The sequence below is a fragment of the Typopeltis vanoorti genome, chromosome 23 (genome assembly GCF_054136105.1).
Source record: "Typopeltis vanoorti isolate ZY-2024b chromosome 23, IOZ_Tvanoo_1.0, whole genome shotgun sequence".
In the NCBI taxonomy this organism is placed as follows: Eukaryota; Metazoa; Arthropoda; class Arachnida; order Uropygi; family Thelyphonidae; genus Typopeltis; species Typopeltis vanoorti.
The window spans coordinates 92,752,136-93,040,493 of NC_143571.1; the positions used below are offsets into that span (position 1 = coordinate 92,752,136).

General features: G+C 37.8%; 1 protein-coding gene across 1 annotated transcript; it reads left to right on the forward strand.

The window, feature by feature from the left end:
- Positions 1–7,124: 7,124 nt before the first annotated feature.
- On the forward strand, positions 7,125–238,827 carry Hmbs (porphobilinogen deaminase-like protein l(3)02640). Its single transcript, XM_090412648.1, has 10 exons — positions 7,125–7,161; positions 57,421–57,505; positions 66,176–66,298; positions 90,478–90,611; positions 120,828–120,905; positions 137,881–137,956; positions 160,282–160,395; positions 202,104–202,316; positions 235,562–235,663; positions 235,853–238,827. The coding sequence occupies exons 2-10, from the start codon at positions 57,428–57,430 to the stop codon at positions 236,021–236,023; spliced, it is 1,089 nt and encodes a 362-aa protein (XP_090268774.1). The 5' UTR covers positions 7,125–7,161; positions 57,421–57,427; the 3' UTR covers positions 236,024–238,827.
- The last annotated feature ends 49,531 nt before the right edge of the window (positions 238,828–288,358 follow it).

The following is a 288,358-nucleotide window of genomic DNA, read 5'->3' on the forward strand; positions in this document are numbered from 1 at the left end:
ACAAAGCTGTAGAATTTTTTTCAAAATAAACTAAAAAATTTAAAAGAATCTCAAAAAAATAATGTCGATTGTGTCAGGAGGTGAAAATATAAAGGCTTCAGAAGCTTTGTATCGTGTGTCGCTATTAATAGCAAAAAATGGTGAAACGGAAACAATTGTTGGAACTTTGGTCAAGCTTGTATGAAAAATAATAGCAGAATTATGACGGGAGATGATGCAAAAAAAGGTCTTTTGATCGAATTTGCTTTAAAATAGTACTGTTCATAGAAGAATCACTTGAAATGGCTGAAATATAAAACAAACATTGTTATCCGATATACGTAAGAGTCGTTATTATGCGTTGCAGGTCGATGAATCCACCGACATTACAAATTCTAGAAATCTAGTGTTCGTCAAGTACGAAAAAAAAAATCAAAAACTTCATGGTGACCTTTTATTTTGCCAACTCCTGCCAGAACATAGAACAGCAGAAGAAATATCCAACGGTATAAATACATTTATGCATCAAAATAATCTTTATTGGAAAAAAAAAGTGTTGGAATAAGCACGGACGGAGCGAAATCCATGATCAAATCTAAAAAAAGGGCTTGTTTAAAGGATTCAAGCTGTTGCACAAGTTGCAAAATCGACACACTGCTGCATACACAGGAGGCTTTGGCTACACATATGATATCTACAGACTTAAGAAAAGTTCTGGATGAAGCTGTGAAAATCATAAATTATATTAAAACCCGTCCTCTAAATGCCAGACTTTCTCTCAACTTTGCGAAGAAATGGGAAGTAATCATACACAGCTTCTTTCCCATATCGATGTTCGTTGGTTTTCTGGTGCAAAAGTCCTTATTCGTTTATTTGAACTTTGGAATGAACTACAAGTTTTTCTTGATGAAAATTTTCAATTGAAAAAAAAAAAAAAAAAAAAAAAAACATTTACATAATCGGAAATGGCTCTGTCAATTAACATACCTGGCAGATATATTTACAGTATTAAATAAGCTTAATTTGTTTTTACAAGGGAAGAAAATTTCTATATTTCATATCCAAAGTAAAGTGAACGCCATATTGGCAAAGATGAAGTTATGGCAAAAGTGGGTAAGTATTGGAGAATTTGACACGTTTCCATCTCTTCATGAATTGCTCGTAAGATCAAATGAAGAAATTGAGGATAATGTGAAAATTACTATCATGCATACAAATGAATATAGAAAAGTATTTTCCTGAATTGGATATTAATATTGAGTAGATAAGATACCTTTTCAATATCAACAAATCTATGCTAAATCTGTTATCTCTAATACAGTCTTCTCACAGTTCCTTAAGTTCCAAATTCAATAAAAATTGCAGTAATACCTCTTCACAAACAAACACTTTTAAATTTACACTTTTGGCTAACTTCCTCAATAGTTACTGTTAGTGTAAGGAAATTCTTGGATGAAACTCACACTTCTCTATATAGGAATATTAATGGTTGGAATAATCTTACCGATAATCTTCTTTCATCTACTTATACGTAAACACTTTTTATAACTGTAAACACTTCAAACTTTAAACGGCACTCATTAAAATAATTGTCGCCAATCGAAGAAGAACAACTTTTAGAACTAGCTTCTGATGGTTTTTCTAAAAATTAAATTCAACGAGAATATGTTATCACCATTTTGGCTACAAACAGAATGAATTTCCTTAATTAACTGATAACGCTCTAAGGTTCATTTTTTCATATTCAAGTTCATATCTGTGCGAAGTTGGATATGAAATATATTCACGTCTGAGCTACTTGTATATAGAGGCTAATGACTTCATATCACTTGCCTTGTAGATTAAGAGATTAAGATATTAAGACAAAGAAGAGGAATCGCATCTGATATTGAAAATAACAATTATAGATCCAAATTTTGCTGAACTTTTATCCCACCATAAGCAATTTCACTCCTCTCATTGATGGTAAAGTATTTAAATTAAATAATTTTAATTTAACAAAATTTATAGTATTTTTATAAATTTTGTTCTATTAAAAATAAATCATATTTTTTGTTTACATGTACATCTAAATTCGAATAAAATAGATATTTACAGTGAACTATACTTTTATATTTTATTTATTTATTATTATTATTTTGATAAAGGGGTACTTGGTAAAAATTAAAATTTAAGAAGTGGGTACACGGGTTTCTGAAGCTTGAGAAACACTGCGCTCATGGATAACTGGAATTGAGCTTACCACACTTCGGGCAATCTAGCGCCGTAGCGTATGTAATCAGTGGATGTGGCGTGTACCCACATCCACTGATGTAATCATCCATTGCAAAGCCATTTATTCGCTCATGGAGAATACGGGAGAACTTTTAACCTTATCTCGCTTTTGCACATGATATATTCACGTCTGAGCTACTTGTATATAGAGGCTAATGACTTCATATCACTTGGCTTAGTATGTATCCCATAATGCAATGGATAATTGGAATAAATGGAATAATTGGAATTAGAAGGGTCACTACTCAGACCGGTTTCGACCTTTATGGAGCCAGATCCGAGAGGGATACCAAGCTGAGGTAATGGAGATGTTACGTATATATATATATATCATATACAGGTAGACAAAAAGTACTTAACCTTCTTAATAAAAATCTCTCGATGAAAGAAAGATGTAAAAAAAAAAAATCTGCTAACGCCTTTTTTTTTTGTTCCCTTATAGGGTAGGCGAGGCCGTTTGTTAGTCCTATCTAACTTTTGGAGACTGAGTGGGCAATTCAATCTCCACTGGTAGCCAAACTGAGATAGCTGGCCCAAGGCTATCACTAAATAATCGGTACGCAGTGAAGAAGGCGGCTAGTAAGTTCCGCCATCTGGTGGAATAGTGTGGTTCAACGGCCGATTTTCTTGAGTTTAAGGGACGAAAAACCCGAGTTTCCAGGAGAAAAACCGCTAGCCCATGCCAGAGATCAACTAACTCTGGAACCGATCGAGAAAAGGCTTAGAAAAAGTTCCTCTAGTTGGCGACTAGATTCGAACGCCTTTCGTCCTGCGGTCAGCCACCGTAGAGTGCAAACGCCACATTTACTGAGCTATACAGGCTCTCTGAAAGAAAGAGGCAGAAAGTTTTTTTTTTTATCTTGGGTGTAATATACATTAAAGATTCCAAGAAATTTTATACTTGGTTTTAATCCTTTTCCCAAGAGCGATCATTATGGGTGACTTTAATTATGGTAATATAAACTGGAATCAAGAAACTGCATCTTGGGGGAAAGAAAATGAATTTTTGGAGTTTTTGAAAGACCTTAGGCAATACATAACGGAGGATACACGATGATGAAGAGTGTTGGATTTGATCATTTTATCAGATGATATTATTATAAGTGAGGTATAGGTGTCAAATCTTCCAGCAGTTAGTGAGAGTGACCACTTGCTGGGTGACAAGTCATTCAAGGACGTCTCTTAGAAAGGGAATTATTGGAATTATAAGACTGGTAATTATGAAAAGCTCAGGAAACAGCTCATGATAATAAATTGGAAAGAGCAACTGGATGAAAAGGATATTAATGCTGCTTGGGTCCTACTCAAGAACTATTTGGTGGAGCCAATAATAGAATTCATTCCAAAGGTTAAGAGGGTAAATAGAGCAGGTGTGAAATAGATGAATCAAGAGATAAGGTATGCAATCTGGAAGAAGAAGTAGAAGGTATTATGTAAAAAACACAGGATGAGTAGTTCTAACAACCAATTGCATCAGAAGATACAAAGAGCAGGCGACGAAGGTGACGCGCTTGATAAGGGTACCAAAAGAGCAGTATGAGCAGCTGTTAGCTAAAGATGCCAAAAAAATCCTAAGGAGTTTTTTTTAGTATGTGGCCAGCAGAAGAAAGAATGTTTATGATAACCGCAGCAGAGGATATAGTTGTGATATTTAATGACCAATTTATAAAGGTATTTCATTCTTATGAACATGACATCATGCAGAACATACAAGCAGTGGAAAAGAAGGAGAAGGACGAGGAATTGTTAGTAAGTGAATAGGAGGTATATGAGGAATTGAATCGACTCGATGTAAATAAGGCTGAGGAACTTGATTCTATTTCACCATGTGTTTTGAGGGAATGTTCCAGAGAGTTAACAATGGCTGTTACATATCTTTTCAACATGAATTTTTCATTGAGTCAAATTCCAAAAGATTGGAAAGAGACTAAATTTGTTCCAATTTACAAGGAGGTGATAAGAGTAGGGCTTTGACTTATAGACCAGTTTGTGTTTCTGGAGTTGTGGTTAAGATATTATGGAAGTTAATTAGGACCAAGATTCAGAATTTGGTTGACAACAGAAAAATACTCTTTGGCGGCCAGTATGGATTTATTAAAGGAAGATTGTGCTTTAGTAATCTGCTTACTTTTTATAATAAAGTGACAGATGCGTTGGATAAGGGTTTTGTATATACAGTGGTATATTTAGATTTTGCAAAGGCATTTCATAAATTGCCACATAACAGATTGATAATTAAATTGGAATGGGTGGGGCTGAATAGTAGATTAGTTCGCTGGATTGGAGATTAGCTGTCTGATAGATAATCAGCGAGTGTATATGAAGGAGCGATATCCCAGAAGAGGAAAGTTACTAGTGGTGTACCCCAAGGGTCTGATTTGGGTCCATTGCTGTTTAATTTGTATGTAAATGATATTTGGAGAGGTGATATGCAATTGTTTGCAGATGATGCAAAGTTGGGGAGAGCAATCAGGAGTAAATCAGATGCTGTAGCTTTGCAAGAGGACTTGAATACGGCTGAATGAGTAAATGTGTGGGGATGTCACTTCAATGTTGTAAAGTGTAAGGTTTTGAATTTGGGAGGCAGAGATGGGATGTAGTCTACATCCTGTAGAGTACATAATCGATGGAAATATCTTGGAAGGTAGAGTAGATGAAAGATCTGGGAGTGATTGCAGACATGTACCTAAAATTTCAGGGACATGTTACTAAAATTGTGAGGACAACACAGCAGATGATGGGAATGATGCAGAGGGCTGTGACTTGTAGAAGTTAGGATGTCATGGTTCCTTTGTATAATTCTTTGATCAGACCACATATGTATTACTCTCCACAGATTTGGTCACCAATATGAAGATGTATTGGAAAAGGTTCACAGATGATTGACTAAGTGGTTTCTGGTCTGATGCGGAGGGCACTGATTTATAGAAGTAAAGATGTTATAGTTCCTTTGTATAAGGCTTTGATCAGGACAATTATGGATTACTGTGCACAGATATGGTCATCTGGTTTTCAAAAAGATGAAGATGTATTGGAAAAGGTTCAGAGACGATTGACTCAGGTGGTTTCTGGTCTCTGGAATGTTGAGTATGAAGACAGATTGACAAAATGCAATTTGCAGGAATTGGTGGATAGAAGGAGGAGAGGGGATATGATCGAGACATATAAACTGGTAAGAGGTTATTACCAGATTAATGTCAGGGAGGTTTTGCACAGAATGGGTGAAGATAGGAAGAGAACAAGATGTTATCCCTGGAAGTTGTATAAGCCGGGTGTGAGGAGCAGGTTTTTTTGCATGGAGAGTGGTGAGTGATGAGTATATAAACTGTGTGTATAATATAATTATACACACAGTTTATTATTATAAACTGTGTTTATAACAGTGGACCTCCCATGACGAGTTTTTGATTCCATGGAGGTATCTTATAATAATAATAATAATAATAATAATAATAATAATAATAATAATAATAATAATAATAATAAAATCAGCGGGTAGATTCAAAGTCAGGACGTTCTTTCTTCGGGCAGTTTAGCTCTGAGAAGTGCAAAGACCACTTCCACTGAGCTATAGAGGCCCTTATAATAATATAATATAATATAATATAATATAATATAATATAATATAATATAATATAATATAATATAAAAAAATCAGCTAACGCCTTTTTATTCCAGTACATAGGGAGTAGGCGAGGCCGTTTTTAGCCCTATCTAACTTTTGGAGATTGAGTGCAGTTCAATCTCCACTAGTACCCAATCATAGATAGCTGACTCAAGGCTATCACTAATTAAGCGTCACGCAGTGAAGAGAGACGGCTCAAAGTGCCGCCATCTCGTGGTTTAATGTCTCCATCTCCAATTTAATGTAACCATCTCCTATTTAATGTCTGAAATAATGTGGGTTCTACGGTCGATTTTCTTGAGTTTACGGGACGAAAAACCCAAGTTTCCGGGAGAAAAAACCCGCTGACCCCGTGCCAGAGATCGACTAACTCGGGAACCGGTCGAAAAAATGCTTAGAAAAATTTCTTCTAGTCGACGACTAGATTCGAAACCTAGAAGTCTTCCTTCGTGCTGTTAAGCGCCGTGGTGTGCAAACGCCACATCCACTGAATATTTTGTTTTCTCAAAAGCATCTATGTACATTCGGACGAACTATTTACATATATACAATAAGTACATAGCATGCTTATTTCAGTTAACAATTTTCATTTACAACATGATAATATATACAACTAGATAATACAATATACAATAACGTATATACAATAAGTACCACATCCACTGAGCTACACAGGCTCTTCTGTATAATAAAATAAAATAAAATATAATATAATATAATATAATATAATATAATATAATATAATATAATATAATATAATATAATATAATTATTTTTATTTATTTATTCACTATTTATTTTTATTTATTTGTGTTTTACATTTACATTTATTTCATTTTCTCTTAGCAGGATATGTTTGAAGTTCATCTTTCGCGTAAACCAAAGTTTTTATTTAGTATTTTCTGAAAATCAGTAGTAAGAATGTTTTGATTGTTTTTGTGGAAATATTTTTATGATCATGTATGCTATCAACTGTTTTGTTGACTTCCTGGTATTCTCCCTTGTCGGAACGGTGATTCCCTGTTTTACTAGTGTATGAGTAGTTGGTTGATGTTACTCACTACGAACATTAGGTGGATTCCTTTGGAATTGTTGTAGAAACGGGTTACGTTTGTTATATTTCGAAGTGGTAACAACGTGTATGGTGAGTAAATTCTTTCCTGCAAAACGTAATATGTTAATTGGGATTGAATTGAGTAAATTCTTTCGTGGAGGTTATGGTATACAAAATATAATATGTAAATTGGGATTGAATTGAGTTTATTTCTATGCTCGATACACCGGTAAGTTGATAATTGATGTTTTTGCATCCTGTGCAAATATACGGCGGGTGGTATAGTATTCAGTATGGATTTTGTTATGTGTAATGTAGTGTGATCTTGCACGGATCATGTATTAATAATAATCAACTCTCCATGTTACTGCTGTAAAAAGGATAGATAGTTTTGCAATAAAATTAACAATGAGCTATTCCTGTACGAAATTTTGATTCTATAAATAGACCCATAGCTTCAAGCTTAATCTTATGCGAGTTTCGATTGCAGAGTAAAATGGAAACAAGGTCTAAGTGTCTGTTATTTTCATTCGTATAATATTAAATGTGCGAATTACAAACACATGGCACGTGTAGTTTCTTTTTTTCTGTTTTTCACTTGTTAATTGATTATTGGATACGGGATATTCATTCCGCTTATAATATGCAGAAATATTGAAAATGACGTAAACGGTGATATCTCGATTTTTTATTTATTTTATTATTTTACTCCCGCTCAAGAAAAGTCGTAAACTTGTAGTACATCAATACCGTGAGGTTTTTTTTTTTGGTATTTTTAAATTGTCTTAGAAACCTTTGCTCTAGAGACCAAACATGTAATTTTTTCAAATCCGTTCAGGCCTCAAATAAGTGGGGTGTTGTTCTTACACAGGATAATGAAATTCATCTCCAACCTCAAGACAATTGCATACATCCATGCCCACAGCCAACCTACATCTTGTTGGTTAGAGAGCAGATATCTTAACCACACTGCCAACCAGGCTGGCATTGCTGACATTGTTAAATTAGGAATAATGATAATAATAAATAAAAACAATATACAGATTCAGCAGGGTCATTTGAATAAATTGATATAATCATTGCTAAGTGTAAATGTAAATTTATGCATTATGGGCCATAAAAATTGTAAAATTCATTCCATGAAATAGGCTACTTACAAGGATGAGATTGGTCATAAATTGACAAGGCTGGTATCTGTCAAGTATCCTGCTCATATCAATTTTTGGACAGATGGGCCATTCTCCAGAGGTTAGAATTCAAGAGTATCAGGACTATGTAAAATCCTTGGAATATGATAAGTCTAGCCTTACTTCCCATGCTATTAATACTAAAAACAGAGTTCTTTGAAATCAAACTGAGATTCTTCACTACAAACAATTTAAATTCGAATATCTCTTCCATGAAACTTTTTGATATTGTCCCAGTCTTAATTATTCTAATTGCATGCATGTCTCCAATTATTGCGAAGTAATTACAATTAACTGCTTTTATTTTTATTTACAAAATAAAATCATTGCTTTCGTTTAATTCTAATAGTGTATTCTTCTGTTTAGTCGTATGTGACTGACATACCAGTAAGACACAAGATATTGCAGTATTAGAGTAATATTGTTGTGATGAAATAAAGTTAAGAGGTATGATACAGAGTCTTTGAAATAACCTTTAGATTCAACTGGAAGACGGGGAATCTGAATTAGTGTATCCATCTTGTATTTTATAAGTTCAACATATGGGGAAAAATGGAAAGATGGAATGAGTGGATGGAATTACCTCTGGCATGCCTCTAAAGAATACTGAATCGACAACTGTATAATAGAGTGGAATATTTTCCTGGAATAAAACAATTAGGGTCCCTCTAGTGGGTGCTTAAGGGTCAAAGCTGTATAACTGAGAGGAGACCTCCACATAGCCTTTAAAGGAATGTGGAGAATCAACCAGGGCTTCTGACCTAATGTCCAATCCTCACCTTCTCGTGGTGCACCCTGTTGGGTATCTACTTGGATACTAAATGAACGAGGATGGGCTGGCAATTTGGGATTTAGCCGACCAAATTGTATTCTTATTGGTTAAACCAAAATAAAAAATGATGGTACAACATGACAAAATTTCATGCCAGCTGAGGCGTCGCCTGGTTAAACAAGGCCCCTGTTGTTTTCGCCAGGGAACCAGGGCGAACAGCGAAAAGTCAGCTACTAGAACAAATCTGAAACCACAACTCAACATCACCAGAGTTAAAGATCTGTACTATCAACATAAGAAGCCTGAATGGCAAAGAAATTGAGCTAGCTGAGGAATTAGATACGTACCAGATCGACATAATAGGAGTGACTGACACAAAAAAGACAAAAACTGGTGAGATCTTTCTGAGCAATAAATGCAAAATGTTATATTCAGGCAATGACGATCAAGGAAAAGAAGGAGTAGCCATAGTATTCAACACAAAATACGAGGCTAATCTTCTTGAATGGCAGTCAGTCTCAAGTAGAGTAATGTGGACAAATATGAGAATGAGGAACTGGACAATGAGACTTATTTGTGCCTATGGTCCCACAGAAGGTTCTACTAAGGTAGAAGTGGAGAAATTTTTTGAGACTTTAGAAAAAGCAACTGTTTTCGGATCTAAATAGCAGAGTAGGAAATGATTGTCAAACATACAAAAATATTTTGGGAAAATTCGGAGAAAAGAGCAAAGCTAATAATAATGGCAAATAGTTGTTGGATTTCTGCTCAGGGCATGGACTGGTTATTACTAACACCATGTTCCAACATAAAAATATGCACAAATTCACATGGAGAGAAGAGGCAAGGAATAAGAAAAGTCTCATTGACTATGTTATTTTTGATAGTGATGTTTTCTCCCTGGTGCAGGACACCAGAGTGTATAGAGGATTTGAAATTGAAAGTGATCACTATTTAGTCTTGAGCAGGATAAAATTATATTTCATATTGAAAAGAATAACATGTAAGAAAGTTTTAAAGGAAATAAAAGTTGAGCAGCTCTCAGATGTGAACTGTAGACTAAAATACACAAAGATTATTGAAGGAAAAATGAAAGAGTTTGAGAACAGCAACCAAACCTTGGAGATTCAGTGGCAAACTTTGAAGAAAACTCTGATTGATTCAGCCAGAGAGGCATGTAGTAAGGTTATCTGCAAGGATAGAAAAAATCAGAACTCTATGTTGGACATAAGAAGTTAAACAGGCAGTGAAGGAAAAGAAGAAAGCCTATCGTTCCTGGCAAATAAGTCAGCTTGTGCTCTTAGAGAATATAGAGACAAATGTAAGAAAGTTGAACACTATGTAAAACTAGCTAAACACAAAAGTCATGGGAGGACTTTGGCAAGAATATAGAAAATAAATATCAAGAAGGTGGCAAAATATTCTGGAGGTTGTTGAAGAAGCTTAGGAATGGAGGAAAGAGTGCTGTAAAAGGAGTTAGAGATGATAAAGGTGACATGAAAATGGGAGAAAAAGATATCCTTGAAGTATGGAGTAATTACTTTGAAAAACTGGTAAATGAAACAAGCAGTGATGACAGCACAGTGGTAAAAAAACACTGATGACCAGGCATGCAGTCAGGAATACATATCCATACTTGAAGTAGAAAAAGCCATCAGAGGCTTGAAATGTGGAAAGGCAACAGGAGTAGATGATATTCGATCAAAAATGCTGAAGTATGGTGGTTCACTGCATAGTTCAGAAAGCCTGGACAGAGGAACGAATTTCCGATGATTGGAGTAGAGCTCTCATAGTACCCATATATAAAAAGGGAAATAAAACTGAATGTGAGAATTACAGAAGTATTTCAATACTGAGTGTTCCTGGCGAGATCTATGCAAGTAGACTTGAGAAACGGTCGAGAAGAATTGTGGAAGAAAAGCTTGGTGAAGAACAAGCTGGATTCAGGCCAAATAGAGACTGTTTGGATCAGATCTTCACTTTATGACAAATAGTCGAGATAGCATGGGAATGTAACAAAGATCTGTATTTAAGTTTTGTTGATTTGGAAAAGGCATATGATAAGGTGCCAAGAGAGAAACTATTCAATATGCTACAGTTATATGGTGTCAATTGGGCATTATATCAAGCAATACTTAGTCTTCATTTGAGTTGTAAGTCAGCAGTTAGAATTGAATGAAGTACAGGAAGATGGTTTAATGTTAAATCTGGTGTGAGACAAGGATGTACATTATCTATACGGATCACATTATGAAGGAAAGTGGTATTAAACATGATATCACAATTAGAGATGTTAATATCGGCTCTTTGCTTTATGCAGATGATGTTATACTTCTAAATAAATCCGCTACAAGTCTGCAAGATTCTCTGACTAAATTGAATAACTGTTGTAATAGATATGGTATGAAGGTCAGCAATAAAAAGACAAAGACAATGAAAATAGGCAGAATCATTGAAAATGTCAACTGTGTTGTGAATGGAGAACCTGTGGAACAAGTAAAACACTTCAGCTACTTAGGCACGATTTTTAGTGAAGATGGTAAATTAATATAGAAATAGACTACAGAATCAGCAAAGCTGGTATGGTGGGAAGTCAATTGAATAAATTCAAATGGAATAAGAGAGAAATAAGTCGGAACACTAAATTAGCTATATACAAGACAGTGTTCAAACCAGTTTTAACTTATTTATCTGAGAGCTGGGTCAGAAGTAAAACATGACCGCAGATATGAGAGTCCTGAGAAAGATTATAGGCGTGAACAGATGGCATCAATGGCCTATCATATTAAAAACTAGGATATTAGGAAAGAACTAGACATTGTCAGCATCCAGGAATACGTTAGGAGAGCTAATCTCAGGTGATTTGGTCACTTAAACAGAATGGGCGAAGATAGATTAACAAAACATATGTTCTCTGCCAGGTTGGCAGCAAAACGACCCAGAGGAAGACCAAGATATAGGTGGATTGATACAGTACAAAGTGCCTTAGACGATAGAAATATAAAATCTGATAATGTTGGAGTCTTGACAAGTAACAGACTGATTTGGAGGAAAATTTTAGATAGTAATGATGTAATTTTTTTCATGTAGTGCTATCATATCTTGTACACCCCCTTGAGGGTACAGGATATGATATACATTCATATTCATCTTCCCAATAGCATGCTCCTTTGACATACACGCAAAATCAACTTAAAGGCAGATACATTAACAAACATTCTCATCCACCTCCTCCTCTCAACAATGTTAATATCTGCTCTTTGCTTTATGCAGATGATGTACCTACATATCTTTTCTAGTTGGAAGAAATGCCAAGCCAACCCTACCTCTTAGGTGGTGGATGGCTTTCATAACATTTATGCCTGCTAAGGTCATCATATAACTGAGCATGTTCAGCAAAGTTAATGAATTAAGGAGATATCAGAATATCAAATTCTTCACTTGAGAATAAAGCTTCCTGAGAATTAATTGAGAATAGCTTCCTGAGAATAGCTTCCTGAGAAATAATAAAGCTTCCTGATAAAATTATATTTCATATTGAAAAGAATAACATGTAAGAAAGTTTTAAAGGAAATAAAAGTTGAGCAGCTCTCAGATGTGAACTGTAGACTAAAATACACAAAGATTATTGAAGGAAAAATGAAAGAGTTTGAGAACAGCAACCAAACCTTGGAGATTCAGTGGCAAACTTTGAAGAAAACTCTGATTGATTCAGCCAGAGAGGCATGTAGTAAGGTTATCTGCAAGGATAGAAAAAATCAGAACTCTATGTTGGACATAAGAAGTTAAACAGGCAGTGAAGGAAAAGAAGAAAGCCTATCGTTCCTGGCAAATAAGTCAGCTTGTGCTCTTAGAGAATATAGAGACAAATGTAAGAAAGTTGAACACTATGTAAAACTAGCTAAACACAAAAGTCATGGGAGGACTTTGGCAAGAATATAGAAAATAAATATCAAGAAGGTGGCAAAATATTCTGGAGGTTGTTGAAGAAGCTTAGGAATGGAGGAAAGAGTGCTGTAAAAGGAGTTAGAGATGATAAAGGTGACATGAAAATGGGAGAAAAAGATATCCTTGAAGTATGGAGTAATTACTTTGAAAAACTGGTAAATGAAACAAGCAGTGATGACAGCACAGTGGTAAAAAAACACTGATGACCAGGCATGCAGTCAGGAATACATATCCATACTTGAAGTAGAAAAAGCCATCAGAGGCTTGAAATGTGGAAAGGCAACAGGAGTAGATGATATTCGATCAAAAATGCTGAAGTATGGTGGTTCACTGCATAGTTCAGAAAGCCTGGACAGAGGAACGAATTTCCGATGATTGGAGTAGAGCTCTCATAGTACCCATATATAAAAAGGGAAATAAAACTGAATGTGAGAATTACAGAAGTATTTCAATACTGAGTGTTCCTGGCGAGATCTATGCAAGTAGACTTGAGAAACGGTCGAGAAGAATTGTGGAAGAAAAGCTTGGTGAAGAACAAGCTGGATTCAGGCCAAATAGAGACTGTTTGGATCAGATCTTCACTTTATGACAAATAGTCGAGATAGCATGGGAATGTAACAAAGATCTGTATTTAAGTTTTGTTGATTTGGAAAAGGCATATGATAAGGTGCCAAGAGAGAAACTATTCAATATGCTACAGTTATATGGTGTCAATTGGGCATTATATCAAGCAATACTTAGTCTTCATTTGAGTTGTAAGTCAGCAGTTAGAATTGAATGAAGTACAGGAAGATGGTTTAATGTTAAATCTGGTGTGAGACAAGGATGTACATTATCTATACGGATCACATTATGAAGGAAAGTGGTATTAAACATGATATCACAATTAGAGATGTTAATATCGGCTCTTTGCTTTATGCAGATGATGTTATACTTCTAAATAAATCCGCTACAAGTCTGCAAGATTCTCTGACTAAATTGAATAACTGTTGTAATAGATATGGTATGAAGGTCAGCAATAAAAAGACAAAGACAATGAAAATAGGCAGAATCATTGAAAATGTCAACTGTGTTGTGAATGGAGAACCTGTGGAACAAGTAAAACACTTCAGCTACTTAGGCACGATTTTTAGTGAAGATGGTAAATTAATATAGAAATAGACTACAGAATCAGCAAAGCTGGTATGGTGGGAAGTCAATTGAATAAATTCAAATGGAATAAGAGAGAAATAAGTCGGAACACTAAATTAGCTATATACAAGACAGTGTTCAAACCAGTTTTAACTTATTTATCTGAGAGCTGGGTCAGAAGTAAAACATGACCGCAGATATGAGAGTCCTGAGAAAGATTATAGGCGTGAACAGATGGCATCAATGGCCTATCATATTAAAAACTAGGATATTAGGAAAGAACTAGACATTGTCAGCATCCAGGAATACGTTAGGAGAGCTAATCTCAGGTGATTTGGTCACTTAAACAGAATGGGCGAAGATAGATTAACAAAACATATGTTCTCTGCCAGGTTGGCAGCAAAACGACCCAGAGGAAGACCAAGATATAGGTGGATTGATACAGTACAAAGTGCCTTAGACGATAGAAATATAAAATCTGATAATGTTGGAGTCTTGACAAGTAACAGACTGATTTGGAGGAAAATTTTAGATAGTAATGATGTAATTTTTTTCATGTAGTGCTATCATATCTTGTACACCCCCTTGAGGGTACAGGATATGATATACATTCATATTCATCTTCCCAATAGCATGCTCCTTTGACATACACGCAAAATCAACTTAAAGGCAGATACATTAACAAACATTCTCATCCACCTCCTCCTCTCAACAATGTTAATATCTGCTCTTTGCTTTATGCAGATGATGTACCTACATATCTTTTCTAGTTGGAAGAAATGCCAAGCCAACCCTACCTCTTAGGTGGTGGATGGCTTTCATAACATTTATGCCTGCTAAGGTCATCATATAACTGAGCATGTTCAGCAAAGTTAATGAATTAAGGAGATATCAGAATATCAAATTCTTCACTTGAGAATAAAGCTTCCTGAGAATTAAGTTTCTGCAGATTAGCTGCTGGCTAATTAAAAAGTATTTATTCACCAACTGATCAGGAATTGAAGCCAATGGTAATGCATCTGCTGCAGACTTCCTGATCAGTTGGTGAATAAATACTTTTCCTTCTGACTGCCAGATCATTGGAATCAGATTATGGAAGTGTGCAAGGGCACTGTTCAGGCCACGCTTTGAGTCTGGGCACCCCTTGTGTAGGGGTTATTATTATGATTCAGACTTCCATAGAATCACAAGACTCATTGTGGAAGGCCTACCTTAGAAAACAGTCTTATCATACCACTACTTGAACTCATTGACTGTTTGTGCTCTCACCACTCAATCAGGCAATGCATTCCATGGTTCAACCACCCTCCACAGCCTATAGTTTTATGTGCAAGTCCATCACATGCCCCGATTCTTTAAGTTTCCTTTAAGCTCTACTATGAAAGATATCAAACAAGTGCTAAAATCATTGTGGTTTTAAAAAAACCTCCAAAAATGTTTGGAGTGGAAGTATTTTTAATAAGCAGTGATGAAATGTGGATTGTTCATTTTTAAACTCATATTTCTGATAACCTATCCACTCTTCCAATACTTGTTTTTTTAATCTGTTCTCCTTCTAGTTATTATTATTATTCCTGATACCTCCAAGGAGTCCAAAGACTCATAGCGGGTGGATACCTACAACTGTCTCAACACTACACCGAACCTCTACTACTACGAATCATCTCCATCAACGCCATCCACTGCATCTCTTATACTCTCAGCAACTCGGATCACAATCATATATACAATCTCACACAGAACAACTTCCCTCTAACCTCATGTTCTTTGGTACTACAAAGGTATCAAATAGACTTCAGAACTTCTGCATTTCCTTGTCATATTAATCCTTCTACTTTTCTGAACCAAAAACTTGCTCTGAATAAGTTACAGAAATTCCCTGCATAAATGCTTTTGTTTTCCATTCTACTCAGTTCTTATTATTATAGTTGTTAATTGTGTCATCAGTAGTTGTTAAGATCTTGGAGAAAGTAGTGAGGGACCGTATACAGCATTGGGCAGATGAGGGTAATGTTATCTGTGAGAATCAACATGGATTTGTGAAAGGACGCTCTTGTTTTAGCAATATGCTAGCCTTTTATAATAAAGTTACAAGAACATTAGATGAGGGAAAGGCATATACTGCAATTTTCTTAGACTTGGTGAAGGCATTTGGCAGGGTGCCACATGATAAGCTGATATTTAAGTTGCAGCACATGGGTCTGGATGTCAGATTGGGTCAACTGGATTCAGGATTGGCTGTCTGATAGGTATCAGAGAGTTGTGTATGATGGAGCAGTTTCCAGGAGGCAGAGGGTTACAAGTGGGGTCCCACAGGGCTCAGTACTAGGACCTATATCGTTTAACCTTTATATCAATGACATAGCCAGTGGATTGCAGGGGGATATTCAGTTTTTTGCGGATGACGCGAAGCTGGGAAGGATTATTAGTAATAGTGCAGATGTGGTAGCCCTGCAAGAGGATTTAAATAAGCTAGATAGATGGGCAAATGAATGGGGGTGTCAGTTTAATGCAGCAAAATGTAAGGTCTTGAGGTTTGGGAAACATCGATGGGATGCTGCATACTCTATGGGAGGAGTTATACTGGAGGAAGTAGGGGAAACAAGAGATCTGAGGTTGATGATTGATAGAAACCTGAAGTTTAGGGGACATATTGCAAAGGTGGTGAAGGTAACACAGAGGATTGCTGCTATTATGAGAAGGACACTGACCTGCAGAGATAAGAGGGTTATCATTCCGTTGTATAAGTCTCTGATCAGACCACACTTGGAGTATTGTTCTCAGATTTGGTCCCCAGGATTTGAAGGGGATAAATTAAATGTGGAAAGGATACAAAGACGGATGACAAAGATGGTTTCAGGACTGTACAAGGATAGTTATGAGGATCGGCTGAGAGAATGTGGACTGCAGAGTTTGGTGGATAGAAGAAGGAGAGGTGATATGATTGAGACTTTTAAACTGTTGAGAGGTGGTTACAGGGTTGACACTGGGGAGTCCTTTCGCTTGGTTGAACAGTGGGAAGGAGTGATGACAAGAGGCCATCCCTGGAAGTTGCGAAAGGAAACTGTGAGCAAGAGGGTAAGGAGTGGTTTCTTTGTGTGGAGGGTGGTTGAGCCGTGGAATGCATTGCCTGATGGAGTGGTGGGAGCGAGAACGGTTAGTGAGTTTAAAGAGTGGTATGATAGAATTTGTGTTTCTCAGGGGGGGGACCTCCCCTCGATGAGTCTTGACAGACTTTGTCTTAGGAAGGACCTCCCTCGATGAGTCTTTTGACTCCTTGGAGGCCTGAATAATAATAATAATAATAATTATTATAATTATTACTTGAAGACCCCATGGATTCACAGACTCATCTAGGAGATTTCTTTTGTCATACATGTTCAGATTACATTCAAATTCTCTGCAGACACCACATTCTCAGGCAATGCATACCAGTCATTCACAACTCTATGGAAAAAAATGTGCTTCTCACCCCCTCCTTATACAGCTTACAGGGATGACCTGTTGTTCTCCCTCCACTCTCCCACCATTTTATAAAAAACCTCTTCAATGTTAATCCTATAAAAACCCCTTACCAATTTGTATGTTTCTATCATATCATCCCTTTTTCCTTTTATCCACTAGACTCTGCAAATTGCATTGTCTGAACTATTCTTCATATTCAACATTCCAGAGATCAGAAACTATATTAGTCAATTATTTCTGGACCCTCTCCAAATCTCTTCATCCTTTTGAAAACCAGTTGACCAAATCTGTGCACAGTAATCCATATGTGGCCTAATCAGAGCCTTAATACAATGGAAACAGAATCTCCTTACTTTTACGTTAGTGTTCTCCACATCGTTGCATCAACTAGATCAAGATTTGACACCTCGTTTATAATAACATCCTCCGATGAGATGATTAAATCCAAGACCCGTAATCCTTGTGTACGCTCTGTTACATACTGCCTGAGGTAGTTGTTCCTGAAAAACTTCAGAAACTCATTTTCTTTACTTCTGGTTGCTATCTTGTCAACCCAGTGTATATTGTCATACCACTCCTTGGGTAATTAAAATCATCCATAATGATTACCCTTTTCCTATTTGCTTGGCTAATTTGTTTATACATTTCCTGGTCATTTTCCTCCACATTAGCAGGTTTGATAGCAACATCTAAGTATTTCATTCTGATCACCTTTATCTCACACCATACTGCCTCAGAGCCACCACTACCATTTCCACCTTGCACTCCACCTCCCTTTTTACCCTTTCTGTCTTCATGAAATGCATCATACCCTTCCACCTCTGTTCCTGTCAGGATGTCATCCTTATCCAACCATGTCTCACTTATTCCAACAATTTTTCAGTGAACAAACTCAGTCAATGCAACCAATTCATTTCAGTTTAACTTCAGCTATCAATAATTCATGATATGTACTGCAGTCTGTACCAGGCAGTGTTTTTGCTACTTGGAGAGCACTCCTCCACCTGCTGGCAACAATAGGTTGCCAGCAGGTGGAGGAGTGCTATTAATGTAGATGATGAAGGTAGTTGCGTTAATGTAGATGATGAAGGTAGTTGCGTTTGGTGGAGTGGTGGAGAGAGAGAGTTGTAGAGTAGGTGCCCTCCCTTGATGAGTCTTTGGACTCCCTGGAGGTGTTACATAATAATAATAATAATATCTGTATTCTCCACTAGGTGAAATTCATGTGTGCGATCTTCTTTTATGTTGTTGGAAGCAAGTATTTTCAATATAGCAACTGTTCTCAACACAAAACTTCATCTTTTTTCTGCTTCATTCCTCAGTCCTAAAACAAAATTTCCAGTGGTGCCTCGTGCTTCTTTCGTGTCCAGAGTAATACGTCATGAAATCATAGGCATCAAAGTGACCCATTCCTATTCATCTCAGTTTGCTGATTCCTAACATCTTAACTCAAGTTATTCTCTTTTCTTTCTTCACCAGTTCTAGTTTTCCTTGATACATGCTTCTCACATTCCATGTTCCTATTTTATGTAAATCAGTAAAGCAGAGGTGTCTTCTTATGGGATTAACTCTGTTAGAAGTTGAACTTCCACAAGGCTTTGATCCAGCTTCATTCTTGTTAACTTCATTGGAAGTTCCTCTTTGCTCTTTCCCAGTAACCATTTCAGTGCCTTTTGACCTTGGTGTCCCATCTTCCAGCACTATATCAAAATAACTTAAGCCTCTGTTCATAAGATTTTCATGGCAAAATATACACAGAAGTGGTTTGCCATTGCCTTCTTCTGTGTTTGTTTAGCCTACTATGTAAAGCTAAACTAACTGCAAGAGATGAAGAAAAGTAAAAAAAAAAAAGTAAAAGGGACCAGCCTATAGATTATATAACAGATGTATATTACATCTTTTATAAGGTATGGTCCAGCATCAGGTACCTGGGAATCGCCACTCCCGTACTCACTAAAGTGAGCCTTTGAGATAGTCCTAGCGTATAGTCTGATAATATTTTCTTCAAACACCTATTGGCCATCTACTGTGCATTACTAATATCTTTATCCTTCAGATTCTTATGTTATGGTTATGGCATTGCTCCAAGCTAGGTCTTCTACCTCTCATAATCACCTACTCTGTCCACTTCTTAAATGACAATTGTGAATGTCAGGTTCCCAGGTCAAGACTGCATCATCACTCTCAGAGGCATTGTGACTTTAATCAAAGTCACAAAGATCAGTAATCTGCGACCTTTACTGACAAGTTTATGCTGTCAGCATATCCAGCACACAAGAACCCGAGTTCCCTTTATTATATGATGTTTGAGGTAATTATTATTATTACATAACACCTCCAAGTAGTCCAAAGATTCATCAAGGGAGGTACTTGCTCTACAGCTCTTCGTCTCCACCACTCCACTAACCGCAGCTACCTTCATCATCTACACCAGCACCATCTACTGCCGACTACCACCACTATTTTCACAGACAATCACAAACATCCATGCCCATGGTGGGATTCGAACCCTCAGCCTTTTGGCTGGAGAGTGGATATGCTAACCACTCAACCAACTGGGCCAGCAAGTATATCTTAGAAGCTGTATGAATTGTATTTCCTTACCCTTTTGAACATACCTCCTTCCAGTCTGTGTTCTCATAGTTGAAGTTCTCTATAATTAACTGTAACTTGTTGGTAAATGATATGACAATTGTACATGTCAGGTTCCCAGGTCAAGACTGCATGATCACTCTCCAGGTGGAGGCATTGTGACTTTAATCAAGGTCGCAAAGATCAGTAATCTGCGACCTTTACTGACAAGTTTATGCTGTCAGCAGAGCCTGGTTGGCTGAGTGGTTAGCGTTAGGTATCCACTCTCCAGCCAAAAGCTGTGGGTTCGAATCCCGCCATGAGCATGGATGGTTGTGATTGTCTGTGGAAATGCTAGTGGTGGTGGTGGGCAGTAGATGGCATTGGTGTAGTTGCAATTAGAATGAGATATAGTGTAGACAGATGTAGAGTAGGTACCCTCCCTTGATGAGTCATTGGACTCCCTGGAGGTGTCATATAATAATAATAATTTGTAATGTGGACTTGACTGACTGGGGACCTTCAGTTGTTTGCTGATGATGTAAAGATTGGGAGAATTTTAAGTAGCACTATTAATATTAATTCCCTTCAGGAAGATTTGAATAGACTTTTGACTTGGACAAAGGAGTGGGGTTGTAGTTTTAATATTAATAAGTGCAAGGTCAAGGTATTGCATTTTGGAGTGCAGAAATATAAGGGCTATTATATTGATGGGGCTATACTGTAGGTGGTGATGAGATTCAAGATTTGGAGGTAATGGTTGATGGCAGACTGAAGTTTAGAGGACATTACAAGTGCCGCAAAGGCTGCACATCATAGGGCTACTATGATACGAAGTACTCTAACATGTAGTGATAAGGTGATGGTTGTGCTACTGTATAAAGCACTGGTCAGACCATACCTGGACTGTGGAATTTTATTGTTCTCAGATTTGGTCACCTGGATTTCAGTGTGATATGGAAGCATTTCAGAAGGTCCAGAGATGAGTGACTAAGGTAATATCAGGACTCTGGAAGTTGGCCATGGAGATATTGAAGGAATGTGGATTGCAGAGTATGGTGATTAGGAGGAAAATGTTTAAGTTAGTGAGGGAATTTTATGAGATTAATTTCAGATTTATTTATTTTGTATCCAAACACAAGTGGTACAGTAGTAAGTAAATGATACAACATTATTTACAACAAATTAGGATAGATTACAAATGAGAACAGCTTAAATTTGTATACAAAATTTATGCAGGGAATAAAATCAAAACAGGAATAATAAGTAAAATATGAAAAAAGAAGCTATACATAAGTTACGAGGTGGTATCAAAAAGTTTCGAGACTAGGTTTGTAACACGCCAACAGATAGCAGCATATGGCTGCACACACAGTCACAGGGAGCACCTACCTTCATAAGTCAGTGTGCCAAAAGACATCGTCCTGTGTACATCGGGAGCTGTGCAACTGATGCTATTCTGACCACCTGCATTACCACATCTGTGATTTCATCATGGACAGCAAGTTAGAACAAAGAGCAAACGTGAAATTCTGCATGAAACTGGCAAATCTGCCACAGAGACGTTTGACATGATTCGGCAAGTTTACGCGATGCTGCAATGAGTCGTTTGAGGTGTTTTGAGTGGCATGCGTGCTTCAAGAGCAAAAGAACATCACTGGAAGACGATGTGAGATCAGGAAGACCTTCAACGAGCACAACCCCCAAAAATGTCGAAACCATTCGGCAACTTGTGCATGAGAATCGTTGGAGAACATTCCACAACATTGCTGTCATTGTCGGTGTGTCATATGGAACAGTCCAGGCAATCCTCACGTGATTTGAATATGCGCCGTGTTGCTGCCAAGTTCGTCCCCAGGATGCTGACCCAGGAGCAGAAGGAACACCACGCCGAAGTTTGCCAAGAACTCTGTCAGCGTGCCATGGATGACCCATCCTTCATGTCAAGGATCATTATGTCCTTCATGTTAAGGATCGGTGACGAAACTTGGGTGTACGGGTATGACCCTGAGATGAAGCAGCGGTCTTCACAATGGAAGAGTCCATCTCCACTACTGAGAAAGGCAAGGCAGGTCTGCAGCTTGACCAAGTGCATGCTCATCGTCTTTTGCGACATTCGCGGCATTGTACATCGAGAATTCATCCTCAGGTGCCAGACCATCAATAGTGAGTTCTACTGCCAGGTTTTAAGGTGTCTAAGGGAGGACATTTGGCGAAAGCGACCAGATCTGTGGCACGTGAAAAACTGGATGCTCCACGACGACAATGCACCCTGTCACCGAGCTCTCCTCACACGTGAGTTTCTCGCCAGAAACAAGATGATCTCACTTCCGCACCCATCCTACTTGCCAGATTTGGCTCCTGCAGACTTTGCCATCTTCCCGAAAATGAAGATCCAGCTCAAAGGTCACTGTTTTGAAACCATTGCGAAGATCCCCCGCAAATCGCAGAAGGTGCTTGACATGCTTCGAAAAGAAGACTTCCAGGACACATTCCAGAAGTGGCAAGAATGCTGGGAGTGCTGTATTGATATGTAAGGGGACTATTTTGATAGTGTATAAACGTAGATAAATAGAGTAATTTCTCATAAACAGAGCTAGTCTCGAAACGTTTTGATACCACTTCGTATATACAATAAATATGGTCAGATGTTCCTCCAGTATCTTGCACGATCAATTGCTCTCTCTCTCTGCGGGATATAAGGTCCTCTTGTGCAAGGTGATTGAAGAAAAGGACAAGAAAGAAGGTGTTCCATGGACTGGGTTGTCTCACACTCACAGTTACCTGGTACAGTGAGGTATCCCGATTTGAGGAGGTTTTGTTTGCAGCGTCCTGTTGTTTTGAAGGCTTCTCCAAGTATTCCAGTCCAAGTGGGCACCACGTAGATGTTCGGCTGTTGGAATACCAGTATTATTCTTAGGGTATAGTGTAAGCCATTGTTGAAGTCTTTCCTCTGGAGGATTTTTAGGTGGTTCAACAGTTGCTAGGAAGCTATGTCAGGATCTTAGTCTTTGGGGCGCTGTAGTCTGGCCGAATAGTGGGTGGCATTCATTTGTCTGCTTCTTTCGTCACCTGAGAATGTAGAAATTGAAGGGGGTGCAATACCAGCCAAAGTATACAGGTCTTTTAGTGGTGTTGATTTCATGCATCCTGTAATTAAGCAGCAGCTTTCATTCAATGCTAGGTTCAGTTTTTCAGCATGGCAGGTTCTGGACCATACTGATAGGCATATTCAGCAGAAGAATAGCAAAGGACCAGGGCAGAAGATCTCAGTGTGTTAGGGTCTGCACCCCATTTGGAGGAGGTAAACTTTCTTAGTATGTTGTTTCTTGCATTCACCTTTGCCTTCGTTTTTTCTATGTGTGCTTTATATGAAAGGGTGCAATCAAGAATCACACTGAGGTAGATTGGGTTCCAGGAATGTTCTAAAACAGAGCCTTCCCAAGAAATCTGTAGATTCCTGTTCACTTTCTGATTGTTAAGGTGGAAAAGGCCAGTCTGGGTTTTCAAGGGATTTGGTTTTAATTGATTGCTGCTATAATATGTGGTTGGACTATTTAAGGTAAGTGATAGAGTAGTTTCAGTGAACTTGAAATTTTTTGATGAGCAGCTATGGCAAGGTCATCAGCATAGATAAAATATCTAGTTCCTGGAAAGATGCGGAGATCATTGATGTAAATGTTGAAAAGCAATGGTGATAACACACTTCCCTGGGGAAGGCCATTTTTTGGGGGGATTCCCATCGCTCTTCCTACCCTCCAGGTCCACAAAAAAGCATCTGTTTTCCAAGAGTGATTGGATCAGGAGAACAAGGTGATAGTCTCTAGTTATTCTGTATATTTTATTTCTGAGTGTGAGATGATTTATGGTATCATATGTTGCAATTAGGTCTACAAAGAGTGGTCCTGTGCTAGTTTTTGATCATAACCATTTTCCATATATTGAGTAAGGTTGAGAATTTGTGATGTACAGGATTTGCCTGGTCTAAAACCAGCCTGCTTAGCAATAAGATGGAGTTCAATTAGGGGTTGTAGCCTATTCAAAATTAATCATTCATAGAGTTTGAAGAGATTACTAAGTAGTGATATAGGTCTGTAATTTTTTTGCTTCGGTTGGAGTTTTCTCTGGTTTCAGAAAGGATGCCTTTAGCATGCCTGCAGATAGTTGGTATCCGTTAGGGTTCTTAGGCAAGTATTGTATAGTTTTAATAACCACTCTTTAGTCCTGGATCTAAAATGTTTATTTTGTTTATTACAGATATCATCAAGGCCTGCAGAATTATTAGGTTTTAATAGGTTTATGGCAGCATTGAGTTCAGTGATGGTGAAATCTGAGTTAATCATATTTTGTTCCTCACTCGAGGTTCTAAGTAGTAGGGGTGGCGGTTTGAACCAGATCAAGATCAAGATAAGATAAGGAATCATGACGTGATTGGATGACGTCATTGTGGGCGTGGCTTTTCCCCGAGGGTATGTGTCAATGGCTTCAGTTCTTGTGTTTTGGTTCGCGTATGGAATTGTGGGGGATTTTTTTGGTTCGCCTATGGAATTATGGGTGATGATAGAGATAAGGATTCGTGTTGTGATTGGTGGGACACTTTAAACCAAATGCTTCCGGTGTGCGTGGCTTCCTGAGTCAGGAATTTCCCTGGTAGCATATGTGGTCACTGGCTTCAGTTCTTGTGTTTGGCAAAGGTTGGTCGATTGGTAGAGCCTCTGCTACTAATGGCTCATTTAAGTAAGTTTGAGCGCGGTTAGTAGTTGGAAGGGGGGCCAATCGTTCGATGCTGTCGGCACACTCTCCCTCGATGAGTCTGTGGACTCCCTGGAGGTGTCAAAATAATAATAATAATAATAATAATAATTTTTTGGGTGCTTTTTTAGGGAATTTTCCATTCAGCAGGAGCTGGTGAGCAATTTGATTAGCTGTTACTTGTGGATGCTCATATGGCTTAGTGAAATCCTTCCTAATTCTGTTGTTAAAGTTCCATACCTTTCTGCTACTATCAGAAATATCAAGGGCTTGTATTTCTTTTTTCCATGAGGAATGCCTTTCCTCTTCTATCTTGGAGCATAATTTTTCTCCTGCTTTGATAGTTTCCTCTGAGAAGGGGTTAGTGTTATAAAGTTGTAATAAGCATGCTGAGCTTGTATGTCACTGGAAAGGCCTGGAATATAGTTTGTGTGAAATCCTCGGGGGTTGTGTTTTGTGGAGATTTTCCTCAGTATTTTTATGAATTCAGGATACTCTTGAGGGTTTGGAGGGACTGGTTCTATGGAGTGGTCAAGATCTTCCATGAAACCCTTCCAATTAGCTTTTTTGAAATTAAATTGTTGTCTGTAAGGGACTGTGTTAGGCATAATGGCTGGGTTGAATTGAAGCATTATTGATCTATGTTGAGTATGTGGAATAGGATTTAAAACCTTTTGGATATTTTTGAGCTAACAAATACGAGGTCAGGGTTAATTTCTGATAACTTCCAGGCATTAATATCATCCCTGGAAGTTATGTAAGAGTGTGGTGAAGAAAGTTATGAGGAGTAGATTTTTTACATGGAGAATTGTGAGTGAATAGAAGACATTACAGGAATATGTTGGACTGTAGGGGAGCATTAAGTATTTTAAGATTCAGTATGATAAATAGGTTGTCAGTTGAATGAACCTCCTATGATGAGTCTGTCAACTCCATGGAGGGTGCCACAACAACAACAATAATAATAGTTACCTTTTTCCATTCTGGTCTGTAGTTGCAGCCAAGTATATATTTCATAGTGTTGGTCTTTCTCACATCAGATAGTCTCAAATGTCCTGCCCTATGCATCCCTGTTTTTCTGCTGAACTCCTCGTTTTGGCTTCAGTTCTATCATTAGTAGATACTCATTCAGTTCCTTTGGGAGTCTGAAAATATTCTGCTCTTTATATTCTTTCTCTACAACTACACTGTCTAAGAGAAAGATCTGGCTAATTGCTCATTCCAGCTCTCACTCCAATATGAAAACAATGATTATGCAGTTGGGCCATCTTTGCTGCCTACCACACCTTCAATCTTCTTGCAAAGCTTTCTACTAGAATTTTGGTACATTGCTACAGAAATTCCCTTCCATTTTTCTATTTAGTGATTTGTCCTGGCTCACAATTGGCATTCCAATTCATTCCACGGGTGTTCAATTGGGTTGAAATTTCTATGCAGGCCACTCAAGATCTTCAACACCCATCTCATCATACAATTCCTGCACAGCTCTTGTTTTGTGGATGGGGAGATGCATTATCAGTTGATACAAGAATGGGCATTTGCTGAACAGTTGCTATAAAGTTGGAAGTCCAGAATTGTCTAGAATGTCATTGTAGGCTGCAGTATTAAGATTTTATTATTATTATTACTATTCAGGCCTCCATGGAGTCAAAAGACTCATCGTGGGAGGTCCTTCCTAAGAAACACAGTCTATCATACCACTCATTGACCGTTCTCGCTCTCACCACTCCATCAGGCAATGCATTCCATGGTTCAACCACCCTCCATTCAAAGAAACCGCTCCTCACCCTCTTGCTCACAGTTTTCTTTCGTAACTTCCAGGGATGGCCTCTTGTCATCACTCCTTCTCGCTGTTCAACCAAGCAAAAGAACTCCCCAGTGTCAACCCTGTAACCACCTCTCAACAGTTTAAAAGTCTCAATCATATCACCTCTCCTTCTATCGACCAAACTCTGCAGTCCACATTCCCTCAGCCGATCCTCATAACTATCATTGTACAGTCCTGAAACCATCTTTGTTATCCACCTTTGTACCCTTTCCACAGTTCATTTATCCCCTTCAAATCCTTGTGACCAAATCTGAGAGTCCAAGTGTGGTCTGATCAGGGTCTTATACAACGGAATGATAACTGTTTTATCTCTGCAGGTCAGTGTCCTTCTCATCATTGCAGCAATGCTCTGTGTTACCTTCACCACCTTTGCGATATGTCCCCTAAATTTCAGGTTTCTATCAATCATCAACCCCAGATCTCTTGTTTCCCCTACTTCCTCCAGTTTAACTCCTCCCATAGAGTATGCAGCATCCGATCTATGTTTCCCAAACCTCAAGACCTTACATTTTGCTGCATTAAACCAACATCCCCATTCATTTGCCCATCTATCTAGCTTATTGAAATCCTCTTACAGGGCTGCTTCATCTGCACTATTACTAATAATCCTTTCCAGCTTTGCATCAGCAAACAACTGAACATCCCCCCTGCAATCCACTGACCATGTCATTGATATAAAGGTTAAACAATGTAGGTCCCAGCACTGAGCCCTGTGGGACCCCACTTGTAACCCTCTGCTTCCTTGAAACTGCCCCAACATACACAACTCTCTGATACCTATCGGACAGCCAATCGTGAATCCAGTTGACCAATCTGGCATCCAGACCCATGTGCTGCAACTTAAAGATCAGCAATTGCTAAAACAAGAGCGCCCCTTCACTAATCCATGTTGACTCTCACAGATAGCATTACCCTCATCTGCTCACTACTTTCTCCAAGATCTTACTAACTACTGATGACACACAAACTGGTCTATAATTAGACACTTCCAGTCTGCTACTGCCCTTATGCAATGGCACTATCTTACCTTCCTTCCATTCCTTGGGCACCTTTCCAAGCCAGACTTTCATCGAAAAGCCAGGTCAAAGGCACTGTCACTTCCCTAGGACATTCTCTCAAAACTCGTGGTGAAATACCATCCAGTGTCACAGCTTTATTGACATTCAGAGTACTCAGTATTTGAAACACACTCTCCTCCTGCACCTGTAAACCTTGAACCTGCCCTATACCTCTAGCATTAAAACTGATTCCTCCAGGATTAAATAATCGAATAAAGTGGTCATTGAACAATTCTACTATGTCCTCTGCATCAGTCACTCTATTCCCATTTTTATCCCACAATATCATTCTTCCACAGTCATTTCTCCTCCTACTGGCCACATATCTGAAAAATTCCCTAGGATTTTCTTTGGATCTTAGGGCTAATCTCCTCTCATATTCCAGTTTCGTCTTCCTTGCCATACTAGTTACTCTTCTGGCCTGTGTCTTATACTCTTCATGCATCTTCTCTTCTCCTGTCTCCTTATATCTCTTCCACAGCCTCTTTTTCGCATGCAATTCCTGTTTAATATTGTTTGTCATCCACTTTACTCCAAATTGTGTCCTCTTGTTCACTTGTGGTATACAACTTACCATTGCTGCTAACAAATATTCTTTCATAATTTCCCACGCACTAATGATATCCCAGCCTTCCAATTCCTCCCTCCATGAAACTTCCCCAAGTTGACGTCTAAAACTATAATCATCTGCTTTATAATTCCACATACGTTCCCGTCTCTTTGAGACTCCTGCATGTCTGTTCATTTTCCAAGTCAAAACCATATGGTCACTCTCTCTAACTGGTGGGAGAGATGTCATCTCAGTTATTATCAACTCTTCTGATGCTGTAACCAAATCCAAAACTCTTGAACCTCTTGTTCCCTCTATTGCATGTTGCCTAAGACGTTTGTCCCTCAAGAATTCTAGAAATTCCATTCCCTTATTGCTACATGCATCTTCCTCTCACCAGTTTATATTACTTTAGTTAATATCTCCCATAACAATCATTGTTCTTGCACTTGCCAAACTCAACTGTCTAAATATTTCCTCGTCCCCATCCTCTGTACTGATGGGTCTGTAGCAACACCCCACTAAATATCCTGTCTTGCCCACCTCTACCTCACACCATATGCTTTCAGAATCATTAGTGTCACTGCCTTCCAAAGTCTCCACTCTTAGAGGATATAGGTCGTCACTTATCATAAGCAGTACTCCACCACCACGCTTTCCCTTCCTATCTTGCCGAAAAGCTGTACCTAGCGACTTCTATTCCTGTTATTATATCCTCTTCTGTCAACCACGTCTCAGTGATCCCAATAATTTTGGACAGGCTGATGCTATCCTAGCCACCAATTCCTCTCCCTTATTTTGGATACTCATGGCATTAGTATATAGCATATAAATGCCGTTGTTTCTATACCTAGCATTATCCCCTCTAGCCTCCACTGAGCTCAGTGTTACCTGATGTCATCCCCCTTCTCCCAAGTACCCATTTCCCACAAGAGGCCACCCCTGTTACCATCCTCCCTGAGAGACACTAACTTTTTCAGAACAGCAATCTCTCCAGATGCCTACGTCCTTCCTCATTCAAATGTAAGTGGTCTCTTGCATACAATTCCTCTCTGTCCTCAAACGCCCTCTAAGCATCCACATATTCCAGTCCTCTCTTATCACACATTCTAGCTATTATGTCATTCAATATTACCACTCTTCTGCTCAGTTCGTCATTATCATACCTAGGCAACACACACACTATCTTTCCTCTCTGTGTCTTCTTTCGTACCACCTCAAGCAAGAATCTCATATCTCTTGCTGCCTATTTACACCACCACTTAAGTCATTTGTTCCAACCATCACAATCATCTCATCCACCCTTTCACCTCTCTTAAATAATGAACTAGAGAATATTGAAATAAGGAACTAGAGAGTCGAGCCTAAACCATGAAAAACACTCCAAACTGTGATGTCTGAGCTGGTTGGTAACAGACACTTTAGTAACATACCTACCAAATGATAACCTGTTATTTTCAGTATACAGGAAGCCCTACCCACACAGGCATATGTATTCAAAAGCTTTTTCTCCACATCCCCTGTCTCAGTATTGTTATTATTATTATTAGCAGAGACCTCTGTGGAGTCAGGGACTCATTGAGGTAGTCCACATATTACATGCACCAGCTATCATATTCTTGAATTCTTTCACATTGCCTGCACACACGACATCCAATGGCAATTCATTCCAATCATGCACCACCCTATGAGAGAAAAATCCTGCCCTCACCCCCTTCTCAGTGGGGGGGGGGAGGTTGAAATTTGAAGGTCCTGAAATCCTGTATGACTTTCAGAACGTTGTAAGTCTTAATCACTGCTCTTTCTCTTGTTTGCTATCGTCTGCAGTCTACGAATTTTCAGTGTGTTCAAAATCAGTATTCCACAATCCTGATATCATTTTTAACACTCTCCTTTGCATTCTTTCCACTTTATCAGAATCACAACGGAAACAAGAAGACCAGATCTGTGCAGAAGTCCAACTGAGGTCACATCAGGGTCATGTAAAAAGGCAAAATGACATCCTTATCTTTACATGTGAATGTTCGTTTCAACATTGCCAGTTATCTTTTGAGTAGTATTTTCAATCTTTGGATTGAAAATACTACTCATGGGCCCCTGAACTTCAACTTGCTATAAATTGAATAACATTGAACCAAGGACTGATTCTTGTGGTACACTACAAGTTACCTTAAATCTTGCAGACTCACATCCCCCATATACCACTTTTTGATATCTGTCAATCAGCCATCTTCTTCTCCATGCTAATATTCTATAACCCAAACCCATATTCTCCGATTTATGCAACAGTCTTCCATGCTGTATTCTGTAAAAAGCCTTAGCAAAATCCAAAAGTATCGTAGCATATTCATTATCCTTGTCTAGTTCAATGGTAACATTATTATAGAATGTGAGCGAGTTGCTAAAACATTACCTTCCCTCAGTAAGCCCCATGCTGTTCATTGCAAGGCAGAAATTCACTGTCAACACATTACTGAATGTGTGCCCTAATTAATTTTTTCCAAAATCTTCAACACCACTCCTGAGATACTGATTGGTCGATAGTTGGATATATCGGTCTTTGCACCACCCTTGTACAATGGGATTACCATACATTCTTTCAATTCCTGCGGAATCTTTCTGTTCTGAGGCGCATATTATATAGCTTGGTCAAAGAAATGGTCAGTTCATCTGAATACTCTTTTAGCACCACTGCTGATATCCCATCAGTTCCTATTGTTGAATTCTGATTCAGTTTGTGCAACAGCTGTAATACCTCGTCCTCATACACTAGAGTTTCTTCATCCATTGAAGAGATAACAGTGAGCTCTATGTTGCATATACCAGGTTGATAACTTTTAGCAAAATGCACAGTCAATTGTTGAACAACTTCTTCTGCATCTGTCGCTCTCACACCATCTGCATTCAGAAGAGTTATTCTTTCATTTACTTGCAGCATATTCATAGAATTCTTTTAGGTTGTTTTTAGCTTGCGAAACCAGTTTTTTTTTTTTTTTTTCCATAGTCTAGCTTTCTGTACATTTGCAACTCTTCTAGCCTGCTGCTTATAATTTTCATAATGGACATCAACCTTATGCCCACGGTATATCTTCCACATCATTCTTTTGTTACGAATCTCTTACTTAATAAGATTACACATCCATTTGACTCCTACCCTAATTATTCTTCGAATTCTCAGGATACATTCTGATATTGCATCATTAAAGTAATTTTTAAATTCTTCCCATTCGCTGTCGATATTCTTTCCATACAGCAACTGATACCATTCTGCTGAACTCAGTATACTCCTCAGTTGGTCATAATTTTCAGCTTTGTAGTTCAGCATGTAACCTTTTCTGAATGGAACATTCATAAACTTAGTCATTTCCCAAGTGAGTGCTGCATGATCACCATCACCAACTGGAGGCAGAATAGTTATGTCTCTAACTTAAACGCCCTCTGACACTATAATCGAATCTAACACTCTTTGACCTTGAGTTCCTTCTGTCACATGCTGCTTGAGGAAGTTGTCCTGCAGCGGCTCAATAAATTCATTTTCATTCTTCTCATGAGATTCTACTGCTACTCAATCAATATTTAGATAATTAAAGTCCCCCATTGTGATTACTCTTTTCGCTCTCATCTTTTCTATTTGGTGATGCATTTCTTCATTACTATCAACCGATTCACCAGGTCTGTAACAACACCCCCACTTTGTAATTGATCTTGTTAGATTCCATCTCACACCAGATGGCTTCAAACTCACTGCAATATGAAATACTGTTAGTAGTACTACTACAATCATGGGTCTCAATAATTTGACTGGTTTCAAGTCATCCAATATCATTAGAAGCATTCCACCCTGCCCCTCCTATCTTGTCTATCCTTCCAAAAAAAAATACTGTATCCTTTACACTCAATACCAGTTATTATGTCTGATTCTGATAAACTGGTCTCACTAATGTCTACAACCTGAGATCCTAATATATGGACCATGATAACAAACTCTACCTCTTTATTACTATTATTATTACGGGCGACTCCAGGGAGTCCTTAGACTCATCGAGGGAGGCCCTAAACATCATGTCCACAAAACTATTCGACATTCTCATGGTATCTATCATACCTTGCCTTGAACTCATTCACTGTCATAGCACCCACAACCGACTCTGGCAGCTTCTGTTGTGGGTTATATTCTACTCATTTACCACTCTAAAAGTAAAGAACTGAGCTCTAACACCCTTGCTAACAACACTCTTGCCCAGCTTCCATATGTGTCCCTTAATTCTCTCACCACCAGTCCTGATATCAAAAATATCCTCTGAATTAATCCTATAGAAACCCTTCAGCAAGTTAGCCGCTCTCATACGGAGGTAGCAGAGTTTTTTCTTCCGGAAACTCGAGTTTTTCATCCCGCATACAGACAAATCGGCCCTTCAGAACACACGCAATTTACAGACATAGAATACTAGTTGTGGTGGTGGTGGAGGTGGGCGGTAGATGCCATTGATTGTTAGTAGAGGTTCAGTGTAGTGGTTGAGACAGTCGTAGGTGTCCTCCCGCGATGAGGCTTCGGACTCCTTGGAGGTGTCAGGAATAATAATTTGAATGCCTAAATCATATCTCTCCTTTTCCGCCTATCAACCAATTTCTGCAACCCACAAATCTTCAACCTGTTCTCATAACGTTCATCCCATAGACCTGCTATCATCTTGGTCACTTGCCTCTGGATCCTCTCCACCTCCTCCCCATCAAGAAGAAACCTAGGTGACCAAATCTGGGCACAGTAGTCTAGATGTGGTCTTATCAAGGCTCGGTACAGAGGAACAATAACTTGCTTGTCTCTGCTCGTCAAAGTATTTTTCAGCAACCAAGTGATTTGATGAGCTGATTTAGCCACTTTTGCAATGTGTCCCCTAAACTTCATCTCTCTATCCACCAACACTCCCACGTCCCTGGCCTCATCAATCTCCTGGAGTACAGTTCCACCATTGTGGTATACTGCTGCTAATCTTTTCATCCCAAATTGCATAACCTTACATTTTGTTACATTAAATTGACATCCATTCTCCTTAGCCCAGAACTCCAATCTATCCAAATCATGCTGCAAGATTTTGACATCTTCTGCATTCACTATGGCCCTACCCAACTTTGCATCATCAGCGAACAAATGAACCGTTCCTCTTAGATCCTTCCCTATATCGTTAATGAACAAATTAAACAGCAGTGGTCCAAGAACAGAACCCTGCGGCACACCACTAGTCACAGGCCGTCTTTTGGATTCTACTCCTGAATAAACTGCTCTCCGATATCTCTCCATCAACCACCCACCTATCCATCTCACCAACCCTATATCCATTCCCATATGTTGCAGTTTACAGATTAGAATTCCATGTGGTATCCTGTCAAAGGGCCAGGTCCAGCAGTATCACTGTAAGCCCATTACCCTTATCCAGTTCAGCTGTCACTGTGTTATCAAACTTGAGCAAGTTACTGAGGCTTGATCTACCCTTCAGAAAGCCATGCTTTCCCCACCCTTACAGTATCTCATTTTCATCAATCCATTCTTGTATTTTTCCCTTGACTACTTTCTCCAAGACCTTGACAACGACTCCTGATATGCTGATCGGTCGGTAATTTGCAACAGTAGTCTTGGATCCTCCTTTATGCAGTGGAACTATTTTCCCTTCTTTCCAGACCTTCGGGACTAAACGAGACCCGAGACTCAGATTAAACAACATGGTCAAGGGCACTGATAATTCTTTAGCCACTTCACGTAAGACTCACAGATGTATTCACATTAAGGTTCTGTAATAGACTATTCACCTCCACTTCATTCATCACAATTCCCGTATAAACTAATGGTTCCTTCATTCTTTCAGTGTCACCACCTGGATGATATACTCTTGCAAAGTGCTCACTCAGTAATTCCACTATATCGACTGATTCAGTGACCTCCTTACCTCTTTGTTTCTGATACTCCTAGCATTCGTGTATAGACAAACTACATGCATGTTATTTTGTATTCTTGTCTGTAGTCTGCATGACACAGTAGTATGGTGTCATTAAAACGCTAACCAATAGAGCCTATAAATTTTGTTCTAGTGAGTCGTATTTTACAGTAGAACTTAATCATATATACCAGACCTTCTTATCTAATGGTTGCAGTTTCCACAATATCAAAAAAAAATCAATCCTTTGATCTTCTCTTCAGAAAGATTTTAGTAATGCTATCACCATTCTATATGTCCAAGTTATTTCAGAACGAATAACCAGAATCTTAAAGAAATACAATCTCTGCATTTCTTTCAAGCCCCATCGAAACCTTGTTACCTTCATATGTTCTTCTAAAAATCATTTCCTGCCTCTCTCTCTCTCTCTGTCTAGAGTATGTAAAGTGCCCTGTTCCTGCAAGTTGGCCTACTATGGACAGACAGGGAGATCAGCCAACATCTTCTTGGTAGTACACAAAAAATACCTGCAGTCATAACTGTGGTCATTCAAGCCTTGTGGTGGACCATGCTTTAGATACAGTTGGTTGAATCTGTTTGGAAAATACCACCATGCTCCATTGCAGTAAATTTAGAAGAAAGAGACTATTTTTGTAATCTGCAACTGCTATCAAAAATCAACCTAATCTAAATGCATATGGTTGTATAAAACTTCCCGAAATATGGGAAATACTAATACTAAGACTAGAATCCCAGTTTACACCCTAGGCCATCAACAGGTGCACACAGAGGATGCCCCTCCTAGTTTGGAGTCTAGTCTTTCATCCATGTGTTTCACTTAGTTTTATGTTGCCTGTGTGTGTTAGCAGTCTCATGTTGTAATTCCTGAAGATGTCTCAGTGACCAAAATGAAATATTGGGAGAATTAAATAATATTTTTAAACTTTTCTAAGTGATATTTCACTCCATTACACCTCTACCATGAGTTTCTCAGCACTTAAGCCTAACAAATAGATTATATCTTTTTATGCTAATACTAGATCCAGCACTCTAAGACCACTGGTCCCATTCATGACATGCTGTTTCAGATAATCATCCCTTAGCAACTGCATAAATTTCATTTCCATCTTGCCATGCTCCTTTTTTCCTTCTAATATGTGTTTCCAGGCACTCGTTTAAGTCTTTTATTACTTTGGTCTGATGCTAATAATTGTAATAATTGTAGTTGTTCCTGTGCACTCTTGGGTGGTCAGTCCTGAGAAATACTTTGCTGCATCTTCAGATGGAGCAGTTCTAGATCTGTTCATTATGTTTAGCAAGTGACACTAAGAAGAGGTGGTGTTGTTTGTGCTGTGTTAAAAAAGAGGAGTGGGGGAGTTCTCAAACCCAAGATTTTTCTCTGGAGTCCTGACTTGACAATATCCACTGTTTTATCCTAAAAAACAAACATTATGGCTAGAATTTTAGGCATTTACATTAGCTTCTTCTGTCCTTGTATTTTGCTTGGTGATATGATAGTCATCTATCACTTAGGATCAGCATAAAGAACTCTACAATTATGTTTTTCTGTTCTGTTAGCTACTATTTTATTTGATAAAAACTGTGCTTTGAACTAATACAATATTAATAAATACCTGCATGAAAAACGTGTGTGTTGGAGAAAGATATTATCATCTTCTTTTGAACAGTAATATATTTTGAACTTATTGTTAATTATTGGCATGAAATTTGTAAAAAAAAAAAAAAAAAAAAAAAAAAGTGGCAACTTTCATATGCTGTGTCGAAAGATTCAACATTTTTTGTTAGTGTTAATATAGACACAGATATGACTACAATCCAAAGGGGAAAAATGATCCAGTTTTTAGAAAAACAAGATGGTTGTCAGAAATACCTGTATAGATAAAGTTCATATAATTTTATTTCAGCATTGTGAAATCCTGTATTAATATGCCAGTACTACATAGCATAAGTCATGGATTAGTTAGATTCCTGCACTGGAGACAGTGGTGACTGAGACAGTGATTATATTCTCACAACCTAGTAAGGACTGTTTTCTCAGTTTGAAAAATCTTTGTTTTAGGTAATTATTCTTCAGCATATCCACAGATTCCATTTATTTATGTAAATTATGGACCAAAATTCAAAGTTAATCCCATTCCACTGTGATATATCCCCCCCCCTCTTAATTGTGCTGATCTGTGTTGTATATGTAATCAAAACTGATATTTAATCAAAATAGGGTCTCTGTTAACAGTTTTAATAAAAGAATGTAGTGACATAAATGATAATTTTATTGACAGTTTGGTTGAGAAATCAGTGACCAGTACTCTTATACAGATATGTTCTTGAAGCATAAGTGCTGATAATGGCTATCACTAGTGTTCTTTATTCTTAATGTTTTTTTTGCTGAGTTCATTCTTAGTACATATGCTTTGGTGAGTGATAAATAGATTGACTTAAAACACTAAGGTAGTTTGAGTATTAAAAAATCAGCATGAACAGTTATATGAAATTATATTTATTGTATATATCCTAGGTGGGAGGGTAGCTTATTTAGGTTGTCATAATTTGTAATCTTTATTATATTATTTAATGCTTTTTTTTTTTAATTATCATCACTTCAGCTTTTTGAAAGTAGCATTTTGTTTACTTTTGAATTTTTTTCACAATTTTCTCATGCTTCTGTTATGAAATTCAAATTACAATCTGTGCATATATCTTGATCTTGCACAATGCTGCAACCACATCTTTGTCACTGCATGTCAGTGATTCATATTACAGCAATCCTGTGTTTTGTCTTCATAACAGTTGCAATCTGTCTCTGAATTTAATTCTGTTTATTATTATTAGCCTAAATTCTACATTGTCTCCCCTTTTTGCAGTATAGTTTCTTCTCAATATTCTTATTCACTCAGCACTTACTTGGAACATGTGGATGTTTGGAGAGCATTTAATTGATCAGCTGTATGCTCTTTGCTGTCAATGAAATAACAGGATATTTAGGCAATTATATCTGAACAGGCATTTTGAGAGGTTGGCATTCTCTCAGCAAGTGTCGGGGTAAGAAAACTAGTTTCCAGGGTGGTAAGTAGCAAGGGATGGTCATGTGAGAGGATGGTGTCTGGCCCAGTGGTATATCATAGAGCAGAGTGAGATTAGGAGAGAGAGCAGTGATATGGGTCTAATTGGGTACTGACATTGCACTACTTCTCCTGTATACAAAAGCCAGGAGTATCAGGAACATGGGAAATGAATTTGCATTATTGTTTGGGTCAGTCCTCCAATGCTTATTGGTATCAGCGTTGGCATAATGCTAATAATGAAACATGGTCGACAGAAGATGATATTCTGACTGGAACAGAAGTTGAAGGATATTTTAGCAAAGGCATTTTGACAGGGTGCCACATGATAAGCTGATATTCAAGTTGCAGCACATGGGTCTGGATGTCAGATTAGTCAACTGGATTCAGGATTGGCTGTCCGATAGGTATCAGAGAGTTGTGTATGGTGGAGCAATATCAATGAGGCAGAAGGTTACAAGTGGGGTTCCAAAGGGCTCAGTACTGGGACCTTGCAATCCATGGACAATAGATTGCAAGGGGATATTCAGTTGTTTGCGGATGATGCGAAGCTGGGAAGAGTTATTAGTAATATTGCAGATGTGGTAGCCATGTGTGCAAGAGGATTTGAATAAGCTAGACAGATGAGCAAATGAATGGGGCTGTCAGTTTAATGCAGCAAAATGTAAGGTCTTTAGGTTTGGGACACATCGATGGGACACTGCATACTCTATGGGAGGAATTAAACTGGAGGAAGTAGGGGAGACAAGAGATCTGGGGTTGATGATTGATAGAAACCTGAAATTTAGGGGACATATTCCAAAGGTAGTGAAGGTAACACAGAGGATTGCTGCAATAATGAGAAGAACACTGACCTGCAGAGATAAAATGGTTATCATTCCATTGTATAAGACTGATCAGACCATACTTAGACTGTTGTTCTCAGATCTGATCCCCAGGATTTGAAGGGGATAAATTAACTGTGGAAAGGGTACAAAGTCCGATAACAAAGGTGGTGTCAGGACTGTACAATGTTAGTTATGAGGATCGGCTGAGGGAGTGTGGACTGCAGAGTTTGGTGGATAGAAGAAGGAGAGGTGATGTGATCAAGACTTTTAAACTTTTGAGAGGTGGTTACAGGGTTGACACTGGGGAGTTTTTTCGCTTGGTTGAACAGCAGGAAGGAGTCATGACAAGGAGCAATCCCTGGAAGTTACGAAAGGAAACTGTGAGCAAGAGGGTGAGGAGTGGTTTCTTTGCATGGAGGGTGGTTGAACCATGGAATACATTGCCTGATTGAGTGGTGAGAGCGATGATGGTCAATGCATTTAAGGAGTGGTATGATAGACTTTGTGTTTCCTAGGACGGACCTCCCTCGATATGTCTTTTGACTCCATGGAGGCCTGTATAATAATAATAATATAGCTTATTTGGGATAACAGATGAATTGTGCTCTCTCAGAATAGAGAACCATGAGGTAAATGGCACTGATTGCACTTAGTGTGTTTTATAGCTAAGCAAGACAGGACGTTTATTGGAGTGACTGTATTCTGCAGAATATAAAAAGTGATGAACAGGAAATATTTAGGCAGATCAGCATAGTAAGTGCAAAACTAGTGATCACTTTGGAAGATTTCAACTATGATAATGTAGATTGGAGGAATACAGAGGAAATCATTGGTAATACAGAGCAAGAAAAAAATGGTACTAAGATAACTCACTTTATGCAATTCTTTGAGGGACAAATCTTTTAGGCAGCATATTAATATCATCATAAGACCTTCATGGAATCAACTCACTGTTGAAGGAACTCCCATTGTCATACACATAGCTCATGAAACCATGTTTTTAATGCCTTCATCATACTCTTAGGCAGTGCATTCTAAACACCCACCATTCTCCATTCAAGAGACCTACTCTTCATCCTCTTTTCCACACCCTTATATTGCCATCATCAATCAAATTCTATGAAAAACCTTTTCCACATTAATCTGATGATAACCTCTAACCAACTTCAACTTTTATATGTCTCAATAACATCACCTTCTCCCAATATCCACTAAATTGAATATTGCATTCCCTCAAACTTTCTTCATTATGAACATTTTGTCTCTGGACCCTTTCCTATATCATTTCATTCTTTTGAACCAGGTGTACTATATGTACTATAGGTTTACTAATAATCTTTTGTGGGTGGGAACCACATGAAAGAATTATATTAAAAAAAGTGTTTTTTTTTTTAATAACTAATAAAAAAAAATTTCAGGTTCTGTATTTCATTATAACAAAAAAAGAATAAAAATAATGAAAAGAATTGTTAAATGTTTAAACCACGTTGTGAGTTATTGACCACCCTGTACTATGGAACAACAATCTCCTTACTTCTTTCTGCCACTTTAGGCAGATCAGCCATAATCATGCATCATTACCATAATCTACATCCTGATGACAACTTATTTGGGAGCAATATTTGGAAGTAGTGACATTATGTATGGGTAACTGTGGGCCCAAGGGGCTGTTGAAATGTATGTACATGAATGCCCAAAGTATCAGAAATAAAGATGGGGAGTTTTGGGCATTGGTCAGCTCAACTTTGCCAAAAATTCTTGACATCAGCAAGATCTGGTTGTCAGAGAATGATGTAGGTACAGAGATAGAATGTAATGGAATTTTCAGAGAAGATAGAGTAGGAGGAGGGTAATTATTAATGAAAGCTGAAGAACTTCAACCAACAAAAGTAGAAGTTAAGGAAGATTGTATATCTTGATGGTAATTGTTAATTTGAAGCTGTCTTGGTGTGAGATAGAGGCCAATAAGACAAAATATATTGTTGGTTGCTGCTATAGACCTGGGGGTCCAGTAGAAGATGTGGATGACATGCATCAGCAGATTAGCACAGTGAGTGCAGGCCAAGCAATTATTGTAGGAGACGTCAACTATGGTGATATAGATTGGAAGAAGAAAAGGGCACATTGCAAAATAGAAATGGAATTTATATAGTTACTAATGGATAATTGCCTGAAACATGTGATGGAGGGTAGCAGGGGTTTGAGAGTGTTGGATCTGGTAATAGCATTAGAAGATCTATCTATAACTGAAGAAGCAACTCTACCTCCAATCAGGTAAAGTGACCATGCAGTCTTGTCCTTGGAGGGTGCTCAACATGTGGAGATTTCAATCAAGAAAGAGTTTATATGGAAATGTAAAGCTGGCGATTATGATAAACTTATGAGGCAACTTGGAGCAGTGCACTTGCATAAGAAACTCATGGAATGAGTGTCATTAGTGCATGGGAAGTAGTTAAGCATTGTTTGAGTGAGGCAGTGTCAGTGTGCATACCCAGGGTCACGAGGATATATTGAGTAGGGATTAAGTGGATGATTAGCAGTACATAGAGCTGTAAAAAATGAAAGCATTGTGGATGCTTTAATTTTTTCATAAACAACAAGATGATTAGCATGCCCATGAGCAGTATAAAGCACAAGCAAGAAGGGTAACTAGTATGGTAAGGAAGGAAGGCCAAATTAGATTTCCAAAGAAAATTAGATAAGCAGGTCAGAGTAAATCCAAAAGAGTTATTTTCTATGTAGCAAGTAAGAGAAAGAATAATTATGGAAAGATAACTTTGCTCGGTGCTGATGGTAGGAAAGTTACAAAGCAGAAGTAGTTGAGTTGCTAAGTGATCACTTCGCAAGGGTATATTATCCAGGTGGTGACTTTGACATGAATAAATTACTGAGGCAGGACCTATTAATACATATTATATTATAAAGCCATGCTGTCCCCTACAGAGTATCATATTCCTATCTACCAATTCCTTAATTTTACTTTTAACTTTTCCAATACTTTAACCACTACTCCAGAGATACCAAATGGTCTGTAATTTTTTACCTGTTTCTTGGAGCCATCATTATGTAATGGAACTATCTTATCCTTTTATCCTCTCCATTGGAATCGTGCCAGAGCTGAGACTTAGATTAAACAACTTCGTCAGAGGCACTACCAGTTCACTTGCACATTCAGTATATTGAAAAATATCAGTGTGAATACAACAGTGGTCCTGGATGATATGTCTGCTTGTGTGGTACAAGAATGTGCAAGTGAACTGTTAGTGCCTCTGACGAAGTTGTTTAATCCAGAAGGCATTCTGAATCCACTATACATCTTCTCTAACAAGATTCATCAACAGCCAAGAAATATAATATAAAATACAGAAAATGAAAGGCTGATACGCTGCTCTCCAGCTTTCTATTCTAGAACACAATGGTTGCAGAATTATTGACTCAACATCAGTTTCTGACACACTTGGGGAGATTTTTGCTAAAACATCAGCATCCCCCCCCCCCCCAACACCCAAGTTCTTTGCCCAAAAAAGCAGAAAAACAACCAAAAAGAAATTCTATTTTCCTTTAACAGTACTGAAGAATACAGAATACAGCAGATTGTTTACTAAAGAAGAAATGAAATCTGCTCTGCTTAACCCACTGTTAGTAAGGTGGGGTGTCACAGACCCCGAAGATTTTAAATTGACTATAACATTTTAACAATGTGTGACAGTGAGTCATGCCTTAGTATAGCTTCCCCTCCTGTAACCCGCTACTCAACGCCATAGACGACAAGCTGTTGCTTGCAAGCAAGTATAGTGTGGGACCCCCACCTTACCACTTTTGTTATATTTTCCCACCTCACCAGGTTTAAGAGCTGTCCAACTGCTGTTGGATCAGATAATAACCTGTTACGAGATGGTAAAACATCTGTTGCCATCATCCATGGATCAACTGCTGAACGTTTACAACAGAATTTTCTGTGAGAATATATTTCTCACATATATTCTCATAGATACCTGAAAAAAGACAAGTATTATTGCCGTTCCCTAAACCAAGAGAGATCTGAAATCTCCGGATAACTACTGTTCAGTTGCTCTGACCAGTTGTTGGTGCAAGATTCTGGAAAAAATGGTTAACTCTTGTTTTATAGTTTGAGTGAAACAGTCATTTTTCCAGAACCTAATCTGTCTTCTGAAAATATCATTCTACTACTGATCATCTATTCTGACCCAAGGCATCCATTAGAAATGTCATCCTAAAATGCAAGCATCTTTTATGGAAGATTTTTCACTTGGCTATGCTACTAATTATATATTGGGTTTTATCCTTTATCCACGTGTAAGCAAACAAAGTTTGCGCCTGAAGTACTTTCAGGACTGGGGCAACTCATGGTAAAGGTGTGGGTGGCTTTTACCACGAGTTGCCTCAGTCCTGAAAGTACTTCAGGTGCAAACTTTGTGTGCTTACACTTGGATAAAGGATAAAACCCAATATATAATTAGCAAGCATGTTTTATTTTATATACAGCAATCCCTTAATTAATGCGACTAATGCGTTCTTTAAAACAGGCACATTAATCGAACATAATAACCTATGGGAAAAATTATAATTCGTTCCTCAAATTTCTTTTTTGACCCTTAATTTTTTTTATATAAAAGAATTAGTTTATATCTCAAGCCTAGTTAAAAGAAAACCATGAAGCTGAAAGACAATAAAACATATTGAGAATATAAATTTGTAATTCTACTTCTTAACAAAGAATTAAGCTAACGTAGTTTGGCAGGCATTCTGTTTATTTTTCATACAACTGATGGTATGACCCTGTTGCCTCTTCTACTCTTCTGCAAATTTTATTGCTTCTCTCTTCATCAGGGTCAGCCTCTAAGCATTGTTGCTTAAAAACTTCGATTGCACAAAAAATATTTTCAAATTGTTTCTGTGAAATCTCTTTCGGCTTGTCGGTGATAAAATTTTCGTCATATTCTTCAGGATCTTCCTGCTGTGCATCGGAATTTAGCAGATCGTAATCACTCAATTCCTCAGAATGAGATTTAATTAACTTAGATTCATTTGAAAAGCCTATAAAATCATTTGCACAATTTGGAGGAATATGCTTCCAAACGGCTCACATATAGCTAGCAGTAATTTCATTCAAATTTGCGACTTTATAACCAGGAGATTTCTCTGATTTGACCAGAAAAGTCTTGGAAGGCATTCACTTTCAAAAAAGACCAGTTTCGTTGACATTAAATATTTGATGGTCACAATAGCCCCCTTCTTTCACAATTTTCTTCAAAATCGCTGGACAATTTGTGGCTACCTTCTTATCTGCACCTGCAGCTTCGCCTGTGATTAGAACATTATGTAGGCCATTTCTCTTTTTCGATCTATGTAGAAAAAAGTCTCTCTAATTCTGTCATTATCTTTGATATCAAGTGCATGCATGATGAACTTGAAGCAACCTTACCTTTCTCTTTGTATTCAGCAGCTTTGCTTAAAATTGCTCTTATAGTTGATTCACCCATTTTGTGTTCTTGTCCTGTCTTTTCTCTGGACTCGCCTTTTTCATTTTTCTTTATTATTTCTAGCTTTTCTTCCGATGCAGTTATTTTCGAATCATTTTCACATTTCCACTTTTTTGCTCACTAATTCTTTTACTCATGATGAAAGGTTGGGAAAATACTTTAAAATAAAAAAAAGTAAGGAAAACATTTGCAAAGCAGGCACGAATGATCAGCAAAATGTTGTGTGATTAGCAGACGACATAAATTTTGGAAGTAAATTTGAAATGGAAATAGTGTAGTATCCATTAAAAATAACTTTGTGAAATGTTTTAAATTGGTAGCTAAATTATTTTATCCTAGTGAGTGATTTTTTAAATAATTAGTCATAAAAAATGTATGGATTGAAAATTTTAAAAATCTGTAAAATTTATTTTTAAGATGTATGGGTATCGAAAAAAAAAATGATGCACTAATTGGAAGCACATTAATTGAGGGATTGCTGTATATGTGGTTCTTACCAACAAATGGTTATTAGTAAACCTATAGTACATTTGTACCATTGACGGGCTAAGGATTTTTTTTTTTTCTCCATTGTTATTAATTTTTATATATTTATATATATTGTTGTAATTTTTTTTTAATTTTTACATAGTCTGGAAACCCTGCTTCTGGACATCTAACATGAAACTATGAAACTTTTTCAATCTGCTTCAGACTTTGAATAAGTGGGAAGATGGTCTCAACACTAGGCGATAAGGTTCATTTTCCACCTGAAGGCAGTCACAAACATCCATGCCTGAGGGGGAAATTTGAACCCACGACCTGCTTATTGGAGAGTGGGTATGCTAATCACTCAGCCAGCTGGTTTAGTACAGGTTTTCTTTAATATGAAAAAAGTATAACACTGCTTGAAGATTTGGAATAAGGAAAGACCTACAGTATTTTGATGATCAGAGTTTGTGCTTCTCAGAACCACCTGATGCTCTATCTTCATTCCAATCAAGATTGCTGTAATTGTTTATATTCAGTAATGTGAACTCCACTTTCAGCTTTATTATTTGTGATCCTCTGCCATTTGTAAATAAGCATAGCAATTAATTTCTTGGTTTATATGCAGTCCTACCCATGTCGCCCATCACCTTTAAATTCTCCACACTTGCTCCTGTTCTGCTCATTCTTACCCTATGTACCATATATCCCCTCCAGACTTATCCTTGAACAGTAACTTCATCCCCTTTGTGATTTATTGTATTCATTTTGCAGTACAGTTCACGTGTTTATTTCTGTTTATTTATATTCTCAAAACAGTTTTATCAAAGAAGTATACTGTAATATCATTTCTGGATCACCAGAGAGGTAGTGTATTAATTTCTTGTTTCAATGGACAGGATTGCCATACTGCCTTGAAATATGTAAGTCTAATAAATTATCATGCATATATGGAAATTTAGATGGAAAAGATAATGGAGATAGTATGCATTGGCAAATAGCCTCAGTGAATGGAGGGCGAGTAATTATTATTATTATTATTTTGGGCAACTCAAAGGAGTCGACAGACTCATCGAGGGAGGCCCTAACATCATGTCAAGAACAACTATTTGACATTCACACAGTATTCATCATACCTCGCCTTGAACTCATTCACAGTCATAGCACCCACAACAGACTCTGGCAGCTTATTCCACTCATTCACCACTCTCCAAGTAAAAAACCTAGCTCTAACACCTCTGCTAACCACATTCTTGCCCAGCTTCCATGTATGGCCCCCTAGTCCTATTCTCAAAAATATCTTCTGGATTAATCTTATAGAAACCCTTCAGTAATTTGAATGTCTCAATCATATCACCCCTTTTCTGCCTATCAACCAATTTTTGCAACCCACACATCTTCAACCTGTTCTCATAAGGTTCATTCCATAGACCTGCTATCATCTTGGTCACTCGTCTCTGGATCCTCTCCACCTCCTCCCCATCAAGAAGAAACCCTGGCACCCATATCTGGGCACAGTAGTCTAGATGTGGTCTTATCAAGGCTCAATACAGAGGAACAATAACTTGTTTGTCTCTGCTCGTCAAAGTATTTTTCAGCAACCAAGTGATTTGATGAGCTGATTTAGCCACTTTTGCAATGTGCCCCTAGACTTCAACTCCCTATCCACCAACACTCCCAAATCCCTGGCCTCATCAATCTTCTGCTAATCTTTTCACCCCAAAATGCTTAACCTTACACTTTGCCACATTAAATTGACATCCATTTTCCTTAGTCCAGTCTTCCAAACTATCCAAATCATCTTGCAAAATTTTGACATCCTGTGCACTCACTATTGCTCTACCCAACTTTGCATCATCAGCAAACAAGTGAACACTTCCTCTCAGATCCTTTCCTATATCATTAATGAACAAATTGAAAAGTAGTGGTCCAAGAACAGAACCTTATGACACACCACTAGTCACAAGCCGTCTTTTGGACTCTACTCCTGGATAAATCACTCTCTGATATCTCTCCATCAGCCACCCTCCTATCCATCTCACCAACCCTTTATTCATCCCCATATGCTGCAGTTTACTGATTAGAGTTCCATGTGGTATCCTGTCAAAGGCCTTAGCAAGGGCCAGTAGAATCACTGTAAACCCATTACCCTTATCCAGTTCAGCCGTCACTATGTTATAAAACATTAGCAAGCTACTCAGGCATGATCTACCCCTCAGAAAGCCATGCTGTCCCCCTTACAGTTTCTCATTTTCATCAATCCATTGTATTTTTCTCTTGACTACTTTCTCCAAGACCTTGACAACGACTCCTGATATGCTGATCGGTCGGTAATTTACAACGGCAGTCTTGGAACCTCCTTTATGCAGTGGAACTATTTTCCCCTCTTTCCACCCCCTCGGGACTAACCCACACCCAAGACTCAAATTAAACAAAATGGTCAAGGGCACTGACAATTCTGTAGCCGTTTCATGTACGACACGAGCTGGTATACCATCCAATCCCACAGATGTATTGACATTGAGCTTTTGTAATAGACTACTCACCTCCACTTCATTCACCACAATTCCTGTATAATCTATTGGTTCATTCATTACTGAAATGTCACCACCTGGATGATATATTCTTGCAAAGTGCTTGCTCAGTAATTCAACTATATCAACTGATTCGGTTACCTCCCTACCATCGGCATTCTTTAAAATCATTCTGCCATATACATTTTTTCTTTTACTTGCAACATATCGAAAAAACTGTGTGGGATACTCTTTAGCCTGCATGGCTAATGTTCTTTCATAATCCGTTTTTGCTTTTCTTACCACACTTGTTACCCTCCTGGCCTATGCTTTATACTGTTCATGTGCCTGCCGGTCACCTTTTTCCTTAAATTCCCTGCATAGTAGTTTCTTTTTTTGCATCTCAAGCTTAATGGTGTTATTCATCCATTTAACCCCTACTTGATTTATTACTTGAACTCTAGGTATACAGTCAGCCATTGCCTTATGCAAACACTTCCTAACTGCCTCCCATGCACTATCAACATCTAGCCCTTGCAGATTTACATGCCATGGCACTGAACCAATCAACTGGTTGGGTGATTTCAACTATGGAAACGTAGTTCCATAGCTGCATGGAATTATAGTTGGAAGGAGGGGGAGAGCACATGTGAGGAAGGAAATGGAATTTATGGTCTTGACCTGGGAGGTTGCTAAATGTGTGGAATTTTCAGTTAAGAGTGAATATATGTGGAATTAATAACTAATATTTAAGGAAATTGACAGCGTATACTGGAAATATAGATTAAATAAACTTTAATATACACTTTCCGATATTTCGGCGAACGTTACGTTGCCATCTTCTTGGGAACTTACTAAAGGACACGTGCACACAAGTACTAATACAACAAATGAGACTGAGGCTAGGACGCTAGCGTTTTCCTAAAGTCCTGATGGTGCCCCCTGGCGGGCTATATTGGTAGTTCTTGGCCTTTGGGCTGTTCTTTTGATAAAAGTTTCCCAAATTTGGGGCAGTTTCATGCATCCAAATTTGTTGAGGTTTGGCATGTTCCTAAGGGCCGAGGCTGATTCCATGAACAGTCTTTCATACTTGAACTTGCTGCAGTGTATTACTGTGGCTTTTTTCCATCTTATTCTGTGGCGAGTGTCCAGAGCGTGGTCTGCAAGCCCAGAGTGGCTGTACTGGTGAAATCGGATGTAATCCTTGTGTTCTGAGATTCTGATATTTGCTGTCCTGCCTGTTTGGCCAAAGCAGGACAGTTTACAGCTGCAAGGGACCTGGTATACACCAAGTAGGTCTAGGGGAAGTGGTTGGTCTTTGGTGGAGCGGATAAGGGATGCCAGTTTTCTATGTTGTCTGTAACAAGTGGTCAAGTCATGTTTTTTTAAGATTTTATTGATTTTTTCTGAGGTGCCTCTGATGTAGGGAATAGTGATGGATTTAGAGTAATCTTTTTTGTGAAGGGGGGGGGGGTTGTGGACAACTGGGTTAAGTATTTTTTGGATTTTTTGGAGGGGGTAGCCGTTGGCTGAGAAAGTGTCACGGATGTGATTTAGTTCTGTGGTTAGGGCTTGATCATTAGAACAAATTATTTTTGCCCTGTTGAATAATGTTTTAATAACTCCATATTGTTGTGAGGGGGGGGGGGGGTGGGATTGTTGGAGAATGTATCTGCCTGTATGGGTGGGTTTTCTATAAACTGAGAAAACCAAGGTTCCATCAGGTTGGCAGGTGACTAGTGTGTCTAGGAAGGGGAGGTTATTGTTTTCCTCTTTTTCCAGGGTGAATTTGATTCTAGGGTGTTGGTTGTTCAAGTGTGTTAGGAAGGAGAGGATCCTTCCTAACACACTTGCTTGATGTTGATGATGTTTTCGCTATCCAGGCCATGTGGCCAGATAGCGAAAACATCATCAACATAGCGAAGCCATATGGTAGGTTTTTGTGGGGCTGAGTTTAAGGCTTTCTCTTCAAACATCTCCATGAAAAAGTTTGCCAAGGGTGGGGAAAGTGGTGAACCCATGGCTGTCCCCTCTATCTGTTTGTAGAATTTTTCCTGCCAAACGAAATAGCCTGAGTTCATTGTAAACTGAAATAGGGCTGAGATATCGGGAGGAAATTTAGCTTGGATTAGCTCTAAGGTTTCTTTGAGAGGGACATTCGTGAATAGGGAGGAGACGTCAAAACTGACCATTATGTCATTGTGTTGGAGTGTGAGGTTTTCTATACTGGCTTTGAAGTGGGCTGAGTTTTTTATGTGTGATGGTGTATTGCCAGTATAGTGTGAGAGCGCTTTGGCTAAATGCTTGGCTAGTTTGTAAGTGGGGGAATCAATGCCATCCACTATGGGACGTAATGGCACATTTTCTTTGTGTATTTTTGGGAGCCCATATATGCGGGGGGGTCTAGAGTTATAGGGTTTTAGTCTGTTGGTAATCTCCACAGGCCAAGAAGTGACCTTCTTAAGGAGCCTATGGAGTTTTCTAATTTGTGAGCTGGTGGGATTGTAATCAATGGGGAGGTAAGTGGAGCGATCTAATAATAAAGCCTTGAGCTTACCTGTGTAGTCTTTAAGATTGAGTACCACAGTGGCGTTCCCCTTATCCGCTTTGGTGATCACTATTTTTTTGTTACTCTTCAATTCTTGTAGTGCCTTGTATTCACTAATGGATATGTTGGATTTTGGAGGTTTTGCTTTATTGAGAACACAGGCTACATCCAATCTAATGTCGTTGGCGATGTGGGTTGGAAGTTGGCGAATCCCGCGTTCAATTTGAATCATTAATTCGTTCGCCGAAATATCGGAAAGTGTATATTAAAGTTTATTTAATCTATATTTCCAGTATACGCTGTCAATTTCCTTAAATATTAGTTATTATGTCTAACCAGCGTATAAGCCTCTCAACAAGAATAATGATCATCCACGGAGATCTCTTCGCACGCAAGGCCCGCCATTACGGCAAACTGAGGCTGAAATTATCCAGACAACTTAACCGTCTGGCATTCCTAAAACGCTGCCTGGATAATCATGTCATCCCGAACTGTGTTAAATTCAAACACCGCTTCATCTCACAGAAAGCTCTCCGTATTTACAACCGCGCTAGCTAGGCATTACTTCGGGAGCAAATTACCGCTACACGCGGTTCCCTAGCCGATATAAACAGCGCTTTAACAACGCTGGAAAACGAGCTTTCACATACGCTGAATCACGAGCTTTGGTCGGTCCTACATGACGTTCTCGTGTACGGCAGCTAAAAAAGAATTTGAACGAGTACGAAGCCGACATATCAACAAGTTTGATAAATTAACAAAGAACTCGGCGTCCAAACTACAAACCAACACTGTTGTTAACCTATCGTCAGCTACCTTAAAGCCAGAAGCAATCCACGCTCTGTCACGTGGTCACAACTTCGCCATTGCTCCTAGGAAATTGCCGGCCGAGGAATTAATGATTCAAATTGAACGCGGGATTCGCCAACTTCCAACCCACATCGCCAACGACATTAGATTGGATGTAGCCTGTGTTCTCAATAAAGCAAAACCTCCAAAATCCAACATATCCATTAGTGAATACAAGGCACTACAAGAATTGAAGAGTAACAAAAAAATAGTGATCACCAAAGCAGATAAGGGGAACGCCACTGTGGTACTCAATCTTAAAGACTACACAGGTAAGCTCAAGGCTTTATTATTAGATCGCTCCACTTACCTCCCCATTGATTACAATCCCACCAGCTCACAAATTAGAAAACTTCATAGGCTCCTTAAGAAGGTCACTTCTTGGCCTGTGGAGATTACCAACAGACTAAAACCCTATAACTCTAGACCCCCCCCCCGCATATATGGGCTCCCAAAAATACACAAAGAAAATGTGCCATTACGTCCCATAGTGGATGGCATTGATTCCCCCACTTACAAACTAGCCAAGCATTTAGCCAAAGCGCTCTCACACTATACTGGCAATACACCATCACACATAAAAAAACTCAGCCCACTTCAAAGCCAGTATAGAAAACCTTACACTCCAACACAATGACATAATGGTCAGTTTTGATGTCTCCTCCCTATTCACGAATGTCCCTCTCAAAGAAACCTTAGAGCTAATCCAAGCTAAATTTCCTCCCGATATCTCAGCCCTATTTCAGTTTACAATGAACTCAGGCTATTTCGTTTGGCAGGAAAAATTCTACAAACAGATAGAGGGGACAGCCATGGGTTCACCACTTTCCCCACCCTTGGCAAACTTTTTCATGGAGATGTTTGAAGAGAAAACCTTAAACTCAGCCCCACAAAAACCTACCATATGGCTTCGCTATGTTGATGATGTTTTTGCTATCTGGCCACATGGCCCGGATTCACTCCTCTCCTTCCTAACACACTTGAACAACCAACACCCTAGAATCAAATTCACCCTGGAAAAAGAGGAAAACAATAACCTCCCCTTCCTAGACACACTAGTCACCCGCCAACCTGATGGAACCTTGGTTTTCTCAGTTTATAGAAAACCCACCCATACAGGCAGATACATTCACCAACAATCCCCCCCCCCCCCCCTCACAACAATATGGAGTTATTAAAACATTATTCAACAGGGCAAAAATTATTTGTTCTAACAGAACTAAATCACATCCGCGACACTTTCTCAGCCAACGGCTACCCCCTCCAAAAAATCCAAAAAATACTTAACCCAGTTGTCCACAAACCCCCCCCCCCCCCTTCACAAAAAAGATTACTCTAAATCCATCACTATTCCCTACATCAGAGGCACCTCAGAAAAAATCAATAAAATCTTAAAAAAACATGACTTGACCACTTGTTACAGACCACATAGAAAGCTGGCATCCCTTATCCGCTCCACCAAAGACCAACCACTTCCCCTAGACCTACCTGGTGTATACCAGGTCCCTTGCAGCTGTAAACTGTCCTACTTTGGCCAAACAGGCAGGACAGCAAATATCAGAATCTCAGAACACAAGGATTACATCCGATTTCACCAGTACAGCTACTCTGGGCTTGCAGACCACGCTCTGGACACTCGCCACAAAATAAGATGGAAGAAAGCCACAGTAATACACCTCAGCAAGTTCAAGTATGAAAGACTATTCATGGAATCAGCCTCGGCCCTTAGGAACATGCCAAACCTCAACAAATTTGGATGCATGAAACTGCCCCAAATTTGGGAAACTTTTATCAAAAGAACTTCAGCCCAAAGGCCAAGAACTACCAATATAGCCCGCCAGGGGGCACCATCAGGACTTTAGGAAAACGCTAGCGTCCTAGCTTCAGTCTCATTTGTTGTATTAGTACTTGTGTGCACATGTCCTTTAGTAAGTTCCCAAGAAGATGGCAACGTAACGTTCGCCAAAATATCGGAAAGTGTATATTAAAGTTTATTTAATCTATATTTCCAGTATACGCTGTCAATTTCCTTAAATATTAGTTATTATGTCTAACCAGCGTATAAGCCTCTCAACAAGAATATGTGGAATTACAATGCTGGTAAGCATGACAAGCTTAGGAGATTGCTTGGATTGGTGCCATGGCATGTAAAACTGCAAGTGCTGCATGTTCATAGTGCATGAGAAGTGGTAAAGAAGTGTTTGAGGGAGGCAATGGCAGACTGCATACCTAGAGTTAGGAGACTAAATCAAGTGATAATAAAATGGTGGAAGGAGGGTAATTATTATGGGAGATTTCAACTATGGTCGCATTGATTGGAGTGAGGAGAGGACACACAGGAGGAAGGAATTGGATTTTATGCGGTTATTAAGGGATAACTATCTGTGACAGCATGTAATGGAAAATACTAGGGATCAGACAGTGCTTGACCTAGTAATTACATCTGAGGATTTGGCTGTAAAAAATATGATCACATTGCCACCAATTGGTGAGAGTGATCATAGGGTCTTGACTTGGGAGGTGGCTAAAGGTGTGGAATTTTCAATTAAGATAGGGTACATGTGGAATTATCGGGCTGGAAATATGACAAGCTTAGGAGTTTGATTGGTTCAGTGCTATGGCATGTACATCTGCAAGGACTAGAAGTTGATAGTGCATGGGAGGCAGTTAAGAAATGTTTGCATGAAGCAATGGCTGACTGCATACCTAGAGTTCGAATAATAAATCAAGTAGGGGTTAAATGGATGAATAACACCATTAAGCTTGAGCTGCAAAAAAAGAAACAACTATGGAGGGAATTTAAGGAGAAAGGTGACCGGCAGGCACATGAATGGTATAAAGTGCAGGCCAGAAGGGTAACAAGTATGGTAAGAAAAGCAAAAAAGGATTATGAAAGAACATTGGCCATGCAAGCTTAAGAGAATCCTAAACAGTTTTTTCGATATGTAGCAAGTAAAAGGAAAAATGTACATGGCAGAATGATTTTAAAGAATGCTAATGGTATGGAGGTAACTGAATCAGTTGATATAGTTGAGTTACTGAGTGAGCACTTTGCAAGTATATATCATCCAGGTTGTGACATTGCAGAAACGAATAAACCAGTAAATTATACTGGAATTGTGGTGAATGAAGTGGAGGTGAGTAGTCTATTGCATAACCTCAATGTCAGTACATCCGTGGGATTGGATGTTATACCAGCTTGTGTTGTACGAGAAGCAGCTAAAGAATTGTCAGTACCCTTGACCATTTTGTTTAATTTGAGTCTCGGGTCTGGGTTAGTCCCGAGAGGGTGGAAAGAGGGGAAAATAGTTCCACTGCATAAAGGTGGTTCCAAGACTGCTGTTGTAAATTACCGACCAATTAGCATATCAGGAATCATTGTCAAGATCTTAGAGAAATTAGTCAAGAAAAGAATACAGGATTGGATAGATGAAAATGGGATATTGTATGGGGGAAAACATAGTTTTGTGAAGGGTAGATAATACCTCAGTAACTTGCTCACGTTTTATAACACAGTGACGGCTGAACTGGATAGGGATAATGGATTTACAGTGATACTACTGGACCTTGCCAAGGCCTTTGACAGGATACCACATGGAACCCTAATCAGTAAACTGGAGCAGATGGGGATAGATATAGGGTTGGTGAGATGGATTGGAGGGTGGTTGAAGGAGAGATACCAGAGAGTGGTTTATGCAGGAGTGGAGTCTAAAAGATGGCTTGTGACTAGTGGTGTGCCGCAGGGCTCTGTTCTTGGACCACTGCTTTTCAATTTGTTCATCAATGATATAGGAAAGGATTTGAGAGGAAGTGTTCACTTATTTGCTGATGATGCAAAGTTGGGTAGAGCAATTGTGAGTGCACAGGATGTCAAAATTTTACTGGATGATTTGGATAGTTTGGAGGACTTGGCTAGGAAAAATGGATGTCAATTTAATGTGGCAAAGTGTAAGGTTATGCACTTTGGGGTGAAAAGAATAGCAGCAGTATATCGCATTGGTGGAATCGTACTCCAGGAGATTGATGAGGCCAGGGATTTGGGAGTTTTGGTGGATAGGGAATTGAAGTTTAGGGGGCACATTGCAAAAGTGACTAAATCAGCTCATCAAATCACTTGGCTTCTGAAAAATACTTTAACATGCAGAGACAAACAAGTTGTTGTTCCTCTGTATCGAGCCTTAATAAGACCCCATCTGGACTACTGTGCCCAGTTATGGGCACCAGGGTTTCTTCTTGATGGGGAGGAAGTGGAGAGGAGCCAGAGACGAGTGACCATGATGATAGAAGGTCTGTGGAATGAACCTTATGAGAATAGGTTGAAGATTTGTGGGTTGCAGAGATTGGACAATAGGCGAAGGAGGGGTGATATGATTGAGACATTCAAATTACTGAAGGGTTTCTATAAGATTGATCCAGAAGATATTTTTGAAAATATGACTGGTGGTGGGAGGACTAGGGACCATGCATGGAAGCTCGGCAAGAGCATGGTTGACAAGGGAGTTAGAGCTAGGTTTTTTACTTGGATAGTGGTGAATGAGTGGAATAAGCTTCCAGAGTCTGTTGTGGGTGCTACGACCGTGAATGAGTTCAAGGCAAGGTATGATAGATACTGTGTCAATGTCGAATAGTTGTTCTTGACATGATGTTAGGGCCTCCCTCGATGAGTCTGTCGACTCCTTGGAGTTGACCGGAACAATAATAATAATAATAATAATAAATGGATGAATATCATCATTATGCTGGAGCTGCAGAAAAAGAAACAATTATGGAGGGAATTTTAAGGAGAAAGATGACCTACAGGCACATGAACAGTACAAGGCACAGGCCAGAAGGGTAACTAGTTTGAAAAAAAAAAGGCAAAAGCAGATTATGAAAGGAAGCTAGTAGTGCATACTAAAGAGAATCCCAAACAGTTATTTCGTTATGCTGCAAGTAAAAGAAATAATATACATGGCAGAATGAGTATATGGCTCCTAGACTGCCGACCAACCTGCATATCAGGACTTGTTTTAAATGTATTCGAGAAGTTGATAAAGAGCAAATTACAGGAATGGATAGATGGAAATGGAATACTGTATGGGACACAGCATGATACTTCAGGTGCAAACTTTGTTTGCTTATGCTTGGATAAAGGATTAAACTAAATTTGTTATATTTTTGCGTGAAGGGTAGATCATGCCTCTATAACTTGCTCACATTTTATAATACAGTGACAGCTGAGTTGGATCAAGGTAACAGATTTACAGTGATACTGCTGGACTTTGCAAAAGCCTTTGACAAAATACTACATGGAATTCTAATCAGTAAACTGCCACACATGGGGATGATGGATATAGGGATAAAGGCCTGTTACTAGTGGCATGTTGCAGGATTCTGTTCTTGGACCACTACTGTTTAATTTGTTCAGAGGAAATTATTTGCCAATTATACAAAGTTGGGTGGAGCAATAGTTAATACAGATGTTATCAAAATTTTGCAGGATGATTTGGATAGATTGGCAGACTGGCAAAGGAGAATGGATGTCAGTTTAACGTGGCAATGTGTGAGGTTATGTGTTTTGGGATGAAAAGATTACCAGCTGTATAACACATTGGTGGAACTGTACTCCAGGAAATTGATGAAGCCAGAGACATTGAAGTCTTAATGTATAGGGAGTTAAAATTTAGGATGCACATAGTAAAAGTGGCTGAAGTAGCTCATCAGATCACTTGTTTACTGAAGAATACTTTGGAGATTTGATGAGTAGAGACAAGCAGGTTATTGTTCCTCTTTATTGAGCCTTGATAAGACCCCCATCTTGACTACTGCGTGCAGATGTTGGAAGTTTTTTTTCTGCTTGGTTAGACTACAATAAATTTAGTTTAATCCTTTATCCAAGTGTAAGCAAACAAGGTTTGCACCTGAACTATCTTCAGGACTAAGGCAACTCGTGGCAAAGGTGACCAAGCTCTCATCACTCCTTGTCATAGTATCTCCCATAATGCAAAGCACATCTCCTTGCAGACATGTATAATGCTATGCATTAAGGGAATAAGGTGAGACACCTTTTGGTAACTCGTATAGGTAAATATGACTTCCCCATTGCTTCCATCTTAGTATCACCACCTCTGGGTCTGGCTCCCACTGATGATACCTCAATAATGGTCAAAACCAGTCTGGGTAGTGTCCCTTCCCTTAATGCATAGCATTATACATGTCTGCAAGGAGATGGGCTTTGCATTATGGAAGATACTAAGACAAGGAGTGATGAGAGCTTGGTCCACTTTTACCATGAGTTGCCTTTGTCCTGAAGATACTTCAGGTGCAAACTTTGTTTGCTTACACTTGGATAAAGGATTAAACTAAATTTAATATATTACTGCGTGCGGATCTGGGCAGCAGGGTTTCTTGGTGATGAGGAGTTGGTGGAGAGTATCCAGGGGCGAGTGACCAAGATGATAGCCGATCTATGGAATGAGCCTTACAAGAACAGGTTGAAGATTTGTGGGTTACTGAAACTGGTTGATAGGCTGAAAAGGGGTGATATGATTGAGACATACAAATTACTGTGGGATTTTTACAAGATTAATTCAGAGGAAATTTTTCAGAACAGGTATGTGGTGGGAGAACTAGATGCCATCCATGAAAATTGAGTAAGAGTGTAGTAGCAAGGGTGTTAGAACTAGGTTTCTTACTTGGAGTGTAGTGAATTAGTGGAATAGGTTATTAGAGTCTGTTGTGGGTGCCATGACTGTGAATGAGTTCAAAGCCAAGTATGATAGATACTGTGCAAATGTTGGATGAGTTCTTTACATGATATTTATGGCCTCCCTCAATGATTCTAAAGACTCCTTCAGTTGCATGTAATAATAATAATAATATATTGGAATATTCTTGATAGAGTAAAAAAAAAATATAAAGTTTGTTGTTTCAGGAAGTTTGTAGCAATATTCAAGAATAATATTCTTAAATTTGGTATTTAGATGCAAAAGAGCCTCTGTAGCTAGTTGAGTTTTTATGATGCCTTTTTGTTGGAATGATCTGCTTTTGAATCCTGTCTACAGCATGAACATTTATCAGGGCTTTTCATCTGAAGATGAGTTAGCTGGTCTCATATAGGGTTTTTTCCCTCCTAGAAACTAGAGTTTTTCTTCTTGCAAAACAGGCAAAGTGGCTGATATAAGATACTATTGGATTAAAGATTATTCTTTTGAATTTTGTTTTGAATGTTTTCTTGGTACAGTCTGTTTGTAAGCACAAAACAATAGAAATAAGGAAAATTGTGTGTCTGTGGGAGGGATTCCCCAAGAATTATTCTTACCCCCACAGTTTTTCTTAAATTCATATCTTAAATTTTGTATTTGTGTGCCAAATGTGAAAAATTGCATGTAGATGTATATTGGTGCATGAATACTGTAAGTCAGGTTTAATTCATCAACATTGTTTGTAATGCTTCTTTAAAAAATGTAATAATTTTAATTAACATTCACTTTTTTCTAATTAGATTAATTTCATATTTTTCTTCTAGAGAGGAAATGAACCATATTATAGGATTACCAGTGAGCTCTCCTGAAGCCCAAACTGCAATTAAAGTAGGCTCTAGAAAAAGTCAGGTAATTTCTTTTCTGTGTGAAAACTTAGTTATGCTAATATCATTCAGAAAGGAGCGATTCCAAAGTTAGAAGCAACTAGCAGAGAAACTAGAAAAACTGATTGCTGTTCGTTTATACAGTACATAATGGATCATTTCTTGATTCAAATCAGTTATTGTTCATGCTATAAACATCACCATTCATTCTTATGTTCTGAATAATATTACAAGCTCTTTCAGAGTTTGTAGTCTAATCTTATAATATATGATAATTTCCTAGCAATAATGTTCTTCAAGAATGTATTGGATACTCTGTTAATCCAAAACAAGGTTTTATTATTATAGTAGCCTCTCACTATAGTGAATCTAGTGACCAAAAACAGATGGAATTCTGTATTCTAGTGACTAAAAGCATTCTATTCTGCCTAGACCACATATTTATTTGTAAGCCTGAAATCTCTTCTGATATATCATCTCAGTGAACTCGGAAAACCTTGAGCATCTCTAATCTGGTGTTCCTCGAGGATCTGTTTTGGGTCTGTTGTTGTTTAATTTGTATGTAAATGATGTTGGAAAGGGCTTGAATGGTGATATACAGTTGTTTGCAGATGATCCAAAGTTTAGAACTATGAGGAGTACAGTGGATGTTGTAGACTTTTGCAAAGGGATTTGAATAGTCTTTGAATGGGCAAAGGAAATGAAATGAATGGGGGATGCTAGTTCAACATAGCAAACTGTAAGGTTTTAAAGTTTGGTAAGTACAGATTAGATGCAGTGTATAAGAATGGGGTGAATATCTTAGAGGAGGTGGAGGAGAAGAGGGATTTGGGGGTAGTGGTCTGAAATTTCGGGAACATTTTGCAAGAATTGTGAGGCAAGCAAAGCAGATTATAGAAATGATGCGGAGAACACTGACATGTAGGAGTAAAGATGTTATGATTCCATTGTATAAGGCTTTAATCCAACTGCATATGGATTATTGGAGGTTTATTTTGCACTTGGTTAGACTATAATAAATTTATTTTAATCCTTTATCCAAGTGTAAGCAAACAAAGTTTGCGCCTGAAAATATCTTCAGGACTGAGGTAAGGTAGTGCAACTCCGAGCAAAGGTGGACCAAGATCTCATCACTCCTTGTCTCAGTATCTCCCATAATTCAAAGCACATCTCCTTGTAGACATGTATACTGCTATGCATTAAGGGAAGGACCACTACCCAGACCAGTTTCAATCTTTATTGAGGTTTCGTCAGTGGGAGGCAGACCCAAACATGGAGATTCTATAGTGCAACACCAGGTGTTGCACTACCTTACTTCAGTCCTGAAGATATTTTCAGGTGCAAACTTTGTTTACTTACACTTGGATAAAGGATTAAACTAAATTTATTATAGTCTAACTAAGTGCAAAATAAACTTTAAACATCTTCTCTAAATCGAGAGTAATTCAATAATAAGGTGGTACACCTGTTGGCAACTCCTATAGGTAAATATGACCTCTCCTATTGCTTCTGCCTTAGTATCTCCACGTTTGGGTCTGCATCCTACTGATGAGACCTCAATGAAGGTCGAAACCAGTCTGGGTAGTGGCCCTTCCCTTAATGCATAGCAGTATACATGTCCACATGGAGATGTGCTTTGCATTATGGGAGATACTGAGACAAAGAGTGATGAGAGCTTGGTCCACCTTTGCTCAGAGTTGCCTGGTGTTGCACTACCTTACCTGAGTCCTGAAGATATTTTCAGGTGCAAACTTTGTTTGCTCATACTTGGATAAAGAATTAAACTAAATTTATTATTGAATATGGATTACTGTGCACAGATTTGGTTACAGGGTTTTCAAAAGGATGAAAAATGCAAACTTTGTTTGCTCACACTTGGATAAAGAATTAAACTAAATTTATTATTGCATATGGATTACTTGGATTATTGTGCACAGATTTGGTTACAGGGTTTTCAAAAGGATGAAAAGATGTTGGAATGTATTCAGAGATGATTGACTAAGGTGGTTTCTGGTCTCTGGAATGTAGAGTATGAAGGCAGATTGAGGGAATGCAAATTGCAGAGTTTAATGGATAGAAGTGTTGTAATAGGTTTCACGGTATAATAAGAACACAGATGGTTAAGAAAATAACTATTTATTAACTTAAAGCTAATATTTCGTGTGCTCTGAAGATGCTGGATATAATACCAGCGAAATATTAGCTTTAAGTTAATAAATAGTTATTTTCTTAACCATCTGTGTTCTTATTATACCGTGAAACCTATTACAACATGTCTGATGAACACATAAGCCTATCCACGCATATAATGGATAGAAGGATGATGTGTGTGTGTGGGGGGGGGGACATCATTGAGACTTGTAAGTTGGTAAATGGTTATTACTGGATTAATGTGGATTAGATTTTTCATAGAATGAAAACAAACAGGGGGAAGAACAAGAGGTCATTCTTGGAAGCTATATAAGGAGGGTGTGAGCAGTGGAATGAGGAATAGTTTTCTTTGCATGAAAAGCTGTGGGTGGTTGGAATGCATTGCCTGGAAGTGTGGTGAGTGTGGAAACAGTGAATGCATTTGGCATAGTATGATAAGCTGTGCATCATTGACTCCATGGAGGTCTAATAATAATAATATAATAATAATCAAAATATTAAAGCACTATCTTTTAAACAACTGTCAGATATAGAATGCCTGCTAAAAAGTAATTGGAGAAAATTTGTAAGTATCATCAATTACTATATGCTTAATACTGTGCAGTGCTAATGGGACAGCATTGAAGTATATTTGTTGGCCCACCAGCATATTGTGGGTTCACATATTGTAGCATGATCACAGTCACTTCTGAATCTAATTAGGTTGTAGAAGGATTTCAGTGGAAGACTGACACACTACGCTGCTTATTGCATCTTGAAGTTTCATGTTTGGTTGTCTCTAGAGCAGAACTTCAAGTTTAACTAATTCTTGGCCCACCTACAGTATTAATGTTCATTGACAACCATTCATGAGTAAGATTCATATTAAAAATAAAATATTCCAAGGTTGGTTGAATTCAGTATTTATGTTATTATTATTATTATTAATCCAGGTCTCTATGGAGTTTTAAGATTTATTGCAGAAGGCTACTCATTAAACACGTTCACCATATGCATGTTGACTACTCTATCTGGCAATGAATTTCATGGCCCAACCACTCTCCATGCAAAAATTTCCATCGCCCACTCACTCTCCATTAAAAAAAAATCCACTTCACACCCTCCTACTCACTACCTCCTTTTGCAGTTTTTTGGGGTGGCTTCTTGTCCTTGTTCCTTCCCCTTGTTCTGTATGAAAAATTTTCCTGTGTCAATCCTGTAAATACTTCTCAACAGTTTAAACATCTCAGTCAAGTCACCTCTTTGTTTTCTCTCCACCAAATTCTGTAGCTTGCATGCCCTAAGTCTGTACTTATAACTGACATTTTACAGTTCTGATATTTTCATTATCTGCTTCTGTACTCTCTCTCTAAGGTTAATTTATCCACAGTAAGCAGAAAAATTAACATTAAAGAGAGAGTACTCAGGGACAGAAACAAATCCCAGATCTGAGCACAATAACCCAGGTGTGGCCTAATCATGCTTTATACTATGGAATTGCTACTCTTTTATTTTATTACCACACTTTTCATGGCTTAGCGGTTAGCTTACCTGCTCTTAAGCCAAAAGGCTACAGGTTCGAATCCTTTCAGGGGCATGGATTTTACAACTGGGCAACTTGTATATTGAGGCTAATGACTTCACATCATTCGCATTAGTATCCAATTATGCAAAGCACATATCCTTATGGACATGTATAATGTTATGCATGTTGGGAAAGGTCAGTACCCAGACTGGTTAGCCTCTATATACAAGTTGCCCAGTCGTGAAATTACTTCATGTGCGTGAAATTACTTCAAGTTTGCTTTATGGATGAAGGATTAAATCAAGAATATAATTTCTTGGAATTTTTCAGTTATAATATAACCAAGTGGAAAAACTTTCAACATCTATCTCTAATCCAGAGTATTTTAGTAATAAGGTATGACACCTTTTGGCTACTTGTATATGGAAATATGACTTCTGCATTACTTCAATCTTGGTATCACTTTTGGGTCTGACTCCCACTGATGAGACCTCAATAAAGATCAAAACTGGTCGTGGTCCAACTGTGTTTGGAGAGCTTCGAAGGCTAAGTTGTTTAGTTTTTTTAAAAAAAATCGCATTATCAGTTGAAAAATTGTGTTAGAATTAGACTGTATCGTGGAGTTAATTAGTTTAAGTTAAAAGTTTTGTTTAAAATATTCTTAATGTTGTCTTTTGCATGGTAAATTACGTAGCATAGCACATGGCATCAATGGGAAGCAGAACAATGGCGTTCAAGGTGGCATTGTTTAAAAAATTTAATCACAGGTACTTTGTGCAGTGTCTGCAAAATGTATGCATTACCGAAGGAAGCTGCAATTTGGTTTGAAAGCAATAGTGGCGGGAAAGTGTGCTGATAATGTTATGAGAGTGAGGATCAAATGTGTCTCAGGTCGCGAGATTGAAGTAGTGGATGAAACTCAGAATATGATTGAAAATATGTGTGATGTAATTGCCAGATTAGAGTGAGATTAAATGTGACATGATTGAGATAGTAAGTGTTGAACGAAAGAATAATATGACTAATGCAAAGAATGAAGAGTTGGCTGCAGTGAGGTAGATAGCTTGGTTGCGAGGAGTGATACACAGGGTGAAGCAGGAGCTGGAGTGAATGAAGAAATGTCTGGCAAGTGGGTCAGCTGATAACAGAAAGAAATGTCAGATAAGGGAAATGAGGGCTTGACCATGAGAGGAAGAAAAATCAAGGAGCGAGTGTTGTATGGCGATTCAATCATAAAAGATGCGATCGGCAAGAGTTTGACAAAATCGTGCTTTCCGGGTGTGAAAATTAATGATGTTAGTGAGGCTATTAGAGCACAAAAGGGTAGGGTGAAAGAATTGATTGTAGTGACTAGAATGAATGATTTAAAAAGAGAAAAGTATGGCATGAGAGAGGACATGAAAGAATTACTGGAATTAACAAAAGAAAAGAGATAGTTCAGATAGTGAGTTTATTGCCACAGTATGACATCGTAGAGCTGAGAAGGATGGCCATACTAGTGAATGACTTGATGCGTAGGTTTTGCAGGAGGAGGGTTTGGAGTTTGTGGATGTGTGGAGTGAGTTTGATGGGTGAAAGGACTTATACAAAAGAAAGTGTTGTTGAATGAAATGAAAGTAGGTGTGAAGAATCATGGAAACGAAAGCTTTTGGGGGTGGGGAGCTGTTGAGTGGATATGAAGACATCAGTGAGTCAGTTTAATGTAAGAATGTGTATGATATGCTGAAGTTAGTACCACTTGTAACAAACCAGAATGGGATAGTTAATATAAAGTAACAGGCTAGCGGTGGTCCTGAAGGGCTTTTGCACTTTATGTACACTAATGCCAGGAGCATTTGGAATGAGCAGGAGGAATTTTTGGCCTTGGTTGGCTCATCCTGGTCCAAGGTTATTGGCATCAGTGATATGGCTAACAGACGACGATATAGTTAGTGGGATGAATGTGAAGGATATAGTGTGTTTAGGGAGGATAGAAAAGAATGGGGGGAAGGAGTGTTATTGATGATAACTGATGAACTGCAATGAAAGACAGTAGAAGTTCAACTGCAGGCCAGTGAAAATAGCAATTTTGAGGCTATCTGGTGTGAGATTGAGGCCATAAGAACAAAATATACAGTTTGATGCAGCTGTAGACTAGGGTATGGAAAAGATGATGGAGACAGTATGCATTGGCAAATAGACTCAATGAGTGGAGGACAAGTAATTATTATGGGTGATTTCATCTATAGGAAAATAGATTGGAAGGAGGAGAGAACACATGGGAAGAAGGAAATGTAATTTATGCAGTTACTAAGGGATAATTACCTGAGACAGCATGTGATGGAATATACTAGGGGTTTGAGAGTGCTCGATCTTTAATTGCATCTGAGAATTTGTCTTTGTCTATGACAAATATGACCACGTTGCCACTAATTCATATGGTTCAGTTATTTGCCAATTGTCATGATCTTGACCTGATATTTGCCATGGTCTTGACCTGAGAGGTGGCTAAATGTGTGGAATTACAGTGCTGGTAAGCATGACAAGCTTAGGCGATTGCTTGGATTGTGCCATGACATGTAAAACTGCAAGGCTGGATGTTGATAATGCATGGGAAGTAGTAAAGGAGTGTTTGAAGGAAGTAATCCTTTCTACATGCTGAAAGTAAAAGAAAGAATGTATATGGCAGAATGATTTTACTGAATGTCGATGGTAGAGAAGTAACTGAATCAGTTGAAATAGTAGAATTACTAAGTGGTGATATTGCAGGAATGAGAGAGCCAAAGGCTTATAAAGGAATTGAGGTAAATGAAATGGAGGTGCATGGCATTTTACACAACGTTAATGTGAATACAGCTGTGGGATTGTATGGTATACCAGCTTGAGTTTTATGTGAAGTGGCCAGGGAATTGTAGGTGTCCTTGACCATATTGTTTAATCTAAGTCTCGGCCCTGGGTTTGTCCTGAGGGGATGGAAAGAGGGAAAAATAGTTCCATTGCATAGACGAGTTTCCAAGACTGATGCTGCAAATTACTGACTAGTCTGCATATCAGGATTTGTTTTAAATGTATTTGAGATGTTGGTCAAGAGCAAAATACAGGAAGGATAGATGGAAATGGAACACAGCATGGTTTTGTGAAAGTTAGGTCATGCCTCTGTAACTTGATCACATTTTATAATACAGTGACAGCTGAATTGGATCAAGGTAACAGATTTACAGTGATACTGCTGGACTTTGCAAAAGCCTTTGACAGGATACTGCATGGAATTCTAATCAGTAAACTGCCGCACATGGGCATGATGGGTATAGGGTTGGTGAGATTAATAGGAGAGACATCAGAGAGTAGTTTATTGAGGAGTAGAGTCCAAAAGAAGGCCTGTCACTAGTGGCATGCTGCAGGATTCTGTTCTTGGACCGCTATTGTTTAATTTGTTCATTAATGATATAGATAAGGATGATCTAGAGGAAATGTTCAGTTATTTGCCAATTATGCAAAGTTGGGTAGAGCAATAGTTAATACAGATGTTGTCAAAATTTTGCAGGATGATTTGGATAGAATGGCAGACTAGACGAAGGAACAAAGCTTTAAAAACAAAGGTTGGGAGACCGTGGTGGAACGACATTATAGGAACTCTGCGGGTTTGCGTAAGCCAGATTTAGTGATTAAAAGAGATGGTGACGTTTGGGTAGTTGATGCCCAGGTTGTGCCAACTTGCCTATAGCCATAATAATAAGGTAAACTATTATAAGAGTAACCAAGATCTAGTTAGTAAGATACGGGAGGAGCATGGGGCAACTCCGAGGTTTAACAGCATCACCATCTCTTTACGTGGCATATGGAGTGCAGATACCTATAAGGACTTAAAACAGCTTGGACTTATTCAGAAGGATATAAAAGTTCTTTCCTTGAGGGCCCTACAGGGCACACTGGTGGCATGGTGTTGCCACCAGAGAATGACTGAATGATAACTAGAAAAGGCATAGGGTAAAACACTTATAAAGGCTTAGGCCTGTATCAAGTCTGGATGAGATGTCTGGACGTGATGTAAGGATAGTACTGGCCATAACCAGTACAAAGATTAATAAAAAAATAATAATTAAAAAATAAAATAACTTGTAGTGTACCTGAGGATCAGTCCTGCGACATACAGCTATTTGCTGATGATGCAAAGATAGGTAGGGTAATCAGGAATGCAGTTGATATGTGGTAACTTGCAGAATGATTTGAATATGTTGGAATTGGGAACATGTGAAAATGGATGTCAGTTAACTGTCAGTAAATGCAGTCATGCACTTTGGTATGATTAGATATCCAGTGTCATATTATATTGGTGAGATTATGCTAGAAGAAACTGATCAGGCTAGGAAACTTGACTTGTTAGTAGATAGCAAGGTGAAGTTCATGGGCCATGTAGCAAAGATTGCAAGTACTACTCAAAATATAGCTGCAATGCTGAAACGAACATTCACATGTAAAGATAAGGATGTCATTTTGCCTTTTTACATTGGAAATATTTTGATATGACCTCAGTTGGACTTCTGCACAGGTCTAGTCTTCTTGTTTCCGTTGTGATTCTGATACAGTGGAGAGAGTTAAAAATGATATCAGGATTGTGGAATACTGATTTTGAACACATTGCGAATTCGTAGTCTGCAGATGCTAGCAAGCAGGAGAATGAAAAGGTGATATGATTGAGACATAAACTTCTGAAAGTGTCATGTATGATTTCAGTAGATGGAATTTTAGGGTTGGGAGAGGATGTAAGAACATCCATGGAAATTGAGAATTAATGCTGTCATGACAAGTTGTCATTGGATGTTGTGTGTGCAAGCAGTGTGAATGAATTCAAGAATAAGCATGATAGCTGTTGTGCGCAGCATGTGGTCTCCCTCAATGAGTCTTTAACCTCCTACAGGCCTCTTAATAACAATTATAATAATAAGCAATTTAAAAATGTTGCTAGTTTTTATTTTGTTCTATATCTGTTGCAATTTAGAATGTAAACTTATCTTATAAATGAAATGCTTCCATAATATTTATTTATTGATTTATTTTTAGCTTGCTCTTATTCAGACCAATAATGTCATTGACTCTCTGAAGGCTTTAGCAGCAGAAAAAAAATTTGAAGTTGTTACCATGAATACTGTTGGTGACAATAATCTGGATAAAGCACTCTCTAAGGTAAGAATAATTTATGTATTTTTTATTAAATTCGGTGTCTCCCGTAAAACATGCTATAGAAAAGTGAGTTTGAAAGTTTAAATGATTTGTTCTATTGCATGTTCTCCTAAACGTCTTGTTAGTAAGCTGTGAACTTGGATATGTTTACTCAGTGAGAAAGTTTTTCCTTTCTGTCATGAATAATTCTGGTGCAGCAATACTCCATTCAGCATAAGGTATTACTACCTAAAGTGTTGGGTTGAGTGTATTTGTATACCTTGCCTAGGAAGCATCTTAGCCAAGAAATGCAAAGAATAAGCCAAATAACAACTTCAATCACAATATTTGTAATACATTGTAGCATATTTTATCTATATTGATAATTTTCATAGTAAAAAAGAGCATTAGTTTATTGGTACATTTGTTTATATTGATTTATGTTGAAGTTTCAGGAATAAAAACTACATTCAACTGGAATGAAAATAAATTATTTACATGCTAACATTTTACCAGCCCAAGCTAGAATCACCTTATAAACAAGGACAATCATGAATGCGGGGAGTGGCAACTATGGCACTCTCCATGATGATATGTGATCACCATGGATTACTGCTGATGAAAGTACAAGGTGGTGCATGAAAATGTGTAGGATTACACATCAGCTCATTAACAAGAATAGTTTAGGAGAACATGCAATGGAATGAATCAGTGCAGTTCACTGAGTTCTGGAGAATGTGGGCTGCTTCCAGGAATAGTCTATGATTTGAACTATGTAGTAGCTGGCCTTCTTCCATCTGATGCAATGGTTTCATCCAAGGCATCTTATACTAGTCTACTTTTACTTTGCCTATACTGAATATACTTTTTATGTTCCTTTCTCTTTATGAAGGTGGTCTTCTCCTGTTTGTTCAAAATAATGGATTACACATTGAAAAGGATTGCTCCTAAAACAAAATTCAAGTCTACAAATCTCTGGACAAAATCTCCACCTTACTGAAACATATCAAGGACTATTGGAATCCTCTTTCCTTCCTCAATGTCTACAGTATCTCCTGTCATTGTAGAATCCAGTATTTTGGACAGACAGGATGAGGAATACCTTGGTACGAATAAAAAAATATAAAACGTATGGGGCAGACTAGCACAAGTGTGCATTGAATGAGGACCAGTTCATCATGTGGAAGAGAGTCATGCTGCTATACAGATTATTATTATTATTATGTAATACCTCCAAGGAGTCCAAAGACTCATCGAGGGAGGGCACCTTACTCTACAACTGTCTCCACCAACCGCAACTACCTTCATCTACACCAAGGTTTCCCAAACTGTGTTCTGCTGAACTGGTATTTCACAGAAGTTCTCATTTTAGTTTTCTAAGCATTTTTCACGAATAAATATTTTATAGTGGAAATATTCTGAGGAGAATATTCGTGAATATGTCGAAAACCTCAGTCCCAGAACGCCTAATAGCATCTGTGTAGTAAATGTTAGTGACCAAGCCGTGTATTTTTAAACATGGAAGTATTCATAAATTATCGTTAACTTTCACAGATCAAAACCTTTCAACGTTTGGGAATGGGAATACCGCTGTTTATGACCGGTCATAAAAATTGCTTGCAAGCGGATTATAACAATGGGCAGTGTATCCTCTGTTCTCAAAACTGAAAGAAATAACATCTTACACGTGATGCCAGACTGGAGAGAGTAATAATTAATAAAGATTATGCCAAGATTCTTCAGGATCTAAATAGACTTATAGTTAAAACACAAAGGATGAATAAAAACATCTAAAATTTTTCGTTATATGGAAGGTGGGGAGAGAACACAGGTGCATCCATGGAAGTTTGTTCATAACCAAGAAAGAGGTAAGAGCTAGATTTTTCTCTCACAGAGCAGCGAGTGAGTAGAATAGTTTGTCTTTAGGGATAGTGAGTGTATCTAGTGTGAATGAATTTAAAGGAAAGTATGACAGCTGGTTTGGGTGATTTATAGTCTCCCTTGATGAGTCCTTGACTCCCTGTAGGGTCTTAGATAATAGTAATGGCCACTACTTCATTGTGTCAAGTGGAAAGTAATGCACTATGATATGAAAAAACTATAGCCTGTGTGTTGTATAAATGGAACTGCAAAAATTGATTTAGGAGTAATGGCTGACAAAGTTTTAAAGGGCAAAGTATCTCAAAAGATTACTTGGATGTTAAGAAATACACTGACAAGGAGGGAATAACTTCCTTATTCATGCTTGTGTTTCTTATCCTTCTTCATAATGTTTTGAGACTACAACATTTGGATTTTTTTTTTTGTTGCATGCATTTGGTTAACTGAGTTTCTTGGGGTGTTGGAAGTGTTGGAGAGGATTTAGAGGTGAGCGACCAAAATGGAATGCTTTTGAGAGAATAGACTGAAGAGGGTTTGGGTTTCAAAGTTTAACTAATAAGCAGAAAAGAGGAGAATGATAGAAAAGGCATATAAAAAAAAAGCAATCAGAGAAAAACTTTTCGAAACACTACATATATATATGTTAAATGGAACATTATATAGAACAATATCACAGTCTGTATTTCAGTTGTATGTCAACAGTTAGAATTAAGGAAGTAAAGAAAGATGGTTTGATGTAAATTCAAGTGTAAGCAAAGGTGCACTCTATCTGCACTCTTATTTATTATCTGCAACCACATACTTTCCAGGCATGACCTGGCAGAGTATGTGGCAACAGGATTATGCACCAGTTGATTGGGAAGCCTCCTGACTTGTTACCGATGGGTTCAGCCCCTTGCACTAACTGGCAGCTGGCCTACAGCACTACCGTTTTATCTGATTTACTCTTGAAACGAAGGAGGTTATGGGTCTCTAAGTATGCATGACGTGGCCTTGAAGGGCATTACTCTCAGTGCACAGAGAAGTGAGGGGGAAAAACAGTAACCTGAATCCCTGTCTGGAGACCAAGCATGGCATATGCCACCTCACACCTCCAGTAAGCTGGGATTTCAGTGGACAATGAAGGTTATCTACCACCTAGTAGTCAAGTTAGCATTTACTCCAGAGCAGGCATTTACTCCTTTTGCAGCAAGAATGCTTGCTGCTTGTTCCAGAGCCCCTTTAGTGGAAACAGGTCACACCATTGGAGGGTAGGGTTATCTTGACAAAGAGAGAGAGGTTGTATATTGCATATCTTCTGCTCATTAGAGGCTCTTTAGCGATTACCAATATACAGTCTGCCATTGTACAGTAGATCGCATAGCCAACATTACTTACTTCTGGACACGAGGCAGGGAACAGTCTTGGGGAGACTTATGTGATTGTTGTTTGACATTATCAGAGTATTTGATCTTCTAATTTAGAAGTCTCCTTAAGACGCTACCATCTTGTGGTCTACCTTTTGTGATTAGGTCACCAGTTTACTTTGTGGTACTTACTGCATGTCATGTTGATGATTTTGTCTCTTTGTATTTTTATGGTATTGGGAGACTGTGCTTTTGCTTACACTCTTCCTTCTATTTTATATTAACAACCATCTCTCACAGCAAATCCTGTCATAAATTTGCTGATGAATAGGATGCCTGATTCCTCTTCATTTGACAAACCTTGTGTTGTCCAAGTGATCAAATTTCAAATATCTTTGATAAAATCTCTTAGTGATCTCCTCATCATTCTCTAGTTGAGTGAGAGTAATCTAGTTAACACAAACACTACCAAAACATAGTCCTGTCTTATGTTTCATAACTCTTTGCTTCATGTTTTGACAATATTGCAACCTTTAATCAGGATCATATTTCTCCATCTTTGATTGATTACATCACTCCTAATTCCTACACATTACATCCATATCCTCCAAAAAACTTAATGTATTTTTGCTGCTCATATTGCTTTAAACATGGGAAATCTACTGGTCAACATTTGTATACACAGTTTTGCTTCATATCTTCTCATTCTCCTCTTTCATTCCATCCACTTCTGTTGTTTGGAACAGCTTTCCCCATACTATTTTCCTCAAAGGTCTTGTACCTCCAGCTGTTCAAAAGAGACATCAGCAAGATTCTCTCTTTCTCTCTGACCACTTTCCCATGCATGGCTCTGTTGCATTATACGTTTTGTGATTTTCATGTTTGAGGTTGATTTTAAAGGATAATATTCTAAAGTAGTTTTTCCTGAAGGAAGTAAAGTTGAAAATGAAGAAAGCCTTTCTGGACATGATGTTATACATGTGCCAGTTCATATACAGCATTAGGCAACGAGGGAATGTTATCTGTGAGAGTTGGTGGATTTATTAAGGTGTACTTGTGTTTTAGTAATCCAATTGCCTTATATAATAAAGTAACTAGTTCCTTTGTAACCAATGCAAGTTCTTGAACTTATTGCAGGAACCCGAAAAAGAGGCAGACCTAGAATATACTGGATAGACAGCATTAAAAATTGGACAGTTTCTTCACTTACAGAGCTGAATGCAATGTCAATGAAGGACTAAGTGGAAGATTTCTGTGAGAAATATTTCCTAATATTTACCCTATGGCCCTTTGCAGACTACAGGAAGAAGAGTGGTTGATGAGGGAAAGGCATATGCTTCCTTTTTGGATTTTACAAAGCCATTTGATAGGGTGCCACTTGATAAGCTGATATTTAAGTTGCAGCACATAGATTGGATTTAGATGTCAGGTTAGTGAACTGGATTGAGAATTGGCTGTTTGATAGATATCAGAGAGTTGTGCATGCTTCCATTATCAAGGAAGCAGAAGGTTTAAAAGTGGGGTTCCACAGGGCTCAGTACTGGCACCTGTATTGTTTAACTGTCATATCAATGACATTGTCAATGGATTACAAGGGGGGGGGGTTCAGTTTTTTTTTTACAAAGATGTGAAGTTGAGAAGAGTTAGTAGTAATTGCAGATGTGGCAACCCTTCAGAATGATTTGAATAAGCTAGACAGATGGACAAATGAATGAGGGAATCAGTTTAATCCAACTATATATTTTGTCTCAAAGTTTAGGTTAAATCTGGTGTCAGACAAGGATGTGCTTTATCCCCTCTGTTAATTATTATCTATATGGATCACATTATGAAGGGAAGTGGTATTAAACCTGATATCAAAATTGGAGATGTTAATGTCAGCTCTTTGCTTTATGTGGATGATGTTATACTTCTAAATAAATCTGCTACAAGTCTGTAAGATTCCCTGACTAAATTGAATAACTGTTGTAATAGATATGGTATGAAGGTCAGCAATAACAAGACAAAGACAATGAAAATAGGCAGAAGCATTGAAAATATCAACTGCATTGTATGTAAATTTTTCATGTGGTACTATCATATCCTGTGCACCCCAGGAATTTGATGATGGTGAGTTTAGGATACATCAATGGGAGGCTACAAAATTTGTTACAGGAGTTGTGATTCCACTGTATAAAGTACAGATCAGACCACACCTGCAATGATGGGCTCAGATTTGGTCCCCAAGATTTTAAGGGGATACTGTCATATCCCCTTAAAATCATTTAAGGGGATATAATAGTATTTACTCTTACCTTGGAAAGAGTACAAAGGCAGATAACAAAAATTATATCAGGACTGTTAGTTATAAGGATAGACTGAGGGAATACAGACTTAGTTTGGTGGATAGAAGGAGAGGTGATATGTTTGAGACATATAAACTGTTGAGACGTAGTTACAGGGTTGACACTGTGGAGTGTTGTTTTGTATTGTTTTACAAGGGACCATCCCTGGAAGTTGCAAAAGGAAGTCAAGAGCAAGGGGTGAGGTGTGGGTGCTTTGCATTAATAGTGGTTGAGCCATGGAATGTATTACCTGATAGGGTGGTGAAAGCATGAATGGTGAAGTTCGAGGAGTGGTATAATAGACTTTGTGTGATAACTAGGATGTGCCTCCCATAGTGAGTGATATGTTGAAGTCCCCATTGTTAATCTGGTAATGAAAAAATTTTCATTACCAGAACCATCCTTAACAGATTCCCTAATAGTCAACATCGTCCTACATTAATAGAGATAGGAACAACAATCCCAGTCATCAGCTGAACACAAATCGTTAGATGGAATCTCCACAGGTCCAACTAGACTGCATTTTGGAAACAAATTGAGCAAACCATTAGCGCAATTCCACCCACTCCTAATTGCTATCCTAGATTTGTTAAACTACTCAAATCTGCAGCAAAAGCCTCTATCCCTAGAGGCTACAGAACACAATATATCCCATGTTGGAGTAGAGAAAGTGAGGAACTCCTAGCCAAATATGAGGAATTTGAAGATCAAACTATTGCTAAGGAGCTCATATCAACCCTGGATAAAAACAGAAAGGAAAGATGGATCTCAACCATCAATGAACTCGATTTCGTCACATCTAGTCGGAGAAACTGGTCACTTCTGAGAAAATTAGGTGGAGCAGAGCCAACAACACACAAAACAACAGAGATAACTCCTGATCAAATGGCTAATCATTTATTGAAAACCTCCAAGATTCATCCCAGCTCTACCAGGAAAACTGCTGTACAGCTTCCACCAAATCCTGAGGATGGAACCCGAGTTTCCTGAACTCGTACACCCAGTACAAATAGCCTTAAAACTTGCCAAGAATGGCAAAGCTGTAGGAGTGGATGGTATACTCCCTGAGTTCCTAAAACATCTTGGTCAACATGGCCAAACATGGCTGGCTGCCCTTTTCTCAGAAATCATCATGACTGGTGAACTACCAAAGCTGTGGTGGGAAGCCAAAATAATTGCCGTGCCCAAACCAGGGAAAGATCCAGATGATGTGAAAAACATGCGACCTATCTCCTTGCTTTGCACCACCTTTAAGCTCTTTGAAAGAATTCTCCTTAAAAGAATTTCACCACTCATCGAAAGAGCACTCCCGACTGAACAAGCTGGCTTCAGGCCAGGAAGAAGTTGCTGTGACTAGGTCCTGGCCCTGACAACTCAAATTGAAGCAGGCTTCCAGAAGAAACTTAAATCTGGAGCCACTTTCATTGACCTAACATCTGCTTATGACACTGTCTGGATCAGGGGCCTCCTCCTAAAACTAGGAAATATTATAAAGTGTAAAACAACTTTATAACTTTTTGATTCTATTCTCTCCAACAGAAAGATCTGGGTCCATATTGGCGGATAAAAGAGCAGGCCCAGATTCCTTCACAACGGTCTTCCTCAGGGCTCTGTATTATCCCCTATACTTTTTAACATCTACGTGTATGATCTACCTCATACCAGATCAAGCAAATATATGTATGCCGATGACCTAGCGATCTTACATCAATTCACCTCCTTTACCAACCTTGAATACAGACCTGAATACCCTGGAAGAGTACTTTAAGCAGTGGTACTTGAAGCCAAATCCAATGAAAACAGTGTCCTCAGTATTCCACCTGTACAATGCAGAGGCGAATCGACAACTCAACCTTTCTTTCTGTGGAGAAAGGGTAGAACACAAGCCTCACCCAAAATACCTTGGGGTGAGCCTGGACAGAAGCCTAACCTATAAAAGGCACATCATCAACCTCTCCAATAAAATTAAAACCAGAAATAATATCATTTCAAGGCTTGCTAGAACAATCTGGGGTTGTGGTGCAGAAGTCCTAAGGTTGTCTGTACTAGCCCTTGCATTCTCTGCAGCAGAATATCTTGCCCCTGTCTGGGAAAGAAATACACACACTAACATTATAGATACCCAGCTAAACACTCTACCATGCGCACAATTAGTGGGACAGTGAGAAGCACCCCTCTCTCTCTCTCTCTTGGCTGCCTGTTCTATCTAACATTGCTCCACCACACATACGCAGAAGACAAACCTCGATTAAGGAATTTAATAAAGCAGTGAGCAACCCACTCCTGTCCCTACATCAGACTTTCATAAACCCACCTAGTCTATGCCTCAAATCTAGAAAGCCTCTCTGGTCCATGGACGAACTCTTTTCAGCTGCGCTGCCATCAATATCTGACATATTGAGGGAACACTGGTCCAACAATCTACCAACAAACGGCTTCCTGGTAGAAGATCCCTGTGCTCTGCAGCCTGTTTTTGATCTTCCTAGGAAGATTTGGCCATCAATAAACAAGATCAGGACTAGTCAGGGCAGATGTGGCTATCTTCTACATAAATGGGGGTTGTTAGATCACACTTATTGTGATTGTTCTCCTGTAGCTCAGACGATTACTCATATTGTGTACGACTGCCCAAGGTGCCAATTTCACGGTGGTGGCCTACAGGACATCCACAAAGTGATGGATGAGGCCTTAAATTGGCTTTCCAGCCTGGACCTTGACCTGTAGTTGGTATGGTGGTGATTATGGAGGAAACAGAAGATCACGGTCCCATCTCACCACGAAGATGTTATTCTTGTAGTCCTTGTCATGATATCAACAGAACTCCTCCTCATGTTAGAAGATGATGTAATGCGAAATGGGTCCCCTCTAATGGATGAAGTTTTTTCACACAAGACACAACTGTTCTCTAATTAAACCTAGGATACAGCTACATTTATGTTGTGAAGTGTTGCGAGAACATGCAGCCTTGTCATGCCTGTTACAGTAGGATGATAATTGCCCCTGGCTTGATTATGACAAGTTACTTTTGCTTTTTTTTTAAAAAAAAAAAAAAAAGAAAAAAAGGAAAGACTTAGAAAGCTGGTTATGCCTTTTATGTAATGAAATTTTATATGTTAAGATTTTCATCATTTCTTGCTGGAATTTGTGATTGATTGTACTCTTCACTTACCAATTTCATGTAGCCATAAGCATAAATAAATATATAAATCATATGAGTGAATGTAGTGTTGAATAAGTGGGCATTGTTCATAATTGGAAAGCATTCTATGAGCAGATCATTGTAAAGTGAAGTGTTGTAAACAGTTATTAGGTTATTTATTAACAATTTTCAAAGAGATTTATGAATTTAAAAATAATTTTTTTAATTCATTCAATATGAAACCGATGTTGAACATTGAAACGAGATGTCAACCACACCTTTGTTCAACATCAGTTGTTAATTCAACAATGTATTTATGATAATTATTGTTAATAATAAAAAATAATAAATGTTCCTATTACCATTATGACTAGTAGTAACTGATGTATGTGCACTGACTTTTTAATAAATATTGAATAATAGGAGGGAAATAGTGCTGTGTACAACACATATTGTATTATGTGAGTTGTGATTCCATCAAGTGGAGTCGTTCAAGGAAGGGATCTTCTTTGGGTTAATTATTAGAATGTGAGTGGCATCTTGCTTTGAAGTCTATAACACAAATTCTTGACAAAGTGAATTGATAATTGATGCCTTAAAAGAATCTCTGAATATATTCTTGTCAGTTGACTAAAAATCCATATAGGAATAGCTTTATACAATAACTTCCATCATGTTCAATCAGGATGGAAGTTATGGACACCTCTGTATTATATTAACTGTAGTTTAGTTTATAAGTCATTTTGTCAGCTATTCCATTGTATTTAGTTCTGTACAATGTAACAGCTGACAAAATGACTTATAAACTAAACTACAGTTGATATAATACAAAGGTGTCCATAACTTCAATCCCGTTATAAGCAAATTATAGACCAGTCACTATCTCTGAAGTGGTGGTAAAGATATGTTAGAAAAGATGGTCAGAGGCAGAATTCAGGAATGGGTAGATAAGAAGATACGAAGAGTAAGAAAGTAAAGATTGTGAGTCTGCTGTCTCAGTATGATAGATTGGAATTGAGCAGAAGGGCCATGATTGTCAATGAGAAGATTCTGAAGGAGGAATGGTGTGCATTTTATAGATGTGTGGAGTGAATTTAATGGGCATAAGAACCTGTATATGACTGATGGACTGCACTTCAATGGTTTTGGAGTTAGGTGCCTGGAGAAAGTGTTTGGTGAGAGTTTGGAAGTGCAAAACCAGGAAAACTAGAGATATTGGAGGGGGGGGGAGTAATCAAGCATGTGTCAAGTCACAGTTGGGATAGATAAGTATGAGTGCAGGAATAATTATGAAGAGCTAGGTGCAGTTTCCCAGGTTTTGAATCAGAATGGGCAGGTAATGACATTATATAAGAGTAACTGTGGGCCCAAAGGGATGTTGAAATGCGTGTACACAAATACCCGAAAAATTAGAAATGAAGGAGAGAGGTTATTAGCATCGGCCAGCTCAACATCGCCCAAAATTATTGGCATCAGTGAGGGCTGGTTTTGAGAGAATGATGTACTGTAGTTATGAGATAGAATGTAATGGATATTGTATTTTCAGAGAACATGGAAGAAATAGAGCAGGAAGAGGGGTATTATTATTAACCAACAAAAATAGAAGCTAAGGCATATTGTAGATCTGATGGAAATGGTTCATTTGAGGCTGTCTCATGTGAGATTGAGACCGATAGTACAAAATATATTGTCAGTTGCTGCTATAGACCTGGAGATCCAGAAGAAAAAGAAGATGTGGATGACATGCATCAAAAGATTAGCACAATGTGTGCAAGCTGAGCAATTATTGTGGAAGGAGGAAAGGGCACATACAAAATGGAAATGGAATTTATATAGTTATCATCATCATCATCAAATTCCTGACATGTACCCTCAAGGAGTGTATAGTACTATATGAAAAACTTACATCATTACTAACTTCCTATTTACAATTTTCCTCCAAATCAATCTGTTACTTGTCAAGAATCCAACATTATTACATCGTATATTTCCTTCTTCTAAGTCTTTTTCATGCCAACCTGGCAGTTGTTTTGCTAATCTTTCCTCTCCCATTCTGTTTAAGTGACCATACCACCTGAGATTAGTTCTGCTAATGCATTCCTGGATGCTAACAATGTCAAGTTCTTTCCTAATATCCTCGTTTTTAATATGATATTGCCATTGATGCATCTATTCACTTCCCTAATCTTTCTTAGGATCCTCATATCTCTAGTTTTTGGTCAAGTGTTTTATTTCTAACCCATCTCTCAGATCCATAAGTAAAAGGTTTGAACACTGTCTTGCATACAGCTAATTTAGTCTTTTACTTATTTCTCTCTTATTCCATATAAATTTATTCAGTTTACTTCCTACCATACCAGATTTGCTGATTCTGTTGTCTATTTCCATATTTAATTTACCTTCTTCATTAAAAATCATGCCTAAGTAGCTGAAATGTTTTACTTGTTCTATAGGTTCTATGTTCATGATGCTGTTGATATTATTATTATTCAGGCCTCCATGGAGTCAAAAGACTCGTCGTTCTCCTTCCTAGGAAACACAAAATCTATCATACCATCCCTTGAACTCATTGACTATTCTTGATCTCACCACTCTATCAGGCAGTGCACTCCACGTTTCAACCACTCTCCATGAAAAGAAACCACTTTTCACCCTCTTGCTCACAGCTTCCTTTTGCAACTTCCAGGGATGGCCATTTATCGTCACTCCTTCCTGCTGTTCCACCAAGCGAACCAACTCCCCGGTGTCAACCCTGTAACTACCGCTCAACAGTTTAAAATTCTCAATCATATCAGCTCTCCTTCTTCTATGCACCAAACTCTGCAGTCCACATTCTCTCAGCTGATCCTCATAACTAACATTGTACATTCCTGAAACCATCTTTATCTATGTCTGTACCCTTTCTACAGCTAATTTATCCCCTTCAAATCCTGGGGACCAAATTTGAGAACAGTAGTCTAAGTGTGGTCTTATACAACAGAATGATAACTCTTTTATCTCTGCAGGTCAGCAGAGATAAAAGAGTTATCTTAGTATTAAAGCAATCTTCTGGGTTACCTTCACCACCTTTGCAATATGCTCCCTGAATTTCAGTTTTCTATCAACCATCACCCTGTGATCTCTTGTCTCCCATACTTCCTCCAGTACAGCTCATCCAATCGAGTATGCAGCCTCCCATTGATGTATTCCAAACTTCAAGACTTTACATTTTGTCTGCATAAAACTGATAATATCCTTATTCATTCACCCATGTGTCTACTTTATTCAAATCCTCTTGCAGGCCTCTGCATCTGCACTATTACTAATAACCCTTCCCAGCTTCACATCATCTGCAAATAACTGAATATCCCTCTGCAGTCTGTTGACAATGTCATTGATATAAAGGTTAAACAATACAGGTCCAAGTACTGAGCCCTGTGGGACCTAACTTGGAACCTTCTTCCTCCTTGATATTGCCCCACCATACACAACTCTCTGATACCTATCAGACAGCCAATCCTGAATCCATTTGACTATCCCAACATCTGCACAGATGTGCTACAACTTAAATATCAGCTTATCATGTGGCACCCTGTCAAATGCCTTTGCAAAATCAAAAAAAAAGGCAGTATATGCCTTTCCCTCATCAACTGCTCTTGTCACTTTATTATAAAAGGCAATCATGTTACTAAAGCAAGAGTGCCTCTTAACAAATCAATGTTGACTCTGACAGATAACATTTCCCTCATCTGTCCAACGCTGTATATGTTCCCTCACTGATTCTCTGAGATCTTAACTACTGTTGAAACACCATCTGATCTGTAGTTAGACACATCCAGTCTGCTACAGTCCTTATGCAATAGCACTATCTTATCTTCCTTCCAATCCTTGGATATCTTTCCCATAACCAGACTTTTATTGAAAAGCCAGGTCAACGGAGCTGTCAGCTCTTTCGCACATTCTTTCAAAACCCGTGGTGAAATACCATCCAGTCCCACAGCTTTACAAACATCCAGGGTACTCAGTATTTAGAACACACTCTCCTCTTGTACCTTTGAACATTGAACCTGCCCTATTCCTCTAGTATTAAAACTTATCCAGTATGAAGAACTCCAATAAAGTGTTTATTGAACAACTCCACTATGTCCTCTACATCATTCTTCCACAATCATTTCTCCTCCTACTGGCCACATAGCCAAAAAATTCGTAGGATTTTCTTTGGATCTTAGTGCCAATCTCTTCTCATAAAATTCAATTTCTCCTTCCTTACTATATTAGTCACTCTCCTGGCCTGAGTCTTATTCTTCATCCATCTGCTCTTCACCTGTCTCCTTATAATATCTCTTCCATAGCTTCTTTTTCACATGTAGTTCCTGTTGAATATTGTTTGTCATCCACTTTACACCAAATTGTGTTCTCTTCTTCACTCGTGGAACACAGCTTACTATTGCTGCTAACAAATATTCCTTCACAATTTCCCAAGCACTAATGATATCCTGGCCTTCCAACTTTGCCCTCCATGAAACTGCCGGAAGTTGATATCTAAGACTGTTATAATCACCTGCCATGGGGGACCCCCCCCCCCTTGGAGTCATCAGAATTCAAGGAGAACCGGCCTACAAGTCCGGAACTCGGGAGGATTGGGCGCTGTAGGCATCAGGGGGAGCAGAGCCCCCCCCTAGTATATATATAAATATAAAAAACTATGTGATTATACATATAAATTTCAACAAATTGGTATGGAATAGTTTCCAATAAAAGCTAAAAATTGCTTAAAGTCCTGAAGTATGTGGAAACTAAGTAGGCTGAATATGTGCCATCCAAATTCAATTCTTGGAATTTTTATGCCACCATTATTGTTAGATTAGGGTTAATCAGAATTTCACAGGCTTCTTTAAATTTTCTTTCATACCACGTTTTTGTATGATGTAAAGAGCAGGCACTTTTCCAATCAATTTGGTATAGGGGTTGAGAGCATGTTCTGAGAGGCCTGCTTCACGAAAATAGTTATATTTAATGTGTCTTTTGTGTTCTTTTTTACGTATAGGGATGGTACGTCCAGTTTCGCCAATATAAGATAAGTTACAGGTGCAGTAGATGCAATAAACTCTGGGATGTGCCAATGGGAGAAGAGGATCGATCCTTAGAGGAGTTGAATATGTTTTTTAATTTTATAGGTGGTTTAAAAGTGGCATTGAGATTATAATGGTGTAGGATTCTATTATTTTTGTTATAGCCATTATTTATAAATGCACATTTATCAATAATGGCTATAACAAAAATATATAAATACTGTTAATAAAGTTCTTCATAAAACTTCAAAAAAGAATATAGATTACAGTCAAACTATAGCCATCCTATACATTAAAGGGTTATCAGAAAAAATCAATAGAATCCTACACCATTATGATCTTAATGCCACTTTTAAACTGCCTATAAAATTAAAAAACATATTCAACTCCTCTAAGGATCCTTTCCTCCCATTGGCACATCCTGGAGTTTATTGCATCTACTGCACCTTTAACTTACCTTATATTGGTGAAACTGGGCTTACAATCCCTATACGTAAAAAAAGACACATTAAATATAATTATTTTGGTGATTGGAAAAGTTAAAGAAGCCTGTGAAATTCTGATTAACCACTCTAATCTCAACAATAATTGTGGCATAAAAATTCCAAGAATTTGGATGGCACATATTCAGCCTACTTAGTTTCCAGCATACTTTAGGACTTTAAACAATTTTTAGCTTTTATTGGAAACTATTCCATACCAATTGATTGAAATTTATATGTATAATCACATGGTTTTTTATATTTATATATATTTAAACATGTTGCTCTCCAGCCCAATTTAATTTTGTAACCTAATAGATAATAATAATAATTGGACTCTGGCTTTGATGTAGTAAATGTCCCCTCACCAGAGGTCAGGCCAATAATTCTTGTAATGGTTGGTCAGTAACTTTAGTGAACCATGTAGATTGTAGTGCAGCTTGTTTCTTTGTATATATGTGTATGCTCCAGATGATGACCTTGATATGTAGGTCGAAAAAAGTCGAGCATTCATTTTAGTTTATATTAAACTAAAGTTTTGCTCTAACATGGTAGTTGTCTCCATAATTTTTGATAATGATATGTACTTTGCATTATGGGATGATAAGGCAAGTGACATGACGTCATTAGCTTCTATATACGAGTTGCCCCAGACCTGAAAATACTTCAGGCTCAAACTTTGTTTGCTTACGCTTTGATAAAGGATTAAACTAGGTATATAATTTCTTTGTATCTTTAATTTATAGTACAGTGGTATCTCGCTAATCCGAACCTCTTTAGTCCGAACCCTCCAGTAATCCGAACTGCGGTTTGAAAAAAAAAGTTTTATTTATTACGTATTATTATTTTGTATACTATTCTTTTTATTTAATAATTATTATTTTAATTATTATTATTACAGTACAGTATTTTTTTCATACTGTCAATTGCATGGTTATACTGGAGGCCTATTTTGGTTTATTGTGTGTTCACATCTGCATTTTTATACTGTACAGTACGTACTGTATTGTCGGCATGAATCACAAATATACACAAAAAGAGGAAATTCAGAACGTGCATAATTTGGTTAAAAAATATAAATCCAGATGTTGATATTTCACAAACAGCTGTTATGGAATGGATTACAGGTAGAACCAAAAGTGAATTCGAAATCAAATCAATTGCTGAAATTATAAATATGATGCTACAGAATGAATTAGAAGATGAATGACCATGAAGAACTCAAAGAAAAAAAAGTAAAACATGAAGAGGCAGCTGACAGTTTTAATATGTGTATAGAATGTGCTAAGCAGAATGATATGCCATTCCACAAAATTTTGTTGCTAATGCAGCTCCGAGAAGAACATTTGAAGAAAGTTTAGTTTCCAAGAACAAAAGAAAATCAGTGACTTTTTTATAAAGAAATAAAAAACTTTTTTGTGTGTGTTATTTTGTGAAACTTTTTTTGTGTGTTGTATACAAGAAAGTGATATTTTTTACGCAAATTAAGTTATGTACTGAACTGTGCAATTTTATTAAATCGGAATCGTCAACAATACAGGTGCATACAAATTAAATTTTTTGCTAAAGTAAACTTGTGTACTTTTTTTTATTTTTTTTAAATTTTTTTTTTTGCGTGTGTGTGTGTTTTACGTTACATTACAGTAGCTTTTTTCTATCAGTTAATTTATTTACAGAATTAAATTGATGTTCTATTAGAATCTGATTATTATTTTTAAACGCTAATTATTGTTGTTTCTTGGGAGAAAATTCGCTAATCCGAACGAGCACAGTTTTTATTAGTTTGGATTAGCGAGATAGCACTGCATAATCAAGTGGAAAAACTTCCAATGGTTTTCACTGTTCATCCTGGTTCCCTGGCGAAAACAAAGAGGGCCTTGTTATCCGGGCGATGCCCCAGCCAGCATGGAATTCTGTCATGTTATACCATCATGCCAGCCAATAAGAATACGATTTGGTTGGCTAAATCCCAAATTGCCAGCCCATCCTTGTTAATTCAGTATCCAGGTAGATATCTAGCAGTGTGCACCACGAGAAGGTGAGGATTGGACATTAGGTCAGAAGCCCTGGTCGGTTCTCTGCATTCTTTTAAAGGCTCTCTGGAGGTCTCCTCTCAGTTATACAGCTTTGATCTTTAAGCACCCCTTTTTACATAGTTATTAAGGGATAATTACATGAAACAGCATGTGATTGAAGGGAACAGGGGTTTTGAGAGTGTTCGATCTAGTAATAGCATTAGAAGATCTATATATATAACTGCAGTAACAACTCTACCTCCGATCAGGTAAAGTGTTCATGCAGTCTTGTCCTTAGAGGTTACTCAACGTGTGGAAATTTGAATGAAGAAAGGGTTTATGCACAACTACAAAATTGTTAATTATGACAAACTTAGGCAACTTGAAGCAGTGTCATGGCATAAGAAATTCTTGGAATGAATGTCATTAGTGCATGGGAAGTGGTTAAGGATTGTTTGAGTGAGACAGTATCAGAGTGTATACTCTGGGTCATGGATAAATCTAGTAGGGATTAAGTGGATGACTAGCAATATAAAAGATGTTGGGGCCCACATGATAAGCTGATACTTAAGTTGCAGTCCATGGGTTTAGATGTCAGGTTAGTCGACTGGATTCAGGATTGGCTGTCTGTTAGGTATCAGAGAGCTTTGTATGGTGGGGCAATATCAAGGAAGCAGAAGGTGGGGTGGGTTCCACAGGGCTCAGTACTTGGACCTGTATTGTTTAACCTCTATATCAATGACATTATAAATGGATTGCAAGGGGATATTCAGTTGTTTGCTGGACAGGGTTATTAGTAATAGTGCAGATGTTGCAGCCCTGCAAGAGGATTTGAATAAACTGGACAAATGGGCAAATGAATGGGGTGTGTTGGTTTAATGCAGCAAAATGTAAAGTCTTGAAGTTTGGGATTCATCATTGCAAGGATGCATACTCAGTTGGAGGACCTGCACTGGAGGAAGTAGGGGAGACAAGAGATCTGGGGGTGATACTTGATAGAAAACTGAAATTCTGGGAGCATATTGCAAAGGTGGTGAAGGTAACCCAGAAGATTGCTTCAATACTAATGTTGGATCTTACGTCCTTGTATTTGATCCCCCATCTTGTTTTTAACTTTATTCTTAAACAAGTAAATAGTTGCTGGTTGATTACTAATTTTAATATAGAGAAATTTATATTTTCAGACTGCACCACTCTATATCTAGATTAGTCTAATGAACTGTAGTGAAATCAACTATTTTTATATCAGTATTATTTCTTACGTAGACCGAGTTTATCTCTCATGTTTGAAGCTCCCGCAAGGTCCGATAATTTCATGAACGACGAGATTAAGGCAAACACAATTTTAAAATCATCAAAACAAAACATTTAATTCTGGGTTAAGTATTATACATATAAACTCAATTCTGAGAACAAGATTATATAAATGTCTTAGCATAACTGGTCACAACATCTTACAGATTCAGTCTATGGGTATTTGCTACCAGACTTATAGCCTTCACAATATTAAAATAACTTTTAATAGAGTTCAATATCACAAAATCTCTTAGTAACAAATTTTACTATTATCACACAGTCAGCAAAGTCTCAATACATTAATGGTGGCAACAACTGCTTCATGAGTATATACCTTCATACTTCATACTTCAGCTGATTTCAGCAAAAAACTTTATAGATAATGTGGGGAATAACAGGAGGAATTACACACATATCTCTGCACTGAAACAACATAAAATTGGACAGTTCTTACCAGATAAATCCTTTGTTGATCAATTTCACCATGGGCACACGTTTATAACTATATTTACTTAGCACACTATAGCAACACTATTTAGAATAAATCTTCTTAATGATAACTGAACTATTAATGGTCACACTTCACGTGTATAGACGTACTTAGATAAAGGAAAATGCTCATTCCTTCTTTAACACTTCGACCAATTCAGCTCTCAGTTATAGTTCCATGAAACTAATGGAACACGCGGTAATTCTTTAACTTCTAGAATTATTCTCAGTTGCCTAATACTTCCCGGTCCTTTAATAGCTGAATTACAGCACTAAAGTTCTAGACACAGCAATCCTTTGCATTCACTTTGCTGTTACTCTGTATTTTCCTCGTCTGCCTGTGCTATACCAATGCTCTCGTGTCCTTGAATGGTCGGTCATGAAAAGGAGAAGAGCCTCGGTTTTCTCCACTCTCAGCTTATATACCTCCCTTCCTTTTTCCTGCCATATTATGTTGGAGGTTTAATGGTTTTTGGATTTTTTACAACACTCAAAAAGAATTAAATTAGAATTTAATACTCCTATATTTCGTCCTAGTCACTAGGACATCTACGGGGATTACAAAGACAATTAATGTAACATGCACACAAAAACTTACAATACTAAGCCCAACCACGTGGGTGACACTAAAGTCCTATCTAGGTGGAGCGTCCTCTAAGGGCAGTAGTAGGTGGCCTGGAATGTAAGGTGGGACCTCTGGTGATGAGTGTTTCCCAAATCTTCGGAAGCTTAATGCAACCGTATTTGTTAAGATTTGGTTGGTTTCTGAGAGCTGCTGCTTCTAAGAAAAGTCTCTCTTTCTTGAATTTGCTGTGGTGGAGCATGGTGGTTTTCTTCCATGATACTCTGTGGGTGGTGTCCAAAACATGGTCAGCCAAGCCTGAGTGGCCATAGTTGTGTTTAACGATGTATGACTTGTGTTCCTCCAGACGGATGGATGCTGATCTGCCTGTCTGTCCAAAGTACGCAAGCTTACAGGAACAGGGTACTTTGTAAACTCCAGGCAGAGAGAGAGGAGGGAGCTGATCTTTCGTAGAACGGATAAGGGTAGCAAGTTTTCGGTAGGGCTTATATGCTGTGTGTAGGTTATACTTTTTTAGTATCTTGGCTATTTTTTCCGAAGTGCCTCAGACGTAGGGTATGGTGATGGCATATTTAAATTCTTGTTGACGCGAGGGACGGGGAATGGGGGAGGAATTGATTATTTTTTTGATACTGTGTTCACTGTAGCCATTGGAGAGGAAAGGTCTGTGTATGTGGTTAAGTTCAGTAGTGAGGGCAGTTCCACTGGAACAAAGATTGTGGGCTCTCTTGGTAAGGGTTTTAATGATGCTATATTGTTGTGAGGGGTGGTGGTGGGAGAGTTTGTGAATGTATCTACCTGTGTGTGTGTGGGTTTTCTGTATACAGTGAAGGCAAGTGTATCATTGGGCAGGCGCGTGACTAAGGTGTCTAGGAAGGGTAAACAATTGTTCTTTTCCTTTTCCATAGTAAACTGGATTCTTGGATGTAGGCTATTGAGATGACAGAGGAAGGAGTCTAACGTGTCTGGGCCATGAGGCCAAATGGAGAACACATCATCGTCATTAGGTCAGAAGCCCTGGTCGGTTCTCCGCATTCCTTTAACGGTTATGTGGAGGTCTCCTCTCAGTTATACAGCTTTGACCCTTAAGCACCCCATCAATTTTATTAACTTAACCAATTAGTTTTGCCACACTTTAACTGATGGCGTCTTCAGGGCACTTACATATAGGCTGAAACAATCTCACAATTATGTGTAACTATAAAACTGACACGAATAACTGTAAAAAACTGACTAGAATAATTACAAATAAAATAGTATTGAACGTATGTAAAACACATATCGCGTGTTTTACGCATGTGAGTAAACCTCATTGTTTGCTCATTGCCTAAATTCTAACTACTTTTCGTGGAAAAATAAGATCTACCAACAATTAACAGGCTTGGCGTTTGGAGCCCACTCTCACCTTCATGTGTTGACCTCTTTATGGAAGACTTAGAAAATAAAATCCTATCCCAAATTATTTCCAAACCTAAAATTTGGTTCAGATATGTGGATGATATCTTCATCGTGTGGAACAACAACAAAGATGACCTATATGATTTTCTCAAAAAGATCAACTCCTTCCATCATTCTATTAAATTTACTCTGGAACTTGAAAGAGAAAAACAACTACGTTTTTAGACATCTTAATCAAAAAACAAATTGATGGCAGTATAAATTTATCGGTGTACAGAAAACCGACCAATAGAGGTCGCTACCTACATTTCAGCTCCTCTCACCACATCTCACATAAACTCAGCATTGTACACATGTTAAAGAAGAGAGTAATTTGCATCAAACAGATAACGAGACCCTTCAAAATGAGTTAACATTAATTTCCAACAATCTGTACTTGAATGGCTATCCAAGAAGACTAGTCAATAAAGTCCTTTTCTCTGAACCACCACAAAGAGAACAAGAAGAGATTCAATATATAAAAACTATTGCAATTCCGTTTGTAAGTGGCATCTCCTACAAGCTCGCCAGCCTCCTCAAACATCACAAAATAAGAGTAACATTTAAACCAATAGAATCTATTCGTAAACTGCTAAGATCTCCAAAAAATAACCACCCTTTCTATAAATATGCTGGAGTTTATAATATTCCATGCTCGTGTGGCTCTAGTTACATCGGACAGACTTCAAGAAGCCTTGAAATCGAGCAAAAAGAGCACATTGGCTATGTCAAAAACAACAGACAAGGCATTTCTGGCCTATCGTCTCATTTCTCTACAACTAACCATGTCATCGAGTGGGGCAAAAGTTGTTCGCCTTACTTAGAGGAAAATTACCATTCAAGAATTTTCAAAGAAGCAGCCTCAGTCGCCCATTCTACTGTCAACCTCAACAGAAATCAAGGCCTAATCTCTGGGAGTATTCCCAGAGATATGGAAAACCCTAATCAAATCCCTAAAAACAAAAGGAATAAATTTTAATACAAACTACAGAAAGTTCCTTAGCAACAGCTAGCTAATCTTGTACACATGATACGTGCTTTATGCACGTTCGATACTATTTTATTTGTAATTATTCTAGTCAATTTTTTACAGTTATTCGTGTCAGTTTTATAGTTACACATAATTGTGAGATTGTTTCAGCCTATATGTAAGTGCCCTGAAGATGCCAACAGTTAAAGTGTGGCGAAACTAGTTGGTTAAGTTATAAAATTGATCAACACTTGATCTGTAAACCAATAATATTATTATTAATTCTCATGATCAAGAAAATAAACCTTCATTATGAGTTATCATTCTGTTGTATAAGACTCAGATCAGGCCACACTTAGACTGTTGTTCTCAGATTTGGTCCCTAGGATTTGAAGGGGATAAATTAACTGTGTCAAGGGTACAGAGGTGGAAAGAAAGATGGTTTCAGGACTGTACAATGTTAGTTATGAGGATCAGTCGAGGGAATGTGGACTGCAGATTTTGGTGGATAGAAGAAGGAGAATTGATGTGATTGAGACTTTGGTAGCATATTGCATATACTATGTTGAGAGGCGGTTACAGTTACTGGGGAGTTCTTTCACTTGGTGGAACAGTGGGAGGGAGCGTTGACAAGGGGCCATCACTGGAAGTTATGAATGGAAGCTGTGAGCAAGAATGTGAGGTGTGGTTTCTTGGTGAAGGGTTGTTGAACTGTGGAATGCATTGCTGATAGAGTGGTGAGAGCATGAGCAGTCAATGAGCTCAAGGAGTGTTAGGTAGACTTCTGTTTCCTATGAAGGTCCTCCCATGATGAGTCTCTTGACTCCATGGAGGCCTGAATAATAATAATAACTGCTTCTTTAACTTCTTGAGTCTACCATGGATTTTGGATTTTTTTTTATCCTTGCAAACAACTTCACCAAATGTCTTCCAACTGAATCAGTGTTTTCTTCGGAGGATTTCAAATCTTTTGTATTCTCACATATATCCTGAACTAGCATAAAGATATGACTATCGGCAATAACATAGTCAATATGACCTTTTTTTTTTTATTCTTCTTGGCATATGAATTTGTGCAAATCATCATGTTAGTGATGACTGTCATGGTATTAGTGATGACTAGTCCATGCCCTGAACAGAAATCTAGCAGGCACTTTTCGTTATTATTAGTTTTGTCATTATTATTTACTTTGGCATCTCCATGGAGGCAGGGATTTGTGTAGATCCCCATACTAACAATTATTTACTAAATAGCTGTCATATTTCTCCTCTAATTCATTCACCAGTGAAGTATTTGCCACTACTTCTGGTAATCCATTCTGCTCAGTCACCATCCTGCAAGCAAAAAAAATCTAGTCCTAACACACTTATTATTAATCACTTTGTTACACAATATCCAGGGATGACCCCCCCTGTTCTCTTGTTTCTCCTATATGTATTGGAAAAAAAAAAAAAAGAACTCTTTTGTGGCTTTGAACTTAGTGACATTAAACTGGCAGCCATTATCCTTTGCCTCTACTGCTAGCCTATTCATGTCATTCTATAGTATTGACATATCATTTTCATTGACTATCACTTTTTCCAATTTTGCATCAATTTTATCAAACAAATTTTCCTAGAACATTTCTATGTGTCTGAGATTCATTTCTTACCCTGCTATAAGTCTGTAATAAGGAGATATAATCAGCTTTTCCGTTTTCTTTGTTACCTGCTTTATTTAATGATTCAAAAAATTCTACCACTTCTTCCTTAGTAGAACCTTCTGTGTGACTATACACTCATAAATATTATCATTGTTCAATTCCCCATTTTGAAATTTTCCCATATAATTCTACTCGAAATTGCCTGCTGATCAAGAAGTTTGTCTTCATGTTTGGTTTTGAGTGCTATCACTACTTCTTCCTTTCTCTGTTTGCTATTGTCTGAATAATAAATATTCAGGTAATGTATCCTATATTTATTATTTATCAAGTTCACACTTGTTTCTCTTTGTTCCAATAACACCAATTATATACACTTCATACTCTTCTATTACTTCTGCCAGTTCAGTTTCCTTTCCATTGATATTCTTTGATTGTGTCTATTTTGAATTCTTCTGAAGTTGTGTTTATTCAAGTAGCTGACTTTTTATTGTTTGCCCTGGTCCCCTTATGAAAACAACAGGGGCTTTGATTATCTGAGTAACTCTCCAGCTGAAATTTCATCATGTTGTACTATTATGATTTCTGGTGTAAGTCTATAGAGAATACAGTTTGTTAAACTAAGTTCCAAATTTCCAGCTGATCCTTGTTCATTTATTGCTCAGTGGATACCTAGTAAAGAGACATTTGATTATCTGAGTAATTCTCCAGCTGAAATTTCATCGTGTTGTACCATTATGATTTCTGGTGTAAGTCTAAACTAAGTTCCAAATTTCCAGCTGATCCTTGTTCATTTATTGCTCAGTGGATACCTAGTAAAGAGACACACCACATGAAGGTGAGGATTGCACATTAGATTAGAAACTCCAGCCAGTGCTCTGCATTCCTTGAAGACTGTATTGAGGTCTCCTCCAGTTTCCTGGCTTTGGCACTTATAAATATCAAATTATCCCTTATCAAATTATTGTAATGGACTCAACTTCAAATTTTGATCAACTAAGTGATATCATGGAATGATGAGAGAAAAGGAAAGCCACAGAAGATGATTTCATATAAGAAGTCATAGTAAGTTATGACCCAGGGATGCATTAGTATAATTCTTTCAGTAGACAACACCATAAAAGATTAGAGTAGGTCTTATCTTTTATGAAAAGATGTGTATTCTTTCTCCTTTAGTGTTTATTTCAAAGATGCATAATCTGGGCTGTAATGTTGCTGACACCTTCACTCTTGTTTCTTACTGGGGAGACAGTATTCTTTCTGCAAGTTTTCCTTCAAACTGTTTTTTAAACATCATTCTATTACACATTAGCATGTTTCTTGAGCATGGTGTTTATGCATGCCAATAGTATACTTTCTTTTGGGATGTCTTCTTGTTTTTAAAATGTTGATTTGATTTTGATTATAGTGGGATGTAGTTTATTTTCTGTGATGTTTATATATAATAAATAAATATATATATATATATTTAAAAAAAAATTTTTTTTTCTTCTTTTTAATAATATCAGTTTCACATCCCGCTTATGTATAATTATAATTGCTTTTCTCAGATAGGAGAGAAGAGTTTGTTTACTAAAGAACTAGAAATTTCTTTGGAAAAGAAAGAAGTTGAATTTGTTGTTCATTCATTGAAAGATCTTCCTACAACATTGCCACCTGGTATGGTTATTGGAGGAGTGTGTAGGTAAGACACTCACTTAAGCCTTCCTCAGAATATGAAATGGCATAATGTTGAAAATATACTTAGTTTTTAGATGAAAAAAGAATTACACATTCAAGTAATTAAAATCACATAATTAAATTCAAGTCTGTAAGGATATATGTGTTGCATTATGGGATAATAAGGCAACTGATGTGAAGTCATTAGCATCTATATACGAGTTGCCCTGTCATGAAGTTACTTCATGTGCAAATTTTGTTTCTTTACACTTGGATAAAGGATGAAACCAAAAATATAATTTCTTGGTATCTTTAATTTATAATATAATCAAGTGAAAAAACTTTCAACATCTATCTCTAATCCAGAGTATTTAATAATAAAGTGTAACACCTTTTGGCTACTTGTATATGGAAATATGACTTCTGCATTACTTCAACCTTGTTATCACTTCTGGGTCTGGCTCCTATTGATTATTACTCTATTACTGATTGGAAACAGTAGAATATGCATTCTACAGCTGCCCTCTTGCCCTGCATATTTGGAACAGATTATATAATGTGTTGAACATTCCATTACATACAACAGAGCAGGTTATTCTTTTGCAGTACCCACCACCTGTCAACAATGGAAAGAGAATTTAGATTTTTATAATTAATTAATTAAAATACCATTTATTGGAATGTTAGAAAGAAACATGGATTTGAAAGCCAGCAATTGACATCCAAATGCTTTATAATATTGTATTGTGGAAATTTTATTGTTCACTCAGAGGTTTTTTGTATTTAGAAAGAAGGAGATATCAAATTTTTCACTAGGTGGTGTAGACCACCCACATTATGCAGTATTCACCAGGGGTAGATAAAATTCTGTCTATTTTTGCTATGAAAAGTTTTTTAAATGGTTCCATCCTCTTTATTGATTATAGGGTTATAGTCAATTGCAGGGATGACTGAAGAGCAATCCCAGGCAGAGAAGGCCAACTCAAGGCAGTTAACTCAGATAAGGCTAACCAACTGGGTATCCTCATCTTTGCACTTTTGTTTCAATTAGTCTTTTGGTTGTTCATTTATATGAGATTGGTGAAAAAGGAAAACTGATAGCCTTTGGCTATATGACGATATAAACTGAAGCCTTTTCTCTATCTTTCATTACTATCTATCTGTCTTTTCTTTCTCTTAATACTCTCAGGCTCTCTTGCACCCATATACTAACTACTCTATGACCATGATGAGCACCTCTTTACCTTTTCATCTCAATAAAGGTTGAAACTGGTCTGGGTAGTGGCCCTTTCCATAATGCATAGCATTATACATATCTATAAGGATATGTGCATTGCATTATAGGATACTAAAGCAAGTGATGTGAAGTCATTAGCCTCCGTATGCGAGTTGCCTTGTCATGAAGTTACTTCATGCACAAACTTTGTTTACACTTGGATAAAGGATGAAACCATAATTTCTCGGCATCTTTCATTTACAAGACATTATTCACTAAGGAAATGAAACAAGAAAGGATGGGAGATTTTTGACGAATCCTACTTTGTATATGAAGTGTGATTTAAAAAAAAAATGTCTACTACTCTTTTAATATTACTAAGAATGCACCTGTAGGGTGTCCAAAAACTTATTGAGGAAGGGCCTGTTTAAATATTAATATATCTATCATATCTCTCCTTGAACAGATACTGAAGAAGCACTCAGAACATCTAAATCCATACCACACACTCACCATATGCAATGAGAAGAACCTGAAAGAATGGTATTGTTGCTTTCTAACATGGAAACAACAAGTAAGGAATGATCTGCCCTCCTCCTCAAGTTCTGCTTCTACCATCCATAAGCTGTAGAATCTCACTTATGTCTCTATTTGTAAGATATATATCAGTACTAACTTGTATGTTTCTATCATATGCACAGTTCCATTTCTGAACATGATCACATCTGTGCATAGTAATCTAAATGGGTCATAGAGTTTTGTAAAGTGGGAGAATAACTTCTTTCTTCCTACAAGTTAGTGTTTCTTTAACAATGCTCTTATCTGATACAGTGATGTAACCTCCATACCTCATTAGGAGCAGTGTTGCTCCTTAACTTTTAATTCACTGTTCACAGTAATCCCCAAGTCTAATTTCATTATTTATACTTCTGCAAATTCCCATTAATATAATACTATGCCTGTAATATTCTAATTTCCAAAATGCTTACCTTTCCACTTGGCTACATTTCTTGTCACTCTCCCTAACTTAGCATCATCAACAGTTAACTGAATGTCACACTCAAGACCGTCCCTGATATCAAATTAAAGATCCCAAGAAATTATATTCTTGGTTCCATTCTTTATCCAAGTAAGCAAACAAAGTTTGCACATGAAGTAACTTCATGACAAGACAACTCGTATGCAGAGGCTAATGACTTCACATCAATTGCATTAGTATCTCATAATGTAATGCACATATCCTTACAGACTTGTATAATGCTATGCATTATGGGAAGGGCACTGTTGTAGGTGTGTCTTTCTTCTGTATTTTCAGTGGAATATGTAATATATTTAAGATTTTATTTATGATTTCTTTCTTTTAAGATTGTGGCCATCTGTTAAGAGTACATCTCTAAGATATGTTATTTCTTGTTGCCTTTCATCACCAGTTATTGTGTATGCTCTTTTTAGTATTTTGACAATGTCCTATTTTTGCACGATGATGTGTTGTAAGTATATAGGTGTAGGTATGTTCCAGTTTTGAACATGGAAGCAACAACAGTAAGGAATGACCCCCCCCCCAAGTTCTGCTTCTACCATCCATAATCTGTAGAATCTCACTTATGTCTCTATTTGCAAGATATATATCAGTACTAACTTGTATGCTTCTATCATATGCACAGTTCCATTTCTGAACATGATCACATCTGTGCATAGTAATCTTATGGGGTTTAGCATCATCTAAATGAGGCTAAACCCCATTTTATTTTTTACTTATTTTTTATTTTACCAAGTTATTTTTTTACCAAGTGAAAAAAGTTTTCAGGTCTAATACTACCAATTATGTATTTTTTTTTACTATAGTCTTCAAATGAAAGTGTGTCATGATTCTCAACTGAGATGAGAACATTTAGGAAAGGAAGTGATCCAGTTATAATTTAAAGTTGAGAAGAAATTATATTCTTGTTTAATCCTTCATCCAAGTGTAAGCAAAAAGTTTTCTTGTGAAGTATCTTGTATATAGAGGCCATTGATTTCATATCAGTTGTCTTAGTATCCCATAATGCAAAGGACCTCCCTTGTGGTTTAGACCTGTATAATGCTATGCATTATGGGATGGATTACTACCCAGTATGAAGGATTAAACAAGAATATAATTTCCTGGAAACTTTGTTTATTATAACCAAGCAAAAAAACTTTCAACATATTTCTCTTATCCAGAGTATTTTAATAATAAGGTGATACACCTTTTCACTACTTGTATATTGGATTCATTATAACTAATTAATAATGGAATTACATATGTTAATTTAAATATTTTTATTTGTAGAAGTTTTGGCTGTTTCATAGCTGTTTTCAAAATGATTATAGGAAAAGATATACAAAAAAGAGAACATCAGTTCAAATCAAAGAGTATGATATTGTCATTATTAGTTGCAGGAAAATAGCTCCATCTGCATTAATAGACATCCAAAAATAATTACAATAATTTAAATTAGTTTAATAAAATATCTGTAAATATAAACAATTATAATCTACAGGACACATGAATGGTGAGAATTAGTCATTATAACTTCCCAAAATTGAGACAGTTCAAGGCAATTATTTTTGTTTGGAGTGTGGATGTGTACTTTATTCTTTGTAGATGATGCGTGATTTGTTAAACCAGATTTATTGGTTACTTTAAGTGAAATATATTCTTGATGTTCTTCAAGACGAATTTGTGCAGAACAACTAGTCTGTTCATAATAACATAAGCCACAATAGCAGGGGATTCTGCAAACTCCAGGTTAAGGAGGGAGGAGGATATTTGTCCTTAAAAGAGATAAGGAAAGCATTAGTTTACGAACTGGATGGAAAAAGACTTGTAAGTCAGTCTGTCAAAGTAGTCTTGCTATTTTTTCCAGAAGTCCTTTAACATATGGAATACAAATTCTGGTAACTTCTTCTTGAGGTGCACTAAGATGGTAGCCATAATTATTGATTATTTTTTTTAATGGTTTTTGTATTATAACCATTACAGATAACGATAGCTCTGATAATAGACAATTCTTTGTTTAGAAGAGATCTGTAGAACTTATGATCTCCATCTACTAGTGATTTGACTACGCCATATTACTGACAAGGAAGATGATGTGAGTTTGAATCACTGTATTTACCATTAAGAGTAGGTTTTCTATATATTATTATTGTTATTATTATTTGACACCTCCAGGTAGTCCAAAGACAGAACTATAGACTACCATTTGATTGACATAGAATGAAAACATCCAGAAAAGAAAAGAAAGACAAGTCTTATCTTTTACTTCCAGGGTAAATTTGATTCTTGAGTTTATTGACTTATTTTTTCAAGAAATCCATGAAGATTCGAAAAGTAGGATTTCCATACAGTAAAAACATTATCAACATATCTGTACCAAATCTATGATGAAAATATGTCCAGAATATGTTGTTCGAAATGTTCCATCAAGTAATTAGCTAGAGTTGGGGAAAGAGGTGACAACACAGATGTTCCTTCTATCTATTTGTACAATTTGTTCTGGCAGCTGAAATATCCTGAATTGATGACAAATAGTGATTAAGTCAAATAAATTTACAATACCAAGAGCTAAGTCATTATGAAGTAATTCAATCGTATCTATCTGCCAGAAGGATATTTGTAAAGAGTGAGACTACATCAAACTTACTAGAAGATCTGTGGATTGTAAGAATAATCTGAAATTTTGTTCTTAAAATCTGTTGAATTTTTTATTTTTTTAAAAAAGAGCAGAGTTTCCTGTAAATGCAGAGAGAGAGATAAGATAGGTATTCTGATAGTTTAAAAGTCAGACATCCTATACAGTTCAAGTTCACAATAGGTCTTAAGAGCACTTTTTTTTTTTTTTTTAATAGTAATTTAGAACATCAATTTGAATTGATGCTCTCTTTCTTGTGATAGTTTTTTTCCTAGAATCATATGGAAAATGGGCATGAAACATATACCACAAATAAAAAAAAAGGATTTAAATTAATGTAAGTAATTCCATTATTAATTAGTTGTAATGACTTTGGTATCTCTTCTGGATCTGGCTCCCACTGACAACATTTAATGATATTTGTCTCTTGGCTTGCTTGCATCCTGGGAATTAGTGCAGTTCTGTTTGGTGGTGGGTTTTGCCTGTCATGGAGTGTAGCCACCACTGAGTTTCCTGACCTGAAGTGATTCATGTCAGGAAATAAGTTTGATAGTGATCTTTTATTCAGTGAGATTTAGAGCCATCTTATAGATCACTCAGAATTTTTAGAGAGGTACTGCAGTATTCCCCTGCACTTTAACTGTACCTCAATAAAGGTCAAAATTGGTCTGGATAATTTCCCATCTCATAATTCATAGCATTATATGCATCTGAAAGAGGGTGTGTGCTTTGCATTATGAGATACTAAGGCAATCGATGTTGAAGTCATTGGCCTCTATATACATGTAGCTCAGTCGTGAAGATACTTTACTTGCAACTTTGTATCATCAGATAGTGAAAGATACAGTTACATAGTGTATATATACCACAAGCAGTTGACATACATGGGGTCAGTTAATTGAGAGCTCATTGTTTTGAAGGTTGGAAAAACATTACATTACTGTATCTCAATAAATTATCTAATATTGTGAAACATTATGAATTTCAAGTAAAGAGTTCATATGCACTCTTAGAAGTATAAATGACATAGAGGATTTCTTTTTTTTTATTTATCATTCGTTTAGTAGACATCCAAGATAACAAAACACCCCACTGAAAAATGAAATTGTCCCAGTCAGAACCAGTAAGTTACTACAAGAACTGTCGTTATCACTGGCTGAAAATGCTCTTTAGGAACAAATAGATGATTTTACTCTTCCAGTCATTGCTTATGTTATTTTCTTATAAGTGTTAGTATGCTGCTATGTCCCTTTCTTCCATATATTCTCTCTGTCTTTTACCTTCAGGTCTAAAAATCTATTCATAATGTTTTTTTTTTTTTTGTCTTTTAATGTCTATTTATTTCCCATCTTGAGTCTCTCTCCTCCTCCTGGGGTGACCTGTTTGCTCCTTGCTTGTCAAGTGTTGAAAAATTTCTTCTGTCTGTTGTTGTTATAAAACTCCTTTAGGTAACTTTCATATCCTCTTCCTCCTCACCGTTCTGGACATCTACATTTTCATTCCTCATCTTCAATAAACCCATGTAACCACATCTGTTTGTGGATGTGGTCTTTTATATTGAGCAATAAAAATTTAATTTTCTGGATTTCTCAGTGTATTCTTCAGCATCCAAGCAATCCTTTGAACTATAGTACCCACTTGTATGATCTCCCTCCCAATGTTCTTACCTATCCCCTTCACTCTCTGCAGAGCATAGGGCCTCAGTCATTGTTCTCCATCAGACTCTACTCATTGTTTCTTTCTTGATCTCATTCCAGGATTTTCCCAGCTGTTTCTTCTCTGCTTTGCATTCTCTCTTCCATGTCATCATGGGGCATCCCCTTTTTCTGCTTCTGTGTGAGTTTCATTCCATGGCTGTCTGTGCTATAAACTTATCCGGGTTTTTGAGTGTGTCCTATCCACTTCTGTTTTCTCCCAGTATACTATTACTTCCAAATTCCAGTCTTATCATTTTTCTTGCTGTCCCTTCCATCAGTGTAAAATGCAACTTGTAATTTTTTTTTATTATTAATTATATTTTTAGAAAAAGATAAGTCATAAACTCGAGGAGCTACACATGCTTATCTCCAGAGCAGGCTTTTACAAACACCCATGCCTTTTGTGGCATTTGAACCCACAGCCTTTGTGTCCAGCAAGCAGTGGATTTTAAAAACTGATATGAGGAGGAGAACTTGAGGTGCATAATTTTATGCCTTGCCATACTGAAACAGGAACCATTATCTTTTTTTCGCACTGCCAGTCTGTTTAAATTATCCGGCGGGATGTTCACATCACTCGCTTTTATACTGTTTCCTCTCTTACATTACACAAGTAAACAACTGGATATTCTTCCTCAAATCAAACTGGATATTTTCAGTATTATTATTATCCCAAGATCCCATGGAGTCAAAGACTCATCTAGGAGGTCCTTTTGTTATATACACAGCTCATCATACTGTGCCTTAAACACACTCAAATGCTCTGCAGACACTACTCTCAGACAAGGTATTCCAATCCTTCACAACTCTGCATGCAAAAAACCTTCTCAATACCCTGCTCACACCCTCCTTATACAGCTTCTAGGGATGTACTCTGGTTCCCCTGATCTCCCACTCTTTGCTGTAAAAAAAAAAATCTCTCCAACATCAATCCTATAACAACCTCTTAGTAACGTGTAGGTCTCTATCATATCTCCCCTCTTCCTCCTATCCACTAGATTCTGTCAATTGTATCTTCTCAACCTTTCCTCATATTTGACATTCCAGGGGTCAGAAAGGGTCTAGAGATGACTAAGGACCCTTTCCAACATCTCTCTGTCCTTTTGAAAACGAACTGACCAAATCTGTGCACAGAAGTCCATGTGTGGTCTAATCAAAGCCTTATACAATGGAATCAGAATCTCTTTATTCTACAAGTCAGTGTCGTCTGCCTCATTCCCAGAATTCTTTGTGTTGTCCTCACAATTTTTGCCATGTGTCCCCTAAATTTCAGATCCTTATCCTCTATCACATCAAGATCTCTTATTTCCTCCACCTCCAACAATATATATTCCCATCAAGCATAAATTCCACATCCCATCTTTGTTTCCCAAATTTTAAAACCTTACATTTTGCAACATTGAACTGGCATTCCCATTTACTCAATCCATTCAAGTTTGTAATGCCACAACATCATCTCTACTGTTCATAGTTTGTCCCAACTTTGCATCATCTGCAAACAACTAAATATCCCCATCCAAATCTTTGCAATATCATTAACATACAGGTTAAACAGCAAAGACCCTGAAACAGACTCATGGGGCACACCACTAGTGACTTTCCTCTTCTGGGATATTGATCCCCGATATATGCCTTGCTGATACCTATCAGATAGCTAGTCTCCAATCCAATGCACTAATACTAATAATACTAATACCAATCCCATCTGCTCTAGTTTGACTATCAACTTATCATGCTGTAATCTATAAAAGCCTTTGCAAAATCTAAGTATACTGTACTGCAGTGGTCTCAAACTCAAATTGCATGCGGGCCGAATGCACGATGTGAAAGCAGCTGATGGGCTGGAATTTTTTTTTACAAAATGAGAGTGAATATATATATATATATATTGAACTGTACTTACCGCTAATGTATGGATACCACCCCTTTATAATTATGAAACTCTTTTATATAACCTTTATAACTTGAGAATAAATAATGACAACCTATTCTCTTTCTTTTATTTATTAAATTTCTCTTCGACACATACAGAAAAAATACATATGTTTGTATGTAAATAATTATAAACTTCTTTATTTCTTACTGCAACTTGACACTTGATAGCGTTTCGATTCTGATAAAGTTTGTAGCCTTTATCAGAATCGAGAAAAATTACTAGAAACTATCTTCATCACGGATTGTAGATGCTCATCGGTCAATTGGGTTCTTTTCTTAGACTTATTAATTTTCAACTGCGAAAAAAACTGTTCAAGTATAAATGTACTCCCAAACAAAGTGATTATTCTTATTGCAAAAATTCGTAACTGAGGATATTTATCTTTTGACAAGTACGAATAAAAGTTAATCAAATCTTTGAATAAGATTTATATCACACTGTAAATTAATTAGCTCCATTTGTAGATTTTCTGGTGCGTTATTCACGTTCGTTTTTTAATGGTAATGAAAATAATTTAAAATCGGACTCCAAATCATTAAAATCTTTAAATCTTTCTTCAAATTCTTGTCATAATAATGCTATTTTTCTTGCATATTTTTGAGATTTTTCATTTGAAATAATAGGGCAGGATTTAAGATGTAGGAAATGTACGAAATTTTTTTGATTCCAATTGTGGTTCCCATAATTGTAATTTAACTTTAAAAGCTTTAATGCAAGCATACTTGTCAGTGATAAGTTTATTCTTTCCTTGCAGCTCTTTATTGAGAATATTTAAATGGCCGGTTAAGTCAACAAGAAATGCTAAATCTGTTATCCATGTATTCTCACATGGATAACAGATCCATGTGACAGATAACAAGAAATGCTAAATCTGTTATCCATTACGTAGCTCGTCGATGGTTTTATTTTTTTGTGTCATGAAAATTTTGATTTCATTTATTAAATCAAAAAACTTTTAATACAGCTCCTCGACTTAACCACCTCACCTCATTATAATAAATCATTTCCCCGTACTCACTTTCAATTTCTTCAAGCAATGCAACAAATTCTCAATGATTCGGAGCTCGCCCACAGATAAAGTTTACTGTTTCCATAACATTATCCATCTGCAAACTTTTGGCACAAAGTGCTTCTTGATGAATAATGCAAAATTTATTCTGAAATTTTTCTTCTTTCACTAGATTTCTTAATTTTACCGCTACTCCATTTTTTTTACCAACCATAGCAGCTGCACCATCACTTGCAAATCCAACCATTTTATCCCAACTTAATTTATATTTATCTATTACAGTTTTTATTTCAGAAAAAATATCCTGTGCACCAGTTTTTCCTTTCATTGGAATTATTTCCAATAATTCCTCAATTACTTCAAATTCATCAGTAACACCTCGTACGAAAATGGCAAGTTGTGCTATATCTGTGATGTCAGTACTCTCATCAACTGCTATTGAGAATGCTGCAAAATCTATACTTTTTTCTTTTAACTGACATTGTAAATCACTAGCGATTTCGTTAATACATTCCGCTACCATGTTGGCTGACAAACTAATATTTTTAAATTGTTGTTTTTCAGGACAAAGAAGTTCAACAGACTTAATCAAACAATCTTTAAGGAATTCGCCATCAGTAAATGGTTTTGCAATGATGTGCATGAGAGCAAAACTTGCGTGAACTGTTGCTTCACTGGATTTATTTGCTTCAGTAAAAAAATTTTGTTGTCGTTGTAAGCCAGATTTCAGAAACTGTAACTTTTCTTCCCTCAATTTGCCTTCCAACATTTCAAATTTTTCTTCATGATTCGTTTCGTAATGGTTGTCGTAAATTGTATTCTTTTGGAACTAATATTCCCTTATTACAAATAAACATACAATTTTATTGCGCACAGCACCACAAAAGTACATAATTTCCCATTTATCTTGAAAAACACATCCTTCTTCGTCCACTTTTCTTTTACTCTTTGTTAAAGACATGGCTTGCAGTTTAATCTCTTAATTAAAATCACTATTATAAATTTATTTACAACTTTAATTCAACAAGATGAATTTTCGTATGAAAGCAACACTCAAAAGTTATGCACAATTCTAAACAATAGGTATTGATATAATGTAGATCTAACAACAAGCACAAATAAACAGGTTTTTTAAGCCGTACGTTAGTTTGTCTCCATCTATATTGCAATATGAACTGTGCAGCTGTGCATTGGAAACACCAGAATACTGAAGCACCACCAACTGTCGGCTGCCGAACTAAATTTACTGATTGTAAATTGTAGATATGGACTGAGCTTATGCGCACATAAGCTCAGTCCATATTTCTGTGTCTCTAAAACTATAAGCACCGTATTTACAACAAATACATAATTGAAATGTATTCGTGGGCCGTGTAAAATTGCTTCGGGTGCTTGATGCGGGCTGCCAGTTTGTCTCTCTCCTCTCTTAATGTAGCTGTCACCTTATTGTAATAAGTAAGTAGATTACTAAAACATGACCTCCATTTAGCAAATCCATGCTGTCCATCAAAGATAATACCATTGTACCAATCCAATTATGGATTCTAGCAGCACAATCTTGCCCTCCTTTCACTCCTTTGGAACTTGACCCAGTGCAAGACTCGTATTAAAGAAATATGTCAAGGCAGATGCCAACTCCCTGGCACATTTTCTTCAAAATATGTGGTGATATATTATCAAGCCCCACAGCCTTATTAACATCAGGTGTGCTAGATTCCCCTTATACCTCTTGCTCACTTGCAGTCAGTCTCTCCTTCTCATCAACTTCTCTCAAACTCTTCATGATATCACATTCACAAGAATGAAAGACCTTTATGAACTGCTCATCAAGTATCTCCACTATATCTTCAGCAGCAGTTGTTCTTATACCATTTTCTTTAATCAATGTCATCCTTCCATAATCATTGTTTTTTTGTTTTTTTTGCTGATTACATATTAAAAGAATTCCCTACGATTTTTTTTTTTTTTTTGGCTTCATTAGCTAACTGCTGCTCATACTTCGGTTTTGTTACCCTTACCAACCAAGTCACCCTCTTTGCCTGGTCTTTGTAATCCTCATGCAATTGATTATTACCACTTCTCCTGTGCTGCCTCCATAAGACTTTTTTCCTCTGTATTGCATGCAATACAGAGAAAAAAAGTCTGTATTAACCTCTTGATTCATCCATTTCACACCTACCTTATTTAATCTTCTGTCCCTTGGAATATATTTAGACATTTGCTATCTTATTATTTCAGTCTATATTGCCATAATTAAAATCACCTGTAATGATCACCCTTTTCTTATTTGCTTGGATAATTTGATTATACATTTCATAGTTACTGCCGTCCTCATTACCAAGTCTATAATAACATCCGACTAAGTATTTCATTCTGTTCACCTCTGTCTTCCACCATACTGCCTCAAAACCACTTTGCACTATTTCCCTCTTGCATCTCAAAATGATAGAAAAAGAGTTATGTCCATACTTTTTTATGGACATAACTCTTTTTCTATAATCAATAGCACACCCCTCCCTTTTGTATCTTCACAAAACACATCATACCCTTCCATCTCTATTCCTGTCAGGATGTCATTCTCATCCAACCATGTCTCACTTATTCCAACAGTTCTTGGGTGAGCATACTCAATTAATGCAGCCATTTCATTTGCCTTGTTTCTTACACTTCTAGTATTTGTATACAAGCACAGTAGCTCATTAGCGCATTTCTGAATCTATAGCTAGTTCCACTGATACTACTTATTTGATGTGACTTCTCCATGCATTTCTTTTTCTTCTTATTCATCTTAGAACCGTCTTCAAATCCAACTGTTTTCCCTTGATCCCAGGTCATTCCCTTCCCTTTTTGTCTACACATGCATTCACATCCTCTTGGAGCATCAACCTTTCTCATGCTGTGTTCCCATGTCCACCCTGAGTTTCCCTGTCTCTCTTGCACTCTTGTTCTCTCATTCTCTATACTCATGTCACTTGCTTCTTTATTCATAACCACCTCTTCAATCATTCCTGTCTTACTCTCCTGTTCTTCCACATTGCTTCCCATTTGATCAGATTCATTCTCTGCAGTCACTTCTCTACCTTCCAGCAGCAGTGTCTCCTAGTGACTCGCACCAAAACCATTCAAATGCAGTCCATCACTCTTATACACTTCGTCCTTCAAACTCATTCCACACATGAATAAACTGCAATCTTTTCTCCTCACACATTTCCGCTAACATATCATTCATAATCCTTACTCTCCTCCTTATCTCACCACTGGCATACCTTGGAAATGCTTACTACCTTTCTTATCACACTATTATCTTTTATCCATCTCAACAATCTCCTGATATCCAATCTGATGCTTATATCCAGTACCTCAATCACATCACTCTACCTATTCAACCTCCAGGAAAACAAACCGTTTGCATCCTCTCATCCAGCACACTTTTAGTAATTGAATCACCATACAATGCCATTTGCAGGTCTTTCATTACCACTTTTATACCAATATTATTCATTTTTGTTATTTTCACTTTTCCATACATATCTCGAATTCTCTTAACTTCATTCCACATCCATTTCATCCCTTGCCTCATCTTAACCAACTCAACTTTCAAATCTTGCATCACATTTTTGCTCTCATTCACTCTTGCAATTTTGTTGCCAGTCATATACACTTGTTCTCAGTTATTGCCACATGCCAGTTTATCTTTAACTGCACTTTGTTTTTAGCTTCCGCTACATTTGTATCACTTTCGTCTTTTGTACCATCAATTGTTAAGTTTCTCAGATTGCTTGTTCTATTTTTCAAAACTTTTTTACCATTTTTTCTCTTATCTTTTACACTGTCCTTTTCTATCAGACGAGCACTCATCCTCCTTGTGGCATTCTCGCTACTAACACTTTCTGTTATGAACATATTAGCACTCAAGTCTTCATTCAGCTCACACTTTGCACCCACTCTCCTTCCGTCCTTAAATATCCATGATTTATCTTTATAATCAAATGAATACATACATCACACCTCACATTTCACGAAACAACTGAAATCAAAATTGACTTTCTGCATGGACAAACCCAGCTCCATCTTTCCTTTGCCAGTTACTATACTAATCTCTAATTTTAATGAATCTGTAAACAAACTTAAACAAAAAAGCCCACACACTAATAACACTGCAACCGCACAACTCTTACTGTAAAATCACACACTTATTTACAATTAATTATTCCAAAAAACTTATCTGAAACTGGAGCCTTCTTTACACATCTCAATTTCTCTTGTGACACCATTGGTTAAACAATCTTGTAGACAGGCTTAGCTGTTGGGTGTTATTCAGAACATTTTTTTATGGTATTACAAAACAAAAAAGCTAAATTATAAAAAAATTTTTACCGACCAATCAGGGGAAAAAAATCCGCTAACGCCTTTTTATTCCCATATAGGGAGTAGGCAAAGCCATTTTAGCCCTATCTAACTTTTGGAGATTGAGTGGGCAGTTCAATCTCCACTGGTACCCAATCAGAGAGCTGGCCCAAGGCTATCACTAATTAAGCTGCGTGCAGTGAAGAGAGGCGACTCAACAAGTGCCACCATCTCGTGGTCCATAACCCTAACACAATATATTAATGTCTGAAATAATGTGGGTTCTACGGTCGATTTTCTTGAGTTTACAGGACAAAAAACCCGAGTTTCCAGGAGAAAAAACCCACTTGCCCATGCCAGACATTGACTAACTCGGGAACCATCGAAAAAATGCTTAGAAAAATTTCCTCTAATTGCCGACTAGATTTGAAAGCAAGTCTTTCTTCGTGCAGTTAAGCGCTGTGGTGTGCAAACCCCACAACAACCAATTTATATCATTATCTTTTACTTTTTATAGACGGTGTATCTAACACTGTTATATCTAACATATACCACTTAGAAGGAATTAGATAAGTGTAGTGATGTTGATGTTCACAAACCATGCAGTTAGAGCAACAGCCTTATGATACAGTACTTTGTTTTTCTGAAAAAGACAATGGTCAGTTTCGTAGAGATGCCACAAAGTAGAAAGCATTGAATTGTCTGGAATGTTCAGATACCTCTCTGAGTTTAATGTTTGTACCACCACAAACAAAGGTCTGATGCAGAACTGGAAAAAAGTATCGCACCTCCACCTCTTAATTTCCTAGTTGGGGTTATGCACTCTGATAAGAGATGTTCACTGGAATTAGATGGAAGAAGATTGCAGAGTTATGTAAAAGTTATTTCAGTTAGAGTTACTATTTTTAGAGTCATTAATTAGTTGTGAAGCATTCTCCTAACCCCAAAAAGTATGTATATATGTATGGCTGCATCAATCTGCCAAAAATCTGGGATATAGTTATCTTAAGATCAAGACAACAGCAACGATGTCTTTTATACATTAGAGGGTGTGCCACATTAAGGCTTTAGATCTTTTGTTTGTTACAGTATTAATTGGTTATTGTTGGATCTAAACAGTAACAAGTTGTGTTCTGAGGATGCTGGTTTTAAATCCAGAGAAATATTAGCTAGTCAAAAACTCCCTTTTATAATTTAGTGTTTTGTGATAAAAAGGTTAAACCAAGGTCTTCTTTATTGTGTTTCATTATGTGTTTCACAACATTCCCATGATGAACCTTTGTACTCTTTGCACTACTTTCGCAGTATATTCCCTGAATTTCATCTCCTTATTCCTGTTTCTTCCATATTTCTAGTTTCATTTATTTTCTTGTGGGTGTGGTCTGACCAATACACAGCTGCTTACAAAAGGCATTGCTGAACTGGCACTCTTTGTTCAAGGAAATAGTGATTCAAATCCTCCTGCAGGGTCTCTGTGTTTTACACTTGTCTTTTTCTTATTACCTTTTACAGCTTAGTGCCATTAATATGAAAATCCCCCATCCCCTCCTTCAGAGTATTGTCAATATCATTAACATATAAATTAAACAGCAATGATATGGAGCAAACCACTTGCTTATTTTAGCCTCTACTCTCTACCATATTACTCCTTTGATACTTGACTGTCAGCCATCTTATTCATGCTCCAAGTGGAGTGTTACCTCATACCACACACACACACACACACACACACACTTGCTCCAGTATATGGAATTGCTTCACATATGATTTTGCAAAATCCAGCAGTATTTTGCTGTGGCCATATCCTTTATCCCACTTTGTTATTTAATAAATTGCAGACCTTTCCATCCAGTTCCACTGCCATATTTACATCAAAAATGTGATAATATGATTAAATGGGAATGTGGCATAACCACATGGAAATTTTGCAATATCTTAGTGAGCTGCAATTCATTTGTTTCCCTTATAGTTGGATAGAACAACACTGTAGCAAAATGAGAACTTAGCAATTCAGCTACTTCCACTGTTATCATTCTATCATCTGTACTTGCTCAAATTATTCTTTCTTAAACATTCTTTCTCTTTTATTTACTATATAGCAAGAAACCTAAAATTCCTTTTATAATTAATCATGGAGAAACATTTTTGTCTTAGAGAAATTACTTCAATTATGCCAAAATAAAGTTTGATGTTTTGACCTTTATATCAAGGTCATCTTTACTAATACATACATTTATACAGTAAATCACAAGTTATATTGTTACGTACTACAGTGTGCTGAGAATATCTGCTATGGTCAACTTGACCATGCATAGTCTGGAGCCTGGTGAAAAAAAAACACATAATTACTTGGGTAAAATGACATCAACAATTTATAGTTTCCTAAGTGGGAGCTAAATGGATGAATATCATCATCAAGCTGGAGCTACAAAAAAAGAAACAATTGTGGAGGGAATTTAAGGAGAAAGGTGACCTGCAGTCACATGAAAAGTACAAGGCACAGGCCAGAACAGTAACTAGTGTGGTAAGAAAGGCAAAAGCAGATTATGAAAGGAAGTTAGCAGTGCAGGCAAAAGAGAATCACAAATAGTTCTTTCATTATGCTGCAAGATGTATACAGCAGAATGATTTTAAGGAATGTCGATGGTAGGGGAGGGGGTAACTGAATCAGTCTAAATAGTAGAATTACTAAGTGAACACTTTTTAGGAGTATATCATCTAGGTGGTGATATTGTTGGAATGAGGCTTATATGGGAACTGGGATAAGTGAAATGGAGGTGAATAGCATATTACAGAACCTTAATATGAATACAGCTGTGGGATTGGATGGTATACAAGCTCGACTTTTATGTGACATAGCGAGGGAATTGCCAGTACCTTTGACCATATTGTTTAATTGCAGTCTCAGCTCTGGGTTAGTCCCGAGAGGGTTGATACAGGTGAAAAATAGTTCCACTGCATAGATGAGACTCCAAGACTGATGTAGCAAATTACTGACCGATCAGGAGTTGTTGTCAAAGTATTGGAGAAGTTGGTCAAGAGCAAAATACAGGAATGATGGTGGGATACTGTATGAGGTGCAACATGGTTTTGTGAAGAGTAGATCATGCTTTCATAACTTGCTCACATTTTATAATGCGAGGGTGGACTGAAAAGTTCTCAGCCTAACAATGAAAAAACGAATTTATAATTTCAAATTATTTTATTTTTCAACATAATCTCCCTTAAGACTAATACATTTATTCCAGCGATGCTCCAGCACCATTATCCCATCCCTGTAGTGGTTCTCAGTAATATCTGCAAAATACCCCTCTACAGCTGCAGCCATTTCTTAATTCGAAGAAAAATCTGACCAGTGAAGAAGAGTTTTAGTTGTGTGAAGAGATAGTAGGGGAATAGGGTGGATGTTCCAACAATTCATAGTGCAGATCCCTTAATTTTCCCATTGCCAAAACACCTTTTTGGGCAGGTGCATTGTTCTGATGAAAGATGACTTTTTTCTTCTGCAAACCGGGTCTTTTCTCACAAATTTTTTCATCTAGTCTGGTTAAAAGATTGGAATAATATTCCTCGGTTATTGTTTTACCCTTTTCAAGATAATTAATAAAGAAAATGCCTTTAGCATCCCAAAACACTGATGCCATGACCTTTCCTGCTGATGGAACCAACTTTGTCTTCTTTGGTGCTGAACAGCCATCTTCTGTTCACTTTGACTGCTATTTGGATTCTGGTGTGTAATGGTGAATCCAAGTCTCATCCATAGTAATAAATCGATGCACAAAATCAGTTTTATTCTTGTTGAAACGCTCCAAGCACTGTTCAGAGATTTCCCTGTGAGTGCGTGTTAGATCTGCTGTGAGCAAGCGCGGCACCCATCTTGCGCAAAGCTTTTTCGTTTGCAATTCTTCATACAAAATGTATCCTATACGTTCTTTTAAAATGCCTATAGTCTCAGCAATTCACTCACTTTGACTCGCCAGTCATCCAGTACCATATTGTGCACTTGATCAATGATTTCTGGTGGTGTTACACTTTTTTGGACGTCCTTCACATGGATCATCTTCAAGGCTGGTACGGCCACGTTTGAACTCGGCAGCCCATCTCTTAATTGTCAAAAATGAAGGAGAAGAGTGCCCATAAACTTTTATGAACTTCAAATGAATTTTTTTTTTTTTGGTGTCAAACCTTCTTTTACAAAGAATTTTATAACCGCACAATACTCAATTTTATCCATTTCAAGGGATACAGACAACACTTTTGCTTCAGACAGCTGTATAAAACAAACTACTTGATAGGATGACTTTCAATTTCACATGGATTCTTATGACAGATGTACCAACTTAGAAAAAAAACATCTTGCCGATAGTGTTGCCATCTATGGTCAAGGCCAAGAACTTTTCAGACCACCCTCGTACAGTGACGGCTGAGTTGGATAAAGGTTACAGATTTACAGTAATACTGCTGAACTTTGTATATGCCTTTGACAGGATACCACATGGAATTCTAATCAGTAAACTGCAGCGCATGGAGATGAATATAGGGTTGGTGAGATTTATAGGAGGGCGGTTGATGGAGAGATATCAGAGAGTAATTTATTCAGGAGTAGAGTCCAGTAGCAGTCCAAGAACAGAACCCTGTGGCATGTCACTAGTGATGTGCTGCAGGGTTCTGTTCTTGGACTGTTCTGGGTAATAGCAGTTAATAGTTAATACAGATGAGGTCAAATTTTTACATGATGATTTTGGATAACTTGGCAGAATAGGAAAGGAGAGGGGATGTCACTTTAATGTGGAAAAGTCTAAATTTATGCATTTTGAGGTGAAAATATTAGCCGCAGTATACCACATTGGTGGAACTGTACTCCTAGAAATTGATGAAGCATGGACTTGGGAGTGCTAATGAATAGGAATTTAAAGTTTAGTGGGCACATAGCAAAAGTGGCTAAAGGAGCTCATCAGATCACTTGGTTACCGAAGAATACTTTCACAAGCAGAGACAAGTAGGTTATTGTTCCTCTATCGAGCCTTGATAAGAACCGATCTATGACTGGTGGTGGGAGGACTAGGGGCCATGAATGGAAGCTGGGCAAGAGCGTGGTTGACAAGGGTGTTAGAGCTAGGTTTTTTACTTGGAGAGTAGTGAATGAGTGGAATAAGCTTCCAGAGTCTGTTGTGGGTGCTACGACCGTGAATGAGTTCAAGGCAAGGTATTATAGATACTGTGTGAATGTTGCATAGTTGTTCTTGACATGTTAGGGCCTCCCTCGATGAGTCTGTCGACTCCTTGGACTTGGAGTTGCCCGGAACAATAATAATAATAATGATGATGATCTTGACTACTGAGCACTTTGGTTTCTTGGTGATGAGGAGCAGGTGTGAGAGGATCCAGAGGCAAGTGACTAAGATGGTAGCAGGTCTATAGAATGAACCTTATGAGAACAGGTTGAAGATTTGTGGGTTACAGAAACTGGTTAATAGATGGAAAAGGGGTGATATGATTAAGACATCCAAAATACTGAGGGATTTTTACAAGATTAATTCTGAGAAAATTTTTCATAACAGGTGTGTTTGTGGTAGAACTAGTGGCAATCCATTTAAACATGGAGTAACAGTGTAGTTAGAAAGACTGTTAGAACTAGTTTTTTGCTTGGAGAGTAGTGAATCAGTGGAATAGGTTGTCAGAGTCTGCTTTGGATTCAAAAAATGAGTTCAAAACAAAATATGATAGATACTGTGCAAATGTTTGATAGTTCTTGACATGATGTTTAGGGCCTCCCTTGATTAGTCTAAGGACTCCTTCGAGTTACCCATAATAATAATATATAATAATAATTTTAAATTTCTCTGTGTTGTCTGACAGTTACTGTGTCATAATCCATTAAATTCCTTTTCTTCTCAGACAACAAATAGAAATTTAAAATAACAGCACTTATAAGAAACTAGTTACTAGTGATGTAGTTATTATTATTATTGTATAGTTTCTCCTTGGAGTCCAGAGACTCATCGTGGGAGATCCAAACTAACTGTTATACACACAGAACCTATCTGCCCTCCTCTTAAACTCATTCACTGTGATGGCATTCACAACTTATTCTGCAATCCATTCTACTCATTCACCACTCTCCATGCAAAAAATCGATTCTGCACTGCCCTACTAACCTAACCACACTGTTACGCAACTTCTCTGGATGAACTATAGTTTTCTATTTGTCATATATTGAAAAATTTCCTTTCCATCAGTTTTTATAAAGCCCCTTTAATATCTTAAAAGTTTCTATCATGTCCCTCCTTTTCCACTTATCAGTTAAACTTTGTAACCCACATGCCTTTAATCTATTCTCATTGCAAGCATTCTACAGACGACCAACTTAGTTACTCGTATCTGAATCTTCTCTGCCACCTTAGTCCCCAAAAATTCTAGGTGACCAAATCTGTGAACAGTGGTCTAGATGAGGCCAAATCATAGTCCTATAAAACGGGATAATAACTTCCATATCTTTATTGTTAGCATATTTTTCAACATCAAAATAATTATTTGAGATCTTTTACCAACTTCTGCAGTTATGCCTTCTGAACTTCAACTCTCTGTCCACCATTATCTCCTAGTCCCTAGCATCTTCAGTTTCCTTCATTTCAGTACTATCAGTATGATACGCTGTTTGCAACCTTTTCAACCCAAAGTGAATTCCCTTATGTATTACAACATTAAATTGATAATTGTTATCTTTTGCCCACAATGCTAATTTATTTAAATCATCCTGCAGGATGTCTACATGAGCTTTATCAACTATATATCAACTAGTAACCCTCATTCTCCTAGATTTCAATCCACCATATACTGTTCTTTATTATTATTATTATTATTATTATTATTACGGGTATCTCCATGGAGTTGGTAGACTTATCGTGGGAAACCCAAACTATCAAAACAATATAATCATGTTGGAGGCTTAATGGATTTTTTACAACACTCAAAAAGAATTAAAATAGAATTTAATACTTCCTATATTTCGTCCTAGTCACTAGGACATCTACGGGGATTACAAAAACAATTAATGTAACATGCACACACAAATCTTACAATACTTAGTCCAACCACATGGGTGACACTAAAGTCCTATCTAGGTGGAGCGCCCTCTAAGGGCGGTAGTAGATGGCCTGGAATGTAAGGTGGGACCTCTGGTGATGAGTGTTTCCCAAATCTTCGGAAGCTTAATGCAACCGTATTTATTAAGATTTGGTTGATTTCTGAGAGCTGCTGCTGCTTCTAAGAAAAGTCTCTCTTTCTTGAATTTGCTGTGGTGGAGTGGTTTTCTTCCATGATACTCTGTGGGTGGTGTCCAAAACATGGTCAGCCAAGCCTGAATGGCCATAGTTGTGTTTACAGATGTAAGGCGTGTTCCTCCAGGCGGATGGATGCTGATCTGCCTGTCTGTCCAAAGTACGCCAGCTTACAGGAACAGGGTACTTTGTAAACTCCAGGCAGCGAGAGAGGAGGGAGCTGATCTTTCGTAGAATGGATAAGGGTAGCAAGTTTGCGGTAGGGCTTATATGCTGTGTGTAAGTTGTACTTTTTTAGTATCTTGGCTATTTTTTCAGATGTGCCACGGATGTAGGGTATGGTGATGGCACTTTTAAAATCTTGTTGACGAGAAGGAAGGGGAATGGGGGAGGAACTGATTATTTTTTTGATACTGTGTTCGCTGTAGCCATTGGAGAGGAAAGTGTTGTGTATGTGGTTAAGCTCAGTAGTAAGGGCGGTTCCACTGGAACAAAGATTGTGGGCTCCCTTGGTAAGAGTTTTGATGATGCCATATTGTTGTGAGGGGTGGTGGTGGGAGAGTTTGTGAATGTATCTGCCTGTGTGTGTGGGTTTTCTGTATACAGTGAAGCCATTATCATTAGGCAGGTGTGTGACTAAGGTGTCTAGGAAGGGTAAACAATTGTTCTTTTCCTTTTCCATAGTAAACTGGATTCTTGGATGTAGGCTATTGAGATGACTGAGGAAGGAGTCTAACGTGTCTGGGCCATGAGGTCTATAATAGATGCCACCAATGCACCTTGCTACAGACTGTCTAAACAACTGGCCAACTCTCTGACCCCCCCTCACTGGAAAGTCCACTTCCTATATAAAAAACTCGATCCACTTTAAAGCTCTCAGAGAAAATTTAACCTTGAATAATGCAGACATATTGGTAAGCTTTGATATCTCCTCTTTGTTTACCAATATTCCCTTAACTGACACCTTATCTCTATTAGAAAACTTTTTTCCCTCTGACATCTTAGATCTCTTTTCCTTTGCCATTAGGGTATTTCTCTTGGAAGAACAAAATCTACAAGCAGGTAGAGCAGACCTTCGTGGGTTCCCCCCCCCTCTCACCCCCCCCCCCTTGCCAATTTCTATATGGAAGATTTCGAAAAATGAGCCATAGACTCAGTCCCACTCAAACCTTCTATCTGGCTAAGATATGTAGATGATGTGTTCTCTATTTGGCCTCATGGCCCAGACACGCTAGACTCCTTCCTCAGTCATCTCAATAGCCTACATCCAAGAATCCAGTTTACTATGGAAAAGGAAAAGAATAATTGTTTACCTTTCCTAGACACCTTAGTCACACACCTGCCTAATGATACACTTGGCTTCACTGTATACAGAAAACCCACACACACAGGCAGATACATTCACAAACTCTCCCACCACCACCCCTCACAACAATATAGCATCATCAAAATTCTTACCAAGAGAGCCCACAATCTTTGTTCCAGTGGAACCACCCTTACTACCGAGCTTAACCACATACACAACACTTTCCTCTCCAATGGCTACAGCGAACACAGTATCAAAAAAATAATCAGTTCCTCCCCCATTCCCCGTCCTTCTTGTCAACAAGATTTTAAAAATGCCATCACCATACCCTACATCTGTGGCACATCTGAAAAAATAGCCAAGATACTAAAAAAGTACAACCTACACACAACATATAAGCCCTACTGCAAACTTGCTACCCTTATCCGTTCTACGAAAGATCAGCTCCCTCCTCTCTCGCTGCCTGGAGTTTACAAAGTACCCTGTTCCTGTAAGCTGGCATACTTTGGACAGACAGGCAGATCAGCATCCATCCGCCTGGAGGAACACAAGTGTTACATCTGTAAACACAACTATGGCCATTCAGGCTTGGCTGACCATGTTTTGGACACCACCCACAGAGTATCATGGAAGAAAACCACCATGCTCCACCATAGCAAATTCAAGAAAGAGAGACTTTTCTTAGAAGCAGCAGCAGCAGCTCTCAGAAACCAACCAAATCTTAATAAATACGGTTGCATTAAGCTTCCGAAGATTTGGGAAACACTCATCACCAGAGGTCCCACCTTACATTCCAGGCCACCTACTACCGCCCTTAGAGGGCGCTCCACCTAGATAGGACTTTAGTGTCGCCCACGTGGTTGGGCTTAGTATTGTAAGAGTTGTGTGTGCATGTTACATTAATTGTTTTTGTAATCCCCGTAGATGTCCTAGTGACTAGGATGAAATATAGGAAGTATTAAATTCTAATTTAATTCTTTTTGAGTGTTGTAAAAAATCCATTAAGCCTCCAACATGATGTCCTCACAGCATTTAAGCCTATACACACGAAAACAATATAATCTCAAAGAGATATCTATCATATCTCTTCTGGAATTCATTTACAGACGAAGAACTCACAACTTAATCAGGCAATGCATTTCACTCACTCTTGTTCTTCTATCACTATCACACAGCTGAAATATTTCCCCTGCATCAATCTTATAAAAAACCTTTTAGTAATTAAAATCTTTCTATCTTCTTTGGTGTCTGTCAGCCCCCCCCCCCAATCCATGCTACTATTTTCATATCCTTTCCCATTTGTTTCAACTTTCGTAATAGTTTTCTATGTGGTAATTTGCATATGCCTTTGCAAAGTCCAGCAATATCATGATATAGCCATTTCCTTTATCTAATTCTGCTGTCAATTTTTGATGAAATAGCAATGGATATGAAGCTAATAGCATTGTTGTTTAGGGTTGCGGTGGCTGACACACCATAGAATAATGGGCAGTAATACAGCTTTATAAATGACTAAGACAGGATCTATCATTTTCAAAGCCATGCTGCCCATTATAGAATATTGCATCTTTGTCCACCTCGTTGGATTTTACCTTTAACTAACTTTTCCAATACTTTAACAACCACTCGATATATTAATTGGTCTGATTAAGTTCTAATACAGTAGTGTGTCTCCATAATTGTTTATATTGATTGCTGATAACTGTATAATCTCAAAAGAAAGAATAAAATTCTTTTTGATATGCTCTGTTGATTTCTTTTATAGTCCAATTTTCTGTATTTCTTATTTCTTTCATAATCAGCAAAAAAAAAATCCACATATTTGGTGATTGACCCTAACATGTAATAAATTTAGTTTAATCTTTCATTTAAGTGTGAGCAAACAAAGTTTGTGTCTGAAAGTATCTTCAGGACTGGGGTAAGGTTGTACAACACCAGCAACTCGTTGCAAAGGTGGAGCAAGATGACATCACTCCTATCTCAGTATCTCCCATAATGCAAAACACATCTCCTTGCGGATATGTATAATGTTATGCATTAAGGGAAGGGCCACTACCCAGACTAGTTTGGACCTTTATTGAGGTCTCTTCAGTGGGACCAGGCCCAGAGTTGGAGATACCAAGCAGAAGCATAAGCAAGGTCATCTCTATCTATAGGAGTTGCCAAAAAGATGTGCCACCTTTTTATTAAATTACTCTGGATTTAGAGAAAGATGTTGAAAGTTTATTTTTCACTTGGTTAGACTGTTTGGCACTCCAATAGGTAGAGATGACCTTGCTAATGCTTCTGCCTGGTATCTCCAACTCTGGGCCTGGCTCCCACTGTAGAGACCTCAATAAAGGTCGAAACTAGTCTGGGTAGTGGCTCTTCCCTTAATGCATAACATTATACATATCTGCAAGGAGATGTGTTTTGCATTATGGGAGATACTGAGATAGGAGTGATTGTTATCTTGCTCCACCTTTGCAACGAGTTGCCTGGTGTTGTACTACCTTGCCCCAGTCCTGAAAATACTCTCAGCCGCAAACTTTGTTTGCTCACACTTGGATAAAGGATTAAACTAAATTTATTATAGTCTAACCGAGTGAAAAATAAACTTTCAACATCTGACCCTAACATGATCTACCAACCATTAGCCTAGTGAAGTATATCCAGTGTTTCCCACCAACTGTGGGAGGTGTGGCTTGAATTTTACCCCTCATATAGAGGAAGCCTAAGAAAACAGTTTTGGCAATACATCAGCAAACTTCTTTTTGAAGATGAGGCTCATCGTCCATCTGACAAAATAGAGTATCTTGGCTGACTTTGATTTAACCAACCAAATGGCTACTTGGATAAAATGTGTAAAAAATATACACTTCTTATCCGTATTATTTCTATAATATCCGAAGGTTATATTGACTTCAGTGGACACTTTGCATCAATATAAATTATGGATTATTTTATATGGCAAGGCTGGTGTAAAATCTCTCACGATAAATTACAGCTGTTTCCAAACTTATATAAAATAGAAATTGTGTTGTAAGGAATAAATGTAATAATTTTTCTGTAAAAATGCATAATTTAATTCCCATTGAAGTGTAAATGGAAAAGAGGGGATTAACCCAGATTAGAACAATGACTAAGCAAATACAAAAGTTTGCAAGGTCTTGCGAACATAAAATATGCGCCCACGAATGGAGAGAACTGAAGTGACATCATCATGCTGGCAGGTTATCCTGGAAACTATATCATAGTAACAAAGGATTAGTGACGATATAAAAGAGGTCTGAGACGAACCAGCAACGGTCTTGATTTTTAGATTCCAAATGTTTCCCTATCCCGGAGCGCTTGTTTGAATGTATAGATGTGCTAGGAGAGTGCTACTATCTGCAGTCATAAATTGAGACTTCAGCAGTTCCTTTCCAGTTACCAATGGAAGAATCGCAGCAACCTTGTCCAGCAATTCCCAGGACGAGAACTGCTACATCGTCCAAGCAACGATCATAACCCATGGTGAAGACGGACTGAGGTATTGTGCAATTGACCGAAATGTGTATGTAAAGGGCTATTGTAAGTAGGCACAAATTTTGTTAATGCTTTGTAAAGGTGATACTTGAATTATTATATATAATGAGTGTGCTTACAGATATTTGTTAGAAAAGTGTTAAGTAATGACCTTTGGTTACAAAGGGTAGATTGATTGTAAATTTGTACATATAATGGAAGAAATTAAGCTAAGATATAACTTAGGGAATAGCTACATGTTTAATTTAGATTAGTTAACATTGTGAATGGATTCAGTAAGTTGTATGTAATTTAGTCAGTTGTATGTTGTCCCTATTATATTTTGATAGGCTGTGAGAGAGAGATATCATTTCCTCTTTGATGTGTATATTGTACATTCTTTCTAGGTTTAAATAAATGTTTTGTTTGTTTAGCTACCTTGTCTGATCTATTTGCCAATGCACTACTCTAAAAAAAAATACAAAAAAAACTAGCGAACCTGCGTGTACTTTAGATTGAGAGTCGCTACGACTTGCTATAGGAAAATATGTGTATTAACCAAGATCTTGCCTCTATTCCTTACTTTAATTCTCAAACTACATTAGTTCAATTAGAATGGTGCAGTCATAAAAAAAATAAATTTTTCAGATTGATTAGTATGAGAATTGGTAACCTGCATATCATAGATAGGCTGATAACTTAAGGTCTGTTTGTTAGCAGTGGGAACAAGAAATAGGGTTAATAGTGAGATATATGTCAAGCAGATGAAAGTAAGAGTAAAGTAGCATAAAGTTAGTTAAGGTGCTGAGAGCGCAGCGCGTATAAGGTTAACAAAGGTGTACTTGAATTTAAGATTCAAGAATGAATTAATAGAATACATTATGAAAAATTATGGAGACAAGTACCGTTTTAGAGCAAAACTTTAGTTTAATATAAACCAAAATGAACACTCTACGTTTCGACCTGTTACAACAAGTATTGGCCTGACCTCTGGTGAGAAAAAAAACACCTGTACTACATCAAAGCTAGAGTCCTATTATTATCTATTAGGTTACAAAATTAAATTGGGCTGGAGAGCAACATGTTTATATGCGAGGTGGTATCAAAAAGTTTCGAGACTAGGTTTGTAACACACCAACAGATGGCAGCACAAGGCTGCATGCATAGTCACAGGGAGCACCTAACTTCATAAGTCAGTGTGCCAAAAGACATCATCCTGTGTACATCGGGAGCTGTGCAACTGATGCTATTCTGACCACCTACGTTATCACATCTGTGATTTCATCATGGACAGCAAGTTAGAACAAAGAGCAAACTTGAAATTCATGTTTGAAAAAACCTGAAATTCGAGGATCATTACCAGTGATGAAAGTTGGGTGTGCGGGTAAGACCCTGAGATGAAGCAACAGTCTTCACAGTGGAAGAGCCCATCATCTCCACGACCGAAAAAGGCGAGGCAGGTCCACAGCTCGACAAGCACATGCTCATCGTCGTTTTCGACATTCGTGGCATTGTGCATCGAGAATTCGTCCTCAGGGGCCAGACCATTAGTAGCGAGTTCTACTGCCAGATTTTAAGGCATCTGAGGGAGGACATTCGGCGAAAGCGACCAGATCTGTGGCGCACGACAAACTGGATGCTCCACGACGACAGTGCACCCTGTCACCGAGCTCTCCTCACACGTGAGTTTCTAGCCAGAAACAACACGATCTCACTTCTGCACCCACCCTACTCTCCACATTTGGCTCTTGCAGACTTCACCCTCTTCCCGAAGATAAAGATCCAGCTCAAAGGCTGGATCTTTATCTTCGGGAAGAGGGTGAAGTCTGCAAGTTTTGACACCATTGCAGAGATCCAGCGTGAATCGCAGGACACATTCCAGAAGTGGCAAGAACGCTAGGAGCACTGTATTGATATTGTATTGTATTGATATGCAAGGGGACTATTTTGAAGGTGATAGTGTGTAAACGTAGATAAATAAAGTAATTTCTCGTAAACAGAGCTGGTCTCGAAACTTTTTGATGCCGCCCCTGGTGCCTACGGCACCCAACCCCCTGTGTTCCGGACTGGTACAGCCGGTTCTCCTTGAATTCCGATGACTCGAATTTTGAAGGCTTGACACTCAGGGTAGCCCCTGAGTTTGAAAACGTTTCAAATAACTTGACAAAAACGTTACATAAAAATGTTACACAAAAACATTACAGCCTACATCCTTTTCAAGCCAACGTCACATCCGTTTCCAATTTCAGCTTATCATTTTATAGTATAGAGTAGAGCTTCTATTGTAAACTATTCCATACCAATTGGTTGAAATTTATATGTAAGATCACATAGTTTTTTTTTTTTTTTTTAAATATATATATATATATATATATTTACTCCTCCAGGATGAAATACTCCAATAAAGTGTTCATTAAACAATTCCACTATGCCTTCTGCATTAGTCACTATATTCCCATTTTTATTCCACAATGTCATTCTTCCACTATCATTTCTCCTCCTACTGGCCACATAGCTAAAAAATTCCCTACGATTTTCTGTGGATCTTAGGGCCGATCCCTTCTCATATTCCAGTTTCACCTTTCTTATCATACTAGTCACTCTCCTGGCCTGTGTCTTATATTCTTCATGCATCCTCTTCACCTGTCTCCTTATATCTCTTTCATAGCCTCTTTTTCACATGCAGTTCCTGTTTAATAAGAACTGCTAATTCTGACCTGTGACAACGAAACGCATTTCTATGCGTTGAAAACTTTCTTTTTCTTCCGTCTCTTCTTCATTAGTTTTAACGAGCTGACACTTTACTCCAAATTGTGTCCTCTTCTTCACTCGTGGAATACAGCTTACTATTGCTGCTAACAAATATTCCTTCACAATTTCCCAAGCACTAATGATATCCCAGCCTTCTAATTCCTTCCTCCATGAAACTTCCCCAAGTTGACGTCTAAAACTATTATAATCACCTGCCTTATAATACTTACCATATACGTTCACCATATACGTCACTTACCATATACGTTCCCGTCTCTTTGATACTCCTGCATGTCTATTCTTCCATGTCAAAACCACATGGTCACTCTCTCCAACTGGTGAGAGATATGTCATCTCAGTTATTATCAACTCTTCTGATGCTATGACCAAATCCATAACTCTTGAACCTCTTGTTTCCTCTATTACATGTTGCCTAAGACATTTGTCCCTCAAGAATTCTAGAAATTCCATTCCCTTATTGCTACATGCATCTTCCTCTCCCCAATTTATACTGCTGTAGTTAAAATCTCCCATAACAATCATTCTTCTTGCACTTGCCATGCTCAACTGTCTAAACATCTCCTGGTTCCCACCCTCTGTGCTCCTTGGTTTGTAGCAACACCCCACTAAATATCCTGTCTTGCCCATCTCTACCTTACACCATATGCTTTCAAAATCATTAGTGTTACTGCCTTCCAAAGCCTTCACTCTTAGAGGACATAAGTCGTCACTTATCATAAGCAATACTCCACCACCACGCTTTTCCTTCTTATCCTGCCGAAAAATGCTGTACCCTGCTACTTCTATTCCTATTATTATATCCTCTTCTGTCAACCACATCTCAGTGATCCCACTACTCTTTGGCCAGGCTGATGCTATCAGTGCCACCAATTTCTCTCATTTATTCCAGATACTCCCGGGATTAGTATAAAGCATAAAAATGCCATTGTTTTTATACCCAGCATTATCCCCTCTAGACTCCACTGGGCTAATTTATTATTTTTTTATTATTTAATTTATTATTCATATTATAAAATGTATTATTTAAAAAATTCAGCATACAGGCCACATGTCATTTAAGTATGGTCAACCTTTTATGAGCCACCAAAAATGCATGGCATGTTTGGGCTGCATGTGGCCCACGGGCCACTGGTTGCCGACCGCTGGTCTATGCTGATGGGAAACCTAACCTTGTTGTGTTTATGGGAAAGTGCTTCCTATTTTCAAATTAATTTCTGCATTCATAAAATAGATCAAGTGCAGAAGAAAAATTTGCTTTGAGAATAACTGTAGATGAGTAAATGTGTGAGTTTGGCATATTCAAATTTCAGTATTAAACTACATTTTGCAATGTTGAACTGATATTCATATTGATCTGCCAGGATCTATTCAAATACTTCTACAGGAAGTGAATAGTTGAAAATTAGAATTGACCAATATATTAAAAAAATCTATTGCATATTTGATTTATGCATTAAAATGTTATAATTACAAGTTCCAAAAGTTCATTATATTAAAAAAAAAAACCTCATATTTTATTTGACTTATTTATTATAGAAGAGAAAATCCATATGATGCTGTTGTACTCCATCCAAAACATGAACACAAAAACTTAGCTTCTCTTCCTCCTGCAAGGTATGTGTTTTTTAGAATCATTATATTCTGTATTTAATGAAAATAATATGATGAATTTTGCTCTATTTACTGAAACAAGAATATCTCAAATAGAAATGCAGATGAAAGAGAAATCAACTGAAATACAAACACCTATGTGAGACACACACATTACATTTGATTTTTTTGTGTTTGCTTGTGATTATAAAGTATGTCTTGTAATATGCTTAACCACCCACACTGCTGAGCATACAGCAGGTTCTTTGGGCCAGCTGCTGCTGGTTAGTGCATGTTACTGAACTATTTAGTAATGATCTGGAGGCTTCCCGATCAGCTAGCGCCAAATCCTAGTGTCACTTACTTTGCCAATTCATGATTGAAGGGAGACCAAGTATGATGGCTGCAGAGGAACTGTCAAAGCCACTTGTAGACAGGAGACTGCATTCCATCTGTTTGGGTAATATGTTTTTGCAAGTCTGTCAACTCTGTTGCATGTCCCTATTCCTTATTATCTCTTCCTTTACAACAGATTACAATTCAAAAGAACAAGACTTTACTGCAGATCATAATAAAATTTCTCCCATAAAAACAGTTTTAAAAAATCATAAAAAATTACCAAAATCCTACCAAAAAAAAAAAAAAACTGAACAAACAAAACTGCAATGAAAAAAACAAATGTTAGCAATTATTATTACTTACAGAACCCCAGCTGATAACCTCAACTGACCAAACTACATACACACATACACATTTTTTATCAAACTGTCACTTTTATCTTCTGTTTTTATTGCTTCCCAAATTCCAGTAACCACTCTGACCTCTTCACTGATATCTCTCAAAAGTTTGATTTTCTGCAGTTGAAATACCCTAATAGTGAGGTCATCCTTCTTTTTGGGATTTCAATATCCACAACTGAAACTGCCATCTCTTCTCCAGTTTTACTGACCAGGGAAGCAGGGATGCTGAGATATTTGTTATTAGGAATGAATTATCATGGGTTATCAATCTCCCTACTAGAATACTTGACTTCTGTCTGCGAACATACTCACTTCTTAACAAGCTCCCCTTCTGAATATACTGTGGATGTCAGTTCTCTTGGTAACTAACACCACACCTTCATAAGAGTCTCCTTTGCTATGGAACAATTTTCACCCAACAGTTCCCAGTCTAGTGTCCTTTGGCACTACAAGGATGACAAAGATGATCTCTGTGACTACTGCTTCAGTTGTCCAGATCTAAACACTTGCCTTAGATTGAATAGCAGAAATCATTCTGACAAGAATGCAGGCTTTCATCCCTTATCCACTTGCAATCTCCAGCTACTATCCAAGACTTGGATCTCAAAAAAGTGTGCCAACGCAGTCAGGAGAAAAAACCTAGCATACCATGAGTGGCTGAAGACCAAAACGCTAGATGCTTGCTCTGCTTCTGTCACAGAGCAAGTGCCACCAAAGCTGCAAAAGAATGTTCAACAGATCCAAATTAAATTTTGAAAGGGCCAGATTCTGCAAAGTGGCATTCTGTTCAAATGGCAGTTGAGCCTTGTAGTCCCTTGCCAAGGCCATTGGGTGCAACTTTTGTCTACCCATGTTTCACTGTAAACCTCCTGGACCACTTGCAGCAACGATGATAAACACACAGCTCAAAGAAACTCCATGTCAGCTCGATCATCGCCCAAGGATCGTGTTTCTTCTTTGGGAGGAGGAAAGCTTCAAAAAATAAGTTACAGTCCCCTAAAGAACACCCTCTCAAGATTTGTTCCTTAAACATAGGACTATTGGAATCCAAAGCCGAAATCATTGGAAAAATAGCCAAAGATAAAACAATTGACATCCTGGCTCTCCCAGGAAACCCACCTGCCTGACACAGTCCTCAATAGACTAAAGATCCCAGGTCTAATTCTTGTGTCTTATAACCACCATCAAAAGCATGGCCTGGCAACTTACATCTGACCCGGTCTCAAGGACATAACCCAACGTGTGCCTAAAGCAGAATACTCCATAGGTATTAAAATTCAAAATACCACCATCTACAATGTCTACAAACCACCATTGCAATCCTGGTCTGACCAGATGGACCAGCTGCCACTTCACCCTGCTATCTATGTTGGTGACTTCAGCTCTCATCACACCATGTGGGGCTATTCCTTTAACAACCAAGAAGGTGATAATCTAGTTAACTGGATGGATACATATAACCTGTATTTGATCTATGATGCCAAGCAAGAAGGCACTCTTCACTCAGCCAGATGGAACAGAATCTACACCCCCAGTCTGTGCATAGTCTCTAAAGACTCTGAAGACCACCTTCTGCCAACAACCAGAACCATCCTCAACAGATCCCCTAACAGCCAGCATTGTCCTACACTGATAGAGACAGGCACATCAATCCCAATCATCAGTAGAACACCAATCGCTAGATGAAACCTTTGCAGATCCAAATTAAGCAAATTATTACAGCAATATCATTCACCCCTAATTGCTGTCCCAGATTTGTCAAACTAATCAAAACTGCAGCCAAAGCCTCTAGGAATAGTGGCTACAGAAAACCTTACATCCCATGCTGGAGTAGGGATACCGAGAAACTTTTAGCCAAATATAAAAAAATCTGAAGACCCAACTTTTGCTAAGAGCTCTTATAACTCACCAAGAATGGTAAGGTTGCAGGAGTGGATGGTATATGGTATCTTCCCCAAGTTTCTAAAACATCTCGGCCAATGAGGTCAAACATGGCTTGCCTCCCTTTTCTCAAACAAATGGAAAACTACCTAAACTATGGCAGGAAGCCAAAATAATTGCTGTGTCCAAACCAGGAAAAGATCCAAATAATGTCAGAAATCTATGATCTATCTCCTTGCTTTGCTCCACCTTTAAGCTCTTTGAATGAATTCTCCTGATGAGTGGTGAAATTTAAAAGAATTTGAACGAATTTGAAAAACTTTGAACGAATTTTGATGAGTGGTGAAATTTAAAAGAATTTCACCACTCATCAAAAGAGCACTCCTGATTGCACAAGCTAGCTTCAGGCTGGGAAGAAGTTGCTGTGACCAGGTCCTGGCAATACAGATTGAAGCAGGCTTCCAGAGTCACTTTCATTGACCTAACATCAACTTATGACACAGTCTGAATCAGGGGCCTCCTCCTAAAGCTAAGCAATATCATAAGGTGCAAAACAACTTTCCAGCGTTTTGAATCCATTCTCTGCAACTGAAGGATCTGGGTCAATATTGGTGGGGAAAAAAAAAGAGCAAGCCCAGATTCCTCCACAGTGGTCTTCCACAGGGCTCTGTGTTATCCCCTTTACTCTTTAACATCTGCATGTCTGACTTACCACATACCAGCTCAAGCAAATATATACACGTCGATGATCTCGCAATCCTACACCAATCTACCTCCTTTGTCAACCTGGAAACAACCTTGAACACAAACCTGAACATCTTGGTACTTCAAGTAGTGGTACCTGAAGCCAAATCCAACAAAAACTGTATCCACAGCATTCCACGTGAACAATGCAGAGGCGAATCGAAACCTCAACCTCTTTCTGTGGCAAAATGGTTGAACATGAACCTCACCTGAAATACCTTGGAGTGAGCCTGGACAAAATTAAAATGAGAAATAATATCATTTCATGGCTTGCTGGAACAACCTGGGGTTGTGGTGCTGATATGTTAAGGTCATCTGCACTAGCCCCCGCATTCTCTGCAGCAGAATACTGTACCCCTGTCTGGGAAAGAAGTGCTCACACTTACACCCAGCTAAACTCTACCATATGCACAATTAGTGGGACACTGAGAAACCCCCTCTTCCCTGGCTGCCTGTCCTATCTAACATTGTTCCACCAAATATATGGGGAAGACAAGCCTTGATCATCATCATCAAATTCCTGCCATGTACCCTCAAGGGGTGAGCAACCCCCTCCTGCCCTTGCACCAGACTCTTGTAAATCCACCTAGCCTTCCCCTAAAATCAAGACACCCTTTCTGGTCCATGGACGAACTCTCTTCAGCTGCCTTACCATCAACATCTGATGGTAAGATTTGGTTATCTGTCAACAGGATCAGAACTAACCAGAGCAGATGTGGCTACTTACTGCATAAATGGAGACTGTCAGACCACCCTTATTGTGACCGTTCCTCTGTGGCCCAGACAATTACTCATAATGTGAATGACTGCTCTGGGTGCCAATTTCATTGACTTTCTGGTGTGGACATTGACCTGTAGCTGCTTTTGCCATAAGAATAAATAAATAAAACTCTAACATTCAGATTGTACCATATTTACCTCACCAAAAGACATGGCAGATTTACTGGCACAACTCTTCTCATTCAATTCCTGCATGACCAAGTCAAATTGTGTTCCACCTTATCAAGTACTGCTCAATCCATGATCTTCACATCCAGTCTTCTGCCAGAAAAAAATTTGAAGAATCCATGATAACCTGAACACAAGGCTTTTTATTCTGATGGTATCCCACCTATTGTGTTAAAACCTTGTGCTTCAGAACTAACACCTATCCTTTATAGCCTCTTCAGTCTATCTTATTCAACTAGCATCATACTATAGCCCCCACATCCAGTCCATTTCAAAGAAAGGGGATAAATCACAAATTTTCTCTGCTATGCAGTCAATGTTCAGATAATTTAAGTCACCCATAATGATTAATCAGTTAACCATTGATTCTGCAATGATTGTGTAATGATTCTGCAATGCCAAACAAGATTTCACAGGTCTCCAATTTAAATGGGTTGGTAATGACATTACCAATGGTAACTATTGGATACAAAGGAATGTTGAAATGCACGTACACAAATGCAAGAAGTATCAGGAATAAGGGTGAGGAGTTTTTGGCATTGGTATACTGAACTTGGCCAAAAATTACAAGCACAGACACCAGTGAGACCTGGTTGACTGAAAATGATATAGTTACAGGGATAAATGTAAAGGGTATTGTATTTTCAGGGAGGATAGAAGGAACAGGATGGGAGGGTGGGGTATATATAGCTGATGATAACTGTAGAATTACAGCCAACAAAATTAGAAGTTAAAGATGATATTAGATCTGAGGGCGATGGTTCATTTAAGGCTATCTGGTGTGTGAGATAGAAGCAAATAGGACAAAATACGTGGTCGGGTGCTGCTATAGACCAGGGAAGTCCACAGGACAATGTAAATGCCATGAATCAGCACAACGAGTGCAGGCCGAACAATTATTATGGGTGGGAGACTTTAACTGTGGGAACATTGATTGGAGGGAGGAAGGTGGCATGGCAAGATAGAAGTGGGATTTATACAGTTTCTAATGGATAATTACATGAAACTACATGTTATAGAGGGAGACAATGGGTTTAAGAGTGTTGGATCTGATAGTATCATCAGAAGATATATCAATAATCAATGTAGACACTCTGCCTCCGATTGAGGAGAGTGACCATGTGGTCTTGTTCTGAGAAGTTGCCAAACATGTGGAGTTCTCTGTCAAGAAGGAGTTTATGTACAGTTAACTTCTTCTTGAGTTAATTGTGAGATTATGATTATGAGAGACTCAGGAGTCATCTTGAAAAGCTACAAGGAAAGATTGTCAGTAGTGCATGTCCAGTGATTAGAGATTGCTTGAGAGTAGCAGCGTCAAACTGCATACCCTACGTCAGGAGGATAAACCAAGTTGGAATTAAATAGATGAGTACGGATATAAAGCAAGAGCTGTAAAAATAAAAAAAGGAAACATTTTGGAGGAAATATAAAGAATAAAGTGATCACCATACTCATGAGTAGTACAAAGTTCAAGCAAGAAGGGTGACTAGCATGGTAAGGAAGGCCAAATCAGAGTATGAGAGAGAATTAGCCAAACAGGACAAAGTAAACCCAAAAGAGTTTTTTGTTATGTAGCAAGTAAGAGGAAAAATGACTATGGTAGAATGACATGACTTTAAACATTGCTCATGGTAGAAATACGACTGAACCAAAAGAAATAGTTGAGTTGCTGAGTGATCATTTTGCAAAAGTGTATCATCCAGATGATAATTTTACAGTAGCTGATGTTATAGATGTTACAGAGATGCATATCAGCATTGAGGTAGATGAACAGGAGGTGTTCAGCATATTAAAAAATATGAATGTGAACACGGCAGTGGGACTGTATGGCATGTCAGCCTGTGTACTACATGAATGTGCAAGAGAATTGGCATTGCCTCCAACGAAGTTGTTCAATCTAAGTCTCAGCTCTTGCAGAGTTCAATGGAGTGGAAAGAAGGTAAGATAGTACCATTACATAAAGGTAGCTCCATGACAGAGGTAGGAAACTGCAGACCAATTAATATATCGGGAGTGGTTGTTAAAGTGTTGGAAATGTTGGTGAAAGGTTAAATAGGTGGATAGGGATACGATACTCTATAGTGGGTAGCATGGCTTTGTGAAGGGTAGGTCCTGTCTTAGTAACTTACTCACATTTTATAATCAGCAAAATTGGATAAAGGTAATGGCTATACCATGATACTGCTCGACTTTACCAAGGCATTTGACAGAAATACCACATGGAAAACTATTACAAAAACTGGAGAGGATGGGAATGGATATGAGGCTAGTAGTATGGGTAGGGGGATGGCTGACGGACAGACACCAGAGAGTGCTGTACAGTGGAGTTTAGGAGAATGATGGTGACTAGTGGAGTGGGTTCACTAGGGCCACTGCTCTTTAATTTGTATATTAGTGACATAGGGAAATATTTAAAAGGGCGTTATGCAGTTGTTTGCTGATGATGCAAAACTGTGGAGAGCAATAGTTGATAAAGGATGCAGTATTGTTTAATTAAATTGGCATGGTGGGCAGAGGATAATGATTGCCAATTTAATTACAAAATGTAAGGTTACGCACTTCATGTTGAAAAAGTTGCATGCGATGTCTCTCATATTGATGGTATTGGTTTGCAGAAAATTGATGAGGTTAGGACTTGGAGATAATGGTGGACAAAGAGTTGAAGTTCAGAGGGCATATTGCAAATGTTCGTAAAATAGCTCAACGAATTACTTGGATAGTGAAAAACACACTAACAAGTAAAGATATGAAAGTTATTATCCCTCTTCTTAAGGCTATGATTCGGCCACATCTTGATTAATGCACACAGATTTGGTCGCCTGGGTTTCTAGGCAACCAGGAAGTGGTAGAGAGGATTCAGAGATGAGTGACCATCATCATCATCTTGGGCACTCATCTCTGAATCCTCTCTACCACTTCCTGTCGCCTAGAAACCCAGGTGACCAAATCTCTGGAATACTTCTTATGAGGATTGGTTGAAGGTTTGTGGGTTACAAAGTTTAATTGATAGGTGCAAAAGAGGGGACTTAAGGGTCAAAGCTATATAACTGAGAGGAGACCTCCACATAGCCTTTAAAGGAATGTGGAGAACCGACCAGGGCTTCTGACCTAATGTCTAATCCTCACCTTCTCGTGGTGCACCCTGTTGGGTATCTACTTGGATACTGAACGAACGAGGATGGGCTGCCAATTTGGGATTTAGCCTACCAAATTGTATTCTTATTGGTTAAACTAAAATAAAAAAATGATGGTACAACATGACAAAATTTCATGCCGGCTGGGGCATCGCCCGGTTAAACAAGGCCCCTGTTGTTTTCTCCAGGGAACCAGGGCGAACAGCAAAGAGTCAGCTACTGGAACAAATCTGAAAACAAACCTCAACTCAACATCACCAGAGTTAAAGATCGGTACTATCAATGTAAGAAGCCTGAATGGCAAAGAAATGGAGCTAGCTGAGGAATGAGATAAGTACCAGATCGACATAATAGGAGTGACTGAAACAAAAAAGACCAAAACTGGTGAGAGCTTTCTGAGCAACAAATACAAAATTTTATATTCAGGCAATGACAATCAAGGAAAAGAAGGAGTGGCCATAGTATTCAACACAAAATATGAGGCTAATCTTCTTGAATGGCAGTCAGTCTCAAGTAGAGTAATGTGGGCAAATATGAGAATGGGGAACTGGACAATGAGACTTATTTGTGCTTGTGGTCCCACAGAAGGTTCTACTAAGGTAGAAGTGGAGGAATTTTTTGATGCTTTAGAAAAAGCAACTGACACAGTGAAAAAGGAAAAGTTGGTCCTTGTTGGGGATCTAAATAGCAGAGTAGGAAATGATTGTCAGACATACAAAAATATTTTGGGAAAATTTGGAGAAAAGAGCAAAGCTAATAATAATGGCAGATACCTGTTGGATTTCTGCTCAGGACATGGATTGGCTATTACTAACCCCATGTTCCAACATAAAAATGTGCACAAATTCACATGGAGAAAAGAGGCAAGAAATAAGAAAAGTCTCATTCACTATGTTATTGTTGATCGTAATGTTTTCTCCCTGGTACAGGACACCGGAGTGTACAGAGGATTTGAAATTGGAAGTGATCACTATTTAGTCTTGAGCAGGATAAAATTGAATTTCATATTGAAAAGAATAACATGTAAGAAAGTTTTAAAGCGAATAAAAGTTGAACAACTCTCAGATGTGAACTGTAGACTAAAATACACAAAACTTATTGAAGAAAAAATGAAAGAATTTGAGAACAGCAACCAAACCTTGGAGATTCAGTGGCAAACCTTGAAGAAAACTGTGATTGATTCAGCCAGAGAGACATGTGGTAAGGTTATCTGCAAGGATAGAAAAATCAGAACTCCATGTTGGACACAGGAAGTTAAAGAGGCAGCGAAGGAAAAGAAGAAAGCATAACAAAAGTTCCTGGCAAATAAGTCAGCTTGTGTTCTTAGAGAATACAGAGACAAATGTAAGAAAGCTAAACACTGTGAAACTAGCTAAACAAAAGTCATCAGAGGAGTTTGATTACTTTGAAAAAATGCTAAATGAAACAAGCAGTGATAGCACATTGGTAAAAAACACTCAACAGGCATACAGTCAGGAATACATATCCATACTTGAAGTAGAAAAAGCCATCAAAGGCCTGAAATGTGGAAAGGCAGCAGGATTAGATGATATTTGGCTCTTGTCTCTCCTGCAGTATAGCACCTTCAATCGAGTATGCATCCTCCCATTGATGGATCCCAAACCTCAAGACTTTACATTTTGCTGCATTGAACCGACAGCCCCATTCATTTGCCCATCTGTCTAGTTTATTCAAATCCTATTGCAGGGCTGCCACGTCTGCACTATTATTGATAACCCTTCCCAGGTTCACATCATCTGCAAACAACTGAATGTTCCCTTGCAATCCGCTGACAATATCATTGATATAAAGGTTGAACAATAGGTCCCAGTACTGAGCCTTGTGGAACCCAACTTGTAACCTTTTGCTTCCTTGATATTGCCCATACACAACTCTCTGATACTTATCAGTCAGCCAATCCTGAATCCATTTGACTAACCCAACATTCAAACCCATGTCCTGCAACTTAAATATCAGCTTATCATGCGGCACCCTGTCAAACGCCTTTGCAAAATCCAAAAAAAAATGGCAGTTTATATGCCTTTCCTCATCAACTGCTCTTGTCACTTTATTATAAAAGGCAACCATATTACTAAAGCAAGAGTGCCCCTTAATGAATCCATGTTGATTCTCACAGATAACATTACCCTCATCTGCCCAAAGCTGTATATAGTCCCTCACTAATTTCTCCAAGACCTTAACAACTACTGATGACACACAAACAGGCCTATAAGACACTTCCAGTCTGCTACCGCTCCTATGCAATGGAACTATCTTACTCCCGTCCATTCCCTGGGTACCTTTCTGCAGCCAGACATTTATTGAAAAGCCAGGTCAACATAGCTGTACTGGTATCCAGTGTACTCAGTATTTGGAACAACACACTCTTCTCTTGCACCTCTAAACCCTGAACCTGCCCTGTCCCTCTAGTATGAAAACCTCCTCCAGGATGAAATATTCCAATAAAGTGCTCATTGAACAACTCCACTATGTCCTCTGCATCAGTCACTCTATTCCCATTTTTATCCTGCAATGTCATTCTTCCCAATTGTTTCTCCTCCTACTGGCCACATAGCTAAAATGTGGCCAGTAGATCTAAAGATTTTCTTTAGAAAAGATCTAAAGAAAATCCCTTGGATTTTCTTTAGATCTTAGTGCCAATCTCTTCTCATATTCCAATTTTGCCTTCCTCACCATTCTGGTCACTCTCCTGGCCTGCATCTTATATTCTTCGTGTATCTGTCCTCCACCCCTTTCTTATATCTCTTCCATAATCTCTTTTTCAGCTGCAGTTGCTGATTGATATCGTTTGTCATCCACTTTACATCAAATTGTGTCTGCTTCTTCACCTGTGGAATACAGCTTACTATTGCTGCTAACAAATAACCTTTCACAATTTCCCAAGCACTAATGATATTCTGGTCTTCCAATTCTGCCCTCTATGGAACTGCCCCTAGTTGATACCTAAGACTATTATAATCTCCTGCTTTATAATTCCACATACGTTCCCTTTTCTTTGATACACCTGCATGTCTGTTCATCTTCCAAGTGAAAACCACATGGTCACTCTCTCTCCAACTGGTGGGAGAAATGCCTTCTCATTTATTATCAGCTCTGCTGATACTGTGACCCAATCCAAAACTCTTGAACCTCTTGTTCCCTCTATTACATGCTGTCAAAGACATTTGTCCCTCAAGAATTCCAGAAATTCTATCCCCTTCTTACTACTTGAATTTTCCTCTTCCCAGCTTATACAGCTGTAGTTAAAATCTCCCATAACAATCATTCTTCTTGCACTTGCCAAGCTCAACTGCCTAAACATCTCCTTCTCTCCACCCTCTGTACTCCCTGGTTTATAGAAACACCCCACTAAATATCCTGTCTTGGCCACTTCTACCTCATACCATATGCTTTCAAAAGCATTTGTGTCACTGCTTTCCAAAGCCTCCACTCTTACAGGACATAAGCAGTACTCCATCAGTAGTCTGCGCTGTTAGCCTAGTGGCTGTGCGCATCGCAACCATATGCTTGGGGAAGGAGTGTCCTAGGTTCGATTCCTGTCAACGACGTGAGGAGCTGAAGGATCTTCCTCAGCCATAGCCAAGTTAGTCGGTCTTGAGCATGGACAGCAGGGTTTTTTCTGGTTGGCTGAGTGGTTAGCGTATCCGCTCTCCAGCCAAAAGGCTGCGAGTTCGAATCCTGCCCTGGGCGTGGATGTTTGTGATTGTGAAAATACTAGTGCTGATGGTCGGCTGTAGATGATGAAGGAAGTTGCAGTTGATGAAGTGGTGGAGACAGAGAGATGTAAAGTAGGTGCCCTCCCTTGATGAATCTTTGGACTCCCTGGAGGTGTTAAGTAATAATAATAATAATAATAATAATAATCACCACGTTTTCCTTTCCTATCCTGCCGAAAAATGCTGTACCCTGCCACTTCAATTCTGGTTATTATGTCATCCTCTGTCAACCACGTCTCAGAGATCCTGATAATCTTTGGCCAAGTTGATGCTATCGGCGCCACCAATTCATCTCCTTTATTTCAGATACTCTTGACATTAGTATAGAGCATAAAAATGTCATTGCTTCTATACCTATCATTGTCCCCTCTCGATCCCCCTAGGCTCAGTGTTACCTGATGTTGTCCCCTTTCCCCCCATGCACCTATTCCCACAAGAGGCCACCCCTGCTACCATCTACCCTGGGATGCCAACAATTTCTGAAAGATCATTTGCAACAAAAATTTTTGCACACAAGTTTGTTCAAAATTGTCAGATGCATATTTGATCACATTTGATTTTGCTTACATTTTATGCTTTGAGTACAAATGCAGTGATTATAAGCAAAAATTGAAATGTTATTAGAAATGGTTGGCCCTTTTTTATACTCTTTTTACTGAATGAAATATAAAAAACATTCCATATTACTCATGTAAACTCCATAAAATGTATTGATGCCAACATGAATAATTGATATAATCTAGATACTCATGTAATCACCTAGGAAACACCTGGTCTTTGTTCTAAATTTTTGAGTAGCATTTAAGTAAAATAAGGTCTTTATTTATAATGAATATCTTTTTGTGAAGTTATATGAGATATTATATGTTATATGAGTGTGTTATATGAATATATGAAAGTTATATGTTATATGAATGTTATGTGAAGTTATGCAATCTGTCTTGATGATATTTCTGGTGGTATATTGCTGGAATTATGCTGGCCTGGTTGGTTGAGTGGTTATTTATCCGCTCGCCAGCCAAAAGGCTATGGGTTCAAATCCCACCAAGGGCATGGGTGTTTGTGATTGTCTGTGGAAATACTGGTGGTTGGTGGCAAATAGCGTTGGTGTAGTTGCAGTTAGTTCTAGTTGTTGGATTGAGTGCTGGAGAAGAGTTGTAGAGTGTGTTCCCTCCCTTGATGAGTCCTTGGACTCCCTGGAGGTGCCACGTAATAATAAACATTTTTTTTTTTAAATGGGGTGCACTAAAAAAATAGTGTGATTAAGTAAAATAGACTATAATTAAATACAGTACAAATTAAATTTTCATCAATTAAAATTTATTTACATTATTTACACTAATTATTTTATTTGATAATTTTTTAGACTCAGACTTGACATCTTGGCTCGAGTCCACTGACTCGCAAAATCTCTAAACACCAAGTCTTCCCAAACTCTAGTCTGAGCAGTTTGTTCATATTTGATGTTGCAGCTGAGTATGATAAAGTGAATGGCTATAGTATGATTCTGTTGAACTTTGCTAAGGCACTTTGACAGGATATCACATGAAAGACTGTTGAATAAATTGGAGGATATATGATTGGAATATAAATTATCGAACAATGATAAGTGGATAGCTGATGGTTATGTGTCAAAGTGATATATGGTCAGATGTAAGGTGATCAGTGGTCTTGTTTGATCTCTTCTAATATTATTGATATTAGGAAGGACCTGATAGAAAGTGTTCAATTGTGTTTGATCATGATGCAAAGATAGGCAGTTCGGTCAGGGATGCCTGATATTCAGCATGCACAGAATGACTTGAATAGGCTGGAACAGTGAGCAGATGATAATGACTGCAATTTAATGTTAGTAATAGTGAATAGTAAGGTTTATAGAGAGGACATAGTTGTAAGGCCAGAAATGAAAGACCCCATGGCCCTCGAGTACTCTAATAGCATAAGGGTCATAAAATAAGAAGAGTTAGCTGATAATGCCTTATAGGAAAGATTAAAGTAAGTGGATCTTCCTCAAAGTAGAAGAAGAAGAGGATAGATCCAGCTAGGGGTCCATGGGAGTGCTACTTCCCTTACAATCAAGATGATTGCCCCTTATGGCCCTGTTGGTCCACGAGTCCTTATTCAGTATATTCGGACCACCCCCACCACACACACACACACACATATGGTGGGCTCCCCTATCTGCCACCGAGGGGACGCATTCTCTAGGGGTTACAGGGTCCCCCCAAGAGACCTTGTAATATCAACAGAAAAATCAAAAACTATGGCCTTTAAAGGACAAGATCCAGCAAGAACTAAAATGGTAATAGATAACAAGATCTTAGAACAGGTGAATTCATTTAACTACCTAGGATGTATGATCACATATGAAAATGAAAAAGATATAAACGTAAAAATTGCAAAATATTTAAAAATAACAGCTGTAATTAACTCTATATTTAAACCAAACCTAGTTCAAAAACAAACAAGACTAAAAGTATACAATACATTAACCCTACCAGTCTTATGGAAGCGAAATCTGGACAATAAAACAAAAAGACAAACAAAGATTAATAACAGCAGAAATGAAGTTTATGAGAAAAACTGCAAAATATACCATATTTGATCACAAAAGAAATGAAGAAATTATGAAAGAATTAAACCAAGAACAGTAATAGAAAAAATTAAAAAATATAAACAGAAAGATTACCAAAACAAGCCTTAAAGTACAAGCCATTAGGAAAAAGAAAACCAGGACGTCCTCTTAAACGATTCCACGATGACTTCTAAGGCCGGAACAGGCCATGCAAGGCCTAAATCCTTGATACACATGATGATGATGAATAGCGAATAGTCACAGTCATATTACACATTCTTAAACTCAGATGCTCCAAGCATAATTTCACCAATATGATATTTCTGGTGGTATATTATATTGGTGGAATTATGCTTGGAGCATCTGAGTTTAGGGATTGAAGTTATGGTTGAATAGGAATTAAAGTTCAAAGGTCACATAGAAAAAAAATTGCAAATGCAATTCAGAGAATAATTGCAATGCTGAAATAAATTCTGACATGTAATGATAAGAAAGTCATCTTGCCAATTTATAGGACCTTGATTTATTGCACCTGTACTGTGCACAGATTGGGTCTCCTCAGGTTCAAAGGGGATGAAGAGGCTGTGAAGTGAGTGCAAGGAATATTTATGATTATGATATTGGGATTGTGTAACGTAGGTTATGAGGACAGGTTGCAAATATTTATGGTGCTGATATTGGGATTGTGAGGACAGTTTGTTTATTGACTGCAGAATAAACTGGTAAACAGGAGAAAGAGAAATATTATGACTGAGGCTTATGAACTTCTGAAAGGTTGTTATAGGATACTAATTGATGGAATTTTCTGCTTAAGTGGAAGATGACAAGGGAGAAATCCATGAAGATTATATCTGTGTTATATCAGAGCAACAGTTGGCCTGTTGAAGTGTTTCAGTACATCTAGTGTGAATATTTTGCTGGTCTCCCACACTGATTACTTGAATCCATGAAATATTTGATAACAGTAGTTGAATTGGATTTAAACAGTATTGATGCAAACACAGATTGATAAGAAAATAACTATTTATTAGCTTAAAAGCTAATATTTTGCTGGTATTATATCCAGCATCTTCAGAGCACACAAACAAAGTTTGTTACAAATGAGAGACAACCACAATTCGGTGTAATAGTGGGGCTAGTATAAGTAATTGCAGTGTGCAACACAAGACTAAAGTCCTAATATGGCGGTATCTAAGTTTAAAAAAAAAAAAATAGTCCAAAGTTTTGAATAAACTATAGTAGTCATTGAAAGTTTTGAAAAAAAATAAAAATAAATAAATATTAATTAGGTCTTAGGATGACTGTCTCCCAAATCTTTGGTAGATTTATACAGCCATACTTGCTAAGGTTTGGAGTATGTTTTAAGGCTTCTGTTGATTCCAGGAACAACCTCTCTGACTTGTAGAAGCTTCTGTGCAGTATTTTTGTTTTTTCCAATTGATCCTGTATGCTGGGGTATCCAAAGCATGGTCTGCCAGACTCTACTTGCCATAGCAAAAGTGCACACAGGATCAATTGGAAAAAAACAAAAGTACTGCACAGAAGTTTCTACAAGTCGGAGGTTGTTCCTGGAATCAACAGAAGACTTGAAACATACTCCAAACCTTAACAAGTATGGCTGTATAAATCTACCAAAGATTTGGGAGACAGTCATCCTAAGACCTAATTCATATTTATTTATTTTTATTTATTTTTTTTTTCAAAACTTTGGGCTACTGTTTTTTTTTTTATTTTTTTAAATTTTTTTTTTTTATATATATAACTTAGATGGCACCGTATTAGGACTTTAGTCTTGTGTTGCATGCTGCAATTACTTATACTAGCCCCACTGTTACACCGAATTGTGGTTGTCTCTCATTTGTAACAAACTTTGTTTGTGTGCTCTGAAGATGCTGGATATAATACCAGCGAAATATTAGCTTTTAAGTTAATAAATAGTATTAACTATCCAGGTGATAACAGTAGTGATTCTAACCTACACTGAATACTTCCTGTTTAGGATATATCAGAAAGAAAAGATTTTCTTCTTAATTCATCTACCAGTATTTGCTATATTGGTAGTTTCTTAAGGAAAATTTACTTTGAGTTTTTTCATTTGACTTTTAGTTTTCCTCTTAACGGTATATCTTTCTCTCCTTCACCTTGTTGATTTCCTGCCAACCATAACACTGATATCCTTCTCATCTTTTTTTTTTCTTCTATTTAGTCACATTACTCCTGATGAACAATCAGATTTGTTGTTTTTGTAAATAAGATGTCTGGCTATGATTATTGTATAACATTTATCTCTGCAGAAAAAGAATGATTCAGTTACTAAACAAAGAAAAATTAATTAAAAACAGAGAATTTTATAGTTCCATTGTTTTCTTGTAATACAACTGCTTACTTGTCATTTAACTTTCATACTTAAACATTTTTCAAGATACATAGACAAAACCAGTTGTCATCACAAAAATTAAATTCTTTCATGTTTATTATTTCTCTTTAGAGAAATTTATGCTGTCAAAATATTTTATTGCAAATCTCTCACAGTATTAAATCGTTTTTTATTTTTATTCTAGTATTAATCTACAAAACAGAATTTTTGCAAATATAGAGCCTCTGCTACTAATGGCTCAGTTAAGTAAGTTTGAGCGCGGTTAGTAGTTGGAAGGGGACCAATCATTCGATGCTGTTGGCACACTCTCCCTCTGAGTCTTGGGACTCCCTGGAGGTGTCAAATAATAATAATAATAATAATATCTGGATACACTCTAACCCTATTACTACTTAAGGAAATCAACTAGATCAATTTCAGACAATAATATATAGTGTTAAGATATAGTGGCCATGAGAAGTCGATATGATCTCTTCATTTTGGTGAGAAACCATAAGTGAAAAAAAAATATATATATATATATATATATATGATTTCATGTATCTGTGGTGGAAAACTTTCTAGATTCACTAGAGCCATGTTGTGGAAATGGGAAAGGTATAGTTGGCTTGGCTGGTAGGGACCTTATGTTATTTGTCACTAGTCATTAATTAATGATCCTAATAATTCATGATTTTCAGTTGATGCAGCACATTTATAGCTGAAAGATTTGATAAGGTTTCAAAAGATTTTTTTTTTTCATATTCGTAAAATTAAATTTTTTAACAGCAGATCACTTAAGATCTTATTGTATTCTTAAGTTGTATTTGAATATGATGAAATGTTTTTCCATTTTTGCTGATTCCACAATTTAACTTTTATAGTATTATAGGCACAAGTTCATTAAGAAGAATTGCACAGCTTAGTCGTAGGTATCCACATTTGAAATTTGAAAATATTGTATCCTTTTCCAAGTTTGCAGTGCTTGATTATTATTACTTAATGAATAAATTTTAATTTATCACCCAGAATTTCATACATTAAAATAACATTATGTGTTATTATATAATCATTTGAATTATCTAAAAATTATCATTTACTTCAATTTAACAATTAAGTTATTAATTAGGTCATAATAACTAATAATTAAGGAATTGACAGCATACACTAGAAATATAAATTAAATAAACTTTAATATATACTTTCCGATATTTTGGCAAACGTCACGTTGCCATCTTCTTGGGAACTTAATACAAAGACACGTGTACACAAGTACTACATAACAGCAAATGAGAACCGAAGCTAGGAAGCTAACGTTTACCTGATGGTGCCCCCTGGCAGGCTATATTGGTAGTTCTTGGCCCTTAACTTGATTCCTAACGCATTTAATGTTTAAATGCATTAGGAAGGAGAGGAGTGAATCCGGGCCATGTGGCCAAATGGCGAACACATCAACAAGGTAGCGAAGCCATATGGTAGGTTTTTGTGGGGCTGAGTTTAAGGCTTTCTCTTCAAAAGTCTCCATAAAGAAGTTGGCCAAGGGTGGGGAAAGTGGTGAACCCATGGCTGTCCCCTCTATCTGTTTATAGAATTTTTCCTGCCAAACGAAATAGCCTGAGTTCATTGTAAACTGAAATAGGGCTGAGATATCGGGAGGAAATTTAGCTTGGATTAGCTCTAAAGTTTCTTTGAGGGGGACATTCGTGAATAAGGAGGAGATGTCAAAACTGACCATTACGTCATTATGTTGGAGTATAAGGTTTTCAATACTGGCTTTGAAGTGGGCTGAGTTTTTTGTGTGTGATGGTGTGTTGCCAGTATAGTGTGAGAGCGCTTTGGCTAAATGCTTGGCTAGTTTGTCAGTGGGGGGAATTAATGCCATCCACTATGGGACGTAATAGCACATTTTCTTTATGTATTTTTGGGAGCCCATATATGTGGGGGGGGTCTACAGTTATATGGTTTCAGTCTATTGGTAATCTCCACAGGCCAAGAAATGACCTTCTTAAGGAGCCTATGGAGTTTTCTAATTTGAGAGTTGGTGGGATTGTATTCAATAGGGAGGTAAGTGGAACGATCTAATAGTAAAGTCTTGAGCTTACCTGTGTAGTCATTAAGATTGAGTACCACAGTGGCTTTCCCCTTATCCGCTTTGGTGATCACTATTTCTTTCTCATTGAAGGGGGGACGTGCATGTCCCCCTCATTTTCTTTGAGGGGGACATTCGTGAATGTCCCCCTCAAAGAAACCTTAGAGCTAATTCAAGCTAAATTTCCTCCCGATATCTCAGCCCTATTTCAGTTTACAATGAACTCAGGCTATTTCGTTTGGCAGGAAAAATTCTATAAACAGATATAGGGGACAGCCATGGGTTCACCACTTTCCCCACCCTTGGCCAACTTCTTTATGGAGACTTTTGAAGAGAAAGCCTTAAACTCAGCCCCACAAAAACCTACCATATGGCTTCGCTACATTGATGATGTGTTCGCTCTTTGGCTACATGGCCCGGATTCACTCCTCTCCTTCCTAACACATTTAAACAACCAACACCCTAGAATCAAGTTCACCCTGGAAAAGAGGGAAACAATAACCTCCCCTTCCTAGACACACTAGTCACCTGCCAACCTGATGGAACCTTGTTTTTCCCAGTTTATAGAAAACCCACCCATACAGGCAGATACATTCACCAACAATCCCATCACCCCCCCCCCCTCAAAACAATATGGAGTTATTAAGACACTATTCAACAGGGCAAAAATAATCTGTTCAAATGATTAAGCCCTAACCACTGAACTAAATCACATCCATGACACTTTCTCAGCCAATGGCTATCCCCCAAAAGAATCCAAAAAATACTTAAACCAGTTATCCACAACCCACCTCCCCCCCCCCCTTCACAAAAAAGATTACTCTAAATCCATCACCATTCCCTACATCCGAGGCACCTCGGAAAAAATCAACAAAATCTTAAAAAAACATGACTTGACCACTTGTTACAGACCACACAGAAAATTGGCATCCCTTATCCGCTCCACTAAAGACCTACCTGGTGTATACCAGGTCCCTTGCAGCTGTAAATTGTCCTACTTTGGCCAAACAGGCAGAACAGCAAATATCAGAATCTCAGAACACAAGGATTACATCCGATTTCACCAGTTCAGCCACTCTAGGCTTGCAGACCACGCTCTGGATACTCGTCACAGAATAAGATGGAAAAAAGCCACAGTAATACACCGCAGCAAGTTCAAATATGAAAGACTATTCATGGAATCAGCCTCAGCCCTTAGGAACATGCCAAACCTCAATTTGGATGCATGAGACTGCCCCAAATTTGGGAAACATTTATCAGAAGAACTTCAGCCCAAAGGCCAAGAACTACCAATATAGCCTGGCAGGGGGCACCATCAAGACTTTAGGAAAACGTTAGCTTCCTACTTCGGTTCTCATTTGCTGTTATGTAGTACTTGTGTGCACATGTCTTTGTATTAAGTTCCCAAGAAGATGGCAAAGTGACGTTTGCCGAAATATCGGAAAGTGTATATTAAAGTTTATTTAATTTGTATTTCTAGTGTACGCTGTCAATTCCTTAATTATTAGTTATCATGTTTAACCAATGTATAAACCTCTCTACAAGAATAATTAGGTCATAGTAAATATAATGTCTGCTAGATATAGTTGTCTTTCCATCAGAAACCAACAATACAGAAATAAATTGTGTTTATTTTGTTTTTTAATGTGGCTCCTGCCAATATAAGGATTTTTTTTGTAAACCTATAGTACATTCATACTGTTGGCTGGAGATTTTGTTTTTCTACATTTTTATTAATTTAATTTTTTATAATTTTATTTTTTTTTTACATAGTTTAGAAACCCTGCCCTGCACACCAAACATGGAACTTTTTCAAGCTTCTAGCCTATGAGCAAGGTGGTGACATACCAGGTGATGAAATTCATCTCCAACCTAAACACAATCACAAACATCCATGTCAGTAGTGGGATTAGTTGGATAGTGGGTTGGTTGTTGGTTGGAGAGCAGATATGCTAACCACTTGACCACTCTGGCCAGAGTGGCCATAAATAATAGATAAATAAATCTGAATGGCATCTAGTGAAGAGATGGCAGACAGGTGCTGCCATTTTGTGGTCACACACCTTTTTCTCCAGGAAAGCAATGTTTTTCAACATAAAAACATTGCTTTCCTGGAGAAAAAAACCTACTTGCTTATGCCAGGGATTGAATGACTCAGGAATCAATTAATGAAAGGATTAAAAAGTTCCTTTAGTTCAGCAATTAAATTCAAATATAGAATAATTAAAAGAAACACATGTATTAACCACTGTGAAAATTATTTAATTGTATTAGAATACAATTGTATCTGGAATTAGAAGTAATCAAAAATACAGCCATCCTAAATGGATATAATCCTAAAACAACTCAAAAAATCATCAGTCACTTCTCCACACATCAAACCAGACAGGAAAAATACAATTAAATAATTTTCACTGTGGTTAATACGTGTGTTTCTTTTAATTATGATCTCACCACAGGTTTCGTTATTTATCAAATTGAGAATGGCTTTCTTTGGGAAACCTAGGACTATGGATTCAAATGCAACCTCCATAGGGGCTTCACAGGCCTTCCTGTGTGAACACATTTTTAATGTGAAATTTAAAATTATATTATATTATATATTATTGTTTTCTTGATTCTTATTGTTAAACATTAAGAAATAAGATAGCAACAGCTTTCAGAATAAAAGAAAATAATATAATAGGAACTTAAAAACAGAAGACCAGAAAAGTGAAAGACCACAGACAAAGATGAATCTAGAGAGAATGGCTGCTATGAATAGTAAATGATGCCATATGATGGCTTGCTTTGGTTTATAATTTATTTGGCACAAAAACAACAAAGATCATACTGTGTCATACCAAAGGTTACAGCTATACATAAGCAGTTAAAGAAAATTGTAAACAGTATGCCTGTACAAAAATTAAGTTCCATAAAGCAGCATCTACGGATAAACAAAATTGCTGCAGAGGGCACAAACAAAGTCAGAGGTTACAGTAGTATAGAAATAGTCAACAATCATCATCATCATCAGCAAATTCCTGCCATGTACCCTCAAGGGGTGTACAGGATATGACAGTACTACATGAAAAAATTACATCATTACTAACTTCCTATCTACAATTTTCCTCCAAATCAGTCTGTTACTTGTCAAGACTCCAACATTATCAGATCTTATATTTCTATCGTCTAAGGCACATTGTACCGTATCAATCCACCTATATCTTGGTCTTCCTCTGGGTCGTTTTCCTGCCAACCTGGCAGAGAACACTTGTTTTGCTAATCTTTCCTCTCCCATTCTATTTAAGTCACCATACCATCTGAGATTAGCTCTGCTAACGCATTCCTGGATGCTGACAATGTCAAGTTCTTTCCTAATATCCTCATTTTTAATATGATATTGCCATTGATGCCATCTGTTCACGCCTCTAATCTTTCTCAGGACTCTCATATCTGCGGTCTCTAGTCTTTGGTCAAGTGTTTTACTTCTGACCCAGCTCTCAGATCCATAAGTTAAAATTGGTTTGAACACAGTCTTGTATACAGCTAATTTAGTGTTCCGACTAATTTCTTTCTTATTCCATATGAATTTATTCAGTTGACTTCCCACCATACCAGCTTTGCTGATTCTGTTGTCTATTTCTATATTTAGTTTACCATCTTCAGTAAAAATTGTGCCTAAGTAGCTGAAATGTTTTACTTGTTCCACAGGTTCTCCATTCACAACACAGTTGACATTTTCAATGATTCTGCCTATTTTCATTGTCTTTGTCTTTTTACTGCTGACCTTCATACCGTATCTATTACAACAGCTATTCAATTTAGTCAGAGAATCTTGCAGACTTGTAGCGGATTTATTTAGAAGTATAACATCATCCGCATAAAGCAAAGAGCTGACATTAACATCTCCAATTTTGATATCAGGTTTAATACCACATTCCTTCATAATGTGATCCATATAGATAATGAATAACAGAGGGGATAATGTACATCCTTGTCTCACACCAGATTTAACATTAAACCATCTTCCTGTACTTCCTTCAATTCTAACTGCTGACTCACAACTCAAATAAAGACTAAGTATTGCTTGATATAATGCCCCATTGACACCATATAACTGCAGCGTATTGAATAGCTTCTCTCTTGGCACCTTGTCATATGCCTTTTCCAAATCGACAAAACTTAAATACAGATCTTTGTTATATTCCCATGCTTTCTCGACTATTTGTTGTAAAGTGAAGATCTGATCCTGACAGCCTCTATTTGGCCTGAATCCAGCTTGTTCTTCACCAAGCTTTTCTTCCACAATTCTTCTCAACCGTTTCTCAAGTATACTTGCATAGATCTTGCCAGGAACACTCAGTAGGGAAATACCTCTGTAATTCTCACATTCAGTTTTATTTCCCTTTTTATACATGGGTACTATGAGAGCTCTACTCCAATCGTCGGGAATTCGTCCCTCTGTCCAGGCTTTCTGAACTATGCAGTGCAGCCACTGTAAGACTCTTATACCACCATACTTCAGCATTTCTGGTCGAATATCATCTACTCCTGCTGCCTTTCCACATTTCAAGCCTTTGATGGCTTTTTCTACTTCAAGTATGGATATGTATTCCTGACTGCATGCCTGGTCAGTGTTTTTTATCATTGTGCTGTCATCACTGCTTGTTTCATTTAGCAGTTTTTCAAAGTAATTACTCCATACTTCAAGGATATCTTTTTCTCCTGTTTTCATTTCACCTTTATCATCTCTAATTCCTTTTACAGCACTCTTTCCTCCATTCCTAAGCTTCTTCAACAACCTCCAGAATATTTTGCCACCTTGATATTTATTTTCTATATTCTTGCCAAAGTCCTCCCATGACTTTTGTTTAGCTAGTTTTACACACTGTTTAGCTTTCTTACATTTGTCTCTGTATTCTGTAAGAGTAAAAGCTGACTTATTTGCCAGGAACTTTTGATATGCTTTCTTCTTTTCCTTCACTGCCTCTTTAACTTCCTGTGTCCACCAGGGAGTTCTGATTTTTTTATCCTTGCACACAACCTCACCACATGCCTCTCTGGCAGAATCAATCAATGTTTCCTTCAGAGTTTGCCACTGAATCTCCAAGGTTTGATTCCTGTTCTCAAACACTTTCATTTTCTTTTCAATAATATTTCTGTATTTTAGTCTACAGTTCACATCTGAGAGCTGCTCAACTTTTATTCGCTTTAAAACTTTCTTACATGTTATTCTTTTCAATATGAAATTCAATTTTATCCTGCTCAAGACTAAATAGTGATCACTTCCAATTTCAAATCCTCTGTACACTCTGGTGTCCTGCACCAGGGAGAAAACATCACTATCAACAATAACATAGTCAATGAGACTTTTCTTATTCCTAGCCTCTTCTCTCCATGTGAATTTGTGCTTTGCTCTTTTCTCCAAATTTTCCCAAAATATTTTTGTATGTCTCACAATCATTTCCTACTCTACTATTTAGATCCCCAACAAGGACCAACTTTTCCTTTTTCATTGTGTCACTTGGTTTTTCTAAAGCCTCAAAAAATTCCTCCACTTCTACCTTAGTAGAACCTTCTGTGGGACCATAGGCACAAATAAGTCTCATTGTCCAGTTCCCCATTCTCATATTTGCCCACATTACTCTACTTGAGACTGACTGCCATTCAAGAAGATTAGCCTCGTATTTTGTGTTGAATACTATGGCTACTCCTTCTTTTCCTTGATTGTCATTGCCTGAATATAACATTTTGTATTTATTGCTCAGAAAGATCTCACCAGTTTTGGTCTTTTTTGTTTCAGTCACCCCTATTATGTCGATCTGGTACTTATCTAATTCCTCAGCTAGCTCCATTTCTTTGCCATTCAGGCTTCTTACGTTGATAGTACCGATCTTTAACTCTGGTGATGTTGAGTTGGGGTTTGTTTTCAGATTTGTTCCAGTAGCTGACTTTTCGCTGTTCGCCCTGGTTCCCTGGCGAAAACAATGGGGGCCTTGTTTAACCGGGCGACGCCCCAGCCGGCATGAAATTTTGTCATGTTGTACCGCCATTTTTTATTTTGGTTTAACCAATAAGAATACAATTTGGTCGGCTAAATCCCAAATTGCCAGCCCATCCTCGTTCGTTCAGTATCAAAGTAGATACCCAACAGGGTGCACCACGAGAAAGTGAGGATTGGACATTAGGTCAGAAGCCCTGGTCGGTTCTCCGCATTCCTTTAAAGGCTATATGGAGGTCTCCTCTCAGTTATACAGCTTTGACCCTTAAGCACAAAATGCATGTACACAACACCAAACCAAGGAATGCAGTATCTACATATAGATAAAATTATAACAAATGTTTTTACAGCAGTAAAAAAAATAGGCAAAAAGAAATTATTATACAATATGCATATATGAAAATTAAATTTAGCAATGTGGTATCTTTCATATAAACAAAATTACAAGAAGGTTACATAAATATACAAGGTGTCCTACAGCAATACATAATTAGCCAAAAAAATAAACTAGTAAATAATATATATGCACAAATGTTAAGTTAAGCAATGCAGTATCTATTAATACATATAAACAAAATTACTGCATAGGTTACAGCAGTACATAAATAGACAACAGTACAAGATAATAAACAAAATGCATGTACAAAACCAAGCCAAGGAATACAGTATCGACATATAGATAAGATTACAGGAAATGTTATTACAGTAATACATACACTAGTGGCCAAAATTGTTGAAACCTTTTGGAAAAAGTGTATTTCTGAGGTTTGATGGCTCATAACACCACTTTTTTTTTGAGTAATACCATAAAATTATATATCAATGGAAAGATAATTTAATCAAGAATGTAATGCAATAAATTTTATGAAGGATTTTTTATTAGAACAGCAGTTATAAAGAAGAAAAGTGAAACACAGAAAAAATGAGATATGCAAAAATTCTCACAATGTGAGTTAATACTTAGTTGGGTAACCTTTAGTGTTAATTACTGCCTTATGCCTTCCCATGGAGTGAAACAAGTTTTTTAGTTCTGCAGCTGTTATAATGTGAAACCAAGATTGAATTATTGCTTCTATTAATAGGGTTTTATTGGTGGGTTGCTTCTGACTAACAAGTTTCTTTAGTTGGCTCCATAGATTTTTGATTGGGTTAAGGTCTGGGCTATTCCCATGCCATCCAGCAGTGGAATATGATTATCTTGAAACCACTTTTTGCACACAGCAGCAACATGACATGGAGCTGAATCCTGTTGAAATATAAATGGAAAAGATCACGTGCAGAAGGCTTCAGTTTGTGCTCAAGTATTTCATTTATGTATTTTGGGACATTTATTAAGTATTAATCACGCAAACTCTGCCTACACCTTTTGATGTCATACAACCCAGATCATAACACTAAGTGGGTGTTTCACGGTAGGTGTAATGCAATCAGGATGCAAATCTTCTCCGATTCTTTTCCTTATTTATTTTATGCTATCATTACCAAACAGGGAGATTTTGGTCTCATTACTCCAAATAACACTGTCCCATTGTTCAGCTGTCCAGTTAACATGGGTTTTAGCCCAGTTTAATCTTTTCAACCTTTGTTTGAGAGATAAAAATGGCTTTTTTCGTGGAATTCTAGCATTTAGACCAAATTCCTGCAATCTGCACTGAACAGTCCTTGCACTCAACTTCACATTGTATTGCACCATTTTATCTTGTATACACCCAGATGATTTTCTTCTGTCACGCAGGCACAGCCTCTCAATTCTTCTATTATTACTTGCTGTTGTGCACCTTTTCCTGCCTTGACCGATCTGGTTTTGTAGTGACTGAGTCTCCTTATACCTCTTCAATTTTCATTTCTAAATTTTCCACCAATAAGTTTCTACCAATTTTTCTTCTAATTTCTTCATAACTGTAGCCTTGTTCACTCAATAGTACTATTTTACATCGCTTTCTGGGTGACCAGCCATTTCTTTAATTTTACTTCGTCTTACATGCTCACTAAATGAAAGAAAGCAAAAAAACCAACCAACTTGATAGCAATCACATAACACACTGACAAATGTCCTCCTCTCAACTCCAAAACAAGATGACACCTGATTGGCTCTCTAAACACTCATGCTCATTGGCTACATTCAAATGAAGGAAAGCTACTTCATATCAACCTAAGCAAGTTGTGCTTCTTTTTTCTGGTTATTTGGCTATAACTTTTCATAGAATACAGATAATTGAACAAACTTTGTTGCATTACATTCTTGATTAAATTATCTTTCCATTGCAATATAATTTTATGGTATTACACCAAAAAAAAAGTGGTGTTATGAGCCATCAAACCTCAAAAATACTTTTTCCAAAAGATTTCCACAATTTTGGCCACTAGTGTAGAGGCAAAACAGAATTATTATACAATATGTATGCATAAAAATTAAGTTCAGTAATGTGGTATTTAGATATTACTAAAATTACAAGGTTACACAATTATACAAGATCGAAGGCTACAGCAATACATAATTGATCAAAAATTAAACTAATGAAGAATATATATACAAAAGTTAAGTTAAGCAATACAGTATTTACATATAAACAAAATTATAGTCAAATGTGTTTGTACAAATTAATTCTTTGTAAAAAATTAAACATCATGCAATCTGCCTAAGTGTATATGGCTTGGCTAGATAGGTAAAAATTTCATTCCTCTCTTGTGTAAAGTGCTGGCACTCCACCAAAATATGTCAAATAGTTGAGATGTGTATTGCATTTTTCACACATGGGAGAGTCATCAGCCCTCAGTAAATAAGAATGTGCAAGATGACTGTGACCTATGCAGAGCCTAGCAAGAACAACTTCCTCTCTTCTCTTTATACGTTGACTAGAATGCCAAATGGAAGTCATCATGAAAATTTTCAATTTTCATGATGACTTCCATTCAGCAATTAGCTTTGATCTTATAAACTGTCTGTAGCCTCATTTCTCTTAATTCCATTGTGGCTGGGAATCCAGCACAACTGAACATCAAAATTAAGGATTTTCATTTTGTAAAACATGTAAGACCTCATAAAGTACTGGATGTGAATTATATACAAGAGAGGATATAGTCTGTATAAATTATATACTTTTGGTAGCATTTTTCTTTTATATGCACAAGTGCAAGCTGAATGACATGTAACTCTGCTGTGTAATTGCTACAATTAGGTGGTATTAGTTCTTGAACCATCAGTATAGATGGGCATCAGAGTGTGCTGCTCTGTATTCATTAAACAATTGCAGGTCGACAGATGATGGAGTATGAGACGTCTATAGCTGACAAAGTGAGAGGTTGCAGGATGGAGTGCAAACCTGCCATGGAAGGATGCTGTTATGTTTAGTGCAGGCAATGTTGTCAACATTCATACCAACGGCTTGCACAGTCTCTTTAACACGCATACCAAAAAGACATATAGCAGTTTGAAGTGTGTGATATTGAGCTTCCCAATGCAGAGAAAATACACTAGTCCATGTAGGTTGATCTGGGAGAGACTTTATCTTCAGGGCATAATTAAGAGACAATTGTTTCCGTTGAAGTGATAGAGCCGATTCATTTGCTTCAACATAAAGACTCTGAGTGGGTGATGTGTGAAAGACACCAGTAGCTATCCATCTACCCTGATGATGGATGGAATCCAACCATTACAGGTTACTCTGTCTTTCAGAACCATAGACTTGAGACCCATAATCCAGCTTTGAACGATATTGCTCCATCTTTATGCATGATAAAGATGGAGCAATGAAACTTGATCAGCACTTCACTCAGTAGAGGATAGAGTGCGAAGGAGGTTCAAAGCTCTCTTACACATTTCTCTTAGTTGATGAATGTGTGCTAGAAATGTAAGTTTTTTTGTCATAGATGAGTCCCAAGAATTTGGGATTCATCTTTGTAGCTACTGGAATAACAATGTTATTCCAGTAGCTACAAAGATGAATAATTCAGGATCTTGGTGACGAGTGTATTTTCTTAATTCAGGATCTTGGTGAAGAGTGTATTTTCAACAGAAGTGTACACAGATGCTTTTTCCTGTTGAAAACCTAAACCCATTACTAAGAGCCCACAGAGAAACATGATCAAATGCTTGCTGAAGTGTCTTTCAGTTACCTTCATGTTATGAGAGTGACAGTAAATTGTGAAGTCATCAACATATAGAGCATTGTCTACAGTGGGAGGATGCTGTTCAGTGATTGAGTTAATTTTAATAGCAAAAAGTGTCACACTTAAGACAGAGTCTTGGGTTTATGTAGAAAGTATTTTACCTTGGGTATAATAAATGTCAAAAATACCAAGCAATTTTAAACCTGGTTTTACTCCATTTCCCAAGTAAGCAAACACTGCAAGTGATGCAAGTCTAGCTGATCCTACAGGTAGTGCAAGACCAAGGCAACTTGTGGCAAAGGTGGCATAAGCTCTGATCACTAATCTTAATATTTACCCTTAATGCCAAAACACATCTCCAAGAAGGGGATGTATGATGTTTTGTATTAAAGGCAGGGGGGGCCACTACCTAGACCGGTTTCGACCTTTATTGAGGTCTCATCAGTGGGAGCCAGGCTAGAAATACCAAGATTTTAGTAATACATATCTTATAAGTATTTTACCAGAACCAATTACCATAAGGTGTTTTAACCTTATTAAATAAAAATAATTTAATAAGGGTGGGATTACTGAGTCTTGGGTTACACCCTGTTCTTGATGATATGGTCAAGATAGTGTAGTTCGCACTCTGACTTGGAAAGTTCGCCTGGACAGAAAGTTTTTAATGAATACAGGAAGGTGTCCTTTGATACCCAGGTTATAGAGGGTCTTTTAATATGCCGTATTATTATTATTATTAATTAACTTAAGGAATTCACAAAGTACACTAGAATATAAATTAAATTAAACTTTAATATATATTTCCAATATTTCGGAAACATCATGGTGTCATCTTCAAAGGAACTTAAAATAAAGACGTGCATGCAGGCACTGCACACAGTAAATGAGGACGAAGCGAGGAAACTATTGTTTCTCCTAAAAGTCCTGATGCTACCCCCCTCGCAGGCTATGTAAGTATTCTTGGCCGTTGGGCTGAAGGTCTCCTGATGTAAGTCTCCCAAATTTGGGGCAGTCTCATGCAACCAAATTTGTTGAGGTTTGGCATGTTTCTTAATATGCCATATCTCCAGGCTGTGTCGTAAGCTTTTTTCCATTTCAAAGAAAACTGAGACAAGGTATTCTTGATTCAGAAATTCATCTTTTATACAAGTTTCTAAATGAACCGAATCGTCTAAAGTTGAATGATGTCTATGGAACCCACACGGTGCATTGGAGAGAAGATTGTTGCTTTCTAAATACCAGAAAAGTCTGGCATTAACCATTTTCTCTAATATCTTACAAAGACAACTGATCAGAGCAATGGGTTGATAATTATTCAGGGTTCAGGGTGTGGCTGGCTTTGGTTGAAACTTTTCTGTGGTGGTTTATAGTAAGAGTTGGCCGTATTTCATGGATGTCTTAGAACCAAGAAAACTATACAGAACAACCTGACTAAAACAGAATTAACAGCAATTAAATCATTAAAAGCCAAACAAAACATAATAATAACGAAAGCAGATAAAGGCAGTGCCACTGTTGTCCTTGACAGGTCAACATACATACTGCAAATGAACCAACTAGTAGCCGATAACAACACATATAAAATGGTAAATTATAACCCAACAAAAAGAATAAAGGATAAAACAGAAAAACTACTAAAGTCCGTCACTTCTTGGCCACCAGACACGGTTAAAAAACTCAAACCCCACTACGCCCGACCCCCCAGAATATATGGGGTTCCGTAAATACACAAACAAAATGTGCCCCTTCGACCAATCGTGGAAGGAATAGACAGTCCCAATTACCACCTAGCCAAGAAATTAGTGGCAACACTCAAGGAGTTGGTAGGTCATTCCCCCTCCTACATAAAAAAAAACACACAACATATAAACAAAATCAAAAACATAACACTCGACAAAGACGACTTATTAGTCAGTTTTGACTAATAAGTTTCAATGATACAATTCTCCTACTACAGAACAAATTTCCGCCCGACATTACGGCCCTCTTTGCCCATGTACTAAAGTCCGGTTACTTCGTGTGGCAAAACAAATTCTACCTACAAAAGGAAGGTACAGCCATGGGCTCACCATTATCCCCCCCATTCGCTAACTTCTACATGGAAACCTTTGAGCAAAGGGCTCTTGATTCCGCCACGCTACGACCGACAGTCTGGCTCAGATACGTCGACGACGTGTTCGCGATCTGGCCGCATGGGCGACAAACGCTAAACACATTCCTCAGCCACCTAAACAAACAACACGAACGTATACAATTTACCATCGAAATCGAAAACCAAAATTCGCTCCCGTTTCTAGACAAACTAGTTACATGTCTTCCTTCGGGCAGTCTATCCTTCACGATCTACCGAAAACCGACACACACGGGCCAATACATACATGCGAATTCATACCACCACCCAGCACAAAAATATGGAATCATTAACACCCTTAAAAACAGAGCCACAACTATTTGCTCTAACCAGCAAGCCCTGAAACAAGAACTAAAAATCATTAGTAACACATTCATAAATAATGGCTATAACAAAAACACTGTCAATAAAATACTCTATAAAACCACAACAAAAACGAATCTCGATTACAGTAAAACCATAGCCATCCCATACATTAAAGGGCTATCGGAAAAAATCAACAGAATCCTACAACATTATAACCTCAATACCACCTTTAAACCACCCACTAAACTTAAAACCATATTCAGCTCCTCTAAGGATCCCCTCCTCCCATTAGCACATCCTGGAGTCTATTGCATCCGCTGCACCTGTAACTTACCGTACATTGGAGAAACAGGACGGACAATCCCTATACGCAAGAAAGAACACATTAGACACATCAAATATAACCATTATGGTGAAGCAGGCCTCTCAGACCATGCACTTAACACCTTACACCAAATCAACTGGAAAAGCACCTGCTCCTTACACTGCACAAAAACCTGGTACGAAAGAAAATTTAAGGAATCCTGCGAAATCCTGATAAATCACCCAAATATCAATAACAAAGATGGTATGAAAATTCCAAGGATCTGGATGGCACACATTCAGCCAACCTAATATGAAAGATTCAACATAAGTCAGGACTCTAGCCAATCCGCTAGTATTAGAAACCATTCCACTCCAACTGGCTGGAATGATGTTAATATATGTATATAGAAGACAACACAAATAATAGGACTCTAGCGTTGATGTATAATTTTTATTTTTAATTTTTTTTTTTTTTTTCCACCAGAGGTCAGGCCAACAATTGTGGTAGCGGTTGGTCAGTGTCTTTAACGAACCAGTTTGATTGTAGTATAGCTTGTTTCTTGTGTATATTTGTACGCTCCAGAAGATGACCTTGACATAAAGGTCGAAACGTCGAATTGTAGATTTTAGTTATATTAAACTAAAGTTTTTATTCAAACACGGTAGTTGTCTCCATAATTTTCAAAAATGAAAGATTTAAGGTAACCAGTGGTGTACCTCAGGATTCAGGCCTTGGGCCATTATTGTTCAATCTGTACATTAATGACATCAAACCCTGCTTGAAGAAAACAATTACAGATTTGTAATTGTTTTCTGATGATGCAAAAGATAGGCAGGGATGCTACTGATATTCAAATATTACAAAATGATTTGAATAGACTGGAAATCTGAGCAAACAAAAATGGCTGTCAGTTTAATGTTAGTAAGTGTAAAGTTATGCACTTTGGCATGATTAGAGTTCCAGTGGCATATTATATTAGTGGGGTTATGCTACAAGAAACTGAAGAGGCAAGGGACCTTTTTGTATTGGTGGATAAGAATTTAAAGTTCAAAGGTCACATAGCAAAAGTTGCAAATACAACCCAGAGGATAATTGCTATGTTGAAGCGAACCTTGACATGTAAGGATAAGGAAGTGATTTTGTCTCTTTATAAGGCTTTGATAAGACCACACCTGGATTACTGTGTGCAGATTTGGTCTCCCGGGTTCCAAGGGGATAAAGGAGCTGTGGAAAGGGTGCAAAGAAGAGTTACTAAGATTATATCCGGATTATGGGATTTAGATTATGAGGACAGATTGCAAGTATGTGGATTGCAGACTCTGGTTAACAGGAGAAAGAGGGGTGATATGATAGAGGTCTATAAACTTTTGAATGGGCATTATAACATTTCAAATGATGAAATTTTTTGTTATATGGAAGGTGGGGGGGGGGGCATCCATGGAAGTTAAGGTTGTTCTCAGTCAAGGAAGGGGTAAGAGCTAGGTTTTTCTCCCAGAGAGCAGTGAGTGAGTGGAATAATTTACCCTTAGGGGTAGTGAGTGCATCTAGTGTAAATGAATTTAAGGTAAGGTATGATAGCTGGGTTGGGTAATTTACAGCCTCCATCGATGAGTCCTTGACTCCCTGGAAGTCTCAGATAATAATAACATGCTTGAAAACTATAAAGGTGGCGGGGTATCTACAAAGCAAACCCCCATGTGTTAATCTTTTTTGGCTGTCTGACATTCTGGGTTCAATTAAGGCTTTGGATAGAGTGGAAACTGAGATGATGTTTTTCTGATGGAGGCAGTTGTTGCCTGGACATTGCACCCTGTTATGTACTTTACCGCTTCGGTGTTTGACTGACGGTATTAGTTTTAGATTTTGCAAAATGAGAAAAAATATTCCAGTCATCCTGGTCCATTTTCCATATAGGTATCTTTGTGGGTGAACATGGTTCCTGTGAAGACATTGTGCAAAGAACAGGAAAGCAATCGCTTCCATATATGTTCTCTTCAACGTCTCACGTGAGCAGTGGAAGAATGGAGGGGGAGCAGATTGTAAGATCCATTACAGAATATGAATGGATAGGTATATGGAAGAAAGTATTAGTTTATTATTTAAATGGAGACATTATTATTATCAAGGATTCTTTCAATGATTTGACCTCGTCTATTAGTGTTGGCACTCCCCACAGAGTATTGTTGCCATTAAAATCACCCATCAAAAATATGAGTTCAGGCAGTTGCACATAAGGTTATCAAGATCAATTTCATTTAACTCGGCACTCGGTGGTAAATAAATTGAACTTATTGTAATAAGAAATCCCACGGAGAGGCGAATTGCTACTGCTTCCAGAGCAGTATTAAGTTGGACATGATGGAAAGAAATGTGACTCCTCCATGAGCAGGATTTGTCCTTGCATACAACAGTGAAATTCCTAAAGGTAGGATCCTCATTGGGTCTTAAGTACATTTCCTGTAGACAGAAACAGAAAGATTTGTGTTTCTGCAACAAAATCTTGATATCATTGGTATTCTGGCAAAATCCACGACAGTTCCATTGTAAAAATTTACGTTGGGGTCAGTTGATAAGTTTAGTTTCAGTGGGTACTGAAGTATAAATTTTTCTGTGGGAGTGTCTGTGGCTTGAGTGATATCTTTGCCGTGATTTTTTTGATAAGTCAGTTTTCATTGAGTGGGGCCATTTTTGGAGTTGTCTCTGGAGTAAAGTCATAGGTCATGTTATTGATTCGCTCAACAGAGAAACACTTGCAATCATAAGGTGCAGGTATGGTGAAATTATTAGATGGTGGAACAGACAAACAAGTTTGAGTTGTTGTTGGTACTTTCTTAATTGTTATATTCTCAACATAAGAGGATCTCAGAGCAGGTGTGATGGTGGCTAGCTTTCTTTTTGCCTCCTGATAAGTTATGTTTTGCTCTGTTTTCATTTTTTGTATTTCTTTTTCATCTTTCCACTTTTGACATGCACAAGAGTTGGCCAAGTGGTTAGCGTATCTGTTCTCCAGCCAAAAGGCTGTGGGTTTGAATCCCATATAGGCATGGATGTTTGTGATTGTCTGTGAAAATACTAGTGGTGATGGTGGGTGGTAGATGGCATTGGTGTAGACCAGCGTTTCCCAAACTTTTCCTACGACAGAACACTTCGCAAATCCTGAAATTTTTACGGAACACCTTCGTTATTTCGTCATGTATTAATTAATAATTGTTAATTTAGCTGATTTTTATTATTAATTAATAATTGATCATTAATTATTAATTTATACTCAATTAAACATAAACATCATTAAATTAATTTGTGCTGATTTTCATTGACAAATCCCATTCTGATCACCAAAAATTTATAATATTATTATAATTACTTACAAGTGAATGCAGACTTTTTCTCCTGTGTGCTGGTAGTTTTTCCCTCCTTTTATGCATCCTGGAGATAGCTTTGTAGGCTGGTGGTAGATGATTCACTATCTGTTCCATCACAAACACCTTCAATAAGAGATTTCTTAATACCAAAAATAAACAAAGTCCCTTGTCCCATATTAAAATTTAAATCTGCAGTCCTATTACTTTTAAAAAATCACAGCACTACGGTTTTGAAACTTTCACCGTACAATATGAACTGCGAAGAAAGTATTCGGTATTGCTAGATTTGAGAACCGGATACAGACTACCTTGATCTTCAATTTTAGTGGAAAAATTTTCTTTATACTTCCTTGCTGATTGGTCACTAACATTTGCAATACAGATGTTATTTCTTTCAGTTTTGAGAACAGAGGATACACCGCCCATTGTTGTAATCGGCTTGCAGACAATTTTTATGATCAGTCATAAACAGTGATATTCTTTCCTGATTATTGAAAGATTTCGATGTGTGAAAATTAACATAAATTCATGAATATTTCCATGTTTAAAAATATGCCGTTTGGTCACTGACATTTGCTACACAGATGTCATTTCCTTCAGTTTGGAGAACAGAGTATACGGCGCCCATTGTTATAATCTACTTGCACACAATTTTTATGACCTGTCAGAAACAGTGGTATTCTCTTTCCTGATTGTTGAAAGATTTCGATGTGTGAAAATTAACGATAATTCATGAATATTTCCATGTTTAAAAATATGCCGCTTTGTCACTAACATTTGCTACACAGATGTTATTAGGCGTTCTGGGTCTGAGCTTTTTGACATATTCACAAACATTATTCTCCTCAGAATAGTTCCATTATAAAATATTTATTCATGAAAAATGCTTAGAAAACTAAAATGACAAATTGCAGGAGAACTTCTTGCGGAACACTTATTCATCTTCCACGGAACACAGTTTGGGAAATGGTGTAGACAATGAAGGTAGTTGTGGTTGGTGGAGTCGGAGAGCTGTAGAGTAGGTAGCTTTCCTCGATGAGTCTTTGTTTGGACTCCCTGGAGGTGTTATGTAATAATAATAATATATGTGGAAAATGTTGGAAATGGGTGGAACTTTGTGAATTGGAGATTAGTATAACAAACCTCAGCTGCGTCACATCAGAGGCAGGAGAATATCGATCTAGAGAGAGTAGTAAGATATAGAGTGAGGATAAAGAGCAGAATGTAAATGAAAAAATAAAAGTGGGGAGCGTGGAAAATTTGAATCATTGTGAAGATTTTAGAGATGGTCTTAGTTGGGAGGATGAATGGTGAGCAAGAGTGGATAGCTTACAGAGAGAGGTAGATGTGCTGAAAGAGGAGGTGAAATGTCTCGGGAATGAGTTGAGAAGCATGAAAGAAGAGATTAAATTAAGTGAAGGAAAGCAATAAATGCAAAGTGAATCAAAGTGAGAGAAAGAGTTATGGGAATGATAGAAGAGGAGAGAATAGAAACAGCTGAAGAGAGGGAATGAGAAAAATGCAAGGGAGTGCTGGAATCAGGGATAGAGATGCCAGGAGAGCAGGTAAGTAGGGGAATAAAGAAAGAAAGAGTCAGAGGTGAGAGAGTGAGGAATGCAGGTGAGCAAGGAAGGAACAGAGTGGTAAGAGGTATGATGTATGGAGACTCGATGATCCATGGTGTGCAAGATAGAATGCCTGAGGAGTGTTTGCCTGGAAGAATGAAAGAAAGTGTGGTTATGGTAACTAAGTGGGGTGAAAGGATGGATGAGATGATTATGATGGTGGACACAAATGACTTGAGAGGCAATGTGAATCAGGTGGCAAGAGATCTGAGGTTCATGCTTTAGATTGTATGGAAGAAGACTCAGAGAGGGAAGATAGTGTGTGTTGCCCAGGTAATGTAATGAACAGCTGAGGAGAAGAGCATTAATAATGAATGGTATGATAGCCAGAATGTGTCAAAAGTGAGGCATGGAGTATGTGGATGCTTGGATGGCATTTGATCACAGAAAGGAACTCTATGCAAGAGACTGCTTGCATTTGAATGAGGAACGACGTAGGCATCTGGAGAGATGTTGATTTTTGAATGAGTCAGTATATCAATGCAGGGAAACTAGAATTATCAGGGTTTGGTCTCTTGTGGGAATACATTGTACTTATGAGAAGGGGGGAATACATCGGGTAATGTTAGACCCAGTGGAGTCTGAAGGGGATAATAATAGATATAGAAACAGTGACATTTTTATTCTTTATACTAATGCCAGGGGGATCCGGAATAAAGGAGATGAATTGGTGGTGCTGATATTATCGGCTGGTCCAAAGATTATTGGAATCTCTGAGATGTGGTTGACGGAAGACAATATACTAACAGGAATAGAATTAGCAGGGTACAGCATTTTTTGATAGGATAGGAAGGGAAAACACGGTGGTGGAGTACTGCTTATGATAAGTGATGACTTAGGTCCCCTCAAAGTGAAGAATTTGGAGGTCATTGGCAGTAATGGTGTGAGGTAGAGGTGGGCAAGACAGGATATTTTGTGGGATGTTGCTACAAACCAAGGAGCACAGAGGGTGGGGACTAGGAGATGTATAAATTGGGAAGAGGAAACTGCATGTAGTAATAAGGGAATGAAATTTCTAGGATTCTTGAGTAACAGATGTCTTGGGCAACATGTAGTAGAAGGAACACAAGGTTCAAGAGTTTTGGATTTGGTCATAGCATCAGAAGAGCTGATTATAACCGAGATGGCATCTCACTCCCAAGTTGGAGAGAGTGACCATGTGGTTTTGATTTGGAAGATGAACCACATGGTCACTCTCTCCAACTTGGGAGTCAGATGCCATCTCAGTTTGCAGGAGTAGCAAAGAGAAAGAATGTATTTGGAATTATAAGGCAAGTGATTATAATAGTCTTAGATATCAGCTTGTGGCAGTTCCATTGAGAGAGAGGAATTGGAAATGTTGAGATATCATTAGTGCTTTGGAAATTGTGAAGAAATATTTATTAGTGTCAGTAGTAAGTGGTATACCACAAGTGAAGAAGAGGACACAGTTTGATGTAAAGTGGATGACAAACAATATCAATCAGGAACTGCAGGTTAAAAAGAGGTTATGGAAGAGATATAAGGAGACAGGTGGAGAGCAGATGCATGAAGAATATAAGACTCAAGCCAGGAGAGTGACTATTATGGTAAGGAAGGCAAAACTGGAATATGAGAAGTGATTGGCCCTGAGATCCAGAGAAAATCCTAAGGAACCTTTTATAGCTATGTGGCCAGGAGGAGGGGGAGAAATGATTTTAGAAGAATGACATTGTTGGATAAAAATGGGAATAGAGTGACTGATGCAAAGGACATAGTGGAGTTGTTCGATGAACGCTTCTTTGAGGTATTTCATTCTGGAGAAGTAAGTTTTAATACTAGAGGGATAGGGCAGGTTCGAAGTTTTATTGACACCCAGAGTACTTAGTACTCTGGGTCAATAAAACAGTGGAACTGGATGGAATTTCACCATGGATTTTGAGAGAATATGCTGAAGAAATGGCAGCTCCATGATCTGACTTTTCAATGAAAGTCTGGCCAAGGGAAATGTACCCAAGGAGTGGAAGGAGGGTAAGATATCCATTGCACAAGGGTTGTAACAGACTGGAAGTGTCAAATTATAGGCCAGTTTGTGTTTCATCAGTAGTTAAGATCTTGGAGAAATTAGTGAGGACCATATACAGCGTTGGGTAGATTATGGTAATGGTATTTGTTAGAGTCAACATCGATTTATTAATTGGTGCTCTTGTTTTAGTATTATGATTGCCTTTTTGTAATAAAGTGACAAGAGTGGTTGATGAGGGAAAGGCATATTCTGCAATTTTATTTTATTTTATTTTATTTTATTTTACAAAGGCATTTGACAGGATACCACATGATAAGCTGATATATAAGTTGTAACACATGGGTTTCGATGCGAGGTTAGTGAACCGGATTCAAGATTGGCTATCTGATAGCTATCAGTTAGTTGAATATGGAGGGGGGGGGGGGCATATCAAGGAGGCAGAAGGCTCAGCACTGGGACCTGTATTGCTTAATCGTTTATATAAATGACATTGTCAGTGGATTGCAGGGAGATATTCAGTTGAATTTGGATAGGATTTGAATAAACTGGACAGATGGGCAAATGAATAGGGGAGGTGTCAATTTAATGCAGAAAATGTAAAGTTTTGAAATTTGGGATTCATCAATGGAAGGCTGCATATTCTGTTGGTTGGAGGGAGTGGGGGGCTATATCAAATTTGGTCCCCAGGATTTGAAGGGGATAAATTAGCTGTGGAAAGGATTCAGAGGTGGATAACAAATATGGTATCATTACTGTACAATGTTAGTTATAAAGACAGGCTGAGGGAATGTGGACTGAAAAGTTTCATAGATTGAAGGAGAGGTGATATGATTGCTTTTAAACTATTAAGAAGTGGTTACAGGGTTGACACTGGGAAGTTCTTTAACTTGGTGGAACAGAGGAAAGGAGTGAATACAAGGGGCCATTCCTGGAAGTTACAAAAGGAAACTGTGAGCAAGAGTGTGAGGAGTGATTTCTTTGCATGGAGGGTGGTTGAACCATGGAATGCATTGCCTGATAGAGTGCTGAGAGCACGAACAGTCAATGAGTTCCATGCGTAGTATGATAGACTTTGTGTTTTCTAGGATGGGCCTCTCATGATGAGTCTTTTGACTCCATGGAGGCCTGAATCAATAATAATAATAAAACGAATAAGTATTTCTTTGACCTCATGATAACTAAGTGATTGGTCACGTAGATTGATAAAACAGTAAAACTATTTCATGTTATTATATGGAGAGTATTATATCAAATGACATTGTCATCTGGGGATACTGTCATTGCTAAGAGAGATCTTCAAAACATTAGGCAATATTTCTCATAGAAAATATGCAGTTATATTATTTATTTATAAAGTCACTAGTGATAAGTCCTTTATTCTTGATCAGAGAGGCAATCTGAATACCAGACTAAGAAAATTAGATGAAGATAACACTTATGATGGTTTAATTCTTGCTGCAGCAGGTTTAAAAAGAATGGGTTTGAGTCATCGCATTTCAAATGTAAGTTGGATTAACATTTGCAGTAATTAACTTTCATTGATCATGTTTTAATAAATTTATATAGCAAGGAAACATGCAGACTCATATTCTAGACATTGTGGCTAAATTAGGAAAATATTAGTAAATCTGAAGAGACTTTTTTTTTTTTAGGGAAGGAGAGCATTGTTCTATGGTTAAATTCATTTTAACTTTTATCTTATAGAATATTCATATCATGAGTGGGCTAAACATTGTGCTTTAAGAATTCTACTCTAGAGACCAAACGTGGTACCATTTCAAATCATACTCAGACTTCTAGTAAACAAGGTATTTCCACACTAGGTGATGAAAATCACTTTCCATCTACATACTTTCACAAAATCCATACTATAGTGAGATTCAGAATGATTCCTTGTAGGCTAAGGAGGAAACATTCTTTCACTTTGCCACCTCGAAGAAGAATTTAGTTCAGCATTAGCATTAAGTTTACTGAAAGAAAGAAAGCAGAGATCATATATCATTGATGTCAGACCACAAGCAGAATTCTCTAGAGCATAATGTCCTGATCAAGTCACATTAAACTGTTAAATAAAGACATTTATTATTTATCGTTTTATGGCATCTACCCTCAAGTAGCGTACCACATATCGATCAGCAGATTTTATTAAGTCAGTATCATTTATCTGGTCTCCGATTTGATCAGCTATTACATTTTGATCCTAAAACAGTTGCAACTATATTAACCACACACACACACACACACACACACATATATATATATATACACCGTAAAACCCCTTTTTTACACTTTTCAGGGGACTGATGGAAAAAAGTGTAAATAGCAGGAAATGTAAAAAAAAAAATTAAAAAAGGCTAAAAGATGACTTACTGCTAGTATGTGAGTCTATATACTCGATTACAAAATTTAATAACTGAAAATAAATGAATTTACAATTACTTACATTTATCTATTTTAAAAAATCTTTAATTGATTTTTTTTTTTTTGAATAGTGCCAGATTGATTTGCATTGAGTTCAATGCTTGATTTGTTTTTTACTATCGTGTTCAAAGTGGACACGGAGAGTCCAAAATCTTTTGCTAAATGCATGCGTAATCTGGCATTCCAATCTACACGTTCAGAATTACCATCTTTTCTTCTACCAAAATACATTTTCTGTCTTTTTTCTCCATGTTACTAACATGGATAATCCACCACTGCAACTTGGAAGCAACTTTCACACACTAAATTATGTAGCAGAAATTCTGCAATATCAATTCATACTGTGATTGAAAAATCACGGTATTGCTCATCACTACATTACTGCTGCAAGCATGCAGGTCACTATGATGGTGGAAACGAAACTACAGCCAGAAGCAACAGAAATGCGCAGATTTCCGCAGAAATCGATTCGAAAATCAGTATTTCCACCCAAGAAGAAAACGCAAATCACGGGAAATAACGCCCACATCAAGTTGTTAATGGCGGGAAAACAATATATTGTAAGAATAGGCCTTAAGACGAGACCAACGGCAAAATGACGTAAATTGCTGGAACATAAAAATGTGGTTTTACTGTATATATATTTATTTTTTCTCAATACATTTCATGCCAATTTTGGCACATATCTTCTTTTGCTACACTATCATCTTCCATTCCATATACATAATAGAATTTAAATGAACTAAGTCTTTATACCTTTGAGATTCTTGGGGGTGCTTAAGGGTCAAAGCTGTATAACTGAGAGGAGACCTCCAGATAGCCTTTAAAGGAATGCCAATTTTGGCACAAATCTTCTTTTGCTACACTATCATCTTCCATTCCATATACATAATAGAATTTAAATTAACTCTTTATACCTTTGAGATTCTTGGGGGTGCTTAAGGGTCAAAGCTGTATAACTGAGAGGAGACCTCCAGATAGCCTTTAAAGGAATGCCAATTTTGGCACAAATCTTCTTTTGCTACACTATCATCTTCCATTCCATATACATAATAGAATTTAAATTAACTCTTTATACCTTTGAGATTCTTGGGAGTGCTTAAGGATCAAAGCTGTATAACTGAGAGGAGATCTCCAGATAGCCTTTAAAGGAATGCAGAAAACCAACTAAGGCTTCTGACCTAATGTCCAATCTTCACCTTCTCATTGTGCACCCTATTAGATATCAATCCGTAGACTGAACAAACAAGGATAGGCTGGAATTTGGGATTTAGTTGACCAAATTGCATTCTTATTGGCTTTAACCACAATATAAAATGACGGTACAACATAACAGAATTTCATGCTGGTTGGGGCATGGCCCAGTTAAACAGGGGAAGGGGGGGGGAGCGTTACTTTCACCAGGAAACCAGGGCAAGCAGTAAAAAGTACAAATCTTGAAACATATCCCAACTCAACATCATCAAAGTTCAATTGGTTTTATCAACATAAGAAGCCTGAATGCAAAGAAATGAAACTAGCAAAAGAATTGGATAAGTACCAGATCAACATAATAGGGGTGACTGAAACAAACAAACAAAAAAAACTGTGAGCTCTTTCTAAACAATAAATACAAAATGATATATTCAGGCAATAATAATCAGGGATAAGAAGCAGTAGCTATAGTATTCAACACTAAATACGAGGCTAATCTTGAAATTGCAGACGGTCTCAAGTAGAGTGATGTGATCAAATATCACAATGGGGAACTACACAATGAGACTTATTTGTGCATATACTACCAGATAAGGTTCTAAGGTAGAAGTGGAGGAATTTTTTGAGGCTTTAGAGAAAGCAACTGACACAATGAAAAAAGGAAAAGTTGGTCCTTGTTGAGGATCTAAATAGAAGAGTAGGAAATGATCATAAGACATATGGAAATATTTTGGGAAAATTTGGAGAAAAGAGCAGAGCTAATAATAATGGCAAATACCTATTAGATTTCTGCTCAGGACATGGATTAGTTATTACTAACGCAATGTTCCAACATAAAATTTGCACAAATTCACATGGAGAGAAAAGGCAACAAATAAGGAAAGTCTCATTGACTATGTTATTGTTGATAGTGATGTTTTCTCACTAGTGCAGGACACAAGAGTGTACACAGGATTTGAAATTTGAAGTGATCACCATTTAGTCTTGAGCAGGATAAATTTGAATTTCATATTGAAAAGAAGAACATGCAAGAAAGCAAGGGTTTCAAGAGTTTAGCTGCTCTCAGATGTGAACTGTAGACTAAAATACACAAACATTATTCAAGAAAAAAAATGAAAGAGTTGAGAATAGGAAACAAGCCTTGAAGAAAATATTGATTGATTCAGCCAGGGAGGTATGTGTTGAGGTTGTCTGCAAGGATAGAAAAATCAGAACTCCATGGTGTACACAGTAAGTTAAGAGACAATGAAGGAAAAGGAGACAGCACATTGAAAGTTCCTGGTGAATAAGTCAACTTCGGCTTTTAGAGAATACAGAGACAAATGTAAGAAAGCTGAATATTGTGTAAAACTAGCTAAACAAAAGTCATGATAGACTTTGGTAAGAACTTTGAAAATAAATATTAGGAAGATAGCAAAATATTCTGGAGACTTTAAAAAGATCAGAAATTAAGGGAATGAGTGCTGTTAAAGGAATTAGAGATGACAAAGGTGACATAAAAACTGGAGAAAAAGATATCCTTGATGCATGGAGTAATTACTTCGAAAAATTGCAAAACGAAACAAGCAGTGACAGTATAGTGGTAAAAAACACCCATCAGGCATGCAATCAGGGATTGAAGTAGCAAAAGCCATCAAAAGCCTGAAATGTGGAAAGGCAACAGGCGACCAGAAATGCTCAAGTATGAAGCTATAAAAGTCTTGAAATGGCTGCACTGCATAGGTCAGAAGGCCTGGATGCAGGGATGAATTCCAGATGATTTGAAATAGATCTCCCATAGTACAAAAAAGAAAATAAAACTGAATGTGAGAATTACAGAGGTATTTTTCTACTGTGTTCATGGTAAGATTTATGCAAGTATACTCGAGAGACGGTTGAGAGGGATTGTGGAAGAAAAGCTTGGTGAATAACAAGATGGATTCAGGCCAAATAGAGGCTGTCAGAATCAGATTTTCACTTTATGACAAATAGTTGAGAAAGCATGGGAATATAACAAAGATCTGTATTTAAGTTTTGTAGATCTGGAAAAGGCATATGACAAGGTGCCAAGAGAAAAGCTATTCAAAATGCTATAGTTTTTTGTTGTGTAATGAAACTTGTGGAGCATTCATGACTAAACATGCACATGCAACCACAGTAATAAGATTTTTTTTTTTTTTTTAATGTAATTCCTAGTATTGTTTGAATTAACTGTACTAAAGTTGTCCTATGATAATTAGGACTATTTCCTGAATGTATTTATTTTTCTTTCTCTTCTCTACACGTTAGCTATTTCTGTTACTGGGAAAACTCTGGAAAATTTATTTAGAGTTAACGACTACGCCACCAATAGATATATTCAAAACTTCTTATAGAGTTTACTCTGAGATTATTCAAAAGCTTAATTATCGGTTGTGGCTAATCTTTAATACTTTCATTCACAGGTCCATTGAACTGTTTTTTGGGAACAGTGCATTGCATAAAGATCAGGCAGTACGATTCTTGAACAAATCGAGCATGTTTATTTCAAATTAAAAGGCAAATATACAAGATCATACACTTTTAAAAGTATTCCCTCTTAGCTCTATTCTAAAACTATAATTGTGACATTTCAACATTTGAGTATACACCAGGTCATTCAATATTATAACACATAAAGAAAACTGTCAATCCTTCTCAATACTAAGATTATCATGATCTATAAATTCTATGCAAAATATCTCCTATATTATTTTTTTTGAACAATTAATCTTTACCTTTACTTTTCAGTCTGGAACAATGAACTATATTTAAACAAAAAAAATGTCCCACGGACTTTTGAGTCAGTTTTCCATATCATAGATAAACACAACAAATTGTACTCACGGATCTTTGTTAACACACAACATAGCAGTTCCCGGTTCCTATGCTGGTTCCGTTGGTTGCCTATCCGTCTTAGGCTTTAACTTCTATATAGAGATTATTACTGTGGTTACGTCTGTCTTTTACCGCCGTCTCACGTAGATGACTCCCAGGGCTCGAAGCACATTTTATCGACATTTCTGAGTCAGCCGAAGGTGTCCAATGGACGTTGTAGGCTCTCTCACTAGCAAGACATGCTGGTCCATCTTTCTTGCTCCTTCAATAGCTTCACGGTGCCCATGGCTACCTTTCCCGACTTCATCCTGCAAACCAATCATCCTGCAAACTTTCAACATCAAGCTGATGTTGAAAGTTTGCAGGATGATTTAAATAAGCTGGTAGAATGGGCAAAAGGTAATGGGTGTCAGTTCAAAGTGGAAAGTCATGCATTTGGGATTAAAAGATTACCAGCTGTGTACTACATTGATGGAACAGTACTCCAAGAGATTGATGAGGCTAGGGACTTAGGGGTTTGGTAGATAGGGAGATGAAGTTCAGGGGATACATTGCTAAGGTATCCAAGATTGCACATAGGATTACTTGGATGTTGAGGAACATACTGACATCCAGAGATAAAGAGGTTATTATTCCCCTTTATAAAGTGTTGATACTTCCACATTTGGATTACTGTGCTCAGGTCTGCTCACCTGGATTCCTTGGAGATGAGGAGGCTGTGGAGAGGATTCAGAGAAGAGTGACTAAGTTGGTGAGTGATGTAAAAAAAAAATGCTCCCTACATTGATAGATTGAGAGCTTGTGGATTGCAGAGGTTGGTTGATAGGCAGAGAAGAGGGGATATGATAGAAACATTTAAATTACTGAAAGGTTTTTGTAGGATTGATGCAGGGGAAATGTTTCAGCTGTGTGATAGTGATGGAAGAACAAGAGGTCATCCCTGGAAATTAAAGAAAGAGTGTGGTCAACAAGGGTGTGAAAATAAGGTTTTTTGCCTGGAGGGTGGTGAATGAGTGGAATTCATTGCCTGACTTAGTTGTGAGCTCTTCATCTATAAATGAATTCAAGAAGAGATATGACAGATATTGTTTTGCTAGTTTGGGTCTCCTGCGATGAGTCTACTGACTCCATGGAGATACCCGTAATAATAATTCAGTTAATTGGTGACCCTTCTCTTGCAGACTACTTCAGTCACTACCTGATCATACCATTTCAATCACATCTTTGCAGTCCATTTTGTGTCTCTCGGGTATTTTCATGGGTGCTATCCCACTTAACTGTCTGAACCTATTCCTCCACCTTCCCTCAAACCCATAAGCATATGAGAAGCTGCTTGTTAGTATCCATTTACTTTCCAGCTCCAAACATAATGAACTACCTTCTCTCATCATCATCATCCTCTTTTATACTTCATCACATCTCCACTGATGTGCTATTGGTTTTGCACTCTGTTCTATTTTTTTTTACCCCAATATGGATCCCATACATGAGAAGTCGAGAGATCCATAAGCACATCAGTGCCATGTGTAGGGTGCCGATGATCTGAGATGTTTTTTTTTTTTTTTTTCCGTATAAGTATATAGTGTGACTAGCTCCAAGTTGTATTGTTTGGGAATACTTCACGAGGAATGGTCTTCCAGAGGACCGAGGCGTATGGAATAAAAGAGGAAGAGAAGAAATAGGTTCATTGGGTGTGCAATTGCACAGTAAAGTGATGCTGGGTAGCTACTGTTCATGTACAACTGAAAGTGAAGGAATTATGTGTAGAACAGACATACCGCTGAAACACTGTACTGGTGAGATAGATGTTGAAGTAAATCTCTAAGAGAGAGAGAGAGGGATCATCAATGAGCCAATAACTTGCCTCAGGACAGCATCAAGAATTTTAGGGGAAGTTTTAGGTGCACCACCCTAAACATGTGAGCAGTATTCTAAGCATGAGCAGATTTGTACATAGAAATTGGTTGGGTGTAAAATATCCTTTTCCTTTTGAACGAAAGAGAATGCCTACTTTGTTGGATGCTGAGGAGGCTATTGTTGTGATATGTTTATGACAGGAGAGAAGAGGTGAATGTTAGTCCAAGAGAAATCTGATCTTGTCTGGTGATTTGTGTGTTACTGAGATCCCTTTTGCAGGAGAAAATTGAAGGATATTTATGAAGGTTAACATTTAGGACACTTTTTGTAGATGATCTTGTAGCCTGGGTTGTCTGAATACTTCATGGTTTGTTGAATGAGTGGAGAGTACTGTAAAATCTTGTATAGACAGAATTTTTAGATTAGATTTTTTTCTATACCGATTTTACTTAGGAATTCAAATTAATTTAACATACTTGTAATTTTGGTTGATATTTAACTATTGATTTGCTGTACAACAACAAAAGACAAAAAAAAAATTGTCTAAATTAATTGTAACAATAAATTGTTAAGACAAAGAAATATCCATGATGGGATTAAGAATAAGACCTGAGGCCATTGCACACACGAAGGTCAAGAATGTACGTGGTTTCCCCGTCTTAACGCAGCGACCTAAAAGGTGGGGGGAAAGACCTCTGTGAATACCCAGGGGAATAAAATGATAGCAAGACCCAAGGTCGATTGAGCAGCATAAAAGGGGGAACACAGGAAGTTTATTCAAGGAAGGTCAATCTTAATGAAGAGGGTTCGTTTCGGAGGAGGTGAATCAAGTTAGCTAGAAGATCGCTTAGGAGGAGTGGTCGTCGCTGAATAAGTTTGTTTTCGCCCAGTTTCTGTTCTGGCTCCTGGTTCAAGTATGTCCTGCCGATTCTAGGTCAAGGGACCCTGTTCTTTTGCTAAAGGTTGTATTCCTTGGGTGGGAGGCTGTTCCACAGAACAGAAGCAGATGGAATGAAAGAGTAGGCAGAGAATTTGGATTTTCAAGTTTCAAGTACGACTGTAAATGGGTGTTGGCTACCAGCAGGTCTTGTTCTTATGATTTTGGAGTAAAGTGGAAGAATAATAGTGGCCAGTATAGCAGAGCACTCTCTTTGGAATTATCTGTAGAACAGGCATAAGGCAGAAACTGATTGTCTGTTGGAGAAGGATTGTGGTGGAGAGGAGTTGTACAGAGTGAACAGCTGTAAAGGTGTTAAATAGTATCTGGAATAGAAAATTACACTGATTTTTTTTGGCAGCTGCAGGAACTATGGTTGAGATATGTTTGCTAGGAAAGGTTGGAGGTGTAGGTCAGTCCAATGATGGATGTCTGTTGTGTTTGGATATCTGGATGTTATTGAAAGTTGTGGGGGAGGGGTGAGCTCCTTCTTGCAAGAGATCACAAAAGACAGATTTTTGGTGGCATTGAAATATAACTTGGAGATAGGAGTTCAGGACAGTGGTCATGGCACATCTTGAGGGTTCTAACAGTTGGGCACTATACACAGTTTGTCAAATGAAAAGGAGGAATGGAGTTGTACTCTCATCCAGGAAGGAAGCTATGGATAGGATTTGAAGCCTGTATATATACAAATCATTTATATATAGGGGGAAGAGAGTGGGTGAGAATACAGAACCCTTTTGTTCCCCAGCATTGGGGTACCACAGGATTTTCTCTGTGGTTTCCTCTCCTCCGATTTCTGGGGAGAGGAAACCAGAGTGAACAACCAGTGTGAAAGTTGGAAAGCCAGTTATAGAAGATTGAAGGTAGACCATAGAATGGCAAGCTGGTAAGTAGGCCCCTGTGCCAAACCTAGCAAATGCTTCTGAAATGTTGAGATTGACTGTGTCAGTTTCTCTGAATTTTTCTTGGGTTCAAACCCAATTCAGAGGTAGCTGGTGAAGGCTAGAAACTTTGCCGTGGACGAGAGTGGTGGAATCCATATTGTTGGTCACTAATTAGTTGGTGAATCTTCAAATGGTGCAGAAATGGCTGTTGATGACTGTCTCGAGAGTTTTAGAACAGAAGTGAGAGCAATTGGACGGTAGTTTATTGGCTGACTTTTGTTCCTTTTCTTTGAAATGGATTGAATGTGGGCCTTTTTCCATGCCATAGGGTAAATGCCAATAATAGAGATGGAATAACAGAGATTGCAGAGGAAAATCAGGATAGGTATTAGTGTTGAGACACAAGTTTATAACATAATAGGTGAGGTACCAGGTGCCTTGTTTGTGTTCATGTTATTAAAGTTTCTTCAGATTTCAGATGCAGCTTCATCTTTGGATATAGATCATCCTCATTATCATTGGCATTAGGTAATAGATTACAAGGTAGATCTAGAACAATTGACAATTTTAAAACAGTGAGAGCTGCACAACGTTATATATAAAACAGTGCAAAGCATTGTTTCCCCCCCACACACACACTTGGTTAGACTATAATAAATTTAGTTTAATCCTTTATCCAAGTGTAAGCAAACAAAGTTTGTGCCTGAAGTATCTTCAGGACTGAGGGAACTCGTGGTAAAGGTGGACCAAGCTCTCGTCACTTGTCTTAGTATCTTTCATAATGCAAAGCACATCTCCTTGCTGACATGTATAATGCTATGTATTAAGGGAAGGGCCACTATCCAGACCGGTTTTGACTTTTATTGAGGTCTCATAAGTGGGAGCCATACCCAGAGGTGGTGATACCAAGGTGTAATCAAGGTTTTTCTCCATTGCTTCCATCTTAATATCACCACCGCTGGGTCTGGCTACCACTGATGAGACCTCAATAAAGGTTGAAACTGGCCTGGGTAGTGGCCCTTCCCTTAATGCATAGCATTATACATGCCCGCAGGGAGATGTGCTTTGCATTATGGGAGATACTAAGACAAGGAGTGATGAGAGCTTGGTCCACAAGTTGCCTCAGTCCTGAAGATACTTCGGGTGCAAACTTTGTTTGCTTACACTTGGATAAAGGATTAAACTAAATTTATTATTTGGAAGAGAATATGTTAAGAAGAGATAGCATGTTGGCAGACTGGAGGGGGTTGTCAGATTTCATTGCTCTGCTTCAATGGGATATAATAAGATTTAGAGTTAGATTATTGCTTTCAGTATCCATTACTTTTGTCCAATAATATTTACATAGTTGTATCTAAATTTCATATCTGAGAATTGCTCAACTTAAGTTCATTTCAGATCTTTGGTACACATTTTTCTTTTCAATGTTATGGTCATTTTTATCCAAAAATGAATGAGTTCATTCATTTTTGGATAAAAGTGCAAAGGGCTCAGTGCTTGGACCTCTATTATTTAATTTGTACATCAATAATATTGGGAATACTTTGAAAGGAGATATCCACTTGTTTGCTGATGATGCAAAACTGGTAAGAGCAATAGTTAATTCAGATGATGTGGATATCTTGCAGGATGACTTAAATAGGCTGACTGTTTGGGCTAAACTAAACGACTGCCAGTTTAATGTGGCAAGTGTAAGGTGATGCACTTTGGGAGGATGAGATCACATGCCGTTTATCATATTAATGGAACTGAACTGCAAGAAGTTGATGATTTTGCCAAAGGTTGCCAAAACTTTACACACTGACAAGCAGGGATAAGGAAGTGATTGTCCCACTTTATAAGGCATTAATAAAACCTCATTTGGGCTATTGTGCACAGATCTGGTTACCTGGATTTCTTGGTGATGTAGAAATGGGGGAGAGGATTCAGAAGCAAGTTACAAAAATTGTTGCAGGCCTGTGTGATGTCTCCTACGAGGATAGATTGAAGGTCTGTGGGCTTCAAAAACTAGTTTGATAGATGTAGGAGAGGAGATACGATAGAGACATATAAATTATTAAAATGGTTTTACAGGATTGATACTGATAACTTTTTTTAAGACCATTGCAGGAAGGGAAAGAGCGAGGGGGTCATCCCTGGAGATTGTGTAAGAGTGTGGTTAACAAGGGTGTTAGGACTAGATTTTTTGCTTGGAGGGTTGTAAATGGGTGGAATGTGTTGCCAGAGGTGGTTGTGAATGCTTCATTTGTGAATAAGGTTAAGGGGAAGTATGAGTGGTATTGTATGAATAACGGTTAGTATGTCAAAGTTGGGTCTCCCATGATGAGTCCTTTGACTCCATGGAGGCACCTTATATATAATAATAATAACTTTGTTTGCTTACACTTAGATAAAGTATTAAACTAAGAATATAATATCTTAGCATCTTTAATTTACAGGCACCGTTTATCGACTCATTGTTAGTGTAGGTAGTGTCGAAACATGCAACTGGAAAGAAGTGACTAATTGCTCTTTCTTCTGTGAAGCGATGCTATAGAAGCTGCTATACTGGTCTTGCAATGTGGAAAAGTGCTCCATCTTGCATAAAAATGGTCTCGTCCAGACATCATTCCTGAAGTTGCAGAATGATGAAACTGTTTGGCATGTCTGCAGTAATGGAACAACTTACTGGTCCTGCGGGAGTGATGCCCTTAAAAAAAAGAATGGCCCTATTATAAAATCTGTAAAACAACTTACTTTGTGTGTGAAATGTTGCTGGTAGTAGCAGTGCAACAATTAGATATGCCTTATTCCATGGTATGGAAAGTCTTGCAGAAAATTATTACATTTTATCATACAAGATCAACCACATCTAGCAGCTACTACATGATAATTATGATAAGCAACTCACTTTTGTTCTGATGTTTCTGGTCAGATTGGAAGTTTGTAGATGCTTAGCCTTGGAAAATTCTGTGAGGAGATGAACTGCATTTTTATCCAAAATTGTCAAATTTGGGCTTCTGAATCACCCCACATGTTCTAGGAACTCCCATTACATTCACTGAAAATTACCATTTGGTGTCGCTTTACAGATTTTATAATAGGGCCATTCTTTTTTTTAAGGGCATCACTCCCGCAGGACCAGTAAGTTGTTCCATTACTGCAGTAATGGAACAACTTAATGGAACAACTTACTGGTAAGTTGTTCCATTACTGCAGTAATGGAACAACTTACTGGTCCTGCGGGAGTGATGCAGTTGTTCCATTACTGCAGTAATGGAACAACTTAATGGAACAACTTACTGGTCCTGCGGGAGTGATGCCCTTAAAAAAAAGAATGGCCCTATTATAAAATCTGTAAAGCGACACCAAATGGTAATTTTCAGTGAATGTAATGGGAGTTCCTAGAACATGTGGGGTGATTCAGAAGCCCAAATTTGACAATTTTGGATAAAAATGCAGTTCATCTCCTCACAGAATTTTCCAAGGCTAAGCATCTACAAACTTCCAATCTGACCAGAAACATCAGAACAAAAGTGAGTTGCTTATCATAATCATCGTGTAGTAGCTGCTAGATGTGGTTGATCTTGTATGATAAAATGTAATAATTTTCTGCAAGACTTTCCATACCATGGAATAAGGCATATCTAATTGTTGCACTGCTCCACTGGTACTGCTACTACCAGCAACATTTCACACACAAAGTTTGTTTGCTTACACTTGTATAAAGGATGAAATCAAGAATATAATGTCTTGACATCTTTAATTTATAGTATAACTAAGTGAAAAAAACTTTCAACATCTATCTCTAATCCAGAGTATTTTAGTAATTAAGGTGTGACACCTGTATATGGAAATATGTCTTCTGTATTACTTCAACCTTGGTATCACTTATGGGTCTGGCTCACACTAATGAGACCTCAATAAAGGTTGAAACCTTTTTTTTTTTTTTTTTGAATAGTGGCTTTTCCCATAATGCTTCACATTATACATGTCCATAAGGAAATGTGTTGCATTATGGGATACTAAGGCAATTGATGCGAGGTCATTAGTCTCTATATACAAGTAGCCCAGTCGTGAAGTTACTTCACGTGCAAACTTTATTTGCTTACACTTGTATATAGGATGAAACCGAGATATTCTTGGCAGCTTTAATTTATATCAGCAACAATAATAAATAAAAACTTCCAACATCTTATATCAGCAACATTTTCATGTGATCTGTCAACATTCTTGGTGGCAACTTCTTTGATTCCCCATGGTGGCACTGCCAGGAGTCGAACTTCCCAAGATTCTGTTTCTTACTACAAACTTCTAAATCATTGATCATCTGTGTTAGCTGACAGAGGACCTTTATTCAAGTTCTGGTGGCAGCTGCTGCGTTGCACTCATTAAGGTAAAATAACTTTACTAGTAACGTGATGTAAAGTGAAGCACATGTTGAACATGACTATCAATAGGTATCCATTTGTGAAGCTTTTCCCTTACTTTATAGCTCTTATCATGCCAGCAAAACAGATGTTCAACTTCATTTCATGCAAATTTTTCCCTCCCTGGGCTATAACAGCACCATATTCCCCCTGTTGATGACTTTTTGAATTTTTTTTATGGAATCCTTCCCATGTCTGGATTAGTCTTCTTTGTGTCCCAATTTACGATTATTAGGCTTTCAACTATCCTTACATGTGAAACTATACTTGTCTTTATCCAAATCTTATCTATATACGAGCCCAAATACAAATATTCAAGCTTCTTCTCCCCTTAGTGTTCCTAAATATTTATTTTATACTGCACCTTTCAGGACATTTAGTTTAAAATATAAAATTCAAAAACAAGGAGCAATTACCAAAATATGTCTGAGTGTGAAACTAATATGCAATCTTGACCTTTATCTCGTAACTCAACAAAATCCCCCCCCCCCCCCCCGTGATTAGGTTCATACGTTGTTACAAGTGGTGCATTGAGCGGCAATCTCAGACAACTGTATTTTCAAGGAACAAAAGTTTATTGAACTCTTAAACATGATACAATTAATTCTTTATCAAATGAAACTCAATTCAATACTAAGAATATATAATATAAATTTTCACTAGCTAAACACAAGTATTAGGTTAAGATCCTACATGAGAATTGTGATCATATCGCCATAACAGATTCTATACATACAAACGTATAATCCTAGAACTAGTTGATCCTTTGTCTAACCCCTTACTGGTTCGATCATGCTATAATTCTGTATTTTCTAGGACATATATAATCAGTTACTCTAATTTTCTCACTAAGACAATATGGATTAAAATTATCCTTTCGCTGAGCTAATACGCACTTTTGACCTTTAAAACTCTCTTAATTAAAATACAATGTACATGCATAAATCTCTAGGCACATGAATACGTATTAATTAATAGTAACAAACTCATTTTTATTCTAGTTTGACATGTACTAAAGTCCTGGTATAATTCTCATTAATCCTTTCAACTGTTCAGTAATTGAACAATGACTACAGTTACATATGATTTGAATTGACACGAGATTTTACAGTACCTTTTGACTTGGGTCTTCTACACTGGTCTCTACCTTTTTCCGATATTTTACCTTCCTAGGATGAACTCTTCTATAACTTATCACTCCTAAATTCTTTTGGCACTAAGATGGGCTTTCACAATCTTTACCTACCTTACATTCTTCAATCAAGGACATACATAGGATCATCTATTCTATGGCTGTGAAATTCACCACGTGGGCACTGACTTCTTTATAGAATTTTCTTTCTCTCATTACGATCACTGGATGATGAAACACGCTGACATTATCTTCTCTCTTTTTAACTAAATGGCGTCCCTTATTTCTTACAATAGGAACACAGAATCGAAATCCCGCCCACCTTATTGTGTCTGACGGAGAAAACTCCTAACTCGTCACTCAGGAATACCACGTGAGACCTATACGAAGACTCGTGAAGAAAACTCTGAGGAAAAAAGCCTCGTGGGGGGAGTTCTAACCCTTTTATACGATGACCCCTCCTGGCACCTTCTTCAATTTCTTTTCTTCCCACCTTACTGGAGTTGATTTCACTGACCAATTAGAGTGGCGTTTTTCTGCCAAAACATCATTCGGTCCGTGTGCATGCGACTGACACGTGATGAAGTCTCAATTTGGGAATTATGACTTTGAACTTTGGTTTTTGTTTAAGCTAACCTCTATGTCATCTATACTAAATTAATCCCCTTTCCAAAATTTTCTAAGAATTAACTCGAATCTTTAATCTCTTATTTCAAGTGTAAAAACTAGCCTCTCAAAATCCTAATCTTCTTTGCTTTACTTAACCTTATTTTATCATATCACAACTGTAATAAAATACCCTTCTTTTTTTTATTTAGTTCAACAAACAATTTCAGCTATATTTTTCACTTGGATGCAAGCATATTTTTCTTTCTTTTAATTTTTTGTATTCATTACTTTCAAAGGCTCTGAACGATATCTGCTTAGGAACAAGCTTACTTACTTAGTTATCTATACAGGGTTTTTAATTCTTCTCTTGTTACATCCTGATAACTGAAATTTTCACATTCTTAAGTTATCAGGGTGTAACACTTCCTACCAAATGTGGTGACATTCCAGTTATTAGACTGAGCTACATAAAGTTGTGAATAGAAGTTTAATTCTGTGCCTATAATTTAAATTTATTGTTAACAAAATCACAGAGTGGTTTTAGAGAGCAAAATCTTATTATTATTATTATTATTCAGGCCTCCATGGAGTCAAAAGACTCATCGTGGGAGGTCCTTCCTAGGAAACACAAAAGTCTATCATACCACGCATGGAACTCATTGACCGTTTTTGCTCTCACCACTATCAGGTAATGCATTCCACGGTTCATCCACATGCAAAGACATGAGTCCTCACCCTCTTGCAGACAGTTTCCTTTTGCAATTTCCAGCGATGTCCCCTTGTCATCGCTCCTTCCCGCTGTTCCACCAAGCAAAAGAATCTCCCAGTGTCAACCCTGTAACTACCTATCAACAGTTTCAAACTCTCAATCATATCACCTCTCCTTCTTCTATGTACCAAACTCTTCAGTCCACATTCCCTCAGCCAATCCTCATAACTAACATTGTACTGTCCTGAAACCATCCTTGTTATCTGTGTCTATACCCTTTCCACAGGTAATTTATCCTTTTCAAATCCTGGGGACCAAATTCGAGAAGAATAGTTTAAGTGTGGCCTAATCAGGATCTTATACAATGGAATAATAAGTCTTTTATCTCTGCAGGTCAGTATCCTTCTCAGCATTGCAGCAATCCTCTGGGTTACCTTCACCACTTTTGCAATATGTTCCCTGAATTTCAGTTTTCTCTCAATCATCACGCTCCCCCCAGATCTCTTGTGCCCCCCTACTTTCTCCAGTACAGCTCCTCCAATCGAGTATGTGGCCTCGATGAGAGGCCGCATACTCGATTATGGTGATCGATATCCAATGTCATATTATATTGGTAGGATTATGCTAGAAGAAACTGATCAAGCTATATAATTTAAGTCTCAGAACAGGAGAGGATGGGTTGGCAAAGAAACTTTATTTCGAAAAGAACAGAATGGGTTTACTAAGGAAAGGTCATATTTGAACAACTTGCTCACATTATCTAATAATGCTGTTAATTGAGCTAGACAAGGGGGAATAGATATACCATGCTTCTCTTGGATTTTGCTAAGGATTTTGACAAAATACAGCATGGAAGACTGTTGCATAAATTAGAGAATATGGGATTAGATTAAATAATATTGGCATGGATAACAGGATGGCTGACTGACAGGTATCAAAAAGTGGTATGTGAAAGGATATGTGTGTGTGTGTGCCGGATTTAAGGTGACCAGTGGTGTGTCACAAAGATTGCTACTCGGTCCATTGTTATTCAATCTACATTCATGTATTAATGACATTGAGAAGGATTTGACATCTAACATACTGTTATTTGCTGATGATGCAAAGTGCTCAGCTGTGCAGCTGTTATGCAATACTTACAGAATGATTTGAATATGCTGGAATTGTGGGCATGTGAAAATGGCTATCAGTTCAATGTTAGTAAATTGGATTGGTTTGATGGTAAATGGGTTTGGTTTCAGGATACATTGTGACTGGTCAGTGAATTTAGTGCTCATGTAAAATTGGTGATTTTTGTCTGTTATGTTGTTTTTCGCTTTGAAAATTAGTGTTTTATAGTATATTAGTGTAGATTTTAGTGTTTTAAACCATCTTTTTATTAAGATATTTCAATAATAAGTATAAGTTTAAAGTGGTGCCAAAAATGCACAAGAAACGTAATGCTAAGCATTACTTTTCTTGTGCATCTGTGCAGTCAAGAACAAGAAGGCTAGTCCTACTAAAATGTTGTTGGAGATATGGAGGATGTTATTGAAAATGGAATTTACCTCCAAAATAGCAAAATTAAAGCAGATCATCAGAGAGATGATGCAAAAATTACAAAAAGTCGAGGTGTTTAAAAGAACATTGGGAGGAAAAGAAAATTAAGCAGCAAAATAAGAAACAACCAAGCATGGAAACAGGTAACTTGGTAAGTAACGGAAATCAGGTAAATGACATTGTTTGTAAAAAGAAGGATGTTGTTTGGTTTGGTGACTATAATAAAACATGCTGTTGATGAGTGAGTTATAACTTCGAGTTTTCCTGGAGCGAAAATTAAGAATATAAAGGAAGCAATTCAAAAACAGGAAAGAAAAGTAAATGAGATTGTAATTGTTGTAGGTACTAATGACTTAACCAGCGATAAGTTCAGTCTGAGGGAAAATTGGATTTGTATAAGAGGAACAGCTTACGTCTGAATGCATTTGGAATCATGATCCTAGAAAAACTAATAACTGGTATGAGAGTCAGGGAAACTAAATTATAAAGGGAGGAATGGTGAGAATGTGAGTATAAGAGTGACAGTGGTATATAACTGTGTTAATGATGGGAATGGGCTTTGTTATGGAAATGTTGACGAGGAGAGAATGATTTTGACTTTGTGTTTGTCAGGTTCAGACCAATCAAATGTGCAAAGATGTCTACATGTATAAGGCACTAGAGATCTGCAAGTTGTCTATCTGTGGCATGCAGACTGCAGACAAGAATATACAAAAGAACATGCAGGTATATTATTATGTATATACACAAATGTTAGGAGTGTTGACCAAGGCAACAAACTCTCCTACTCAAAGGGAGAGTTTGTTGCCTTGGTCAATATGTTGGGACCTCAGGTTGTAGGCATTAGTGAGACCTGGCTATCAGAATCAGACATACTAACTGGTATCGAGTGTAAAGGGTACAGTATTTTTAGAAAGGATAGACAGGATAAGAGAGGAGGATGTGTTTTGCTAATGATATTGGATGAATTGAATCCAGTTAGAGTTGAGACCTATGATTGTAGTACTACTACTAACAGTATTTCATGTGGCAGTGAGTTTGAAGCCATCTGGTGTGGGATGTTGTTACTGACCTGGTGGATTGGTTACTAGCAGTGGTTGAGCTATAAGGGGCTCGCGCGAGGCCCTTTGTTAAGTTTTTCTCAAATTTGCGAGCCCTTTATTCTTCTTGTTGACTTTTTTATTTTTTCCAAAAAAAAAAAAATTTTGTTTGAAACATATTAAGCGACAAACTCATACGGTAACCTAACAAAAATTAGTCCATTCAGCAGTGTATAGATTATTTGGAATTATTGTTCCAACTCCTCTATAACAAATGCGCCCAAGTTTGAAAATAAAATAAGCGGATGCGCTATCTTTACCCTTCTGCCTTCTGGTAGCCAATCGTATGGTAAAACCAGTAGCCAATCAAATGTTTTATAAAATATTATAAAAGATTTGTTCTTTTAAAAGATAGAGGAAGTGTTCACTTGTTTGCTGATGATGCAAAGTTGGGGAGAGCAATAGTGAGTGCACAGGAAGTCAAAATTTTGCAAGATGATTTGGATAGTTTGGAGGACTGTGCTAAGGAAAATGGATGTCGATTTAATGTGGCAAAGTGTAAGATTATGCATTTTGGGGTGAAAAGATTAGCAGCAGTATATTACATTGGTGGAACCGTACTCCATGAGATTGATGAGGCCAGGGATTTGGGAGTGTTGGTGGATAGGGAGTTGAAGTTTAGGGGGCTCATCGCAAAAGTGGCTAAATCAGCTCATCAAATCACTTGGTTGCTGAAAAATACTTTAACAAGCAGAGACAAGGAAGTTATTGTTCCTCTGTATCGAGCCTCGATAAGACCCCATCTGGACTACTGTGTCTGGTTATGGGCATCAGGGTTTCTTCGTGATGGGGAGGAAGTGGAGAGGATCCAGAGACGAGTGACCAAGATGATAGCAGGTCTGTGGAATGAACCTTATGAGAATAGGTTGAAGATTTGTGGGTTGCAGAAATTGGTTGATAGGCGAAGGAGGGCTGATATGATTGAGACATTCAAATTACTGAAGGGTTTGATATAAGATTGATCCAGAAGATATTTTTGAAAATATGACTGGTGGTGGGAGGACTAGGGGCCATGAATGGAAGCTGGGCAAGAGCGTATTTGACAAGGGTGTTAGAGCTAGGTTTTTTACTTGGAGAGTAGTGAATGAGTGGAATAAGCCTCCAGAGTCTGTTGTGGGTGCTACGACCGTGAATGAGTTCAAGGCAAGGTATGATAGATACTGTGCGAATGTCGAATAGTTGTTCTTGACATGATGTTAGGGCCTCCCTCGATGAGTCTGTCGACTCCTTGGAGTTGCCCGAAATAATAATAATAATAATAATTATTTCATTCTTATTATATTTTGATAGTTAAAAAATGTTTTTCTTATGTAAGATAAATTAACACAGTTGATTGTGTGCAAATAGTTCATGTTTAGATCATGAAATATTTGTTTAAAAATGATAGCCTTTAGAGGTTGATTGGCCTCTCATATTTTTTGATTGGAATTTGTACACAAGCTGTATTAATAAAAGTTTTGGTTTGAAATACGGCTTTTTTTTTTTTTTTTTTTTTTTTTGCTCGACGATGCGAGCCCTTTGTTAAAATTTCCATAGCTCACCACTGGTTACTAGTGATGAAGAAATGCGGTACCAAATAGAAAAGATGAGTGCAAAAAAAGAGTAATCATAATGGGAGACTTTAATTATCCAAATATTAATTGAGTAGCAGTAGAATCTCATGAGAAGAATGAAAAAGGAAGTTATTGAGTTGTTGCAGTACAACTTCCTCAAGCAGCATGAGACGGAAGGAACTCAAGTTCAAAGAGTGTTAGGTTTGGTTATAATGTCAGAGGGCGTTCAGTGAAAGGCTTATTAACTATTCTTCTTCCAGTTGCTGACAGTGATCATGCAGTACTCACTTGGGAAGTGACTAAGTTTATAAATGTTCCATTCAGGAAAGGTTACATGCTGAACTACAAAGCAGGAAATTGTAACCAACTGAGGAGTATACTTAGTTCAGTGGAATGGGATCGGTTGCTGAATGGGAAGTATAATGACAGTGCATGGGAAGCATTTAAGCAGTACTTAAATGATATAGAATGTGTCCCTAGAATTCGAAGAAAAAATGTGGTAGGAGTCAAATGGATGTATAATCTTATTAAGCAAGAGATTTGTAAAAAATTAAAACGATTCGGGGAAAAAAAAGGATATTGTGGAAGGAAAGCTGCACATAAGGATGATGTCCATTATGCAAATTATAAGCAACAGGCTAGAATAGTCGCAAGTGTTGTACGGAAAGCAAAGTATGAGAATGAAAAGAAACTGGCTCTGCATTCTAAAGACAAGCCACAAAAATTCTATCAATATACTGCAAGTAAAAGAAAGAATGATTATGAAAGGATAATTCTTCTAAATGCAGATGGTGTGAGGGTAATAGATGCAGAGGAGGTTGTTCAACTAATGAATGCCTGTTTTGTTAAAAGCTATCAACCTGGTCTACGTAACACTGAGCTCACTGCTGCCTCTTCCCCGGATGAAGAAACTTGTGTATGAGGATGAGGTATTAGAGCTGTTGCACAAACTGAATAAGCATTCAGCATTAGGGACTTGTTCTTATGGGTGTGGGATATCAGCACGTGTGCTAAAAGAGTGTTCGGCTGAACTGGCTATTCCTTTGACCAGGCTGTTTAAGATGAGTCTCAGAACAGGGAAGATTTTGAAGGAATGGAAAGAATATATTGTAATTCCATTGCACTTGGGTAGCGCAAAGACCGATGTATCCAACTCTCCACTAATTAATATTTCAGGAGTGGTGGTGGTGAAGATTTTTGAAAAATTGGTTAGGACCCTCATTCAGAAATGGATTGACAGTGAATCTCTACTTTGCAATGAGCAACATGGGTTTCCTAAGGGAAGGCAATGCTTTAGTAACTTGCTCACATTCTATAACAATGTTACCATTGAACTAGACAAGGGGAATGGATACATCATGGCACTTTTGGATTTTGCTAAGGCTTTTGACAGAATACAGCATGGTAGACTTGCATAAATTGGAGAATATGGGTTTGGATTATAGAATATTATCATAGATAAGAGGAATCTTGACATATAAATATAAGTTACTTTGCCTCTTTACAAGGCCTTGATTAGACCTCACTTGGACTATTGTGACAGGTCTGGTCTTCTGGTTTCTGTTGTGATTCTGATAGTGGAGAGAGAGAGAGAGAGAGAGAGAGAGAGAGAGTGCAAAGGAGAGTGTTAAAAATGATATCAGGATTGTGGAATACTGATTATGAAGACAGATTGAGAATTTATAGACTGCAGATGCTAGCAAACAGGAGAATGATGACTGAGACCTAGAAACTTCTGAAAGGGTCATACAGTATTTCAGTTGATGAAATTTTTCAATTTATGGATGGTGGGGAAAGGACGAGAAAGCATCCTTGGAAACTGAGAATGAATGCCATTAAGAAGGGGGTGATGGCTAGATTTTTCTCTCATAGGGTGGTGCATGATCGGAATGGATTGCCATTGGATGTTGTGAATGCAAGCAGTGCGAATGAATTCAAGAATAATATAATAGTTGGTGCGTGTGGTATGTGTCCTCCCTCAATGAGTCATTGATTCCCTGGAGGTCTCTGTCAATAATAATAATAACAACAATAACATGTAAAATGATGCAGTTTGGTGTGATGAGATATCCAATATCATATTATATTAGCAGGATTATGCTAGAAGAAACTGATCAGACTAAGGATTTTGGAGTTTCAGTAGATTAGAAGTTGAAGGACCATATAACAAAGATTGCAAATACAACTCAGAGGATAATGGCAATGATGAAACGAACCTTGACATGTAAAGATAAGTAGGTCATTTTGTCTCTTTACAAAGCCTTTATAAGATCTCACTTGGAATTGTCTGCTCATTTGGTTTCTGTTTTTTTTTTATTTCGTATCCAAACACAAGTAGTACAGTAAAGTAAGTGGTACAACATGATTTACAACAAATTAGGATACATTACAATGAGATCAGCTTAGATTTGGTAGGCGAATTATACAGGGAATAATAATTAAATATGAAAAAAATGAAACTGCTCTTTCTGTGCAGGATATAAGATCCTCTTTTGCACAAGGCGATGGAAGAAAGAAGGTGTTCCATGGACTGGGTTGTCTCACACTCACAATTTTCTGGGCCAGTGAGGTAGCCCCATTTGATGAGGTTTTGTTTACAGCGTCCTGTTGTCCGGAGTCTGTTTAGGCTTTTCCAAGTATTCCAGTCCAAGTGGGCACCACGTGGAAGATGTTCGGCTGTTGGAATACCAGTATTATTTTCAGAATATAGTGCAAGCCATTGATGAAGTCTTGTCTCTGGGAGGTTTTTAGGTGGTTCAACAGTTGTCAGGAAGCTATATCGGGATCTTAGTCTTGGTTTCTGTTGTGATTCTGATACAGTGGAGAATGTGCAAGAGAGTGTTAAAAATGATATTAAGATTGTGGCATGCTGATTATGAAGATGGATTGAGAATTTGTAGGCTGCAGACACAAAATGGTGGCTAAGGCTTCCCTTATTATCTGGTTTAATACGAGGGTGTTTAGTGTGTGTGCTAACTGTACTCACCACCAAGGATGAATGGCTTATAGCACACAAGTAAGAGTGGAGAGAAGATGTGTTAGAAATGTTTCATGAGCAAGTGCAACAAATGTGAGATTTATTGAAGGCTGGAGAATGAAGTCATTAAGGCTAATGTTGTAAGGTGTGATATTGAAAGTTTTGTCAAGAATATGGTGGAAGGAGTAAGTTGGTTGGTTGATTGATTAAAGGTTTATCGATGCAAGGATAGCAAAGGCCATACTGCACCAAACTAAAGGTTATAGCAGTACTTAATGTAATAATAAATGGCAATAAAGAGATTAATTAGCAAATAACATTACATCATTTATTTATAATTTTACAATTATAAATAGGGAAATCAGTCAAAACAAATAAGTCTGTATACACTAAGATAGGACTTGGAGGTTGTTATGATGTGAAGGAAAACCAAGCTTCTCTGTAATATGCTAATTAATGGATCTCGGATGCAGAGAGTTGGGGGGAAATGGAGAGAATATTGCTGATGTATTTCCAATATGGAGTTCGGGGTCTGCCTCTTTTTCTTTTTCCATCTGTATGGGCGTAGAGGACCAGAGCATCACAGGGTACAGAGGGTGGATGTCTGAGTTGGTGGCCAAGCCATTTTATTTGGTTTCTTTGAACAGTGCTGACTAGAGGATCTTGCTGTGTTTCATCTAATATAGTAGAGTTGGGAATGTGGTCTTCCCAGGAGTAATCCAGGGTATTTCTTAGACAAGTAGTTCCAAAGCTATTTATAATATCGGTCGCTGCTTTTGTTGAGATGTTCCAGGTCTGGGAGCCGTACAGAAAAATAGACTGGCTGGTACACTTGTAAAGACGAATCTTCGTCTCCTTTGAGATAAGGCTCTCGACTTCCATACTTTATTAAGACTTCTGTAGAACTGCAGAAAAAAATTTTTAAAAACTTAGTTAAGCAAAGCAGTTGCTATGTATAAATGGAATTTATAATCAAATGTGTTTGCATAAATTCATTGCTTTTAAAAAGTTGTAAACTTCATGCAGTTTGTAGGAGTCTTTTAAGATCTGCCTGATGGTATATGACTCAGTTCAAATAGAAGAAAATTTATTCCTTTCTTAAGTGCAGTGCTGGCACGCCACCAGAATGTGACAGATGGTGAAATGCATGTTGTTAAATCATTGTTCACACATAGGTGGATCATCAGTCCTCAGTAAAAAAAGAATGTGTAATTTGACTGTGACCTATGCAGAACCTTGCAAGAAAAACATCCTCTCTTCTGTTTCTATGTTGATTTGACTCTCAGTGCTTAATTTCAGGCTTAATCTCAAGAAGTTTATTTGCCAGTGCTTCTTGCTATGATGATTGGCCATTGGGTTATTAGCTTTTATCGTATAAACTGATCTGTATAAATTAATGATGCCAAGAAATTATATTCTTCGTTTTGTTGTGTCCCAATTTATGATTTTTATTCTAACTAGTAATTTCCTCTTATCTATGTTCTACTATTATCTATGCTCGAGATATATCCAAAAATTTTACTAATACTTAAGTTATTTCTCCCCTTAGTATCCCTAATATTTGTATTATGCTGCGCCTTTTGGAACATTTAGTTTAATATATTATATACAAAAACAAAGAGAAATAACTAAAATATGTCTGAAAGTGAAACTATGTTGCAGTTGTGACACTTTATCTCGTTTCTTAACACATTAATATCCCGCGTGATTAGGTTCATATTTTTCAAGTGGTGCATTGGATAGCAATTTCAGACAACTCTTTTATCATTGAACAAAAGGTTTATTAAATTCCTTAACATGGTACAATTCAAATTTTAGTTATTACTCGATTCAATGCTATACTAAATATTTACAAACTGAGATTTGCTTATCATAAGTATATAAGCTATGATCCTATAATGGGTATTACGATCATGCCACCATACACATTCAACACATAACTTCATATGACATGGACATATAAGATTAATGCACACTGATTAATTATCCAAACTTAAGTAGCTTAACTAAACCATTTACTGCACTAATACATAACTATGACATTTAACTTTCCTAAACATGCAGTATTCTCAGGACACGTAATTACTTATATAATATTAACACTAGCCAGCTTACTTTCATTATATTCTGTCAGATACTAAAGTCCTAGTATTGTTTTCTTGGTCACTTCAACAGTTCAGTATTAGAATAATGATAACTAATACAGGCGAATCGTAGTTAACACGAGATATAATTTACAGTACATTTCTTTCCTGAGTTTTCCATATGGGCCTCTATCTTTTTCTGATTGAAGTATCTTGGTATAACCTCTCTGATAATCTGCTTCTCCTATGTTCCTTTTTGAATTGAACTATGCTTACGCGGTCTTAACCTTTCGTAATTCAGGACACACTTTGAAGCATCTATATAACGGCTGTACAACTCGCGACGTGGATATCGATATCTTTGCAGCTTTCCCTTTCTCGTGGTTGTCACTGAAGTTGAAACACAAAGAATATGCTTTCTTTTCCTCGACTATATGGCATTCTTCGCTTCTTAGGAAATACGGAACCAAAATTCCGCTCACTTTTGTTTCCGTGTTGTGACGACGGAGATATAACTCCAATCTCGCCACTCAGAAAAACACCGTGAAACCCATACGAAGGAGCTCGCAAAGAACTCTCCTGGAACAGAACCAAAACCCAAAAGCTTAAAATGTCTAAAAAGCCTCCTGAGGGGGGCTCCAACCTTTTTATACTTGCTCTCCTAACGGCACCTTCTATAACTTCTTTTCTCTGCCCCCTACTTGATTTTACTTTACCGACCAATTAGGGTGGCGTTTTTCTGCCAATCGTCCTTTGGTCGGCGAGCCCGTAACGATGTCTTAATCCGGGAATCGGCCCTGAGCGATAGTCTGTTGTTTTTCTTTTGCTAGCCTCTAACTTAATCCCCTTTCCAAAATTTCTCTATGAACTTACTTAATATTTTAATCTCTAGCCTCTCACCTACCATCTCTTATGACTAATTCTTTTCTGTCTTATTTAGTTAAATTTTCTCTCATATCATATCACAACATTAATATATTCTTTCTTTTTTTTTTGTTAGTTAGTTCAACAAACACCTTTATATTTTATATATTTTATTGGATGCAAGAATATTTCTTTTTCTTTTAATTAATTCATCTATTATCTTTTATGCAGGGTTTTTAATTTATTTATTCTTCTTGTTACACCATGATAGCTGAGAAGTCTACATTCTTAAGATATCAGGTGTAACAGTTTCATCCCTTATCCAAGTGTAAGCAAACAAAGTTTGTGCATGAAGTAACTTAAGACTGGGCCACTTGTATATAGAGGCTAATGACTTCACATAAATTGCCTAAGTATCCCATAATGCAATGTACATATCCTTACAGACAAGTATAATACTATGCATTATGGGAAGGTCCACTACCCAGACCAGTTTGTTTCTTCAACAATGATATCCATAAAATATTAACCCTTGAAAATATGTGCTCTAAAAAAAGACAGTCTTAACTTCATCAGATTGGCAAACATGGTGAATGACCAAATTAGGGTACTTATTAATGATAATTTCACTATTTTTTAAGGATGAAAAAAATATTTCCAGTACGCTTTCACTCTGTGCATCTCAAGGGGAAAAATCATAATGCAATACCTACTTACTCCAGTGAAATTGGAGTAAGTAGGTATTGCAAATATTTGAATTCGGGACTGACAAACAGTACCTGTGAAATGTATGAGCTGATCTAGTAGCTTCAGTCTTGTTTTCCTTAAATCCAAATATGGCTTGGAATCCAGTTCAGCTTAATATTAAAAGTAAGGGCCTTCAATTTGTACAATAGTTGTAGAACTTCACAAAGCACTGGATGTGGACTTGTAATACTGGAGAGGAGATGTAAAGAACTCAGTGAATCTCTATAAACCAAACACTTTTAATAGTAGTTTTCTTTTATATTCACAGGTGCAGACTGAACTGTGTGCAACTCATATGTATAATTGCTGCAGTTGAGTGGGATCTGATTAGATATGATAGTCAGTAAATATAGCAACATAACCACCATCTTGAATCATCAGTATAGATGGGAAGGAAATCAGAATGTTCTGCTCTGTGTGCATTAAATAATTATATGTAGATGGATGATGGATGATGGAGTGTGAAACTTTCTAGTTGGCTCAATGAGAGGTTGCACGATGGAGTGCAAACTGCCTGTGGAGGAATGCTGTTGTGTTCAGTGTGGTAATGTCAACATTCATACTAGTAGCCTGCATAATCTCTTATATATGTATAGATGTATGGGGCATACTAAAGGGATGTATCATCATTGTGTGATATTGAGCCTCCCAACACAGAAAATAGATATTAGTTCATATAGGATGCTCTGGAAGAGACTTTATTTTTAGGACATAGTTAAAATCTTTGAATGGGTATTGCGCTAAAATCACAGGTAGCTATCCTTATTCCCTGATGATGGATAGAATCCAACTGTCATAGGCTACTGTTTCATATAAATCACGGGCTTCGGGTCCATAATCCAGTAAGTGTTTCACCTATATCTCATATAGGTGAAACAATGAAGATTGATCTGTACCCCATTCAGTAGAGGATAGAGTGTGAAGAAGAAAAGCTCTCTTGCACTTTTTCCCTTAGTTGATGAATGTGTGTTTAGAATGTAACCTTTCTGTGAAAGATGAGTCCTAATAACTTGGCTTTTGTTGCTACTGGAATAACACTTTTTGCTGTCAAAAAGATTTTGACAGCAAAAGTGTGACCATGGTATCATAAGCATATCATCAAATCAAAAAGTTCCAAAAACTTTTTTGCTTTAATGATATGCTTGAAAATAACATGCTTTCCACTCTGACTTGCAAGAATTGGCTAGACATAAGCAATAAGTGATGGTGGATGAAATATGAACAAGAGTATGAAAGAAGTGGTAAGGTAGATGATGTGGCAGTGAAGAAAGAAATAGCATGATTACAAGTTTTCTTCACAGGAAAAAGTGCTTGAGAAACTTGAGAAACATTTGGTGTGCAGCAGAAGGAAGAATGAAAAAAAAAAGTTTTTATTTATTTTTTTATCCCATGGTATTATTACACCAGATCATAGAGGTCAAGTTTATGTAGTTTATACAGTGCCTTTTCTGGGTTGTTATAGAGTTCACATTTGGAAATATTCATACAGTTTAGCAAATAAATTGGTGATGCTTCATTGATGTTACAGATTTTGCAGGTGGGGAAGACTTTTATGCCATTGCTAAACTTGATTGGTCTTGTGTGGCCGGTCTTGAAGCAAGAGATCATGGTAGTGGCACTGCAATTAAACTTGGAGTTGATGGTAGCTCCTGGATTTTCTGCTGAGTACCAGTGGTGAGTCATGTCCTGAAGAATTGTTCTTTTTATGTTTTCTTTTTGGATGGTTTTAAAAAGATCGAAATCTGTGATATCACTTGATGTTGCAGCCATTTTTGCTACTTCATCTGTAGTTTCATTTCCCTTTAATCCCACATGGGATGGGATCCATTGGAAGATTATTTCGGAATCCTTATGTAGTTTGTTTTTTGCTATGTCTCTAAGTATTTCTTGATGGCTAGTGTAGCAGTTCTTAATAGCTTGAAGGGCTGCTTAAGGAATCTGTGAAAAATATAAACTCCTTTGGGTTTTGTTTGTCCAAATATTGCAGTGCTGTGTTAACGACTGTTAATTCTGCATGGTATGAGTTGCATCCGATACTGTTAGTTGTTTTTAGTTCTATATTATGAGAGACATAGATAAGTCCCAGAATTGCCATTTGGATTTTTGGAGCCATCTGTATAGATCTTTATTGAGTCAGGTCCATATTCCATTATTTTTGAAAGGGCTAATGATCTCAAGATATCAGGGTTTTCTAGGCTTTTTTTCTCATGTTTCCCTATTTCAGAGTTGATAACTATATTTTTCCTGTCTTGATTTGGAGGAAATGCTGGGTAGTCGGCTATTTTATTTGGACAATTCAAGGGAATTTTATTTTCTATGATATCATGCATTGTTGATTTTTTCTTTATTCTGTTTGTTGGTTTCCAGTTTTTAAAAAGTTGGCTCTTTTTTCTACAAATTTGGTAAGAATTTCTTGCCACCTAATTTTTAAAGGAACGAGGTTGGATTCAGATTCTGCTATTTTTCCAGGAGTTGTATTCCTTAGTCCACATATGATTTTAGCTGCATTTTTCTGAATTTTTATAAGCTTGTCTAAACTGGTTTGTGATGTTTGCATCCAGATTGGCAAAGCATATTCCATTATGGGACAGATAATAGAGGTATATGTGACTTTTAAGGTTTTAGCATCGGCTCCCCGCTCTTTACCTGAGATACTTTTCATGATATTTAGTCTTCTTTTTGCTCTGACTGCAACATCGCTGATATGTTTATTGAAGCTTAACGATGGATCCAGAGTAACTCCTAGGTATTTGGGGTTTTCATTAAATGTAATTAGTTGACTGTTTAGCTTAATCTTTGGTCTCCACTTTCTGAGGTGGTTATTAATAGTGAAAACACCGATTTCTGATTTAGTAGGGCTAATTTTGATTTTTTGGTTTTCACAGTGTGTAGCTAAATTTTCAATGTCTTTGTTTAAGTGACCTTCTGCTGTTTCTAGGTTGTTGTGAGCTGAGAATAGGACCAAATCATCAGCAAACATAGCTATCTTTGTTTTTTTATTTATATTTTTATCTAAGTCATTCAAGTAGATGGAAAAAAGGAGTGGGCTCAGAATGCTACCTTGAAGGAGTCCCTGTCTTATTTTCACTTTCTTGGAAAAGGTATTATTTATTCTAACTTGAGTTGTTCTATTTCTTAGAAAGTCATAGATCCAGTTAAGAACTTTCCCTTCTATTCCAATATGACAAAGTTTGGAAAAGATTTTCTGCCTCCACACCTTCTCAAAGGCATTGCTAAAATCTATAAAAGCTGCAGTGGTAGGTTTGGTCTGGAAGTTATTTTGAATTGTCTTGGTTAAGTGGAAAAGTTGATCAGTTGTTGAGTGATTTCTTCTAAAGGCAGCCTGAAAATGTGGTAGTATACTATTTTTGTTTAGATAGTAATTCAAACGTTGGAGTATCATTTTTTCCATTAATTTGCCTGGAATTGAAGTCAAGTGAAATTGGTTTATAACTTCCTGGTTGGTTTTGCGGTTTGTTTGGCTTTAAGATTGGTATGATTGTGGCTGTCTTCCAGTCTTTCGGAACTTTTCCTTCTTTTAGGCTATTGTTGTATAGGCGAAGTAGCCAGTCTAGGGCTAAGGAAGGAAGATGTTTGATCTTAATTCCTTGTATGTTATCTGGTCCACATGATTTATTTATATCTAGTCTCTCCAAGGCATCTCCCAATTCAGAGATTGTAAATGGATCCCAGAATAGTTTGTTTTGATATTTTGGGGAGTTTGCAGCATTTTTCTGCTGTCGAGCCTGTTTTGATATTTGATGGTCTTTCCTAGTATTCATCTCTAGTTTGCTTATATTTTAAAAATGAAAGGCCGAGGTATTTGAGATCTCCCTATCTCCAATTTTGATATTTCCATCTGGATCTTTTAGCGTGTTAGTCTCACTTGCCTTTGGTAGGTCTCTTTGTAAATTAGCAGTCAGTTTCCAAAGTTTGGAATCTGAAGTGTTTGGATTTAAGTTATGACAAAATTCTTGCCACATAGTTCTTTGTAATATATTATATTTTTGCTTAATTTCAGCATTTATCTTGTACTCAATCCTGGTTTCTGGAGAGCTTTCAATTTTTAAGATATTAAATAATTCATTTCGTTTAGTTATTTTACTGACAAGTTCCTGGTGAACCTTTGTGTAGTTTGAAATAACTTTTCTCCTGTAGCCCTTTGGGATAGTATTCTTCCAAGTTATATAGTCTTTCTCTAAGTCATCATGGTATGTGTGATCTTTCAGCATTTTACTTACTTCATCCTTGTATTTCTCCCAATTTGTCTTCTGGAAGTTCCAATGATATTCACACTTGGGAAACTGTGAAAAAATCACGTTTCCCAAGTGAAGATCAAGAACATGAGTGAAGTTGTTAGTTTGCCGAAAGGAGAGGTGAAAGACTATTCATTGTTTGGCAGGGATCAGTGATTTGAAAGGCAAGAAATATGTAATGAGAGACGATATGTAAGAGTTTGCTGAAAGATATGAAAAAGAATCCCATCCCATTCAGGTGCCATCTCCTGTCTAGGAGGTTGATTACCATGATTTAACTCATGGTTAACTATGGGCTTTATGACATGTGGTGAGGACCCCATCTCTTCCACATATTGTTGTAAGTATTCATGGCTATAAATCTGTGTGTGTGTGTGTTCACGGTGCAGGTTTTCCTGTTCTGTGGGACAAAAAACTCGAATTTCTGGGTGAAAAAAAAAACTCTTACCTCTGTATGAGACTAGCTAACTCACTTTAATCGAAAGAGATAAAGTTCCTCACATCATCATGGATGGGAATCGAGCCCAGGTCTTTCCGACCAAAGGGCTTTGTCTATTCCAACTGAGCTACGGAGTGAGGAAGTAAAGATCATGAGTGTTCTGCTTCAGTAAGTTAGGACTTAATTGTGAAGAAGTGCCATGATTGCTAATGAGTTAATTATTATTATTATTATGGGTATCTCCATGGAGTCAATAGACTCATTGCGGGAGACCCAAACTATCAAACAATATCTATCATATCTCTTCTTGAATTCATTTACAGACGAAGAGCTCACAACTAAGTCAGGCAATGAATTCCACTCATTCACTCTCCCCCCCCCCAGGCAAAAAACCTCGTTCTCACTCCCTTGTTAACCACACTTTTCCTTAATTTCCGGGGATGATCTCTTGTTCTTCCATCACTATCACACAGCTGAAACATTTCCCCTGCATCAATCTTATAAAAACCTTTTAGTAATTTAAATGTTTCTATCATATCCCCTCTTCTCTGCCTATCAACCAACCTCTGCAATCCACAAGCTCTCACTCATCAATGTAGAGAGCATTTTTTACATCACTCACCAACTTAGTCACTCTTTTCTGAATCCTCTCCACAACCTCCTCATCTCCAAGGAATCCAGGTGACCAGACTTGAGCACAGTAATCCAAATGTGGAAGTATCAACACCTTATAAAGGTGAATAATAACCTCTTTATCTCTGGATGTCAGTATGTTCCTCAACATCCAAGTAATCCTATGTGCAATCTTGGACACTTTAGCAGTGTGTTACCTGAACTTCATCTCCTTATCCCCCCCCCCCCAAGTCCCTAGTCTCATCAATCTCTTGGAGTACCATTCCATCAATGTAGTACACAGCTGGCAATCTTTTAATCCCAAAATGCATAACTTTACATTTTTTCACATTGAATTGACATCCATTACCTTTTGCCCATTTTGCCAACTTATTTAAATCATCCTGCAAACTCTTAACATCAGCTTGATTTTTTATTGCGCTACCCAACTTTGCATCATCAGCAAACAACGGAATATCTCCCTTTAAGCCATATCCTATATCATTTTTGTACAAATTAAACAATAACGGTCCAATCAGAGAGCCGTTGTCCAAATCAGATGTCATTCTATTATAAAAAGTTAATAAATTGCTAAGGCAGGATCGACCTTTAACAAAACCAAGTTGGTGCTCTATAGAGTTTCATATTCTGATCCACCCATTCTTGAATTTTGTCTTTAACCAACTTTTCCAATAGTTTTACCACCACTCCTGAGATGGTGATTGGTCTGTAATTAACTACCACAGTTTTAGAGCCACCTTTATGCAAAGAACTACTTTGCCTTCCTTCCACTACCTAGGGACCATACCAGAGTTCAAACTTAAGCTAAATAACCAAGTAAGAGGTGTTGACAATTCCTTTGCACATTCACGAAACACCCAAGCTGATATTCCATCTAAACTTACAGCAGTGTTTGCATTTAAATTTTGCAATATACTAAGTACCTCTAATTTCTTAACTTCAATACTCGCATTAGCTATTGCTACAGGTACAGAGATATCCTCACTTCGGTGATAGACTTTTGAAAAGTGATCATTCAGTAACTCTACTATTACATCTGAATTGTCATTTTTCCTTTTACTTGCCACATAGCAGAAGAACTCTTTGTTATTACCCTTGATCTCCTTGGCTAAGGTCTTCTCATAATCTGATTTAGCTTTTCTTACTATGCTGGTAATCTTACTAGCTTGAGCCTTGTACTACTCATGGGTGTGCTGATTGCCTTTCTCCTTGTAAATTCTCCATAACATTTTCATTTTTTTGCAGATCAAACCTGATACTACTACTCATCCATCAAACACCTACCTTGTTTGTCTTCCTTACCATGGGCACGTTCACAAAATACATTTTGATATTGCCTTCCTCAGATACCTGCTGATTTTATCCAATGCACTGCTAATATCTTTCCTCTGTTCTCCATGGAATGGCTGTAAGCTCACCCCAATGCTTCTTATAATTGCCTAATCTGTAGTTACTTATGCATATGTCCTTTGAACCAATGACCTGGTCCAACACTCTAACACCACGTGTCCTTTCAGTTATGTGCTGTTTCAAGTAATTATCTCTTAGGAGATGTATGAATTCCATTTCCTTTTTGCCACATATTTCCTCCTTCCAATTAATATCACCAAAATTAAAATCCCTCATAATAATCACTAACCCTGTACCCCCCTGGCCTATAGCAGCAAGCAACTGTATATTTGGTTGCATTGGTCACTATTTCACACCAGACCACTTCAAATAAACCATCATTCACATGTCTATCCTCTTGATATACTACTTTCTTTGGCTGCAACTCATCGGCTATCATTAACAGTACTTCTCCCCCCCCCCTCCCGTTCTATCTTCTCTATCCTCCCTGAAAATACTGTACCCAATAGGCATTAGTGAAACTTGGTGGTCAGCAGAAGATGTGGTTAATGAAATTGAATACCAAGTTTCACTAATGCCTACAACTTTTGGTGAGATTGCACTGACTAATGCCACAAATTCTTCCCTCTTCTTTCGAATACCTCTTGCATTAGTATACAAAAATTGCAGATTCCCTTTAGTTTTTGTACCAGCTTTAGAACTGACATACATGTCACTAATTTCAGTAGTCCCGTGTTGATTTTTATCCACTCTATTCTGCAATTTATTCCGTGAATGAGGATCAACAAATATACAATCACAGCATAATTTTCTCCCTCTTACACTCAACCTTTTCAATTTTAGTTTCCCTGCCCAATTTCTTCAAATTGTCCAGAAATTATTATTTTTATTATGGGCAACTCCAAGGAGTCGATAGACTCATCGAGGAAGGCCCTAACATCATGTCAAAAACAACTATTTGACATTCACACAGTATCTATCATTCCTCGCCTTGAACTCATTCACAGTCATGGCACCCACAACAGACTCTGGCAGCTTATTCCACTCATTCACCACTCTGCAAGTAAAAAAAAAATCTAGTTCTAACACCCTTGCTAACTGCACTCTTGCCCAGCTTCCATGTATGGCCCCTAGTCCTCTCCTCCCACCACCAGTCCTATTTTCAAAAATCTCTTCTGAATTAATCTTATAGAAACCCTTCAGTAATTTGAATGTCTCAATCATATCACCCCTTTTCTGCCTATCAACCAATTTCTGCAACCCACAAATCTTTAACCTGTTCTCATAAGGTTCATTCCATAGACCTGCTATCATCTTGGTCACTCGTCTCTGGATCCTCTCCACCTCCTCTCCATCAAGAAGAAACCCTGTCGTCCATATCTGGGCACAGTAGTCTAGATGGGGTCTTATCGAGGCTCGATACAGAGGAACAATAACCTGTTTGTCTCTGCTTGTTGAAGTATTTTTCACCAACCAAGTGATTTGATGAGCTGATTTAGCCACTTTTGCGATGTGCCCACTAAACTTCAACTCCCTATCCACCAACACTCCCAAATCCCTGGCCTTGTCAATCTCCTGGAGTATGGTCCCACCAGTGTGATATACTGCTGCTAATCTTTTCACCCCAAAATGCATAACCTTACACTTTGCCACATTAAATCGACATCCATTCTCCTTAGCCCAGTCCTCCAAACTGTCCAAATCATCCTGCAAAATTTTGACATCCTGTGCACTCACTATTGCTCTACCTAACTTTGCATCATCAGCAAACAAATGAACACTTCCTCTCAGATGCTTTCCTATATCATTAATGAACAAATCGAACAGTAGTGGTCCAAGAAGAGAACCCTGCGGCACACCACTAGTCATAGACCGTCTTTTGGACTCTACTCCTGAATAAACCACTCTCTGATATCTCTCCATCAACCACATTCCTATCCATTTCACCAACCCTATATCCATACCCATATGCTGCAGTTTACTGATTACAATTCTATGTGGTATCCTGTCAAAGGCCTTAGCAAGATCCAGTAAAATCACAGTAAACCCATTACCCTTATCCAGTTCGGCCGTCTCACAGTGTTATAAAACGTGAGCAAGTTACTGAGGCATGATTTACCCTTTACAAAACCATGCTGTCCCCCATACAGTTTCCCATTTTCATCTATCCAATCCTGTATTTTCCTCTTGACTAGTTTGTCCAAGACCTTGACAATAATTCCTGATATGCTGATCGGTCGATAATTTACAACAGCTGTCTTTGAACCTCCTTTATGCTGGGGAACTATTTTCCCCTCTTTTCACCCCCCCCCTCGGGACTAACCCAGACCTGAGACTCAAATTAAACAAAATGGTCAAAGGCACTGACAATTCTTTAGCCACTTCATGTACGACACGAGCTGGTATATCCTCCAATCCCACAGATGTATTGACATTGAGGTTTTGTAATAGACTATTCACCTCTTCTTCATTCACACAATTCCCCTATAAGCTATTGGTTCATTTATTCCTGCAATGTCACCACCTGGATGATATACTCTTGCAAAGTGCTTGCTCAATAATTCCACTATATCAACTTATTCGGTTACCTCCCTACCATTGGCATTCTTTAAAATCATTCTGCCATATACATTTTTTCTTTTACTTGCATTTTTTCCATATCGAAAAAACTGTTTGGGATTCTCTTTAGCCTGAATGGCTAATGTGCTTTCATAATCCACTTTTGCTTTTCTTACCACACTTGTTACCCTTCTGGCCTGCGCTTTATACCGTTCATGGGCCTGTTCCATCCACAATTGTTTCTTTTTTTTTTGCAGCTTAAACTTAATGGTGTTATTCATTCATTTATCCCCTACTAGATTTATTATTCAGACTCTAGGTATACAGTCAGCCATTGCCTCCTGCAAACACATCTTAACCGCCTCCCATGCACTATGAACATCCCTTGCAGTTTTACATGCCATGGCATTGAACCAATCAAACTCCTGAGCTTGTCATACTTACCAGCCCGATAATTCCACATGTTCCCTGTCTTAATTGTAAATTCCACACCTTTAACCACCTCCCAAGTCAAGACCCTATGATCAATCTCACCAATAGGTGAGAACGTGATCATATTCGTTACAGCCAAATTCTCAGATGCAATTACTAGGTCAAGCACTCTCTGACCCCTAGTATTTTCCATTACATGCTGTTGCAGATAGTTATCCCTTAATAACTGCATAAAATCCAATTCCTTCTTCCCATGTGTCCTCTCCTCCTTCCAATCAATGTTACCATAGTTGAAATCTCCCATAATAATTACCCTCCTTCCACTCATTTCTTCTATTTGCTTATGCATACTATCTCCACCATCTATTCCATCACCTGGTCTATAGCAGTACCCAACTGCATATTTTGTTCTGCTAGTCTCAATCTCACACGAAATAGGCTCAGATGTGCTCTTTTCTCTATCCTGCAGTTCCACTTCTATTCTCCTTGGCTGCAGTCATCACCTGTCATCATTAACACCCTCCCCCATTATATTCTCCTTGTCATTCCTGAACACACCATACCCCACACATTCAATTCCACTAGCTATATCATCTTCTGTTAGCAATGTTTCACTAATGCCAATAACCTGTGACCTGGAAGTGCCAACCAAGGCCAAAAATTCTTCCTTCTTGTTCCTAATACTTCTGGCATTAGTATAGATGAATTGCAAAACTCATTTGTCCCATCCCTATTTTGATGTTTTATACTAACTATCCCATTCTGATTTGTTGTCCTTCTTACTTGCTCAGGCATATTACACACATTCATACACTCAACTGTCTCCCTAAAGTCTGCATATCTATTTCCCTCCCCCCCTTAATATCTCTAGTTTCCCTGATTCTGCACATCCAATTCATTGTCAACAACACCTTTTCAAGTCTCCGTACACTAATAAGTAACTTCTAGGGCATATTACGGGGTGCTTAAGGGTCAAAGCTGTATAACTGAGAGGAGACCTCCACATAGCCTTTAAAGGAATGCGGAGAACCGACCAGGGCTTCTGACCTAATGTCCAATCCTCACCTTCTCATGGTGCACCCTGTTGGGTATCTACTTGGATACTGAACGAACGAGGATGGGCTGGCAATTTGGGATTTAGCCGACCAAATTGTATTCTTATTGGTTAAACCAAAATAAAAAATGATGGTACAACATGACAAAATTTCATGCCGGCTGGGGCATTGCCTGGTTAAACAAGGCTCCCGTTGTTTTCGCCAGGGAACCAGGGCGAACAGTGAAAATTCAGCTACTGGAACAAATCTGAAAACAAACCCCAACTCAACATCACCAGAGTTAAAGATCGGTACTATCAACGTAAGAACCTGAATGCCAAAGAAATGGAGCTAGCTGAGGAATTAGATAAGTACCAGATCGATATAATACAGGGTGTTCGGGATAAATTTGACATATTTATAATTAATTATATTTTTCCGTAAGTTACATGTATTAACACACACTTCTCTTCATTTAAAAGTTTGGACCCTTCTTCATTCATATACAAGATGTCAGAAAGGATGGATAGCTGGAACCCACCTGAATCATGGAAGAGAATAACTTGTATCATGATGATTCGTGCCCACCATCAAAATAAGGATATTACGACTGCTGCCCAATGCTCCCTGAATACAGTAAAAACAATCAGGCATGAACTAGAGACTTGCAATGGTGACTACGAGGATGTAGCAAGAAGAAAGATCCCTAGCAGACGATCTGATTGCGTTCGTACAGCAGAATTCCTCGCAAATCTGCAGGAACAGGTGTTGAAGAACCCTGGCATTGGAATTCGGGCTTTGTTCGTGGAGTTGCTAACTGTAGTCAAGCCCTGGATAACAAGGGTAGCCAATGGTAGGCCGTATGTATGGCAGCAGGATTCGGCCCCTTGCCACACCTCTGGGAAAAGTCAAAAATGGTTGTCTGAAAATTTCTACGACTTCACCAGTCCAAATGTTTGGCCTCCAAACTCCCCAGACCTTAACCCAATGGATTATTTTGTATGGGGTGCAGTTGAAAAAGACACCAATCGCACTTCCAGTAATACAAAAGCCCAGTTAATGGATAAAATTAAAACAGTTTTTGCAGCCCTTCCCAGGGAGACTGTAGCATCAGCTTGTTCGAGGTTCCGAAGCAGAATTGAAGCTGTGATCGATGCTAATGGTGGTTATTTTGAGTAAATCTTGTTGATAGTATTGTAATTAACTCTGCCTGTAATGTTTTTTTGTCAATTCATTAAATTTAATAGATACAAAGAAGATTTTCTTTTTCCTTACGAAACTGTCAAATTTATCCCGAACACCCTGTATATGGATCACATTATGAAGGAAAGTGGTATTAAACATGATATCAAAATTGGAGATGTTAATGTCAGCACTTTGCTTTATGCAGATGATGTTATACTTCTAAATAAATCTGCTACAAGTCTGCAAGATTCTCTGACTAAAATTGAATAACTGTTGTAATAGATATGGTATGAATGTCAGCAATAAAAAGACAATGACAATAGGCAGAATCATTGAAAATATCAACTGTGTTGTGAATGGAGAACCTGTGGAACAAGTAAAACATTTCAGTTATTTAGGCACGATTTTTACTGAAGATGGTAAATTAAATATAGAAATAGGCAACAGAATCAGCAAAGCTGGTATGGTGGGAAGGCAATTGAATAAATTCATATGGAATAAGAGAGAAATTAGTCGGAACACTAAATTAGCTGTATACAAGACGGTGTTCAAACCAGTTTTAACTTATGGATCTGAGAGCTGGGTCAGAAGTAAAACACTTGACCAAAGACTAGGGACCACAGATATGAGAGTCCTGAGAAAGATTATAGCGTGAACAGATGGCATCAGTGGCAATATCATATTAAAAATGAGGATATTAGGAAAGAACTTGACATTGTCAGCATCCAGGAATGCGTTAGCAGAGCTAATCTCAGGTGCTATGGTCACTTAAACAGAATGGGCGAAGTAGATTAGCAAAACAAGTGTTCTCTTCCAGGTTGGCAGCAAAACGACCCAGAGGAAGACCAAGATATAGGTGGATTGATACGGTTCAAAGTGCCTTAGACGATAGAAATATAAGATCTGATAATGTTGGAGTCTTGACAAGTAACAGACTGATTTGGAGGAAAATTGTAGATAGGAAATTAATAATGATGTAATTTTTTTTCATGTAGTACTATCATATCCTGTACACCCCTTGAGGGTACATGGCAGGAATTTGATGATGATGATAGGGCATATTACACACCCTCAACTTCAACACACTCAATTGTCTCCCTAAAGTCTGCATATCTACTCCCCCCCCCCCCAACTTAATAACTCTAGTTTTCCTGATTCTGCATATCCACTTCCACTTCATTCAACAACACCTTTTCAAGTCTCCGTACACCAGTAAGTAACTTCTTCAATCGCTTATGACCTTCCATGTTCAGATGCATCCTATCTCTTGCATACAGCTATCTTTTTCCTTCAAACACACTCCAGACATCAACAAATTCCAGACCTTTTTTTTTTTTTTTTTTTTTTGCACATTCTTGAAATCTTATCATATAATTGCTTGTCTACTTAACTCATAATTGTCAAAACGAGGCAGCACAAACACTATCCTCCCTTTGACACTTTCTTCTTCACGATATCTAACAGTGTTCTTAAATCTTTTGCTACCTGATTTGTACTACCACTCAGGTCATTTGTACTCACCATAACTATCATCTTTCTGCATCATGCCCTCTCTTTATTGCTAAAGCCACTCTCTCTATCGTTCCAACAGCCAAGCACTCCTCGGGCATACCGCTCTCCATACCCTTAATCATAGAATCATCATATACTGTACCACTCATAACTTCATTCAAGTCCAAACAGCCGTCGCTCATGGCCTTATTTTCTATGCTATTCAGCATGACTCTCCCAGTTTCATTACTTTCCCTCAACACTCCTTTACTTACTCCTTCACTCTCACGACATCTCGTTTCTTCTAGACCTCTTGTGCTTTCATTCTGTTGACTCCCAATCACTCCCATACTATTGATTACTTCATCAATCACCAAAGACTCTCCCATACTTCCTGTTCTAGTTACTTCAGCTAAAGTAATCTCCATAGTCCTAATTTCTGTATTCAACACATTTAACTCAGTTTTAATTTCCATAACCTCCTTACTGAGCACTTCCAATTTCCTCTTGCAGAAGATGAAGGTCACTTTTCATTTTCATGAACTCCTGCTGAAGTTCTGCCGATGTCTGCTTCCATTTCTAATGAAATGCTTGTGCAGAAGGATTGGTGTGTGTGTGGTTTATAGATGTATGGAGTGAATTTGATGAATGAGAGGATTTGTATATGCCTAACAGATTGCATAATGAGTGGTTTGGAGAAAGTGTTGTTCAGGAAAATTTGGAATTTCAAAATCAGGGAAACTAGAGATATTAGGGGATACAGTCAGGCATGAGTCTAGCCACCCCTCGCACAAATGAGTGTGAGGGCAAAAATGAAAAATGATCATGAACTACTGGATACAGTTTCCCAGCTTTCAAATTTGAATGGGTTAGTAAATATATTTCACAAGGCTAATTACATTACTCAATGTACACAAGTGCTAGAAACATCGGAAATAAGGGATAGAAGTTTTTATGTATTAGAAGTTAAGGAGAATTTTTGGTTTGAGGGAGATAGTTCAGAATATGTTGTTGATTGCTGCCATCTATCATAGTGGAATACATTGTCTGACGTGGTGAATGTGCAGACTGTGGATGATTTTAAGGAGTGATATGATAGACTTTCTGTTCAAAAATCTCCTTAGTCTGGTAACCTCTCAACACGTTAAATATCTTAATCATATCCTCTCCCCTTTGTCATCACCCTGGGATGTTGAGTATGAAGAGAGATTATGGAAATATAGTTTGCAAAACTTGATAGATTGAAGGAGAAAGAGGTGATATGATTGAAACATGCAACTTCATGAGAGCAGCCTAATCAGATAAAGAAGATTTATTGCACGTGGTAATAGATAGTAAGAGAATGAAAGGTCATTCCTGGAAATCGTACGAAGGTCATATAATAAAGAAATGAAAAGGAGATTTTTTACATGGCAGTGACAAATAAATGGAATGCATTGCCAGAGTGGGTGGTGAATGCTGAATGTTTTCAAGGCAGGGTACAATAGGTATTCTAGTCTATATATATTTGGCCTCCATAGAGTCCTATAAAATAATAATATAGTGTTTTTAGCTGGAAAATGTTAACAGTTAAACAACCTATCCTTTTTGTGTTGCAATACTTACTGTTTTCACTGGAGCCTTTTTCAGAAATGGGCCACACCATATAAAAATGCAGGGTTGGAAATTGATTTGGAGAGAGAGGTTATATCTTGAACTTCACCTGTCCACTAGTAGCCCATTCGATACTTGTATTATTAAAATTCATCTAATGCTTCAAATGCATTATGACAAAGGATTTCAGTATCATTATTGCTTTAAGAATGATCATGGATACCATTATGAAATATTTGTGATTTATGATGCCAAACATTACACAGTGTTTTACAGTTATATTCCATAGCATAATTATCAATTAGGAATATATTGTTGTATATTAAGATTTATTTGTTACTTTGAAATTAAAAAATTACATTCATTAACTTTAATTGATAGGTTTTGCCACCAGGAGATTGTATGCATGCTGTTGGACAGGGTGCCCTTGCTGTGGAATGTCGAAAAAATGATATAGAGACAATACAGATGATATCACAGCTTACTGACAGGGATACAGTTCTGTGCTGCATAGCTGAACGAGCTTTTATGAAGAAGCTAGAAGGAGGTTGTAGTGCACCAGTGTCGGTCATTTCTCAAGTGGTTGGAACAATGGTGAATAATTGTATATTGGTAGTTATATCTTTCATAAAAATTAAAAATTCGTTTGTTTTGTTTTATTTATTACTAAACAGTAACATCATCAAGAGACTTTATTTTAATATATCATCATCAAATTCCTGCCATGTCTCAAGGGGTGATATGATAGTACTACATGAAAAATTTACATCATTACTAACTTCCTAGATACAATTTTCCTCCAAATCAGTCTGTTACTTATCAAGACTTGAACATTATCAGATCTTTTATTTCTATTGTGTAAGGCACTTTTTACCGTATCAATCCACCTATATCTTGGTCTTCCTCTGGGTCATTTTCCTGCCAGCTGGCAGAGAACACTTGTTTTGCTAATCTTTCCTCTTTCACATTAAATTTAGTTTATTCCTCTTTCATTCTGTTTAGGTGACCATACCACTTGAGATTAGCTCTACTAACTCATTCCAAGATGCCGACAAGACAATGTCAGGTTCTTTCCTGATATCCTCGTTTTTAATATGATATTGCCATTGATGCCATCTGTTCATGCCCTTAATCTTTCTCAGGACTCTCATATCTGTGGTCTCTATTCTTGTCAAGTGTTTTATTTCTAACCCAGCTCTCAGATCCATAAGTTAAAATTGGTTTGAGCACTGTCTTATATACTGCTAATTTAGTGTTTTGACTAATTTCTCTCTTATTCTATATAAATTTATTCAGTTGACTTCTTACCATACCAGCTTTGTTGAGTCTGTTGTCTATTTCCATATTTAATTTACCATCTTCACTAAAAATTGTGCCTAAGTAGCTGAAATGCTTTACTTGTTCTATAGGTTCGCCATTCACGATGCATTTGATATTTTTAGTGTTTCTGCCTATTTTCATTGTCTTTGTCTTGTTATTGCTGATTTTCATAGGAAATTTATTACAACAGTTATTCAATTTAGTCAGGGAATCTTGCAGACCTGTATCAGATTTATTTAGAAGTATAACACATCCACATAAAGTAAAGAGCTGAGATTAAGATCTCCAATTTTGATATCAGGTTTAATACCACTTTTCTTCATAATGTGATCCATATAGATATTGAATAACAGAGGGAATAATGTACATCCTTGTCTGACACCAGATTTAATATCACACAATCTTCTTATACTTCCTTCAATTCTAACTGCTGACTTACAACTCAACGATTGAGTATTGCTCGATATAATTCCCCATTGACACCATACAAACGTAACATTTTTAATAGCTTTTCTCTTGGCACTTTGTCATATGCCTTTTCCAGATCTACAAAACTTAAATACAGATCTTTGTTATATTCCCATGATTTTTCAGTTATTTTTCATAAAGTGAAAATCTGATCTTGACAGCCTCTATTTGGCCTGAATCCAGCTTGTTCTTCACCAATGCTTCTTTTCCACAATCTTTCTGAACCATTTCTCTAGTATACTTGCATAAATCCTACCAGGAACACTCAGTAGAGAAATACCTCTGTAATTCTCACATTCAGTTTTATTCCCCTTTTTATATATGGATACTATGAGAGAGCTCTACTCCAATCATCTGGAATTTGTCTCTCTATTCAGGCCTTCTCTTGTAGCCTTTTTCGCTTCTTCTACCAAACTGCCCACATAATTCCTTTTATCCTCTGTTGCAGATTTTTAATTAACTTATATTTCTCTATATAATTGCTGAAGTGAATTTCTTTAGCTCTCTGGGATTTAGCTCTTTCAAACATCATTTGAACCTCCAGGTGTTGTCTGATAACCAAATGTTGTTGTTCTTTCCCTTCTTAGCACCCAAACAGTCTGTTGCAATCTCATTATGTACCATTTAAAATTTTTTTTCATTACAGTTTAACCCTCCTACCGGCCAAGGTGGATGAAATAGCCAGACCACCCCCAGCATTTTTCATGGATCAAAACTTCATCGGCAATCTACCTTTTATGAAGTATTTACCCTCCGCCACCATTAATCCCTTAACAGCAATTTTAGACCAATTAGTGGATTAACTGTGGTGGAGCAACTTTTGTGTCACATCACTTTGCATGTACTGTGTTACTTGGAATTTCCTTTACTGTATTAGGATATTGGTCTTTTTTTTTGCTGCACAATTTATATATTGTGTCTGTTTCCAAAAATAAAAACGAGTTTCACATCTGCAAAAATAAATAATCAATCCTGAAATGACCACAGATTAGCCTTTGCAATGAATATATTTTAGTAATAGTAAATTTCCTTCACTTTACTGACAATATAGATTTTTTTTGCAAATTTCCAAATGTTCGTTTGCATTTATCATATTTTGTCAAATATTTATATTTTTAAATGACATTTAGTGAAATAAATGTGACATTTTGCTTTCTTTCTTTGCAAAGTACCTTTATATGGATCGTCACATTTCAATTTTAGGAATGATTTTTTTTTTTTTTTTTTTTTTTTTTTTTTTTTTTTTATGAACAACAAATGATTATAAACTGCATAACTCGATTTCTGATTGTGTCTTTTTTAGTATCAAAAATTTAGATCCAATGGTATTTTATCAGAGACTCTTTTCCTTCTTCTTTTTCTTAAAATTGCAACAGATTTTTTTTTTAATTTTTTTATTGCTGGATATTACAGTAATGTGCATCCATTATAGGATGCACATTACTGTAAGATTCATTATTCAGATTATACTTCAGATTATTGTCTCCCTTCTGATATTGTTTTTTTTTTTGCATACATAGCATTTGCGTTGAGGTTTTTTTATTAGCCATAGCTGATAGATTCTCGGGATAATGGTTGGAGTTAGTAGCGTTCAACCTCAGAAGTCTCGAAGGATTGCTTGCTTTCCTGCTTGCTGAAGAAGGTGCATATGCATGTAGCAATGCTTTCTCGATTTCTATTCTGTAATCTAGATATGTTATGGTAAACAGACATTTCTTTTTGTGCAGGAGGAAACTGTTCCAAATAACAAAATCCAATATATATCTGTTGTTAATCGCACCTGTCAACTTCACCCACAGTGTTGTCATATGCACACACAGCAATGGGTTTTTCTTTCGTAAAACCATGCTTCTCCATGGATTCCATTGATGGATTGTGCAGGGAAGACAGCAGAAAAACATCTTTTTTGTCTTTCCAACGTAGCGCAAAGACTTTTCCTCACTGATAAGCTCGGATTTCTCCCTTCGATAGTTTTTCTGATGCCAGATCTGGAGGCATATCTCGCCTTTTTGCATTTACAGTACCATAACTATTTGTACAATGCTAAAAGCAAATCAGCGAGTAATTGTCCATTGTAATTATTTAGGACACGTAGTAATTATCCATTGTAATGCAATAACCTTTATCCAGTAAAGGGTTAGTAACTGCATTACTGCACGCATCGACAAGGGGAGATCTGAATATTTATCATGCTCTATTACAGTCTGCTTTGCCATATAAGGTTTGAAATCCCAAAGATATCCACTTTCGGATTCACAAAGCATAAAAAAATTTGCCCCATACTGTGCTTTCTTTTGGGGAATATACTGCTTATTTCAGTCTACCTTTGAATGACATAAGACTTTCATCGATACTCAAGTCTCTCTCAGGATTGTATAGTGATCTACATTTCTGACGGATTTTTATCAGAAAATCCGTCAGATAAATTTTATTGAGGACTGGGCAAGGATGTGTTGCCTGATCATATTCCTCATTATTCTGAAGATGTTAATACTTCATGACGAGATTGAATTGTTTTTCAGTCAGAACATCGCGAAACATTGTCATGTTCAGAATCCAGTCTGTAGACCAACACATTTCGAGAGTGGGCTTTTTCACGATGCCTTGCACAAGCAAGAGTGCTATAAATGGACTTCAAAGTTTACTGCGAGAATGCCGACTGTATTCAACTTGCTGATGTTGTTGGCAAGCATAAAGGTTGGTCTGTTCCACTATGAAAGAAAGAATATCATCATCTAAAAATATACGGAAGAGCCTAAAATGTTGCTGGAGTCAAAGTCGTCAGTAATTCCTGGCTTCCCTATGAATGGAAACCGTGGACAAGCTGGTGTACATTCAGTGGCAGTCACCCATTTTCTGCACGAAGACATATCTAAACTACAGGCAGAATCACTACCTCCAGAGCTAGAAAGATTTCTCTCCTCATCGGTAGAACAAGAGCTGCTTGAAAGACAAAAGCTCCAACTTTCTTCATCTCATGAACTTTTCTTACCCTGAATGTTACTGCTACTGCTGCTGCTCTTGCTTGCCATCTCATAAATGAATTGTGTATTGGGTATACTTTCTAATATTCCTTTCTGCCCAGTAATAAGCTGTAAGCTAACGGAGATTACTGACCCCCCTACTGGGAACCAGATCAAAAAAACATGCCCAGCAGTCAGCACACTAAAGTGCCTCGTGCAATAACTGAATATTTTACAGTATGGAACACCCTAACAGTATGTTTTGTTTTACATCTTTCTGATTGATTAGCAGACATTCGAAACATATTATTCTGATATTGCATTTTTGGATGACAGTGTTTTTAAATATTAATTTCCCCTATTACCCAATATCACATAACTTCCTGATAATGAGGAAATAATATGTATATTTTCTTATTTATAATTTGCTAATTTATAATAATCAAAACCTCGTTTTTGTGTCAAAAAATTAAACGTTATGTGGAACAATTACTATGGAAAAATAACAAATTAAATAAAAACTGTACCTATGTTTCATAACAGTTTTTGGGTGTGTGGTAGTGTTGCAGCGGGAGGGGTGTGTGTGTAAAACTATCAAAGTCGAAATAAAGTTCAATTCTATTGTGAAAATATGAAATTTCACATTTGATACATATACATATTTTGTATCAGAGAATATACGCAAAAGTATCGCTTACTTTAAAATTGGAGCAAAATATATAAACTAGCAGAAAATATATACATATCAATTTAAATAATAACCATTTATTTCATTTTGTAAAGACCGATTATGCAGGGAAACCAACAAGGTGAAAGTGCAAAGAACAGTAGATTACGATATTTTGAAAAAACATGGTGATATGATTAAAGAATTGCATATTATTCTTTACAAAGCAAAGTCATCGAAGAATAATTCACAGAAGGAAATCTGTGAATTATTCTTTGAAATATGATTTTGAACAAAGATAGCATAATGAAGAACGTTGGCAGCCAGTTTTTTTTTTTTTTTAATAATATTTCAAATAATTATCGTGAATTTATTTTTTTCGAAAACGATGAAAATGTTCTATCGAGTAAGCGATTAGACAAAATTAGCACAAAAGTATTAAACATTGTAATGCAATATTTAAATGAAGAAAGTATGCAAGGATTTATATTTTGTAATTGAGGTATTTTATGTATGTCTTTATGTTTAAATAAGCTTCCTCCTATCACGAAGTTATTCATTTCACAAAATGCCACCAATAAGTTACCATTCTCATTTCAAGAACACATGCTTCATTGTATACTGTTCTCTCATCTTTTTTATTTCTTTTACCAACTGTAGCATTCGTGTTAACCATAAGAATAACCATGTTAAGTCATGTTTTGGTACTTGTTCTATACATTTTTGTAACTTATCATAAAAATTCTTCTCTTCAAGATCCTTCTCATTTGTTGGTGCATTTGCTTGTATTATGGTTAATTTAATACATCTTGAATATTGTTGATGGGATGTCCTCAAAGAGTGGAGAATTGTTATACTTGTATACTAATGTACGGAGTGTCAGAAATAAAGGGACTGAGTTTGTAGCATTGATTGAATGAGTATGCCCAAAGGTAATTGGCATCAGTGTAACTTTGTTGATTGAGGATGATATACTGTCAGGACTTGAAATGGTAGGATATAGAATTTTACAAAAGATATAGAATTTTTATTATATAGGAAGATAAAGAGAGGAGAGTATTGTTAATGGTAGTAGAGGAATTGTGTCCTTCAAAAGTTGAAGTAGAAAATAGTAGTACGTGTGAAGATTTTGAAGCTGTTTAGTGAGGTTGAGATCAGTAGAATAGTATATCTAATAGGATGCTGTTATAGGCCAGGGAATGTGGAGAGTATTGGTTGTGAAATGTTTAGACAAATTACTTGGGCAAGTAAAAGGAAGATGATCGTAATGGGAGATTTTAATTATAGGAATGTGGATTGGAAAGAAGTATATGTAAGTAGTGTATAGTAACAAGGAGGGTGAATTTGTTGAGTTTCTGTGGAATAACTATCTAAAGCAGCATGTGATGGAAACAACACGAGGTTTTATCAGTATTAGATTTGGTTATATCCTCACAGGATGTGGTTGTGAATGAAATATCAGCACTGCTATCTGTTGGTGAAAGGGATCATGAAGTATTGGTTTGGAAGGTAGTCAAACAAGAAAAAGTAGTTATCAATAAGGTCTATATGCAGAACTATAAGGTGGGTGTTTATCAGAAGCTCGGTAGTCAACTAGCATCAACTACACAATTCATCAACGCAATGCATTGGATTGATGAGTTATGTAAAAAAGATGTTGATAGTGTATGGGAAATGAAAAGATAGTATTTAACACAAGCAGTGCATAACTGCATACCAATAGTTAAGTGACTAAATAGAGTTTGGGGTGAGATGGATGAATGGTGAAATCAAGCAAGCAGTGTTACAAAAGAAGTTATGGAGGAAGTCTTACAAGAGTTTGCAATGAATGGATGCATGAAGAATATAAAGTGCAGGCTAGAAAACTGAAAAGCATGGTTAAAAAAGAAAAAGTAAAATATGAGAGGAAATTGGCCAGTCAGGTCAGAGCTAACTAAGAGAATTTTTTTGCTAAGTGGCAAGCAAGAGGAAAAATAATTATGGTAGGTTGATGCTGGTGGATAGCTATGGTAGCAGAGTAACCATAGCAAATGATGTAGTGGAATTATTTAATGAACAATTCAACAGTGTATATCATACTGGTGTGAATGATGCTGTGCAACATGTAAAAAGGAGGCAAGAATTAGAAGAATCAAAGGTGTTGTCGTGTCGACTTTCCCTTAAAATTACCTATTTTTAATTCTCACTAGTCTTTATGGCCGTACCTTTGACAAGAATGAAGCTGAGGTCTTGTGAGACAAAGAATTGCTAATGGCGGACGTCAACTTCTTTGTCTCAGCTCTGGTTCTATCTTCCCTTTTTAAACTCAAAGAAATTTATTTGTTCGAGCTGTGCCACTTTGGGTCCTTGGATAAATTGAAATTAAAACCAGGGAGTTAGAAACCAGTCAGCATTCACTCTTCTCAATAAAATTTTTGTACTTTGCAATCGTGAACTGATCCTCAAATGTTCCTCGCCTTTGCTAGGTTCGTTTAACTTTTATGAACAAGTGCAGTAGCTCTAGACATAAGGAAAACTAACTTCATAGTAATAACAGAACAGTTTAATTTCACTGAATAAATCATACAAGTCATTTATGTAAACTTAGTCAATCTTTCAATCAGAATACATATACATATTATCTCACTCTTGTACACATATTTAAATAAAACACTTGAAAATCATGATTAAGAATACCAATTCTAAATTATATATCACAGAAATACAATACTTTAAAGTTCATATCACTGAATACCAAGGTTAAAGATCAGTTACTTAGTTTTCTCTCTCTCTCTCTCTTAAATATGCTAGAACTCAATCAAAACTTTCCTTAATAGTCCTATCCAATTTAACATTTCTATCTCTTTTCCAAGATCTGAGTAACATAAATAATTCTCTTACACATACATAACACAAAAAAATGTCATATTCTTTTACTTTATACTCGGCCACAGTTCTAGGATTGTCTTTCTCACACACACTTCAGATCCTCACTATAAAATTCACTAAATAGGAAATACAAAGTTCACCTTACCGATTCACTGCATTAATTCTCTGGGCCACTTCAGAATTATTTCATCGGACTAATACTTTGACTTCCCCTCTGATATTTCGACTGGAACTCCTCATTCTTGTTTTCCACCATTAGGTCTGCTGGGCTTTCTTTGTCTCCGACTGGTAGTTTCCTTTGTCATATGATTATACTTTCCACTAATGAAGGGGACCACAGTGGAAGCTTCCTACCAGTCGGACGATCCATCGCACAGGTGAGGTGAAAGTGAGGGGAATCTCATCTTTGGCCTACTGAAAAGAAGTGGGGTCAGAGTGCCCCAGTAGAAAAGAGAAAGAAGGGAAGTGACAGTGAGGTTGAGGTGGGGAAATGAGGGGGATGGGAAAGGGGAAAAGGAGAGGAGAGGGAAAAGGATGGGTGGGGAGGTGGGGAGTAGGAAAAAGGAAGTGTATACCTCAGCTCATATCTCACATCTTTCTAGCTCCACGCTATCAGATGATACTCTTTCACCCCACCTTGCCGCCTGGCTCACAAGATTGAAAAGACCACGGAGGTAGCCGGTGCCCAGGTGACCCGCCCTTTCAGGGCAGCCCGCCTCGAGTAGGCCTACGCTGCCTGGGTTTTTCCTCCGAACTACCCCTGTGGGAGACCAGGGAACAAAACAGACCTCAGGGGGAACGCAGAGACCAAGGAAATGACTTGGAGTGGAGCTGCTGCAGATGGAGATCTTAAAGCAGCAGCAGGCAGAACTTGATGTTGTTGTGTCTGATATTACACAGGATTGGAGGTGAAACACCACTTGATCTTAAATGTGGTGTCACCCATAGCCTCTCTTTCAAGATGTAAGAATCTCCTTAAGGAACCGTAGAACTTGTAAAGAACAATCCGGGAGAGATCCAACAGATGGGGAGGATTAGTAGGATTAGAAATTTCTTTCTTACCTTCCAGATGTGGTATTTGAGCTCATAATAATGAATACCACTAACTTCTGCTTGTTGTTGGCTGGGGGAACGAACTGCAGGAAGATGACTTGCTCCTGCAGTAGGAGGGGGATGCAGAGTGCGACGCTTAGCCTCCTCCAGATATAGATGGAAATGGGACACCAGTAGAAGGCGTGCTCCACGGTGTCCAGGCTCCTGCAGAAGTCACACATGGGGTTCCGGGTGACCATACGCAATCCTCCATGCCAGGTCCTTTCTCGATGGGTAGCCCTCGATGTTTGGAGAGGTGACCGAAGAGGATCTCGTTGTTATTGATCCCCAGATCCGGAACATTGGTACGAAGGATGTTGAAGAAATGGTCGTACCATGTATAACTGTTCCGGATCGCGGCGATGTTCACACCCGACGAGCGGAGTTGTTGCATTAGCTGGCACAGTCTGTTGTAGTCTTCTGGAACAATGTCCACCTTGGGACCCTGGTGGACTGGGATCCCAAAAAGGGGAAGCTTGTGACCCAAGAAATACCGCAGAGGATAGCTGCAGGGATGTGTAGTCTGCAGTACCCTGTTTAGATGGAAAGCGGTATTACTTAGGTATCCGATGTTAAAAGAGGGGAGGCCGAAGCGCCCCCCCCCCCCCCCGCTTCTCCGGAAGTTGAAGGCTGTTGAGACCAACTTCCTGGCGTAGATTTGTCCCCAGAAGAACTTCAGGGGCTTCCTGTGAAGCTGGATTTCCTGATCCTCGCTGATGTTAGTAATGTTCAGGACGTGCTGAAGCACAGGGCATACGATGGTTTTGATGACAGTGGCCCTGGAGGAGAGTGACAGCTGTCCATTTTTCCAGTCCTTGAGTTTTCTCGATGGTGTTGTCATCGAGATGTTCGATGTTGAGCACGGGCTGTTCTTCAAACGGTACCCCCAGGATGGTGAGGGGGTCGGCAGTAGGGACGAAGCCTGCAGGGATGTTGTGCAGGTCCCAGACTCTGTACAACTTGATCTTAGTTATGTCGGGGTAGGCTGTTAGCCCCGACACTTTAAACTTCTTTAGGATGTTGAAGTTAAGTACGGAGTCATTGTCCCTAAGAGTGCTCACCACGTCATCCGCATAGGCGATTACTTTGGAATCATCCGTGGTGAGAGGAAGTGGAATTTCTCTAACCGCATGAGAGTTGTTGACAGCCTGCAGGAATGGTTCAAGGGCTAGAGCAAAAAGCAGCAGACAGACTTGTTTGATCCCTTTCTGGATAGTAATGGGGTCAGATAGGGGTCCGTTGATGAGGAGGCGAGTAGAACTGTTGTTGTAGCTTCCTCTGATGATGTTAAGGAGTCCACTGCTGACCCTGACTTTCTCCAGGATGTTAAAGAGAAAGGAATGCCGGACACTGTCGAACGCTCGGTTGAAATCAATAGTCAGCAATGCCATAGAATAGTTCTTGATGTTAACCAGACGTAGCAGTTCTCTGATGAAGATGAGATTGAACTCCATCGATCGACCAGGAACACCATACACTTCTGTACTTTTGATGATGTACCTCATCCTGATTTTCAGTCTGTTGTTGAGAACACGGGTGAGGATCTTGTAATCCGTGTTCGACAGACTGATGGGGCGCCAGTTTTTGATGATGGAAGGGTCCCTGTTGGTCTTCAGGATGAAGACAGTATGGCATTCCAGAAATTCTCGTGGCATGTTCCCAGTGGTAAGGAAGGTGTTGAAAATTGCCACGAGAATGGGGAAGATGTGGTCCCAGGCCTCTCGGTAGAGTTCTGTGCTTAAGCCGTCTGGCCCAGGCGCTTTCTTTGTATGGCACTGTTTGAAGGCTGATGTTATTTTGGCCATTGTAAATGGCGCATCCAACCCTGCTTGGATGTGCGCAGGGAAGGGTCGACATTCCAACAGGAGTAATCCTGGGGGTACTGTTGTCTTGGTAAAGTTGACTGTAGTACCCCCCAGAAGGCGTTCATGATGTTAGGTGTTGTGGTGTGGTCACACTCACCTTCACTAATGGTAGTAATGGTTCGCTCCTGCCCGAAGTTGACGTATCGCCTGTTGTAGAAAGCGGCCGATTGCCTGTCATCGAGCAGAGGTGGAGACGGATCTTAATGTTCTTTTCTTCCATCTGCTTTTGTTTCTCCAGTTCAATGTCGAGATTAATGTCACGGATGCCTTTATGACATGGAAAGCCTTGGCGTTGGCTGGCCACGAACCAGCTCCTCTCCTTGTAGAGATCACGGAGCCAAGCTCTTCTGAGACAGGCACGTTCCTGGCCCCATTTTTTCATGTTTTCTTTGATATTATTATTCTTGAGTCATGCCCAGGCGTCCCAGTTCCCAGCCAGCAGTGCTCCAGGTGGAGCACAGTTGATTAAACTTGGCCGAGAACAGGGACGGGAAGTCTGGTGGTAACTTCCAGGGGTCCGGACCAACATCTACAGCTTCTAAAGGATGGTACCTGAGCACGACTAATTTGTGGTCCGAGATGGAATAGTTAACTGGAACCTGCCTTATTGCTTTGGCTCTGGAGACAAGGGATGGTGACGAGTAGAAACGGTCGAGCCGTGTGCCGATGCCTTGGCCAGTTCAAGTGTAATCCCGAAAGTAGGGGTTGTGAGCCCTTCAGATATCTGTCAACTGGTGATTCCTAAGGTGAATTTCCAAGTCCTGGTAGCCAGCAGTACCTGTGTTGGGATTTCCCCCTTCTTTGTCATAGCCGGGTCTGCCAGACAGTTGAAGTCCCCCATCAAGATGACATGATGGGTGCCATATAAGTAATTGTGTAGTGACTGGAAGAATGCAGGTCTTGATGTTGCATTTGCTGGGGCGTTGATGTTAATGTACCTTGTGGTACAGCCCCGGTACTTCCAGTCGATGGCAAGGACTCTCCCTTCTGTATCCCTCTGGATGTTATGGAAGGCTCTGAGGAGGAGGGGCTAGCTTAAGTACCCCGACTCCGGCGGTGGTAATTTGTGCCGAAGCTCCAGTACGATTGTACGGGGTACTTATGGCTCAGTTCCTGCATATCTTTGAAATGGTAGAAATGTGTTTCTTGCAGAAACAAGAGCCGGATGTTAAATGCTAGCATGATGTTCCATACCTCCTGCTGTTTAAGTGGTGAATGGAGCCCTCTGATATTGCAGGAGGCAACACAGAAGAGGGATGGCGACATTACGATGTTTTAAGTAATTTACACCCGGCCTAAGTCTTTAATACGTAACCCCCTTACGTATTTGGATGTATTTGATGAGGTCATCGATCTGTAGGTGGGGGGGAGGTGGCATATCCCGCTTCCTGCAGACTGGCTTACAGTTTTTGTACGCGAGTTCGATAGGACCTCGAACTCGTGCTGGGTGTTAGAGATCTTAAAACTGATAATTTTGTTGTCCTTTATTTTGTAGCTGTACAAATTGAACTGAGAGCCAGTAAGTTTCTGAATCCTAGAGTTGACACTCTCCGTGCAGGAAGAGGAGGTTTCTACCTCCATCTCGGACTCTGATGTTGTAGAGTCCAAACCTCCCTTAGGGCGACTTCTGCGATGTTTCTTCTCTAATTTAGAAGTCGCCTCTTTTCTTTTCTTAGGGAGGTCTTGTGGGGGTAGAAGATGTTGATCCCCCTTTTCTGTGGTCAACTCTACTGCAGGGGGGGACTTGTGAAGCATCCACAGGCGACGCTTCCTCCGATGTTGTTGAAGGGGGGATAGCTGTTGTTGTTGTTGTGCTATCCATAGCGTGGCTGTGTGTCGTTCTACTTCCGACGGTGGTAACAGAATGTTGGAAGTGGTGGGTGGGGGGGGGGCTGATTCTTCAGCAGATGTTGTAGCTGGGTGGGGGGGGAACAGTCTCTTCTGCTGATATTGTTGCAGTGGGACGCTTCTTTATTTTCCCTAAGATGGTCTGGGAAAATGTTTTCTCCCCTGTGATGGTGGTGGGTAATACCGGAAATTCACCGGCGTCTTTTGCAGGCTGCGGATTCAAGGGTTCTATCGGCGCCCCTGCCCTCTCTGCAAATGTGCGCAGAGAGCATGATGTTATGGCGTGTTCTGTGCTTGCACACTTTCGGCTGAAGAGCGTCTCCCAGGAAGACCCCGCCTGGTTCTCCGAAGAGGTCCAGGCAGGGTCTTCCTGGGAGACGCTCTTCTTAATGTTGCTCACTTCCCCCCACTTATTAAAATGTTTGTATGAGCACGTCATCTCCGGCTTCGATGTATTCCATGGGGAAGCGGCTGATTCTCAACTGGCGCACTTGGTACCCAACCATGGTGGGGGTCACCTTGCTTCCCCTGGACTTGGAAGCCCTCTAACAGTTTCTTTCGTTGTCACATTCTTTACTACCATCAGAAATCTACCACCTCCGTAAGAGTGTGAAGAAGATATTCTGAGCTCTCACTAGCTCCTTAAGGACTTTAGATAATATTCTGGGGTCCTCCAACCATGGAATCTCACTCCAAGGCTCCCAAGGTCGTGGGATCACTTGCTGGGGGATCACTCTGCTCATGAACTCTGCATCTAAATGAAAAAGAAAAAATTAAGAGTCTTGCGACTCTGAATAATCCCATAGCATTTCAAATGAATGCTACCAGCAGTTAAACATTAGTAAAATGAAATGCAAAATAACAAGTTAGTAAAAACAAGAATTAGTAAACTTCAACAAAATAACAAAATACCCTAGTACCGCTTGCGCTTCGACAACAATAAAATGGATCAAGCAGAAGCAGGAAAACGTCTCCGAGAAAAAGGCCTTGAACGTAGCGATGTACTCGCTTTTAAACTACCTTTGTTTCCCGCTGTCGTTGAACGCGCATGCGTGATACTCTCCTTGCGTCTCTCCCAGCACATGGCGCCACTCGCGGTAACCTAACTAAACTCTCGTAACTTTCCATTGAGATGAAGGGGGAAAGCACAGTTCTTCACAACAGACTTACTGAAGTTGGCCGTACACATTTGGTATATTATCTTGATTTCTTTTCTAACAAAGTTGATTAGATGTTCACATACAAAATTTCCGACTAAGTAACTATTTTATATTTTGTACACTGAAATTTCACAATACTATATTACAAAATTATACTTAAATATTAATAATGTTATGTCTTCCGACATAACAGTGTATCAAGTGTTGCTCAGATTAGATGCTAATAAGGCTGTGGGAATGGATGACATATCACCATGTATTTTTAAAGAATGTGCAAAAGAGTTAGCCATTCCCTTGTCCTGGTTATTTAATGAGAGTCTTGCAGTGATTAAGGTTTCCTAAGGTGTGGAAAGAAGGCAAAATAATACCTCTCCACAAGCTTGGTTCGAGAACAGAAGTTTCCAATTATGGACCAGTCTGTATACCTGCAGTTCTGATCAAAGTGTTGGAAAAATTGGTTTAGAAATAGAATACAGGATTGGGTTGACGAACATAGAATTCTCTATGATGGTCAGCATGGGTTTGTGAAGGGTAGGTCTTGTTTTAGCAATTTGCTTATGTTTTATGATGAGGTGACAAATGTGTGAATCATATACAGTGATATTCTTGGACTTGACAAAAGCTTTTGATAAATTACCTCATAAGTTGATGTACACAAGCTGCAGAGGATAGGAATGGATAGTATATTGGTTAGATTGGTTAGTTGATTGGTTCAGAGATTGTCTCTCTCTGAACATTGCCAGCAAGTTGTGTATAATGAAGCTGTGTCTCAGAAAAGGAAGATGACTAGTTGTATGTTTCAGGGTTCTGTTCTTGGGCCCCCTACTGTTTATCTTGTTTGTTAATGATATTTCATTCAGATTAACTGGGAATCTTCAAATGTTTGCCAATGATGAAAAGTTAGGTGGAATTATCAGGAGTAGTGCTGATGTTAATTCTCTACAGGAAGATTTGAATAGACATATTTAGCTTGGACAGATGAGTGGGCTGCAGTTTTAATGTTAATAAATGCAAGGTGTTACACTTTAGAATACAGAGATATAAGGCTATATACTGTATAGGTGGAGCTGTACTTCAGGAAGTGGATGAGATTTGGGATCTTGGAGTGATGGTGGACTGAAGTTCCAAGGGCATATCACACATGTTGCAAAGACTGCACATCGTATTCCTGCTATGATAAAAAAAAAAAAGTACATTGACATGTAGGAATGACGAGGTGGTGCATCTATATAAGGCATTTGTCAGACCATATATGGACTATTATGCTCAGATTTGGTCACCTAGTATTCATTGTGATTTGGAAACACTAGAGAGGGTCCAAAAATGAGTAACCAAAGTGATATCAGGACTCTGAAGTGTTGATTATGAAGATTATTTGAGAGAATGTGGATTACAGAGGTTGGTAGATAGGAAGAAAAGAGGAGATATGATAAAGACCTTCAAGTTAGTTAAGAGATTCTATCAGATTATATGTTAAGATGGGAACAATGAGAGGTCATCCCTGGAAGTTGTATAAAGATGTGGTGAAGAAAGGTATGAGGAGTAGATTTTTTACATGGAGAGTTGTGGTGTTCTTCTCATCTTAACATATCTTCCTAACAGAAGATATGTTAAAATGGGAAGAATGAGAGATCAACCCTGGAAGTTGTATAAAGATATGATGAAGAAGGGTGTGAGGAGTAGATTTTTTATATGTGGAGAGTTGTTAGCGAGTGGAATGCATTGCCTTAGTTTGTTGTGAGTGCAGGTAGTGTAAATAACTTAAAAGCTCATTATGATAGACATGTTGCTGGTTGAGTGGGCCTCCCACTACAAGTATGTTGACTCCATGGAGATTACCAAAGAATAATAATAATCTAGCCATTATTATCCACTCACTTATGGGCTTCCAATTTATCAAGTTTTTACTTGTATCTGCATTAAATATAGGTGCCACACTTCTTTAATGATTTGCATCTGATCCTGAATACAGTATTTGATACCCATCTACAGTTATCACCATTCCAAAGCCAATCCATCTCAACTCACTTCCTAAAATATCTATTCCATACTTTCCCATTTCCTTTATAACTTCCTGTGTCTTTCCAATTTGAAACATAGTTCTGTTATTCCATGTTGCATTTAATGTTTTCTGTTTAGGTGAAAAGTGGTGACCTTATCTGTTTCAAGGGTTCATGTAAGCTTTGCCCTTGAAACTTTATCCATGCATTATCCTGCAGGTCAACGCAAACCTGACACCTGGTATATTGGTTTTCTTGGGCTCTCAATTTCCATATTCAGGGAATTTTTACAAGGAAGGGTGTTTAGCCCTGTGCCCAGCCTTCCTCCTTTATCCAGGCTTGGGAACTGCATGAAGAAAGATTTCCCCCCCCCCCCCTGCAAGGCAGAGTTGTTCAGCTTGCATTGGTCCTAACTGGAACATCCATTAGGCTACTTCTTAGAACAGTATGGCATGACCATTGTCACCAGCTAGTAGCAAAGCAGTCACATTCTTAACTGAGACCTTTTTAATGCTATTTTTTTTATTATTGTTTTAATAGTATTAACTTGCATCATCATAAACTGGTCTAGTTTGCTAAGTGGATCACATATCTGCATTTTAGGCCATTGTGCTGTGCATTCAAATCCCTTTATGATATCGATGTTTATCAAAGCCACTAGATCATAGACATATTGTAGGTATGAAGTGGCTTGCAAAATGATGATTGGTTCTAGAGCAGAGTTCCTGTTTTACCCTTAGTTCACCTAAGCACTAAACTGTATGGTGGGTCTGCAAAATTCTGTATATGATTACATGATAAATATTAGGACAAAAATTAACTGTGAATTTATAAAGCTGCAAATATTTCACTAGATTCAAGTCAGCATCCACAAAGCACAAAAGCACTCAGAAGAAATAACACTTAGCACTACATGCAGTACTGTAGTTATTACAGAATTTTGTACTTAGTGTTAAGTAATTAGAATAAGATTTAAATGTATAATTAAAAAGCAGAACTAAAGTTACAAATATATTCTATTTGACTTGGTATACATAGGTGGTCTGTGGCCATTGTGTCACATTGCACTATTTCTGGATTTTGTAAAGATATTTTATAGGATATAGCACAGAAAACTATTATAGTGGGAATGGATATGAAGCTGGCAGCATGGATAGGGCTGGCTGACCGACAGATACCAGACAATAGTAGATGATGGAGTGAAATCTAGTAAAGTGAGAGTGACTGATGGAATGTTTCAATGCTCTATACTGGGGCCACTTTAGTTTGTCCATTAATGATATAGGTAATGATTTAAGTGGAGATATTCATTTGTTTGCTGGTGATGATGATGCAAAACTGAGGAAGGCAATAGTTGACAGGTGGTTTACAATATCCTGCAGGGTGATTTAAATAAATTGGCATTGTAATCAAAGGATAATAGTTGTCAGTTTAATGTTACAAAATGTAAGATTATGTATTTTGAGATTGAAAGATTGCATACTGTGTATCACATAGATGGTACTGGATTGCAGGAATTTGATAAGACTGTAGATGAGATTTGTAGGTAATGGTGGATAGAGATTTGAATTTCAGAGATCATAATACAAAAGTTGGAAAAATAGCTTAAGTATTACTTGGATGTTCAAAAACACTAACAAGTAACTTTTCATTTAGGAAATTAAACTGTGAACAGCACTCATATAACTTGGATTTTTTTAATGCAAATTTTGTCATCATCATCATCATCAATTTCCTGATATGGGCTCTCAAGGGGTGTTTTATGGGGTGAATGCCAACAGTGTGAAGTTACTTTCTAATATTTTCACTTTTAATATAATTCTGCCATTGATGTCATCTGTTCACTCCTCTAATTCTTCTCAGAACCTTCATATCTGTGGTTTCTAGTCTTTTATTGAGTGCTTTATTGCTAACCTAACTCTCAAATCCATAACGTAAAACTGGTTTGAACACATTTTGTATACAGCTAGTTTGGTATTTGGGCTAATTCCTCTCTTATTCCATGTTAATTTATTCACCTGGGTCCCAAACATAACAGCTTTGATTATTCTGTTGTCTATTTCCAGATTTAACTTGCCATCTTCACTAAAAACTGTGTCTAAATAGCTGAAATATTTTACTTGTTCTATAGGATCTCCATTCAGAATACAACTGAAGTTTTCTATATTTCTCCCTATTTTTGCAGTTTTGGGCTTTTTATTGCTGATTTTCATGCCAAATTTGTTATAGCTGTTATTCAGTTTAGTTAATGAATTTTGGAGATTTGCACTAGATATGTTTAGGAGTACATTATGTGCATAAAGCAAAGAACTAAGTTTGACATCTCCAATTCTAATATCAGGCCTAATGCCACTTTCTTTCATAATGTGATTCATATAGATGATGAATAAGAGTGGAGATAATGTGCATCCTTGTCTTAGCCCTGATTTTACATCAAGCCATCTTCCTGTATTTCCTTCAATTCTAACTGCTGACTTACAACTTAAATATAGACTATGTATCGCTCTGTATGATATTACATTTAGATGATGGAATATTATATTTTGCCTGAACTCAGCATGTTCTTCTCTAAGTCTGTTTTCAGTGATCTTTCTCAAACCTCCTTTCAAGTATGTTAAACACATGCTACATATGATGTAGTGTGTGTGTTTAATGTTCTCATTGCAGAGCGTGAATGTTTTATGGTATGAAAACAAGAATGGAGAGAATATTTGTCAGAAATGTTTTGTAAGCGAGTATTAGAAATGCAAGTCATGTCGGGAGCAGAAGAATGAAGTTACTGATATTGTGGATATAAGGCAGAATTGTCCAAGTGTTGTGGAGAATATTGTGAAAGTAGTGAATGATAGTACACGAAATACGAATGAGAGTTTGAAGGAAGTGGTTCAAAGTAATAATGGGGATGATGAATGAGATGCCAGCAGCATGGAAAGAAATTGCATGCATACGTGGACTCATTCACAGGACAAAATGTGAGCTCAAGTGACTGGAGAAACAATTGGTATGGGTACAGAAGGACAGACAATGAAAGAGTGAATGGGAAAAGCATAAAAATGCAAAAAAATGGGAGAAAAGAGATAATACTGTATGGGGATTTGATTATAAAAGGTATACTTAATGAGAAAGTGATGAAAGCATGTTTTCCAGGCGCAAAGATAAAGGTTGTTAGTGAAGCTTTTTAAGTTTGGAGAAGAAAGAAGCAAATGAGTTAATTGTTTTGGCAGGCACAAATGATTTGAAAGGTGAGAAATATGCAATGAGAGAAGATATAAAAAAGTTGTTAGAAGAAGCAATACTGAAGGGTAAGAAACTAAAGATTGTGAATCTGCTGCCTCAGTATGATAGGACAAAATTGAGAAGGGCCATTATTGTCAATAAGAAGATTGTGCTGCAGGAATGGTGTGTAGTGTGGAGTGATTTTGATGGATGTAAGGACCTGTATATGCCTGATGGGCTGCACTTAAATGGTTTTGGGGTTAGATGCATGGAGAAAGTGTTGTTTGGTGAGAGGTTGGAAGTGCAAAACCAGGCTTCCTTCCTAACTGGGGCCACTCTCGATCGCTTCCCTCCTAATATCTCCAGGAAAAACTGGAGATATTAGGAGGGAAGCAATCAAGTGTGTGTGTGAGAGAGAGAGAGAGCGAGCAGGTATGACTGTGTGGAAATAGCAACCCCTGGAATAGATAAGTTTGAGTGCTGGAATGATTGTGAATTGGGTGCAGTTTCCCAGGTTTTGAATCTGAATGGGCAGGTAATGACATGAGGGTTTTATGTGGGTGACTGTGGGCCCAAGGGAATGTTGAAATGCATGAAGTATCAGAAATAAAGGAGAACAGTTTTTAGCATTGGTCACAACTTGACCAAAAATCATTGGCATCAGTGAGGCCTGGTTGTTAGAGAATTATTTAGTTACAGGGATAGAATGTATTGAATATTGTATTTTCAGAGAAGATAGGAGGAGGAGGAGGGTTATTTATTAATGAGAGCCAAAGCTAACTTCAACCACCAAAAATAAAAGTTAAGGAAAATAGCAGATCTGATGGAAATGGTTCATTTGAGGCTGTTTGGTGTGAAACTATTTTGGCCACTAGGACAAAATATAATTTTGGTTGCTCCTGTAAACCTAGGGTCCAGAAGAAGGTGTGGGTGACATGAATCAGCATATTAGCACAATGAGTGCAGGCCGAACAATTATCATGGGGAAACTTCAGCTATAGTGATATAGATTGGAAGGAGAAAAGGGCACATGTTCAAAATGGGAATGGAATTTATGCAGTTACTAAGGGATAATTACCTGAAACAGCATTGAATGGAAGGAACCAAGGTTTGAGAGTATTGGATCTGGTAATAGCATTAGATCTATCTATAACTGCATTAGCAATGCTATCTCTGATCTAGGAAATTGCCCATGCAGTCTTGTTCTGAGAGGTTGCTCAACATGTGGAAATTTCAATCCAGAAAGAGTTTTTGTGGAACTACAGAGCTGGTGATTATGACAAACTTAGTAGGCAGCTTGGAGCAGTGCCATGGCATGAGAAACTACATGAAACGAATGTCATTAGTGTGTGGGAAGTGATCAAGAATTGTTTGAGCAATGCAGTATCAGAGTGCATACCAAGGATCAGAAGGATAATCTGAGTAGGGATTAAGAAGTGGATGACTAACAATGCAAAGGAGTAGCTGCAAAAGAGAAAGTATTATGGAAGGAATATAAACAACAAGAGGAAAAGATAGTTCCATTACCTAAAGGTTCCATTACTCTTTTGTGGTGGCTCTAAGACGGAAGTAGCAAATTACAGACCAATTAATATCTCTGGAGTGGTAGTTAAAGTGTGGAAAAGTTGGTTAAAGGTAAAAATTCAGAAATGGATGGATAGGTATATGATACTCTATAGGGGAAAGCATGGTTTTGTAAAAGGTAGGTCGGTCCTGTGTCAGTAATTCATTCACATTTTATGAGGTGACAAAGAATTGGATAAAGGAAATGGCTACATCATGATACTGCTGGACACTTTACAAAGGTATATGATGGAATACACATGGAAAACTATTAAATAAGTTGGAGTAAATGGGAATGGATATGGGGTGGCTCATAAACAGAATAAACAGACATCAAATATAAAGGGATAGTGGAGTCAAATCAAGGCAAAAGGTATGACTAGTGGGACTCCCAGGGCTCTGTATTAGGACCACTATTCTTTAATTTGTACATTAATGATATAGCAGTAGATTTGAAGGAGGATATTCAGTTATTTGCTGATGATGCAAAACTACAGAGTGCATTGATAAAAGTGATGTAAATATCTTACAGGATGATTTCAATAAATTGTCAGTGTGGGCAAAGGACAGTGGTTGTCAATTCAGTGTTGTAAAATGTAAGGTAATGCACTTCGGAATGAAAAGATTATACACTTCGTATCATATTGATGGTAGTAGTTTACAGGAAATTGATGAGGCTAGGGATCTGGGTATGATGTTGGATGGAGAATTGAAATTCAGAGGGCTTATTGCAAGAGTTGGCAAAATAGCTCAGAAGATTACTTGGATGCTGAAGAACATATTGACAAGTAAAGATAGAGATGTTATTATTCCTTTTTATAAGGCAATCTTTTAGCCACATGTTGATTATTGTGCACAGATTTGATCACCAGCATTTCTTTGGGATCAGGAGGTGGAGTGGATTTAGAGATAAGTGACCAAGCTGGTGATAGGTCTGTGGAATGTTCCCTATGAGGAGAGATTGAGGATATGTGGGTTGCAGAGTTTAGCTGACAGGTGGAGGAGAGGGTATATGATAAAAAGTTATGTTACTAAAGGGATTCTATAAGATTGATACAGAAGAAATTTTTCAATGCATGGGGAGTAGGGGGAAAACAAGGGATCACATTTGGAAGTTGTCTCTACGAGTGTAGTTAGTAAAGGTGTACAGACTAAGTTCTTTACTTAGAGAGTAGTGAATGAGTGGAATGGATTGCCAGAGGTGGTTGCGAGTGCCCCACCGGTGAATAGATTTAAGGAGATGTATGATAGATATTGTGTTAATGGATAGAGTGGGTCTATCACGATGAGTCTTTTGACTCCGTGTAGTGCCGTAATAATAATAATAATGTTTGCATAAGTCTTACCTGGAGAAAAATTTCTCTGTAATTCTCACATTCAACTTTATTCCCTTTTTTATAGATGGGAACTATTAGAGCTCTGCTCCAATCATCTGGAATCTGAAATTCTGAGCAGGCCCTCTGAATTATGCAGCATAGTCGCTGCGAAACTTATACCTCCATATTTAAGCATTTCTGTTCAAGCTGCCTTTCCACATTTTAAGGTTTTGATGGGTTTTTCTACCTCACATATTGATATATACTCCTCTTTGTATTCCTTTTGAAAATTTTCCAGTATGGTTCTGTCACTGCTTGTTCCATTTAACAGTCTTGCAAAGTAATTACTCTGGCCATAGAATATCCTTATCTTCAGTTTTCATGTCACCTTTATCATCATTTCCTTTTACAGTACTCTTTCTTCCATTTCTAAGCTTTTTCAGAAGCCTCCAGAACATTTGCCACCTTCCTGATATATGATTTCTTCATTCTTAACAAAGTCTTCCCATGACTTTTGTTTAGCTATTTTAGGGCATCTGCCGACTTATTTGCTAGGAACTTTCGTTACTAACTTTTTATAATAAAATGACAGCTGAGTTGGATAATGGGAACGACTATACGACGAGACTGCTGGATTTTGCAAAGGTACTTGACTGGATGCCACAAATGAACTCTATTACACAAGAGACCCAAACTATCAACACAATATCTATCATACTTCTCCTTGAAATGATTAATAGAGAGAAATCACGTACAACCACTCTCTAAGCGAAAAATCTTTTCCTTGTGCCCTTGCTACCCACACTCTTACCAATTTCCAGGGATGACCTTTTGTTCTGCTCCCTCTGGCCAAGTGTCAAAACATTTTTCCCCTGCATCAATCCTATAAAATCCTGTAAGTAACTTAAATGTTTCTATCATATCCTCCTTTTTTGCCTATCAACCAACTTTTGCAGTCTACAAATCCTCAATCTATTCTCATAGGTAGCATTCCACAGACCACTCACCATTTTGGTCACCCTCCTCTGGATCCTCTCCCCAAGAAACCCAGGTGACCAGAGCTGAGCAGAGTAATCCAGATGTGGTGTTTGCCTCTTCCAACAACTCTACACATACTCCCTCATACAATACTCCTTACCTCTCAGATCAGTAGTTCCAGCCAAAAGCAACTGATTCTTTCACCTTACCTTTCTGTGTAATGCTAATAATATTAGCATTACTAATATTAGTAATGTTTGCACCACAGAAACAAGATTTTGTAGCACTTTTGTGAAGAACTTCTCTTATCATAAAATCTTTGTAAATAATTATTTGCTTATGCTCATTCTCTTGATTATTGTTACTCTTTTTTTTTTAGGCATCAGGTCTCTTGTTTTTTCTGTTTTCAGTTCGACTGATCTCTTGCCTGATTCTGCAGCCTTTCAGTTTCTTTATTCAGGTCTTCTGTGTTTTCCTGAACTTCTTCCACTGCACTTTTAGTATTAGTACTGATATTTGTATTTTCTGGTCTTATATCAGTGTTCTCTACTCTCACATAATTTGTTCTCTCTCTCTCTGCATTCCCTTTCAAAGCATTTATTACACACTCTCTCACCAATTTCCCTCCTCTCTTTCAAAAATCTTTCAACTTTCATGATAACTACACCTCACAAATTTTACACAGCACAAAATTAGCTGTAGCAAATAATAATATTAATAATTTGATCATGTTTCAGTTGTTTATACAATAATATCATGGCACCTGCTATGCATTTTGCACAAACTTGATGACCTGCTTTCTTGTCAGCAGTATGTTTTAGTGATGAAGCCACACTTCATGTATCAGGAAAAGTGAACAGACATAAGATCTGTATATTGGTTCTGAAAATCCACATACATTGATGTTGAACATTCATTGGACAGTACAAAAGTTAATGTGTTTTGTGCATTGACACATGACGTGATGTGAATACTGCAGAAAAGGTCTAGTTACAAGTTCAAATCTTGTTGACTAGATTTCAACTTTGAAGTATTTTTTCTGTAGATGAAATCCCTGGAAGCAATTATGGGATCCCTGTCCCCCTTTAGTACTTTTGTATAACTCTTTTATATATATATATATATATATATATATATATATATATATATTTTTTTTTTTTTTTTTTTTTTTTTTTTTTTTTTTTTTTTTCAATTATTAAGGGATAACTATCTGAGACAGCATGTAATTGAAAATACTAGGGGTGTGAGAGTGCTTGACCTGGTAATAGCATCTCACAATTTGACTGTAATGAATATGACCATGTTGCCACCTATTGGTGAGAGTGATCATAAGGTCTTGACCTGGGAGGTGGCTAAAGGTGTGGAATTTTTGATTAAGACAGGGTATATGTGGAATTACCGTGCTGGCAAGTATGACAAGCTTAGGAGATTGCTTGGATCAGTGCCATGGCATGTACAACTGCAAGGGCTGGACGTCGATAGAGCATGGGAAGTGGTCAAGGAGCATTTACAGGAGGTTATAGCTGATTGTATACCTAGGGTCCAAATAGTAAAACAAGTAGGGGTTAAATGGATGAATAACACCATTAAGCTTGAGCTTAATGGTGTTATTCATTCATTGAGATATCAAAGAGTGGTTTATTCAGGAGTGGAGTCCAAAAGACAGCCTGTGACTAGTGGGGTGCCGCAGGGTTCTGTTCTTGAACCACTGCTGTTTAATCTGTTCATTAACGATATAGGGAAGGATCTAAGTGGAACAGTTCATTTGTTTGCTGATGATGCAAGGTTGGGGAGGACGATAGTGAATACAAAAAAAGAAACAACTGTGGAGGGAATTTAAAGAAAGGGGTGACCTGCAGGCACACGAATGGTATAAAGTGCAGGCCAGAAGGGTAACGAGTGTGGTAAAAACAGCAAAAGCCGATTATGAAAGGAAACTAGCTATGCAAGCAAAAGAGAATCCCAAACAGTTCTTTCAATATGCTGCAAGCAAGAAAAAAAACTGTACATGGCAAAATGATTTTAAGGAATGACGATGGTAAGGAGGTCACTGAACCAGTCGATATAGTGGAGTTACTGAGCGCGCACTTTGCAAAAGTATATCATCCAGGTGGTGACATTGAAAAAATGAAGGAGCCATTAGTTTATACTTGAATTGTGATGAATGAAGTGGAGGTGAATAGTCTATTACAGAACCTTAATGTGAATACATCTGTGGGATTGGATGGTATACCGGCAGGGGTCTTGCGTGAAGCGGCTAAGGAATTATCAGTGCTCTGACCATGTTGTTTAATCTGAGTCTCGGGTCTGGTTTAGTCCCGAAGGCGTGGAAAGAGGGGAAAATAGTTTCACTGCATAAAGGAGGATCCAAGACTATTGTTGTTAAGGTCTTGGAGAAAGTAGTCAAGAGAAAAATACAGGAATGGATTGATGAAAATGAGATACTGTACATGGGACAGCATGGCTTTGTAAAGGGTAGATCATGCCTGAGTAACTTGCTCAAGTTTTATAACAAGGTGACGGCTGAACTGGATAAGGGAAATGGGTTTGCAGTGATACTGCTCGACCTGGCAAAGGCATTTGACAGGATACCACATGGAATTCTAATCCATAAACTACAACATATGGGAATGGATATAGGGTTGGTGAGATGGATAGGTGGGTTGATTGATGGGGAGATATCAAAGAGTGGTTTATTCAGGAGTGGAGTCCAAAAGACAGCCTGTGACTAGTGGGGTGCCGCAGGGTTCTGTTCTTGAACCACTGATATAGGAACTTAACGATATAGGGAAGGATCTAAGTGGAACAGTTCATTTGTTCGCTGATGATGCAAGGTTGGGGAGGGCAATAGTGAATGCAGAAGATGTCAAAGTCTTGCAGGATGACTTAGATAGATTGGAGTTCTGGGCTAAGGAGAATGGATGTCAATTTAATGTGACAAAATGTAAGGTTATGCATTTTGGGGTGAAAAGATTAGCAGCAGTATACCACATGGATGGAACTGTACTGCAAGAGATTGATGAGGCGTTGTTGTTAAGGTCTTTACTATTCGGACTTGGGAGTGTTGGTGGATAGGGAGATGAAGTTTAGGGGGCACATTGCAAAAGTAGCTAAATCAGCTCATCAACTCACTTGGTTGTTGAAAAATACCTTAACGAGCAGAGACAAGCAAGTTATTGTACCTCTGTACCGAGCCTCGATAAGACCTCATCTTGACTACTGTGCCCAGATATGGTCACCTCGGTTCCTTCTTGATGGGGAGGAGGAGGTGGAGAGGATCCAGAGGCGAGTGACTAAGATGATAGCAGGTCTATGGAATGAACCATATGAGAACAGGTTGAAGATTTGTGGGTTGCAGAAACTGGTTGATAGGCGGAAAAGGGGAGATATGATTCAGACATTCAAATTGCTAAAAGGATTCTATAAGATTAATTCAGAGGATATTTTTGAGATCAGGACTGGTGGTGGGAGAACTAGGGGACACCTATGGAAGCTGGGCAAGAGTGTGGTTAGCAGGGGTGTTAGAGCTGGGTTCTTTACTTTTAGAGTGGTAAATGAGTGGAATAAGTTGCCAGAGTCTGTTGTGGGTGCTATGACAGTGAGCAAGTTCAAGGCAAGGTATGATAGATACTGTGAGAATGTCGTATAGTTGTGTGGACATGATGTTTAGGGGGCCTCCCTCGATGAGTCTAAGGACTCCCTGGAGTAGCCCGAAAATAATAATAATAATAATATATTTTATATATATACATATTATAGTGGGGAAAAATAATATATATCATTTTACTTAAAATATAAAGAGACAGTAGGCTTCATTTCGGCGATATAAACATTATTTAAATTAAGGGGATATTAAAAAAACTAAATTGATGTTTATAATTAAATCCTTAGTATTCATTATAATTTATAATTGCTCACGTTATAAAATAAATGCATTTGATTTTTAATTATCAATGTTATTTACGTGACTGGCCGTTCACCTTCATCATGTAATATGTTTGAATCTTTAGCGACAATGCTTCTGTAATAAAATTAAAACAATCAGTTTCATTATTGCTTGTCCTTTTATCATTTTGGAATCATAAGATCACCATGATTTTAAAAAAACTGAAAATGGGTATGACTTTCCAAGAATCTCCTATTCTGTTATCGCTATTTCCAGTCTCAAGAGCAGTTTCCTCGTGTGCACTGTCAAGGCCATCTACCAAAATAGTAGTGTCATCATCTTCTGTCCAGGGCATTAGAGATGCACATTTAAAAAAAAAAACTCTTGGCAATTTCTAGCAAAATCATAGTCCAAGCTCTCAAAATCCAGTTGCACAACAGTTCTAATCATGGTCTCCTAATCTTCCCTGTCAAAGTCAGGTGGTAGCCACCGGCTGCCATCCACTGCATGTAGAATTTTTGTATGTAGTCCTTAAATGGTTTGTTGACTGATTCTAGACAAGATGTAAGATCACCAGGAATAATGGTCGCATTGGTCTTCACATCCAAAAGATGTTTTGCTATTTTAGGTCCTAAGTGTCTGAGGAAACTATCCTGCATGAAGCGAGTTCTGGCCTCTTCATGTGGGATAAGGCCTCTGGTCATATGTCCCATACTGTTCTAATCTGCTCTTGAACCATTGTAGTGTCTGTCCATTCACCTTTTTCTTGAACTCTTACATGAATTCCAGGGAGAAATTTCCCCTTCGGCATTGTTTTCATTTTGAATATTAAGTAAGGAGGGAACTTTCTTCCATCTGCACTAATTGCAAGCATGGTTGTGCATCACTGTTTTTCACTTCAAGCTGTACATTATCACACTTTTTTCACCATCTTCTGTTATTGTTGTTATGAAAAATAGCCAGTGGCTATTTTTCATAACATATAGTTATTACTCTTCCTAAGTTGAATCACATAGTGATGAAAATTATGTTCGAAATCTTTCAGCATTCTTTGGCAAAGGTATGTCCTTCAATGAAGGGAAAGATTTTTCCTCTTCATCAAGCTTATGATCCAACATCAGCTCACTTCCAGATCTGGCGATTGATGCCTCATTTTGTAGCTAACTCAAACGCTTTGAAATGTAACCTTTCATGTGAAACAGCAACTATCTTTATGCAAACCTAACACATATTCAAATAACCCATCCTCCAATGCAGGAAACTTGAAACTTTTAGGTCCTTGGAATGCTTTTCTTGACTTATTGATGTTTTGTAATGCAAATTTCTATTTATGCCAATATCTCACATTAAACTCAGTTACTGTAAACTCATGCACTGCTACTCAATTACCATGTTTTTCTGAAAAATCAATAACTTCGAGTTTATAACCAGCGCTGTAACTTGAACGTTTCTCCATATGTCAAACAAAAATTACCAGTAATTTACAAGGCTTGAGATTCGTTACAAACAGTCCTTCACTAATGACATGAGAAGTGAAAGCAGAGCATGAAATAGGCAGCTATAGTAGGCTGGTAGAGATAGCACAGCTATGAAAACGTGCATATTAACAAAGGTATTAACAAAAGATTGTGTGACTCAATGACAAAGGCAAGCTGATGATTGGTGAGTTGAAATGCTGATTCTCTTCAGTCAAATTCCAAAATATCTGAAACTTTCATAATAACATTCGCTATCCATTTCTTAAATTTTTAAACTTTTTTTTGTGTGTTGAGGTGTATATGAAACTTTTTAATTAATTTTTTCGTAAAATAAAATCAAGGGTATGACATTACATTACATTAGCCAGACGCTATCAGCCAGGGGGGACTTTTGGCCTCAAGCACCACATGTTGCCACTGGGCACGGTCCTCTTTGACTGTCTGCCACGTTCTGGTCTCCAGCCCACAGCCTGCAGGTCTTCCTTCTCCTGAAGTGAGACAAGTGTGGGAGGCCCAGGGTCGGGCCTCCCACACTTGTCTCACAGTCCTTTCGGGTTCGGTGAGTGAGTTCAAGGCAAGGTATGATAGATACTGTGAAAATGTCGTATAGTTGTGTGGACATTGTGTTTAGGGCCTCCCTCGATGAGTCTAAGGACTCCCTGGAGTCGCCTGTAGTAATAATAATAATACAACTCGGCAGACGTCTTGACGGAACTGCGAGACAAAAGAACCTAGCTCTAACACCCCTGCTAACCACACTCTTGCCCAGATTCCATAGGTGTCCCCCTAGTTCTCCCACCACCAGTCCTGATCTCAAAAATATCCTCTGAATTAATCCTATAGAAACCCTTCAGCAATTTGAATGTCTCAATCATATCTCCCCTCTTCTGCCTATCAACCAGTTTCTGCAACCCACAAATCCTCAATCTATTCTCATATGGTTCATTCCACAGACCCACTATCATCTTAGTCACTCGTCTCTGGATCCTCTCAACCTCCTCCCCATCAAGAAGGAACCGAGGTGACCAGATCTGGGTACAGTAGTCGAGATGTCTTATCAAGGCTCGGTACAGAGGTACAATAACTTGCTTGTCTCTGCTCGTTAAGGTATTTTTCAACAACCAAGTGAGTTGATGAGCTGATTTAGCTACTTTTGCAATGTGCCCCCTAAACCTCATCTCCCTATCCACCAACACTCCCAAGTCCCTGGCCTCATCAATCTCCTGGAGTACAGTTCCACCAATGTGGTATACTGCTGCTAATCTTTTCACCCCAAAATGCATAACCTTACATTTTGTCACATTAAATTGACATCCATTTTCCTTAGCCCAGAACTCCAATCTATCGAAGTCATCCTGCAAGATTTTGACATCTTCTGCATTCACTATTGCCCTCCCCAACTTTGCATCATCAGCGAACAAATGAACTGTACCTCTTAGATCCTTCCCTATATCGTTAATGAACAGATTAAACAGCAGTGGTCCAAGAACAGACCCCTTTACCGCACCACTAGTCACAGGCCGTCTTTTGGACTCTACTCCTGAATAAACTACTCTTTGATATCTCTCCATCAACCACCCCTATCCATCTCACCAACCCTATATCCATTCCCATATGTTGTAGTTTACGGATTAGAACTCCATGTGGTATCCTGTCAAACGCCTTTGCCAGGTCCAGCAGTATCACTGTAAACCCATTACCCTTATCCAGTTCAGCCATCACCTTGTTATAAAACTTGAGCAAGTTACTGAGGCATGATCTACCCTTCACAAAGCCATGCTTTCCCCTGTACAGTATCTCATTTTCATCAATCCATTCCTGTATTTTTCCCTTGATTACTTTCTCCAAGACCTTGACAACGATATATGCTGATCGGTCGGTAATTTACAACCCTAGTCTTGGATCCTCCTTTATGCCGTGAAACTATTTCCCCCCCTTTCCACACCTTCAGGACTAAACCAGACCCAAGACTCAAATTAAACAACTGCCTCCTCTAGACTCTGTCTGCCATGATCCCTCCATAGATACGTCGTAGCATCTTGTTCTCGAATACTCTCAGGTGATTGGCTTGTCTCGCTGCGAGAGTTCACACTTCAGCACCGTAGAGGAGAATAGGCCTCATCAAAGTCTTGTATAGTCGCACCTTTGTAATCCAAGATGGCAAGCACACGGCGAAAAGGGGATGCACCTGATAATAGGCCATATTCGCAGCATTTACCTGACTCTAGACATCAACCTCAACTTTGTTGTCTTCAGTCACGAAAGAACCCAAGTACCTAAATACCTTCACCCTCTCAAACTGTGCAACTCCCTCTGGATCTTGAGCAGCATGGCGACTCATAAAAAGGTATTTTGTCTTCTCAGCGTTTACCTTCAGGCCAACTTCTTCTGCAGCTTCTTCAATAGCAGTAACCAAAGCCACTGCATCGTCCCGTTGATGCGCAGTGACGTTCAAGTCGTCTGCTTAGCCAAGAATCCTAACTTGCACTTCAATGTCGACTCCACCTGCCACTTGCTGTGTGTTTCTAATTACTTTTTCCAACACTAGATTGAAGAGAATCATAGAAAGCCCATCACCCTGCTTCACACCAGTCTGTACTTGAAACGGGTCCGACAGGCCACCTTCTGCTCTCACTCTTGCTCTCGAACCAGCTACGCACACCCACACCATTTTTCGGAGTTTTCGAGGAATTCCCAGCTCTTCTAACACCTGCCATATTTTTGGGCGTATTATTGAGTCATAGGCTTTAGAAAAGTCCATGAAAATATTATGAACTTCCTGGTTATATTCCCAGCACTTTTCAAAAACTGGCACAGCGTGAAGAGTTGATCTATTGTAGAATGGTTCCTCCTGAAGCCCGTCTGGTAGTCACTCTTCTGCATATGGTGTGAGGCACATTAGCATGATGTTAGACAGCACCTTGTAGCCAGTTGACAGTAGTGTGATGCCCCTATAGTTGTCGCATTGAGCCTTATCTCCTTTCTTATATACTGGGGTGATCAGCAACTCCTTCCACTTGTGCAGCTGCTCCAGCAGGACGTCCCCACCATTCTTCAGGAGCTCGGCCAGTGTGCAGTCCACTCCTGGAGCCTTGTTATTTTTCAGCATGCTGATAGCACGAGTAATCTCACTAAATGTCGGCTCTTCAATAAATGGTTCAGCAGTTGGATAAGGAGTATAATCCTTTGATATTGACGTTCCAGCATTGACATTCAGCAAGTTCGCGAAATATCTACACCACCGAGCGAGAGCATCTTTTGAGTTTAATAGATTTCCACTCTCATCTCTTATGTTTGCCGCTTGTGTCTGGGCACCTCGCATGGCTTTGATCGTCCGGTACATCTCCTTTCCATTATTCGTCACCTTATTTCTGTCTATACTAGCCACTCTCTCATTAAGGTACTTCCGCTTTTCCCTGCGTAGACATGTATTCACCACTGTTCTCACCCTCTCATATGCAGCTTTCTTCCTGCTATCCACTAGGTAGTTCAATAGTGCTTCCCTTCATTTCGCTACAGCTTCTTCACACTCTGTATCAAACCATGCTTTTCTCCTCTTTCTCTTTCTCACAGTTCTCGAGACAGCTAACGCGACCGTATTTTTGATGGTGTTCCACATCCCATCTGGATCATCCTCTTCCTCCTGTAACGCCTCAAAACGATTCTGCAACTCTAACTGGAAAATCCACTTTCCTTCCGCCGTTTTAAACTTGTCCAGGTGTATGCTGGACAAGTTTAAAGTTTTAAAAATGCATCTTTATAATCATATGTTATAAAGAACATATGTGTTTAAAAGACATGTGTATGCTGATCTTATGGTAGGACACGCGGGCTTCTGAACTGCAATTCTATGCCTGAAATCGTAGGCTACCAGATAGTGGTCTCTATCTCCATCTGCTCCTCTGAAACTTCTCACATCCGAGATGGAGCTGTGGTGACGTCGATACACTAGTACATGGTCTATTTGGTTAGCTGTTCTACCATCTGGCAATCTCCAGGTCTGCTTGTGGATGTCTTTATGCGCTAACATAGTGCTCTTTACAAAGCATCCCGTAGCGGCGGCAAAACTCGCACGTCGGATCCCATTATCATTGCGCTCCTCATGTAGGCTCTCACTACCCACGAAAGGGCACCACACACGCTCTCCCCTGCTTCGTGTTGAAATCTCCCACTACTAGCTTGACGTCATAGGACGGTAGATTAGCACAAGTACGCCCAAGCACTTCGTAGAAACAATCTTTAGCTTCTTCCAAGTTCTCTTCAGTAGGCACATAACAGTTCACAGTAGACACATTTTGAAAAGGGTATGACATATGTGTAAATATGGTATGTATTTTCAAAGAAAAAGCCATACGCTTTAAGTTGGCAATGTAAAATAAATAGAAATAGGAGATATTGAAGATCCAACCTTATTCCAGCTTAAGGTTTCTGCCCAGTCTCTGAAGAGAAACCACAAGTTTGAAACAGTTGCCAGGCCAGTAAGACCTTTATCAAAAAACATTAATAAAAGATGAATATGTCTGGGCAGTGCTTATGTTTTAAGTAGTGCAAGTGAATGCAACTCCAATCCTGAGGATTATATTTTCATCAGTTCTCTGGTCAAAATTTCTACATGTATTTGGAATAAGGTTGAATCTTGAATATCCCCTATTTCTATTTAAAAAAAGATGTGTATGATTTTGCCACAAAGTGTTTCTGGTGAGATTTTTACAGGGTAGTTCTCTATTGCTTTCCCCAACGTCCATTTTTTCTGGACTTGGGACTGACATATAGTTGACGAATCAGGCCTGACCGGGCTGTAAATCCATGGGGCTGGTTTGCCTGTTCTAAGGGACATAAAATTTGAGTTTCTGAGTGAAAAAAAAAAACCCTCTACTTCTGTATCAGACCAGCTAAACTCACCTTTAGTCGAAAGAGACCAGATAAAGGTTTCTCATGTCATGGATGGGAATAGAGCTCAGGTCTTTCTGACCAAATGGGTTCGTCTATATTGACTGAGCCACAAGGGTTCTCTCTCTCTTTATATATATATATATTTATTTATTCATTCATTCATTCATTTATTTCCCCACTATAGTATACAGTATTTATATAATTGTCCATGATATTATGGTATATTATGTTTTAATATTTTTTGGTTGCATTTTCTAGCTGCAGTTACGTGGAGGAGTATTTAACTTAGATGGATCAAAATGCATACAAAATATCATGGAGTGTGTATTTTCAGATGACACTGATAGTGTTCATGCTGGGGTGAGTATAATTAACTCTCAATAGATAAAAATGCCAATTTTTGTTTATCCTGTTTATATATATCTCAGTTATTTATGGTAGAATGATTGTAAAGTTTTCTTTGACATATATTAGCTTTAAGATACTCGAAAGTGAGTTTAGTCACTAATATTACCCTCTCCCCTTTTTTTCTCCCTTAAATATCAATAGGGTGATACTGTTCTAAATTGGAAATCATATACTGGCATTGTTGTTCCTCATCTTCCAGAAGCTATGCTTCAAGCTGCAGAACAACTGGGAACAAATTTAGCTTTGAGATTGTTAGAAGATGGAGCTGCTGCAATTCTTGCTGAAGCTCGGAAGCAAAATGAATCAACATAGGCTTTGGATATTCAAGTTTATATAAAATTCAGAAAATAGTTTGTTTTTATATTGTTGATACCTTGTATATTTACATATGCAATTTTACGAGATATTTCCTTCATTGCTGAGGTGCCATTTGCCAGATTTAAATCTTTTCTTTGCATTAAAGAAGTTATGCTAATGAAATTAGAAAAGATGTAAACTGTTGTACTTCTTGTATGTATAGGCTGACATTTGTTGATTCCTTAAATATTTTGAAGTAATATTGTGGATAGTTTGGATACTGAATTGATTATAAAGATGCATTTTTAAAAAATTATTTATTTAGTGGTTTCACATAAGAAAGATTCATGCCACCTTTAGGTGGTGGTGAATGAGTGCGTTGTTAATTAATAAAAAATAAAAAAGCAATTTTACAATTATTGTAATTGAATTTTTATATTCGAACTATACTTCAAAATTAGAAGAATTGCATATGAACACACGTATACAAACAAAAACAGGGGTTGGAGAACTTACTCTACAAAAAGAAATTTATTAACAAAGTAATCCTATTTATTAGTAACATACCATACATTTTTTGAATATTATTATATGGAACAATCTCTGTAGATACTGTATGTAAGTACATATAAAATTATCCCATAGAGAGAGAGAGGAAATAGTATTTACGATTGACTACAGAAATAAGAATTCATGTATCGTTGATCCTGGGAAAATAAAGTTCAAACTATGCTGGTTGTTTATATTACAACTAAATTGACTGAATTATTTATATTTAAAGCTAAAGCAGATTTTGCTGTTATTGTAAAAGTAAGCAATAAAATAAGCTGTTTATTTTTGAATGACTGCCAAAACATATTAGCAAGCACGCCAGTTCCTTTGATTTTGATTTGAATATATATTTATGTATTTTTTTGAATTGTATATCACCGACCATAGCTGTGCTCCAGGTAGGTAGATATTTCTGAATCTGGTCAACTTATCATAGCAAATGCCATTATAAGGATAACCCACCTTAACAAAACTACAGACAATTCTCAAGCTTGGCACCAATGTGATTTTAGAGAAAATTTGTTACAACAAAACAAACTATTAAAATGAATTATTTTTCAGATCCCTGTGATTTGCATAATGAGATTTAGCTGTTTAAATTTCATAAAATTGATGTATACTTTTTTTTTTCAAGTTTCTGCACTTAAGTAAATTAAAAATATTATTTTAGTATATGTGCATCTTCATGAAATTATACTGTAGCTCAACTTCTCTCTCACTCTCTGTAAGAATATTTTGTTGGTATTAAGTGATCTTATCCCATTCCAATTAATGAGAGAGATAAATTATAATTTTCTGTTTTATAGAGTAAGTCGATAGGGTTTACAAATGTGATTTTAATGTTACTTAAGAATGCTAGCATGTTCCTTGGTTGTTTCATGTTTTGAATAACATGAAATCTGTTTTAATTTTTAAATGACTCTGTTTGATTAATCTAAACTGTCTTAAAATATTTCTGAAAGAAAATTAAATGCAAATATTTCCTTGAAAACTGAGGTATTTGTACCTTAAGAGATTTAAAGACTGAACCAATAAACTGGACCAAAGTTTTCTGTTGAAAACTATAATAAATAAAATGTTGCCAAAGTATGATTTTACTTCATGTTAGAGAGGTATTATGGTAGGTTCAGCTTAAAAAAATATGTTTAGAGTTCAGCTTGTTTTATGTAAGAGTGAAAATATAGGTGAATATTAAGAAATTGAATGAATTGTATAATTATTTGTATATTTAGATAAATATGTATTGTCTAACAAAAGCAATACACATTTTCTTTTCCTTAAATTAATCTGCATTTGTTTGTTGCGTTCATGAAATATCACTATACAAATTGACTGTGAATTCTGCCCCCAGTATAAGATCATCGTATATCTTAGTTCTTATCTCAGAAGTACATAAATGTATGTATGTACTTCTTATGTATTTATGCACTGATTATTAAATACTTTAAATTGAATTCACTTTTAAATAACTGGGAAACACTCCAGTTTATCTTGAAAAAATTTCATAATAATAATAAAAAATTCTAGGTGTCCTTAGCAAGTTTGTCGAAGCTGCATATACATTCAGTTTGTGTGTGTGTATGTACTTTCAAATCCTGGTGACACACACACACACTGAGAAGCATTTGGTCTTCTTAGTTCAGACTATCCATTTTAATTTTTTTTTTTAAAAATCCTTGTAGTTTGGAATTACTTGCACTGTTTTCTTTTTTTTTGTAATGCAATTCCAATTTTCTTCATCATGCTAGGCAAGAAAAAAAAAGCTGTTTCATTATATCATATGCAAACATATTCATTTTCTCTGTTATACAGTTGACTCGCTATAACAAACACACACCACCATACCAAACTATTGAAAAGTCCATATCAGAGCCCCATAGGTATGATGCTATGCAAAAAGAAATTCTCTAGTAAAAATGTCCATTATAATAAACTATTGCTGTGGTCCTTAAGAGTTTGCTATAATTGAGAGTCAACTGTAATGTCAATCACAACTTTATGCATGCCATATAAATCTTTCATATAAAAATTATCTTAGTTCTGAATTTTATCATTTGTAGTAGATAAGATTTATTAAATCTGGAAACTTTGGAGAGACTTTTTTTTTCTCTGTGTGATTTATGTATATTTAATGTACAACTGCTCACTATATATATTTTTTCTCCTTTTTGTAAAAACAAGTTACTAACATTTAGTTATGTTTAAATAAAACTTTGCTTTATCAGAAGTTACAGAACTTGCTGTTTTCCTTGTAAAGAATACTTAACTGTTTTAAAAAAAAAATTAGTGATCTTGAGAGTGCTTTGAATTCATGTCGACAGACTAGTTGGTATTGTAATTGGTGACTGTAATATATTGCAGTAAATGGAAAATTACTATCATAATTATCATCAATTTCTTGAATGCACCCTCAAGGGGTGTACAGGCTACTGACAGCATAACATAATTGAGTTTACATGACTCATTATCATCAGCCATTTTTTCCACTGCTGGATGAAGGCCTCTCCAAAAGTCCTCCAGTCATTCCTATCTTGAGCCTTTCTGTGTCACTGAGTTCTTGCCATCTCTTTAATCTCACCCCCCCCCACCATCTCTTTGATATCTCTCTTTCCATCTCTAGGACACTGTTTCTGATATCAACTTTGTCCATTTTTGAGTGTTACTTCTTGCAGTATAAGGAGATTAACAAAACCTTCACTAACACAAATTGGTCAATTGGTTAACATGGCAAGCTTTTGACTGGAAATTATGAAATCTTGTAGCATTGACCTAATAGCAGAGAATGGACATCAGTTACAATAATTAAGTGACTTAGCAACTACAGAGTTAAGTCACTTAGTGATTATGAATCAAAGCTCTGCATTCATATAAATCAAAAACAGTGTCTTCAGGCAATAGCTCTAGGAAAATTTCAGTTAATGACATAAAATTGGAAGAAGCAGAAAGATTCACCTATTTGGGAAGTGTACAACCCAAATGGCTGGTCTGAACATTAATTGAACATTTCATGTCTGAACAATGTTCAGACATGAAATGACATTAAAACATGCACTGCTAAAGCAACTGTTGCTCTTCAGAGATTACAGCCTTTGGAAGGACCATAAAATACAGCTGGCTACAAGACTCAACTTCATCAATACCCTTGTTAATTCTGTCTTGCTATACAGACGTGAGAGTTGGACAGTGCTAAAAGAAGATGAGAAAAGATTATTGGCCTTGAGATGAAGGCCAATAATTTTTGCTACAGAAAACTTTTGAACATACCATATGCAGCATACATAACAAATGACAAGGTTAGAAAGGAAAATCCACTCCATTGCTAGAATGCAAGAAAACATCACTAAAATATATTGCAAACAGTTCCAGTGGCTGGGTCAAATAGCTTACCTAAATTAGCACTAGATGGCTTGACTTCTGGTAAAAGACATCAGCCTAGCCAAAGATTATTGGGATCACTAAGATGTGGTTGACAGAAGAGGATATCATAACAGGAATAGAAATAGCAGGGTACAGCATTTTTTGGCAGGATAGGAAGGGAAAGCTTGGGTGGAGTACTGCTTATGATAAGTGATGACTTATGTCCTCTAAGAGTAGAGTCTTTGGAAGGCAGTGACACTAATGATTTTGAAAGCATATGGTGTGAGGTAGAGGTGGACAAGATAGGATATTTAGTGGGGTGTTGCTACAAATCAAGGAGCACAGAGGGTGAAGACCAGGAGATTTTTAAACAGTTGAGCTTGGCAAATACAAGAAGAATGATTGTTATGGGAGATTTTAACTACAGCAGTATAAATTGGGGAGAGGAAGATGCATGTAGCAATAAGGGATTGGAATTTCTAGAATTCTTGAGGAACAAATGTCTTAGGGAACAAGAGGTTCAAGAGTTTTGGATTTGGTCATATCATCAGAAGAGTTGATAAATGAGATGACATCTCTCCCACCAGTTGGAGAGAGTGACCATGTGGTTTTGACTTGGAAGATGAATAGACATGCAAGAGTATCAAAGAGACGGGAACATATATGGAATTATAAGGCAGGTGATTATTATATAATAGTCTTAGATATCAACTTAGTCCACACGGTTAGCCTAGTGGCTTTGCGCTTCGCAACCATATGCCTCGGGAAGGAGTGTCCCAGGTTCGATTCCCGTCAAAGACGTGAGGAACTTGAGGATATTCCTCAGGCATTGCCAAGTTAGCTGGTCTTGGGCGCATGCAGTAGGGTTTTTCTGCCAGTTTGTGGCGTTTTTCATCCCTCGAGTAGGCAGTCCGGCCCCATGAACATACACTTCTGCAGTCAAGAATATATCCCACCCAGCGACAGGTTGGTTGGGAGTGGTACTAACAAGAAGTCGCATCTAAGTAACACACAGACCCTGCATAGGAAGCGGGAATAACGCGTAGTGAAAGAAGAGTCTTAGCTATCAACTTGCAGAAGTTTCATGGAGGGAAGAATTGGATGGCCAGATATCATTAGTGCTTGGAAAATTGTGAAGGAATATTTGCAGCAATAGTAAGCTGTATTCCACAAGTGAAGAAGAGGGCACAATTTGGTGTAAAGTGGATGACAATATTAAACAGGAACTGCATGTGAAAAAGGGGCTATGGAAGAGATATAAGGAGACATGTGAAGAGCAGATGCATGAAGAATATAAGGCACAGGCCAGGAGAGTGACCAGTATGGTAAGGGAAACGACTATGAGAAGAGACTGGCCCTAAGATGCAAAGAAAATCCTAGGGAATTTTTTAGCTATGTGGCCAGTAGGAGAAGAAATAATTGTGGAATAAAAACGGGAATAGAGTGACTGATGCAGAGGACATAGTGGAGTTGTTCAATGAACACTTTATTGGAGTATTTCATCCTGGTGGAGTAAATTTTAATACTGGAGGGATAGGGCAGGTTCGAGGTTTAGAGGTGCAGGAGCAGAATCTTTTCCAAATACTTTGTACTATGGATGTCAGTAAAGCTGTGGAACTGGATGGTATTTCACCAAGAGTTTTGAGAGAATGTGCTAAAGAACTAACAGCTCCTTTGACCTGGGTTTTCAATGAAAGTCTGGCTATGGGAAAGGTGCCTTCTTACCTTCCTTCCATTCCAGGGAATGGAAGGAAGGTAAGATAGTGCCATTGCATAAGGGCGGTAGCAGACTGGAAGTGTCTAATTATAGGCCAGTTTGTGTGTCGTTAGTAGTTAAGATCTTGGAGAAATTAGTAAGGGACTATATACAGCATTCGGTATATGAGGGTAATGTTATCTGTGAGAGTCAACATGGATTTGTGAAGGGGCTCTCTTGTTTTAGTAATATGCTAGCCTTTTATAATAAAGTTACAATTGCAGTTGATGAGGGAAAGGCACATATTGCCATTTTCTTAGATTTAGCAAAGGCATTTGACAAGGTGCTACATTAGAAGCTGATATTTAAGTTACAGCACATGAGTTTGGATGTCAGGTTGGTCAACTTGATTAGGATTGGCTGTCCGATAGGTATCAGAGAGTTGTGCATAGTGAGGCAGTTTCAAGGAGGCAGAAGATTACAAGTGGGGATCCCACTGTGACTTATGTTGTTTAACTTATATTTTATATCAATGATATTGCTTAGTGGAGTGCAGGGGGATATTCAGTTGTTTGTGGATGATGTGAAGCTGGGAAAGGTTATTAGTAATAGTGCAGATGTGGTAGCCCTGCAAGAGGATATGAATAAACTAGACAGATGAGGGTGTCGGTTTAATGCAGCAAAATGTAAGGTCTTGAGGCTTGGAACACATCGATAGGACACTTCATATTCTATTAAAGGAGTTGTACTGGAGGAAGTAGGGGAGATGAGAGATCTGGGGTTGATTGATAGAAACCTGAAATTCAGGGGACATTGCAAAGGTGGTGAAGGTAACACAGAGGATTGCTGCAATACTGAGGACACTGACCTGCAGAGATAAGAGTTATCATTTCGTTGTATAACACCCTGATCAGACCACACTTAGACCATTGTTCTCAAATTTGGACCGCAGGATTTGAAGGAGATAAATTAACTGTGGAAAGGGTACAAATGCAGATAACAAAGATGGTTTCAGAAGTGTACAATGTTAGTTATGAGGATTGGCTAAGAAATGTGGACCAGAGTTTGGTAGGTAGAAGAAGAGAGTTGATATGATTGAGACTTTTAAACTGTTCGGAGGTGGTTACAGGGTTGACACTGGGGAGTTCTTTCGCTTGGTTGAACAGCAGGAAGGAGTGATGACAAGGGGCCATCCCTGGAAGTACGAAAGGAAGCTGTGAGCAAGAGGGTGATGTGTGGTTTCTTAGCATAGAGGGTAGGTGAACCATGGAATGTATTGCCTGATAGAGTGGTGAGAGCAAGAACGGTCATTGAGTTCAAGGAGTGGTATGATAGACTTTGTGTTTCCTAGTAGGGACCTCCTGCGATTAGTCTTATGACTCCATGGAGGCCTGAATAATAATATTAGTGTAAATCTTAGTAATCATAATTTAGTATTGAACAATTTCTATTCTTATGATCTGTTCTTTGTTTTTAATTAGTACTTCATTTTCATCTTTCAGAGTTAATTTACTTTGTCCTATGGAATACTCTTTTTTTTCTCCTTTCAAAATCATATTGTTTTCTATTGTAATTCTGATTTTCCTTGTTCTGAAGTTTCTAATTTCTTGTGTCATCCTTTTCCTTATTGTTGTACATAGCTCTGAGAATTCTATTGTACTTATCTTGTCTGGATCTCATTTTTCTTCTCTTTCTGAGAAGGTTTAGGGTTTCTTCAGACAATTTTCTTTCTTCCTTCTGTTGGTTGATTCCACCAATCTCTCTGGCATTATTTAGTAGGGGCTTGTTTATTACTGGATAGTTTTTATCCAAGTGTTTATTCATATTATGAAACTTTTCTTCTCTCCCTCGCTCTTTAAGATTTTGTAAATTAATAGGGAGTCTTTTACTTTTGATAAGTTTCTGTCTTTCCCATCTTTTGTTGATGACAATGTTTGATGTCACTAATCTGTGATCACTACCTGTATTGAAACTATTTATTACATCTGTAGCTTGGACAATACAATTATTAATCTCCTATCAACAATTTCCCTCCATATTAGTCTATTACATTCAGCAAACCAGTATTATCATATTGAACATTTTGATCTTCTAAGGCACTTTTTACTGAATAAATCCACCTAGACCTTGATCTTCAGGGTCTTTTTCCTACCATCTTGGAATCAAACACCTATTTTTCTTTTAACCTCCCGTTTTGGTCAGGTGACTATGCCACATTAGATTAGCTCTGCTCACATACATTGTTGAATGCTAAAGTTCCTAATGTCTTCATTTTTAATATGATCTGCCATTGGTGTTATCTGTTCTCAGAACTCGCGTCTGGTATTTTTTTCAAAGCCCTATAAACTCAAAAAGTAATACAAGCTTGTTTAGAGCAAGCTTTTGCAAACATCGATGCAAATGGAATTCGAACTCGCATTCTGTTAGATGGAGAGCAGGTATACTATCCATTTGGCAAACTATGCTGGTTATTGTCTCTGATCTTTGATCAAGTGCATTATTTCTAACCTAACTTTCAGATCCATAGCTTAAAACTGGTTTGTACACTGTTAGATTAGCGTTTTAGCTAATTTCTCTCTTATTCCATATAAATGTATTCAACTGAAGTTTTCTATGTTCCTCCCTACTTTCACAGTTTCATCTTTTTATTGCAGATTTTCATGCTAGAGATAGTGATTTATTATTAGTAGTAGTAATAGTATGTGACACCTCCATAGATGGTATTCTATTTGTTTCGAGAATCTGAGAGACGTAAATTGTGTTTAGGAGTACATCATCTGCATAAAGCAGAGAGCTGAGTTTGATATCTCAGATTCTAATATCAAGTATGATGCCACTTTCTTTTATAATACAATCCACATAGATGATGCATAAGACTGAAGATAATGTGCATCCCTGTCTTTCGTCTTTCACGTGATTTTACATCAAACTTCCTATATCTCGATCAGTTGTAACTGCTGGCTTATAACTTAAATATACTATATGTTGCACTGTAAAATGTTTCATTTGCTCCATATAATTGTGGTGTTTTGAAAAACGTTTCTCTGGGCACTTTTTCATATGCAGATCTTTTCGATCCACCAAACTCAAGTACAGATTCTTACTATATTCTCATGATTTCTCAACTAGTTGTAAAGTGAAAATTATTTTTTTAAAAAAAACTATTTGGACTGAACCTTGTTCCTCACCAAGTTTTTCTTCTGCTACTTTTCTCAGACTCTTTTCAAGTATGCTTGCGTGAATTTTACTTGAAACACTAAGTAGAGAAATTTCTCTGTAATATGGTAATAAAACTCATATTCAGTTTTATTCCCATTTTATAGTGGAACTATTAGAGTTTTGCTCCAATCATCTGGAATATGACCTGACTGAGCCCTCTGAATCATGCAGTGTAGCTATAGCAAAACGTTTACCTCTACATTTGTGCATTTCTGGTTAAATATCATCTGTTTCGGCTGCCTGTTTACATTTCAGGTTTTCGTCGGCCTTTTGTATTTCAAATACTCTAGTTTGCATTCCTATTGAAAATTTTCTACTACTACTCTGTCACTGCTTGTTTTGTTTAATTGTATTAAGTAATTCCTCCAGACATCTAGGATATCCTCTTCAGATTTTCTGTTGTCTTTATCATCATTGATTCCTTCTATAGTACCCTTTCCTCTATTTGTAAGCTTTTTTTAATAGCCTACAATATTTTGCCACCTTCCTGATATTTATCTTCTTTATTCTTACAGAAGTCTTCCCATGACTTTTGTTTAGCTGCTTTTACAGCTTAGCCTGTTATTTTTTTCTTTGTAATTGTAGGGCATCTGTCGACTTGTTTGCTAAGAACTTTCGGTATGCATTTTTCTTTACCAAGACTGCTTCTTTAACTTCGGGATTTCCCACTGAGACTCCAAGATTTGGTACCTGTTTTCAGTTTTTTTTTTCTTCAATAATGTTTGTATAGTTGTATCTACAATTTACCTGTAAAAGCTGCTCAAGTTTAATTCTTTGAAAACTTTCTTACATAGTGTTTTTTGTTCATTGTGATATTCATTTTTATACTACTTAAAACTAAGTGATGGTCACTTCTAGTTTTGAATCCTCTCTACACTGGTGTATCCTGAACATGAAAAATATCCCTATCAGTAATAGGGATTTTCTTAATTATTGTCTCGGGTATGGCCTAGTCCATACTAACAGGGCATTAGTAATGACTAGGCCAATTGTTTTTATTTCAGATTCAAACTGTGAATGTAAGCTTCACAAATTTCTTTATATAATCTTTCAAGAAGAAAGTAACTTTTGTGTATGACTTTAAAGAAGTTTAATTCAAAAGTTTATAGACCTGTTCCAAAGGATTCTATGCCTAGTGGATACTAGCTAAACCAGACATTAAATTCTTGAAGTAAATTATACTGTTGATGTTCTTCTAGAGCAGCATTTTTCAACCTTTCTAATGCCAAGGACCAGTAAAATGCTGAAAACAATTCTACAGACCACTAAGTTGCAGAGGGGGTGAGGGTGAAATCCACCCCGGGCGGCACTTTTTTTGGCGTTTAAGAAATCTTGCCTTACTGTCTATAAAACAGCAACTGAGTGATGAAATAGACTTCGACAAGGTCATCGACGATTTTGCGAACAGAAAAGCAAGAAAATAACATTTTAGAATGTTGGAATTAAAGTACTTAAATATAAAGAGCCAACAGGCTTCATTTCGGCGATATAAACATTATTTAAATTAAGGGGATATTAAATCCCACATTGTTTTAAAACCGAATAAGAAACTCAAAGATCGGAATCAGAGATTTCATGCCGAATATAGTATTAATAACTATAAAAGTATCGGCGATCACTAGCGTGAGCTAATGCAAGTAGTCCTAGTACGTAGTACAGACTCGGGCAACACGCAGCAAACGTGGTAAAGCTCTGATCGCTATATGTGGGATTGGAACTAGTTTTACTTCAAAAATAAACAGATTTTAATTTATTTCCCTATACGTCATTTTGACTTTTCGTAATTTTTTTAAAATCCTAAGTTGGAATTACCAACATCTCGGAAAAACTGTGTCATTTATAACATAATAAATCTAAAAGCATGTTTTGAATACATATTGAAACATAATTAAATTGGAAGTAAACGATTAAAAGTGTATCATCATTGAACAAATTATAATTTTTATTAAACAAATAAGATGATATAATTATGTTACTGCTTACTTTTAATGAGATGGTTGAGCTTCTCGGCCCTTGCAGAGTAGGTGGATATCTGGCTCAATATTGATCAAATTCAGTCGAAGATGGGCACACACACGAAGACTATTTCTGTATTTTGTTTTTCTTTGAAGGAGCGATTGAAAATCCTTTCTCACAAAGATAAGTTGTAGAGAACTGCATGACGATTTTCAATTCTGCTTCAGATAATTCGGGAAATTCACTTCTCACTGAAGGTGAGATCCAAAATCGAGGCAAACCAAGATCACGGAATTGCATTTTAAGTCCACTGTCACTTGAAAGCTCAATTAACTGTTCTTTTTTCGATAAAAAAGTCGTTCTCGTGACGGCAAGCCTGAAATGGATCGCGAACTCACAGAAATTTCTTATATAAAAGTTATTCGAAAAATATGTTTTAAAATTCTGTTTCAGATTTTTGAGGTGGTCAAAAACCCTTTCCAGAAACTCAGAAGCAACCAAAATATCATTTTCCACTAAAAAGGATTCCAATGTTGGAATAGGTGCAAATTATCTGTCTTTTACATAATTAATCCATAAAACCAGTTTTTTCTGGAATGCTTTTATTTTGTCGTAGGCATCAGGAACAGTACAAGAATTTCCCTAAAGGGGGAGATTTAGTTCATTTAATTTCGAAAAAATATCTGAAAGATAGGATAGTGTTGATAACAATGCTTCGTCAACAAGGAGTGATGCAAAATCAGAATAACATTCATTTACAAATAAAACTCCGTGCCTTAATTAAAATAACCTTGTTAGTACTTTGCCCCTGGAAAGCCAGCGAATTTCAGAATGAAGCAAAAGTTGTATATATTCACTCCCCATTTCATCGCAGAGTACTGAAAATAACCTGTTATTTAACGTTCGAGCTTTAATAAAAATTAACTAGCTTTACAGCGTTATATAGTACAGTTTTAAATTCTGGTGGCATTCCTTTGGAGGCTAACGCTTCCCTATCTATGAAACGATATACCCAATTCATATCCGGAGCTACTTCCCTGACCATAGAAACAACCCCACTATACCTATCTGTAAAGGTGCGTGCTCCATCTGAACAGAAGCCTATACATTTTTACCATTGGATCCCTTTGTGAATTATGTAATTACTGAGAGTGAAATCACCCTTATTCATTAACGCATAATAAGGGCTCTTAACTCTCGATTAACTGAGATTCTATGTCACCTGCCATATCATTAATTCTTCGACCGACAGTGTCATTTGAAAGAGGAATCAAATCAACATCCTTTAGTAACTTGCTAAACATCGTTTTTACCACATCTTTTATAGCTGGAAGTAGCAAATTATGAGGTACACCTGTTTGCGCATAGCGAAAACAGGTATACCTCATAAAATGAGGTATACTGTTTTCTCTATGCGCAAACTTAAGAGATAGGATGCTTCCAATGCCTTGCTATTAATGGAATCCATGACCGAAACTATATCTTTGCCATGATTTAAAGTCCCTCAGCGTTGCTGAAAAAATTCACTTGGCTTACTTTTCACATCACAATGTTTACTTTCTAAATTTTAGAGTTTCGCAGGTTTCATGCACTCGTTCGACAACACTTCATAACACAAAACACATTGAAGTTGCTGTTCAATTTCATCTCCACACCAAGTAAACCCGAATTCCAAATATGAACTGCTATATTTCCTACTGTATTTTTTCTTTGAACTGCTTGTTTCTTCTTCTTTAATAGTATTATATTTATTCGCCGTTACAACACTTGTAACAATTAGGGTTAGCATCACCAGTTTCATTTGCCCTTCTTTTCAAAGTCCTAGTTCTAAGCCACTTTTCCATTATTAAAAAACGTTTCCGAAAAGTAGTATATAAATATATAATACTGGGATAAACTCAGGACACACTTTGTCCAACTATCACTTAGCACTTCTCAAGATATACTGAGCGTTGGTTGAAGGAGGAAAACCTTCAATAATAAAAATCAATAAACAGCAAGCCATTGGTTGAAATATGGATAACACATGTTCACTTCAAATCTGACAAAACAGCAAGGGAAGGCAGAAGCCATAAATCTATTTTATTGTTCACTTCACCCCTCTTTTATTATTGTCATTCTACCGCTACAAATTTAGCGGCAGAATGACGAATAAAAAAAAAAGGGTGAAGTGAAGAACAATAGTTTTATTGCTTCCGCCTTTGAACATTCTGGCGATATTTTTTTTTTAAAGTCTCCATTTTATTTTAATAATTTTTACTTATTCAATTTTAATTTGTTTAAATAATTAAAAAATATATATTTAATTAATTTAAGTCTGCCTGCAGACCACCTATCCCATCGTCGCGGAACTGTTCTAGAGGAATCTGACCAGAATGATCCATAATAACAAAGGCTGCATGAACAGGCATGATCCTATAAACTCCAGGATGAGAGAGAGAGGGGGGGGGGGGAATGGGAGGATATTTGTCATTTGAAGAGGCTAGGAAGGAAGGCTGCTTAGTGTACAAACTGGATAGAAAGAAACTTGTAGGTCAATCTGGCAAAAAAAGTTGCAGTTTTCTCTTATATTCCTTTAGCATATTATTATTATTTGAGACCTCCAGGAGTTCAAGAATTCATTGCGGGAGGCTATACATCATCCAGACCAGCCATCATACCTTCTCCTAAACGCATTTGCACTAGATACACTCACTAGTTCAACAAGCAAACTATTCTACTCATTTACTCGCTGCTGCTCTATGAGAGAAAAATCGAGTTCTTACCCCTTTCTTAACAGCAAACAAACTTAACTTCAATGGATGCCTTCCTGTTCTCTCTCCATCTTCCATATAATGAAAAATTTCATCATATGAAATTCTATAACACCCATTGAGAAGTTTATAGACCTGTATCATATCACCCCCTCTTCCTGTTAACCAGAGTTTGTAGTCCACATACTCTCAATCCATCCATATAATCTAAATTCTGTAATCCCAACAGCTATTTGGAGGCTGTAGAAAGGGTGAAATTCTGTCTTCTAGGTCCACATGGAACGCAGGAGACAATCTGTGCACAGCATTCCACGTGTGGTTTTATCAATACCATGTAAAGAGACAAAATCACTTTCTTATCCTTACTGGTCAAGGTTTGCTTTGGCATCATAATTATTCTGAGTTTTGTTTGCAATTTTTGCTAATGTGACCTTCAAACTTCAAATTGTTTTACACCAAGCTCCATTAGTTTCTAGTAGTATAATCCCACTAATTTAATATGCTGTTGGAAATCACATTACACCAAAGTGCATAACTTTACACTTACTAACATTGAAATGAAAGCTCTTTTCATATGTTCAAATTTAAAGCATTCAAATCATTCTATAAGTGCTGGATATCAGTAGCAACCCTGATGGCCTGTCTATCTTGGCATTTTCAGCAAACAATTGAATAACTTCTGTGAAATCCTTCGTAATGTCATTGATGTATAGATTAAACAATTCCAGGTTGTACCCCAGGATTCAGTCCAAGGACTGAAACTCAGGTCACCACTGGTGACCATAAATCCTGCCGATTCATACTCACTGTGTACCACTTTTTGATACCTGTCTGTCAACCATCCACTTATCCAAGTAAAGAGGATATATTCCAAAGCCATATTCTCCGGTTTATGCAATAGTCTTTCATGTGTGGTATCCTATCAAATTCCTTAGTAAAACCCAATAGAGATAACTATCAAATGCCTTAGTAAACCCAATGGATATAATAATATATCAATTCCTTTATCAAAACTGGCCATAACAATGTTATAGAGTATGAACAAAATATCTAAAATATGACCTCCCTTTAGTCAACTCATGCTGTTCCTTGCAGAATATAGCTTGTCTGTCTACCCATTATATATGTGGGTATCTTTGTGATATATGTGAGTATCTTTCATCCTTGGCAGGGGAAGTGAGGCTATAACCCTGACCGCATATTTGTTAGCTCAAAAATAACCAACATTTGTGTTAAAAAGGTTTCAAATCCCAATCACCTACACAACATAGATCTATAATGCTTCAATTCAACCCAGCCATTATGCCTAACACAGTCCCTTACTGACGATTTAATTTCCAATAAGCTAATTGGAAGGGTTTCATGGAGATATGGACCGCTCCATAGAAGAAGTCCCTCCAAATCCTCAAGAGCATTCTGAATTCATAAAAATACTGAGGAAAATATCCACCAAACACACCCCCAAGGATACCACAAACTACATTCAAGGCCTTTCCAGTGGCATACAAGCCCAGTATGCTGATTACTTACAACTTTACAACACCAACCCTTTCTCAGAAGAGACTATCCAAGCAGAAAATTTATGCTCCAAGATGGCAGAGGAAAGATGTTCCTCATGGAAAAAAAGAAATAGAAGCCCTTGATATTTCTGATAGTAGCAGAAAGGCATGGAACTTTATCAACAGAATTAGGAAGGATTTCACTAAGCCGTATAAGCATCCACAGGTGACAGCTAATTAAATTGCTCACAAGCTGGTGCTAAATGGAAAATTCCCTAAAAAGCAAACCAAAAAATGAGATACTTAGAATCTGAAGTGAGGAACAAAATGTGATTAACTCAGATTTCACCATCACTGAACTCAACGCTGCCATAAACTTATTAAAACCTAGAAAATCTGCAGGCCTTGATGATATCTAATGAACAGATTAAACATTATGAAACCAGGACTAAAGAGTGGTTATTAAACCTCTACAATACTTGGCTGAAAACCCTAAGGATACCAACTATCTAGAGGCATGCCAAAGTAGTGGCCTTTCTGAAAACAGGGAAAACTCCAACCAAAGCTAAAAATTACAGACCTATATCACTACTCAGCAGCCTCTTTAAACTCTATGAACAATTAATTTTGAATAGGCTACAACCCTTAATCGAACCCCATCTTATTGTTGAGCAGGCTGGCTTTAAACCAGGCAAATCCTGCACATCACAAATTCTCAACCTCACTCAATATATAGAAAGTGGTTATGAGCAAAAACTAGCCGCAGGACCACTCTTTGTAGACCTAACTGCAGCATAAACATGATACCATAAACCATCTCACACTCAGAAATAAAATATACTGAATAACTAGAGACTATCGCCGTGTCCTCCTGATCCAATCACTCTTGAAAATCACGGTTTTACATTGACTTGGGGGGCGGATAGAAAGAGCCGCTGGTGCCTCAAAAAAAATGGCCTCCCCCAGGGAAGTGTGTTATCACCATTACTTTTCAACATCTCCGTCAATGATCTCCCCATCTTTCCAGGATATTTTACTAGATATTTTATCTAGTATTTTAATATTAATATTAATATTTTAATATTAATATTTTACTAGATATTTAACTAGATATTTTATCTATGCTGATGATCATCCCATAGCTGCTCATCAAAACATTTCAAGTCCATTGAAACTACTCTGTCACTTACCTTAAATAGTCTAACCACATATTATAGCAGCAATCAATTAAAACCAAACCCCTTGAAAATCCAGACTGGCCTTTTCCACCTTAACAATAAGGAAGCTGCAGATTTCTTGGGCAGGTTCTGTTTTTGAACATCCTGAAACCCAGTCTACCTCAGTGTGTCTCTCGACCGCACCTCTCATATAAAACACACATAGAAAAAACAAAGAGAAAAGTGAATGCAAGAAACAATATACTAAGAAAGCTTACCTCCTCCAAATGGGGTGCAGACCCTAGTACACTGAGATCTTCTGCTTTGGCCCTTTGCTATTCTTCTGCCGAATATGCCTGCCCAACTATGGTCAAAATCCTGCCATGCTGAAAAACTTGATCCATCATTGAATGAAAGCTACTGCTGCTTAATTACAGGATGCCTGAAACCAACCACTAAAAGACCCTGTATACTTTGGCTGGTATTGCACCCCTTCAAATCGTAGATCTGCATTCTCAGCTGACGAAAGAAGCAGATGAGTGATGAACGCTACCCACTAAGCGGCCAGACTGCAGTGCCCCAAAGACTAAGATCCCAACATAGCTTCCTGGCAACTGCTGAAACACATGAAACCACCCAGAGACTGACTTCCACGATGGCTTATTACTGGTATTCCAACAGCCAAACATCTACGTGGTGCCCACTTGGAAAACTTTCAACAGACTTCGAACGACAAGACGCTGCAAACAAAACCTCATCAAATGGGGCTACCCCACTGGCCCAGATAATTGCGTGTGTGGGACAACCCAGTCCATGGAACACCTTCTTTCTTGTCCCTTTCTTCCATCGCCTTGCACAAAAGAGGACCTTATATCCTGCACAGAAAGAGCAGTTGATTGTGCAAGATACTGGAGGAATATCTGACCATATTTATTGTTATGCATAGTGACCGTTGGGTCACTCATGGCTGGCAGGTGATATTTTTTGTTAGCCTCCTCCAATCATCTCAATCTCTTGTTCTTAATGTCAGTTGAGAAAGGGAGGAATTTGTCCATTTTTTTAATGTTATCGGTCCATTTTAATCGAGATCGGCCCCTAACCCGGAACGATTCCTTCTAGTGCTTGTTTTGGAATGCCATTAGCCCTCTCCACATGTCCGAACCATTTTCATCTATCTTCTGATGACTGTCAGAATATTTTCCATTTTTCTTCCGTCTATTGAATCAGTCATTTTTTGGACATTTTCATTTGTTTCCTGAACGGTATAGTATCAAATTATAGGCCTATCTCTGTGTAGTTTGTTGTGGTTAAAGTATTGAAGAGGATGGTGAGAACCAGGATCCAGAATTGGGTTGAGAACAGTAGTATTATCTTTGATGGACAGCATGGATTTGCTAAAAAGAGTTCATGTTTAAGTAATCTACTTACTTATTACAATAAGGCAGCCGTTTTCAACCCTTTGCCTGTGGGTACATTTTCACCCTCTGTCAATTATTAAATAAGGAAAAAATAAAATTAAAAAGTGGAAAATATACCTTCTCGAAATATTTATTGAAATCATAAAGAATATTAACATTTATGTTATATTACGAACTACCTCAAGGGCTCACTTTAGTGAGTACGGGCGTGGCAAACCGAGGTACCCGATGCTGGACCATGCCTTACTTCATGTAATATACAGGGTGTTCGGGATAAATTTGACAGTTTCGTAAGGAAAAAGAAAATCTTCTTTGTATCTATTAAATTTAATGAATTGACAAAAAAACATTACAGGCAGAGTTAATTACAATACTATCAACAAGATTTACTCAAAATAACCACCATTAGCATCGATCACAGCTTCAATTCTGCTTCGGAACCTCGAACAAGCTGATGCTACAGTCTCCCTGGGAAGGGCCGCAAAAACGGTTTTAATTTTATCCATTAACTGGGCTTTTGTATTACTGGAAGTGCGATTGGTGTCTTTTTCAACTGCGCCCCATACAAAATAATCCATGGGGTTAAGGTCTGGGGAGTTTGGAGGCCAAACATTTGGACTGGTGAAGTCGTAGAAATTTTCAGACAACCATTTTTGACTTTTCCCAGAGGTGTGGCAAGGGGCCGAATCCTGCTGCCATACATACGGCCTACCATTGGCTACCCTTGTTATCCAGGGCTTGACTACAGTTAGCAACTCCACGAACAAAGCCCGAATTCCAATGCCAGGGTTCTTCAACACCTGTTCCTGCAGATTTGCGAGGAATTCTGCTGTACGAACGCAATCAGATCGTCTGCTAGGGATCTTTCTTCTTGCTACATCCTCGTAGTCACCATTGCAAGTCTCTAGTTCATGCCTGATTGTTTTTACTGTATTCAGGGAGCATTGGGCAGCAGTCGTAATATCCTTATTTTGATGGCGGGCACGAATCATCATGATACAAGTTATTCTCTTCCATGATTCAGGTGGGTTCCAGCTATCCATCCTTTCTGACATCTTGTATATGAATGAAGAAGGGTCCAAACTTTTAAATGAAGAGAAGTGTGTGTTAATACATGTAACTTACGGAAAAATATAATTAATTATAAATATGTCAAATTTATCCCGAACACCCTGTATAAGGCACTAGAGAAGAATAGAGATATGCAATTTATCCAGACTGCAGACAAGACAAGACAAAAGAACATACAGGTAGATTATTATGTCTGTACACGAATGCTAGGAGTATCAGAAACAAAGGACCTCAGGTTGTAGGCATTAGTGAGACTTGGCTATCAGAATCAGACATACTAACTGCTAATACTAATTATCGAGTTTAAAGGGTACATATTTTTAGGAAAGATAGAGGAGGGAGCGTGCTAATGATATCGGATGATTGAATCCAGTTAGCTTTGAGACCTATGATTGTAGTACTGCTCCACCTCACACCAGATGGCTTGAAACTCACTGCCACATGAAATATAATAAGATCAGTTACATAGTGGAATGTTGTTACAAACTTGGTGAATTGGTTGCGAGGAATGAAGAACTGAATCACCAAATAGAAACGATGAGGGCGAAAAGAGTAATCATAATGGGAGACTTTAATTATCCAAATATTGATTGAGAGGAAGTAGAATCTCATGAGAAGAATAAAAATGCATTTATTCATCTGTTGCCGGACAACTTCCTCAAGCAGCATGAGACAGAAGGAACTGGAAGTCAAAGAGTGATATATTTGATTATAGCGTCAGAGGGAGTTTCAGTTAAAAATGTAACTATTCTACCTCCCGTTGGCGATAGTGATCATGCGGTACTCACTTGGGAAGTGACTAAGTTTATGAATGTTCCATTCAGCAAAGATTACATGCTGAACTACAAAGTAAGAAATTATTACCAATTGAGGAGAACACTGAGTACAGTGGAATGGAATCGGTTCCTGGATGCGAAGAATATCGAAAATGCATGACATGCATTTAATCAGTACTTTAATGACATAATGATATCAGAATGTGCCAATAGAATTCGAAAAAAAATGTGGTAGGAGAGACCTTTGATTATATGATCGCCAAATGGATGTGTAAGCTTATTAAGCAAGAGATTCGTAAGAAAAGGACGATGTGGAAGGAATACCTTGTGCATAAGGATGATGTGTGTTATGAAAATAATAAGCAGCAGGCTAGAATAGTCACAAATGTTTTACAGAAAGCAAAGTCTAAGTATGAAAAGGAACTGGCTCTGCTTGCTAAAGACAACCCACAAGAATTCTATCGATATGCTGCAAGTAAAAGAGAGAATGAATATGGCGTGTGGATTACAGTTGCAGAAACGGTTGTGCAACTAATGCGTGCCCGTTTTTTAAAAGCTATCGACCTGGTGTACGCGACATTGAGCTCAGTGCTACCTCTTCACGGGATGAAGAAACTCAAGTGTATGAGGACGACGTATTAGAACTATTGCACAAACTAAATAAGACTTCAGCAATAGGGACTGATAGAATATCAGCACGTGTTCGGCTGATAAAGAGTGTTCGGCTGAGCTAGCCATTCCTTTTACCAGGCTGTTTAATATGAGTCTCAGAACAGGGAAGATTCCACAGGAATGGAAGGAAAGTATGGTAATTCCATTGCACCAGGGTAGTGCAAAGACCGATGTATCCAAATAACGAATCTCATCAGTATCTCAGTACTGGTGGTGAAGATTTTAGAAATATTGGTTAAGGCTCGCATTCAGAAATGGGTTGACGGTGAATCTCTACTTTGTAATGAACAACTTGGGTTTACTAAGGGAAGGTCATGTTTTAGAAACTTGCTCACGTTCTATAACAATGTTACCATCGAACTAAAAGGAAATGGATACACCATGATACTTTGGGATTTTGCTAATGCTTTTGACAGAATACAGCATGAGACTGTTGCATAAATTGGAGAATATGGGTTTGGATTATACAATATTAGTATGGATAAGAGGAATGCTGACTGACAGATATCAAAAGTAGTATACGGGGGATTTGCAAGGTTCAAGGTTCTCTTCTCTCTGATTCCCGCCGCCGCCTTAAGCCCCCTATATATGGCGTGGCTGGACCTCCAAAAGGCATTTGATAGCGTCTCCCTTCCTGCTCTCTCCTTCGAGCGCTGTCTATTGCTGGATGTTCAGAACCCTTTCTTTCCTATGTTATGGAGCTATACTTGGTTAGCTCCATCACTATCACTACAGGGTCCCCGACGTCTACCTCCGCAGTGCGGATGTTCCTCCATCTCCCCTTTTCTTTAACTGCGTCATAGATGAGTTTCTACACTCTCTTCCTAGCCATACAGGCTACTCTCTAGGCACTTCTTCCTTTAATGCTATGGCCTTTGCGGACGACCTTATTCTCGTAGCCTCTACTAAGTTAGACTTGCAGGAACTTCTTGACCGGATAGTTGACTTTTTGTCTATTTGAGGCCTTTCTGTAGAGAAGTCCTGCTCTTTAGCTATTTCCCCCTCTGGTCGTGACAAGAAACTTAAGGTCGAGACTATAGAGTTTTCGTTCACTGGAGGCCGTTTCATGCTTTGACCATCAGTGGAGATACCTCCGTATCATGTTCACCCCAAAACGAAGGTCTTCTGTCCCTTCTATCCTAAAAGCCTCCCCACTCGATCGCTTCGAGGAAAGCTCCTCTCAAGCCTCAGCAAAGACTGTTTCTCCTTTCTCACTATCTCCTACCTCGCTTTTACCACAAGTTGGTGCTTGGTAGGACGTATATTTCGGTACTGTCCAGAATGCACAGGGCTATCCGTTTAGCCGTGAGATCATGGCTCCGACTGCCGCCTGACACCCCTACGGCATATTTCCACACGTGGGTGAAGGACGGCTGGGTCGTGGTTCCATCATTTAAATGGCTGATCCCACGCCTGCTCCTGTCCAGACTCTCGACGTTAGAACTGTCTTCTTCCCCTATCTGCAGAGAGGCTTTCTATAGTTAGATGAAAAAATGAGGGAAACTGGAAGAAAACGAGATAGTGATTGTCGGAGGAGACTTGAAAGGGGGCATGATGAACTCAGAAGGAGAGAGGATTGTGGACTTTGCAGTAGCGTTTATTCTGGCAATTGTGAACACGTTTTTATACAAGAGGGAAGAACATTTGATAACATTTAGAAGTGGTAACAACAGTTTACAAATTGACTACATTTTGACCAGAAGAAAACATCTTAAGGTTGTGACAAATTGTAAGGTAATTCCAACAGATCAAGTGCCACATCAACACTGACTGCTGTGTGCAGAGTTTAAAATAAGATCGAAGATAGGAACCTCTGGAAGCCATGGAATGAAGACAATTAAGTGGTTTCACTTAAAAGAAGAGGGAGTGAGGAATCGATATAGGGAGAGGTTGTTAGAGAGGACTTCGGATGGACCAGAAAGTGTACAAGATTGGTCGAAACATAATTCAAAAGTAATCCTGAGCTGTGCAATCGAGGTGCTTGTTGAGACATCTGGAAAGATTAGAGAACAGAAGGAGGGTTGGTGGTGGAATAATAATGTACAAGAAGCAGTGATAGCTAAGAGGAATGCAAAGCAGAAGTCGGATGAGTCAAGAGTTGAAGAGGACAGAGAGAAAACAAGAAGCTAAGAGAGTTGTGGTGCTGACGAAGGCCATGGCATATCAAGATCTGTATGATCAATTAGAAACAAAGGAAGGACAGAGAAAAAATTACCAACTAGCAAAATGTAGAAATAAAGCAGCAAAGGACATCTTACATGTGAGGCAGATCAAAGACACTGAAGGAAGAGTATTATGGAGGGATGTGGATATAAGAAACAGATGGAGAATATACTTTGAGGACTTTTGAATGAGGAAAATGCGAAGACTCGCAAAGAAGATGGTCAGCCTTCTGAGGGAATGGTGCAGAACATCAGTAGAGTGGAAGTGAAGGAGGCCATGAAAAGGATGAAGAATTGAAAATCGGTGGGCCCGTGAGGATTCCTATGGAGGCATGGAAGGCACTGGGGAAGAGGGAATTGACCTGCTGTGGGACCTGTTTATGAAAGTTTGCCAACAGGAAAAATATACCCGAGGAATGGAGAGAAAGTACTCTTGTACCCATCTAAAGGGTAAAGGGGATGCACAAGACAGTAAGAATTACAGAGGAATAAAGTTGATGTCCCACACAATGAAAATTCTAGAAAGGGTTCATGATGGAACATTGAGGAAAGAGGTAGAGATTGCAAAGGAACAATTTGGCTTCATGCCTGGTAGATCAACGAGGGGACATGATGGAAAAATTTCGAGAGAAACAACGGGAGCTACATCTGGCATTTATTGATCTGGAGAAAGCATACGATAGAGTTCCAAGGCAAGAAATCTGGAGGTGTCTGAGGGAGAAGAAGGTACTGGAGAAATATGTCAGGTTGGTGTAGGAGATATACAGAAATGAAGACAATAGTTCGGACCTGTCTGGGATAGACAGAAAGTTTTCAAGTAACAGTTGGCTTGCATCAAGGGTCATTATTAAGTCCGTTTCTGTTTAATATTGTGATGGAGGTGGTGACGGAGGAGGTGAGAGACGATGCGCCTTGGACAATGTTGTATGCAGATGACACCTTGCTGTGTGCAGATTCAAGAGAAGTGGCAGCTAAACTGGAAAGATTGAGGAAAATACTGGAAGAGAGAGGTATGAGACTGAGCAGAAGTAAGACAGAGTATATATGTTGCAAAGTGGACGGCGGCCAGGAGACAGATCTGGAGCTGGAAGGAAATGTCATCAGGAAGGTGAGGGATTTTAGATACTTAGGTTCAACAGTGGAAGAGGATGGAGGGGCCGAGAAGGAAGTGGGATGCAGGATACAAGCAGGTTGGAGGAACTGGAGAGAGATGGCTGGAGTGCTATGCGATAAGAGGGTGTCAATCGATCTGAAAGGCAAAATCTATAGGACAATAGTGAGGCCAGCTATGACACATATGCTATGAAAACTGTGGCCCTGAGGAAAAATAACATCAGCAGGATGGAGGTAGCAGAGATGAGAATGCTTAGGTGGATATGCTGTGTGACCAGAAAGAATCGTCTGAAATGTGACTATGTGAGGGGAACATTGAAATTTATGAACCTAGGAGCGAAGATACAGGAGCCAAGGTTGAGATGGTTTGGTCATATGATGAGGAGGGAGGGCGAATATGTGGAGAAAAAGGTCATGCAGATGGATGTGCAAGGAAGGAGGAAGTGTGGGTTACCAAAGAATAGATGAAGGGAGATGATAGAAGAGGACTTTAGGATGAAGAACTTGGATGTAGTGACAGCGCAAGACAGGAGGATGTGGAGGAGACTCATTGTTAACAGCGACCCCACTTAAACGGGATAAACTGCAGAAGAAGTTATATTACGAACATTTTGCCATTTCTGTCTTTAAGTACGAGTATAACCAGTGCCAATTTTGTGCGTACCTTTTATGTATTTAGTCTACTGGCAACCGTGTTCTTGATGGATGTGTCATCACTTCACCAGTATTGTCAGCATGCTTTGATCATACATTGTTTTCTTGGGTTTAAAAATTTTATCCCAAAATGAGTAATCCAAATACAAAACAACGAACCTATAAATTCATCCAGAATTTATAGGTTCTGTTTTATCCAGAGTTAAGAGAAATGGTTTTGCTTATTGTGCAGTGGTTTAATTTGGTTGTATAATAAATGATACATGTATATTTATCCTACTTTCGTAGTTAATTTACGAAATTAACTACGAAAGTAGGTTATGGTATATTTGATATGTTATCATATCAAATAACAATTAATTTGTTAATTGTTATTTGATATGATAAGCAAGTATAAATTTTCATAGAATTTCATAAAATTTCCCACTGGCTTCACAATCTGGAATGTGCCCATGATCACAACTAGGTCAAGAATCCCTGCAATAATGTGATGGCTTCATTGAACAAAGGAGATGGATATGCAGCAGCATACTTAGATTAGATTAGTACTCTTAGATTAGATTTTCTATCTTTGAGTTTCTTATTTGGCTAATAAATAATGTGGGATTCAATATCCACTTAATTTGAATAATTTAACTTCGCTGAAGTGAAACCTGTTTGCTCTTATCCTAGTAATTGTATTAGTACACCTTTTGGCAACTTGTACAGTAAAGAAATAAGCCCTGCACTACTGCAACTTCAGTATTTTACATCTGAGTCTACCTACTCACTGATGAGACCTCAAAAACAAAAAGGTCGAAACCGGTCTGGGTAGTGACCTTTCATAATGTAGAACAGTAATACATAATACATAAATTACGCGAACTATACGGCAAAATCCCGTCTTAACAATAATACAACAAAAGCAGACTTCCCGACACGTATGGTCATCAAATTGCCATACATCCAAAACACATACAAGGCTTACAAATATATTTTCAAAAACACGGACTATAAGCTAGTATTCACCACCAACCATAAATTAGCAACTCTCCTAAAATCTACTAAATCTCTCACTCATAAAGAATTATTCGAACACCACAACGTAGTCTACAAATTTCCTTGTCAAAAAGACTGTGACGTCACCTACACGGGCTCTACAATTAGGTCGTTTTGGACTAGACTACAAGAGCACTTCAGGGATTGCAATATTCCCATTCCAGAATATCTGAACACGAAAAAACATCGCAACATCAAAAAGAAAAACAGACCACAAAATACAGGGAAGACTGAAATTGCAGCTCACGCCCTTGAACTAAAACACATCCCCCAAATTGACAAAGCTATAATCATTGACAAACAAGAAAACGAAACGATGCTTAGAATATCCGAAACTATTGCCATAAAATGCGATGGTAATTCTATCAACGTCCACCGCCCCTACCTAATTTCCGAATGTTGGACGTTCCAAAACTTACAAATTAAGCCACGCCTCCGGCCATTTAGCGACAACAAATGCCCAAATTTGGCAGATACATCTTGCAGCCTTGACATAGCCCTACAGTCATTCCTACAAAGTTCCGACGATGGTCAGACGATGACCGAAACGGTCCACACCCCGTAAACCCTTGTCCCAGTTTCCACATAAGGATACCCTTCCCCTTCTTTCCCCCCTCTCCCCAAAACAAATTAATATATATATATATATTTATATATATATATTTATATATATATATTATTAATAGTAACCCGGGTTCCCAAACTTATTTCCCGTGTCTCATGTACATCCCCATGTTCTTTCCCTCTCTTCCCCCCCTTCAACAAGAGCTTGGATTTAGAAGGCATCTTTAAACCAAAATCAAGGTATGTATATAATCTTTCCACATTTTTTATTCTGCCATAATTGCCTTCTATACTCGCCCATAATGCCCTAAAATATATATATATATATATATATATATATATATATATATATATATATATATATATATATATATATATATATATATATATATATATATATTAAATATATGAAATGTATTAAATATATTAAATGTATTAAATATAAGGGACACTCCTAAACAAAAACAGGCTAAAATAGCCGTTAATTATATTAATAATGTTTAAGAGGAGTAGCATCGGAATTTCCCAGAAATTATACTTAATCAGTAATACATCTCCAAGGAGCTGTGTTTTACATTATGGGACAATACTAAGGACAGTGATCGGCGCTTACCCCACCTTTACTACAAGTTGCCTCAGCATGTATCACTTGTTGGCTAACGCTTAGATTCGCGAACTTTTATAGTTTTCTATATTCGGCATGAAACTCTTAGATTAGATTTCCTATCTTTGAGTTTCTTATTCTGATAAGAAATAATGTGGGATTCAATATCCACTTAATTTGAATAGTTAGATTTTACAAAGGCTTTTGATAGAGCAGTGCTTCCCAAACTTATGGATGCCAAGGCCCTTGGAAAAATTAAAATATTTCACTGCCCCATCGAAAAAAAATCGTAATATAGACATATATTATTATATTATTATAATATTTATTGTATTCAAGATTTTTCGTTTATAATCTTTTTTTTTTTTTTTTGAAATTAAACCTATATGAATAAGCATACTCGTATTTATTAATATTCATTAATTGCCAAAATACGCAGGAAGGAAATTTTGTGAACCAACACCAATGTGTGATTTTTTCCATTAAAATATAAAAAAGAACAAAAAAGAAATAATAAATAATAAAAATTAAATACATTTCTTTTAAGATTTAAAAAAAATATCTACTTAGTCTTAAAACATTTTAAATTTGTTTTCATTATTTCACGGTCCCCTTCAATAAAATCTACGACCCCCAAGACGGCCGCGGTCCACAGTTTGGAAAGCGCTGTGATAGAGTACCACATGATAAATTATTATTATTATTATACAGCCACCTCCATGGAGTCAGAAGACTCATCGCACGAGACCCAAACTATCCACACAATGAGTCTTTTCACACCTCTTTCTTGAATTCATTGACAGACGAAGCACTCAAAACTGAGTTAGAAAACATATTCCATTCATTCGCCACTCTCCAAGAAAAATCTAGTCCTCACACCCTCGTTAACCACACTCTAACTTAATTTCCAACGATGTTAATGTGTTCTTCCACCTCTATCCTACTGGTGAAATATTTTCCCTGCATCAATCTTACAAAATCCTTTTAGTAACTGAAATCTTTCTGGTATATCCCCTCTTCTCTCCCTATTAACCAATCTCTGCGATCCACAAACTCTGTCTATCAGTGTAGGGCGCATTCCTTACACCACTCACTCACTTGGCAACTTGCTTTTGAATATTTTCTACCACTTATTCATCTCCAAGTAATCCAGGCGACCAGACCTGAACACAGTAATCCTGTTGCGGATATATCAACGCATTATAAAGAGGAATAATAATTTTATCTCTGCATGTTAATGTGTTCTTCAATAACCAAGTAATGCTATCTTGGACAACTTAGCAATATGCCTTCTGAACTTTAACTCTCTATCCATTAATTCCCCCAAGTCCCTAGCCTCATGAATCTCTTAAAGTACAGTTCCATCAATGCAGTACACAGCTTGTGATCTTTTACTACCAAAATGCATAACTTGACACTTTTCCACATTGAATTGATATTCATTATCTTTCACCCATATTACCCGCTTATTTTAAACATTCTGCAAACTCTCTACATCAGCTTGATTAATTATTGTGATACACAACCGTTCATCATCATCAGCAGTAAACAACTGAATACCTCCCTTCAAGTCATTTCCTGCATCATTTATGCAAAAATTAAACAATAATGGTCGAACAAGCTACTATAAGATTGTGCTCCCTAATTTACCGTCATTGTGAGTGTTTTCCCATTGAAATTGACCATCAAACGGAAACCTAACAGCGGGTGCCGAGCAGCGGAATACTTGAGTGGAATCTGTAAGTTCTTTAGTGTATTAAACCAGCTATCCTTCCAATTCAAAATCAGCCACGTGTAAGCGCACACGATGCCTACCATACGCAGCAAAGATGGCGGCACTAAAAGCCAACGGCGAAAGAGCACCACGTGTCTTGCTGGCACAGTGCCGTCGACCGCCACCGACAATCCTATTACGTGCCGCAGCTGCAAAACCGGTGTCACAGACAAAAAAAAGGGCATATTCTGCGAGGTCTGTTGCCACTGGTGCACGCTTCCTGCGCGAAAATTGACGAAGCTGCACATAAGTTACTTGTCGAACTTAACCAGCCGTTCTTCTGTTCACTGTGCCTTCCTTCGGTAAAACAACTTCTGAACATAGGCAAACGTGTCGAAAATCTCGAACAGCACATCAATGCTTTAAATGAAATTTTTACCGAAAAAATATGTGCAGTCGAAGCTAAGCTAGATCCAATCGGAAACCCGTGCAACGTAAGCTCCACTCCGCCAGTGAAAGAACTTCGCGATCTAATCGCATCAATGGTAAACGACTTGATGGAGGCTGAACACAAAAATCTCAATGCCATCATTCTGAACTTCCCTACAGAAAACGGAAAATCATTACAAGAGAGCATCAAGAAACTAGCCGAAGAATGCAACATCGATCCCGAGAATATCGTCAGGTGCCATCGTTTCGGGCCTATAAATAAAAAAAAGGACGATACATACTTTCCGTGCCTAGTAAAAGTGACTTGCGACACGCCGACAAAGCACATCAAAATTAATAACAGCGATCAACAAGTTCAAAGACTCCTTCCCCCCAATCGCACATACGTGCACAACCAGACTTATCATTTGCACAAAGAGAACGAAGACGCCAGCTTCGAAGAAAACTCGAAGATAAACGTCAAAATGGTAACAACAGTTGGACCATCAACTACAGACAAGATAAACTGGTGAAAAAACCAAAGTGATGCCACTAGCAGCCACCATGGAGACCAGCAGGCAGGCACCGCATAGGAAAGATGCAAGACCCATGCAGCCCAACAAATGTCCCACAAAACCCTAGACATTCACTTCACCAACATCCGTGGCCTAAACTCCAACCTGAATAGTGTACACTACCACCTACATTCTACCAAACCCCACCTACTCTTCCTGGCAGAAACCCAAATCTCACCCCCCCAGCACCACTTATCTCAACTTTCCAAACTACTCACTCTTCAACAACTTTCGCCCCCAAGGGTGGTGTCTGCGCACACATCCGCTCAGACATACCTTGCCAGAGAGCACCTAACATAGAATCACCCAACTTTGATCTTCTTTGGTTGAAAATATCCAATCTCCACCGCTCAGTTCAGTTCATCTGCTGCCTCTATCGCTCCCCGAACGCAACCAACTACCCTGAGCTCTTCAATTTCCTCTCCCTAAAAGTCGACTTTCTCAAATCCCACTTTCACAACAGCGAAATCATCCTTCTAGGAGATTTTAACGTCAACAACACTACCTGGCTTTCCTCCTCCAGTTGTACAGATCTTACAGGCAGAGATGCAGAAACATTTGCCATCACCAACGACCTTACACAACTTTTCCAGATGCCAACCAGAATACCAGATAACCAAAACCACTCCCCAAACACCCTAGATCTCTTCCTCACCAATGATCCCTCCAAATACATAGTGAAAGTAGTGATCCCCTATAACAGTGCCAAGTGGGACAGCCTATGCAACTTCTGCTGCATTCCCATGGTTGGACTATTGCTTCCCCCTTCCAACCCAAACATATGCACCGAGCTTATTACCAAAGTAATCCTCACGGCATGAATACGTACATTCCACACAACACTCTGAAATGCCATTCCCTAACAAAACCCTGGTTCTCCAAGAGATGTGCAAGACTGTAGAGATAAAACACCAGACATACCACAACTAGCTGAAATAAAGAACCTCATCCTCCCTCAAAGCTTACACCGAAGCCCGTAATAGATGCAAAAAAATAATCAACGCTTCCAAAACAGTTCGAAAGAGCAAAAAGCAGAAACTAGCAGCCTGTCCAAACGGCATCCGAGCTTTTTGGTCTATTGCCAAAGCAATTGGTCGAAACTTCTGTCCAACACTATTCCCACTCCTCTCACACCCTGATGGCTCTACTGCCTCATCGCATACAGAAAACGCCAATCTTCTGGCCTCATACTTTTCTTCAAATGCATGCATGACTGACGATGGTAAATGTCCCCTAACCATTTCAGACACCCAACATACAATTCCCCTATATCATTTTGCCAGGATGAAATCAGAAAATTACTGTCCCAATTAGACACAAAAATAGTCTCCTGGCCCAGATGGCATTCCCCAATTGTTCTGAAAAATTGTGCTCCAGAACTGACCCCTATCCTATGTAAACTATATATATATATATATATATATATACTCTCTTACTCCACTGGAATCTATCCCACAAACTGGAAATTGGCCAATATTCAGCCCATTCCCAAGAAGGGTGACAATTCACTACCATCCAATTATCTCCCTATCTCGCTCATCTCAGTCCTGTCAAAGGTAATGGAAAATATCATCACTTCCCACCTTCTACACTATCTTGAAGATACTCACCAAATAAATGACCGCCAGTATGGATGCCGCCACTGCCGATAAACAGGAGATCTACTCACATACGTCACCCATCTCTGGACAAATGCTAGGGAGAGGTTTGACGAATCTCAAGTGGTTGCACTAGATATCTCCAAAGCTTTTGACCGGGTCTGGCACAAAGGCCTACTAGGCAAACTACCATCATTCGGTCTGACCCAGGATTTGTGTAGGTGGATTGCCAGTTTTCTGTCTGAACGCACTCTGGGTGTGATGGTGGATGACTCCCTATCCTCACACCACTCAATTAATGCTGGGATCCCATAAGGTTGTGTCCTCTCACCAACCTTGTTCCTGCTGTACATCAACGACTTACTGCAATTGACCTCCAACCCAATGCACAGTTTTTCAGATGACAGCACACTACACTCCTCGTTTGCATTTGATAAGCCTTACCCTACACAACTCACCTCGTCCTATAGAACATCAACCACCACCACCCTCAATTCCGATCTCCAAGCCATCCTACAATGAGGTTCGGATAACCTCATAAATTTCAACGGCAACAAAACCCAGTTCTGTACTATTTCCCATAAAAAAGAACAACTTTTTCCCAGTATCCTTTTCGAAGATACCCAAATTTCCAGACAGCCTGAGATCTCGCTCCTCGGAATCACTCTCACATCAAACCTCTCTTGGCACAAACATATCTCAAACATTGCATCCTCAGCCTAAAAAAAAAAAAACTAGGATTTCTCTTCCGCCCAAAGACGTTATTTCATCCCTGAACAGCTACTAACATTATACAAGTCACAAATCCGCCCAACTATTGAATACTGCTCCCACATATGGGGTGGAGCCAGTAAAAACTCTCTCAAAATGCTCGACTCAATACAGAGGAGGGTAATTAGACTTATCAATGATCCATCCCTTACCAACTCTCTCCCCCACTTTCACACAGACGTTTGGTCTTTGTAGTAAGTATATTCTACAAATATTTCCATGGGAAATGCTCATTCGAAATAACATCAATAATTCTCCTGCTCAGTACTAAGCTCATTGGAACAGGTGCAGCTGCTGCACAACATCCCTTCACAGTACACCTAGAAACAAACAAAACAGATTTCTTTTTCTCTTCCTTCATCCCTGCAACTGCTGCACTATGAAACAGTCTCCCACTTGCTGTATTTCCCAACGAATACAATGTAAAGTCATTCAAATCAAATGTAAACAAAATCCTCCTTTCCTAACCCACCACCCATACACGGTACTAATGTTCTATAGGTTGACCAATCAACCTCCTGTGTATGGGCGCAACTTAAAAAAAAAAGCAGAGAGCCTTGTGGCACACTGCTGGTCATCTGCTTCATTCATCCTGGACTCTGATCCTCCATACACTACTTTTTGGTATCTGTCCATGAGCCATTCTCTTATCCACATCACCATTTGTTCTAATTTGTGTAACAGTATTCCATGGGGTATCCAGTCTTAGCAAAATTCAACAGTATCACTGCGTAACCATCCACTTTTCCGACTCCACTAGCAAATTGTGTATGGGGAAGCAATATCCCAGAAGAGGAAAGTCACTAGTGGTGTGCCTCAGGGATCTGTTTTAGAACGATTGCTGTTGAACATGTATCTTAATGATACTGTAGAAGATTTGAAGAGAATATTCAGTTGTTTGCGGATGATGCAAAGTTGGGACGAACTATGAGGAGCAGGGCAGATGATGATGATGTGGCCTTACAAGAAGACCTGAATAGATTGAGTGAATAGGCATGCTCGTTCAATGTTGAGAAATGTAAGGTTTGAAAGTTTGGGAAACAAAGATGGGATGTAGAATTTGTGCTTGGTAGGGATATATTTTTGGAAGTGGAGGAAATAAGAGATCTTGGGGTGATGGTGGATAAGAATCTAAAATTTACAGGACAAAACAACAAATTCTGGGAATGATTCAGAGGACACTGACTTGTAGAAGTAAGGAGATTCTTGTTCCATTGTGTAAGTCCTTGATTAAGCCACATTTGGACTACTGTGCACTTATTTGGTCATCTGGTTTTCAAAAGGATGAAGAGATGTTGGAAAGAATCCGGAGGCGATTGCCAAAGGTAGCTTTTGATCTTTGGAATGTTGAATGGATAGCAGTGACAGTGGAATGACTTAACAGGACAGTGAACATGCAGATGATGAAAGGGTTTAAGGAATAATATTGAAGAATAATAAAGTTTTCAAAAGAATGAAGAGATGTTGAAAAGGATCCAGGGATGATTGACTGAGGTAGATTCTGATTTCTGGAATGTTGAATATGAGGAAAGGTTGAGAAGATGCAATTTACAGGGTCTAGTGGATAGGAGGCGGGGGGGGTGATATGATAGAGATACAAGTTGGTATGGAATCATTATAGGATCAATGTTGAAGTGGTTTTTCATAAAATGGTGGGAGATCAGAGAAGAACATAAAGTCATCTGTGGAAGCTGTATAAGGAGAGTGTGAACAAGGGAGTGAGACGCAGATACTCCTCTGCATACAAAGTTGTGAATGTTTGGAATGCCTTATCTGAGAGTGTGGTGTCTGCAGAGAATTTGAATGTGTTTAAGGCAAGGTATGATAAGCTGTATGTATGTCACTAGACAAAGGGACCTCCTAGATGAATCTTTGACTCCACAGGGGCTTACGATAATAATAATCTTTCTTCCTCATCTTCCCTATGCAGCAAAAATAAACGGAGTTTGCTTTAGCCTCCATAGCTAAGTTTCTCTCTCTTATAATGCAATTTAGCCTATCTTACTGTACTCAACTCATCACTCTTCTTGCCTACATATTGAATTGCTCATAAGTATGCCGATCACCTTTTTCTTTATATTGTTTTCTCCAATGTTTTCTTCAGATATTGCTTGTAATAATCCTTGACCGCGTCGCATGCACTACTAATATTCTTTCCATGTAGCTTTTTACATTATGGCATTAAACCTTACAGGCAGCTTCTAGCTGCCTGCTAGGTTTGTTTTAATTGCCAGCTTTGTAGTTCCACATATACATTCATTTGACTGTGAATTCCATATATATCAGATATGAAGTCATCCTTAATTTCTATTTTTGTTGGTTGAAGTCCTTGAGGTATCATTAGCAATACTCCACCTTCTATCCTCTTCTCTCTCTCTCTCTCTCTCTCTCTCTACCTTTCCAGAAAATACAGCACCCTTTGCATTCTCTGTCAGTAACTATATCATCTTCTGTCAACCAACTCTCACTGCTATCAGTAATGTTTGGTCAAGACAAACTGACAAAGCCAAAAAATCCTTTATTTCTGATACTTCTGGCCTAATTATGTACATGAATTTCTGGACTCACTGTTACCCTTGTATAATGTCATTATTAACCCATTCGGATTTAAAACCTGCGAAAGTGTATTTGGCATTGCATAATCATTTCTCCACATATACACATGCACTCCCCCCCTCTCTCTGTCTTATTTGTCCCAGAAGTGGCTGAATCCATACTTGACTGCATAGTACTACTATTTTCTCCAATTTTGCACTTTCAAACTGAACAACACTCTCTTCAAACATCTAACTTCAAAATCATTCAAATGCAGTCCATGAAGCATATATAGAAGTTCTTTCATCCAACAAATTCACTCTGTACATCTATAAACTGCACACCATCTTCCTGCATAATTTTCCCGTTGACTCATTAGCAATCATGTCCCTTCTTTTCAATTTTATTCTATCAAACCGAGGAAGCAGATTCAGTCTTTACTCTCTCTTCATCTTCACTTCTTTCAATGACTATTTCATATCCTTTCTCGTTGCATATTTCCCACCTTTCAATTCATTTGTGTCTACCAAATCAATCAACTATTTCACTTCTCCCTTCTGCAAAGTAATAGCTTTACTAACCTCCTTGAGGTTTGCAGCTGGGAAACATGCTTTCATCACTTACATAAGTAAAGTGGATATTAGATCCAGCATTATAAGAAGTTGAAGTTCAGGGGCCATGTAGCAAACATTGCAAATACAACTAAAACATAATTGTAATGCTGAATAAACGTTCACATGTAAAGATAAGGATGTCATTTTGCCTCTTTACAATGCCTTGATAAGACCACACTTGGACTATTGTGCGCAAGTCTGGTTTCCATTGTGATTCTGATATATTGGAGAGAGTGCAAAGGAGAGGGTTCATATTGATATCAGGATTATGGAATACTGATTATAAAGACAGATTGAGAATTTTTAGATGGTAGACACTACCAAACAGGAGAAAGAGGGATGATATGATTGAGAGTTACAAACTTCTGAAAGGGGTATTTTGTTGTTGTTGTTATGATCCATCGAGTCTTTTCCAACTCCTGGCGACTCCACGAACATACATTCTCCATTCCGATCTCTTCCTGACCATGTCTTTCAGAACCACCAAGCGCACTCCAATTGCTTCTTTAACTCCATCCACACATTTAATTCTTGGGCTTCCTCTTCTCCTGCTTCCATCAACTTTAGAGAGCATCATCTTCTCCAGACTGTCATTTGCTCGCATAATATGTCCGAAGTATTAAAATTTTTGCTTGATGATCATAGCGTCATGGGAGAAATCTGACTTTATTCTGTCTATCACTGATTTATTGGTTTGCCTTGCAGTCCATGGTATTCTTAGTAAGCGTCTCCAAACCCATAATTCAAATGCATCTATCTTTCTTCTTTCACTCTTTCTCAGGGTCCAACTTTCACATCCATACAGCACCACAGGGAATGCCATTGATTTCACGATTCTGATTTATGTAGTGTGGCTAATATCTTTATCTTTAAAATCTTTAATTTTTTGTCATTGCTTTTTTTCCGAGTAATAATCTTCTTCTACCTTTTTTGGTACAATAACTATCTTTATCAATTCGGGATCATAGGAACACAAAATTGTTAACTGCTTCCATTTTCTCCCCATCTACTTCAAAATCATTAAGTTCACATGTTGCCATACTTTTGTCTTTTTGAGGTTAAGTTTAAGATCATATTTAGCACTTTCTTCTTTAACTTTCATAATACGTTCCTTCAAATCTTCTTTGTATTCTGCTAGCAAGGTGGTATCATCTGCATACTTCAAATTATTAATATTTTTTCCACCAATTTTAATTCCAACTGGAGACTCCTCCAGCCCTACCATTCTTAAAATGTATTCGCTGTACAAGTTAAACAGGTACGGAGATAAAGCACATCCTTGTCGCACCCCTTTTCCTATTGTGAAATACTCAGTTTCTCCAAGATCTGTTCAGACAGTAGCTTCTTGTTCATAATAAAGATTCCTCAGAAGGATAATGAAATGCTCTAGTACTCCCATTGTTCTTACCACATTCCACAGTTTCACATGATCTACAGAGTCAAAAGCCTTGCTATAGTCAAGGAAACAAAGGCAGATATTCTTTTGATATTTCTGCGCTCTTTTTATTATCCATCTCACATTGGCGATTTGATGTCTTGTTTCTCTGCCTTTTCGAAATCCTGCCTGTTCATCTGGCATTTCTCTCTTCATGAATGGTTCCTGTCTTTTCTGAATGATCTTAAGTAAGACTTTACTTACATGAGAAATCAGTGCTATAGTTCTGTAATTTTCACACTCTTTTGCATCGCCTTTCTTCAATAAAGGTATACAAACTGATTTTTTCCATTCCTTAGGCCATGTAGTTGTGATCCAAATTCGCTGACATAGAGCTGTTAAAATTTTAACTGCTCTTCTCCCAGGGCTTTGAGCAGCTCAATGGGTATTCCATCTCCTCTTGGTGCTCTCTTACTGGATAGCTGTTGGAGTGCCCACCTCACTTCACTCTCCAGTGGTACTGGCTCCTGTGTATAATCCTGCTCTTCAAATTTCTCAGTAATTATGGAGTCCTTTCTGTAAAGGGCTTTTGTATACTCTTTCGATTTTTCTTTGATGTCTTCAGCTTATGTAAGATATCCTTTGTGTTTACCTTTCAATATTGTCACCTTGGCACCAAACTTCCCTGTTAGTTCTGTGATCTTTTTGAAAAGATATCTTGTTTTTCCATTCTTGTTTTTGTCTTCAATTTGTTAGAATTCCTGGTTAAAGTATTTTTCCTTGTCTTTTCTGGCTTGTCGTTGAAACTCTGCATTCAAATGCAGCACTTCCTGCAAATTTCATGTGGCCTTCATTTTCCTCCTTTCCTGAGCAGTTTTGATGGCATGTTCTGACAGCCATTTGGACTTCTTACAAACTGTTGGAATATTCTTCTTTGCTTCTGTTTTATTTATATCTTTAATCTCTTCCCATATTTCATCTGATTCTCTTTCACACAAATTGAGTGTATTGAATCTGTTCTGTATACTAATATTGTATTCAGCTGGTATATTTCTAAGATCATATCTGATAGATATTTGTGTTGTTTTCAATTCCCGTAATTTCACATGAAAGGGGTATGCAGAACAACAACTGATGGAATTTTTCAATTTATGGAGGGTGGGGAAAGGACAAGAGGGCATCCTTGGACGCTGAGAATGAATGCTGCTAAGAAGGGGTGAGGGCCAGATTTTTCTCTCATAGGGTGGTGCGTGATTGGAATGGATTACCATTGGATGTTTTGAGTGCAAGCATTGTGAATGAATTCAAGAATAAGTATGATAGCTGGTTCGTGTAGTATATGGTTTCCCTCGATGAGTCCCTGACTCCCTGGAGGTCAGACCTCTCATAATAATAATAATAAATTCAAAGCCGGATGTAGAAACGGAAAGTTTCGTAAGTTGACCAGAGAACTTGGTAGAATACATTCCTTGGCATTTACGAGTTGCCTCAGTGTGGACTACTTAAAAGACATATTACTGAAGTAGCTCACAGGATTACTTGATTATTGAAGAACACACAGGCAGAAATAAGAGAACGATTCCTCTTTATAAAGCCTTGATATGACAACACCTGGATTATTGTGCTCAGGTCCAGTCACCTGGGTTTCTTGGAGATGAGGAAGTGGTGAAGAGGATCCAGAGGTGAGTGATCTGTGGAAGGCTTCCTATGAGGATAGACTGAAGATTTAAGTTACTTTATAGGAATGATGCAGGTAAAATGTTATGGCACATGGCTCAAGGGGCAGATCAAGAGGTCATCCCTGAAGTTGGGTAATGGCGTGAGGACTATTTTTCGTTTGGAGTGTGGTGAATGAATGGAATAGGTTACCTGAGTCAGCTGTGAGTGTTCTATCTGTAAAGGATTTCAAGGAGAGGTACGATATTGTATTGATAGTTTGGGTGTCCCACAATATCTTAGGATTCCATTGAGTTGCCTGTGAAATAATAATAGCAGGGTCATAAAAATAAACCAAGCAGAAACAATATACCAATGTATAGAAGTCAAATCAAGACATATCTCAGACAATATATATTTTCTGAAACAGTGAGAGTGCTATGGTTGGTTATTCTTGAGGTACTAGATTAATAACCAAAGTTTCAGGGAAGAATTGGATTTGGGGTTGCTATTTCCCTAAACTGTAACGTTTAAGAGATGCCTCCAGTGGCGGATTACCCATTAAGGCAATGAGGCACATGCCTAGGGGGTTTGCCTGGCTTTGGAGATTCCCAAGCCAAGACATTTTCCTAAAATAGATTAATGTTTTCAGTAGACATCATAAAAATCTTGATAATTTTAAGCGAAAATGTTTTCATAACAATTATTACGTTTTAATACATATTTTGAACAGTGCGCACTATCTACGCTTTAAATAATGCTGCAATACCAATGTTCGGCGCTAGTTGAAAAGCTTCGTATTTTGTATTTTGAACAGCGCGTGCTATCTACGCTTTAAATTAAACTGCATTACCAATGACGGCACACGCCGCTGTTGACAGCTTCGAGGTCACGAAAGCTGATTGCATTGCTGAGATAGGAAGTTTCGCCTGGTTGCTCCTTAACTTCATTTGTTATTGAATCGTGAAAGAGTGAGGTGTTTGTTTCAAAAATAACTTATTTGTGTGACTTTTCGTGTTTTCATTATTTGAGTGCAGTGCAAGTAAAAAAAATTGTAAAATTGTAAAAAAAAAAAACTGATAGACAATCAGGTTATCAGTTATCATCCTTTAACCCTTTAACAGGCAGAAAAATCCCGAAGTTTAAAAATTCAAAAGTACAAAATTTCATTTATTTGCCACCTAACGTTTATTTATTTTTTATTTTTTTTATTATTTGTTTGGAGGCCCCCAAATATAATTTGCCTAGGGGACCAACTATCCTTAATCTGCCACTGGATGCCTCTACTGAATAAAGTTTAGGTTTAATAGGATTTTTGAAGGACTTTGTAAGGTCATAAGCTATAGTTTGTGCAGCTTATGCATAAATCCAAGCATGCTTCTGGAAAGGGTAAAAAAAAAAACTTCTTGATGCCTGTCTAGCTCAGTGGATGTGGCATTTTCACACCAAGACGCTTGACTGCACGAAGGAAGACTTTGTTTCGAATCTAGTCGTCTACTAGAGGAAATTTTTCTAAGCCTTGTTTCGACTGGTTCCCGAATTAGTCGATCTCTGTCACGGGCAGAGGGGTTTTTTCCTCCTGGAAACTCGGGTTTTGTCCCGTAAACACAAAAAAATCGACCATAGAACCCACATAATTTCAGACATTAAATATATTGTGTTAGGGTCAGGGACCACGAGATGGCGGCACTTGTTGAGCCGTCTCTCTTAACTGCGTGCTGCTTAATTAGTGATAGCCTTGGGACGACTATCTCTGATTGGCTACCAGTGGAGATTAAACTGCCCACTCAGTCTCCAGAAGTTAGATAGGGCTAAACGGCCTCACCTACTCCCTATACGGGAATAAAAAGGCGTTAGCTGATTTTTGTTTTGATTTTGCCAGAGATACACTAACACAAGAGCCAGTCGATTAAGGTTTAGAAAAAGTTCAAGTTGGTAGCTAGAATCAACTTTAGAAGGTCTTTCTTCAGGCAGCCCAAAATGATGCAAATTCTGTTTCCACAGGGCTACCTCAGCCTGACAAATCTGATAAAAAAAAGATGATAAACTTATTTCTTAAACTAGTCAATATAATATAATATAATAAATAAAATAATCTGCAGCAGATGTTTCATTATTGTAATTATATGAAGAGCCAAAGGCTTCAATTCGGTGACATGAACTTATTTAAGTTAAGGGATATTACATCCCATATTGTTTCTTAGCCGAATAAGAAGCTCAAAGAGTTTCATGCCGAATATAGAAACTATATATAGAGTTCGGCGATTCCAAGCATAAGCAAACACCTGGATAGTGCAACACCAGACCCATTTGGTAGTGCAAACTGAGGCAACTCATAGTAAGGGTGGAGCAAGCTCTGATCACTATTCTTGGTATTTACCCATAATGTGAACTTAGCTCCTAGGAGCTGTATTACTGTTCTACATTATGAGAGAAGGTCACTACCCAGACCGGTTTCAACCTTTATGTATAGGTGAAGCAGGCTCTAAAAATAAGACGATCCCAAAAGATCGCCCAACTCAGCATTGTTCCACTCAGTGGCAGGATCACCCTATCACCAAGAAGAACTTCTCAGCATTGGCTCCACCCAGTGGCAGGCTCACCCCACCAAGCAAGCAGAGCCATAATCTCAGCGGTGGCCCCACTCAGAAACAGGCAAAAACCTATCTCAAGCGGAGCCTCTCAAAGCCAGATCCTCCCCACACCAGTTTCAACCTTTATTGAGGTCTCATCAGTGAGTAGCTAGACCTAGTTAATACCAAGTTTGTAGCGAACAGAATATACACCCCTTCTATGAGAATTGCCAAGAAGGTGTCCTAATAAATTACTAATTATATGAAGAGCCAAAAGCTTCAATTCGGCGACACGAACTTATTTAAGTTAAGGGATATTACATCCCATATTGTTGCTTAGCCGAATAAGAAACTCAAAGAGTTTCATGCCGAATATAGAAACTATATATAAAGTTAGGCGATTCCAAGCGAATACCTGGATAGTGCAACACCTGACCCGTTTCTATATTCGGCATGAAACTCTTTGAGTTTCTTATTCGGCTAAGAAACAATATGAAACAATATCTAGCTACTCACTGATGAGACCTCAATAAAGGTTGAAACCGGTATGGGTAGTGACCTTATCTCATAATGTAGAACAGTAATACAGCTCCTAGGAGCTAAGTTCACATTATGAGTAAATACCGAGAAGAGTGATCGGATCTTGCTCCACCTTTACTATGACTTGCCTCAGTTTGCACTCCAAATGGGTCAGGTGTTGCACTATCCAGGTATTTGCTTACGCTTGGAATCGCTGAACTTTATATAGTTTCTATATTCGGCATGAAACTCTTTGAGTTTCTTATTCGGCTAAGAAACAATATGAGATTCCCTTAACTTAAAAAAAAATATTGTAACTTCCACAAATGGCTGGGAACTTAATAGTTCATTGGTACTGTGGATGAACTAAAGTTTTTTTCAGCTATTTTTTATATGTTTATTCACTTTTTAACTGATTTGATCCTGTTGAAGAGACCAAGCATGGAACTTTTTTTTTTCAAGCCACTTCATCCAATAAGTGGTATGGTGGTTTCACATCGAGTAGTGAAATTCATCTAAAATTCAAATGAATTAAAACTTTGCTTGGGAATATCATTGCCGTGCACCAAAAATAATTCTGATCTTAAAGCTTTCGGGGGAAATCCTTTTTTCTACATAAAACAGCCACCTAAATGGTATATGGTAAATAATTACTCTACACTCTCACAAAAAGATGAAATTCTTTCATCCTCTCACATTTTACTGAAACTGAGAAGTGGCCAGAAACTTTGGATATCTTTTCTTTATCAAGATTCAGATTTCCCAAGGAGAATTTTATAGCATTGTGTAACTTTGCAGATTTCTTAATTTAGCACTTGGATCTTAGTAAAAAGTGCTTATTTCAAAAATTTCAGTTTGAATTATCTGCACTGAAACAAGTACTCTCTTCCCAAGAACTGCAAATTGTTCACAGTATTGGGAGACATTTGAATGTCCCCTCCGCACTTTGCCAGAGTACTTGAAGAAATCACTGGACAAACACCAGGAAACATAGTAGTTAGTAGTAAGCTCTCCCACGATGAGTCCTTGGACTCCATGGAAATGTCACGTAATGACAGTGCCGGATTTACGTATAAGCTAAAAAAGCTGCAGCTTAGGGCCTCGCAATCTGCCGGGGCCACAGATAAAAAAAACAAAAAGACCAGCTGATGTAATTTAAAACAATGGGGGGGGGGGCTCTGGGTTTTGTATAGCTAGGGCCTCAGCAAGTCCAAATCCGGCCCTGTATAATGATAATAATAGTAATAACATTTTACCGGTTTTTATTTTTACTTTGAAGATAAAAATAAAATAAAAATGATCATTATGGTTTATTTATTTTACTACTAAAGCTTTCTTCCTAATATGTTGTATGACATTGGATTTGTTCCACAAGATATTCTGGATACCAATTCAGAAACATGATTCATTTTAATCCTAACTTGAAACAATTAAGCAAATTGTAAAAATAATGGTGGTTGAGTGATAGAGTTAAGCTACTTTGGCAGCAAAGTACTTCAAATCTTTAGTATTTTTGTTTGCAGGAAACTTATTAAAGAAGATGACAATGGAGCCGTTAATATATGTTTATGACCTACAGCTATTATACTGTGTTACTGCTGTAATACCAACTTATTCAATTTTGAATATAACTTGCCATAGAATGAATTTGCTTCTTATGGATTCTCTTCAGGCATGAGCTAGTCTCGATTCTTATGATAATTCTTGTTATATGGACATACGAGGGTGGTCTGAAAGGTTCTCGACCTAACAATAAAAAAACGAATTTATAATTTCAAAATTATTTTTATTTTTCAACATAATCTCTCTTAACACTAATACATTTATTCCAACGATGCTCCAGCGCCATTATCACGTTCCTGTAATTGTTCTCAGTAAGATCTACAAAATACCCCTCTGTAGCTGCAATGACCTCTTGCACCAAAAATAATTTGGTGCAAGAGGTGAAATTCGAAGATAAACGCTGACCAGCGAGGAAGAGTTTTAGTTTTGAGAAGAGATAGAAACCAGATGGAGCCAAATCTGGGGAATAGGGTGGATGTTCCAAGAATTCATACTGCAAATCCCTTAATTTTCCCATTCCCAAAACACCTTTGTGGGCAGGTACATTGTCCTGATGAAAGATGATTTTTTTCCCCTGTAAACCAGGTCTTTTCTCACGAATTTTTTCGTCAAGCCTGCTTAAAACATCGGAATAATATTCCCTGGTTATTGTTTTATCCTTTTCAAGATAATTAATAAACAAAATGTCTTTAACATCCCAAAACACCGATGCCGTGACATTTCCTGCTGACGGAACCGGCTTTGTCTTCTTTGATGTTTTAAGGATACTTGTGACATAAAGACTGAATAATATATGCACGTAAACACCAGAAAGATATTTAATTAACCAAATATTTCAGTCTGGAAATAGCAGACCTTCTTCAGTGGCACTACAAGAACAGTTTTTAAAAAAATACAAGGTGGAATACTAACAATAGATCATTTAAAAATAGAACAAGCCGCGTGATGTTATATCACTAAGTATTAAAGGGAATATTTTTAAGCAGAGACATGATTGAAATAAAGATATTAATTAATAATATTAAATAACATAAAATTAATATGAATTAATGAGTTCTCCTGATTGGACTTTCCCAGATTTTTGATATATACAGTCATTCCGATTCAGGTTAGGACGATGGAGTAAGGCCTCTACACTTTCTTTAAATAAACGTTCAAATTTATAACGGGATCTATGTAAGAGGCGAGTTTTTACCACAGAAGATGGTCTGCTATTTCCAGACTGAAATATTTGGTTAATTAAATATCTTTCTTGTGTTTACGTGCATATACTACTTTGTCTTCTTTGTCGATGAACTTTCTTTGCCGGCTTCTGTTCACTTTTTTAACTGCTGTTTGGATTCTAGTGTGTAATGGTGAATCCAACTCTCATCTATAGTAATAAATCGAAGCACAAAATCAGATTTATTTTTGTTAAAACTCTAAGCACTGTCCAGAGATTTTCATGAGAGTGCATTATTGATCTGCTGTGAGCAAGCGTGGCGCTCATCTTCCGCAAAGCTTTTTCATTTGCAATTTTTCATGAAAAATATATCCTACACGTTCTTTTGAAATGCCTATAGTCTCAGCAATTTCACGCACTTTGACTTGCCGGTCATCCAATACCATATCGTGCACTTGATCAATGATATGTGGTGTTGTTATACTTTTTGGAAGTCGTGGATCATCTTCAAGGCTGGTACGGTCACATTTAAACTCAGCAACCCATTTCTTAATTGTAGTAAACGAAGGAGAAGAGTGCCCATAAAATTTTATGAACTTCGAATGAATTTCGTTCGGGGTTAAACCTTCTTTTACAAAAAATTTTATAACGCACGATACTCAATTTTATGGATTTCAAGGGATACAGACAACATTTTTGCTTCAGACAGCTGTATAAAACAAACTACTTGATAGAATGACTTGCAATTTCATATGGATGCTTATGACAGATGTACCAACTTAAAAAAATCTTGCTGAGAGGGTTGCCATTTATGGTCGAGGCCAAGAACTTTTCAGCCCACCCTCGTAAATGTTGTATTCTAAAACAAATTCTTTAATGCCTTTTATTTCCTAAAGAAAGTGAGTTCCTTTAGCACTAATTAACTTTTGAAGATACACAGGCAGCCAGTCTCCATTCTTCACCAATAGCAGGTTGAATCCGTCAATTAACCAAGGTTTTTCACGATAGACAATTACTGCTCTCTTGTGGCAATATTCCCTAACACCCATCTTTTTATCTCTAATAGTATGGTCAATGTTTTAGATACAGGGTTAAAAGCTTGAGTTTCCAAAATGGAACAAATCTTACTTGTCCATGTTAAAGTTCAAGTAAATAGGGAACTGGCTAAAGAAAGGTATAGGTAAAAAATTATAAAACGAATAAAACACATAAATTAAGTGGATATTAAATTCAACATCATTTCAAAGAAACTGTAAAAGTTTCGTGCAAAAATTGACCAGAGACTGAGAACCTCGACAATCGCCTATGGGCGCCAAGACTTCGGGGTGCCAGATTTTGCCACATATAAAACTATATAAAACTAACAGGAACTCTTGTATTCCATAAATTTCATATATGTAAGTGTGCCATTTCTTTACTGGACTTACATACACGTCCAGCAAACCTGGATAATATTCTGTCCACCTACTGAAAGAACATGGATAAGAAGTGGTTTGACAGTCATGCCCATTAGAAGGTGCGATAATCCTTTCCGCTGAAAATAGCACTTAACTAGATTACTTGGCGTACGTAGTAGCTATGTTCAGTTGCTTACTGCAAGAAACGCAGTTGCTTGCCGTTTGCTCGGTAACCTGAATCTAAGTTATATCAGACTAAATACCTGAGTTATATTCATTTTGCTGCTTGTTTTCATCGTATAATTATAGTTTTTAATGCCAGCTCAACATAAGAAATGCTTTCACACTTTCTTCACTTCATATTGTTTCACTTTGGAAGATCAATGTCACTATCGATTTTTTGGCTAATTATTTTAATCACCAATACATTTTAAAATTCTCCCAGAACTTGATTGAAGATAATTATTTTTGTCAAACAATTATTTTATAAATTCATGAAAATCCGAATCTAAAAATGAATACTTCCTCCATCTGTTCCTAATTAAGTTTTCTTTTTTTATTCATAATCTTAGTTCGAAGGTTAGTTCACAGATTGCGCGAAGGTTTGCACTTTTAAATTTTGCTTTATAGAGAATCATATGTAAATCTTAAATCATATCATGTAACGCATAATTTTTATAAACGTAATCTGTAGGTTTTTGCATTTCAACTTTCTTGGTTTCCCTCAGTCACTCCCTACAAATCGAAATAAACGGCAGTTATGAAGTCAACTGTTATGTACATATTTTCGTTATTATGCGGCAGTTTTGAAGTAGCGATATTTTGACCACACTTTATCCTTCGAAACATGTGTAGGTGCATGCGTTAAAATGAAATTTTATTTCCAAAATTTTCATAACGGAATTAATTCGCCTTTAATGGCTAACCCCCTCCCAAAATTATCACCCCCCCCACACGAAAAAAATACTACTAGATAACATATGTGCACTTTCTTTTTGTTTGAATTCGTTATTTTTCCAAAGTAATTGTACTGTTGCAGTTTTAAGCAAAAGACAAAGGTGAAGAATCTCTGATAAAATACCATTAGATATAAATTTTTGATATTAAAAAGACTCACAATCGGAAACCCCCAAATAATGTTTAACATCATTTGTTGTTCATTAAAAAAAAAAAAAACGTTCCTAAAATTGAAATGTGCGACCCATATAGTTTTATTTTAAAGGAAAGAAAGCAAAATGTCATATTTATTTCAATAAATGTTATTTAAAAAATATAAATATTTGACATAATATTTCCAATGTAAACAAACCTTTTGATTATTTATTTTCGCAGATGTGAAATTCGTTTTTATTTGGGAAGAGACACAATAAATAAATCGTGCAGCAAAAAAAGGGTCGAATATCGTAAGACAGTCAAGAAATTCGAAGTAATACAGTGCACATAAAAAAAAATCCGTTAACGGAGGGGGTGGGGAGTTGCATTTTAACAGATAGAATGCTGATGAAGTTTAATCAGCATTCTACATCTTTATTAGGTCAAAGGGGTTTTGAGTATATTTGCGAACAGATATATTCAACATAACTTAGCCAGTTTTGTTGTAAAAAGTGCCGCATTTGCAGAAATATTAGCGGCATAATAATAAAACAGCAAAATTCATAATGCTTCAGAATAATTTGATAATTAAAAAAAAATCAGCTAACGCCTTTTTATTCCCGTATACGAGAGTAGGCGAGGCCATTTAGCCCAATCTAACATTTGGAGACTGAGTGGGCAGTTCAATCTCCACTGGTACTCAATCAGGGATAGATGGCCCAAGGCTATCACTAATTAAGCGGTACGCAGTGAAGAGAGACGGCTCAAATGTGCCGCCATCGCGTGGTCCCTAACCCTAACACAATATATTTAATGTCTGAAAATAATGTGGGTTCTACGGTCGATTTTCTTGAGTTTACAGGACGAAAAACCCGAGTTTCCGGGAGGAAAAACCTGCTTGCCCATGCCAGAGATCGACTAACTCAGGAACCGGTCGAAAAAAGGCGTAGAAAAATTTCCTTTAGTCGCCAACTAGACTCGAAACCAAGTCTTCCTTCGTGCGGTCAAGCGCCGTGGTGTGCAAACAACACATCCACTGAGCTACACAGGCCTTTGATAATTTGATAATTTTGATAATACTAAAACAAGATGAGACACATCTGTAGAAATCTATTACTATTATTATTATTATTATTATTATTATTAGAGTTCTTTTAATTATGAATTCTATAAATATATATTTAATAAATTGGTTGTATTTTTGTGTTTTTTAATTAAATAAACTAGTTTCATTTTGTCCCAGATGGTTTTCGCTTCTGAACTACCTGGTCTATTGTTCTTATCAATATTACTAAATTCCAATCTCCTTCTCTGAAAATTTACTCTTAGTAAATGTTTGACTTGTATTGACTAACCATTGATTGACTCAGCAGTTTAATCCAGAGATTAAATATATGGTCAGTTTAATCCATAACATTCTTAAGAATATTAAGCGGACAAACACAGATTGAGATGGCCTGGGATGGGTGGAAAGAGTTAGGTATGAAGAAAGTTGTAGAATTGGTGGTAATATATAGGAAGTGACAGGGGAAGGTATTGAAGAGTCACTTCGCAGGAGCGATGTTCTTAGGACTTGTAGAAGCAGTAATGATTTCTTATGTTTATTCACTAATGCTAGAAGTATTCGAAATAAGGGGAACGAAATTGTTGCTTTGCTCGAGTCTGTTCGCCCCAAAATTGTTGGTATAAGTGAGACGTGGTTTGATGACGATGACATCCTGACAGGAATAGAGATGAACGGATATGATATTTTTCGTGAAGATAGACAGGGAAGAAAGGGAGGAGTACAGTAAAACTCAGGACTGGTGAGTGGTAAAGCTGGTGAAAGTGCTAATCATTACACAGAATGAATGCTCGCTGAGATTAGCTGCTAACCCTTTATTGACATGAAACACATAGCAGCACAGAACAAATGGATAAAAAAAAAATGAAAATACATTCACAACTAAACGTCGCCGTACTACAGAGCCCGCACACTCCGCACTCTTCTTACAGAAAAAACTCTCTAACTGTTTATATCTTTTCTTTTCTTTTCACCGACGCTACCCTCCGCAAAAAAACAAATGACGTCAGCCGCGCCTCCTCGTCGCCAGTGCACACTTTGAAGAGAATTCACAAGCATTCGTTACAGAAGTCCTTACAACTCCCTTTGGGGGAAGCACATCCGTCACAGGAGTGTCGATGTTGCATCTAAAATAAAACTCAGGGCGAGTAATTGACTCTAAAATACAAGAAATGAGATGAGAACTTCATGGTGTGATGCAGCTCCCAAAAAAAACTATATAATTATCATTAACTAAACATCAAGAAAATATACAATGATTATTAAGAAACAAGTCAATAACATTAATTAATTATGTCAGTTTTTAATCTGGAAAGGGCATCGGCGTTACCATGACGACTACCTTTTCTATATGTAATGGTCATGTTATAACATTGTAGGGCTAAAGCCCATCGGGACAACTTGGCACCATTAGGGGCACTTTTAGCTAGATAGGTCAGAGGGTTATGATCTGAAATTATCTGTATTTCTGCACCAAACCCATGTGTCAAACTTTTCAACGCTTCCAAGCGGAAGCTTCCCAAAAAAGCTTCCCTTTCAATGGTTGACCGTTTCACTTGACCGGAATTTAGTTTCTTACTGAAGAAAGCAATGGGCAATTCTTTCCCTTGTTCGTTGTCATGTGCCAATTGCTGTTGCTGATGCATCCATATACAACTGGAACGGTTTGTTGAGATCTGGAGTATGCAAAGAAGGCATTTTTATAAGCTCTTCCTTGAGTTTCGTAAACGCTTCATCAGCATCAGTACTCCAAGGAATATTGTGTGGGACACTTTTCTTGGTCAGATTTGTCAGCGGTAATACAATTTGGGAGAATCGTGGTATGTAGTCACGGTAGTAGCTAGAAAGCCCAAGTAGACTTCTTACTTACTTCTTTGTAGCTGGTTTCGCTAGACCTATTATAACCTCAACCTCTGGGTCCGGGGAATGTTGACTGGATCCAATAAACTGACCTAAGAATTTCACTTGATTTTTCCCGAATTCGCATTTTTCTAGGTTTACTGTTAACTCACTTCTCTTAATGTTTTGAAGACTTCATCGATATGGATGAGATGTTCAGAACCATGTTTTAGAAAATATAGCCAAATCGTCGATATAAGATCAGCAGTGTGCCTTGTGAGGAGCTAGTGTTTCATCTAATGATTTCTGGAATATGCTTCCAACGTTCTTCATTCCAAATGGCAATACGTTCCATTGACAGTGACCAGAATGCGTCACGAATGCAGTGAAGGGCTTTGCTTCCTTTTCCATAGGGATTTGACAATATCTCTTGGTGAGGTCAACTACAGTGATAAATCTTGCTTGTCCTACCTCAAATAATAAATCTCTAGCTATTTTCATTGGATAAGCATCTGGAATAGTAAAACTATTTAGCAATCTAAAGTCAATGCATAGTCTGACACTTCCATTTTTCTTAGCCACACAAACCACGGGATGAGCCCATTCACTGACACTTGGCTCAATGAGACCCATATCTAACAGTTCTTTGATTTGTTGATCTACTTCCTTTTGTAGAGTGATTGGCACCCTATAGGGTTTGAGTCTTTTAGGGGAACAGTTCTCTGTAACTTTGATGGAGTGTCCGTCAACTTTGACATGACCAGGTTTGGAACTAAAAACATCTACATATTTCTGGAGGATGTCAAAAAATTCTTGTTTTTGTTCTCCCGTCAAGAGAGCTTTCATACCCTTAAGATGTTTCGTAATATCTTCAACTGATTTATTCATTTTGTCAGCGGGTGCATAGTGGAGTGTTCTGAAATCTTCATCTAGTTCGAAAACTAGACCGACATGATTAATTCTTTGAATATATGGTCGAAGCTTATTTATGTGGCGCTCCCTGATACTTCCACCCTCCATCTCAACCTTTGCAGAATGTGGTCTAGTAAGTTGGACGACTGTAGCAGGTCCTGTCCAAGTATTTAGAAGCTTATGAGAGGATGAAGGTAACAATACTAAAACCTTTTCACCAACAATGAAGGATTTTTCTTTGGAACGAAGATTATATCTGGAGGAGTATTGTTCTTGAGACCTTTTGGCATTCTTGGATGCAATTTCATGAGCTTTTCTTAGATTTTCAAGAAGCCCTTGTAAATAATTTTCAATCGAGCGAGAGGCAGCGGTTAGGATGCCTCGTTCACCAGTCCAAATTTCCTTTAACAAAGATAAGGGGCCTGGAAGTAATCTTCCATATACCAACTGGAAAGGTGATAACCCAGTAGTGCTATGTGGTACTTCTTGGTATGTGAATAGAAGATAGGGAAGATATAAATCCCAGTTTCTTCCATGTTCCTGTATATTCTTATTCATCATCTCTTTTAAAGTTCTGTTCCAACGTTCAACAGCTCCCATAGTCTCAGGATGTCCTGGAGTGGAAAAAAGTGGAACTATGCCTAGCAGATCTTCAAAAGCTTGAGTGAGTTTAGATGTAAAATTCGTATCTTGGTCGGTACAGACCATTTTAGGAAATCCAGTCTGAGTAAAAATCCTCATCAGAACGTTACATGTAGTTTTAGCACTTATTTCCTTGACAGGTATGGCTTCGGCCCATCTAGTGCATAAATGAACAGCACATATTATGAATCGATGTCCTCTTCCCGATGGAGGTTCTAATGGTCCGATACAATCCACGCTCCATACCTCAAACGGAGTTTCTGGTCTGATGATAGGTCTTATGGGGGATTCTATCTCTATATGTAGCAGTCCTCATTTGACATTCTTTGCAACTTTCGTATTTTTTCACATCTTGTTTAATGGTAGGCCAAAAGAATGCATACTTGATTTGCTGAAGGGGTTTTCTTTTTGCCGAGATGGCCAGCAAGCAGGATTTCATGTGCCATCTTTAATACATTTTCTCGTTTCACACGCGGTAGCACTACTTGTCTAATATTCTCGCCACAAATATGTTCGTTATGAAGCAGAACCCCGTTGTCAAACACATAAGAATTTTCCTGCCTTTCTGCCCATTCAAAACACCTTCGAAGCATCTCATCATCCTTTTGAAGTTTGCCGAATTCGAATTTTGTTTTATCTGGTATACACTCATTTTCTGCACCTGGTTGAGATCTATCGTACTTACTGCCAATTCTGTACAGGTTATTTCCGAAGGCATGTCTTCGTCTTCGTCATCTTCTGACCGTTTATCACTTAAATCTTTTGATTTCAAAACCGGTGTCTCCCAATGGTGACTACTCTCATGTAGCTCGACACTTTCGACCAGCATTTCATAGGCAGAGGAGCTCAGTAGCAGATCGGTAACCAGTCTTCTTGAGACGGCACAGATGACTGGAACATTACCATGTAAATTATCATCAATTTTCATTTCAACAATCCTTAGGGGTGTCATTTCATTTTCTCCAAAAGCAGGAGATATTTCTATCTTACTTTCTCCATCATGAGGGGTATCTGCCAATAAATCTTCACGCACTACCGATATTTGCGCTCCCGTATCTATTATTCCATTTAAAACCCTACTTCCCCATTTGATTTTGACGACCTTCAAATCATCTATTTCAATCAATCAATGATTTGACGACCTTCAAATCATCTACGTTTCAATCAATCAGTGGACATTGATTGAAATCATCCACGTTTCAATCAATGTCCACTGATTTGGATACTGGGACGGAAATTTTGGCAATCAACACACCTGGTTTATCGTCATCTCCAGTGGTAGACATATGGACTAGGTTACTGCATGCTGTAGATGGAGTACCTTTTGATTGACTATTTTTCATAAAAAACTTGGCGATATGACCCTCCTTTCTACAAGTAAAACAAATTGGTTTGTAGTGAGGCTTGTATGAATCATCATTTTGCCACGGTTGGTACCATTTCGGTGGACTTTGAGAGGGAGATAATGACTTATTCTTGAATGTTCGTTCAGGAGGTGGAGTATAAGGTCTAAACTTTTCAGTAACTTTGTCTTTCGGAATAGCTCCGATGGGCTTCTTCGATGTGCTACGAACACTTTCGTGTTCGTCCAGTCTGTCCGCTAACTTGGTTGGAGAAACGAATTTTGCCCAGTCGTCTAAGAGATGTTCTCTCACTTCATGTGGTACTTTCTTCTTCAGTTGATCCGTAATAATTAGATCTTTTAACCTTCAAAATCTTTGATATCAAGGCCACCAATCCACTCTTTGAAATAATTAGTTATTTCATAACAGAAATCACTCCAAGATTTTTCAGCAACCTTTTGGTGCATCACAAACTTTTTTCTGAAACTTTCAGGATTCAGTTTAAATCTCTTTAGTAGAATTTTTAATATATTCATAATCCGCAATTTTCTTCTGACTCTCTACCAATTAACTGGACAATCTCAAATGGTAACAAAGTCAAGAGACATGATATCCAGTCTTTAACATCTATTTTGGTTCTCTTAGCTTGTCTTTCAAACAGAGATAGGTATATCACATTGTCATCCTCTTGTAATTTAAACCTAGGCATTAGCTTAA

Bases quoted from the DNA above. Each gene is read 5' to 3' on its own strand.
- Hmbs (XM_090412648.1), top strand. From the start codon at position 57,428: ATGAACCATATTATAGGATTACCAGTGAGCTCTCCTGAAGCCCAAACT. The intron at 57,506-66,175 runs GTAATTTCTTTT...ATTTATTTTTAG, and splicing joins TAGGCTCTAGAAAAAGTCAG to CTTGCTCTTATTCAGACCAA. The intron at 120,906-137,880 runs GTATGTGTTTTT...TAACTTTTATAG, and splicing joins GCTTCTCTTCCTCCTGCAAG to TATTATAGGCACAAGTTCAT.